The sequence below is a fragment of the Pseudorasbora parva genome, chromosome 12, assembly GCF_024679245.1.
Source record: "Pseudorasbora parva isolate DD20220531a chromosome 12, ASM2467924v1, whole genome shotgun sequence".
NCBI classification, from domain to species: Eukaryota; Metazoa; Chordata; class Actinopteri; order Cypriniformes; family Gobionidae; genus Pseudorasbora; species Pseudorasbora parva.
The window spans coordinates 10,182,815-10,465,840 of NC_090183.1; the positions used below are offsets into that span (position 1 = coordinate 10,182,815).

The following is a 283,026-nucleotide window of genomic DNA, read 5'->3' on the forward strand; positions in this document are numbered from 1 at the left end:
CAAAAGATTTATATTTTAAATAAAGGCTGTTCTTTTGAACTGCCTATTCATCAAAGACTCCTGAAGAAAATAACCTGTATCAAAGTTTCCACAAAAATATTTAACAACACAAATGTTTTCAATATTGATAATGTTTCTTGAGCACCAAATCTTCATATTAGAATGAATTGTGTAGGATCACGTGACACTAAAGACAGGACTAATGATGCTGAAACCATCACAGGAATAAATTACATTTTAAAATGTGTTAATAGAAAACTATTATTATTTCACACTATTATTACTGTATTTGATCAACAGGGTATGTACACATTTATACCAACACATTTTTTTGAGGCAAATATTCATGACCTAACTTTCCATGAAACATCTGTGTTTACATGTAAAGATAATCTTAACCAATTAAGAAACTTTTATATCAGCTTTTGTTTTTTACAGTCTGGTTCTAATGCTCATCGCGGCAAGAAGAAATCTGACAGAATGCGGCAGTCTTGAGCATTTGAGACTGTTCAAAAAACATTTTAAAAAATAATTCCAATCATAAACTTTTGAATAGTAGTGTATAATTAATAGTGTTATGAAATTATCTTTAAATGATGGAAAAGCTGATATAACTGGGGAAATGAACAATGAACTCTTCACTATCGACCCTAGTGAAATATTAAAACATCTGAAATGTCAGTTAACCAATATGCTGGGAAGGTTACTTTGCAAATGTAATAGGTTACAGATTACGTGCATGATGAGTGTTTTTGTTAAAATAACATTATATTTCACCTAAAATATTGTTTAGACTCAATGACCAGTCGTTGTGTAGTGCAACAGCTCTATTTTGCAAGTCAAAATAGGACAAACTAATAGATTTGTTTCAGGTTAACCTTCCTCATAGGAGATGCAGGTTCGATATTATAACCTGTTGATAGTATTTTAATAGTTGGCAAACATGTTGTGTATTGAACTGTTATATTTGCTGCCTTTTCTGATAATCTGCATAAAAGGATTTTTACATTTCCAGCACTGAAATGCCTTTTTATCACCCATGGTGGCAACTCTCAGACAGGTTGAAGCCTGTGGATTGATGTAATTGGCAGACATGGCGCACTGCAAATTCAAACGAGAGCCAATCAAAAGCATCAGAATAGCAGGATTAAATGCCAGGAGACACCATGGACAAAGCAACAAATCAATATTATTCAACATATCCAAGCTTTTTACAGAAAATATTCAGATGTAAGTTACCCCTTTGTAATCATTAACATTTTTATAAATAATAAATTTAATTACTTTCAAAAAAAAAAAATTCTCAGTAACTATTACTGATTAAAGTAACATTTAAATTGCATAACTTTAATTTGACTAGTTACTCCCCAACACTGCTGATATGGTACCAATTATTGTGCATCCCAAGATACCTCATATTACTCTTTTTATATTATCAACCAACGACCTATTAACAGCCCAAAGCCGCATAGCAACACGCTCAAACCACTCTGAACACCTTGGCATAGTAACACTCTGCAAATCACTAATAACAGCTTAACAGTGTGAGCACCACACATTTTCATCAGAAATTGTAACAATCTAGATCATCTTCCTCTTTTTGTCTTTTTATCATTTTGGTTAATTGTTCTCACTCGCTCGACTCTCTATCAATCTCCCTCCTCCGCCGCACCTGTGGCACAATCACCAATTTACAAGCCCAATTCTTCTCATTATCCTCTCTTTTGTAATCAGTTACTTTAATCAAACATATATCATTCCAAACAAAGAGTGAAATGATATTGACGGATACCCTATTGAGAAATGTTCCAGTCACAGTGACACATCATCACATCACCCACTGTGTTCAGCTCCAGATTACATGCAATAGCGAGTTAAAGGGGCTGAGGGGTTTACTGCTTGCCTTGAAATGAAGAGCATAACTCTGTTCTAATGGAGGAATTTTGATCGTGTGAATGGCAGAGGTAGCCTAGAAATCTAGACGCACCCTAGCGGCAGCAAATTTAATCTGCCTGCAAGTGTCGTCTAGCAACTCTCAATACCCTTCTGAGCTGTATTCCCCCCACTCTGAACGGGCCAATCACATCGTGAATAGAGTCGGCGGGCGGGGCCATAATGACGACGGCCGAGTTGCGTTTGCATGCTTCTAGTAAACACAGAAACTGGCGAACGGCGGCGGTCTTTCGAATCAGCTTTGACCGCGACTCTGGAAGACTTGGAGTTAAGCTTTTCTCTGAGAAAAGAACAAAGAACGGCACTGAAGTCATTCTTAAAAAGAGAAGATGTGTTCGGAGTTTAGCCAACCGGATACGGTGAATGATAGCTCTGTTTGACCTTCGTTGCTCTGGTTGGTTGTAGCGCTATCCTATCACGTGCAGAGGGAGTTTGAAAGACAACCGTTTATCCCGCCCCTCGGGTTGAGCCCTGTTTATGGTGAGTTTCCAGACCAAACATCTTGATGTGGGTCTGGCTTGTCAGGCTATGGCAGAGGCACAGGCCTGCATAAAAAGCAGCCATACCACAAATTATTCTGGAATATTCATGACAAAAAAGCCTAGAAACCTACATTGCTCCAATGTTGCTTCCTAAATTCTAGAGATTAGCCCCAAATTTGGATGGTCAATTTAAATCAATCAACATTTTACAACTTTCAAGTAAAAATAAAATAGGTTTGTGTAACGCTTTTATACTAGTAATCAAAACAATTTAGACATTTTCTGTTTGTTAAACAATAAGGGAATATGCCAACCCAATGTCAATGGAAAACATATTTTACGAGATGTGATCGTAGCATGAAGGTCCTCCACCTGACCCAACCCCTAAACCTAACCACTACTGGGGCATAAGCAGATCCCCGAAATGTATAAATGAGATTGTATGAACTGTCAAAATGTAAAGTTGTGTTGAATATCTAGGGCCCAGTTGTTCAAAAAGTTTAATGAGCATTATCTAGACTTTGAAATCCCATGTTTTGCTAACCAGGATCAGGTAATTAATCTTACATTGGTGCCTGATTTTCAAAGCAAAATAGAATTGGATCAACCTCATCCACACTTTTTCAAATGACCAAATCTGGATTACCAGTGCTCTGAATGGAGTTACAGTTCATAATTTAGGCTGCTAGCTAGTGTTGTAGTACTTGAGAACAGTCTTGGTCTTGAGACCGGCTTAAGACCGTTTTTTAAAGCTCTTGTCTCTGCCTCGACCACATTTGTACTCGGTCTTGTCTTGGTCTCAGACCAAGATTTTGCTTCAGGACCAGTTAAGACAACAACTGCTGCAATATTACTAAATTGCCAGTGCATTGCCTGATTTATTTATGAACCTCTTTTGGGTAATTTATTTAGATTGGTAACAGCTCTATATAGTGTTTTATTCTAATTATATTTATTAGAAGTCATTTATTAGAAGTTATAAGTCATTTATCAGGTGGTAATGTGGATCTCTTTGAATGTAAAGAGTGCTGTTCTTGTCTTGGTCTTGACTCGGTCTCGTCCTGCCTTGGTCTTGGTCTCAACCCCTAAAAGTCTAGGTCTTGTCTTGGTCTCAACACACATTGGTCTCAACTTGGTCTCGGATTAGGTGGTCTTGACTACAACACTACTGCTAGCCCAAGAGTCGATGTGGGGTCACTTTAAGTGTTTTATTTAAAGAGAAAGAAAACAACATAAACACCATTTTCACTTAATTGTCTCTAAACAAACAGATCCATAGAGAAGCACGAAAGGGAGATGGTGATGGGGGAAAAAATTATTTTAATGCTTTTGCAATAGATTTGCATTCCACTAAGAAACTTTGCACTCATTTGCAAAGAACTCAAAAGTTTTGACAGTGAATGCAAAGTTTCTTAGAACACAAAACATTAGCGAGAGAACTCAAAAGCATTAAAAAAATTGTACTCCCATCATCATGTCCCTTTAGAGTTTCCATAGGCCCTCATGTGACCCACAACAAAAACAAACAAATAAAATAAAGGATACAGTTGCTAGAAACTACTTCCGACTGGTTCATCTCTAATGATTGTGCCAATATATAGGGATTATTTTATGGTGCCAAAATCTCTCTCTCTTTTTTTTTTTTTTTTACTTAAAGGCTTATTAATAAGTAGCTGTCCAGTTAAACTAATCAAGAGCAAAATAAAAATTGGGTTGTTGATGTGTCATGGCATTTTTCATTGTGACACAAGATAAAAATGTTTATAGGCCTAATTAGCATATGTTTTGTTATTGGATTTGTTTTCATTTTTTCAAAATTGTCCTATGGTGTGACTGTCTCAATGGTTCAATAAATTACAAGTTTGAAAAATTACCAAAAAAAACACACAAATGTTAATACATTTTGAAAGTGTCTACTAAATGGCAATACATTTTTTTATCCATATATTTCTAAAAGCATAAGAACTTGATAAATGTTGTCACTAAAACCATGTCCTCCGGTGTGACATCATATCCTGATTTTTAATTCCTCTGACAAATTTAATTAGTTGAAGAACCCCAAGGTCATGTTACGGAAGCCCATGACATGTGCACATGGTAAGTTTGTGTCTTAGAATTGTTAAAATATTTAACTTTTTTGGTACTATAAAAGTGTTCTGTTGTCCTTTGGTACGACCCTATATTCTTAATTGTTACTATGTCACACCTCACGGTAGCCTAGAAATCTAGACGCACCCTAGCGGCAGCAAATTTAATCTGCCCGCAAGTGTCGCTTAGCAACTCTCAATACCCTTCTGAGCTGTGTTCCTCAAAATCTGGACGGCCCAATCACATCATGTATAGAGTCGGCGGGCGGGGCCATAATGACGACGGCCGAGTTGCGTTTGCGTGCTTCTAGTAAACAAAGAAACTGGCGAACGGCGGTCTTTCGATTCAGCTCTGACCGCGACTCTGGAAGACTTGGAGTTAAGCTTTTCTCTGAGAAAAGAACAAAGAACGGCACTGAAGTCATTCTTAAAAAGGGAAGATGTGTTCTGAGTTTAGCCGACCGGATACGGCGAATGTTTAATCAGTCAGCGAGCTCTGCTTCACCTTCGTTGCTCTGGTTGTTGTAGCGCTATCCTATCACGTGCAGAGGGAGTTTGAAAGACAACCGTTTATCCCTCCCCTCAGATTGAGCCCTGTCAATGATGAGTTCCCAGACCAAACATTATGACGAGGGTCTGGCTTGTCAGGCTAAACTATACTACACATTTTCACTTAAATCACTCAAATTGGTTTAGTTTTGAAGTAGGGTTCTTATCTGAAAAGGGTTTTTTAAGCACTATGCAAACATGTATTGGTATGTTTAACCTTGCTTCATTCAAATTAGGTGTAAAAGGTTGTAAATGCACACACCCAACCTTGACAAACTGCAAATTCGTAAGTGTCCTCTTATGCCATTTGAGCGAATACATAATCAGCAGCAATAAAAGCTCCAGCCTCAATAACAGCTCTTCATTATGTCATACACACCAACGTCACATCATTCCATTATATGATCAAAGCCAAGATTACAGCCTTAAAAGAAAGAATAAAATAATGTCTCAGCCCTGAAATAATTAAAGAGGCTTGAATTGTAAACAAGGAATGAGATTGAGGTTACACTTTGAAAAAGTCAAAGAAAGTGGGGCAGATATGTATGAGATTTCTGCTCATCCATTAAAAGTGAAGGATGAATTAGGCCACTAGAGCAATGAGTCAGCCTAGAGTTATGCAATGCTAGCGCTCAGGGTATTGCCACACTCTGTGTGAAAGAAAGAAGGGGTATGGAGAAAGAGAGAGAGAGGTTATTATGCATGCACGCATCTGCGTATGTGAGAACATGTCTGACATATGTTGTGGGTAAAATGCGCGTGGATTGAACAGCTGCCTTCAGTGTGAGGCCGAGGACCATAAGGTTTGTAGGCAGATTGTGTTACTTTGCATATTGTTTAAATGTGAAAGGCAACAAAATATGTTTCAGCTGCTATAATGAAAGCACTTCATTAAAAAGGCATTATTCTGTAATCATAAATCAATACATACAGAATGTGTGAAGTATTGTGCACTCACAGTTTGTTTCTGCTTCAATATTCCACTCATATTAATAGAGCACTTGAGCTTTATGAAGTCCAGACCACTTTCCTCTTGACTTATCGCTCTGTGATCGCAATTATTTCATTGTTTCTCCTCACAGATGGACAACAGTTGTTCACATACAACTCATAAGAGGAGTTCCAAAACGATCTGGATGTTTATTTTTACATGTTCATGTCCCCTGTTTTTATATTTAGATCATCCTTGTCTTTAGTTTTTAGAGCCTTGGATCTTTTTTCTTACCATAATTTCAGCTTTTGTTCATTTTGAACTTACAGAACCTACCAACGTCACCTCAACCAAACCCTGCCCCTTTTCATACTTTTGAGTGAGAGTCCTTCACCCGGTGCACATTCCGAGTCCCGACCAGGTTAACTGACCCGCGGTGACATGATATCATTGAAGTGACATGCAAATGAGCCGTAACTGAGCTGCTACTTAACTAGAAAACTGGTGACCTATTTTAATTGTAGTTATATAACAGGCTATTATATAGTTATGCTGTTGATTCTTATATATATTTTAAACCATTAACATCATGTTGGTATTAAAGTCATGCTGTAGTAACGCATTAAAATGACACACTGAGATACAGCAGTGTAGCTCCATTCGGCCTGCCTTTTAAAGATTACTAGAGGGGCTATAACTGGAACTCAGGCCCCTATACTTCCCCGTATTCCAACACCTATTTTAATCTCTCTGAGGTCACTTCTGCCCTTGGAACTAGACAGCATTAGCCACATTTTAGCTGAAGTTCAGTAGTGCCACAAGTACATAAACCCGATTATCCATTAGATAAGCATCTGTCTCCTCCTCCTGTCCAGTTACCTGTCAGATGCCCTCGCACGGCCCAACACTAGTACAGCTCAGTTTTGACCTACTTGCTACAGACATGCACATGCTAACTGAAACACTGTCTAATCTTCAAGACATGATGCTGATTTGTAGAAGCATTCTACAAATGTAAGCTTCTCCTTCACAGCAAAGGTTATATTACACATATACATTAGACATATATTACACTTTTGGCCATAACACGCAGAATTAATGAGAAAGTAAGCAAATTATCAAACTCAAAATGAGAACTATACGACCGAAAACTCAGAGTTGTTGACAGGAAACTGGCATGCTGATTTATGACATAATATTCAATTATACTTCTAAAACCTTATTTGGCACATCGCCGAGCTATTTAAGTGAACTGAAAAAATCTTTGCACATTTTTTTAAACCACAATAAACCACCATATAATACCATTTACATCATCAAAAGTATATTCTTTTTATATTCTTCTTTTTCTCTTTAATTCAGAGGTGTACACTCATAAAAAACGGAGTAAAAAAAAGGTCATAATTGTGATATGATGATGATGTCAGAATTGTAAGATAATGCTGGTTCTGATTAGCCTAGAAATCTAGACGCACCCTAGCGGCAGCAAATTTAATCTGCCCGCGAGTGTCGTCTAGCAACTCTCAATACCCTTCTGAGCTGTATTCTAGGGATGGGACGAAATATCGTTTGACGAAATATCGCGATACAAAACGTGACGAAACGCATCGAGGTCGAAAAAAATGGATCGCGAAATAAAGATAGATTGCACTGCTGCATGATTTGCGTAGTATATAAATAATTTAGTGTATTGTGTGTGTGGGGCAGACATAACAAAACGCAGCGCGCATTTTCTGTCTGATCTGAGTTTGATCTGAGCCCGTAGTTGGAAAAAGTGAGAGCAGTCAGACAAAGGATATAGCAGCAAACATTAATAGAGAAAGAAAATGGTTGACATTAGCATTAATATTCTAAACCAAAAATGCAGTTATTGCCTACATAAACTACCATATTTTCTGTTTAACTTTTATTAGACTCCAGAAAGAAAAGGGCGTTTTTTCACTGAGCACATTCTCTGGCGTCTGAGCGCGATGCACTGCAGCTCACTCTCGCTCATGTCTGAGGTAAATCATTAACACCATAACCACTTACAGAACACGTGTTTTATTGAGCTAAATACATCACAATCGGCTAAAACGAATGCACAGGTTACTTTCCTGAACAAGCGCGCTCCCGAGTCGTCCGTGTTCTTCACACTGTCCACGTGAATCGCGGACCAGTTCGACGCGCACACGCAAAGGCAGTTCAGTAGGGAATGCGGATCTCTTAAAGGGGCCGCACTATATTCCTACTCGTGTAATATGGACCTCCTCCAGGTATGGTGTGGTTCTGGTTCGCTCACTGGTACACTTTAACAATTTTTCATATGAACTTTGCCCTGTTCTGAATTAAACTGCCAGTGTAAAAACTCCCTTTATATTGTTAAAATGAGAGAAATCACTACTTACTCATTATTTTTAAGTTTAGGCTTAAGAGACATGAACAATTTCTTAGATAAACATATCTATGACCTTTGATATGTCTAGTCTTCATGATGTATTGATTATTACTGAATAAGTATGGTTTCACTAATAATAAATGGACATTTGCATAAAGAATGCATATTTGTCCATACCTATGTTGATTAGAGTATTAAAAACTTAATTTAAACTTAATTTAAGAGACATTTACAATTGCTAAAAAGGTGCGATTAAATTGTGACAATCATGCAGTTAATCGCGATTTTAATCGATTGACATCCCTACAGTGCCCTCCACAATTATTGGCACCCCTGTTTAAGATGTGGTCGCGGACTTCTAAAAATTCTCCTTTTTTTTAAAACAACATAGAACCAAATTGCAAAAAAAGAGAAAAATCCTACCTTTCATTTAAGTACATTACTTAGGTGGTAAAAAAAAAATATCACAGATTTGGAAAGAAAAAATAATAATTTGATATCGTATCGTGACGTATCGTATCGTAACCCTGGCATATCGAGGTGCATCGTATCGTGAGTTTAAGTGTATCGTCCCATCCCTACTGTATTCCTCACAATCTGGACGGGCCAATCACGTCGTGTATAGAGTCGGTGGGCGGGGCCATAATGACGACGGCCGAGTTGCGTTTGCGTGCTTCTAGTAAACACAGAAACTGGCGAACGGCGGTCTTTCGAATCAGCTCTGACCGCGACTCTGGAAAACTTGGAGTTAAGCTTTTCTCTGAGAAAAGAACAAAGAGTGGCACTGAAGTCATTCTTAAAAAGGGAAGATGTGTTCGGAGTTTTGCCGACCAGATACGGCGAATGTTTAATCTATCAGCGAGCTCTGTTTCACCTTCGTTGCTCTGGTTGGTGTAGTGCTATCCTATCGCGTGCAGAGGGAGTTTGAAAGACAACCGTTTATCCCGCCCCTCGGATTGAGCTGTCAATGGTGAGTTTCCAGACCAAACATCTTGATGTGGGTCTGGCTTGTCAGGCTAAGTTCTGATAGAAAATAGTCAGAATACACAGTGCATCACAGAAAGCACCTACAGTGGGCATACGTGAGCATCAGAAATTGACCACGGAGAAATGGAACTAGGTGGCCTGGTCTGATAAATCACGTTTTCTTTTACATCTTCCACATGGCACCAGGATGCACTATTAGAAGAAGGCAAGCCGGCGGAGGCAGTGTGATGCTTTAGGCAATGTTCTGCTGGGAAACCTTGGGTCCTGCCATCCATGTGGATGTTACTTGGACACATACCACCTAGCTAAGAATTGTTGGAGACCATGTACACCCTTTCATGCAAATGCTATTCCGTGGTGGCTGTTGCACTTTTCAGCAAGATAATACGCCTTGCCACAAAGCAAAAATGGTTCAGGAATGGTTTGAGGAGCACAACAACGAGTTTGAGGTATTGACTTGGCCTCCAAGTTCCCCAAATCTCAATCCAATCTGTTGGATGTGCTGTGGGATGTGCTGAACAAACAAGTTCGATCCATGAAGGCCCCACCTCACAGGACTTAAAGAATCTGCTGCTAACATCTTGGTGCCAAATACCACAGCACATTTGGCAGCAAAAGTGGGGCCAACAAAACATTAGGATATAGTCAAAATGTTATGGCTATATATATATATATATATATATATATATATATATATATATATATATATATATATATATATATATATATATATATATATATATACACACACACACACACACACACACAATATACTCTTTTTCATTTACATCTTATTTTAATGGTCTCTGAGAGATCATCTTTTTTCAAACTCTATACTATCCATTTCTACTCTGCATGTCCTGTTCACTCAAACCAGGCCAAATAAGGCATTTCTTTAAGGTTGGATGTGCTGTCACACAAGTGACTCAGGGAATCATTATAATAAGTAACAGAGCTTCATATCTACAGTCAAACAAACCGACTAAACACAAGCCAGGGCCTGGGGTGGCCAGCAGCTGTTGGGAGGAAGCGCTCTGAATCACAGGGACAACAAAAGAAGTCTGTTTACAACGGCACTCTTTCACCCATGCCCACATCTTCTTCTCATCCTCTCCAGTGCTTCCCGCCCACAGCCTGAACGCTCCTGCTCCTTTAGCTCTAATCCAAACACCCCAGGTTGATGGGAGGTGCGAACATGTGACCGTGGGCTCACGTGAAGCCAGGCGCTCTCTGTGAGGGAAAGTCAGGCGAGTGTAAACTAAAGGTAACAGAAGTCAACACACAATTACACGCTCGCTTAGGCCAACGAGGCTTTTAAACAGGCTGGGACTGTAAACTAACCACACTTGACCATGTGGCGACTGCTTTTCAGCATTGTGGAGTTTATTTTTATACTGACGTCATCATGTATGAGTCATAATGCAAACCATGCAACTTTCTTAAAAGTATGTCATGCACCTTCCTTTGAGATGAGATGTTTTTTATTTTCCAATTGCAATTTTGTTTGAAACGCCTTCTGGCACTGAATTAAAATAGACCAGTTCTAGGAACTATCAGTGTGTTTCCAATTAGTTGCTGTATCATGTCCAGGCGAGACACCGGAGAGATGGGATAATTTAAGTAGGTTAATCATCAGCATCAGGACATGGGCATGTTTCTCGTTTCTGTTTAGGTTACTGGGTCAAGCAGGAGGAAAGAAATATCACGTGAAGAAGCAAAGCGTGTGTGTGAGGAGGAGGCATCATGTGCCGGAGATAGATATGGTTGGGTTTCTTAAACACACACAAACACAAAGCAACAGATGAAAATTATATTATGATTCATCTGTTCCAGCTCAAAAGATCCAATTAAAAAAGATCTATCTTTGCATTTGCATTGGTTACTTTATGTTTGTAAAAAACAATTCAACAGCTGTCCATCTTTTAACCTGGCATGAACCCTGAAAGAAGCCAAATGCTAAACTAAGCAACTTTACTAAGTAAAGAAAACAATCAGCAAAGCTAAAAAAAATAATAAAAAAAACATTTAAAAATAAATGTATAAAACTAAATAAGTAAGAGAAAAGATGTAGACAAACTAGTCAACAACATTCTTTGCTTGAAGACTGGATGATTAGTCAACCACTGTGACCCACTGCAGTTATGTTTTATAAATAAAAGTCATCCGAATGAAATTTGACATCTACAGCTGATGCTATGATGTCAGAAGCCTTGGAATATATTATATATTATATATATATAGTGCACAAGTCAAATGGAGTAACGTTAGCGCACATCATTTTCAGATTTTTTTAATGTCTCTGATGATGATTGTCTTCATTGTGTGAAAAAGCAATATTCGTCTCGTTTGACATCCCTTCATTGTGTTTCCTGCCGAAGAAAAAAAAATCCTGCTAAAACCAGCTTAAGCTGGTTGGCTGGTATTTTTTGTTCATTAGTCATGGAAGAAAAAAGTCATAGAGATTTAAAATAACAAACAGGAGTAAATTATAACCTTTTTTTGGGGTGAGCTACACCTTCATTTTCAATACCTGACATGAGGATTGTGTAAATCGTTTGTTTAGTTGTTTTAGGGAGTAGTCGTGAGGTAACACATTGGTTTTCAGGACCCTAAAATGAATGCCACACACACCGATGATGATGATGCCAGACTGCAGTAAATAGGAATAAATTACTGTACTAACTTAACGAATGAAACGTTGCTTCCCTCTACTGGATAACCAAGTGAAATGTTTGCAATGAGACTTGATGCAAATATACAAATGAAAATCATCACCATAAATCGCTGTAAAATTATTATAAACAACGAATCAAATAAACTGGTCCGTCCTGATCACAACAACAGGTAGCACGGCGACAATACGGCTGAATAATAACGACGCCAAGAAGAAGAAGAAGAAAGATATATTGACTAAAATTAAATTTAGAAATAGCAAGTAGAAATATAATAATTGAACTCGCCTGAAAAAGTACACATCCAAAGCCTGCCTCGAAGTCGCGTCCGCCGCTGAACTCCAAACAACAGGTAAATGGATGGATGCGCCATCTTGCGGTAGGAAAAGTTGCAAGCGTCTTTTTTTTTTTTTTTTTTGAAGCAACTTTATTGTTAAATACCCAAAATCTGATTTAACAATCAAAGTAAATGTAACATAACTTGAAAACGTAAACATTATATTTTAAGAGTTAGTTCTGCGCTTGCTCCAAATTCTCTGTACAGACAAAAAGCCACATAACGACCTAAATGTGACAGATCTGCTTCTGTCTAAGAGGCTGCTCTGGTCCTGCTTTGCCTATGTGCTAATTTAAATACAGCATCAGAGTAGTGTTAAACGTTGCCACTGTCATGACAGGTTTATAGTTTACTATATTTGATCATTTTTCTATGATCCATTCATAATTTCAAGTTTATTTATTCAGAGAATTCATATTCAAGGTTCTCACATTCGCGCAGATATACACCGATGAGGCTAGATTATGACCCATGACCTTCCTGAAACAGCCATGACCCATTGAGGCATGGACTCTAGCCCCTGAAGGTGTGCTGTGGTATCTGGCACCAAGATGTTAGTAGCAGATCCTAAAGTCCTGTAAATTGCAAGGTGGTGCCTCCATTGATCGGACTTGTTTGTTCAGCGCATCCCACAGATCCTTGATTGGACTGAGATCTGAGGCCAAGCCAACACCTCAAACCATTCCAGAACCATTTTTGCTTTGTGGCAGGCCGCGTTATCCTGCTGAGAGGCCAATATATCCCACCAACAGGTGCTGTGATGAAGAGATAATCAGTTTTACTTCCCTTGTCACCACTGGTGCCAGATCGGCGTATTGGAAATATAAAAGAAACATGATATAAAAGATACTGACTGGAACTTGTCTTAATTATAATTGTGTAATGACCACAAAAAGTAACGAAAACAGAAAACCTTTTTAAACAACCAGAATGCAAGTATTATTTTAAATAAAAAAATGCAAAACACAACAATAAGTGCCAAATTACTTTTTAATTACACATAGAGACAGACACACATTTCAGTCAGGAATATTGGCTTTCTGTGAAAACGGCAAATATGCTTTTAATGCTGATTCAGGCCCCCTTCCATTTAGCAAAAAACACTTATTATAGTTTCCAAGAAACACAACAGCTGCACCACTATTTAGCAGCAAACTATTCCACACAGACCAAGCATTTACTTTTCACAGACTTCAGCAACTAACTTAATTTAACTTTCACAAAACACATACAAAGTCAATGAGATTCATCTAGTGAACCCAGTGCTCTTCAGTTCTCCGAAATGCATTTGCTCTGAAAGTCACAAGATATCCAATATGGATGAGTAACTTCACTTGACACCCCTAGAAAAACAACTTTTAAAAAAAGAGAAATATTTCTAAAAGTGATAATGAAGTGTGAGCATCTTTCATTAGGACAAAGAGGAGGCACACATCAATAAACATTTTCTATCGGTACAAGTCTTAAATAAAAGTTTAAAATTGTTTTAGAAGAGAAACAGCTTATGGGTTTGAGATTATTGCACATAAAATAGTTAAAAATTAAAACCAGGTGCAGAAAGGAAACAAAGACATTAAAGTGCACATATTCGTTAAATTAAATTAAATACTCTAAAACTGAAATGCATCAAAACATTTAAATATTGCTATTAAAATAATGTGATCTTTATTAAAATTATTAAAACATATTAAAATATATTATTTCAACATTGTCATTTAGAAAATTACCTAAATAACAATGTATCTTTCCATTCAGTTTTAACCTCCCACTGAATATTAGCTACATTGCATGTCATATTTAAAACAGATGTGTCCATCCACCGACATACATATGTTTCTCAGCAAAACTGAGAAAAATCACCTTTGTGACCTCCCATTTCAAAGCAAAATCTTTGAATAAACTGGCAGTAGACCCAGTTCTCGGATCCTCTGATCCTTTCTTCCATCAGTTTTAACTGGTTAGAACTGTCATAGCAGCTGTAGAATGCTACGCTTTCCTTATTATTAGTCAATGACACATTATTGAGTGAGATGCTATCATACCTTGTGACCCCAGAGTGCTTCAGAGCTCAATTCTGCATCAGTCAGCCTGTTTTTAAATGTATCAGAGCTTCGACATGCAGTAGTCACCAGTTCTCCTCATCAGCTCTTTGTTTGCTAACACAGCGCTTGTTCTATGCAAAGTCAACCTAGTAGTCCATGTGGTTATATAGTCTCTGTTCACATTTTCATGTATTACACCGCCATGTTGTGGGTTGTCATTTACGTTACTTGCGTCCCTTTAGTACCGATCCAGGACTCCACGATGAACCAGGCGCTCTGCTTGCATTTTTGTAAAGCTGACGAAGCACAAAGTCGTAGTTGGCAGTGGTGCACATGGCATAGAAGACGTTGGCTTTGTCTGGGATCAGCAACTCTAATACAAAACAAATATTGATTTATTGCGTGCTAAATAAATATAACAAAATATAAATATAACATAAAATGACGGTAACACTTTATTTTGATAGTCCACTTTAGATATTCTACTAACTATAAGTAACTTTGCAACTACATGTCAACTAACTGTCATTAGAGTATTTGTAGACTACCTGATTAATATTTACTAAAACTTTATTTTGTCGGTCCCCCAACAGACATTCTACTGACTATAAGTAACTTGGCTACCACAATTCAACTTATTCTACTAACCCGAACCCTAACACCTAACTATAACCTACCAGTCTACTGACAGTATACTAATACTCTAATGAGAGTTAGCTGACATGTACTTATAGTTACTTAAGTTACTTATAGTTAGTAGAATGTCTAAAGTGGACCTTCAAAATAAAGTGTAACCAAAATGACTAACAGTTAATTTAAAATTGAAGGGATAGTTCACCCAAAAATTACAATTCTGTCATTATTTACTCACCGTCATGTCATTCCAAACCCGTAAGACTTTCGTTCATCTTCCGAACACAAATGAAGGTCTTTTTAGTGAAATTTGAGAGCTTTCTGTCCCTCCATTGACAGCTACGCAACAACCACTTTGATGCCTCAAAATGGTTATAAAGGGATTGTAAAACTGATCCATATGAATTGAGCATTTTAGTCCAAATTTTCTGAAGAGACCCGATTGCTTTACATGATGAACAGATTTAATTTAGGCTTTTATTCACATTGATCAGCGAACATAAACAGAAGCTCAACCCGAACCTGCTTGATGCGTGAGAACAACCCTCTTGCGGAAGCTCAAATGAGCTACGTAACATGAGAATGAACCTCATTGGTTCTTGTTGAAGCTCAAACGTGCTGCGTAACATGAGAATGAACCTCACTGGTTCTTGTTGAAGCTCAAACGTGCTGCGTAACATGAGAATGAACCTCATTGGTTCTTGTTGAAGCTCAAACGTGCTGCGTAACATGAGAATGAACCTCATTGGTTCTTGTTGAAGCTCAAACGTGCTGCGTAACATGAGAATGAACCTCACTGGTTCTTGTTGAAGCTCAAACGTGCTGCGTAACATGAGAATGAACCTCACTGGTTCTTGTTGAAGCTCAAACGTGCTGCGTAACATGAGAATGAACCTCACTGGTTCTTGTTGAAGCTCAAACGTGCTGCGTAACATGAGAATGAACCTCACTGGTTCTTGTTGAAGCTCAAACGTGCTGCGTAACATGAGAATGAACCTCATTGGTTCTTGTTGAAGCTCAAATGAGCTACGTAACATGAGAATGAACCTCATTGGTTCTTGTTGAAGCTCAAACGTGCTGCGTAACATGAGAATGAACCTCATTGGTTCTCGCATGTCAAGCACACATTCTTGAGGTTCTGTTTACCACAACTGATGTGTGAGTTTGTATGTGAATAAAAGTGTAAATTCAATCTGTTCATCATATAAAACGGTCGTGTCTCTTCAAAACAATTCTGACTACGGTAAACTAAGATGGATCAGTTTTATTATCTCTTTATGAACCTTTTGAAGCGTCAGATGCATAGCTGTCTATGGAGGGACAGAAAGCTTTCAGATTTCATCAAAAAGATCTTCATTTGTGTTCCAAAGATGAATGAAAGTCTTACAGGTTAAGAATGAAATGAGGGTGAGTAAATAATGACAATTTTCATATTTGGGCGAACTATCCCTTTAAAATAAAGATAAACATACCAAAATAAAAGCTAATTAAAAATATGAACAGGTACTTTAATTATATATATATAATACTAAAATAAGAATTTAGTTTTGAGTTTGAGTCTACTTTCAAGGACATACATAGAATCAAGAAGATCACCTTTGTCATTAGAAAGCACTTGTGTAAGACTAAAATCTTGGCAGTTCATCTCCTCCAAGTTGTGTTTCTCCAGAGCTCTCTGAATCACCTGAGCGGTCTTGTCTTGACTGGTTATCTAAAGAAAAAGAGATGATACGATTTCAAGACTTTAGAATTACTGGACCTGACACCTAGCCCATTAACAGACATATTGCCTGCCGACTGCTAACAAGAACTGTAAAATAAACCACACCAACAGAACAGAGCAGAGCAGAAATCTAGGACCATGAGCCACCAATTGTTAGAGTCAACTTACCAAAATACTTTTATAAATGTTTCCGTTGTTGCCAAATTCCACGCTGACTCTGATAATACAAGTATCGGCAACTTGCTTGTTGTACATTGGATGAAGGGCAGCGTGCAGCTGGAGAGAAGGAGAGGATGACGAAGATGATGAAGATGTTGCAGATGAAGTAGGGGAGGGGCTGTCAGACAGATCTGCCTGTAGCGATCTTCGAAAGGAGTTGGGTGGAGTCAGAGAGGTGGTGGGTGTGTCTACTGAGATGTCCTGACAGGATACAGACGGTGACTGTGATTGAAGGAATGGAGAAAGACTACTTACTACAACACGTCTAATAATCCGTAAGAACAGCACAGGGTTTTTAGATATATTTAAAGGAATAGTTCACCCCAAAATCTCACCCTCAGGCTATACTAGGTATATATGACTTTCTTCTTTCACCTGAACAAATTATATTAAATAATTTTCTGGCTCTTCCCAGCTTTGTAATGGCATTGAATAGTGTCTGGTTTTTTGACACTCCTAAAAGCGCATCCATCCATCGTAAAAGTAATCCATACGACTCCAGTGGGTCGATATTTTTCAAAAACTTTGTGATCTATAATCACTGGCTTCCAGTGACGCCAGTAATGCCGTTCACGAGAGAGTCGAGTTCTGGCGAAAGGGTGACCTTTGACCCGACGCATGACAAATTCCAATTGTATTCGGCTGAAAGATCAATCTCATATATACCTAGGATGACTTGTGAGTAAATTATGAGATCATTTTCATTTTTGGGTGAACTATACCTTTAAGTAGCACAACTGACATGAGGTGCATCAGATAGCAACACAGATTTCAAGTGATAAATATTTCTGTAATTTATGTAAAACAACAGGCTGACGGAGTTATTATCTTAGCCACTGTATTCTGTCAACTTTACTAAAGCTCTTTGCTGATAGTGCAAACATGACCTATTTATGACTGCAAGGTTAAGGCCAAACAAATCAGTCACAATCACCTGAAAGGATTTTACTGACCCAAAGAGCACAGTATAAACATATGGTCAAAAGGTTTTGAGTTTATATAATTAGGGCTGTCAGATTCAGGATGATTGATGTAGTTCAATGAATTATAAATAAATAATGCAATAAAAAACAACACATTTAATTATACCCCTTGACCCGCATACACCGAAAGACACTGACAACACAACAAGATGTCATGCAACAGCAGAAGACATCCTCCTGACGCATGTGTACATCAGTGTTATTTTAGTATTTTTAATATACTATTGTAGTACTTTAGTACTTAGCTTCTTTTATTTTCAGTTTTAGTAATTCTGTTTTGCATGGAAACTTGTTTCTGCCACGGAATAAACAAATGAAAAGGTGATTGCGACTTTATATCTCATAATTTTGACTTTTTTACTTCCAAGTCTCCAGTGCGGCACGCCGATCAAAACCCAGCGTTTTGGAGAGAGCCTCAAAACCAGTGTAGAAAATAGCCTTTTACTTATTAGTTATGATGTTTCTGAATGTAAAAACCACACAAACGTCATTAGTTGACCTCAGACAACAGTATAAAAAATAAAAAAGCCAGTTCATGACACCTTTAAGCTTATATTAAAATAAGAAAATATTCAATAGTACAAAACGTTCTGCATGTAGCTCTTGTCTGCAGTTTTCACCCGTACTTTGTAGCTGAGAGGTGAGAGGTTGGGGCTGCTGAGATCTTCCATCTCTGAGCCACTGGAGCCAGAGGATGATACACTGATCTGATCAGAAAGAGTTTTCTTTGAGAAGTTCTCACTCCCAGACAGTAATCTGCAGTGAGCAGAAGAGAAACACATCACAGAAAAATAAGTTAGCAAAATGTCTTATTACTTTCTGAGTTTAAAGGCCCCTGTATACTTCATGCGAAATCAAAAAACCAACTGGTGTGACAATTCTGGAGGGCTTCTTTGTTGTACAAATTGATTTTATAATCCTAACTAAAAGCGACACTGACGTTGTTTTTTTCATGTTTAATACTGTAAAGCTGCTTGCTTTAAAGAAATCTATTATATAAAATGCTATACAAATTGACGTGATTGAATTGAGTGCCGAATTGCAGAGCAGGTGCAAACATATTCACCAGATGCTTACTTAAATGCTGTTATCTCATTATTGTAATTTTTGTTGTGTGTTTATTTTGTTATTGAGAGCAGCACATATTTATATATTGATCTAAATGTCGCTCTCAGCAGCGTAGGTGGCGTCGGGATGTTCACTTGCAGTATAGTGTTCCAAATGTATTTAAAACTTACTTTTACCCCAACGTGAAAAATGCAGTGAGTATATTGGGGCCTTAAGTCTATAAAATGGAAACATCTGCTTTAAAAATGCAAATAACATCACTCACGAGGTCAATTTCTTGGATATGAGCCGGTGGCTCCAGTGGTTGGGAGAGCCTGGGCAGGGGTCAACTGGTGGCTCCAGCTCTCTTGACAGCTCATAACTGTTGAGAAAGAAATACTGACAGTTGGTATCTAAACATCTGATATGCTGAGATGACAATCTTCTGAAGTACCCACTGTACCACTGCCTTGAATTCAAAGTCATATCTTTTAGGGTGTGTTCACACCTGTAGTTTGGTTTGCTTGGTTTGTTTGGTCCAGACATTTAACACGTGTGACTGATAATCACAGAAACAGTGTTGGCAATACATTTCTGCCCTACTTAATGATCCTGTATGTGACAGGCGCAATCTATGTGCAAAAGTTATGTGTGTGAATGCAGCACGCATTCGTTTAGACCGGTGACTACCTTACCAGTTTAAAACATGCTGTCTCCCGATCAATTTTGAGCATCCAGATGGTTTTGTGAAGCCTCTGAGAATGCATTTATTTGTCATTTGAATTTTTGGAAATGCAGCGTGTCAGGAAATTGTTATCCTGTTGTGCCCTCTATAGTCCAGCGACTTAGCTCAATTAGTCAACGAGTCTGTGTAACCCCTAGCGTACCCTACATATGATGGTATTTTGTCCAGCTGAGAACTTGTGAAGAGCCTATGTGTGTAAAAGTGTGTAAAAGAGGCAAAACAGCGCCAGGAATCCTTCCGTCACACACACAAACAAAGAGCTACTGCTGGGAAACGTGGTTCTGATGTATGAGGAGAAAAAAACAGGCCTACATTAGCATTCTGTCCTTTTTAGGGGCACATCTTGTGACATGTCCTGTTTTTGGTTTGTTTACATGTCTTTAGAGACCACTGAAAAGAGGGGTATTGATCCGCTTGTTGGTGCGCAACAGGGTTCGGATGGCAGCCTTCACACTTATTCAAATGAACCGCACTAACAGAGCAACGGCACCAGGGTTTGTTTAAATCTAACCAAACATGCCAATGTGAACACAGCAGAATGTGCGAGAAGCGTCTCACCTCTTTTGATCAGAAAGGGGCATGCTGTTGTTGAGCCAGGAAATGATATGAGGATGTGATTGTAGAGTGTACTGAGCACATGAGGCCTGCAGCTGCCTGATCTGAGACAGAATCTCAAACTCCTGAACACAGAAAGGAATGCAGACAGAGAAGCCATGCGTTAACACTCTTGACATGCTAGCGCTGGGCCAAAACCTAGTGAGCTTCTTTGTACTAAAAAAATATTTAAGATAATTGTACTTACTTTCCTACGCTTCTCAAAGTTGATGAGACCTCCCTGTGAGCACAAAGGTTGCATGTTTTACAAAGTCTTCACAAAGTTGATGTTTTAAACAAAACAAAAAAAACCCTGAAACAGAAAACACTATGTCTGTGAAATGAATTAAGGTCAGAAAACAATTCTCACCTGTACATTATCACTTAGAGCAGTGTCCAACATGGTGAGAACTGTCAGATAAGTGCCCAGGTACGGCACCTCGCCGTTGGAGGGGTTCTGTCAGAAAAAAAAAGTTGTACATTAACACACGCTATAGCTGATTAAAAAATAAACTATAGTTGAAAAGATCAAAAGGGATCTGTAAGATTTTAAAATATTTTTTACAATTCTCTCTTATGCTTACCAAAGCTGAATTAATTTGAACAAAAACACGGTATAAACAGTAATATTGTGAAATATTATTACAATTTAAAATAACAGGTTTCTATTTTAATATATTTTTAAATCCTTTTATTACTGTAATGCAAAGCTGAATTTTCAGCATCATTACTCGTCTTTAGTGTCACATGATCCTTCAGAAAACATTCTAATGAGCTGATTTTATGCAAGAAACATTTTTTATTGTCATTTTATTTGTTTATTCATTCTGGTCCTTACAGACAATTTTCCGTTATAAATAAAACAAAACAATATATATATATTATATATATAATATATATAATAATATATATATATATATATTAGACATCATCAATGTTGAAGACATCATCAATGTTGAAAATAGTTGTTGTAATCAGTGCCAATTAATATTTTTGTGAAAATGTGATACATTTTTTTTTCTTTAGGATTTTGTAGTGAAGAAAACATTGATTTGAAATCCAATTTTTTGTAACAATGTAAAAGTCTTTACTGTCATTTTAATGCATCCTTGCTAAATAAAATTATTACATTTCTTTAAAACAACGGTTCTTTTGAACGGTACTAAATACTATATTTAAACCCATGAATTCACAGACATGTTTCAATTAACATTTCCTCTTTTAAGCACAGCGAACAGCTAAACTGTATTTATTGCAACTATAAATATCTTAGTAAGAGGAACTGTTGACGAATCTTTACTGATGACAAACCTGACTCTGTCAAACTGTGTTGGCTGGCATTATGGTAATATCCTTTTGAGTGTAAGGGTATTACCACAATGCCAGCCGACACAGTTATAATTTATATTTATATCTTCCAGAGTAGGAAGATTCACATTTAAACACATTTTGGTTTTGGAAATGAAATAACTTGAGTCAAATTAGCCAGTACAGTTGCATACATCCCAAACAGGGTGGTTGTTTCCCAGAAACAACAGCTCAAGTTGTGCCAGTGACCTTAAATAAGACAAACGCACAACATTGAGCAAGGCCTTGTTATAATGAAAGTGGCTCTAGTAAATCATACCGTGTGTTTAGATGTAGGACTAAGTCTGGGAGACTTTGGTGCAGAGTGAGTTTCTACCTCGGCTGACTGGTTTCCTTCCTAAATCAATCACAAATAAATAGATAAGAGGACATTTGGCATCCTGAAATACAAACAGTCGCTGACTGTGATTTAGAAAAGCACGAGTGCAAACCGAGCACAAGCCAATCTCCCACACCCAAAGAGATGCCACAATTCAAGATTATGTACAATTACAGAACATTATAAAGATTAAGGCTAAAGAGGAGTGGAACAGACTACTACGAGCCACCATAGATAACAATTAATGATTTGTTGTTACACACTGAACACTAAACACTGCTGAACATTGTGGGATGTTTTGCCTCCATAATGGTTTCTTTGCAAACAGGATGATTCTGCATATTTTAACCTCATCTTCTTCATCCAGCCCCTATTGATTTACTCTTTGTATGTGAGCTGGAGTAAAAAGTGAAGTGACAAATATTGAATGTTGCCAGGTAGCATCTTTTAAGATCGTAAAAAGAGCATAAAAACAGCCATGGGATGAGATCACGTCAATCTTATCAGAGATTCAACAGCCCTATCAGTTGTGACACACAATGTTCATTCATAAAATCACTTGTTTCCACATTGCAGCCCAAAGTGTTAATATTGATGGAAGTTTGGGGTCAGTAGGTTTTTTTGGACAGAAATTATTATTTTTATTCACCAAGGATGCAGTAAATGAATCAAAAGTAACAGTAAACAGTTTTTAAAGATAACATTTTAAATTGTAATAATATTCAACAATATTACTGTTTTTACAGTATTATTGCTTAAATAAATGCAGCCTTGGTGAGCATACGATACTTAAAAAAACAACCTTAACAAAATCTAACTGACTCCAAATTTTGAATGGAAGTGTACAAGTCAAACATTTTAGAAGATTAGTGTAGACTACAGGTTTAAAACAGGTAAACCGGTGAAACTTACTTCTACGAGGATCTCTCGATTGATCAGCACACAGTTCTCATCGGGAAAGGTGTCGCACAGCTGATCAAAGGCAGTCATACTCTCTCTGAAATTGCACATTTTATGAATTTACATTTACTTACATGTATTATGCAAACCGTGTGCTTAACATTCCACTACAGGTTTAATGGCTGTTTGTATCAGAGAGCACTACCTGCTGATTGCCGCCCAGGTTTTCTTTAGCCGATAGACAGCATTGGACTGAAGAGCAGATAAGATGGCTCTTAGAGAGGAGAAGTTTCTTAACTGACGGCACTCCTGTAATACAAATAAAAAGAAAAAGAACAAATCAGCTTAAAATAACACCTAAAAACTTGCTCAGCAAGATTCTCTTCAACCTGTGGCTCTGTAAGGACAGTAATTAACAGGAAAGGGAAACTTTAGCAGAGTGTATCTTGCTAATGGCTATTATAGTGCTCCCTGGGGTAGAGCTAAGAATTTTTTTGCATTATGATTTGCTCTCTGACATTTCAGAATACAATCATGCATTTAAATTTGCATTTGTATACTTGCCTATTCATAGTTTTCACGTCGTCACACCTTCCACCTGAAGGGCAAAAGAACGCTTTCCTCCATTGCCAGCCAGTTATTTTTACCAGGTTAACTTTGTACTAAGCACTAATGTAGTAAGACAGAGGTGTTAAAGCTGCAGTGCATAACTGTTTTTGTGTTCAAAATTTACAATCTGTATATGAGCAGGTACATCATAATCCATCTTATTTTAAATCACTACGGTGCACTGGTAATAAGTATTTCTATTCAAACTATTTTAGATCAGTTGGGTCTCCACAGCTGTGGAGTAGCCCAGTACCTGCGTGACTTATGTCATAAAGACATAAACAGGAGTATCTCCGGCTAGTGTTCTTCCACAAGACGCATGCAGTTCTGTTTATTAAACACTAGTTATGCCAAAAGTTATGGACTGCAGCTTTAAAATACCAGATTCAATATAAACCTTATTAATGCTGTATTCTATGTACAGCCAAGTAGATGAATGCAGAATATAAACACAACTCACAGTCTCTCATTAAGTGTTTTTACATCGAAAACCATTATAAAGAAGACACTTAACCAATCAGCAAATTTCCACTCAAATTCTGGGCTCATCTGCATAGTATGCAATGCATCATCAATAAGGTGTATAGTGAATTTGATCTGTTAATATCACTGTTTTAATACATTAAAGGGTAAGTTCATCCCCCAAAAAAACAATGACATTGAAATGACATTGGTGTCAATGGAGGCATTTCTGAGCCATCGGATTTCAACAAAAATATGTTATGTGTAAATAAAAATATGTGTGTTCCGAAGATGAACGGAGGTCTTACGGGTGTCGAACGGCATGAGGGTGAGTAACTATCCCTTTAAGGCACTATAAGTGTTTTTCATTTGAAGCGTTTTTTAAATGTCCCACTGTTTTTAGTGAAATACTAGTTTTTTTTACTTGTTTTTTTCTTCTTTTAAAAAGTCATCTAATTATTTGTGTCTTGAAACATATGGAAAATGCTGCAGTTCTATGGATGTTTTCTCCCCTAGATCTAAACATTGAATAATAACTAATTTATTTTATATAGCGCCTATCACAAAACCCAAGGACGCTTAACAAACAGCAAGGGAAGGGAAGGGAGGGAGAGAAAACCGAGCAGCTATGGTCCATAGGCCTCAGTGAAGAGATGTTGAAAACTATCAACAGTATGTTTACACACCTGAGCCACAGAGATCCACTTCTCAATAATCTTTGCCCTGTGGGTAGGACTGTTACGAGGGCTGGATGGGGAGCCGAGAGGGGAGATGGCAGAAGGGCACAGCAGAGAGGTGATAACGCAGTTAGTGATGGCATTAAACTGGGCAATGGTGGCACGGACCGTGGGTGCTAGATTCCGGTTTTCTTTCTTGTCCCTTTGTGACCAAATGCAGCCAAGGCAGTGAAAGGGAACCACTTTGACAAAGAGCTCCTGAGAAAGAAATGAAAACAGATGAATAAATGCAGGCCAAAAATAAAAACTAGCCTCAGTATGCAAAACTTGACACCTACAGCATCTAATAGCGTGAGCTGCTCAGCTATGTCTTGTGCGGGGAAGGCCAGTACATCCCCCATCTCTTCTATGTCCTGTCTGTCCATGGTGTCTTTAGTTGCAGGACTCTCTTCGCCAGGACCACTGGCTTCTGCTGATGTACTAATGTGCTTGTCTGTTGATTCATAAGAAGTTATTTAGCACTGTTTTTTTTGGGTGTATGTGCATAAAAGCTAAATCAGTCATATTTCAAGGCTTGCCTTCAGTCTGAAATTTTCTGAGAAGAGCATCAGCTTGATGAACCAGACGCCTGAAACAAAGGCGATGACGCAGATGAACACAGAGAAGCCGGAGAGCCTGGTGATCCGGAGAGTCCCGAAGATCCTCGTGATATTCGTCAAACCACAGCCGGATCAGACAGGGAAGAGAACTGCACACACACGAACACACTCATTGTTAGCACTTTACTATTTCAGACTAATCACTGAAGCTCTTGGAATTGGTATGAATTACCAAGATGAAAAACTTTTTTGAAAACTTTAATGCAAGTATAATTGTTGCACTGGGAAATTTTCAATTTAAAGTTTATTATAAAACATTACATGGCTCTCTGAAATGCTTGATTCTGACTGGTCAGTAGAAATGCTGTATAATGATCGCTCATACGTGTAATTGAGGCTGGCACTTCTTCATGTCACTCGTACCACACCACAGATGTGTTCTCTCTGGTTCAAGATTTTAAAATGGTTTCTTCTCAAATCTCATATATCCATCATTATTTTTGTGGTGAAAAGCTGTGTAATAAGTAAAACTTGTCTTGTTCAAATTTCATTCGTCTAGGCTTGGAGCTTGTTGCTAAGAACTGTTTTTCTTCACAGAAGCTGTGTGTTTAATGAGTTCATAAAATATTAAAATCTAAAATAAAATGATAATCAATATTTTGTGTCAAATTATTTACTTTTTTGTATAATTATTTAATGGCAAGTAGTCGTTTAATAAGCGGTGAAATCGGTCCTGGAGGGCCGCTGTCTTGCAGAGTTTAGCGCCAACTTGCCTCAACACACCTTTCTTTCTAGTATGCCGAGTAAAAGCTTGATTAGCTGGTTCAGGTGTGTTTCATAAGGTTTGGAGCTGAACTCATCAGGAGAGTGACCCTCCATAAGCAGGACTGGACACCCCTTACATATCTGACCACAGAATATAACAATTTGACCTATCAGAATCAAGACTCCCAGGACATTTCTAAAGATTCAACTTACCTTCTGACACAGACACTGTTGTCCAGATTGGTGACCATGTCCTCTCTACAGAGACAAATAAATAAGTCCAAAGTTTATATTCAAAACATTCCCAAAACCCTGGAAAGAAGCTTTAGGATTATGAACATTGCAACAATATCTGTTCATGTTTTTAACACAAGTATCACAGGTGTTCTTTTAAGGCACATTGCCTTTATTTATGGTTCAACAGAACACTAAGAACTCTCAATGTTCAACAAAAGAGCCTCTGACTCCTCTGACTAGTCAGGTGAAACCTGTTCTACAACGTGAGGTGTTCTCCTCCATTCCATTGCATCTCTGATATGTATAGTGTGACTGTCATAATGCCACAGTCATTGTGTGCCTTATGGGAAACACTTAGCCTCACACTGAATTTTGAAATTTGGGCTTCCCCCTTCATTTGATTGTTCACGGTCACTGAGCCTTACCTACGCAGTGTAAATATCATATTTAAATACATGATATTACGGGATAGCCGTGTCAAAAACGAAAGGTAACATGTAGACAGGCCTTCAAGGCACTATAACATCACAACTGAAATGCTAGAAGTATGGTTTTAGACAAAACCAAGCAAATATTTAATGATTGTACATGCTTATTTTTTATTAGAAATGGAATCATGAGTAAAAACATAAATAAAAAATAATAATATTTTATTATTAGGAGCGCAAAAACATTGAAATGCCAATTGGTTATAATGGCAATTATTTATTTTGGCTATACATATAAATTGTAATCAAAAAAATAAACTATAAACTGTATATATACACCCCAAACTAAGTTAAGGGTCAGATTTTTGTGGGAAAAAAATATCTTATGCATTTGAAACACGTGCTGCTTAATATTTTTGTGGCATTTTTTTAGGATACTGTGATGAACAGATATTTACACAGTGGTGGTCAAAATTGTTGGTACCCCTGATAAATATGATCAAAGATGGCTGTAAAAAATAAATCTGCATTGTTTATCCTTTTGATCTTTTATTCAAAAAATTTACAAAAAAACGAAGCTTTCCTTGAAGTAAAGGAATTGAAAATGGGGGATTAAATCACATTATGAAATAAATGCTTTTCTCCAAAACACGCTGGCCACAATTATTGGCACCCTTTTTTTAAATACTTTTTGCAACCTTTCCCCAAGATAATGAGACTTCTCCAAAAATGCCAAAAAAGATCACAGACCATTCCTCCATACAGAATCTCTATAGATCTTCAGATTCTTAGATCCATGTTGACGCTTCTTCTCTTAAAGGGTTAGTTCACCCAAAAATGAAAATTCTCTCATTAATTACTTACCCTCATGTTGTTTGACACCCGTAAGACCTCCGTTCATCTTTGGAACACGAAGATATTTTTGTTGAAATCCGATGGCTCAGAAAGGCCTTTATTGTCATTTCCTCTCTTAAGACCCATAAAAGGCACTAAAGACGTCATTAAAAAGCCCGTCTCACTACAGTGGTTCTACAATAATTTTATGAAGCAAAAAACCTTAATATAGACTTATAAAGTGATGGGCGGATTTCAAAACAAAGTTTCAAACGATTATGAATCAGTGTATTGATTCAAGATTCAGCTCATGTGTCAAACTATTCTTGCGGGGGCATTTTTAGCATTTTTTTAATGCTTTAACTATTTTACTTATTTTTATGGATGATTAAGGCCTTAGTGCTTCCTCATTTACTCTCCTGTGGAAGATGATGTCATAGCTGGACAATTTTATATTCCTTGTCACCCTGGTGTGCTAAAGATTTTAAATATTAATGGCAATATACTTCAGAGAAATATTACTCATAAAAAAATTCTAGAGGTGCCAATAATTGTGGCCAACATGTTTTGGATAAAAGTATTTATTTCATAATGTGATGTACCCCCATTTTCAATCATTTTGCTTCAATTAAAAGTTCGATTTTTGTGATTTTTTTAAATAAAAGATCAAAAGGATAAATAATGTAGATTTATTTTTTACAGCCATCTTTGATCATATTTACTAGGGGTGCCAACAATTTTGACCACCACTGTATATAAATAATATTATGTTAGCTTAATGTCCTTGAACCCTCTGAGGCAGCAATTCAACTCTTTAACTGAGCATTTATGCTCACCTTTGAAACAGGTGTTCTATGAGTGTATTTGTGCAGGTAAAGGCTCTGTAGGTGGAGAGGAAGATTTGCATGTAATCTGGGTCAGGGCACTCCGGGTTCACCAGTTCTGTGACAAGACGCTCCAGAGTGGCTGCTTTAAGTCTCCGGACCTTCAGTGTACGGTATTGCATGAAGCCAAAAGCAGAATCGTTTTCAGCGGCATCAGGTGGGGGTTGGATGGGTTCTCTGTGAAGAGTGACCCCATAGATGGCCCCGTCTTCCACCTCCTCTCCCCACTCCTGCACTGGGTCCTGGACAAACAGATCATCAGGTTAAACATATTGAATTTGCAGCTGACTATTGAGCCTACTGTAAAACTTGATATGATACCCATCGCAGTGTTATATTAAACAAAGACTGTACCATCATAAAGATTCTATTTGCAGTCCTGATGAAATTGCAGCATGTCATGAGATTTTAGAAAAAAACTATGCCTGCAAAGCACTGACTTAACATTTCACATGTCCAGGAAGAAATATACAAAGCAGGGGTTCTTTGGAAAAAACAGGCAAATTGTTATCCAAATTAAAAGTCATGAGGAGCGAATGCACTTCGGCTTGAGAAGACAATGCATTGTATATTACATTTATGTTCTCAGCTGAAGCTTTCTCAACAAAATTGTATAAAATACAGTGTTTCAATTACGCTATGAACATAACATTTTTACAGTAGTAACAATAACACACTGTTCAATGATTCCCACAAGACTTCCCAATTCCATTTTAAGGAAAGAGGAGAAATCATTGTGGAAAACCATAATTAGTTTACACCAAAAATTCTCTGTACTTTTTTACAAAAATCCTCCTTGTGGTAAAACGAAACCATGATTATTTGCATAGCAAATACAATCCCTGAACGAATAACAGCTGCGGCCAAGAAAAAACAAAACATATGGGGATTAAACAAAGACAGACTGTGTGACACACAGGAGGAGTAAATTAAGTCTCAGAGTAAACAAGGTTGTTGTTGGGCTGCTTGTTGACTGATTCAGATGTGACCAGCATGAGATGACCAGACTTGAGAACGTATTAGTATAATGTTGACACTGATTCTTGAGACATGGGGTGGCCTGCAATTTACATGCCATTAGTTAAAAAAAGTAACAAACATTTCCAAATTGAAATCAATCACAGACTTTTACTAAAATGTTCTTTAAAAAAGTCTATTTGATTTTCTTTTTTGAGTTATCAAAATAATGATATTAACTATAAAATCACCTATAACTCAATGTTTTGTATTTATTATTATTAATTGTAAACAAAATACACTACCATTCAAAAGTGTGAGGTCAGCAAAGACATTTTTATTTTTATTTTAGCAAGGATGCATTCAATTTATCAAGTCACAGTAGACCTGTATCATGTTACAAAAATTTCCTATTTTAAAAAGATTATGTTCTTTTGAACATTCGATTCATCACAAAATTGTGAAAAAAATGAATCACAGTTTCCAGAAAAATATTAGGCAGTACAACTGTTTAAACCAACAACAACAACAATTTGTTTAATGTGTTGCCTTAATGACTCCCAGAACAGTATTGTTATGCTGCTAAGTTAACCCAGGGTTTAGTGTCATATGATGTCAATCATCACTATGGAATCACTGGTATAAGTGTCTTTTATTGAAATGCTGTATTGCAGTTCATTTTATTTTTATTTTTTATTTTTATGTGCTTTTCTTTCTCTTTGTAATGTATTTATATGTAATGTCTGTGTCTTCTAAATGGACCATAAGTCTAAAAATAAAAGTTGTTGTTGTTGATGATGATGATGATGATGATGATGATGATGATGATGATGATGATGATGAATAAATGTTTGAGCACCAACCAGTCAGCATATTAGAATAATTTCTGAAGGATTATGTGACACTGAAGACTGAGTAATGATGTTAATAAATTAATAACATGTACTATATTATAGTTTTACTGTATTTTTTATGCAGCCTTGGCAAGCATATTCAAAGACATAAAAATGACTACCAGCCATACATACCAGTCATACTACCAGTAGTAATATGGTAGAATGGTAATGTTATCTATATGAACTTTAAAATGCATGTATACTTGTAAAAATACACTTTAAAAATACACCTTTTTATGTCTTTCTTTCCCCGTAAAGGAACATATGTATTATCTAGTTTCTTTAGTGACTGGATTAGATTTAACAACCATGACGTGTCAAAGAAATGCAAAACAAATCAGAAAATAATACATCTAAAACATATAGCTAAGCTGTCTAGCCTAGTGGTAAATATGTTAAACGGAATTATCCTTAAATATTCTGATGTACATAGTGATTTTTTGTTCACTATGATTGGTTTGTTCTATATCTCACGAATCATTGCTCAGAATATACATAATATGCAAACCACACATTTGGAAAAGGTTGTGCTTCCAAGGAACCCAAGGACAGTCTGGTCTTCTAACTAATCAAATGCTGTGAAAATCACAAGTGCATTCTTCCTAGAAACGCCAGTCAAGCAAAACAGAGAGCTTTCCAAGACAGAGCCTGTGTCTCCTTTAAAACTGTGCCATGGAACAAAACACAGGGAAACATGGGGGAGGGAAAGCTGAAACTATCGCAAGTCAACTGTGAAACAAGACATCTTCAATCTACATACAGGTGGGTCTGAGAACAAACAAAATCAGTTCTATTGCGAGACCCCCGAGGGACAACTGAACTGCACCACCACACCCTTCCCTGAGCCCTCATTACGTAAGCATCGGGTCAACAGCCTGATAATCGCTTTCCTAAAGCCAATATAGCATCTACTTATAAAACCCACTGAGTTTTTGTCAGTGACAGGGGAAAATAGTGAGATGTCCACAAAGAAAGAAAAGGAAATACAGCATTTTCTAGCCTATAGCTATCAAGGGAAGAGCAATACACTGAGTGCCGCGCGACAATATAGGCTACCCGTGGGTGAGCCGTCAGCCTTATGATAAAAGTTATTTCTCTCTATTCATTTTATTAACTTAAATTCACATTCAACAGATTTAATGTCCTCGATAAAACAGCTTAAATCAAAAAGTGACATACCATTGTGAACTCCCATTTGCCCATGTTGTCAGCTCTATTCTTCAGCCGTATGTTCAAGCAGTGTAAGCGTTCCGGCTTTCCATTTGCGCAGCAAAAACTTAGGAAACTATATTCCTCAGTCAGCTGGTGTCAAAGTTGACTGTCATGTCGATGGAGATGCAGGGAATGGATAACTTTGCAAAGTCCGGTTTAATCAAAAACTCAAGTGAAGACAAAGTCAACTTACTGTACATTTCATTCCAATTTGTACTAGCCTACATTTATTGTCATCAATTTTAAATATATGCTTTAACAGAAGTCTGACTTAATAAAATTATTCTCGTTATGATTATGTCGGTGTTTTATTTTAGCTGTCTAAATAGCACACAGCGCACCTGTCAAGCGGTCAAGCGCTTAAAAGTGCCGTGGGTTGGCCTCGCTACGTAGACAATTGCGTCAAACATGACGTACGGGGCGTGCTTATTAATATTAATTACACGAAGATCAGCGAATAGTACAATGGCAAATGCTTGACTCATGAATATTAATATAGGTGCGTGTCCAATCGTGTCGGGCAGTTTACCAAGCAAGTTTGCATTGCATTGCTAAATTGACAGGCATAATGTCAAGTTTTTTGTATGAAAATTCAGGTTAAACAAAAAAGATTCTGGGGATATAAACTAAAAGTAGGCTACATAAAGCTAAAAGTAGCAACATTTAATGCATAATACACAATTAATTCAAACATATACAATACATAACTTATTTAACTTTCCCCTTTGTAATTTAAATAACTGCCCAAATGTCTGAGACCAAGTGAAAAACATTTTATAAATCAATAAACTGTCCATATTTTCATCTTAACCAATGAAACTTAAGGGAATCTGATGTTTGTACAAAAGTTTAAAAATAATAATTATTTTGATTAGTGACCTACATGCAGAATCATAAATATTTTTATTTAATTAATTTTACATCATGAAATGTCATGGTTTAAATTTAATTTCAAATCCCCAAACTGTGCTGATCAACTGGCAAATACTACTGCAGCCCATTTTATTCAGGAAAAGAACAAATGACTCAGAGAACACTGCAGATCCTAAGATGGTGGAAATTGTATGAGACACCCTTTTACAAACCCCATACACACCATCTCAATGAGACAATGAGCAGATTGTTGGTTTCTGGGTACAGTGAGTTCATTAATGTCTTTCTGTTCTCTCTGACGTAGATCTGTGAACGTGCTGTGGCCTCCAAGAAGCCCACCCTATGCTCATACAAACACGACGGCGCAACAATGGGTGATGCACACTATACTGAACTCTTATTGACAGAGCACAATCATCATGCTAAAAGTATTTATGCATATCATTATCCACTAACAATACCACTCATTACTAAGACAGAGGTCACATGCTGATGCATTCATACACTCCAACAGACAGATCATTATTGCTTTATTTTAAATGAAAAATGAATTTGAAATATTTTGTTTTACCATACAATTCCATGGTGCAACAAAGTTTGAAAACTAGGTTCAACAGCTAACGCGCACAAAAATCTTACATGCCAGCAGTGCTAAAATACTTTTCATTACTGACATGCTTAGTAACATTCTGTTCGTGTAGTACATTTGAGTTAGCATCTTAGTGATGGATTGTCAACTGCTGGCATTTTTAAGTGAACTGTAAGACACTTTGTTAGGATAACACGTGCTAAGGATGTAAATGTCAATGCCTTCGTTTAATTTAGCCTTATGATGGTGTTACTACAGTTAACTGATCATTTACATTATATCTAACCATTCAGGGTTGTAATGCTACCTAAACCACCTTTGACACTTACCCATAATTCTGACTTCTCTCATAAGTAGGGCTTGAGCACCGATGGAGTGAAGACCCTATTGGAATTGCTCTGCCTATCATTCTTCTACAAAATTAATCACATTATTGAGGGCCTGAATATGCTCGAAAACTGATGAAACTTTGCAGACGGGTCAGAAGTGGTGAAAATTAAGTCTGATATGGGTTTCAAAATTAAGTGTAGCAAAATGTCATTGTCAAAAAACGTCAAAAAAAAGTAATTGGGAGCAAATTTTGAAAACCCAAAAGGAAGTGAGATATTTTTTTTGTCTACAAAATGTTTGTAGTTTTTGCCATTTCGAGAAGTTGTACTTTAACAAACTCCTCCTCAAAATTTAATCAGATCGACGTCATATTTGATCAGTCTAATCTTAAGGCCTTTGTGATGTTAAATTGTGAATATCTTGAGTTTTCACTAAAGGCAACGTGTCCGTGGCGGCCTCACAAAGTTCGATGTTTCGCCATGAAACAGGAAGTTGTTGTAATCCGGGCATACAATGTCCGATCTGCCCCAAACTTCACATTTGATAAGAGTCATGTGCTGCGTTCCACACCACTATTAGACACGCACTAGCAAACTTCCCTAAGCACTTCCCCTCGTGGGAATCTCTGCCGCCATTTTGAAGTGCGTTCCACTTCGTGAAGTGCACAATTAAGGGAAGTTTATATGGACAGACCCTTGCATGTACAGACTCGTAGGGAGCGAGTCTACTTCATATGTACACTTCAAGCAGCTATATATACCACAATGCAACGCGACTGTGACCGCATATCACGTTTAATTTACCCCACCACAAACAACTGTATGATATTTTAATTATTTTTTAAAACATTTAAAACAACTCAAACACACCTATTTACATATAGAATGCTGCATTAATCAATTTCGTAAAGGAAAAAAATAAATAAAAAAATACACTCCATAGTGAATTCCAAGTGATAAAGGGCTTAGGGCGTTCCAGTTCAAGCTCATTGCGAAGGTTCCGCCAGTAGTGGGCACTTATGCAACATAAGCAATGACGCACATCCGAGTGAACGAGACGGAGGAAAGTTAGCGAGTGAAGGGCATAATAAAAACTAACTGGAACGCAGTACTGGCCTGAAGACAACTACATGGCAGGATTCAATTAGTCATAGCACCACCTGCTGGCAACAGGAAATGGCATGGGGAGAAACACATTTAAATAAGTACCAAACATACTATAACATGTTAAATCATGCAACACTTGGCTAAGTGCTAATATATGCGATTTACGCCACGAAACAGTAAGTTGTTGTAACTCAGGCATACAATGTCCAATCTGCCTAGACTTCACGTTTGATAAGTGCCCTGGCCTGAAGACAGCTACACGTCAAAATGTAGTTATAGTCATTGCGCTACCTGCTGGTAGCAGTGTCGCAAATAAAAATGACTGATGTAGTCCACCTATTTGTATATACTTATACATATACTGCCTACCACACCCTGTTTTCCTAAAGCCACCAGGTGACGGTGGCATGGGTGCAAGGGCCCTTTCATCGCTGCTTGCAGCTTTAATCTTCATTTTATTTTCTTACAACATACACTAACTAATAAAAAAAACTATATTGGTAAGTTTGTTTTAATGCTCACCAAAGCTGCATTTATATAATCCAAATAAAACAGTTATACAATTTGAAATAAATGTTTTATATTAAGATATTTTTAAATAACTTTATTTGTATAGCACATTTACAATGATTATTGTTTCAAAGCAGCTTCATAGTGTTAAACAGGAAAATATTGCAAAAAAGTTATATTTGGCTATACAGTCGCACTGGAGAAAATTATGTCATCAGCTCATTTCAATTTATCATATAGCGACAACGTGGGCAAATCAGTGATATAGTTGATACAGTTTATTTAGTAATTAATTTTATTTGGATATTTAGTTGAAAATTTATAAAATTTAGTGTCCCCAACTGAGCAAGCCAAGCCAAAGTCGACAGTGGCAAGAAACCAAAACTCCACCAGGGCATGAAAATAAACCTTGGGAGAAACCAGGCTCAGTCAGGGTGCCAGTTCTCCTCTGGCCTATTAACACAGTGTATGATTATTATTCTAGCAACCTTACAGTCCAGAAATCATATTAGATCGGAATATTCGAAATTTCAAAAGTATCACGCAAAAGATGGGTTTATTAAGGATGACGTGTCGAGTAAACAATTATTAAATATGAATATTTAAAAACTAAGAGTCATCACACCAGAGACGGGTTTATTGAGGATGACGTCGGTGAGGCAAATTCAGAGGCTAAATTTATTCCTTTGAACACAAGGCTGAATTTTTGTTACTCCAGTGTCACATGATCCTTTAGAAATCATTGTAATATGCTGATTTGTTGCTGAAGAAACATTTCTTATTATTATCAATTTTGAAAACTGTTGTGATGCCTGCTTGTGATGCCTTCTTAATATTTGTATGGAAATCCTTTTTTTTAGATTCTTTGATGAATCTAAAAAACAGCTTTTGTAACACTATAAATGTCTTTACTGTCACTTTTGAACAGTTGCATTCTTGCATAATAAAGGCATTTATTTCTTAAAAAAAATAATAATAATTAAACGGTGGTGTACATTCAAAAAAAGTGAAGCAGACAACAGCTTCTTTTCTTTCGTTTGTTTCTTTGTTTCGGTAACCAAACAGTTAATGGTTCCCACTGACTTCCATAGTATTTAGTATACAAATAAACTCCTTCAGGTTTGAAATAAGTTGAGGGAGAGTAAATGATGACAATTGTCATTCTAGGGTGAACTATTCCTTTAAAGGTCTCTGTTTAGGATGAGTCACTTGTGTGTCCCTCATTTGGAAGCCGCTTTGGATAAAGGCATGCACTAAATGAAAAAACGAAAAAGCCATTGTAGATGGATCATTCTCAGCACTGACCTCACTGTGTTCCTCAAGGTCCAGCAGATGGAAGCTCCTGAGCCAAACACCGGGCTCCTCGTCCATCTGCACATCCACATGATGCCCAGTCTGGCACAGCAGATGCCTCATTCGTCCCAGTCGTGCCCGCAGACCCTTCTCTCCCCCAGACACCACCAGAGACGACCTCATCCTCCACCTGTATCACACGTCAACTTCCTCCAAGAGCAGCAGACACAAGTCAGCATTATTATCCGGCTTTAACATGCATTCAGTAACAGTGGTATGGCTCTTCTGTTTGCTGAACTTCAATATACACTGAAACAATATACACCAAAAACAAATAAATCGCTGTTTGGATTTAAAATGGGAAAATCTTATGGGTCAGTTCTTCTAACCCTAATTGATGGAGTGTGTAGCTTTTAATTTCTTAAACAACCATGTAGAAAGACACATGGTCATATTCCAGGATGACAATATCAAGAATCATCAGGCTCAGATTGTGAAAGAACGATTAGGAGGGAGCATGACGAATTCATTTTCACACATGAATTGGCACCTGACTCCAGACCTTAGAAAGTCTTTGGGATGTGCTGGAGGAGACTTTACAGAGAACCCAAAATGTATGCACCTCTTGATGGAAATAAATTCAATTTTTGGTCAAGATCTTGTATTGACAATGCAAGAGTTGAGCACTTTGTAAAGTCTCCCCCACCAGCACATCCCAGACCAAACTCAACGAAAACTTTTTATTTCCCAAGAAAAAGGCCCCCGCGTCATTGGCTTCCTCAGGCCTGGGGAGAAGGCAGTCAAGGATGACAGATGTTTAGGGATCCTTGGTAAGGCAGAGGACTGGGAGATGAGAGTTGATCTCGGAAGGCAACTCAAGTTTCCAGAGGAGATTGCCGTCACCAGCCTCCGACCAGACATCATGCTCTGGTCCCAAGCAACAAGGCAGGTGGCCCTAATAGAGCTGACGGTACCCTGGGAGGAAAGGATTGAGGAGGCACATGAACGGAAGCTAGGGAAGTATCAGTTGCTCATCTCTGAGAGCCAGCAGAGAGGTTGGAGAGCCTGGAATCTACCGGTGGAGGTGGGTAGCAGAGGGTTCCCGGGACAGTCACTTTCGAGAGCATTGGGGATGCTTGGGGTTAGAGGGGCAGCCCGTAAGAACCTGGTGAATAAAATAGCAAAGCAAGCAGAGACAGCATCCAGATGGCTGTGGTTAAAGAGAAGTGAGCGGTGGCTAAATCAGGCTGGCAAAGGGGGCAGGGGGCAAAGCTGAGTGGTGAAGTACTGAATGGCAGAGGGAGCAGTTCCAGGACACTGGTTCTGCTGTCAAGCCCCATTGAGGTGTCGTGGGCTAGTTGAAGAAACACCGGTGAGGTGGGGTGCCCACTTGAAAACCCAGTGAAGTCAATAGGTCTGAATCATTCAGCTCTGCCACCATATGAAGATGTCTGAGGGAAGCGACTTCAATGCTAGCCACCCACATAAAGAGCAGGACGTAACTCCTGCCAAGTGTGGTGGTTGCGATATACCCTATCGTTTGGAGACACTTAAAATTATAATACTATACATTTTTATATAATATAGTAATATAACAAAATATCAATGCAATCTAATATGCCAAATGACTATTAAGATAGTATTCATATTAAAATATATTAACTTTTTAATATATTTGAATAAAATATAATCAAACTGTAGGACAATTATGGAATGAATCGTTGTTCACAAGAAACACAGAATGAACTACTCACTGTTGAAGATGCTCCTTATCCAACGTCTGTTCGTAGTAGATTAGCTCCTAATAATCCATGTTTGTACTCTGACTGCTAAAACCAGGAGATGGAATGTCATCACCTTCCAGAAAGATCCATAACGACCTGAGACAGAGACCTGAACACTGATGTCTGATGCACAAGTGACTATGAACTGAGGAGGTCATCTAAACTCAAGTAACCCAGCAATTCTCATCCATGCATCTCTGATTCGCTCCATGCTGACTAACATGAACACACTAGCACAATAATCTAATTGTCTGCACAGACTAATGGGCTGTCAGCTTGGTTTGTTCCCCTCAGTGCATCCTTTTTCATTGACACAATCTCTCCTTTTTCTGACATTCTTTTGCTGTACATATTAATTAGCAGTAACAATACAGTTCAGTATTCTCGTGTGTATTCTGTAGTAACTGTGAAGTAAATAAACTATTAAAAGTGCACAATGTGAAGCATATAAAATGTTAAATAAATTATGCAAGTCAGAGACACCAAAAAAGGGAGAAGTAACAGAAGGGTGTCACGGAAAAAGTGACAACATGTGCTCTGCTAATACCACAACAACACAGATTGTTTTTTTTTTCTTCCTATTAAAACCTGAAAAATGTCTAACTGTTCTGAACGACACAATTGTGATTTACATAAAATTCTTGTAAGACTCAAATATTTGCCCGAAGAAGAAACCAATTCGTCTATGTCACATTTAACAGCGTTAAAATGCAAATACCTGCAGATTTCACCGTGTAGCCTAAACAAAGCAGCAGGCCTCCTTTTTTCGATTTACAAGCCATACCACCTCCTCTTTCTACTTATTTTTGAACACAAAGCACGTGTCCTATAAGCAAAACTAGTGGTCTTCACATTAGCGAGGAAAACAACAAAGCTTTGACGCTCACGAGGAGTAAAATCGTGCGGTTGGGCGTGTTACCGCTCACGCGGTGGCTGCACAGGTATAAAATAGTTAAATTCATCTTATATTTATTTCTCTAGTGCTTTCACAATACATATCGCAGCTTTTGGAGTAGCAGAGAAAATGTCATTTTGCTCAGGTTGTATGATTCAGGGACTATTACAAAGATCACAACCACCATTTCTGGGTATTATTTACTTTAATTCACGAGTATTTTGTTTCATGTAAGCCTTTGTTGTAATGACTAAATATCAAAGTAGTTTTGGAATTCTATGATATTATGGCATGGGTCAGCACGCGATATAAGGAAACATGATAAATTCATAAATCTGCATTTGGCACTATCATTTTCTGAAAATGTTGGAATCAACCTCAGCAAAATATTGATGAGCTATTTATTATAACGCTGATTTCGCAATTTCTAGCAACAAACATTAAATTAATGAATATTAAAGTAGTAGTACACAAAACGAACAAACAAACAAACAAACAAACTGTTAAGTCCCAATCACTGTACAGTACCGATATCTCACAACATTTTGCATTTATGTAACTGGGAGATATAAGAAAACAAATTAACTGAGTGCCAAATCAGTAATAAACCTGTTTTCTCAGCAGTGATGCTCTTATTCAAAACTGTGAATAAAGATTAAATAATGCTTGATAGTTAGCTGAAATAGAGACACAATGGAGATGATAAAACCATGACATGCACAGAAAAGAACCCTAGATTATAACTTTATTATCACTAAGTGCATGCTTCAACGCTAATAGCAATGAGGCCTAATGAAATGCACACACCCTCTTTATACCTTGGTGTAAAGCTCAACCGCTCACACTGTTATCTGCTTCAGTGCCTCCAGAGTGTTATATAACCAGGTCAGGAAAGGACTTTTCAATAATATAGACAGGGAACCTGGACAAGTACTTCTGCTTGTTGCAGGAGTATCACTGATAGACTGCATTACCGTAAAAACATCTGTGCTTGTTGTTATCAAACAATTCTCAAAAGGATTTGTTCTTAAAAAGAAGAAACGATATTATGCCAACAAAGAATCCTCTGAATATCTGTTATGAAGACAACAAGAAGATCTGAGCATGAAAAGTACACTGATTAGTACACTGACACTTCAAATAACTGATAAAATCCAGGTATTTTCTAAAGAGCATAAATGCCTTTGAGAAACAAGTTCTTAATTCTTGCCAGTTTATAATAATTTTGGTTTGCCTAATTAATGACCACTTACTATACACTATACACTACCACTCAAAACTTTGAGGTTGGTAAGATTTTTGAAAAACTCTTATGTTCACCAAGGCTGCATTTATTTGACCAAAATACAATAAAAACTAATCAAAACAACATTGTGAAATATTTCGACAATATAAAGTAATTGTTGTATTTAAATATATTTTAAAATATAATTTATTCCTGTGAGGAAAGCTGAATTTCAGTCTTCAGTATCACGTGATCCTTCAGAAACTTTATTTTTTTGTGGAAGCAATGATGCATTTTTTCAAGAATAGAAAGTTCAAAAGCACATAATTGTCACTGACAATCAATAGATCCACAGGACATTTTTCAAATTCTGTGCTGAGAATGTATCTCAGCTTTATCTTCAACACAGGTGTCACATGTGTCATGTGAGAGCTGAGATCACCAGGTGTCACGTTAGAGTCATGAGTCGTCTGGCATGCAAGTAATCATGCAGAAACAATTCAAGCAGCTAAAACATTTATTAAAATCAAACTATATCAACTGAATAATTCATTTATTTTCGAAAGCATGAATGTGCAGACATATAGAAGGGAGATAAATCTTCTAGATGAAGCTACAACTCTGTCAAATGTTGATGAATTCACTCTCCGTGACTGGATAAGATCAGAGCTTGCCCTTCCTCTTTTTAATGCGAGTCTTCCTCTTGGTATTTGCGTCAATGATAGACTGCGACTGGTGCTTTAGGGTGACACGGGTGATGATATCACCCTCATCGCCACTGTCATCCTCGTCTGTTGACAGAAAAAACATGTAGGTGTGTAAGGTGTGTGCCACCTTTGTCTACCAAATGTAACAGTTCTGTTATTGTTCCCTGTACGTATGGATCAGCAGTATTCATAGTTCCAGTACCAGAAGGTCTGGTCACACGTAATTGTGATCAGGGCTTTAAGACATTAACAAATCCACCACCACTCTGTACACAAGGAGGATGAGCTTTTAACTAGCACACAGTGTACCCAGATAGAGGAATGGAACTAAATCCGAACTAAAACATGTGGCTGTTCCTTGAGTGCCCAAGATAAAGAAGAAAAAAAGAAAGAAAAAAAAGACAGTTTTGTTTTTACAGCAAAAACCTGATTCATTTTAATTCAGAAATAGGGTATATGTATGGAAGCCCATTTCCACCATGAGACAAAAATAATTTGATAAAAAGTAAATTATGGCAAACAATTTTAAATTATCAGGAAAAATCATAATCATTACAAAAAGTTAAAATAATGAGATGATGAGTCAAATATGGCATATAAATTAAAGTTTTCCGAAAATATCTTCTTCTTTTTTACATAAAGTTTAAATTATGAGATAAATAGTCAATTACGGGATACACATTTAAATATTTTTTTTATTTTTATTTTTACAAAAAGTTAAAATTAAGAGATACAAACTCAATTGTGGCATAGCATATTTAAATGAGCAAGAAAAGTCGTAATTATTACAAAAAGGTTGAAATTATGAGATTAAAAAGTCAGTTATGGCATAAACAAATGTTATCAACAAAAGTGATGATTTTTACAAAAAGTTGAAACTGTGATAAAAGTAAATTATGGCATAAAATATTGAAATGCTTAAGAAAAGTCATAATTATTACAAAAAGCTGAAATTATTAGATAAAAAGTCCATAATGGCATACAAATTTTAATTATCAGGAAAAGTCATAATTGTATCAAAAAGGTTGAAATTAGATCAAGTCAATTATGTAATAAGCAAATTTTATCAGGAAAAGTGATGATTATTACACAAAAAAATTTAATTATGAGAAAAGTCAACTATCGCATAAAAAACTGAATTATCAGAAAAAGTCAATGATTACAGAAATATTAAATTGTGATATAAAAAGTGACAAAAAGATAAGATTATGAGAAAAAGTTATAGTTATGACACACACACACACACACACACACACACACACACACACACACACACACACACACACACACACACACACACACACACACACACACACACACACACACACACACACAAACGTTATTGTTACAAAATGTATGTAATTTGACTTTTTATCTCATAACTATGACTTGGTATTTCACCAAAGCATGACTTTTTCTCATGAGGCAGAAATAAGATTCCATGGTGATATGGGCTAGTGTCTCACCATCAAAAGAGTCCTGTTTCTGGGCCTTATGCAACTGAATGCGCATGTTGTACTGGGGTAGTTTCCCTGCTATCCTAGAAGGGAACTGCAAGGGGCATGAAAAAACAACATTAAAATATTAGCAAGTTATTTTACAACTTACGAAAAAAATAAATATGACACATTCCTAAAGTAAAGAAAACAGTTCAAGAAACGTAATGTTTCACTAGTTACACGTCTTTAACAAGCCAAAGTACAATAACAGCAACTTGTCTAATCATTATTCCGCACCTCTTCTTCATCCATCTCCTTCAGGGTGCTTGCCAGATCTTTGCCATGTATTTCCTCCTTTAGCAGCATCTCTTTCTGCTCAACCTCAGACATCAGCAGAAGCACGTGTTCTTCTGAGTCTGCAGGCAGCTGTGGTGTCGGACCCTTCTGCCACAGACCAAGAGAAATACTCTGCTCAGTTACATACATTTCACGCATTCATCATTTGAATTTAAAAACGTCTCCTTAATCACTAACTACAGAGAAAACATCCCTGGTCACTTCTAAATAATATTTTTTAAAGCATTGTACTTAATTTTTACTCCAAAAAATAAAACAAAAACATTCTAATATGCTATAATTTTTAAGAAATTATTTTAGCAAGGACACATTAAAATGATCAGAAGTAATATATAATATTACAAAAGATTTCTATTCCAAATCAATTAAAATGTTCTATGAAAAACATGGTTTCTTCAAAAATAGTGCCCAGCACATCTGCCAACATTGAAAATAATAAGAAATATTTTTCAAGCATATTAGAAGGATCATGTGACACTGAAGACTGGAGTAATGATGAAAATCCAGCTTTACAATCACAGTAATACATTACTTTTAAAATATATATAAAACAGAAAAATTATTTAAAATGTAATAATATTTCACAGCATTAATGTTTTAGTGTATTGTCAATCAAACAGCATAAGTCAGTAGTATGGAGTACATACTAGTGTGATGTACTATGAACCATATTGTAACTTTCAGAATTTGCATACAAGAATTTAAAACTACACTGATTAAACTGCAACTGTATGTAGTATTAATGCTCATTTGACATAGGTTAGCCAAACAGAACAATGTATTTTTATAGACGTCTTAAATTTACTGAGGTATATAGTGTTTATTTAAAAGGTCAGAGAGATGGTGGAAAAGGTCAACTAAATTACAAACAAATGAAACTTATTGGTGCAAGAAGCCTTGACTAACATTATAAATGGGCCTTAGGGAAATAAAGTTTGAAATGACCTGTTTCTTGAAACGCAAAAACACATTCCTATTATTAACGGTTCACGAAAAGCCATGTTTTGTGGAGTATGTTTAGGCCCGGTTTCATAGACAGGGCTTAGGTTAAACCAGGATTTGGCCTTAGATCAACTTGGGCATTTAAGTCACTTTTATAAACATGCCTTAGAAAAATAATACGGGTGTGCATCTTGGGACAAAACAATGGCACTGACATATTTTAAGATATGACAGAGCAAATTGCTTTCAGTTGTAGGGGGTTTATGTATTTGACAATTAGTACCAGTGGCAAGTGCTGTAGTTTGTCACTGAGCTGCTGCACTCCTGCTTTGACAGCGTTTAGTGTATGTGTGAGTCTTTCCAGACTATCTTTAACTGCATCACGGCGCTGCTGCTCCTGCTGCAGGTGACGCTCACAATCCTGCAGCGTCTGTTGGTTGCTAAACAATCAAACAGAGGAAAATAAAGTTATGGTAAACTGTTAAAGTTACAATAACAGAGCAAGTTAAGTGATTTCATAGTACTATTCATACAGTCTACAATGCTCTCACCTTGAGTGTTCAGTTTCTCGTGAGTATTTCATTTCCTGAAGCTCAGTCTTCAGTGTATTCCTCGCTTCCTTCAGTTGAAGCAGCATTTTCTCATTTTCTGCCTTCATCTTCTCCAAATGTTCCTGTGTTTCTCTCTGAGAGATAAACCTGTCCACTATTTCCTATTACAAGAGAAACCATGAATAAACATGGCTTAACACAAGAAAAGGATTAATCTATATACACTGAACTCGGTTTAATGTAACTCACCCGTGAGTCTGTGACTCCAGTGGCATCTTTAATGCTCTGGAAAGCTTTCTCAAAAGTAGAGGTGGCTTCCACTTCTTCTCCCACTCCATTGGCACTGTGCTGGGCCTCGCTGCTCAGCTCATCGGGGTGCATGGCCGCCCACTGGGGCTAGACGTGAAAGGCGGAAGGGGAATGGAGGGAAGATGGCTGAATTAACTTGAAAAAATCATGCTTAGGTACTTTTGGCCAGGCAGAGAACAGTCAAAAGGTTTGGAATACTTAGAATGTTTTTGAAAGTTTTGCCTCTTATGCTCTTCAAGGCTACATTTATTTAATCAATGATACAGTAAAAACAGTAATACTGTGAAATATAATTAGTAAATTACTGGTTCTGGTATGGTACGGTATGGTTCTGTTCTGGGCAAGAACTCCCAGCGCATCCATGCAGCCTAGCATGGATAAGAGCAATTATCAATAATGGTTATTATCAGAGTTAAAAATATGAATAGTTTTGTGGAAACTGTGAGTGTCTTTATGGTCAATTTTTAATACATTAAACAGATCCTTGCTAAAACATATATATACAGTATATTTATATATAAAAATATATAGCAAAAGCACTTTTGACAGTGATAATAATTAAAACTGTTACTTGAGCACCAAATCAAAATGATTTCTGAAAAATCATGTGACACTGAAGACTGGAGTAATGATGCTGAAAGTTTAGCATCACCGACAAGTTATAAAATAAAATAGAAAACAGTTATTTTAAATTGTATTCATATATTTAAAAAATAGTATTGTGTTTCTAACCATATAAATGCAGCTTTGGTGAACATAAGAGACTTCTTTCAAAGACATTACAAAATCATAATTATTCTAAGCTTTTGAGCCATAGTGTATATACTACTTATATATAATTCAAATGACTTTTTTTTATTTGTTTGTTGTGAGCTCAGCAGTATGCTAACACCAAGCTCTTAACAACAATTGTGAGTCCTGTCTCCTGTGCTCTTAACATGAGAAGTGCTATTAGTATGACATATTTTTATGCTTATTAGAGTATCGTATTGTTAGCTGATGTGTGATGGATCATGCTCACTCTTCTCTTCATCCTCTCTGCCTGAGCCATCCTCTCCACCGCCTGCTTCTTGTAGCGAGAGAGGATTTTATCTCGCTCTCTGCGCTCTCTGTACACCTGCTCCTCCTGAAGCTGCAGCTCAGCCTGGACACACACACACACACACACACACACACACACACACACACACACACACACACACACACACACACACACACACACACACACACACACACACAGCTCTGTCATACTATCAGCATTACTTGTACAAACTTTACCTAGGCATATTAACACATATATTCGCTATATTATTACATTTTTTAATAATTCATTAAATGTCTTTACCTTGGCTGCATCCTTTGACATGTGTGCGTCGCTGTTCATGACCTGTAGTTCTTTGAGCACTTGTGTCTGTCGGTTGATCTCTGCCTCCATGCTGTCCAGCTTTGGCTGAAATGTAAGACTGTCTTCCTGAAGAAACAAAACAGGATAATCATAAATGTTTTTTTACCATGCTGTTCAAAAGTTTGGGGTTGCTTATCTTAAAAGGAAAGTTCTCCCAAAAATGAAAATTCTCTCATTTATTCGAAATCTGTAAGACTTTTGTTCATCTTCAGAAAATAAATTAGAATTTTTTTTATGAAATCAGAGAGCTTTCTCTCCCACCATTGACAATCTATGCAACTACCACTTTCAAGCCCTAGATAAGTAGTGAAGACATCATAAAAGTAATCTATGTGACTCCAGTGGTTTAATCTCAATTTCATGAAGCATCACAAGTCCTTAGTTTGCGCAAAAAAAACACAGAATTTACCCCTTGATTTACAAAATATTAATCTCCTGCATGTCTGGACTCTTACGGCAACACAACACGCATGTGATGTGATGATATTGTAAACGTGCGTTGGAGATTAATATTTTGTTAACAAAGTGGTAAATTCAGTTTTTTGTAGCAAACTAATGCTGCTTTAGCGTGCTATCAGAATTATCGTAAATACAAGTTTCCTAGGTAAAAATTACACATGAAATACTGCTGTAACTGGGATGATTTATTAGTTTCTTAAAAAAAAAAATGTGTTTGTCAACTCTACCAGTATTTTACAGCATCAGGAGGTTTTTGCTCGTTTTGATTTAAAAAATGTCTTCATTTTAAACAGCTAGATCGTCTTGTCTAGTCATTAAAATAGTGCATATTTACATATATGAATAATCATTTGTAGTGCATTGTATGTTTTATAATAGCCTGCATTTGGCCGAAATGACAGAATCGGCAGAATCTGGATAGCGTCATAAATGTTTATTTGGTTGTCAGTGTATGTGCATATGGGACCCTGGATAAGTCGCACAGGTATATTTGTGGCACTAGCCAGCAATACATTATATGGGCCAAAAAACATTAGGATATTAAGTAAAGGCGATGTTCCATGAAGATATTTTGTAAATTTCCTACTGTAAATATATCAAAAATTTATTATTAGTAGTAATATGCATTGCTTAGGACCCCCCCCCCCCAGCCCCATTAATGTGGGTTTTTTTGTGTGCTGTGTCAGTTTGTTGATGAATCTTGTTCATCTATTCTTTCTCAGATACCTGTAGGTGCTCCTTCAGTTTCAGGTATCCTCGCATTATGTGCTCTGCCTCATGATATTTCAGCTGCGTTTTCTCCAACCGGTTTTCCAGAATGCGCATTTTCTATACAACAAGCACACAAGTTCATTCATTTTCTTGTTTGAACTAGCATTTAATTGCGCTCAGTATTTAATCAGTACAAGGTGTAAACACTCAATTTACCACTAATCATGTCTGAGAGGAGGATGAAAGACTTGATAGAAGGAAGAAGAGAATTTATGTAGGAAGAAGGAAACCTTATTAACCCTTACGCTTAGGGAAACCTACTGGCTTTCTTTTCTCTACTGTAATTTTTCAGTATGGTATGCAAAATATCTTATTCATGAATGCAATGCAAAAAAAAATGTTTAAATTGCATAATATGGTTTTGAACGGAATAATATCCATCCGGATAGTTTAAAAAAAAAAATTACAGTAAGGAGAAATTGGGTAAAAAATTGCTATGACAGTGAAAAAAGGGCTTAATTTTCTTAACGCTATTTTTACTTTTGATTTTGGAAGGAAATATTAATAATAATCAGGACAACTCTTACGTTTTGAGATTCACCAGTGTTCAACAAAATGCCCCCAATCCCCTCCAAAAAATGTATTTCTACCTTTTCCGCCACCTCTTGTTTTTCGTTGTCAGGCAGAGGGCTTCTGTTCTGTGGCTTCATGCTCTGGTTCTGGAGCTTCAAGTCCTCTGAACGCTGCCTCTGTGTCTCAGTTGTGTGTTTCATGGCATTCAGCTTCTTCATTTTATCACACACTTCCTTTTGCAGCACCGTCTGAGCTGACTGCACAAAAACACTTTCTGTCAACCACAAATGATATGCAGGTGATTCTGTAACCAAGGGCAATTTGGCTAATATCAGAAGTGAAAAAGGGTGTAAAAAACAGCTTTTACTTTTTATGTACACTGATTCTTAAGATAAGAGGAAAAAAAACATATTCTAAACACAAAAGCCTAATTTATGTTAAAAAGGAAGAATATCAACAAAATAAATTAAATTCTAAATTAATTTAGTATACTCAGGATATATATATATATATACAGGTCCTTCTCAAAAAATTAGCATATTGTGATAAAGTTCATTATTTTCCATAATGTAATGATAAAAATTAAACTTTCATATATTTTAGATTCATTGCACACCAACTGAAATATTTCAAGTCTTTTATTGTTTTAATACTGATGATTCTGGCATACAGCTCATGAAAACCCCAATCTAAAAAAAAAAGCATATTTCATCCGACCAATAAAAGAAAAGTGTTTTTAATACAAAAAAAGTCAACCTTCAAATAATTATGTTCAGTTATGCACTCAATACTTGGTCGGGAATCCTTTTGCAAAAATGACTGCTTCAGTGCGGCGTGGCATGGAGGCGATCAGCCTGCGGCACTGCTGAGGTGTTAGGGAGGCCCAGGATGCTTCGATAGCTGCCTTAAGCTCATCCAGAGTGTTGGGTCTTGGGTCTCTCAACTTTCTCTTCACAATATCCCACAGATTCTCTATGGGGTTCAGGTCAGGAGAGTTGGCAGGCCAACTGAGCACAGTAATACCATGGTCAGTAAACCATTTACCAGTGGTTTTGGCACTGTGAGCAGGTGCCAGGTCGTGCTGAAAAACCAAATCTTCATCTCCATAAAGCTTTTCAGCAGATGGAAGCATGAAGTGCTCCAAAATCTCCTGATAGCTAGCTGCATTGACCCTGCCCTTGATAAAACACAGTGGACCAACACCAGCAGCTGACATGGCACCCCAGACCATCACTGACTGTGGGTACTTGACACTGGACTTCAGGCATTTTGGCATTTCCTTCTCCCCAGTCTTCCTCCAGACTCTGGCACCTTGATTTCCGAATGACATGCAAAATTTGAGCAACAGTCCAGTGCTGTTTCTCTGTAGCCCAGGTCAGGCGCTTCTGTTGCTCTTTCTAATTTCAAAAGTGGCTTGACCTGGGGAATGCGGCACCTGTAGCCCATTTCCAGCACACGCCTGCGCACGGTGGCTCTGGATGTTTCTACTCCAGACTCAGTCCACTGCTTCCGCAGGTCCCCCAAGGTCTAGAATCGGACCTTCTCCATAATCTTCCTCAAGGTCCGGTCACCTCTTCTCGTTGTGCAGCGTTTTTTGCCACACTTTTTCCTTCCCACAGACTTCCCACTGAGGTGCCTTGATACAGCAGTCTGGGAACAGCCTATTCGTTCAGAAATTTCTTTCTGTGTCCTGAAATTTCTTACCCTCTCGCTTGAGGGTGTCAATGATGGCCTTCTGGACAGGGTCGGGTCGGCAGTCTTACCCATGATTGCGGTTTTGAGTAATGAACCAGGCTGGGAGTTTTTAAAAGCCTCAGGAATCTTTTGCAGGTGTTTAGAGTTAATAAATTGATTCAGTTGATTAGGTTAATAGCTTGTTTAGAGAACCTTTTTATGATATGCAATTTTCTTTTTTTTTTACACAGAGAAGGACCTGTTTTGATTTTTAAGTCTGATGGTTGACAAGTGCTCTCAAAAAGAATGTATATAATATGATTTAATATGTTTTTTGCATACATGGAACTTTTCTAATGCTGTTTCATGATTCTGTTTACATACAGTCAGGTCCATAAATATTGGGACATCAACACAATTCTAATCTTTTCGGCTCTATGCACCACCATAATGGATTTGAAATTAAACACACAAGATGTGCTTTAACTGCAGAGTTTTAGCTTTAAAAGTGGGAGGCACATACACCAACTATTGTAATTCCTACACCGTTCACCTTATTTGGATGTTAGTACTCTCAAATTAAAGCTAAAGGTCTGCAGTTAAAGCATGTATTGTTCGTTTCATTTCAAATCCATTGTGGTGGTGTATAAAGCCAAAAAGATGAGAATTGTGTCAATATCCCAATATTTATGGACCTGACTGTATACTGTATATTTGGCCCCAGCTGGACCTTTGTCTACACCATCAGTGTTTGTCAACACTATCAGTATTTTACACCGTCAGGAGAAGGTTTTTGCTCGTTTTGATTTAAAAAATGTATTTTTCAGTTTATGGTGTAAAAATGTTTAAACATCAGTGGAACTATTATATTACCAACGTTAGCATATTATGTATTACTTACCTAAGAACATTTCTGATATATGTTTAATATTAAAAGGAGGGAGGAAAATTAAGGAATTTAGGAACTGGGCAATGAATTTTATAACTTAGCTCCTTTACTGAACACCAGGGACATGCAGAGAGTTATTCAGGGGTAGGAGTATAAAAGTAAAAAGGGGGCAATATGTATAATATATTGAGAGCTTTTAACAGACCTATGGCCATCTAAAGCACTTTACACATCACCTCACATTCACCCATTCAAACACCGACGGCATCAGCCATGCAAGGTGCCATTCAGCTGGGGTTAGGTGTCTTGCTCATGGGCACCTCGAAAATTGGTCAGGTGGAACCGGGGATTGAACCCCAACCTTCCGGTTTGCAGACAACCTGTCCTACATGAACCACTGAGCCACTGCTGCCCATCTGGCAGTATCCATTGAGTATAATCTGTGTGTGCGCGCACTCTGCACATGCCTACTGAACAGCAATATTACATAACTTAAGACTTTACACTGTTTTTGGATAGATTCAATTAAATTAGCATGTTTTTAGTGTGTCTGACAGAGTTGGCACAAATTAAGTTATAGCGTGAATGAATAATCATTTTTTTTAAAAATATTTAGAAATAAGTCTGTTCCTTACATGGTTCATACCCTAAATATATATTTTTTAATAATGTAGTGTTTCTTTTTATTTTTAACATCTACATCATTTTTGGTCCCTTATCTCAAGAATCAGTGAGTATCTGAAATAAAGGTTCATTTAACCCCACCTTCACAGACATGTTCCTGAATGAAGCTTTCTCTATCCCCCGGCCTTGAAAAACATCCTTGATCGCTTGTTCATCTCCCTGGACACCATGACCAATATATGCATCAATACACTTATACTTTAAATGATATAGTTGTATTTTAACATTACGTATCATATGTGTGTTATTGATGTCTGACCTCAGCCTGTTTCTTGTACAAATTTTTATTCTCTTGTCTCAGCTGAAGGATGGTTTCTCTGTTCTTCTTGATGGCAGACTGAGAGCTTTCAAAATACGCGCTTCTGTCGCCCTCTAGTGGACAGAGGAAAAAAATTCCGCGAAGTTGAGTATAATCTGTCATGCAATATTGATTTTCTGTAGACAATTGTATTGAGCTCTTTAAAATTAATATAAGGGTAAATTAACGTTAAACAGTTACAGAAATAACTCTGCTATTCAATAGCTAAGTTAAAGGCTGACATTATAACACAACATTGCCATACTTAAGAATAATATAAACAATGAAAATACTTATTACTCCACTAACGTTACCTCCGCAATATTACTGAATATTTAAGCAGGTTTTATGTTAACTGTTTCAGCTTAATTGACACAGTTTCAAATCTAAAAGAACTTACCCAAAAGTTGAATTTTTCTTTGGAGCTCCGACATTTTATCATGGATAGGGTGCTTGATGCCCCCTGAGACATACGTGCCAGGCATTTTTATGAATATTTATTATTTTGAGGTTTATATTATGATTTGAAAGGAGATTTCTGTCTCCTTTACCGCCGTTGCCAACAGCCTCCTCGTTTGTGTCTAAACACGTTGCCTAGCAACTGAACTTGTAGCTGGACGTTGGCTCATGAATATTAATTAAGTTACGTACCTTTACGCTCTATGAAATTGGACATTACGTGCATGACCTAATTTATATTTATTAGCTTTTCCTCCCAGGTCACATCCCAGAATTATTCACACTCAGAAACAAACTGGTAGAAAAATTGAAAAATGACTACGTCACATGGACGCATTGAAAAACACTGCAGCAATTTTTTATTGTAATAAAACGAGTGGCTTCCATTATATTCAAAAACATTAAACGTTGTCAGATGGTTATAAACAATGGTTATCGTTATTGTAACGAAATATATAAATTTTAAACGTAAACACTGTAGAGGATACAATTGAAGTTATCCAGTAACACATTATTAGATATTCAAATTAGAATGAGAACATTTAAATATATAGTTGTTCCTATTCTAATAAAGCATAATATATACAAAAAATGACAACACAAAATAATACACAATAATCTGTAATTAGCAAAAGCAAAAATGTGAAAAAACTGCTTTGTAACACTTGGCTGTAATGATGTGGCATCATTTACTTGAGCCAGAGCTGAGCCATGAAATCAGTGCAATTATGGCAGGTCTCTCTTTTTCTGTCCCTACAATTCTTTCTATCAATCTTTTTATCTTGTCCTAGTCCACTGTTTTCACGCCCTCATTGGACTTCTTGAGGATGGACAGCAGTCTCTCTGGCATGAAGTATGGTCTGTCCACTGTGCCATCATTGCGTTCAAGATCCTCCACTGTTGGAACAATTTAGGTTGAAACAAACAATAGCACGATGTTAAAATTAAACATCTATATAAGCGCCAACGATAGAAGAAGCATCTTGAGAGCAAAAAAGGCTTGAGATCTCAACAAATAGAGAGTTCAGTTTATTAAAGCACTGGGAGGTCACATTAACAACATGCAAAGATTGAGAAAAGTGAAGCACAGAGGTAGAAAAAGAGGCAATAGAGCGGCAAACAGCGACAAATATCAGGCATTGAAAAGGTTGCAATCTGTCGATACAATAACCAGTCAGAGAAGACCAAAATATAAGGGCAATACACTTTTTTCCCTTCTTTGATTGTTTTGTTTTTAAGTTGACTTTCTTTAAGTGGCTTTTTTGTTTGTTCTTTGTTAATATGCAGCATGAAATGACCACATTAGGCATACAATTAGCATATTTTTCAGATACGTTTCAAAAAATTCTTACAAAATGACATTGTTTGGTCTTGGCTGGTATGACTGTAAACAGATGTTGTTGTTTTTTGTTGTTGTTGCTGTAAACATAGCGATTCTGCGAAATATTTTTGCATTCTTCAAAATGATTAAGACATCGATAAGTAACAATAATTAGGCACAAGTCGAGCACCTACATTACACTTTTACATGTCCTTACATTAAAACGTTCTACATAAAACACATACACAGTCACATTCTACAAGTGCTATGTAGGTATATCTAATGGGGTTTAGGTCCACGTAACCAATTGTCATCCATTCAATCAGCTCACACTTTGAGTTAAAGACTCAAAGTTTCTTTCCTATTTGTTTCATGCTATCCATTATGACCAGTGATTATTCCTTAAGAGGCGGTTCTCAGAATTGATTGATTAAGTAAACATTATGACTCAAATGAAGGAGGTACTTTCCTTTGTATACTAATGGCTTGCTAAAGCCACCAAAGTGCACTAGTTCCAAAATCAGTAGGCTTCTCTGAAACTTCACCTTCAATGAGCCTCCTTGTACAACTACTCCTGAGGGGTGAGCAGGGTCTCGCTCTCTTGAGGTCCGTTTTCTTGAGGCTTTGGCTCCTCTGGTTCTTGTTCTTGTAGGTTCTCGGCTTGCAGTGGTTCTGCTTGAGGTTGGGCTGCCTGCTCCTCCTTGTCCTCAGCGTCCATTTCTTGGGGTCCATTTTGCTGTGGAGTTGCTTGTGGAGGTTCAGGCTCTTGTGTTGTAAGCTGCTCTTCAGGTTTCTCCTCGGCGACTACGGGTGCCTCTGGAGGTTGTGTTTCTTGGGGCGGCTCTTCAATGTGCGTTTCTTGAGTTAGTGGTGTCTCTTCTTCTTGCTCCTGCTTCAGAATGCCCTGCTGTTTGAGCTGCACCTCTCCATTCTCCTGCAGTGGGACTTCCTCTTCGGCTTGCACCTGTATGACAGGTATCTCAGCATTGTCCGTCTCCTCTATACTTTTTTCAATAGACAAAATCTGGTGCAGCTCAGGAGACATGAAAAACGGCTTGTCCGAAGAACCGTCATTTCTCTCCAGGTCTTCGCCTTGAGTTTGTAATTTTACGTGATAGTTATATTTTTAAACGTTAGTGTTTCAAGAGTGCACATAGCAGAAAGGAGCACAAGGACACATGATTGGACAAAATCATGTTGAAGAGAGAAAAACAGAGAGAAAGAAAGGAAATGGTTAGACATAAAGCAAGCCAAAAGCCCCTGTAAGCATTTGTGATATGCAGATATTTCAACAGTGAGTCCCGGAAGTAAAAATCTCAGTCATTTTCTCCATACAGAAAGACAAACCATGAGCTCTTTGGATGGGATGCAATGGTATATGCTCCTATAGAAGCCAATCATGTGTTAAAAATGCGTTTTACTTAATAAGAATTACAATGGGAATCACAATTGCCCACTCCTATAAAGCATAGTGGATGACAAAATTGGGTCTCTCTAGTACACCCTCAAAAAACTGTATACTGTACTTTCTGAATCACTTGCAACTTTTACATTGCTTCATGGGATGCAGTGAAATGGCTTCTCAAGCAAAATAAAATGAAAGGCAGGACTTGATTTTATCCATCTGGAATGAACTGAATCGTGGTTTTCTATTGGTCAATCTTCCTGCCCTCATGTCAGTAAACACTTATTCAGAGAAGAGATATCATTACAAGAGGGAGGGGACATTATTGAATAAGTAGAACATAATAATATTGAAGATAAATATTGCAATACTCTATAAAAAATAAGAATGGTAAATTTAAATTTCATGATGACTTTAAGTTATCAGTCTTGTGCTTTTTTTTCTTCTTGGAATTAAATGTTGTAATGTTGTGATTCATTTCAGAGCTGGTTGGTTTGGTTAAAAGCTTGAAGCTCTTTATTAAATAACTTTTTAAAATAATTATAGAGAAAATGAATGGGAATCCGGTGGGTGGCCACTGTTGCTTTCTATTGCATTGTAGGAAAGAACAACAGTTAAAAGAAAGGAAAGAGGACGGTTTGAGTGCTGCTTATGTGTTTAGCTGTTGATAACAATAAAGGTTCAAAATCTGTGAAACTCATTGCTCAACACCCAATAAAAATCTAACACAACAGCTGCTATTTATCACAACCTTCATTCTGTTACGCAGCCAAAACATTGACAACTTGCTAGATTTCTCCATTATGTATTCTCATGAAATAAATAAAGCTTCTTCACACTTACAGAAACACAGGAAGAGTGTGTCCACACACATGGCATAAACGCTAAAAAAGCCATGAGCAATCAGATAGGAGCCAAACACCACAGTCTGCAAAAGAAGGGAGATGTAATTAAAACGCAGTCTGGAAATTGGATTTTTGGACTGATATTGCTTTCAACTCAAGATCACTTACCAATATAGGCACCCAGTAATAATTAAGGGATGGAGCAATGTCCTGCACTACCTTAAACTTGCCCGTGAAAAAGAAGAAGGAACAGATTCCTGAGAAGAGTAGAAACAGTGTGCTGTGTTACATTGATGAACTGGAATATGAGAAGTCAGTTCTAACCAAATAACCTGTGGATTCCCGTGACATCTGTGTCAGTCTGTTAACAAATCACTCACCCACAATTCCAACGATAAGGAGTTTGCCCAAAAATAAAAGGAAGTCTGTCACTTTGTCAAGAACTACCACACTAGAAAACAAGAAAAGAGAAGAAATTAAATTCTAGACTGTTTCATCTGTTTATTCACACAAAACACTGGCCGCGTTTACATGCACGTTCTTAAGCGGATTATGCCCAATAAGCCGACAATGAACATGGTCATGTAAGCGCGGTATAACACGTTTTCTTTTATCGGAGTAAGGTCAGAAATGGCTTAAGCATAATTTGGTCGGAAAAGGTAGTTTTTTGCCTCTTACCTTGTTTTCACACAAAATGTAAACGCATTAACCTGCTTTTGGTCGGATTATTGAAGTGCGAATGTGTGATAGGTGACAAAAACGCAAACTTCGAGCAGATTTAAACGCATCCAGACAGAGCGCGCTAGCGTTTTGCATGAAATAAGGACTTAGATCACAAACGCAGACTCTTTTAAGACCCAGAAATTTGTAAATTAGTGTTCTCATCTCATGCAGGAGAAGTAGAAGAGGTTCAGTCGAAACGCTACATCTGTATCTGCATGAGAGAATAATATGAGCCGTAAATCTCCCGCTGACACGGTGCAAGCTTTATTTGACATCACAACTGACGTAACATTTGGAATACTCAGAATCAGATACGGACATTATTATTTTTGATGGCACTACAAGGAAAAAATCCTTTCCTATTAAGAAAGTCATGTAAATGCGGTTTACTTGTGTTGTCAGTTTTACCTGTGTGCATGAATAACTGAATGTGAACTCACTGAATAAAAGATTTAGATTTAACTAACACTCACCGGACAATGTTCCTCATCAGGAGAAAGAATGCATCCTTGGCAGATGTACAGAAATTTTTACCATATATTGCCACCTAAAAAGACAAAAAGCCTCAATATAACTCTGCTTTGGCTTCAGAAATAGTGTTTGAGCACTACAACAGTCCCTAGCCAGAAACATTGCACAAAGGAGAGAAATTAAAGTGTACCATGATATAGGCATTTCGGTTCAGGAACTTGATGAATTTCTCCAGACACCAGAAGCAGCACTTTAGGCAGCTGAGCAGGAATTTTGCACACTTATTCTGGGCACCTGAAGGAAGGTAATCACACAATCAAGACTCAAATGCATTTAAAAGACGGAATACAATGGATAAAGTATTCCGCAGTATTACATAATCACATCCCACACTTATTTCAGACTTTTTTGCCTGTCAATCAGCATGCATTTACTAAAAGTTGGATAGAATCAAGTTCAAAAGACATTTCAACAGAGAAGCAGGGCACATCTGAACTGATCTGATACGTGATTCATGTTTCTTTGTTTTTGATGGGTTTTCTTATGGATTTTGCTTAAAGCATTTTAAAGAAATAGTTAATCAAAAAATGAGAATGTGTCAGCCTTTATTTACTATCATGTCCAAACCTTTATGACTGAGTTTCGTTAAAACAAAATTAGATTTTCCATGTTGCTACAACAAAACCATAAATTAACTAGTGGTTGCCAAGTGTAACGTGTTTGATCTGTTTTTGCTTCGTTTTATTGTGTTTCGATTATTGTCCTGTTTGCCTGTGAGGCCTTTTATTTTAAGTTGACATAGTTTCCAAGTGTGTGTGCCAGTTTGATCCCTTAGTTACTGATTATGTTCACCGATTGTTCATTTAATCACCTAATTACCTCTCCTTGTGTATTTAAGCCCTTATTTCTCATTTTGTTAGTGTTTTATGTTAGGTTAGTGTTTATAAGTCTATATAATGAATACTCAATAGTCATGTTAACTGACCAGCAAACCGTAACAGAACGCAAGACTGAGAATAGATTATTTAACATTTTTTTCCTTCTTTTTGGCATGCCTTACGATCTTTCCCAACTGCTTCCTGTGCTCACAAAGGCATGTCTGCCTAGTGATTGTCCTTGGGGATTTTGCCGCAATTGTGGAGTTGGTGGTTGTGAATTATTGTTTGTCTTTCACCATCTGCCCCGAGTAGGACAACACTAGCCCCACTCCAGATCCAGATCCAGTTCCAGAGCCTAGCCATGTCCCCAACTCTGCACAGAGAGAACGCCTGAGCCCACCGTAGACGGAGAGCCTGAGCCTCCCAAAATGTATGAGCCAGATAAAAGGACTGGTCTCATCCAACTCCAAGTCTCCTGAGCCCCTTCTGATTCTGCCAAGCCTCCTCTTTCAAACTCCCTCTGCACGGCATGCACGCAATTGGATAGTGCTACAACCAACCAGAATAACAAAGGTGACGCGGAGCTAGTTGAAAGATTAAACATTCGCCGTATCCGGTCGGCTAAACTCCGAACACATCTGCCCTTTTTAAGAATGACTTCAGTGCCATTCTTTGTTCTTTTCTCAGAGAAAAGCTTAACTCCAAGTCTTCCAGAGTCGCAGTCAAAGCTGATTCGAAAGACCGCCATTCGCCAGCTTTTGTGTTTACTAAAAGCACGCAAGCGCAACTCTGCCGTCATTATGTTAAGCCCGGCCCACCGACTCAATACACGATGTGATTGGCCTGACCAGAGTTTGGCTTTTACAGCTCAGACATGTATTGAGAGTTGCTAGATACTCGCGGCAGATTAGGTTGCTGCCGCTAAGGTGCGTCTAGATTTCTAGGCTAATAGAGATCTACATTAGAAATATTTTTGGAATATTTCTTGAATTGTTAGGGGGGTATTGCACAAAATGCAAACACTGTGATAAATGTGAAGAGGTTTGAAAAGTTTCTAAAGGCACATCTGAAGCAGAACAATGCAAACACTGTACAGAAAACATGTAGAAAACATTAAAGCAGTAAGACCTTTCAACTTCTGATCCAGATACTCCAATATGACCCTGATGACCTGAACGATGGCAAGGATGAGGGAACCAAAGGCCAGAGAACCAGTGTGATACCTGGAGAATAAGTGAGCAATACAGGGCATACACAAATTCAATGTATTATAAAGGATTTTTGCTACATATGGGAAAATCAACTGGAAAATATTCCTCGAGCCACACACCTGAGGGCCCGTCCCAAAGAGTTGAAGACAGGAAAAGCTGGGATGTCGTCAGGCTTTTTGAATGCCCAGTAATAGGAGGCAAAGGCCCCTGCCAGTGTGACCTGGCCCAATGCTGTCACGAAGTTGACACACCAGAAGAAGAGGAATAAATTATAGAACTGGAACAGAATCAGGTACTTGTGGTATAATGTCTCTCCTCCATAAAACGCAAACAGACACTCAGCATCAGGACATTCGGTGGTGATATTTGAGCTGTTGAAAGTCTGTGGATAAATCAAATCAATGCAACTTTATTAAATGTATGCATTTTTATCAAGTATTGCTCTGCAAAATATGCTTAAAGAAAAAAGACATCCACAGTAACAACAGTAATATTGTGAAATATTATTACAATTGAAAAGAGCGGTCTTCAAATTTCAAATGTAATTTATTCCTGTGATACTGAATTTACATAATAATATGATTGTCCTTCAGAAATCATTCTAAGATGCTGATTCGCTGCTCAAGAAACATTTCTTATTAATATCAATGGTGAAAACGGTTGTGCTGTTGCCAGTTTAATATTTTGTTGTGGAAACCACAGTAAAAAAATTATTTGATGAATTGAATGTATCTGAAATATTTTGTAGCATTATAAATGTCTTGACACTTTTAGCTCAATTGAATTCATCCTTACTCAATAAAAGTATTAATTGATTTCATTAAATATATATATATATATATATATATTATACTTTTATGTAAAAACATGGCAAAATGTTAATAATAATGCACTAACCTCAGGTTTGCAGGTGTCTCTGGAATATGTACATTCGGTTGTATTGAAAACCTTGTATATTGCCTCATTGGAAGTAGACAAAAACCTAAATAACAGTTAAGGAGATAATATTCTTTCTAATATTCACTTTTTCCCAAAATTTATTACTTAAGTTTTTGGGGTAAAGATCGGGTTTAATAAAACAGTGCACAATTCAAATGAGTAATGCCTCCTTCTATTTGTTGTATTATTTTCTTTAGGATACACGGCGGTGATGGCCCAGTATGCGATGACCAAAGATAGTAGGGCAAATGTCAGCAGTGGGTAGAACAATGATGACATCACATGACCGATGGCCCTGAAAAATAGATGAGATTATTAGAACTTCCTGTCTAACACTCCCAGTTAACCTAATTATTATTTCATGGCTTTAAGCCTCAGTTAATCCATCCCACTGAGGAAAATGCTGTTGTTTAACTACCAATGCTATTAAAGTACCCAAAGAAAGCAGCAATATGGAATATGAGACCAAACAACATCGGCAACACATCTGAAAACACAGTTTGCTCTACAGTAAGAAGATAAACTGACTTGCTGGCCTCTTTGATGAGAGCAATAGCAATGAGGATCCTCTTCCTGAGGAAGATGAGGAGGAGGATGATGACCACTTCCACAATGCACAGGATAATCACTGTGTGGTGACAAAGGACGACAGGTAGTCACGGTAGAATGTAATGAAAATTAAATGTGACAAAGAAACCAGATACATAATATGGCTCATTTAAGTGTCACAATTGAAGTAGTTTAATGTTACTTGGGGGTTAGTAAGATTTTTAATAAGATTATTTTAGCAAGGATGCTGATTAATAGTGACATTAAGGCATTTATGCTACAAAAGATATACTTTGTTCTTTTGAAATTGAGATTCATCAAATAATCCTGAAAAAATATCTATAACAGTTTCCACAAAACTATTAAGCAGCACAACTGTTTTCAATATTGATAACAAAATGAATGTTCCTTGAGCATCGAATGAGCATATTACAATGATTTTTGAAGGGTCGTGTGACACTGAAGACTGCAGTAATGATGCTGAAAATTCAGCTTTGATCACAGGAATAAACATTGTAAAAAACATTAAAATACAAAACAATTTTTCATAATATTTGACTGCATTTTTGATCAAATAAAATGCAGCCATCTTTCAACAACATAAGAAAATCATTCCGACCCCAAATTTTTCAATGGTAGAGGGTAGTGTATTGATTGTTGTTTTGCACATTACTAACATAAGGATGTAAAAACTCACTAAAGGCAAGCCAGGTCTGCTGAATCTGCAAGTACACAGAGAAGTCCGTCTGTAAACCTAAATCCTTGATAGTGACATCAGAACCAGCCTGTCCTTTCAGACTGGCATACTGCATGTAACAATGGAAAGTACCTGCAGAGAGCCAGGAGAGAAGAAAAGTAGAAATACAATTATTTTCTGTAATTCAGTAAAATATGACTTTGGTAGAATATTGAAAATCATCAACAATGATAATGAGGATTTGAAAATTAAATGTCCAGGTGCATTACAATAGTTGGAATTTAGGGGGGAAATGTGCTTAATGTCACACTGCAAAAAATAATCTTAATGGTCCAATCAAAATATATATATTTGTGTTTATTTTCTATAGGATAAACACAGCACAAGTGTTTGGTAACTACAGGATAAACATGCACAGGTAACGTGATGTTATTTGAGAGCTGTAGACAAGATCACAAAACAGCCCTTACCGTATCCAATAACAATGATGACCATGATGATCATAACCCAGATCATGATTCCAGCCAGAAAACGCAAGAGGAGAATAAAGATCAGACTGACCAGCATGGCAATCACCAAGCCACTGAAAAGGACCGCACAGAGATTTGATCAATGCTACAGTAATTCATCTAAAAATCACTAGGGCTCACCAACACTAAATCAGACTGCCATAACAGAACACTGAAAGTTATTTATGCTGGTGCAGAGGGGAAATAAAATGAACCTAGAACATTATGAGCTTACAGAAGTATCCAGTGCCAGGACTGAGTATAGTCCTCAAAAATCCTCATGGCTACCGCCCTGGCCTCAACCACAACGTTAGATTTCCTGCAAAAAAAGATCATATGTATGATATGATTTGCAATATGATTCACTTTATAATATATCAAATAATATTTACTAACACAATTATATATTACAGTTAACAAATGCATACTAAACATCTAACACAAACAAATGCATAATATCACTAACTTTGAGGCTTCAAGGAGATCTGTTGCGTTTATTTTGTCTCCTTCATCATCCATGAATGAAGTTTTGTTGCCAACCACAACAATACCACCTTTCAAGGTCTCTAGAGCGGGCAAGCATCTCCGTGTGACTGAAACACAGGGTGAAGGTCATCATTTTAAGGCAATTTACTGATACAGTGCAGATCAGTTGTTAACGTGCAGACAAACTTTATGTTATTTAACAAGCATGTTATGAAAGGTTTTGAAAAGGCTTACAATTTTTGCTAGGTGTGAGTATTGAAGGGCACAAGCCATCCTTCAGGATTTCAGGAGCTCTCTAGAAAAGAGAAGACATTTTTTACTACACTCAAATATAAATGGTCCAAAAGGTAGGTTTCTTTTTTGCAGTGATTCCATAGAACCATTTTATGTTACCCAAAGAACTTGGGGTTACTGGACTACAGCAACTCAAGCCCTATACGGACAGGACAAGTTTTCCAGGGGGATGTTCCATCGGAATCTGAAGTCAGTGTTTTTGGCAAACTCAACAGTTCTCTGAGAAATCTAATCCTGCCGAATGCGAATGTCTGTGATTGCTGATTGCTGACCATGTGATTCAAAATTCGATATAAAATTTGAATATAAAATTTGATATAAAATTGTATTTTATAAAAATTTAAATTTGATATAAAATGTGTGATTGGAAATAAAAACCATGTGATTCTAACTCTTCTCCTCATGTGTTTTTTTGACATACCTGAGCTAACGTTTGCTCATCAATCTTTGGTATGGTTTCTTTTTGGATATGGATGGTATCCAATGAAAAAATAACATATACAATCAATGCATTTTCACCCAAATCGGGGAAAATTGCGAAGACTGCCCATTTTTTATATCAGTGTCAGGTAAGAGTAAGATACTTGTCTAGATTTCTCAGCTTTTTAATGCAAGTTTATTATAAACAGCCACTGCTATAAACTCATAAAGTCTACTTAAATAGGGTTTTTCATAATATATACAAATTATATTAACAAAAAATACATTAAAAAACACATGTGATGCACGCAAAAACAGCACATGACCTTCTTTAACGCCTATGTGTAGAAAACACACACTCACTCCTCTGTAATTAACATGGAGATGTTAGTCCTGTCCGAATCGGTACATGAAATCATAGATGACAAGTCATAAGACCTTTAACTCAAACATTGGTCAGAAAAGTATTTTCATCCGAATAGAGGTTGAGATTTTTTTTTTTTTTTTGGGGGGGAAAATCGTTAAAATGTGAGTATACAATATAATATATCAGGCTTTTAAGGAAAGTTTTTTTTGTACATCTTTCAGTACTTTCTCTGTACTGCCTTGCATTTTATGTTTTGCCCCAAAATAAAAACTACTATCTTACTAAGACATATGATTGGGAGATATAAAGTGACAACGGGTATTTAAGAACTCAATGATTTCCATTACAAGCTAGGCCATGTAAATATTAGCAACTGACAGTATTTTGTCTACAAGTTCAATAAACTGTTGCACAAAAAATACTTCCCGACTATTATTTCACATGTCAGAATTTACAGGGTTAAGCTTGATGCTCAAGGATCTTGATTTTCATGTATTTACCTCAACCAGAGTAAAAAAGGGTTACTAGCCTAAACCCTAAACCAATGTATTTAAAATTGGGGGTAGTATGGACAAAATATCATATATCATAACTGTATATTTTTCATGATATAATAATTTTTACTGGGGAAATTTTTTTTCCTTTCAGTAATGAACTTACCTTGTTCATGTCAACTCCATCCTTGCAGAATTGCTTGTAGTATTCTCTATCATCTGTACTTTTCAAAGCCTTCACTAAAGTCATGAATTTATTTGGACATTTCTCCACACAGATCTGTTAAATTACCAAAAACATGTGACATGCTGTGTGACAAACACTATAGATACATATGGTACTGCAAAAAGAAGTTATTGAAACAGTGCCAAACCTGTGTGGTAGGACACTGAAAATCCAGCAGGACCAGAGGACTGGCACACTTCAGGATGTTGAAGTAGAACAGCAGAGGCTTGTTCCTGTTTATTCAGACAGATTAAGATAGGAACAAAATAAATGTTCACACCAAAGAGTTTATCTTTATGGCTTTAAGAACCACAGAATTGCATTAAAGGTCTTTTGTGGAGGACAATGCTACATGAAACCTATCCAGGTACATTTTCAAAGAGACAGCTTTACTCACTCAAGTGGGGTGCCGACCTGCCCACAAAACTGCCCCTTACTGTCTGTCGGGTAAATCACCTTCCGGGGGTCACCTTGAGACCATGCTATAACAAAAGACACAGCACTGTCAATGTGGTATGACAAATAAATTGTACTCAGAAATGTACAAGGTTTAATACTTTCCGCCCATCTTCACATATTGGCATCATGAATAGAAATGTGAAAATAAATAGCCTTAATCTTACCCAGAATGCCAACTGCAAAGTAGCCCAGCAAGGCCAAAATGAACAGTATGCAACAGATGATGTCTGTGCAGCTCCTGTTCACCAAGAAAAGTAGACACATTCAGTGCTACAGCACAAATATGCCATGAAGTTAATTTAAACCCACAAAAATAAATCCAAAATTACAAATAAGTAGTTGATATCAAAACATTTCGTTAAATTTGGCTTATAAAGGTTGTCTCACCTGTTATAAATCGGGCCTTTAAATGTGGGGTCAAACTTCCTTGGCTCCCCTGTAAAGACATTGAAATTGTGTATTTATTTTCAAAAGAAATGTAATTTTCTTAAAATGTAGTTATTAGTTATTATGGTAACAGTTTACTATGGGGATCACATATTCACTAATAACTACAACATTTACCTCAATAACTCATAATTTACTACTTATTAATAGTTAGTATGGTAGTTTTCTAGCATTTAAGTTTAGGCATTGTGTAGGATTATGGGATATAGAATTAGGTCATTCAAAATAAGGCATTAATATGTGCTTTCAATGTACTAATACACAGCCAATAGTTGGTTTATAGTTAATAGTTAGAATTGTGTGTGTGTGTGTGTGTGTGTGTGTGTGTGTGTGTGTGTGTGTGTGTGTGTGTGTGTGTGTGTGTGTGTGTGTGAGCCTGTTCATGTGGTTTATGAGGACACAAATTTGTATAACTACATGGGTATTACACTGGTATTACACTATAAATGTGGTTTATGAGGACATATCAAATGTCCCCATAATTCAAACGGCCTTAAAAACATACTAAATGATGTTTTTTTGAGAAAGTAAAAATGCAGAATGTTTCCTGTGATGGGTAGGTTTATGTCACATGCCTGTCCTGTCTTGTGTGCACATGTGGGTTCTGTCATGTCTTGCATGTGCTACTGTCAACCCCGCCCTTCTTGTTATCTGATTATTGGTTTATTTGCCCCACCTGTTCTCCCTCATTATCTGCCTTGTTTGTTCCCTTTATATCTCCTTGTGTTTGTCAGTCTGTGTTGGATCCTTGTGTAATGTCTGCGTCTCCCGTTCCCCCAGTGACTTCTGTTGGTATGTTTTGAGTTTTAGTTTATGTTCTATTATGTGTTTTGCCCCCTCGTGGGTGTTTGTTTTGTATTTATGTTTTATTTGTTATAATTAAATATATTATTTTCCTGCACTTGAGTCCTCGCACCATTTTCCCTTGTGTGTGTACGTGACAGAAGGATCCAACCAATATGAGGACTCAGCGGAGAAGGAGGTCACCGCAATCCCCTCCCTCTGCTATCTCCTGTCCCCTCTGGGACCGTATAGTCCAGTTTAGCTCCCTTAGAGCTATGCGGCAACAAGGAACTGATCTGAGGGAATTTGCACAGGAGTTTAAGAGGGCTGCAGAGGGACTGGGATACAGAGATGAAACTCTTAAGGAGCTCTTCAATTATGCCCTCGACAAACCATTCGATTGGACTGTAATGAGGGCACTGGAGGGGGCAACATTCGAGGTGACTGTGGATTATTTCATTGGACAGCGGAGGAGGGCCCCTCTCCGGAGTCCGGTGGTACCTATGGATCCACTTCCAGTGGACCCTGTGCCGGTGGTCCCGGTGCCGGTGGATCGTGTTCCGGTGGTCCCAATGCCGATGGACCCAGTTCTGGTGGTCTTGAAACGGAGGAGGAGAAGGAAGGCTCCCTCCGTGCCTGTTCCAGTGGTCCCAGTTCAGGTGGATTGTGCTCCGGTGGTCCCTGTGCCGGTGGATCGTGCTCCGATGGTCTCTTTGCCGGTGGATCGTGCTCCGGTAGTCCCTGTGCCGGTGGATCGTGCTCCGGTAGTCCCTGTGCCGGTGGATCGTGCTCCGGTGGTCCCTGTGCCGGTGGATCGTGTTCCGGTGGTCCCTGTGCCGGTGGATCGTGTTCCGGTGGTCCCTGTGCCGGTGGATCGTGTTCCGGGGGTCCCTGTGCCGGTGGATCGTGTTCCGGTGGATCGTGTTCCGGTGGTCCCTGTGCCGGTGGACTCCGTTCCGGTGGTCCCGAGTCCGGAAACGGCCTGGAGGGCTGTGATGGGATGCTTTGGGGTGGCAGTCCTGCATGCGTGGAAGGAGCACAGGGCTTTATCCGAAGCCCCGGAGGCAGTTCCGGTGGTCCCAGTTCCGGTGGATCGTGTGCCGGTGGTCTCAGTTCCGGCGGATCGTGTTCCGGTGGTCCCTGTGCCGGTGGATCGTGTTCCGGTGGTCCCTGTGCCGGTGGATCATGTTCCGGTGGTCCCAGTTCCGGCAGATCATGTTCCGGTGGTCCCAATGCCAGCAGATCGTATTCCGGTGGTCCCAGTGCCGGTGGATACTGCTGGACTGGAGAAGTTTCCCCAACGCCCTGCCTGCGCCGCTGAGGCGCCCTGCTCTCCCTGCGCCGCTGAGGCGCCCTGCTCTCACCGCGCCTCCCAGGCGTCCAGCTCTCACCGCGCCTCCCAGGCGTCCAGCTCTCACCGCGCCTCCCAGGCGTCCAGCTCTCACCGCACCTCCCAGGCGTCCAGCTCTCACCGCGCCTCCCAGGCGTCCAGCTCTCACCGCGCCTCCCAGGCGTCCAGCTCTCACCGCGCCTCCCAGGCGTCCTGCTCTCCGTGCGCCGCTGAGGCGTCCTGCTCTCCGTGCGCCGCTGAGGCGTCCTGCTCTCCGTGCGCCGCTGAGGCGTCCTGCTCTCCGTGCGCCGCTGAGGCGTCCTGCTCTCCGTGCGCCGCTGAGGCGTCCTGCTCTCCGTGCGCCGCTGAGGCGTCCTGCTCTCCGTGCGCCGCTGAGGCGTCCTGCTCTCCCTGCGCCGCTGAGGCGTCCTGCTCTCCGTGCGCCGCTGAGGCGTCCTGCTCTCCGTGCGCCGCTGAGGCGTCCTGCTCTCCGTGCGACTCTGAGGCGTCCTGCTCTCCGTGCGACTCTGAGGCGTCCTGCTCTCACCGCGCCGCTGAGGCGTCCTGCTCTCACCGCTCCTCCCTGGCGCTCCCTGCACTGACCGCACCACCCAGGAGTCCTGCTCTCACCGCGCCTCCCTGGCGCCCTGCTCTACCCATGCCGCCCTGGCCGCCTGAACTCTGCGGGCCGCCCCGGCCACCTGAACTCGGTGGGCCTCCCGACTTCGGCGGGCCGCCCTGGTCATTCGAACTTTGTGTGCCACCATGGCCTCCTGAACTTTTTGTTTTCCCCATGTTTCCCTTGTTGACCCCTCCCTTGTCTGTTCCTTCCTTGTTTGTTTCCCCTGTCCCGCCCTGGTCTGTCCCACCCGTGCCGTCCTGGTCTGTCCCTCCCGTGCCGCCCTGGTCTGTCCCTCCCGTGCCGCCCTGGTCTGTCCCTCCCGTGCCGCCCTGGTCTGTCCCTCCCGTGCCCCCCTGGTCTGTCCCTCCCGTGCCCCCCTGGTCTGTCCCTCCCGTGCCCCCCTGGTCTGTCCCTCCCGTGCCCCCCTGGTCTGTCCCTCCCGTGCCCCCCTGGTCTGTCCCTCCCGTGCCCCCCTGGTCTGTCCCTCCCGTGCCCCCCTGGTCTGTCCCTCCCGTCCCGCCCTGGTCTGTCCCTCCCGTCCCGCCCTGGTCTGTCCCGCCCGTCCCTAGTGGAGCGTCTGGTAGCCGCTCCTTAAGGAGGGGGTAATGTCACATGCCTGTCCTGTCTTGTGTGCACATGTGGGTTCTGTCATGTCTTGCATGTGCTACTGTCAACCCCGCCCTTCTTGTTATCTGATTATTGGTTTATTTGCCCCACCTGTTCTCCCTCATTATCTGCCTTGTTTGTTCCCTTTATATCTCCTTGTGTTTGTCAGTCTGTGTTGGATCCTTGTGTAATGTCTGCGTCTCCCGTTCCCCCAGTGACTTCTGTTGGTATGTTTTGAGTTTTAGTTTATGTTCTATTATGTGTTTTGCCCCCTCGTGGGTGTTTGTTTTGTATTTATGTTTTATTTGTTATAAATATATATCCTTTTCTGCACTTGAGTCCTCGCACCATTTCCTTTGTCTGTGACGTGACAGTTTAGGTGCGGGGGCAGTGTAAGGGGGATAGAAAATACGGTTTGTACAGCATAAAAACCATTACGCCTATGGAGAGTCCCTGTAAACCACATAGACCAACATGTGGTGTGTGTGTGTGTGTGTGTGTGTGTATGTGTGTGTGTGTGTGTGTGTGTGTGTGTGTGTGTGTGTGTGTGTGTGTGTGTGTGTGTGTGTGTGTGTGTGTGTGTGTGTGTGTGTGTGTGTGTGTGTGTGTGTGTGTGTGTGTGTGTGTGTGTGTGTGTGTGTGTGAACAAACTTCCAGTCAAAAGTCTCTTCTGCTCACCCAGGCTACATTTACGTTATTAAAAATACAAAAAAACTTTTCTATTTGAATATATTTAAAATTTTAGTTTTCAGTGTCATATGAAAATAAAAGACAAACAAAAAATTCCCTTTACATTAGGGTCCAATTCTCACTATAAAGTACTTGCTTATTAGCATGCACATTAAGATATTCACTGTTTATTAGTAATTATAGAGCACATATTAATGCCTTATTCTGCATGACCATAATCTATGTCGTTGAGATTTTGAAGAAGATATTTTGAAGAATGCTAATAGCCAAATTGTTGATGGTAGCTGTCGACTTCCATAGAATATGGAAAAAATATAACTCATACAGGTTTGAAACAACATTAGGGTGAGTAAAATACTGCAAACTGATTTTACATTATTTTATACTATCTTAATTATAAACACATTGGTTTATAGCGCAAATAGTTTTACCGTTAACTGCACTTTGTTTTTCTTCAAATTATTTACCTATAGCAGCTAATAAATCAGAAGTCTCACACATTCACAAAAAATCTTACTTTCGTGTTGCAAAATTAATTTGATATAGCAATCTCTACCAACACATTAATGTCACAGTGTTATATGTAGTTTATATTGTCTTATCACCCAGGACTAGCGTGTCCATGTATTATTTTCTCTCTTTGCATCCCTTCACTTAAAGGTGTTTCAGCTATGCGGGTTGGCTCCTGTTGTGATGAGGAAGTTGTGTTATCGTACAGAATCAAGTAGAAAATTTCATAGAAAATTACATTTAATTTGTACAGAGTCGGCCACTCTCCATTGACAAGTGTTTATTTCCGCGAAAGCGGGTACTCTGTTGAAGTTTAAAACTATTGGATCTGGCCTGAGCTACTCTGGATCTGCCATAACCAATCACTAACATTTGGTTGTGACGTATTTCATGCGCCCTTTCGCCTGTTTCACACAAATCTGTCAAAATAAATGTGCACTTGTGCAAGCCACATCAGTGATAAAACCATAGGATACAACCTAAAACTCTTAAAAAACTCTTAAAAAAAACGAAAAAAGTTTTGTGATCGCTCGCGTGGTCCGTAACATGATTGTATTCCGTAAATAAAATGTCATATGTTTAGTATGATAATAAATGCTGCTATAAATAACAGACCAATTCAAATGTTTATGTGCTTTTATTTTAATTTGTTTGAGCGGTGATAAAATATATTGCTCTTGCCAGCATTTTAAAGAAATCTAGTCTAGAAATGCATCCAAATAACAGCAAAGCGCAACCGTATGGTGCTTTGCAGTGGTCAAAAATTATTATGAACAGTGAACTTTGAAGTGATAAATTCTTAAAAACTCAGAGATGTGGATTCAGACAGCTACTACATCACCACACAACCTCTGTGTTTGTCAAAAGCAGTAGGTAATTCGGCCGGGGATTTTTATGCGGGAGGTAGGAGATGGACGGCAATAAAATCACTGACTAGCTCCGCCCCTGTAAATGATGACAATACCTTCCGAATCCGACCCCACGAGAAACAATTACCGTCCGAATAGGGATTCAGTCAACTCCTTCACCACTAACGGAGCGAGCTGGAAAATTCAACTTTTCCTGAATTCACCCTGTGGGGAGGAGGGCCACAACATCATGGCCACCAACAACCTTTAACTTCTGGATATTCGGCAGCGGTGCCACAACGGAATAAATGGTTTCGTTCGGTTCTTTCTCCGCCGCCATTACTGAACTACAACTCAAACTAGTGCATGACATCAACGTCACCATTCTCAGCCACTCCCTCTGTCTGCTGATAGGACCGGTAAAAATTTGTTCGAAGAAAACCTAAGAATACACCGCAGTCCCAGACGTAGTACTGAAGGAAAATGAAAATTGAGCGGAAGTACGTAGGAGGGCAGAGCCAGGCTACACAGCTACCATATAATGGTAAAAATCCACCCACTCCTTTTTTTAATCCCCATATAGGCAGTGTCTCAGAACAAGCCGTTTGCAGATTCCTAGTAATGTGACATCACATTTTACATGCCCCGCCCACAAATGTTGATGGACACGATTAGCACAGTGTAGCGATATAAAATTTGCAATGCAATATGCAAAATGGCAATGCATTTCAGTATTTAAATTTACATTTTCCATACCATGTGTGCAACATTTGGAACAAAATGATAATTCAAATTGAATAATATGATTTACATTAGCTATTTCCTACACTAGTTTTAACATATAATTTAAGCATAAATTGTATATTGTAATACTTTATATAAGTTGCAAAATAAAAATTAAAATGTATTACAGAAATAATTTGATGTGTTTAACATCAAAAATTGTAGCAAAATGATCATTTAAATGTCTACATCTCACCTAGGGCAACCAAAGAGCTAGAGCCGGCCCTGCCGCTGTCATAAAGAGAGGAAAAAATACAACCATACTGATATAGCAAACAATAATTATAGGCAGCTTGTCTAAGATTATTTGAGAGTAAAATAATCTCTGTTGTAAACCACAGCTCACTTCAGCGCGACCGTGCTCATGTTAAGGTGCCACCAACCTCTGGGCTGAAGGCCTCAAAAACCTGCTACCAACACCAATAAACAACACTAACCAATCTCTCTCTCTCTCTCTCTCTCTCTCTCTCTCTCTCTCTCTCTCTCTCTCTCTCTCTCTCTCTCTCTCTCTCTCTCTCTCTCTCTCTCTCTCTCTCTCTCTCTCACACACACACACACACACACACACACACACACACACACACACACACACACACACACACACACACACACACACACACACACACACCACATGTTGGTCTATGTGGTTTACAGGGACTCTCCATAGGCGTAATGGTTTTTATGCTGTACAAACCGTACTTTCTATCCCCTTACACTGCCCCTGCCCCTAAACCTACCCATCACAGGAAACATTCTGCATTTTTACTTTCTCAAAAAAACATTATTTAGTATGTTTTTAAGGCCATTTGAATTGTGAGGACATTTGATATGTCCTCATAAAACACATTTATAGGGTAATACCAGTGTAATACCCATGTAGTTATACAAATTTGTGTCCACTTAAACCACATAAACAGGCTCACACCCACACACACACACACACACACACACACACACACACACGCACACACACGCACACACACACTAATTAAATGCATATTTTTTATTTGTACGAATTTGTGTCATTTTTCATATCAGACCCCCGTACCCAGCCAAACCCTGTTGCTGCCGCCACAGCCAAAATCTCACTCTGAACTCTGAAACTGAAACTGTTTTGTTTGATCAAATCAAGTAGACGAGGAAGAGAAGACAAAGCTGAATAAAGACGTAGTTTTTGTTATTTTTGGACCAAAATGTATGTTGAATGCTTCAAGAGATTCTAATGAACTAACTGATGTCCCATATGGACTACTTGATGATGTTTTTATTCCCTTTCTGGACATGGACAGTATAGTGTGCATACACGTTCATTGGAGGAACAGAACATTTCTGAAAGTCTCTGACTAAATATAAAATATCTTAAACTGTTAGATGAACTTAGGTCTTACGGGTGTAGAACGACATTAGGGTGAGTCATTAATGACATCATTTTCATTTTTGGACTAACCCTTTAAGTCAGTAGGCAGAATATAGGCAGGCTTTTGTGGCTCTAGTGGTCAAAAGTTAGCCCAGAAATCTAGACGCAACCTAGCGGCAGCAAATTTAATCTGCCAGCGAGTGTCGTCTAGCAACTCAATTCCCTTCTGAGCTGTATTCGCCTAACTCTTGCCGGGCCAATCACGTCGTGTATAGAGTCGGTGGGCAGGGCCATAATGACGACGGCCGAGTTGCGTTTGCGTGCTTCTAGTAAACACAGAAACTGGCGAACGGCGGTCTTTCGAATCAGCTTTGACCGCGACTCTAGAAGACTTTTCTTCTAGAAAGCTTTTCTCTGAGAAAAGAACAAAGCACTGAAGTCATTCTTAAAAAGAGAAGATGTGTTCGGAGTTTTGCTGACCGGATACGGCGAATGTTTAATCTATCAACAAGCTCTGTTTCACCTTCGTTGCTCTGGTTGGTGTAGCGCTATCCTATCGCGTGCAGAGGGAGTTTGAAAGACAACCGTTTATCCTGTCCCTCAGATTGAGCCCTGTCTAAGGTGAGTTTCCAGACCAAACATCTTGATGTGGGTCTGGCTTCTCAGGCTAGTCAAAAGTGCTAGCCTGGATGCCAGCCGAACTTAGCCCTGCCCACAACTGTCAGGGTTCTGTCACTTCGGTCTAGCTTTCTCTTGGTTTGGTGACAGAGTCCTGACACTCCTGTATTTTGTCCTGTCTTGTGTGAGCACGCAGCTTTGAGCATGCTCGAGCTGCGTGCTCTTCTGTCCCTGTCATTTTCTGTGTGGGGCGTGGTGTTCGGGTCCCAGCACTTCTGTCTAGTTGGGTTTCGGTTTTGTGTTGGGATTCGGACATTCATGCTCCTTGTGTTTTGTCTTCTGTTGTGAGTGCACAGAATGAGCATTCGCTCATTCTTGTGCACTGTGTTGTGTGTGTGTGCGCTGTCCTGTCTGTGTGTTTTGTGTTGTGTAGCATGCAGCTGGTGTTTTACTTGCTGCATGCTTTCTTGTTGTCATGTTTCGTGTGAACATGCAGTTTATGAGTTTTCATTAACTGCATGTTCATGTCACGTTTGGGGTGAGCACATGTTCATGTGTTTCTTTGTCCCATGTGCTCTCATGTCAATTGTCTAACCCCACCCACCTTGTTTCCTGACTATTGGTTCATTTGCCCCACCTGTCTTCTCCCATTACCCTCGTTTGTTTGCTCCCCATTTAATCTCCTTGTGTTTGCAGTCCTGTGCTGGCTCGTCGTCAAACCTTCCTTGTCAAACTTGCCTCATGTTTCCCTGCTCGTGAAGTGAAGTGAAGTGAAGTGAAGTGAAGTGAAGTGAAGTGAAGTGAAGTGAAGTGAAGTGAAGTGAAGTGAAGTGAAGTGAAGTGAAGTGAAGTGAAGTGAAGTGAAGTGAAGTCAATCCAAGCCAAGCCAAGAGAAATCAAGTCTTGTTTTTCCCCCTTGGGGTAGTTTTTGTTTGTCTTTATTTATTTTTTATAAAATAAAGCCCATTCTTCCTGCAATTGAGTCCTCGCTCCTTTTCCCCTCTACAAACCTTGACAACAACATTTTTAGGTTGGGCGGTTCGGTCTGACCTCGATCCATAGAGGAGTGATTATCCCGGAACAGAAACTGTTTGGACCAATGAAATCATCAGGGCGGGCTTTAGACGATGATGGACAATGATAAACAGTAACTTAATCTTGCATGTCATCAAAGGCGCTTGGATTATATTTGTTTGAATCCTAAATGGAGAACTTGTTTGTATATGCATTCACCTTCACTATTTCTCTCAAAAATTATGATCATGTTGGGTAAGTACTCTGTATATCCTTAAATTCTTTTATTTTTTTTACAACACCGGCAAAGATTGTTTATTCCTGCGCACGTGCAGACAGGGTTGCCAAGTATTTACAACAAAACTTCTTGGAGGGGTTCTCCGGGGAAAAAATGGTGTTTGGGGGGTAAAATGTGTTATTTTGGCAAGGTTGCTGCTAAAATTCACACTCATGGGTCTATATATCACATAATAGTCGCTTCAACCCGCGGACATAGAAAACAACCCGCGGAAAAAAACGCGGACTTGGCAACATAGTGCAGTTAAGCTCTGCGTAATGTCGTTTCGTTGCTCTGATTGGTTGTAGGTCTATCCAATTGAGGTCTTTCCTGGTTCGGTTGAAACGCCCCATAATCACAGCCCAATGGAGCAGTTTCAGACTCTCTGACTACAATGGAGTATGACCACGTCAGGCTACAAAAGTGCACAAGCGTTTCAGACCATTTGCACCTTGTTTTAGCGTTGTCCACTTGTGATCTGATCAACCAGAACGAGCCATTCATCCTAAACGAGACAAGCATTAGCAAGGAAGCTGAATTATCAGGCATATTTAGATAATGCTGTGGAGTATTTGTTTAACTGGTCTGGTTATTTGGCATTTGTTTGTGATATCTTCAGTCATGTGTGCATAATGTCTCACTTTTACCAAACTCAGCCAAGTGTAAATTTGGCAAAGCTACAGTCTATTTAGGGAAGCAAGTTGGGAAGTGCATCTTGTAGTGGCTAAAGTATATGTTATCCACACAGCTCACAGCATGCTACTCCAAACAATTCAATTCAATTCAATTTACTTATTTATTTATTTATATTTTCTTTTCCTTTCCTTTTTTTTTTTTTGGATTGCTTTAAGGAGTTCTTATCTGTTTATGCAGTCCCACATGTATTTTATTTAAATGTGCATAAAGTGTTAGAATACTTAAGCCCTATTCGGACTGGATTAGTTTAACATGGGGACGTGGGGGTAAAGTAATTATTACCAGAGGTTCTCGGTGATTTTAGTCCTGTCCGAATGTGCCATCTCGGTAATCATTACGGACAATGTCAGTAAAGATTACCGAGACTTTTACCTTCTGTAAAAAGGTCTGGAAAAATGACCTCGGGTAAAACTAATCCCGTTCGAATAGACCTGCTGTAAAAATGTATGGTAAAATTCTGTCATTTCCTGTTTAAAAGTAAAAAAAAAGCGCATTTTGCGACCTTGGTGGCGCTTGAAGCATTCGGTTGCGTTGTAGGTGGTGGGACAAATCTGTGGAAAATATCCAGTATTTTCCACATATCATTTAAAGCAAAAAGAAGATCAAAAGCACTTATTAGAGGCATAACAAATTTTAGCTCTAGGAAAGTGTCTATTACCAACATAATCCAATCAGAATCGCTAGACTGGACCTAACTGTTTATTAAAACACACATATATATTGGAGACGGAGTTGAGACTGGCGCTCAGGTTGTGTGTTTGCTCACGTTATAACGGTAACGTCATACGCACATGACGTCAAGGAGGTGCGTAAAGCGAGTTACTCCTCCCACTTCTGCTAGTTTTACTGAGATGTCTTATCCCGTGCGAATTGGCCATTAATATTACAGACGTCCTGAGGTAAAATGACTTTACCCCCATGTCCCCATGTTAAACTAATCCCGTCCGAATAGGGCTTATAACATCTATTAAAGGGGTTCTTGATTATGGTTTCACTGTTTACACTTTAGTTAGTGTATAATGTTGATGTTTTTAGCATAAACAATGTCTGCAAAGTTATAAAGCTCAAAATTCAAAGCAAAGGGGGATATTTTCTTTTAAAGAAATGGCGTTCTAAGGACTACAACAAACAGCTAGTAGGGAGTCGGGACTACACAAGCTTCCTCCTGGGTTAGTGACATCACTAACCCTGAAATGTACATAAACCCCGCCCCTGGGAACACGCAACATAGAGGGTAAGCTTATCATGACAGAATATGCTAATCAATGACTTAAAGATAACTTAATGACTTAAGAGATACTCAGCTTCATAAATTCATCAACGAACCCTTCAGGAACGTCATGTTGCATTCTACATGTTGTCAATTCTTCTTGAGTCTCTTCATCATTGTCCAACTTAGTGTTGTCACGATACCAAAATTATGACTTCGATATGATACCAGACTAAAATACCTCGATACCGATACTAAATTGATACCACAGTAAAAAAAAAAAAAAAAAAAAAACAGATTATATGAATAATATGACAACAGAACTTATTATTCATTGTTTGTTTTTTTTTTAACTAAAAATTCACTTGGCCAGCATGTTCCTGCCCTGGTTTTTGACCATTCCCTCCTCTTATTGCTATAATAACTGCATGCCAGTGTGAACATCCTTACAGAGATCACATTATCAATCATGTTATCATTCACTAACCTTTCACTTCTGAACAGGTTGGGATGACCACAATCTTATTTTATGATTCGAGTAATTTAATATTTTTTTTAAATGTAATCTTACAATTATAATAGAGATTTTTAATTGTATCTTGTTTTTAAAAATAAGCAAAATGCAAATTATAAATAATATGAAAAAAACAGTTCTTTATTTTTCAGCTACATTAGGTCTATTTAACAGTAGCAAGTCAAGAAAGAAATTAAATAATCGAATAGAAAAATGCTTACTTAGTCTACATTCTATAATTTAACAATAATCTGATTCTAAATAAATATATTTTAGTTATTTAGCCAAACATGTGGTGGTTTTCGAATTTTTTGCTTCATTGTTTGCTTAAAGTACCGGTACTAATAAAAGTCCATATCGTACCGTTTGTAATAGCAGGGTATCGCAATACTTTTCTAGTACCGGTATATTGTGCAACACTAGTCCAACTTCAGTTTTAACATTGCATTTAAAGGGCACGTTTTTGCTCACCCTCATAAAGTGACAGTCTTAACATGCTTTAAAAAATTATCTGTGGTGAATTTTGAGCTAAAACTTACGCACGCACGCACGCACACGCACACACACTGTTGCTTTGCCTGGGGACATCAGAGACTTATTTTACATCTTATAAAAAAGGGCAATCTTTAAAGTTAATGTATTGAACATGTATCAACAAGGGACAAACAAAAATAGCACAAAAAATAAGGCTGGTGCTTTTTAAATGATTGTAGAAATGCCCAAACACTTTTTTTTTGTCTTTTAAACAGTATATCTACTTTTTTCATCATTTTAAACCTAAAATATTTTTTTGTGTGAAAAATAAAGCTTGAAATGCATTTTATTTTTATCTACAATCATTTCTACTTTGTTTTTGTATTTTGTTACAATAGATGAAAACAGATGTGCTGTTTATATTTTTGTAAAAACCGTGACTTTTTCAGAATTCTTTGCTATAAAACAATATTTATTTCAAACAGAATCGTTCGTAACATTATAAAGTCTTCACTGACACTTTTGAAGAGAGACCTTGAGAGTCCTTGCTAAATAAAATTAAATATTAATTTCTTTCAACAGCAATAACATATTACGTTTAAACAGTATTTTTTTGTGGCAACACTGTACATTTTTGTATATGTTTGAGTTTTATAAGTTTTAAGAGATTTTCTTAGTATTAACTCTTATTTGTTGATGATTTTATGTTATTGTTATCATAAGTCTCTTGAGTCTACACTAGTAACCAATGCAGGCCTTGGCTCATAATAAGCGTTTATTTTATGTGTGTAGGCCAATGTGTGTGTGTATGTGTACACTATTGACAGTTTATTTCATTGAGATGCCATCCATTTAGAGCAATCATCAGTGAACCAGACGCACTTAGCTATCCACAAACAGCTCCCTAATGACCTGTGCTTTCCAAACAGCTACAATCACACTGTCACACCACATCTCTCGATGAATCTCTTCACATGCTACTAATCTGCCACATACTGCTTTATTGTATTTGTATTATTACATGCTATTAAAGTAGCATGTAACAAAATATTGTAGATCAAGGCGCTTTCCCTGCCACCTCCTCCTCCTCAGACTTGACGTTCACACGGGTTGCCAGATTTAGGACACACAAAAGGAACAAGCACAATTGTCAATGAATTGCGACAAGCGTAATCCAATAATGTATGTGTTTGCTCTGGTCATAGACCTTTTTAGATAGACGGTGAGGCTTTTTAGTTCGGGTAGAATCAAGATGTCCTCAATGCAGCCTGTATCACAATGACATACTGAATTAAATCCAATAGCCCTACACAGTGGTTGCATATTTTTTCCACCATATCAAGTTACAGTTTGGGTGTAGGGTAGTTTTAGGGATTATTATTTGTTTTAGCGTTATATAAGATATCAGCACTCTGATATCAGTACTGAAATGGTTTGAATCGGCTGTGGGCGGGTTACGCGCTGAACTGCTTTGAGGGGAAAATTCAGACGTCCACCACGCATTGGATTTAATCCAGTACGTCATCGCGCTACAGGCAGCTGCAAGCGAGGACAGTCCCAGTAGAATCAGGGATATCTGACCCAGTTCATTTTCTGGCTTACATGGCTTCCAATTCGCTGTGTTTTCCATCAACTGGCAACTCGAGTTGTCAGAATAAAACAGGGTAAAATGGCAGTGGGCGGGATCACACAGACCAAAACAAAAACAGACAATCTAATCGCACGTTTCAAAGTAGAACTGGCTGTAGCATTGCTTTTCAGAGAAATAATTATATGAAATCTCTGCAAACATATTATTTTTTTTATGCTATAGAGTACACCGTAAAAACTAATTTGTTCAGTTTAATTCATTAAATTATGCAAACTTGTTGCCTTAATTTAATTAAGTAAGCATTACTTAATTCTATTAAGTTTATCTGACTAAAACCGTTTTGTCAACTTAATTCTATTTGTGATCTGAGGAAGCGTACTCCCAGAGTGCATAGCGGCATGAATAAATTAATTGCTTCATTTTACCATGTTTGGCTTCATTTTACCATTTGTCTTTGTCCGTATAACCCCAATAACAACAACAAATAAAATTGTAAAGGTCTTATTAATAATAAAAAATAAATTAAAAAATAAAAATAAATCCTTGTTACCATTGTTGTGTTTTGCATGCTGAATGTTGACGTCTGTGTGTGACTCACGGATGGTTAACTGCTATTGTAACATATATAGGGGGACTATATCAACCCAAATAAAAGTTTATTCCATAAATATTAGCAAAACAATTTTTAGAATATCATTATGTAACATGAAATATATATATATATATATATATATATATATATATATATATATATATATATATATATATATATATATATATATATATATATATATATATATATCTTCCCTTCCTTTGAAATCAGATAACTGAACTGTGATATCCTATTGCGCCACTGCATCAAAAGGGAAAAATATTTCAATAAAATGGATGAAGTTCCAAAAGGCCAACCAAAGGGAACACTGATCACAATTATGGTGAGAGGAAGTGGAGGAAATGAGTCAAAAGTCTATTAAAGACCGCCCTGCCTCAAAATCACTTTGCTGGCCATCCAGTGTTTTTCTGTTGTTTTTTTTGTATGGCAAAATCGTATTCAAACCAGTCAAGTAATATTTATTTGTGTTTCTAAGTAACAAAGGCATATCATGCAAATAGTTCAGATTACTAAATTATTTTAAGTAAGGTCAAAAAATTATTGGACATTAAGTAAAATTCACTAAAAGTCTTAGTAAGAACAGCGTTGGATTTTACAGTGTACGGTCAACAAACACACAGCACTTTGAAGGAGTTCTCTTTAAACTAAATGAATCACTAGTATGTGGAATATAGAGAGTGATCTGTTGCTAACTCCATTATAGTCTGTTCGGTGATTTAGTGACATCCTAAATTCACAGCAGCGCTACATGAAGGGGCACAACCTAACACGGGTTAAAAGTTGCACCAAAACTAAAAGATCTTTGGAAGATATTACTGAACATTCATTTAACCATAGCCAAAGTATTTCTCACTTAAGTTTGTTTTTCATCATTTTTGTGCTTATTTAAAATAAGACAAAGCTGATATTGGAATCTTATATCTCTTTTAAGAGTTGAGATCGTTCTTTAAAGCTGATCTAACCAGCAGAAGACATGAGCCGCAATTAATTCCCAGTTGTGCAGGTGAGGTGTGTTGTAACTGCGTTACAATGACCCTCTTTTAGAAATATGACATTAAATCCGATACTTATATTCTATTGAGAAGAGAAAAAGATGAATAAAGAGTCAATGTTCAGAAGTTAATAAGTATTATTATGTTTGGAACAGGATGCTGTAATTCGTATATTATATTATTTATATTTATAATGATTAAAAAATTGTCATTATTTTATTTTAAAAAGTTAATAATTGTATTTTATAGACAAAATATTTAGTTTGTCTTGGATCTTTTGATTATATCAGGTAACATTTTAAGCTGTCATTTGGTCATGTTACAATGGGGCATTTTGTCACATTTCACTTCCATTCTTTCGGGGTTAATCAAGTAAAAGGTATACACTGTATTAATGAAACAAAACCACATACATTTACTGGACGTGTGAAATTAAACTGGGAAAAATAAATATTCTGAACCCCAAGTGGATTTACACAAACTGAGAAAGTCAAAAAGTGTAAGCATATTAAGCACATTTTCTCAATGGTCTGAAAATCCATTAAGAAGAAAAATGTAAACACCAAACCTTGTTTTCCATAATGTGCACCCTTTCCCATTCGAATGTCTTTTTAGTCCTTTTTTTAGTCTTAATGTTTGTTATCGTCTGTACACCACGTCCGACTTCTTGAAACAGGAAACTGTGATGTTTTGCATTGGCAGTAAAACGACTTGACACTTCTACTCACAAAATGCACTTCCTTGACTTTAAATGTGTAGCACACCCTTACGAAAATAACCATGCTTTTACCACACAAAAAAACTATGGTTATTATAGTTAAACCATGGTAACCACAAAATAACCATTGCTTTGCTACTTTAACGATAGTTTAATAGTGTATTTGTGATAAAACTGTTGTTATATAAATAGTAATCAATTAGCCACAAAAACATGGTTACTACACTTTTACTGTAATAAAACCATGGTTAATTTTTGTAAGGGCATTTACATATCATACTTCCGTTAGAGAGAAAATTGTGGAGCTTTTTTAGTAGAATGTGTTGTTTTTATTGTTCTTAAATATGAATGCATTTCCTTCAATAAAGTCAAACTGAATCCAAGTTCTGCAAATCAAGGTTATTTCTGGGCAACTGTGACGTACAGAAGATTTATGGTGACACTAATGGTCAATTGTTTGTTTATTTCAGTGTCATCTCGACAGTTCAGTACTAGAAAATGTAGGTTACCAAGTGGCTGATCAATACTGAAACACCAGATGTCAGGCACAATACTTTTCCATTTATTTATTTCAATGCAAGTTAGATCAGTGAAAGCTGTGTAGTTAAAAGCAGTGATCAACAGCCTCAGGGTACCTGGGGGGAAATTACTATCCAAACGATCAGATTGACATTTTAACCGTTCCAAAAAGAGGGAGCTATTTTCATAAAGGCAATCTGTAGTGCACAGCTGTTGTTTATGTGGGAAAGCTTGTTTCTGCGTTATCAATTTGGTCTGTCTCTTCCACAGATTGTGGATTCTTTTCAAGCTTGATCTGATCAGACATATGGCCAGAAGGCAACCTACAGCTTGATTCTAATCACACACTTTGGCCCCTGTTTCAAACTGACCTTTTCCACCCGCAAAGTCACGTGATCTCCAAACACAATAAGGGGTACGGATATTTGAGATGCCTTTGTAGTTATAAGGACATTGCTACAGTCTTGTAAGATTGCTAGGCAACTGGAGAGAAATGCATCATTGTCATTCTGGAACAAGCCTTATAAAAGTTACAGACAAGGCATCATAAGTAGGCACTTCCCGCAGTCTTAGTCAGAGGGTTACTATAAAGACCTCTGGTGTTGATGTGGTTAACATACTGTAACGCAAGAAGATGACAACAAGTCATTTGAGCATGAGAGTATACTTCACTCCTGCCCAGACTCCTAAGCACGTTTCAACTTGTTCTCAAAAGAAGAACTTTAAAAACTCTTCAAATAAAGTTCGGGAATGAGACGCAGTTCAAGAAAGTCTCAGGAACCGGATAAGAGGCGTTACACTATTAAAAATCAAGGTTATATAAAGGGGTTTTGCAGCTTTTCAGTGAACAGTTCTTATAAGAACCACTTTTTTCTTAGTGTAAAGAACAGTTTAATAATCCAAAGAACCTATTCCACTATAAAGAACCTTTTTGACAATGGAAAGGTTCCATGGATTTTAAAGGTTCTTTGTGGAACCACTGATGCCAATAAAGAACCATCATATTAGGAAGTCTGAATCTTCAGCTGAATCTAGTTTAGGCATGTTGTACTGTTTCATCATGCTTTCTTAATTTTGAATAACTATTTTAGAAGATGTAGTAATCAAGGAGTATTATTATGAAACATTTACTCAAGCAAAAAGTTGAGAAGCAGACCAAAGTAGTAGCAGAATATAAAAACCCACAGAACAAGGCCCAGCTCATTTTTTGACCCATGATAATAAAATTCAGTCCTTCAGTGTCATTAAGCAAGAATCATATTGGGTTGAACAGCACACTGGAGCTACGAATTGCCAGATATTACACATTATATCGGTTGGTGGAAGTGCTTCAGAAATGTGTTATATTCCTCACTAGGAGTCACTAGTCTATTTTTCTTAGTGTGAGCGTTTTGATATCCTGAACTATGGTGCTTATGGGAGACCTGGGTTAAAGTCTGGCCTTGATCACGATGTCTTTCTTTCACTTGAATTCATTTCCCTCTACTACTATTTCTACCAGTAAATTGGGGGGAAATCCTAAAATGGTTCACAAAAAAACAAACTACAGTAACTATTTTGGTAGAAATGTAGTGGTACAGATTCATCTCTTCCACTGTACAAGTTATAGCACTAAAAAACATGCATGAACATCAGAGGGTATGTTATGAAGATACAGAGCAACTTACCGAAATTAATCATGTATCATGTAGGTCTGCCACGAGAACAAATTTTGCTGGACGATAAATTGGCCAATCAATTATTGTGATAAACGATAATTTTGTAGTTCTGAGACCATTTTCATCTAAAATAATGATAATGGCATAATAATGCAGGTACACCTTTTCAAAGATCAATAAACTTTTATTTCTAAAGACTATTTAACACTGAAAATGAAAAACGTTTTAAATATCCACATTAAATCAACAACCAAAAACAATAAAAGCCATGGACTATCAGTCTGTAAACAAAAAATGCACTTCAATAATAGGTGAATATTAGGGGGGACACTTTGCGTTTTGTAACTTTTGTAACTTTGCGTTCGGCTCCACAACTGAAGAAGCACAAGTTCCAGGCAAATTTGGCCGATCTTGGCGTCTCATCACCCAGTCTATGCGTCGAGTATAAACACCTCCCCAAACGGACGAGGCGCGCTCAGTCAGCGAGAGAGACGAGGAAAACAAACATGCAAATGGGAATTATAGAAGGTTGAAAAATGATCCAGCTCATCTTTTTTTGTTATGCTGCGATTCATTGATTATCGCGACAGGCCTAGTATCTTGTAATCTCTAAATGAGTGCTTCAACCGCGGGAAGATGTCAATAAAACAGCTTGTGAACAATGTGTCACTTAAAGGGGTACTTCAGCGCTGGGAAGATGAATCTGTATTTGAACTGGGTCATCAATGCAGTAGAAATGTGAAATTATTTTTGAATTTGGTGTCTTCTAGACTGAGAAAAGACAGAAAATGTATTTTTGTCCCATGGGGATGAAAGACTACAATTCCCAGAATGCTTCGCTGCCCCGTGAGGCCATTCCCAACGCTACCAACTTCTGTGACTGAGTTAGAGAAGACACTACAATTAAAACCTGAACGTGTCTGTTCAATATAATGAGTGAGTCACCGCGAGTATCACAGCACTGAGCACTAACTGCAGGAGTGAGAGAAATTAGCTCTCATGATGAGAGCTGAGGTAATCGCAACTACATTCGCGGCATACATTCACAACGCGAGTTCAGTCTGGCGCGTTTCAGTTCATGCCTTTGCAAGCTTAACTTTCATAGAAATGTTAAAGTTAAAAGACTTACATTGCTCACCATAGCTCCGTTTAAATGATCCTGTCTGCAAGCTGAGCTCTCCCTGCAAGCTGAGTGTAATCTCCCATCCCCCAATGCCGGATTCAAAACATGCGGAAATGGCTCCCTCTGCTGGCTGTAGTCTTTAGCCTCTGGGCAAACATTCCTCCTATGATGCAAAAATCGTCATTTTGCATCATAGGAGGAATTTTTCCAGAAATAAAATGCATAAATCTCTCGTCTCAGGGAGATATGAGGGGGGAAAGCACAATAATTTGAATATTCTCCAGGGTTTCTACTGATACAAAGCCATATGCTAATCGCTGAAGTAACCCTTTAAAGTGGATAAGGGGAACTTAAATGCTGCATTTACCTCAGAAACATTACGCAATTTCACAATTTCTTAGTTAGCTATAAAAAACACTAGAGAGGTAATAGTTTTTATTTGAGTGTAATTATATTTCTGAATATAATATCTCTAATATTATAATAATACACCATATGAGAGGGTCCGTTCTAGAGCTTCCAGCATTACTTGGGAGAGATTTTATATGTATCGGTATCAACAGTTATTCTGAATAATCGGTATCGGCAGAGAAATTTAGTATTGGTGCATCTCTAGTTATTATAATTAACTAAAACCATTAAAAAAGTTTTACTTGAAAAAAAAACATAAACTGAAATAAAATTAAATATTAAAATAAGCTAGATTTCTCATTTTCATTTAGATCGATCAATGTACTAAAGCTAAACAAATATATAAAACTGTATAGACATTTAAATTAAAAAGGAAAATGACAAAAACACAGCAAAAATATACATTTAAACTAATTAAAAATATCAGTAAAAGCTAGGCTATAATAATATCTGGAATTAGGTTAGCCTCATACCTTTTTATAGTGAAAACTACCTGTTGTTTATATAAAAAAAAGTAATTTAGTTACCATGGTAATGCAAAGACAACCCCGTTTGGTTTTTTACATGGTTAATATGGTTTTACTACAACTAGAACACTTATTAAAGAATGTGGTAAAAAATATTGCCTTTCCTTTCAAATTTTGCATTTAGTTGACACACACACACACACACACACACACGTTTTTACAAATTGGTATATTTTCATTATGGTTTATGATAACTGAGAATGGGAATGATCCAACAGATATTTAAAACATACTTCAGGTTTCTTAAAAAATATTAATAGGCAGCATTCATGAAATTAATATTTAAAATGGGTGTGTGTTGGTGGTAAGGCAATGCAAGGAGAAATTATATTTACATTTAGCCTACTTATTAGGGCGCATAAACCAACCATATGATGCAGACAGAAATTACTGAACTGAGAGTAATTACGCCATGTGTTTAAACACACGCCTATTGTTTTTTTGCTTACATCCGTAAAATTGTATCCTCTCTCACACTGGTTTAATGCAGTGCTTCGTGATTTAAGTCGACCACCAGTTTGCAGATCTGCATTACTAGTATTCTTCATCAAAATGCCTGAGACCCACGCCCCACGTATTAGTCATTGTTTCCATCAGAGGACCATCCCTACCACTTTCTGAAGGAGGAACCCTAAAAGATGAAAACATCTTACCATATTTCGACTCTGGATTTTTCTCCTCCGGCTCCATTGCAAATCAATGGTGCGCACTTGTAGCAGTCACTTAAATCTTAAAATTAATTGTATCGCCGTTGCCTAATAGTCTTGTGAGAAACTGGCCATCGGTAATTCCGCTTCTCTACAGTAGAGGTGTATGGCAGACAGAAGCACATTCTAACAGTACACGCATGACGATGGGTTTCGTTTTTTCCCGAGGAGAGTGTGTGAGGGCTGAATCCACCAATGAGAGGAGAGGAAAAAATGACAGACAGTCGTGTCAGCCAATGAAACATAAACGCTCAAAAATCGCCGACGCGTCAAGAAATCACACTTTTAGTTAGCCTACCTTACCTTTAATTGTAAAATATAACAAATAAATAGTTTCATTGATCACTTAAAACCCAGTAGTCCCACCATTGACAGCTTTTTAAAAACATTAATGTACTCCTAATTTCTTAATTGACTTCGAGTTCTGGGCCTAAATAATGCAACATTGTTTCTACATTTTAACAAAGCCCTTGGGGCGAGAAAACTACATTCTAACAGTACACGCATGACGATGGGTTTCGTTTTTTCCCGAGGAGAGTGTGTGAGGGCTGAATCCACCAATGAGAGGAGAGGAAAAAATGACAGACAGTCGTGTCAGCCAATGAAACATAAACGCTCAAAAATCGCCGACGCGTCAAGAAATCACACTTTTAGTTAGCCTACCTTACCTTTAATTGTAAAATATAACAAATAAATAGTTTCATTGATCACTTAAAACCCAGTAGTCCCACCATTGACAGCTTTTTAAAAACATTAATGTACTCCTAATTTCTTAATTGACTTCGAGTTCTGGGCCTAAATAATGCAACATTGTTTCTACATTTTAACAAAGCCCTTGGGGCGAGAAAACTGCAAATGCATGCAGTTCGACAGAAAACAAGGACGGTTCCTAGAAATACTGATCCAATTAAAGTTTTAACAATACTTACCAAATTTGATACTCTCTGATTGTCATAAATAATGTAATAAACAGAATCATGTTTCACACAAAGTGACAAGTAATCTGTGTAAACAAGCCACCCACACCCTTTACTTAAATTGTTTTAAAAACGGGTTAAACTTATATAGACCAGCTACAAATATAAAGATTAGACTATACAAACAATCAGCGAATTTAACCTTGTAATTGAGAGTTCAAAAAAATATTTAACCAGTGCTCAAAGTAAATCAAATCTTCTGGGGGTGTTCTAAAACTATTCTACTTTTAAATGGCTTACACAATTTAAAGGGTAACAAAGCAGCAGAGCCAAAAGGGCCATGGCAAAAGAAGCAGGCGTCTACATAAACTAAATTTTAGATAAATAATTACTCTGTTGTCTTATAGAGCTGCTTTACAGCAGAATCTCCATAGTTGAGTTTCTATTATCGATTCTACTATTTTCCTGTTTATCCTTGTAAAGCGGCTTTTACACAATCTGCAGCCTATATTGTATAAAGTGCTATAAAAATAAAAGTGACGACTATAGGCCTATATGACTAGAAATATGTATAATTAGATGGCTTCCAAACTCACTGGAAGGTCTCACTGTCAGATTCAGCAGATTATGTTATGCCCTTAGAAAGCAGTGATAAAGGAGCAGTCATTAACTTCCAAAGGACCTTAAATGACCTGTTTAATTTATTTCATTATTTTTTTTATCTTCAGTTACAAGTGAAACGTCAATTCCAGCCAGAGCAATCGTGCTTACCATCCCTTTGTGGCACTTTGTGGTGATTTTGAGTACATTTCACATATAGTCCAAAGTCCCCATGAAATCAAAATTGAAGGGTTTTTTTTTTGTATGAATATGTTAGTCTTAATGTATTTACTAGCATTAGCATAAGCATTCAAAACTTACAGTCACTCACTTCTGCAAATATGCATAAATAATTTTGATGACATCACTCTGCACTTCAGGTTCTCATCAGATTTTCTGTCCAATCAAATGCTATTATAAAGCGCTATGAAGGAGATTAGGAGGAATTTGCAGCTTCAACGTCTCTGGCCAAGCTGGGATATAGCCTAAACTAAACACTATTGGCTATTTTCGTCTAGCTGTACAACACGCCCCACCCTGTCTTCCTGTTTTAGTGGATATTACCTCAACACTTCGCCTAATGTCTCATGTTTCAAGGCACTTCAATGGACCTTTAACAGAATGTCATTCATGATAATTTTATCAACCAAAAATATTAAATAGTTACTAGGGGTTTACAGTTCTACAACCCTGACTTTGTATTATTAAACTGATAAAAACAAAAACCTTGCCCCTAGGAGGATAAAAAAAGAAAGCAAAAAGAGCTAGAACAGTAAAAAGTGTCTAATTATTTTTCTTACTATGACACTGCACTTTACTTTTCTAATGTATCCATTATTAAATTTTACAATTACCCCGAATAGTCTAACACAAATAGGTAAAATGCAATCTGAAGCCTATTTTATACAATTTCTGCCAGAACCAACACTGGCTTTTATCTTCCTTTTTGTTACAAAAACCTATGTCGATGTTTCATTCTGTTAATTAAACTAAAACAAAAAGGGTATTTCCAATGTAGCCATGCAAATATTAACTTCTTCTTAGTAGGCCTATTACGCATCACACTCATATACGTTCTGTTTTTAGAATATATGCTACCATATATTCTAAAAACAGAACGTATATAGCTACGGCTATCTATCTGTAATTATGAAATATTTCATAAAGAGAATATTTCCGACGACCCCGGCCGTGCAAACATTTGGTGTTGTAACAGAGGCAGAGAAATGCACTTTAAAAATTCCTCTCAGCGCACACGCCTCTTCTAATCATCCAATCAAAGCGCGAGCTGCCCGAAAACGCCTTCGACATGCCACAGGATTTCAGACGTTGTCATCAGCCATTTTGAGTGTGGCCTTATCAAACTAATTTACTTTAAAATTTACATTTAAAATGTCATTATTCGTTTTTTTGCATATTTTGGTCATATATAATCAGTGCTGAATGTAACTGTGTAGTGTAAAATGATTATTGACGTTACTGTGGGTCAAAGTGAATCAAAGGCATTATGAAACAGCTCGTAGAGTCAAAGGCATTATGAAACATACCACACACACTAAAGATGGAGGGTGAGTTCTTCCACTTTGTGCATGTGACACGTTCCTCCAATAGTTGAATATAAATAGTGTACAGTAGTAGACAGGGAAATCATCTGATAGAAGGCAGCGAAGTGAAGGTAGGATTTTTTAAATATTTTTTTCAGTTAGCTAGCTGCATGACGAATGGAACCAACAACTAACTGTTTACGAATAAATGTTGTAAATCTGAAATATAAGCTATAGGCTATAAAAGATTTTGAAATCTGTACATGATTTGGCGTTGTGTAACCATGCGAAGACACTTATGCAATACAACTTTCTATTGGGAAAATAATGATACAGTAAATAGTAAACAGAAAATAAACTGATACAGTAACACCACACGATTTTTAATATTTGCAAAACCAAAGTTAATTAATTACCAAAGGAAATATTACAAAGGAACATGTGTGTAAACACTGCTATGATGTTGCTGTAACGCTGTTAGTAACAATTATGGTTACATTTTCAGGTCTGAATATACACCATGGCATTAAGAACAGCTTTGTCACGTCTGCTGTTGAACTCACAGAGATGCTCTCTGATCTCGGTGTCAAGGGCCCAGGGCACTTCAGCACCTGCTACATACGGTTAGATCACTAATTCAACATAACTCAATCAGAAATCACCCATAACCTGGAATGATCATATCATTTGTGAGGACAAGGAAAGTAGACAATAGAGGCAAATAGCAAATTATTTTGGTTTTCAAACTACTACCAGTGGCATTATATAGCCATATGCCATTAAATAGCCATCATATAGAATATGTGTACATTCATCAACACTTTTATTATTATTATTATTTTACATTCCATTGGCTTACACATTGATCAAATGACATCTAGTTGGAGAATTGACATGTCCTCATGTTAAACTGCTTGATTGTGCTAATACCCATATTTTTAATTATCTTAATTTTCAGAGACAGAGGAGCAAGTGAAAAAACCATCAAAAAGACGTAAATATATTGTTTTCATATTTTCTAACTTGTGCTTGAATTTGACATCATGTTCTGTATTTGAGCTAAAAAAAATATTTTCGATTTATAGCTAAATTGGATTTTAACTGGCGAGATGCTTTGGATCTGGAAGGGCAACTCACAGAGGAGGAGATCATGATCCGAGACAGTTTCCGCACATATTGCCAGGAGAAGCTCATGCCCCGCATCCTCATGGCCAACAGGAATGAGCGTAAGTGGAAGAGCTAGTCACCTCTGCTGTATCAGATCAGGGGTCAACAACCTTCATCCATAATTAAAGGAATGGTTCACCCAAAAACTACAATTCTGTCATCAGTGACTTCATCTTTGAAACACAAATCAAGAAGTTTTCAATGAAATCTGAAAGATGTCTGTCCCTCCTTCAAAAGTTTACACCAAAATAACTCTGAAGCCTCAAAAAATGTCATGAAGAGAACATAATATAAATCTATATGAATCGAACGGTTTAATCCAAGTCAAGAAACACGATCACTTTATATGATGAACACATTTCATTTAGGCTATTATTCGTAAACATTCATAAACATACATTAAAGCACTCAAAGTTGGTTAAAAACATGCTTCATTCTCGTGTGTCACGCATTATGTTTGAACTTTCGGAATACCCATGAGGATTGTTCCCACGTGTCAAGCTAGTTAATTTCAGCTTTCATTTACCATATTTGAGTGCTCTACATGTGCTCGCTGATCAATGTGTACACTGCATGCATTATTAAGCATGTTGATTTTCTGATCATATTTTTTTCCAGGCACATTTAACCAATTCCAAATCACATTAATATTAATTACTACTATTCATCTTGTATTTAATCATTTATAAGTGATATAAAAAGAAGAAAGACTCATGTATAGACATGAAGACAAAAATTATATATCAAATGATTAAATACAAAATGAATAGTAGTTATTAAGATGAATGTGCTTTGGAATTGGTAAAATGTGCCCGGATTATTTTTTTCTAATAAAATTAAGACCGTTTATCATATAAAGTGATTGTGTCTATTCAGAAGACTTGGTTCTTGATTCCATATGGATTTCTTTTATGAGCTCTTTATGAACATTTCAAACCGTCAGAGTTTTGAGTGAACAGACTTTCAATGGAGGGACAGAAATCACTCGTATTATTAAAAAACTCTTCATTTGTGTTTTGAAGATGAAGAAAAGTTTGGAAAAGCATGAGAGTGAATGAATTATGATTTCTTTACCCAACATTTTATCCCTGTAATTCTTACCAAAGGAACTTTATTTAATTTAATAAAAAAAAAAAAAATAATGCCTGAAATTCAAATTTGTGGCTGATATTCTTCAGATTTCCATCGGGAGATTGTAAACGAGATGGGAGAACTTGGTGTCCTTGGGCCTACGATTCAAGGTAAAATCATGTGTTGAAATGGCTTTCAAAGGATCATCTACATAAATACAAACCACAGACTTTATTAACTTTAGAGCTTGCGTGTACAGCTTACATGTGAACCTGATTTTGTTGTCCATGAAAAATCAAAAATGCCTGTATAATGTTTATTGTCTGATGTTTTTGTGTTGAAGGATATGGCTGTGCGGGCACTAGTTACGTGGCATACGGTCTGATCGCCAGGGAGGTGGAGAGAGTGGACAGTGGGTATCGTTCAGTTATGAGTGTCCAGTCTTCACTGGTCATGCACCCTATCAATGCATATGGAACAGAAGAACAGAAGCAGAAATACCTGCCCAAACTAGGTTAGTCAACTGCTTAAGCTGCATGTCAAGGCATTGATCTGCTATACAATTATCTGCATCGTTCTAAAGGGATAGTTCACCCAAAAATTCTGTCATCATTCACTCACCCTTCAGCTGTTCCAAACCTGTATGAATGTCTGTCCTCTGTTGAACACAAAAGAAGATATTTTAAAGTATGTCAGTAATGGACCCCATTGACTTCCATTGTATTTTCCCCCATATTATTGAAGTCAATGGGCCCCATAGACTGTTTGATTACACATATTCTGCAAATATCTTCTTTTGTGTTCAGCAGAAGAAATAAATTCATGCAGGTTTGGAACAACTTGATAGTGAGTAAATGATGACAGAATTTTTGTTTTTGGGTGAACTATCCCTTAAGGTCCCAGGGTCATGGAAGACCGGTAATATCTGTCATTTTGAAATATACATATTACATCTCATGGACTAGTGGACTTGTAAAATATTGTAAACCATTTTTTTACATCCCAATTATTCAGTGGTTAACAGTGAGTGCACAAATGATCCTTCAAAATATCCCCACATTTATTAGTTGCCCCATGTAATAGTGTCTATTACAGTTTTATTAAAATGTATTTAATGCAATATTGTTTTGTTCCCCTCATTCCTCCCAGCTCGTGGAGAGATTCTGGGCTGTTTTGGACTTACAGAACCAAACCATGGGAGTGACCCTAGTGGCATGGAGACCAAAGCCAGATACAACCCCTCCAGCAGGACCTATACCATCAGCGGGGCAAAAACATGGTAAATGACAGTTTGCATAGTTCAGTTTAGTCAGAAGCTTTGCCTTGGACATTTGGACTGGAGTTAATATCACAAAAATTGAGCTTGCTAAAATGTTTTAAAGTGCCACAATGTCCAATTTCATCCATTTCGCAGGATGAGTTTTGAGTTGTATGCTTTCGAATGATACTAGGCTATAATACACCAGGCTATAATACAACATTCATTTAATAAAAGTGATTGATGGAGTCGTCAACACTGTGGAGTTGCACAACATGTCACCATTTAATGTGAAGGTCAGTTCATTGGACGGTTTCTTATGTAAGAGATCTCATCTGAGGGCTGTGTACCTACGTACAGATTTAGATTTTGTAACTTCACCCTCTACAGGGTGTTTGTCCCTTGCTGGTTTAGGAGGACACTCAAACCTCCTGACCATCTGTTTACTTAATAAGTCTGTATATGGTATGAATCTGGCTTGAAGTCAAAGATGTTTCAGTCTGAGCAGATATTAAACTTGCAGTTACATTTAATCATTTAGCAGATGCTTTTGTCTAAAGCCACAGTAGTACCGCAATGTGAGAGTTTCATGTATAAACTAGAGCTCTGAATGCCTTCATTTAGCAATTTAGTCTGATGAGCTATTATTGAATGTGTCATTATCAAAGACTAATATGAAAATGATATTAATTATAAATTTATAAATTATTAAAAAAAATTGTTAAGTAAAATAATCATTAAAAAATAGACATTAACTAAAATATATTTTTGGACACCAAAACTAACCAAAATAAAATAAAAATGACCACAATTTTTATTTGTTTTAGTTTTTAATACAGAGTATATTGTAAAGATTTCAAATTTGAGAAGCCATCTTTGTTAAACTTCTCTGAGAAATTATATAATTTAACACAAATGGCAGCACAAAATACTCAAATTGAAATAACCTGAAATGATAACGCAAACTACACTGAAAAAAGTGAAACGAATGGGTCATCTATTTATTTACAGTGCAATCCTAATAGAAAATCATGATTTCTGGTTTAAGCAAATAACACCGTGTTATTTGCTTGTGCCAAGTGTAAAGTTTGGTGAAAGGGGGGTTATGGTGTGGGGCTGTTTTTCAAAAGTTGGGCTCGGCCCCTTTAATTTCAGTTAAAGGAACACTTGCTTCTGCATACCAAGACATTTTGCTCAACTTTGTGGCAACTTTGTGGGAACAGTTTAGGGATGGTCCCTTCCTGTTTCAACATGACTGCACACCAGTGCACAAAGCAAAATCCATAAAGACATGGATGGAGTGATTTTGGTGTGGAGGAACTTGACTGGCCTGCACAGAATCCTGACCTCAACCCGATAGATCACCTTTGGGATGAATTAGAGCGGAGACTGCGAGCCAGGACTTCTCGTCCAACATCAGTGCCTGACCTCACAAATGCGCTTCTAGAAGAATGGTCAAAAATTCCTATAAACACACTCCTAAACCTTGTGGAAAGCCTTCCCAGAAGAGTTAAAGAATAAAAAGCTACAAAAAAGCTGAAACTTTAAGCTGCTTCACTGCAATTCACAAATCCTCTCCTGTGGCCTCATGGGATGGTAAAGTGTCTGTCCTATACACACTTCAGAATCTTGCCGGAAGTAGTAGGTCATCTGGGTTCCTTGTGCCTATTTTTTATACTAGACATACTTATTTTGTCACATGCTATTTTTCACCTTGTACTGCGCATGTGTTGAGCTTGTCCATCCTCTAGATTCAAAACTATAATAACTCCACATTGCACCACTTATCTTAAACACACAACACAGGTGAATGATAATAAGCCCTTCACACCAACACTTTTTTTTTCTCTGAGCAGGATCACTAACTCCCCGTACGCTGATATCTGTGTGGTCTGGGCAAAATGTGAGGATGGCCGAGTGAGAGGGTTTATCCTGGAGAGAGGAATGAAGGGATTGAGCACCCCTAAGATAGAGGGCAAGTTCTCTCTCAGGGCGTCAGCAACTGGGATGATCCTAATGGACGAGGTTGAACTTCCAGAGGAAAACCTGTTGCCCCATGTGTCTGGCCTCGCTGTGAGTATGTTTTTTACTATTATTAATAGTGCATACTAAGCATCATTAGTAGTCCTGATCGTACTTCTGAACAAACCCCCAAACCTAAGTACTGAATTAAGACAGCATATTCCCTGGTAATCACACATACATGACCACTGAAGTGTTTTTTTGTTTTGTTTTGTACACTTTTTACATATTTTAATCAACTGATACACTGCTTGTGGTTGTATGTTGATTTTACTGTAGGGTCCCTTTGGCTGCTTGAATAATGCCCGCTATGGCATTGCATGGGGCGCTTTGGGTGCTGCGGAATTTTGTTTCCATGCTGCCCGCCAGTACACCTTGGACAGGTGAGCCATTCAAAATATTTGTAGTGTAATTGAGGAAATGCCTTAAAGTTGCATATTAAGTATTTTTAGAACTTTACAAATGTGTTGTGCTAAATTCAAAATGATTTGTGCATAAATGAGGAGTAATAAAACATTTTTGATTAACTTTTAGCATTTACTTTGTTTTGCGCTTCATTTTAATAGTTCTATAGTGTGACAAATTGATACAAAAATTCCATATATATTGTTTTTTAACTCTTTTAATGACAAATTAGGCAGAAATGTGTAGAAACAACATTAATAATAGAGTTTGACAGTAACAGGATTGACAATTTTAAACTTTTTAGCCAAAAACTCCACTTGCTAGCATAAATGCTAACAGCCCATTACGCTAATGATTCCATAAATAAAAAGACTTTTAAACAACCCACTGTGATCAGTGATTAGTGATCATTTCTTCTTTCCTTTTGATATGGTGGATATAACTGATGTTTTACAAAATAACTAGTTTATATAAAAATTGTGTAAGAGAGAGCACACACACCCTTCAGTGCTTCTTTTAGCTGTATATTTTTAAAGAAAATGTTATATTGTTATGGCCTGTAACATCTTGTGATCCATGACAATGAGTAGCAAATTATTTAAATTAAAAATATAACCATTTGCCACAAGCAGGGAAAAAAAGACTGGACACCAAATGTACCTGCAATTATAGAATCACCCATATAGTGGCATATCCTACAGTAGGACAATGCAGTCTCTGCTGTAATATTTATTTTAATTTACAAGTTTGGGGTAAGTAAGATGCATTAATGATTTTTAAGACAATTGTACTCTTATATCTTATACTCCCAATGGCGCTCATTTATCAAAAGTGCGTACACCAAATTTCCAGCATACACCTTGCATACACCCAAACCCACGGTGACTTTAAGATTTATCAATATGGACGTTGGCGTACGGCACGCTCAAATCCTACGCCAGCTCAGGAGGTGGTGTACGCACGTTTGAGTTAGTGGGAAAATGCGCAGAAAAACAATTCCTAACACCACAAAACGCACTGACAAGATATGCTAAATGACCCACTGTTAAAAACCACAACGACTACATTCAGTGTTTATTTTTGTGCAACATGAACATCAATGTTTAATTTGTGTGACTTTACCAAAGCGTTTGATTCGTAGGCATATGTATTCCTACAGTCGCGAGCCTGTGCACTTTACCAGCCCGCCTGGCCCGGCAGCTGCGCACGGACTGGGACTAAAATAATTCAGACTGACAAAATAATAAAAATGACCTTCTTCTTTTAAATAATAATAAAATCAATAAAAACGACATTCTTCTTCTAAATAACAAGCGTCATTAATAATAAGAATAATAATAATAAGAAGAATCATACTAATTGTCATGTAATTATAAATGTGAATGAATGGTACTCCACATCACATCATCATCACTGTCGTACACCCCAATACATGCCGTGATACGAAATTAAATGCTAATTTTTTCAAAACGTGCTGTAAAATAATGCATTGTGGTGGTAATTTATCATCCAAACAGCTATTAAACTGCTGGAGTGCGCTTCTCAACGCCCACACTATTAACAGTACTCGTAATTTGGATCCATATTTTGTTTTTGTGGGTGCCTTTAATTCCACTCTTTATACTCTTAAATAAAACAATTTCGTTTTTTTTCAACTTCCCTGGTGATGGTCTCGATGGCGCGCATCTCGATCATCTCACTAGTCCAGTAGTCAGGGCACTGATCAGGGAGTCAGCCCATTGACTTATGTCCTAATCCGTGCCCTGACTAGTGGACTAGTGAGATGATTGAGCGCGCCCGATCTCCACGTCGGAGAAGTTTCGCTTCTTTGCCGTCTTCCGTGTGTCCATGGCGTAAAATGAGTGCGTGCGGGAGGCAGAGACTTGAATATATAGGGCCGTGTTATTCTAATGACGATCGTTTTCAGCCGCGGGATTTATCAAGGGCAAGTATTGCGTACACCTGAATTGCAGAGGTGTGCACAGTTTCATAAATCAGGCGATGAGAGGAGTGTAAGCATAATCTTACGCCAACATATACGCCCGTTTCTACACAAGATTGATAAATGAGGGCCAGTGTCAGCATTTATTTGTTCAAAAATACAGAAAAACTGTCATTTTGATATATTGCTAACATTTAAAATAACTGTTTTCTATTTTAATATAATTTAAAATGTAATTTATTCCTGTGACGCAAAGCTGATTTTTTTTTTTTTAGAATCATTACTCAGTCTTCAGTGTCACATGATCCTTCAGAAATCATTCTAAAATGCTGATTTGGTGCACAAGAAACATTTCTTATTATTATCAATGTTAAAAACTGTTGTGCTGCTTAATGCTTTTTGTAAAATCAGGATTCTTTGATGAATATAGAAATTTGAAACAGCATTAATTTGAAATATAACTATATTGTATTGTATTGTATTGTATTGAAATATTGTAATATTATAAATATCTTTACTGACACTTTTGATCAATTTAATGAATCCTTGCTGAATAGAAGCATTAATTTCTTAAAAAACAACAACAAAACATTTGAAACAGAAGTATATTTGAATGATTTTACCATGTAGAATCCAGTTCGGAGTCCCACTAGCCAGAAACCAACTCATACAGAAGAAGATGGCAGACATGCTGACAGAGATTACACTCGGGCTGCAGTCCTGTTTACAGCTGGGTAGACTCATTGACCAAAAGAAGTGAGTCTTCAAACTCAGTCTTGATAGATGGTGTAATCTTTAACAGGTTATATAAAACATTTCAAGCAGTGCAGAGCTCAAAGCCTTGTCAGAATACACATTCCAAAACAATCCTGTTGCTCACTGAATTTTCTCACACATTTCTCCAAAAGGTACTCGGCAGAGATGATCTCCATGCTGAAGCGGAACTCATGCGGTAAGGCCCTGGACATCGCCAGGCAGGCCAGAGACATGCTGGGAGGAAACGGCATCGCAGACGAATACCATATCATACGCCACGTCATGAACCTAGAGGCCGTCAACACATACGAAGGTGCAAGGAGAAGAAAAAATGTTTCCGTTTCATTTTAAAGTGCCCCAATTATGCTATTTTAAAGGTTCCTTATTTTCTCATAATATACATTACAGCATCACCCATTTTCTCACAGTTTGATCGAGGATCCATTCTCTCTAAACCCCTTTATCCCGAGAGCCCACTCTGCTCAGTCTGTTGTGATTGGTCTACTACTTAGATGTGACTACTTGGTGTGTTAAAGGGATCCCCTGGTGTTGAGACTTGTATGGCTTAATATAACATAAATGATGTCTCTTACTGAATTATGTAGTAGAAAACCCATGAAAGATCTACGTTATTTTAAAAATCGATTTTATATTTGGACCATGGGCGGCGCCATTTTGTTTGCGTTCTAGGTTGATGACGTAGAGTGGTTGAACCATAGACCGTAAAAAAATATGGACGACTCGACATCATCCGTTTCCGCTTGCCATATTTGAAGCTTTCAGGCAGGGGTGCACGGCGCTGACATCTTGGGACCGAGTCTGCGCAGTAGCGATTTCGGGACCGGAGTTGCGCAGTAGAGCGCAGGAAGTAGAGCAGGAAGTACAGTCACGATATCGAAAGCCCGCCCACACTCTCGCAGATGCAGAACAATTAATTATGTTGGTGTGAAATAAACAGTTATGGAAATGTAGAAATTAAAGCTAAAGCTCTAATCTGCTCCCAAAAATTTCGAAAAAAGTCCGTTAGTGCCTCAGTGACAACTTCACTCAGAGAAGCCGTCAGTCTCAGCTGTCAATCATGACGTCACACCCCCCGTTTTTATAGCATCAAATAACTAACTCAAAGTAAACTTATTTTTAAAACGAACACCTGAAATGAAATCATCGTGATGATAACTGCCTTCAGTGACATAAACTAACTTTGGGGAAACATTTTTAAAGTGTAATTTTATTATTTAGTTTGCCTCGCGTCCATTAGAAAACACAGAGGAGCGGCTATACTGGGACCGGTCACCGGGGGGCGATCGAGGCGCGAAAGCTTCAGTAAATGAGAGGGAGACTGCAGGCTTGGGTTGAACTCCTCAATCAGCTGGCGTTACCCGTAGCTATTTTTACCACAACGCAACTCGACAATTGTTTCAGAGTTAAACAAAACCAATGAATTCCTTTGTAATTATACTTAAAACACACTCAAACATACATGTGCACACAAACTCACCTACACAAGTCACAAACAGATCGGCGGGCGCGCACACGACAGGCTGCTCTGTCTCAATCGAGATGTTGGGCTGCTCAGTCTCCACGACAGGGGCTGAATCTGAAATCGACCCTATACCCTTAAATAGGGCATTATTTGAAGGGACGGACATTTGTAGTGTTGTCCGACACCATAGTGGACATGTTCGAGTGCAGTCATTCAGTCTCACGTTCCACCGAGTAAAGCCGATTTACAAACAGCTGTCCGACTTCACACACTCAAACATACATGTGCACACAAACTCTCTCTCTCACACAGACTCACACACACCCCAACAGATCAGCGCGAACACACACACACCCCAACAGATCGGCGCGAACACACACACACACGCACGCACTGCGCGCGCATACATAACCCTCAATCTGTGTTGATATCCTGTTCAACACATCCTGTTCCCTAGATAGACTGTTGATAGTAGATTAACTATAATGCCTAATGTGACCAGCAGAGGGAAATCTAGGTAGGACGATGGGATAAAGTAACGTGAGGAAGAGAGGCAGGATGTTTTGGTGATGATGCATGCGATTGAGACAGAGCAGTCAGGTGTGTGTGTGCGCGCCCGCCGATCTGTTTGTGACTTGTGTAGGTGAGTTTGTGTGCACATATGTTTGAGTGTGTTTTAAGTACAATTACAAAGCAATTCATTTGTTTTGTTTAACTCTGAAACAATTTTCGAGTTGCGTTGTGGTAAAAATAGCAACGGGTAACGCCAGCTGATTGAGGAGTTCAACCACTCTACGTCATCAACCTAGAACGCAAACAAAATGGCGCCGCCCATGGTCCAAATATAAAATCGATTTTTTAAATAACGTAGATCTTTCATGGGTTTTCTACCACATAATTCAGTAAGAGACATCATTTATGTTATATTAAGCCATACAAGTCTCAACACCATGGGATCCCTTTAAGGAAAAGAAACACCCATTACTATCTGAATTTTAGCTCCAGAGGCTTCCTCAGCACTTTGATTGGGTTATTGCACGTTATGCCCGGATGTAATAGGTGTGTTTTACACCTATTATACCGCACAACGCTTTTAGACCATTGCGCTGAGCGTGCCAACCGTTTTTATCATCATTAATCTAGTAAAAGTGGATTCAGACACTTGTGCCGTGCACTTTAGACCATGCTTTTAGTTTGTTAAATTAGTGCCCCATATGTTGGCATTTTGCAAATTTATTACACACCTACGTAGGTACTAGCAGGAAATAAAGCTGGAATTAGTGACAAATCATTTCAGGCAGTTCAGAATCTGTCCTTTCTTTTGGGAGACAATAGCCAGTTATTGTGCATTTTGATCTTTGAAACTTTGCAGATCTTTTACATTCACAAACAGCCATAGTGCACACTGCAGGAAGTACGGTATCTGAAAGAGCATAATGGAGCACTCTAAATGAAAGCTATACATTTGACCAGCAGAGGTCAGAACAGGCTTAATGCAAAGATGATAAACAACTGTATTAATAACACAATATTGTCCTTTCCACAGGCACTCATGACATCCATGCTTTGATCTTGGGCAGAGCCATCACTGGACTTCAGTCTTTTACTGTTGGAAAATAAACCCATATTTCTCTCTTAACATGGCGATAATAGACTTTTGCATTTGTCTCTGGAATAAGGGAAACTCTTTATCAACATTCATCCACAAGTGCTTCTATATGCGCTCAGATCTTTTGATTAGTAAATGGTCCAAACTTACATCTGCTCTTTCTTTGGTCACATGCATGTCTACAAAGAGGAAATGTATCTTCTGCACGGTACTGGTTTGACATGAAATGTCATGTTACAAAGATATAACTGGATCATATTAAAAAACGTTAAAACCGTTATAAAACGGTTCATAATCTTGTCATAATAGTCATTTTCCCACATTATTCAACGAAAGGTGGACAACAATAATAATCATGAAAACTAAAGGAATGAGCTCATTCGTAGCAGTTTAAAAATACTAGTTTAAGTCAAAGATGCCAGATGTCCATTTGCACTTTAGTGATCCAGTGTGACCCACTGCTCATTTTCAATGACTCTTGTTCATTTTGTTGTATTTATTGAAGAAACAGTGATTCTGTGCATTAATTCGAATAAAATCTCATTTGTTTTATGAGTGTTTTGTATGCATCTATGAGTATGTAATATGTTAATTTAAACATCATATTTTTTGTCCATTTTAATAATAGGTTATAAAATTATGCTCTACATCAAAGTTTTCCACCCTTTACAGACCAACCCAGAGTATCAGCCAAAAAAAGCTAGATTTCCTCAATAACACTTTACTTTAATAACTAATAATTCTACATTAGGTTATATTTACTGTTGTATATTATTTATTACATCATTGGGAAAAAATATTAGGAAAATCTTTATTACCCAGTCTCAGCCAAAAAAAAAAAATAATAGATTACTCAATAACATTATTTACTAATAATTCTAAATCAGGCTCATTAGAAAACATATTAACTTTTATGTACTGCCCAGTACTCTTTTATGTAATGCTAAAAAAATATTTTATTAGAAAAGTAAAAATGTGTTAATAATTAGAAAAGAAATGCGTTAGAATGTTTCTATTCTTCTATGTATCTGTGTCTAAAATCTATCTAGAGCAGCAGATGATGTGCACGATTCCCGCTTTACCTTGATTGACCCGTGCGCGCGCCTTGATGAGATTTAAGCATTTAAGTGATGACGCGTGAAATCCACCAATCGTCTCGCTGTCCGAGAAAAGATCATGACCAGTCGATGGTGTGAGATCTTCAAATCAACACTTACATCATAGTCCATCTGCCCATATCATCCGAGAGAGGAAAAAAATGCTTAGGTAGCTGCTTTTAAAATCGCGTCCTTGAATATATGCACCACTTTGTTTGACGGCATAAAACCTTGGAAGTACAAGCTTACTGAATATTTTCAAATTACATTATGCGCCGGTAACTTGGAATAAACTGCCTGGAGGACAAGCAAGACACATTTTGGAAGTGGGATAGTTTTTTTTATTTTAATTTTTTTTTTATCGTGTTCGATAATGAACTCTGTGAATATGAACAGATTGAACGCCTCCATCTCTGGGAATCACGCGTCGCAGTACGCGGTCTACGAGTCTCCGCTGTATAAGGACTACAAGCCTCCAGCCAGAGATCTCATCCAGTTTCCCAAAGCCTTGCTCTACCTGATGATGGCCGCGGTGGTGGTGGTCGCTGTCGCTTATGCCATTGTGGGGCATTTAATTAAAGACCTCGCTTATGATATCTTAGGTAAATCTTGCATTATTTACCTTGCTGTTTAACGATTAAGTAAGCAGATTGTGCTGGTCAAGTCATGTGGTTGTCCAGTACCTAGTGATGGTGATACAGTATTATTAAATGGTTTTTTAAATTAGTATAATTCATTGTTTTATTTCAAAAGATTTAAAAAAAACGCAAATGATATTATTATTATTTTTTTTTGTACATTTTATTTAGACCACCTTTATGGCAAACGATCGAAGTAGTTCTTAGAAAAGGCTTTGAACAGTGTAATATAGGCCTAACATGAATATTTATATTTATATAATCTTAATCTCGTCTGAAAAGAGGATATTTATGGGATTTATGTTATTTCTACTTCCATTTAAGCATATACTGTCTAAAATGACTGTTTGGCGTTCATGTAGGCTATACTGTTTATCTGGCAAGAATAAGAGAAATACAGACTTCAGATCAGTATTAAATAACGTCTTTAATTAGAATATTGTCAGTTTTTTTGTTTAGATAGCTAGATAGATAATACTTAATATTGCTAATAAATTGTAAATTGCTAAAATAAATGTAAGCATAATTTAGGGCCATTCAAATCTTTGCATTGTGATTTTATTTCCATGATACTTGGGCACCTTCCCTATTTTCTCATTGTCAACATGTGCAAAAATAAATAATTGAAAAATAAGTAATATATGTTATATGTATAACATTTATGCATATTTTATCACTATAATTAAAATAATCTGTATTACAGTAATTTATTCTAATATATAGGCTTCACATTCTTATGACATTTTTTCTTGAGTTCCACGCATATATAGTTGTGTGTGTGTTTTCTGTGTTTTTTAGATTGGGCTTTAGGTCCAGACGAGGAGATCTTGAAGGCCAGCAGTGAGGCAGGTGATGAGGGTGCGACGCACATGCCAGCAGGCCTCACACACTCCCACCCCAACGCCTTCCACGTTTGGGATCAGGACGATGTGGTCATCCCCCTCTCTCCGCAGCACAGCCCCCAGGCCAGCCCTCTTCTGGCTTCCATTCCATTTATTCCTCACTTCTTCCCCTCTCCTGCCTCTCACAGTGTGCTCAACAGTCCTGCACTTCCCCAAATTTACCACGGGGAAAACAAAAGCCCAACCAAGACCCCGCAAGAGACCTACTTCTTTCCTGCACACAAAACTACAGGACATAGCTCCACTTTCTCACATGTCTCATTCCATGAGAGGAGAGACGGGACTGATAAAGTTTGAACTACAGAACAATGGCTCACTCTAGACTGTAGTCCAAGACTGTTTCAGTATTAAATAATAGAAGAATATTAGAACAACACTTTTCCATAAAACAGAAGATTTTCATTTTTTGATGAAGGTAACACTTTTTTTTCGATAGTGTACTTCTACAAACTATAAGTAACTTTGCAACTACATGTCAACTACAAGTCATTAGAGTATTAGCAGACTGTCTGCTGTACATCTGTACACAAGTACATATCAACTTATTCTAACCCAACCCTAAAAGTTGGTTGGCATGTAGTTACATTTTAATGAGTGTTCATTGGCATGTAGTTGCAAAGTTACTTATAGTAGTATGTGGAGTATCGAAATAAGCTTAAATCCCTATCTTTCAACAGATAAAATCAACGGAAAAGCGTTTATTTTTGTTTGTTTTTTGTTCAACGCCCAGCAAACATTGGTCCCATTACAATGTGGTGCACCTGGCCAAAATAGTCATGGTAGGACGGCATAAATCGGTAAAGGTGTGTAACAAGACTTTCATTTTGGAACTATTTTTCAACCATGACGGGATGTGTCGGAGGGACGTCTTTTCAGCGGTCAATAAACGTCCTAATGTTTGCTGGGAGTTGATGGTATTTACCACAGTACGCTATGCTTTTCACTTTGACTGCAAAAGCTGCGCCTCGCCGTGTGGAGCATGTGAGGATGGTGGCCTGTCCTTAAAATAAGTGCTGTTGACCCTAAACGACCTCATTAAGCGGAGAGCCATGTCAGTCCAAGCCGCATTACCTGGACGTGTATACCCAGTGATAAAAGGACAGGGCGAGAGTCTGCACGATCACGTCTGTAGGATTGTGCCAATTCAGGAGCAGCCTTCACCCTGAAGCCAAAATACATCCTCAGAACATGTTTGAACTGTTGAAGCATTCAGTTCGACGCAGGACAACCAGCATTCTACAGTTTATGGATTTGCACAGAAGTATTTGGATATAAGTAATACTAAAACTGAGGCCAGTGAAACTGAATTGTGTTCGGAATCCAACGTGTTGTTTTCAAGGTGTATTAACCAAACCCCCCCCCCCCCATTTTTTTTTTTTTTTCTTCTCTCTCTCCAGTTTAGCCTATATATTGTAAGAGTGTGTTCAGGCTCCAAAGTTAACACTTGCAAGGTATCAATGCAAGTATAATTATGATTTTAACTAAAATAATAAAACTTGTAAAGTGCAGTAAATATACTGCTGCTTGTGTTTCTAGCATCTTATATGATTGACAACAGTTCTTCTAACTCTAAGTGATGGAGTGTTTGGCTTTTCATGATTGAAGACACATCACAGCCATATTCCATTCCAGGATGACAATGTCATTCATCAGGCTCAGATTGTGAAAGAAAGGTTGGGAGGGAGCATGAAGAATCCTTTTGATGACACTTTACAATACGGGTGCACTAATATGCATTCATTCATGCTTAACTAAAGTACCGATAATCATAAGAGTTAATATATTACTAATAGTGAACTAACCCATTTATTAATGATTACTGCATCAGCAATAATGAAGATTCTACATGATTAATAGATTAAGTAATCATTAAATTGTTATTAGTTAAATCTGTCATAATGTATTAATTTGTTAATAACATATTTTATTAACTAACAATGTAAATTAATGTGTTAATTACCACAACGGCTCAAAGCCATGCATTTCAACTTGACCAGTTGTCTGCTTTAATTAATCATTAGCTAATGAGTTATAAAGGTATCATTATGATATGACTTTACTTGTTGGGGCACATGACTATTAACTATTGATTAAGTAATATGTAATTGTGGTTATGGGTTTTGAATTAATTTTGAATTAGTTAATAGTCTTGTGCCCCAACAAGTAGTCATAACATAATGACTAGGGCCGGGACTCGATTAAAAAAATTAATCTAATTAATTAGAGGCTTTGTAATTAATTAATCGAAATTAATCGCATTTTAATCGCATATAAATATTTGACCTGAGAACAATGAGAAGTAATTTTTCACATGTATTTTTAGTATACCATTGAATAATGACTGAAAACATAAGCTTAATCAACAAAATATAGTTTATTTATTTCAGTCCAGCAGACCAGTGCAATGTTTGCCATTAAGTGTAGCAAAAGCATATTTGTGATATTTGAGGCTCGTTGTGCTGCGGTGATACGCAAATTCCTTGTTGTATAGCTTGCACACAACCATGCTCTTGACGACGCTTCCATTCTTTCGTTTTTTAAAACAAAATTTCCCATCCACGGGGCCGAGCAAAGCAGTCTCATCAGCTTCTCCGCTCATGTTCACTCATGCCCTGCGTCTCAATCAGCTCCCTAGTTCCCTAGTCAGGGCACTGATCAAGACATAAGTCAATGGGCTGACTCCCTGATCAGTGCCCTGACTACTGAACTAGGGAGCGGATTGAGACGCACCCATGGTTTGTTGTTGTAGTTGTCGCGCTAGTTGGTGTTCCAGTATAATCGGTCCGTCGAAACTGATTCATTGAAAAACGTTCCGCGGTGCAAAAATAAATGCGGTTAAATTTTTTTTTTTTTTTTTGCGTAATTAATTAACGCGTTAAAGTCACGTAATTAATTAATCTTAATTAACGCGTTAAAGTCCCGGCCCTAATAATGACACATTAAGAAATCATTAGCTAATGATTAGCAGACAACTGGAAGTTGAAATGCATGGCTTTAACCCGTTGTGATAATTAACATGTTCATTTAAACTATCAATTAATAAAATATGTTATTAAGGGATTAATACATTATGACATATTTAACTAATAACACATGAATTGGCCAACACGATCTCATGGTTATGCGTAATAATAGAGTGTGAAATCTCGTGGAATGGATACGCCAAAATGAGTTTTGGAAATGCAAATGCTACGCAGTTTTTCGTGTGCATATGATACGCACTTTATGGCGTGTATATGACACGCTCTTGGGTAGGATTAGGCTGGTGGGGTGGGGGGTTCGTACGTATAATACGCCAAATTGGCACCTCGGAATCCAGACCTTTAATTCATTGAAAGTCTTTGGGATGTGCTGGAGAAGACTTTACAGAGTGCTGGACTCTTGCATTGTCATTTGTCAAAAACTGATGCACCTCTTGATGGAAATGAATGTTGTGATGTTTAATGCCATCAAGAGGGGCATACATTTTTGGCAGTATAGTTAAGCACTTAAGTCTTCAGCACTAGAGTGGTGAGACATCAAAGACTTTTAATAATATGTATTATATTTATATTCATATAAAGACGTTGTATGTATGTACAGAATGTATGTATGTATGTATATATATATATATGTAATGATAAAAATTAAACTTTCATATATTTTAGATTCATTGCACACCAACTAAAATATTTCAGGTCTCAAAAAATTAGCATATCATGAAAAGGTTCTCTAAACGAGCTATTAACCTAATCAACTGAATCAACTCTAAACACCTGCAAAAGATTCCTGAGGCTTTTAAAAACTCCCAGCCTGGTTCATTACTCAAAACCGCAATCCAGACCCTGGCCTTGATATGTATATGTATATGTATATGTATATGTATATGTATATGTATATGTATATGTATATGTATATGTATATGTATATGTATATGTATATGTATATGTATATGTATATTTTTTTCTCTCCCACTGGCCAATGACAGATGTAAAAAAATTAACCCTGGGAGTGTGTTTAACATGCTCTTCTTCATGTGTGTCACTCCTATTCCAGTCATGTTGAATGTTCTGAATGTAATGCTAAGCGTTGCACCATTAGAGGATCAGCTTAACTTGACTAGCTAGTTAAGAGCAAGAGTTAAAGTGTTTAGTAAGGATGTTGTCAGATTACACTCCCCTTTCTGCCCTGTGAGTTAAACCTGAGTGAGAAACGCTGAGAGTTATCAAATCACACCCGCTCATATTATAGTGTTGGATTTTTGAAAATGTTGTCTATGACATAGTTTCCTCTTTTGTAGCATTCAAGTTATTTTATACGCATTTACAAATGTTTTCTGTATAAACACGCTGTACTTGTTAATCTTTGGACTTAAATGACATTTGAGTGCTGGTGACCACCTGTTCCCCTGAGTGTTATTATCAAACCACATTTATCAAACGTACAGTGATGTTGAATATGATCATATATTGATCCTAATCCAAAATATAATTCGATTTTATTTTCCTGTTGTTAATGAGTCTTAAAGCTTATCAAGGACTGAAACAAACAATCTCTGCAAAATCTTTTCTTTGTAGTGTAAGAATATGTAAGAAAATGTAACATAAGTGGGGGTTGGGAATAATTATCAAGCGCTATGATGGTTTAGGCATTGGAAATAGGACAATTAAACCTATTAGATACCGGTAGCAGTTCACGCTTTAATGTCACAGGCAGGAAATCGCCCTGCAGGTGGGCAGAGAAGGCTTAGCATTACACTAATAGGCTACTAAAGAGCAACATAACTGCAAACTGACCTGCTCACCCTCCACAGAAAGAATTCAGATCCTTCTAGAAGTTATTAATGGCGGTTTAGTGCAACGAAGAACAAAAAGTAGGCCTAATTCATTATGGAAAGTAGGCCAATTAAAGCATCATGAATGTTTAGTTTCACCACATTTTGTATAAACGTCTTTTTTTGGCCTTGATATAGATTGTAGGGGTGAAAACACATCTTACACATACAAAATGTCTTCTTTTTAACCTTTACATAATGTTAACCAACCCGATCACACATAAATGCGTATAAATAGTACGAGTGTGCAATGTTGTGGAATGTATGTATACGCCAAAACTCATTTTGGCGTGCATATGATACGCACTTTATGGCGTATATATGACACGCTCTCTTGGGTAGGTTTAGGGTAGTGGGGTGGGGGATTCGTATGTATAATACGCCATAAAGTGCGTATCATATGCACGCGAAAAACAGTGTATCATGTGCATTGTAAGGGACTAAGTGTTAGATTTGACCAGATTGAATTGAGGACAGAGGCACAGCATGTTCAGAAAGGATTAGGGCCTGCATCCTGACTGCCAAGGATATTACGTGATGCCTGGGATTCATCGGATTTAGTCATGAAGCTTACATTCAAACCATTCTTTTTTTAAAGCATCATTATCCTGTAAAAAACCAATATGTAGATGCATATAATACAACATCTGTTGGAGCTTTCTTTGCAAATAGTCACACATTTCAAAAAGCCGTAAAACCAGAAAGTAAGGCCAGGGCATATATATCTATGCACATCATTTCTAATCAGAAGAAGAAAAAACCCCACTGTGATCAGCACCCTTCATTGATCAAAACAAACTTCCCATTGAGGTATTGACAACAACAACAACAAAAAAAAAGAAAAAAAAGTGAAGGCTTGAAGTTGAAAGTGAAGCATGTGTTAGTATTTACATAAAGAAAAAGGCATTTTCTCCAGACCATTGCAGTAGTCAACTTCCGCTCAGCTCTGATTATGTCAGGTTCACGCTGCAGCAAGCTCTGGGTTCTGATCCCTTACAAATAGACTTAAGGCTAGCAGATACCTAACTTTGTGGGAGAAACAGGATCAGGTTTTATGCCGAGCTATTCGATTGTGCATTAAATGGCCTATAAAAAGATGGGGTGGCTTGAACAACTGCAGCTCAAGCCCCATGACAGCTGGCCAATTTAGAAATGTCATAATCATGTTTTACTAACACCATGTTAAACAGATAGTTCAAGTCCAGTCAACTCTATTTATATGGCACTTTTACAATGACGATTGTTTAACTGGAAAATATTGCAACCAGTTTTGATTTGGCTGGACAGTCGTTCTGGAAAAAACTGATGTTATCAGCTCATTTTATTTGGCTATTTAGTTGAAGAATTAGATCAGAATTTTAGTGTTCCCAACTGAGCAAGCCAAGCCAAAGGCGACAGTGGCAAGGAACCAAAGTTCTCCTCTGGCCTACCCCTTAACTGTCACCCCCCCCCCCCCCCCCCGTTTTGAGAATAGTCATGAAAATGCACTATCCAAACGTAAAGGGCTGTAATTCATGAATGCTTTGGAATATAGACTTAAGTTTGGTCTTGATTTAAAGATGACAATCAGCAGATTATTGCTGAAGTGAAAGCATTTCAAAATATTAAATTATAGAAAAGTTATGGAAGTTTAAATTTATTGAAAATGAAAAATACAGTACTAAATATTATTTATTTTATATAAAATAAATATTTTACAAAAAATGTTTTAATCTAAAATTTACTATAAAATCAAAGCCATATGTCTAACCAAATTGTGTCCCAAATTTGAAGTTCATATCACAAAAATTGAAGTCCCCATGAAATTTTGTTTAGGCGCTATACCAAAAATAGCCACCGGGTGTCATTCAATTTCCATTGATTGTTTATTTGATGTATTGTCCTGTAAATTTCTGTCCAAATATCACTTCCATCATAAAACAGTCACCAAATATGGAAGAGTGAGACTCAGATCTTTCAAATGATGCGCGTTTTGTCATTACTTTTCATTACAAAGTAGTTAAAGGTTACAACTGCTGTTATGATGTAGATTTTTTTTTTGAGGGGCACTCTCGTCATAAATGACTATTTTACTGTTATCATGTAATATTTATCATAAAACAATGGACACATCTCTTCAGGAGTGTTAGACCTTTCCAACAATATATAGTTTGTCATGATTACATTAGGATTTAAGTGAAATATAAGTAAACGTAGGCGTCCCGTATACGGGACGGTGACAGTTAAAGTTTAACACAGTGTATGATTATTCAACAGGTCAGAAATCTTACTAGATCGGAATATTTGAAAGTTCAAGGTATCATGCAAGAGACAGGTTTATTGAGGATGCGTCAATTACACAAAAATATGAATATTTGAAGCGTCGGAGTCATCCTGCCAGAGACAGGTTTATGATGTGTTGAGAAAACAATTATTGAATAGGAATATTCAAAGAACTACTCACCCAGCCATCCTAGTTGTAGGCCTAGATGACTTCTGTCAGATCAAGACAGAGATTAAATAAATGTCCTTTTCCAAATTTTATAATGGCAGTGAAAAGTCAAGATATTGTTGGATTTATAAAGGTGATATAAATAACCAATAATCAAGGAGTGCTGGTCTGGTCTTGACTTGGTCTCAGCTTGGATTAAGTGGTCTTGACAATAGTCATGTGTCAGGTTAGAGGTAACAACCTGTGCAGTCATCTGATAGAAAAGGAGTTATTTTAGGCTATAAGGAGTTCTTACAAAAGCCCTTAATTTGGGGGTTAAGTTTCATTTTTGGGAGAACTTATCCTTTTAGGAATTTCTAATATCAGAAAGTTAAACATTTAACAAAACACCATTTTCAAAAGCCAGAGTAAAGTGGCATGAACAAGGATTAATGTTGAGATGATCCATGGCAGTCATTTGTGAAAACTTCAAATTAAGCTGAGACGCAAACTTGACAGAAGGTTAAAAGGAGTCATTTAATAAATCACTTACAGGTTCTCAAAACAAACATGCAACCATTTAAAACTAATCTATAAATACTTAAAGATTCACTAATGTACTTTTCTAATTTATAGCAATGCTAAAAGACCTGGTTCAATATCCCAAAGTCACATTAAAACTATGACACATTTCAAACTTAGTCATCCTCACTGGAGATATCACTGCGCTTTTTAAGAACAGCCCTGTAAAGAGAGGTTCCTCTAGCCTGGATAAAAGTAACAGTCAACTGTTTCTTGTTGACCTCCACGTGGGCAAAGCCACCCAAGGTGCCAGCATCCCCGTTGAAGAACTTGAGGTAGCCTCGAGGAACATCATTGCGGTGCCGCACATCCGGATCCATGAAGTTACCAGCTCCACTAACCACATAACCAATACCGGACTCCTTGATGTACTGGAAGAGCAAAGCGGAGGCAAACGGTCAAAGACATTTGTACCCAACTAAACTCAAAAGGCTTCAAGTACCTACTTGTAGATTGTGATCGTGGCCACACAGGTAAGCAGTGGCCCTGTACTTCTTAAGGAGTGGTCTCACACTCTTCAGCAGACAGTCGGTTGGACCATGCTCCGATATGGACCACACCGGATAATGGCCAGCCACCAGGAGATAGTCAGCCTTCGACTTTGCCAGGCGTTCCTGAAGCCACATCAGTTGTCGATTTGCCTGAACACCACTTCGGGGAGCTCGGGGTTGCTGGTCAAGGAAGTCGTCAGAGTTGCCACACAGCAACACTGTGTCTAACATGATGATGGTCAGAGTGCTGTCCGTTCGAGGAATGCGGAAGTTCATCTCATAATAGTAATATGGGAAGTTCCTGTGAGACAGAATTAATGTTAAAATAGTCTATTTGAATTGGAAGATGGTGTCTGGCAAGTCAACACTAGGGACAGCTGCATTAACAGTAGAAATAAGAAATAAAACGAGTTGCAAGTTGGCTTAGGAGCCAGGAAACCTTAGACATGAAGGCCTAGTTACTTTGGCTCACGTACCATCTCTTTGACTTTTGGCTGTACTCAATTTGAGCAAGGACGTTTCCTGCATGGTCGTGATTGCCAGCAATGACGTACCATGGGATATTAAGAGAATCCTGTGTGTAGACGTCTTCAAACGTGACCTACAAAGAGCATAATGGGACCATTGGCCTACAGAAGTTGGAAAGAACTACACTGATTTTTTACTATAACCTCAGCACAACTATAAATGTGAGAAATTGGCATAAGTAAACAGTAGATATGGTCCTTGAGAAGCTTCAATCTCAAATTTAAACAAAAACTAAATGAGCTCTAAACTCCTGCAGCCAAACCTGGAATCTAGGGTCATTGACATCACTGACACCCTTATAGTAGAAGTTGTCTCCAAGCGCTAAAATGAAGTCTGCACCCATCTGGGAAGCAGTTTTAGCCATCATGCGGGCAGTGGCCTTCTCTATAGGGGTAACATAGGGAGGATATGGCAGTCCACCCCAGTCCCCCAAAACCAGGAATCTGATGGATGACTTGTTACCTGCAATAAAAGGGAAGGAGTGTAAACACTCAAGGGTACAAGTGTCCATAAGCCTTAAAGAGATTGTTCACCCCAAAGTTAGAGTTGTCATTTACACACCATTAGGTCTTTCCAAACCTGTAGGAGTTGAACAAACAATGATATTTTGAAGAATGTTGGTAATCAAACAGCTGATGGTTGCCATTGACTTCCATAGCAAGACAAAAAAAAAAATAAAGAAATTGCAATGGAAGCCCATTGACTACCGTCAATTGTCTGGTTATCAAAAAGTCTTCAAAATCTCATGTTCAACAACATAAAGGCGAGTAAATGACACTTATTTTTGGGTGAACTACTCCTTTAAGGTTCAAGACAAAAATACTTTTTCCAGCATTTAACATAGGCTACATAAACACCAACTCACTTCCTTTAGCTTCCAGGTCAATGAATGAGGAGTGGTAGCAGAGGACCCCAGGGAGAGCAGTTAAAAACACCAGCATTAGTGGTGATGCCATCTGTACAGGAAGACAAAAGCAACTGCACGTAAACAGATAACTATCCAATTCTCACACACACATGAACTAAAAACATCATTGAAGCACAGGACTCAAGCAATCCCATGTTGAAAGAAACCACCTACACCAGCAGCTTTTGCTCTTTGAGAATTCTCTCTCTTCACCTCATCACCATTTTCCAGCATTACCTCTACATTTATATAATTCTGATAATCAATAAGCCACACCCTGATTTTAATTTCAGCTGTTTTCTTTTACCCTTTGATCAACTTGACCAATGGGATTGTAGAAGGGGCCCTGAAGCTGAACTTTAAATAGAATACAACACTTGGGCTTTTCACAGCAATGCCATGGAAGAACCATCTTGAGGTCCACAAAGAACCTTTCAGTAGACAACAGAAGAGCATATAAAATATAATCTTAAGCAACTCTTTTTCCAATAAGAACCTTTTGCAATGGAAAGGTCCAATGGTTGTTAAAAGTTCTAAATGAAAGTACAGGAGGCAATAAAATAATTTCATTTTTAAGAGTGCAGCACTATTCTAATTATTTTTGACCATCTATGTATTATGCTAGTATAAGCAGACATGCATACACGTACATATAAACAAATTCCCAATGATGTGAAATAGGAAACACTGTTTTAGTTTAAGTATCATTTCAGTTATATAATTCAAACAGAAAACGGGGAACCATATCCTAAGTCATCTGACTAAAGTATAACCGACTAAAGTATAATTGTGGTTATTAAAATCCTGTGGCTATAACTGTGACATTATGATTATCCAGAATAGGCAAATAGACTCACAATGTGTGGCTTAGTCCTTGAAGTATCCTTGTGTGAGTGATCCCTCCACTGGATGCTCTTTATCCTCTCATCCACTATATATCAGCTCCCATATAGTGATGGGTGTGTGTATGCATGTGACTTAACCATGAAAAGCATGTTCCTACTGATTCAATGACCACAGCATGTGACAAGCGAGATTTCCATCTTGGCTCTCTGTTCTGCTTTTATTGTCTCGTCCCCATTCAGATGTCTGAAAAAACTATAGACCCTAAATACTGTTTAAATCACATATCATCATTTATATAATAGAACCCATGAAATCAGTTTTGTGACTTTTAGTTCCCATCAGCTTTGACGCAGTCAGTGTTCCAGTTCATCCCAGAGGTGTTCAGGCCAGTCGTCACTTCACACCAGTCATATGGATTTTGTTTTGTGCACAGGATCATTGTTATTCTGGAATAGAAAAGGGCCCTCCCCAAAGTGTTGCCACAAAGTTGAAAGGACAATCCTCTAGAATGCTGTTGTACGCCATAGTATTAATATCTGTCCTTATAGAACTTACTGGAATAGCATATCTGTTAATTTCTAATATCTACTGACTAGGAATACTTTATTGACTAGGGGGGTAAGACCACATAATTTTTGGTTAGTACAGTAAAAAAAACAACAACTTTATTTAAAACTTTACTTATAAATTTATATATTCATCCGTCACGCTTCAATAAGGAAACTTGTAAAGCAAGGCATATGTTTAAAAAAAAAATGGAACAGTTCATTGAACTTTTATACCAAAAAAAGTTGATGTTGTTGAGTATAATTTGATACACCAGGGTCCGTATTCTTAAAGCTTCTTAGAATCCTCTCACGTAGGAGTCTTAGCTTAAGAGTGATTCAGGACGGATCTGAGAACAACTCTGGCCGAGGAAAATACAAACGCTTTTATTGTAGGGAGGCTGCTGTCCTGATCCCGTTGTTGCGTAGTCTTGAAGACTGATAGGTTGGTTGTCCAAGGAGGAAAAAAAAGAGCTTTTAAGTATAGAGCCTATACAAACCATCATTTTGAAATGTTCCTGTTTTACTGTACTCTCTCTCTCATTTTATATATAAAGATCGGTCACACACATGATCCCTGCACGATTTAATGTGGTGTCTTAACTAACTTGTGTATTGTGTGCAACATTTCTTCACCCTCTTTGAGTTTCACAGTTTTCTCCGCTGCTGAAGAAACTCTTAAGCCCCTTATAAAAGTCCTAGTCAATACTCCTAACAATTTTGTACCTTAAGACCTCTTTTAAGGGTTAAGATGCTTTCTGAATTACCTCCTTCTGTACTAGGACTTTTCTTTAACTTTTAAGAGGAAATGCCCACCTTTCTAAAAATTCTTAAAATTGTCTCACTAGGAGCTACTCTTAGCATTAAGATTTTTCATACTGGCCCAGGCTTTTAAGGTTGCTATAGTATGATAAGAAAATATGGAGCATGAGGCCCAAACGGAGCAAAATTATAAAATTTGGGTGCAATTTGATACATTAACCATTTTTTTGAATCAAGTAAACCCAATTTGCTTTAGACTAGTACATGCTCATCTTGAAATATTACAATATAAAAGTTATTCTTACGCCTACTTAATGACTAAAGATTTCCCAGCAGACATGTATGACCTGATGGGGGTTTATACTCATAATCATTTTAAGTATATAAGACTTATAAATTATATAAGAACAAGTAGCCATTATGAACTTGTTTCAAAAACTAAATTAACCAAAAAGGCATTTAAAAATAGAAAAAAAAAAAAGTTTATTTCTGCACAGGTCAAACATGACATTCAACAGCCACCTCAGAACACAAACTTCCTGCACTTGCCTATTTAACAGTGAATAGCTACGTTCTACATAAAAAGACAATACCAAGATTAAACCGAGTAAAGCAAACCTCTTAAAACTCCAAACAAGGAACAGCTCAAGTGGCTTCAAGGAAGTAAATAAAGTATGTTCACTCTATTGTCCACACTCAGTCCAAAAAAAATAAAAAAACGGCTAAAATTTTAGAAGCAAAATAAGAGGATGACTATAAATATACCTTTGGGGAAAAACAGAATAATGTGACACATCATTCCCATTCGAGTCACACCAACCATTCAGGCACAGACAGAACTTCCACAATCCTCATGTATTTTTTCCTGAAACTAGTGGTGAATCAAAACCATGCTAATTCTGATACCGAGGTGCAGTTCAAATGGCAAAATTAACAAACTGTATAAAATCTCAAAAGGTTTAGAGAGTTAAGGTTAACTCAGGAGGACACCGTAGGCTTTAGAATTACAGAAATGACTTTTCAGTTGCTTAAATAAGCATCTGTACAACCTCGAGCTGGGAGACCAATGGTACATTTATCTGTATGTGTAGTCTGTGGTGCTGGCTCCGCTACTGTAGCCACCCAGGTTGGGGTAGGCGCTCTGGGTGAAGCTATAGCTCTGATTTGTTGTTCCAGGTGGCCCGAATGAAGCTGTACCAGGTGGTCCACTGTATGCTATTAAGAAAACAGAGTTTCAGATAGTTCTGGCTTAAACGCAAATTATTACACAGCATGTCAGCACTGAAACTCACCTGCATAATTGAAATCAGGTGGTCCTGCCATACCCATGCCAGTCCCTTGATATCCATAGCCGTAATCTGGTCCAACAAGAGGAGCTTGTTGATTTGTTGTTTTGCTCTGGTTTTGATTCTGGACCGGACCTTGGCCCTGATTGAGGGGTTTTTTGAATTGTGAATAGGACTGAGAGTACTGATTATAATACCCAGTCACAGGTGGAGGGACAGCCTGGTAGGTGGAGGCGCTGATGTTAGCAGCTGCAGATGGGTCCTCCTGGGGAGTCATAGGTGTGCTGGAGTTGGTAACAGACATGGCTGGGGTCAGTCCAGGAGTAGTGGTGGGGGCTGGAGATAAATGGATAGAGACCAAGTTAAAGGGATAGTTCACCCAAACATTTAAATTACCCCATGATTTACTTACCCTCAAGCCATCCTGTGTATATAACAGTCCTCTTTCAGATCAATACGATCAGTTAAATAAATAAAAAAATGTCCTTCATTGTAATGGCAGCCCACTATAGCCGTGTGGATTATTCCTATAATGGATGGATGCACTTTTTTGATCTAAAAATTTTGGGCTGCCATTATAAAGTTTGGATTAGCCAGGACATTTTTTTTATACAACTCTGCCAGGTTTCCACCACAGGAACTTTGCCCAGGAACTAGGGACTTTGGGGTGGTACTCTGTGTGTTTCGACCACAGGAACTAGGGTCTAAATGAAGTTCCGGGTAAATATTTACACCTTCAAACGGCCCTGCTCGCGAGGTAGTACTTTTTCAAAGTTCGGAAACTTTTGAGGACGGGATTTGGGTGCTGAACCTGCTGATTAGTTTAGCTCACGCAGCATTTTATTTCAACCTGCATTTTTAAAAGTCTTTAGCGAGGTTCGTTCTGGTAAACTAATACATAACCAGCAAAAGCTGCACAGCTTGGATCTCTTCCATACTCGTTATTAATTTCACCATGTAAATGACCTGACCCGATTACTTTTGAGTGTGCGTTTTATATTTTGTGACAGCGCACGCTTTTAACACTGAAGAGCGCGCATCACGCTCATACCAGGCTATAACTATGACAAGAGAGTAAAAGTACATTTTTCTGAGGGGTAAACTTTTTATTTCGTAAGAAGTTATGAAGGTAATGTTGGAATAATGACACAGACATAGTCTGGCTACACCATCTCATCTTGACAGCGTATGTCCCAGGCAGTTTTTACTTCAACTGTACCTGACAGAAGAATTCATATTTTTCTGAGTTGATGATTACACTTTACAACAAATAAATAGCTTATATAAAACCGTATTAGTCCTGGTGGCCGTTAAGTGTTGCTATGGCTACAGTTAACACATTCCAAATGCTGGAGAGGACAGCGTCGACATTATTGATGCGGCAGACAAACTGCATGTCATAAAATGTTTGCAATTAAAAGCATGTAAACATTCCTGTAAAAAAAAGTTCCTGGTACAAATGGTTCCAGGTAATTTCAGTGGAAACAGGGCTTCTGATTCTGTTCATCGGAAAGAAGAATGTCATACACCTCTAGGATAGCTTAAGGGTTGAGTAAATCATGGTATTTTTTTCATTTTTTGGTGAACTCTTTCTTTAAGTACACATCCACAGAGGAAAAAGCAGTATGTAATATGCCTATAAATCACTGATGAGCCAAAACATTATAATGAGCCACAAGAAAAGTGAATTTTACTGATCATCTCCTAAACAAGGCCACATATTAAGGTCTGTGTAGATTAGATCAGGGTTTCTCAACCTTTTGCCTACTGCGACCCACTTTTTTTTGTATGCCAGTCATACGACCCACTTAGGCTGGAAATAAATAACATACATTTTAGACCTAGGCTAGTTTATAAAAATTCAGCTGTTCATGGTTTGTTCATGTTAGTTCACAGTGCATTAACTAATGTTAACAAGATTTGAATAATGCATTAGTAAATATTTAAAGTGCAGTTCATTATTAGTTCATGTTATGAACCATATTGTAAAGTTTTACCATTAACTTCACGAAAACACATTTTTTTCAATGATTAGGCAGACTATGAGGCAAACTGATTTATTTATTTTTATTTTTATCATTAATGTGACATTTGAGACTGCCGCTCTGAAACGATGATATCCAGACGCAGTGGAATTGGGGAAAGGGCCACTCGTACTATTGCACTCAAACTATCTGTTGTCAGTCTATTCCTGTTCTTTGTTTTTACTGCAGTCACTGTTGAAAATCCCGACTCACAAAATAGGTGGGGCTGAAACTTAGTTCTGGATATTCGTGTCTGGTTTGAATCCAGAAGGAATTCTGGCATCTCGAGCACGCTGTTGTTACCAAGCAACGGGGTAAAACGCTTGCGTAAAGAGAGTAGGACCTTGATTAATAAGAGCCGTTTGCAGCAGTGATACAGTATTGTTATAGGACAGTTTAGAATTAGCGTTAGAAAGTTATGGCAATAATGATTCAACATTCGAAATTCGAAAATAGGAGAATGCACAGAAAGTCTTGCGACCCGCTATAGAATGATCCACGACCCACTGGTTGACACTGGATCACACTGGATTACATAGTGAGTAAACAAGTTTGTGGAAATCAATGTGGTGGATGCAGGAGAAATGGGCAGACAAAGATCTGAGTGACTTTGAAAAGGGTTAAATTGTTATCGCAAGTCACCTAGGTCAGAGCATCTCAGTGCCAGATACAACAGGACACCTTCAGGGAGCTTGTAGAGACCATGCCTCGAAAGGGAGACACTTTTTTCCCTTTTTTTGTTGTTGAAACTAACAAGTAAAAGGAGACTGAAGCCTTTAATAATTTGAGTGTACCTGCAAAATTGCCAGTGTTGAATCCCCTGCCTCTACCTCTGCCTCTTCCTCTACCTCGATTACCTGCAAAAGGCATTCCAGGCATACCATAGCCCTTAAAGAAGAAGAAGTGTTTTTTTTGGGGTTTGTTTTTTACAAAAGACTGTAGACCAAATGACAAAACCATTTCAGTGAAGAAAGAGGCTAAACAAAACTTCATAAAAACATTGCCTTTACCATAGGAGGGAATCTCTTTTTCTTGAGTGGGTCTGCAGGAGAACCTTCTGGAAAGAGCTTTTCTAAAGCCGCAAGTGCTGCATTGGCTTTGGCCAATTTCTTATTTGATCCAGAACCCTGGAATTTCTGCCCATCGACCTCCACCTGTAAGAGGGAAAAACACATGCACATAAGATATAATCTGAGCTGCAACTTATGTTTAAAGCGTGAACAGCTGGAAACCGTGTCAACGGAGTAGATTTAAGCAGCAGTGCTGTCCTCATGCTTATTCAAGGAGGTCATGAGAAACAGGCAACAGAAGGATCTTTTTCTTTTAAGAATATATACGTGTAGAAGTTGCTTACTGGAGGTTGAATGATAGGAATATAAAGATATAGATGTAGCTGCAGAGCACATTTTTTTCTATAAGTGAATGCAAACTAAGTATAATATTTTATAAAATTATTTTCAATTTAAGTGATGGCATACCAAGAAATATATGACATGCCTCATAATCACTTATGGCGCATCTCCAGCTTCATAGGGTGAATAAAAATGGGAAGCAGTGTTCTTGCATTATTCAGTCACTGTAATAAGTGATTTATAAACAGCTGTCGAGTTTGGGAGGAAATCTCATGCTTCCTTCATTCGCCATTGTGTATTTCGGTCATGTCAAAGAAAGCTCTAAAGTTTCAGTGTACCTTTAAGTATATATGAATTAAAAAAGACGCTTGAAACATGGACATTATTGAAACAATTTATTCACATAACACATACTGTTGAGTTGCTCATGTTGTCTTTGACTGACTGGGTTCCTAGAGAAAAGGGAAAAAAGCTCCAAATTATTAAAAACGAATTATTGGACATACGACGAGCGATTTGTTTCGATCTAGCGTTGAGGAGTTACTGCTAATATTTATTTTAATAGATTCTTTAGTGTTTATGTATTTGTTTTCTGTTGCAGACAATTGAGAATACATATATTGCCTTCTTTTTCAGTTTCGGAGCAGTTGGGAACAAAATACATTTTACAAAAAGTCCTCAATATATTTAGCACTATAGTGTAATTTACTGTCGGAATTTGTTTTGCATAAACTGCATCTGAGATCTAAATCTTGGGACTCTTGAAGCCTCTATTCACCCATGTCACAGGCATGCAGGGCATATAAAAACAATTTAACATTCCATCAGTTTTCTCCCTCTGCACTTTCTATTTTTATACATTTATGAATTTTCAGCATCATTACTTCAGTCATCAGGGTCACATGACCCTTCTAAAATGAAATGTACTCATTTATTAAGCAGCAATAGATAGATAGAGATAGAGACAGAGAGATAGAGAGAGAATTCAAAAGACCAGCATTTATTTGAAATAGAAATCTTTAGTCACTTTTAATCAGTTTAATCCTTTTTTTCCTCCTAAAAAGGCATGCCCCCCCCCCAAAAAAACACTTACTTGACAGCAAAGTGTATAATACACTCCAATCACAGCACAAAACACTTTTGCTGCCTCAGTCACCATGTACTATACCATTGCTTCCCCACTAGGTACCACCCAAGTCTTTGCAACCCATCGTCACTAGCTTTAGTCAACATGTCTAACCTCAATGGTGAAGGTCTTGTCATTGAAGCGCCCCTTGACAGAGACAAGTTCATATTTCAGACTTCGTCGCTTCTCGTTGAGCTCCATGACAGGATTCTTGCCATGTTTGGTGAGGATGGGTCCACCCTGCAAGATGAAGTGGAACCTATCATGACAAACCAAACTCCCAGAGTGTATAAACACATCAAACCCTAATGCTCTTCAAGGAGGATTAGACTTTGGACGCTAACCTCAGTGCCGTCATCAGACCCTGAAGGAGTGGTTTCATCAGAACCTGAGGCTGCAGGTGTAGAAACCGACTGGCTCTTATTTTCATCAGCAGGTTTGGTTTCAGATGGCAAGGGCACACCTAATGCCTGCAGTACCTGTGTGTTGTGAACATGGCATAGACAACAACTGAAATGTAGTTTATTTTTTACAATCTCCATGTAACAGCTGCATGTGGCATCTAGAACACAACGTTTCATTTAGCACCCTTGAGACTATCAACAGACTCACTTTCTGGGCAACATGAAGCTTGGCGCTACGTTTGGAAGGGCCTGTAGCTTCATATGTTATCCCATCCACCTCAACAGCCATTGTGAACTGAGGTTCATGTTCAGGCCCAGTCTGTGATGCCAATCTGTAGAGGGTCCCAGGACGCAGCTGGTTCAACTTCATTAGGGCATTTGCTGGTTCACTCTTTTCTGCTAAGAGAAAGCACAGGTATACAAGTCATATTTCGCTAAAATATACTAAAAGATCGGACGTGCGACAGTTTTCTACCATTAAATATAAAAGTGGTGCAGGGTAACAGAATGGGATACTGGAAAAGAGACTGGAATTGAGAAGCATACCTTTTCTTGGAAATTTTGGTTTCATTTCAAGATCCCCAGCATCATAAACTTCTCTTGGTCTCTTTGCTGGGAAATCAACCACTGCAATTTAATTTAATGAAAGGAAGAATTAAATAGGTAAACGGACATATGGAAAACAGGAATTTCTTTGCCCTTATGAAATAAGAGCATATACTAAATTATTTTATGTTTCAATGCCTATTCAGTGTTGCAACTTGGCCCACCCCAGAAAATGACAATGTGAACTATGCCTGTAGTTGAATAGGAATAGGTTAGTGTAGTATTTAGTATCATTTGAATTGGTTAAAGGAACACTCCACCGTTTTTAGAAATAGGGCTTACGGTATTCAACTTCTTTGCTACATTTAGATATGTAGGCAATAGGGGTGTCCCCAACTAAAGATTTACACATTCGAATCAGAATTTTCGAATCTCTCTATGGTCGACCGATAGTCACATCATCTGTGTGTGTGTAAACCATAAACGGGTTGGGAAGGGCAGGACACTAGTGAGCAGGAGGCTAAGACTATTTTTATTTTACTTTACACATGGCACATAGCTACCACTTTCAATAAAGTGATCAAAACTAGGCTATACTACACATTCATAAATTAACCGTTCTCTCATAACATTTAAAAGTCGCGATCGAAACAGAACATTACACAAATATATGAAAGATCATTTTGATAAAAAAAACTAAAAAAATACCTGCCTAGAGGAAAAGAACACTTTGAGTGCGTTTATATGCACGTTCTTAAGCCGATTGTGCCTAAAGGGGGTCACACACCGGACTGAAGCTCAGCGCCGTGTCTCAGGGATCTCGCACCAGGCAGACGTGAACATTATATACGCGCAAGCTCAATTTTGAATCGACTTCTGACAGAAGAGCTGCACGATGAGTGTATCTTGTAGCACAGGGTGAAATCAGTATGTACATTCACATTTAATCACCGCGGACAGGCGTCGAATGCCGCCGTCGGTGTATATGTGTTCGAATTTTAAAGGCGCGGCGCGCCTGGTGCGAAGCTCAGTGCCCTTGAAGGGGTGATCGCTCAGCGCCGCAACACGTCTTTATAACACTAATATTGAGCACCCCCATATTGCCAAAATGGTATGATCCTCATTTCATAAAACCCACGAAGATTCGACCATGAGGTCAGTGGTCGAATCCAGTCCTGCATATCGGTGCTTCGAATCTTCGACTATTAGGGGTCACACAATTCATGCACTGAGACAAAAATGCATTTGCCCACATATCTAAATGTAGGAAAGAAGTTGAACTAGCCCTATTTCTAAAAACAGTGGAGTGTTCCTTTAAGCAATCCTAATAGGGATTTAAAATGTAAAAAGTTTTTTTACATATAGAAGCTTTACAGGTACATAAGCAAACACAGCGACTTTAATTTAGAGTGATGAAAACAAGTAAAACTGAACAGTCTGTTAAGGACACCAGAAAAAGTTGCGTTGGTACCTCTGTTTTGTTCACTGAGCATTCTAGAGGCTTTGGAATTGAGGCGGTCCATTCCAAGAACTTTGTAAAGCTGCCCAAAAGCTGACAGCCTTAAGGCAAACTAGAGGTGGGAGGGAAGCAACAAATTAAATCAAAGAATTAAATGAGTTTTCTCTAAGGTTAGAAATCTCGTAAATAAATATAGCAGCTTTATTAACCATTTTATCAGGACACTTTAGAAGCTTGTTTCCATCATGGAATAAAAATTATACAAAAGGCAATTCTGAATTGTTCCGCAACAACAACAAAAGAATACACTACATATGTTTGGAATGACATTGGGCCAAGTAAATAAGGATTAAATTTATAAAGTACAGGGGTGGCGAACTCAGGTCCTCGAGAGCCTCAAGCTTGGGACATAATCTGCAAAAACGAAGAAATTTGTTTGTCTTTTTCAAGGTGGCAAGAACAAGAACAAAGTTCGTTCTGTCCAGTACATTCCACACTTCATGAGAAAAGCAGGTGCCGAACAACTCAAAAGTTCAGCTCAGATGATGTGTCGAGAGCAAGCTGTGAGAACTCCCAAACCAGGGCTGCGAGAACTTCTTTCTCTGTTATTGTGGAGGATGTTACAACCTTCAGTCCTGCAGAGTCAATCTCCAACCCTGATAAACCTCACATGCATGTAGCTTCCTAGTAACCTTTCAGACCTCGATTAGCTTGTTCAGGTGATCTTGATTATGGTTGAAGCAAAACTGCAGGACTCGGGCTCTCCAGGACAGACGTTCAACACCCCTGGGGCCTGTACCATATTAACTTCTTTCAAGTAATAAAGTATTCTCGTAAGTTTATAATATGCCATTGAAAATACATTCGGGTGAGGGGTTCGAATGCCGGTCCACATGTTGCCCCCCCATCTTGAAAGTACATTAGCCAAAGAGGGACATACCCGTAAATTCAAGCTTTGCCTTTCGCGTTTTAACACTTGATGGCACTCGTTGACGAGGTCGAACTGGAAGCCATGTTAATCTTAGACTAAATCTGCCACCGTAGGAGTTAAAACTAAATCGGAATTGAGAGGAACAGAAGCTAATATTCACTGGATGGTCATATACCTTTTCACCGCTAGATGGGGGAAAATATCTCACAGTGTAGCTTTAATACAATGGTTTGGTTTTGTCAACTCAAAACTAATCCTGTAACCCTGAGTTTGTTAAACTACCATCATGGTACAGGCCCCTGGACTAGTACATTGTAAAATAAAGTCACGTTATTGTGTAGGATTACAAGTCACCTGGGCACTCTGGGTTATGTCTTCTCGCTCTTGCAGTGTAAGATGGGCACCAGCATCAGTGCTGTCTCGCTCACAGGGATCAGAAACACCTGGACCATCTGTAGAGTGGGGTCATGTTCAATAGATGACTCAAAACACACCAAAATATGCTTAGACACTAACAAACACAGACAATGCTTTAAATTCAGTCTTTACCCTCCATTAGTATCCCTGACGCAAGACACTCCAGAACTCTCCGGAATGCCTCTCCAGGTCCCAGCAGCCTCTCGCTGGTTGAAATCGCCTTCTGACAGAGCAGCTCAAGTACCTGCAGGAAAAAATATGAATAAAGACACCCAGAAATGTAACCAGTACATTTATTTTTAAAAGTACTTATCAACGTCTAACCACAAAGATACTGTATATTTTTTGTTGTTTACGATCGACTCACCCAGCCTTTGAGCGGGGCCCACGTTGACACACGGGAACACAAGTCCCGCAAGATCCGAATCACGATGACACACGACTCAATCACGGACACTTTAGCCTGTCAACCCAAAAAAGAGCAAACCTATTAACACTTTATAATGAATATTGAAATAACTTCTAGATAGTTTTTATAGGACGTTTTGTATTAAGCAGACCAATCTGGCCAAATGATAGTTTCTGACCAAGAACGTACAAATTGCAACCTGGGTAAGATACATGTGGCATTTAAACGGAAACAGGTTATACGCAATTCAGTTTAAAGCATTTATGGACGTTTCACTATTCAAACAACTTTTAAAGTATTTCTCAGAGAAGCTCAATGTGCAAATATGTATTTTTCCCAGGTCAAAGGTCAGATTAAGTTACAAGTCGACTTTTAGACAAATAAAGACGGGATGCAAACCTGGAACCACTTGGCCTGGCGGAGAGACGCCAGAGAAGCCAGGCATTTCTGCCTGTCCAGAGCGTCCTGCGGAGAGCTTTCCGCGCACGGTTCTAGTGACGAATGGAGTAAGAAGACAAGGTACAGTTTGACCAAGGGGGGGTTCTGTCATCTGGCCAGGGGGTAGACGCAGTGTCCCCGTGCCCACAGGCAAGAGGAAGAGGGGGAACTGTTCAGGAAGTAATCTAACACAAAGCCTAGTATGCACCCCTGTCAGTTTTAACACTGGTAAATGACAATCTTTATATTACTCTACTTCATTAGACATTTCACCCTCTTCTTCTGTAGGCCAACTGCGCCCCCCTTCCGAGACAGAGAGTTTCCAGTTGGTCAAAAGTCCAGCGCCCCTAAAATTGACAAACTAGAAGGCTTGGTTGAGAAAGTCAATTTGCAACCACAGGCAACAAAAGCAATACTTTGATTCAAATGAATTCAGTTGTGAACAGGGTAAATACTGCAGCAAAATACATGTGAAATCGGTTCAAAACAAAAAGATCACTCTCCTTATTAAGCACAAAAACGGTTGTTACATAATGAAGCTAGCCGCAATTATCTGAAATTGTGTAAAAACAAACTCTTACCACCGAAGAATATATATATATTTTTTTAAATCAATCAACCAACAAGCACATATTAAACTATGAGCCTATTGACTAATATTTGCTGCAATGCAAACCCTTCGTAACGCTTTGGAGGTGACGTTCGGAAGTTTCAATGTTCAACAGTAAAATGCCGAACAATAACGAAGACAATACTTGTCACATTTAAAATGTTGAAAGCATCCATTATTTGGCTCAGACGGAGTCACCACAGCATTTATTGCAGCAGGACTGTACTGCAGGACCTTTATTTTCAGTCTTCTGATGGTACTGAAGGTCTTTTTGATCCAAAAACAAAGAGTGAGATCATACCTCCAGATGCCTCTTTTTCAACCTGCTCCCTGACCATAGGCGAGGTCAGATGGATGCTCAGTTTCAGCATGGGCTCGTTCGTGCTAGTTACAATAATAGCAGCTTCTTGGATAGATGGAGTGATGACGTATTTCTCCTCAGTAACATCCTTCAATGAGGAAAGTGAGAGAAGAAAGTTAACAACCTGCCTTGATTGGAATGATTTCTACACATACACTACTCAAAAGTTTGTTGTTGATAGACTTTAAAGAAGTCTTGCATGCTCGCCAAGGCTACATATGGTAATAAAAATGGCAATGTTAAATTTACAATAATAAATAAAAAAAACTTTAATATTTTAATACATTTAAAAATGTCATATTTTGAGAATAATTGCCAGCTGCCATTACACCATTCTTCAGTGTGAGGATTCTTCAGCTGTCACTTTTAATTAAATTAATGCCAAAAAATAAATACAAACTTATTGACAAACTTTTGAATGGTAGTGTATACATTTCCCCTTGCATGATTATTGAAAACATTTTTATAATGCTTTCTAATATCAAGTGTAGTGTTGTCAGCTCTTTAGAACTTTTTCCTACATTTGAATACATTCAGCAGAAAGATGCCATTTTTTCCTCTTAATGGGTCTACTGAAACAAAAGCAGAGCTATTTGCACACAATCATTGTATATGCTTATATAATTATAGCATTGAAGAATAAAGGGTGAGAAAAACCTTTATGAATTCCGAAAGTTTTCCAGAGATCAGCCTGAGCAGAGAACTGGTGGGCATATCCCTGCAGAGCAGCACCAACTCTAACTCCAAGTCATCTTTCAGCAGAAGTCCTTTAGCTACCAGGCCCACTCTCAAAACACCACGCAGTTTACTTTGAGTTGAACCACTGCTGGGAAAACAGCATGGACTGTAAGCATGAGACTATACTTCTAATAAAACTGTAATTTGTAATATCTTAAAGGGACAGCCTCTCTTTTACTCACCCTCATACCATCCCCAATGTATATGACTATTTCTTCAAATAAACACAAATTCAAATTAAGGGAAATAATCTCTGAGAGTCCATATAATGCCATTGAAAGACTGTCACACAATTGAAGCTTACATTTTTTGACATGTACACTGTACCAATAGTTCTCCACTGTTTGTGCATACTATTCTTCTACATTGCTTCATTACATTGACTTAATATTTATCAACTGCGTTTGCTGATTGAGACGTTTAGAAAAACGTCTTAGAAAAGGAACAAACCACCCCATTCAATCTGATCAATTTCATTCAGATCAAGGTTAATCGGAATGAAGGGGTTTACATAAAGTTTGTCAATACTATTAGTAATTATTTGACCGCATGTAAATGTAGCCATTGATTTATCTACTGGGGTTGTATGCATTACCAAACAATCGCTGTGTGTGGTTTTTCAAGTGTTAAGAGCAAAATCTTTGTTTGCATTTATCTGAAGAAAGAAAGTCATACACATCTGGGTGGCATGAGGGTGAGTAAATGGGAGAATTAAAATTTCTAGATGAATTATACTTTTTTAAAGGTAGGGACACACCAAAACAACGGCAATGAACCAGCGCTGATGAAAACCGACTGTATTGTCACCATCGGGGCAAAAAAGCTGCGAGTGAACACAGAGAACTACAGCCGACTGTCAGCTAGCATGTGCGTTCTGCGTCTGCATGTAAAGGAGAAACCGACACTGCAGGCTGCAGAAACTGTAAACAAAGCAACCACTTTCTTTATTCCACTCCCCTCATTTTATTATTAAAATATTTGCCCAGGAACACTCTGTAATAAGAAGTAAAATTAGAACAGTCTGTAACATCTTGACTTCCTGGTTTGCTATTTTGCAATCATTCCCATTCACTGGCATGTTCACTAAACTAAATAGCCAATCAGAGTTCTCTCACTGACGCCCAACACGGATTCTGCATGTTGTATCGGCCCACAAAAACCTGACGCCAGCGGTGCAGAAACACACCTAAAAAACTAAGTTGGCAGATGCTCAAAAACAGCCTGACGGCCCATCATTGGCGTGGTGTCTCCCTGACTTTAAGCATAAAATGTAATGCAGTGACTTCCAAGCCTAAATGCACACCCATACCTTTCAGTATCAGCGGCACTACTCTCTTTTTCATTTAACCAATCAGAGACAGACTTCAGGGCACACTCCATATGAGACACCATGCTCTGCACTGCATCCAGCTGCTCCGCTGATGGGTACACAGTTGTGTGCTTGGCCTTTATATAGCGATCCTCATTCACAAATGTTCGCTGAGGAGGAGGCCTCATTGGTGGAAGCTGCTGTAAGTTAATAAATAATGAAACTTGAGGTAAAATGTTGCAATTGCACTTCAATTAGTCATACGTTTCTCATTATTTTATGCAAACAAACATAATAGAATTTTAGAGAGTTAATCTAATAAATATTCAGTGAGAGAATGAATTAGCATTGTAAGTTTAATATTTATTGGCGTGACATACCTCCCCTGAGTGCACGGTCTCCTCTTCCCATTTTCTGTACTCAACGATGTAGTCATTGTACTGCCTGAGGTCTTCTTCATAACACAAGCAGTCATACCAATAACGCAACTCTTCATACCTGAAACAATATTTTAGTTTCATTGCATCTTTATGTACATACAGTCAAACAACTCATTCATTTTTATGTAAAGATGCCACTCAAAACTACTGTATTTAGAGTGGGGTTTTCCGAATAATCTGCCCAGATATTTGTGAATGCTGAATAAAACTTGGCTTTTTTTATTTTTACAACTAACTTAAAAAAACCGAATAAAACAATTAATGATTTATTGCTTTGTACTTACAGGTTTTCTTATATAGTTTACAGATAAGAATATAGGGGGGTTTACCGGTCGTAGTCCTGCGGGTGGAGGCTGTAACCCTCCTGCATGAGATTATCCCAGTATAGCAGCTCATCATAGGCCTGGTGCTCGTCCCAGGAGGGTGGTGGATGAGGTGGAAGAGGTCCTTCCCTCCGCCTCGGAAAATGTCCCATTTGAGCCATACCCTTAAACAATGATCTGCACACAAGACGCACGATGTTCACAAACGATACAAACCCACAAAAACACGCGCGCATCAATAAGCCAGTGAGCATAAAGGCTTCGCTTTGGTGTTCTAAAAAGGTTTTTCTTAATAAAACGAAAACATCACAGAATTACAAATCACAATAATGAAACGTGTATTCATTACAAACCATATAACGCATATTAACAAAACCTTCGTTATCAACGAAGCAGGCTAGCGCGCACGCGTCATTTGGTTAAACAAATGACAGGAAACAATCATTCATATATTTACCTGCACAGCTGCTAGTGTTACTAAAAACTCGTAGACGTCTTTCACGTAGATTTTAATATTGCGTGTCCGTGTACTTCTCTACAAATCTAAACAGATTTGTTGTACTCACCATTCGCTCAGTTTATTCAATGGAAGCGAAAATGCTCAACTTCCGGGCCACGCTCTGACCCCGAAGCGCATGCGCAGTTTGCGCACTCAAACTTCTCCATCATGCCTAGAGGAAGTATGTGGAAGTGCATTCAGAGATTATCATGGCCAAGGGGGTAATCTAGCGCTCGGAAAGCGTTCCACCCCTAGGGGCTGCCATTGCTAACCAAGCCATCACCTGCTGTTAGCATCCCATTGACTCCCATTCATTTTTGAGTCACTTTGACAGTGAATAACTTTACATCTGAGACGTTTAAAGACTCCATTTGTCCATTGTTTATTTCTAAAGAAACACGACAATGTATAAAAGGCTCCATTACCTTGTATCTTACCCTATCGCCCCGCAGAAGCTGTTTTTGTAAAAATAGGCTAACGATTGCGTCATAACCAACGCGACCCTGTCGCACAGTTGAGAAATTACCGTATAGACCCGAGGAGACGCTCGCAGGCAATCTTTTACTGTCTATGAGACAGTCGGGGGGACATGGAGACATGTCCTGGAGACTAGTCTGATAAAGTCAAGGGGGAAGAATGGGGAGAAGCCCATAGTGAGCCAAAAGCAACGGGAGAAAATATTTAAACAACGTGATTCAGATTTCACTTTCCACATCTACTAGAAGACTCACAGCTGTCAGACAGGAGGCTCACGTCACATCTACGTCGTCAAGCTTAGTCTGAGCCTGCGCAGTTCGCTCAGCCATCAGGAAGTGAGTGCCCCTAGGTTGACTTCATTCTTTCGCCGTTGAAGTCAATGGGAACGCTCCGTCCATTTCTTTTACTGTCTATGATCATGGCATGTACACCAGTTTTTGAACAGTATGAATGTAAAATATGTATAACTATATCAGCTATTACTATTTTTACTTTATCTAGCCTACATATAGATTTCAACCACATAGGCCTGGTTTCACAGGCAGGATTTCGATTAAGCCAGGATAAGACTTTAGATAAATTAGGACATTTAAGTATATTTTATAAACGTTCCTTTGAAGAAGAAAATATCGATGTGCATATTGAGACAAAACAATAGCACTGACATTTAAGAAATGTCCTTGTAAGTCGATTTCAGTTAAAACAAATGCATTTTAGTCTGAGACTAGTTTAAGTAAAACCGGGTTTAGACGTGCTGAAAAGCTTATATAAACTGTTTAATGGCAGGTTCAGTGACAACTTACCTTATGTACTTATTTTTTATTAAAATAAAGTTTTAATCAGTGCTCATTTGCAGTTCTGGGTATTATTCTTCATGGCTTTTGGAATATTGTTTGTTAATTTATTTATTTGTATAGCCTACGTTTGAGCATGTAGATTGGTTTAGTGTGCTTCATGTGGCAAAATGAGTTATGAAGTAAAATAAAAAGTATAAAAACAGAAATGCAATTTGCATATCGTAATTTGATTTATTTTGTATAATGCTTTCAATGTAAAATAACAACAAGCCTCCAGAAAATCGGAGGGATAACACAAAAAAATAACTTATACAATAATATAAACAATATTTATTTACATGAGCATTTTTGTACAGTAAAACACATGCAAGATAAACATAAGGGGAATCTCAGTCTCAGAAATGTATACCTCACAGTTAAAATATTATTGAGAATCATGCGGTACAAAATCAATGATGGGTTAATTTTAGGTGAACATTTCTTTTCAGTATTTTTTTTAGTTCCACTTTGTCACTGTCAGGTCAGGTTTCATGCCCAGGGCTGTCGTCTGGGGAACAACTGGTGAAAACATTGTACTAGACCTAAAGCAACCAAACTGGTTAATTAATTAATCAAACCGATTGATGCTTCAATTATTTTCTTCAAAGACAGCAAATAATTACTGTTCTTTGTTACGCTGGCATGAATGTTTCCAACCAAATCCTTAGGGGTTAGTTCACCCAAAAATTAAAATTCTGTCATTAATTACTATCCCTAATGTTGTTCAACACCCGTATGACCACCGTTCATCTTTGGAACACAAATGAAGATATTTTTGTTGAAATCCGATGGCTCAGAAAGGCCTTCATTGACACCAATGCCATTTCCTCTCTCAAGACCGACCCATAAAAGGCACTAAAGATCTCACTACAGTGGTTCTACAATAATATTATGAAGTGACGAAAATAGTTTTTGTGCACAAAAAACAACAACAACTAAATAAAGACATATATAGTGATGGGCCAATTTCAAAACAAAGTTTCGAACCGTTATGAATCAGCGTATCAATACGCTGATTCATAACGGTTCGAAACTTTGTTTTGAAATTGGCCCATCACTATATAAGTCATTATTTTGTTTTTTGAGCACAAAAACTATTTTGGTCGCTTCATAAAATTATTTTAGAATCACTGTAGTGAGATGGGCTTTGTAACAACGTTTTAAGGGCCTTTTATGGATCTTGAGAGAGGAAATGACATTGGTGTCAATGGAGGCCTTTCTGAGCCATCGGATTTCAACAAAAATATCTTCATTTGTGTTCCGAAGATGAACGGAGGTCTTACGGGTGTCGAGCAACATTAGGGTAAACTAATTACTATGACAGAATTTTCATTTTTGGGTGAACTAACCCTTTAATATTAGTGCTGTATAGTGAGTAAAAGGAATGTTCATCTCATGATTTGTGCAAATTTGCTTAAATAAATACATTCTTAACATGTGCAACACATGCTGAAATAAAAGGGGACCAATGAGATCCTCAATGGTATATCTGAATAACAGCCTTGAGTTGTACACTTAGACTCTACTGACAGGATTCTTCTCTGAGCTGGGGAAGGAATGGATCTCCCAGCAGCGAAAAGTGCTGTCCTTAAAGTCTGTTTGACGTTTGGTGATGAGGTAAATCTTTTGGAGGATGGAACGACGGAGAAGAATGTAGACCCATGGATCCAGTATCTGATTCCAGGAAGCTATTCGCACCCCCATTATCATCAGGGTCTTATAGGTGTCAATGTCATCTCCAATAGAGCCCTCATACGACTGTTTCACTGTAATTAGGCCAACAATCTAGAGTTAAAAGTCAAAGACAAAACACCATAAGGATTATGATATCACAAAATATTAGGACGTAACGCCATCTCTAGTGTCGTGACACTTTGCAGACTGCTGTGTGCAATCAAATAGTGTGAGTAGTGTGTTTTATACTAAACATTTCAACAAGAAAAAAGTGCACTTCATTATGCAGAAATGTTGGACACTTTATGCACTTAAGGCCGGGGACACACTGCAAGCGTGCCGTGAGCGTCTCGGCTGAGTGGCGTGTCCGTTTTTATTTTCAGCTCCCATGTTAACCGGTAAGAGCTTGCACACCGCCTGCGTAACGCGCGGAAAACGCGTGCATGCTTCAAATAGAAGAGACGCCTATTTTTCACGCGACACGCGAGCGTGTTGGAAGGGTTTCCAGGCAAAATAGAATAGGAAAAGATGTTTATGTGTCATTTTGACACGAATATATATTGATAAATGACACTTTCATGTTTGAAAGTCTGTAGATTAACATAAATGCAGATATAGGCCTAATTGTAATAATAAAAAACAACATAATTATCGATTTTGATATATAAGACCCGTCAACACAGAACAAAATATTCTGTAGCCTATTTTGCCGTCAACACCGTAGATATGTATGGCCAATAGGCTACTGCCGACATTGTCTTTGCTGTATCAATAGGCAATATATTTATATTTAACATGAAGTATAGGGCTTCCCTGTACATTAATAGCAGCAGCAGCGTCGCGTCAGACACGCTTCTGGTGTGCAAAGACAGAGAAAACGCCAGACAGCCGCCCCGAGGCTGACACACAACAGAAACGCCATGCTCACACCACGCTTGCAGTGTGTCTCCGGCCTAACTGTTGCAGCTTTATTCATGTACCTAAGGGGGAGGGGCTATCAGACCTTGAAAATAACCTTATAAAACTCATAGACTGTGTCCAAAATCGCATACTCTCGAGTAGGTATTTTGAATAAGTAATTACTTCACAACAGCAAAAAGAAGTATGAATGTGTGTAATGTGAATAATCTGCACATACTTCGCCGTGTTGTCATTATCATGTGACCTTTTGTCACATACTGTTTTTTTTTTTATCTTCCTCATAGTAGGGAAGTATGTCATTTCGGATGCAGCCATACACCACACCTGTGCTTCTCTCAAGCCTGTGCTGGGGACAGCCTCGCCACTGCACATTTTGGTCTCCTTAACACCCCTGAGTGCTGACTCCACTCACCAGCTCAGTAGTAAAGATTGCAAGCCTTGAATTGGTTGTTCAATGAGGGAGACGTACAAAATGTTCAGTGGTGTGGGGTCCCCAGGACAGGTTTGAGAAACACTGCACTAGACCAGAGGTGTCCAATTCTGAAGGGCCACTGTCCAGCAGAGTTTAGCTCCATAGCTCCTAAGTCGGAATTGCGTGATATTGAAAGGTGGATTCCGAAATCCACTGCCGCTTCAATATACCTGTTTATATCCTACTTAAAATCACAATCAAAGCCTTAATCAATATTTATCCTCCTAATGATTTTTAATCATTCCAGTTATTACATAACCAGTGGAACCACTGTTTGCTTCTTCATATTCTATAGTTTGTATTTGGTCTCTGAGTGGTGACTGAGGGTCTGGCTGAGGGATGTGTGATCTGTCGCTAAACACTTGATAGCAACATGTTGTCGTGCGTTTGGATTTTGGAGGTATCACACACTCCTAACATGCCAGGAGTGCAGCAACAGTGCTTGCTCACTTAGCCTGGCTCCAGATATGAAATATGGATTTGTCTCTCATTTCATTTATATTTTAATCATTTTGCATTTACTTTTATTGAAACACTAAAGAATCAAGATGAATATTGCCTGTACTACTGTCTATACCTTTCACTGAGAGAAAGCACATGCTATCAACATGTTTTGAAAAACCAGAGCTCAACCAACTACAACCTTGGAGAGACTGTGTATCTGTGTATGTCCGCAATATTCTGTGTTACAGATCAGTGTTGGAGGTGGATTACGGGGACCCTAAGAGATGGGTGGACTTGAAGGTCACTACGGGCCTACTTCCGGGTTGAAAGCATCAACAAGTGATCTGTGCATCTGATTTACTGATAATGTGTGGAAATTTACCATGACAGTTCTGTTCATTTTCTCTGAGCCAATCAAAATAGTCCACCTTGCAGTAATGACGTGGATAGACCTCGAAAACAGTATAACTGCTGGTACAATTTTATGTACGAGAGACAAGATGGGTATAGAGGGAGCTCGGCCTATAAACTCCTCATGAGACCTGAAGCTGGCGTCTACTGATGAAACTGCAAACTATTCCTCAGTGAAGTTTCTTTTAACTAATTGCACTCCTGACTCTTGGTCTTAATTTTTCACTACTGGTCTTGGGTCATAAACTGTTAACCTCTAACAATATAAAGTCAGAATTGTGAGAGATAAAGTCAGAATTGCATGATATGCACGAGTAAATAAGTCGCAATTACCTATTATATTTTTATTCTGTTGCGGAAACAAGCTTCCATAAGAAACAACCCATGTGTTGCATGCGTTCATTATTGCTTTTCTGGCTCTTAAACAGAATGATTGATTAGATACTTTTTATCTGTACCTTGAGTTTTAAATATGCTTCATAAAAATATATTGCTGTTGTAAAAACCTGATTAAAAAAAAAGTTGTGACACTGTACAAATTGTAAATAAAAAAGGAATGCAATAATTTACAAATCTCATAAACTTATATTTTACACATTCCAAAAAAGTTAGCAACAGGTAGCAATAAGAGGCCAGAAAAGTTAAATGTACATATAAGAAACAGCTGGAGGACCAATTTGCAACTTATTAGGGCAATCGGCAACATGATTGGGTATAAAAAGAGCCTCTCAGTGTGGCAGTGTCTCTCAGAAGTCAAGATGGGCAGAGGATCACCAATTCCCCCAATACTGCAGTGAAAAATAGTGGAGCAATATCAGAAAGGAGTTTCTCCGAGAAAAATTGCAAAAAGTTTGGAGTTATCATTATCTGCATAATATCATCCAGAGATTCAGAAGAATCTGGAACAAGAGAACTCTGTGCGTAAGGGTCAAGGCCGGAAAACCATGCCTGTGATCTTTAAGCCCTTAGACGGCACTGCATCACATACAGGAATGCTACTGTAATGGAAATCAAAACATGGGCTCAGGAATACTTCCAGAAAACATTGTCGGTGAACACAATCCACCGTGCCATTCGCCGTTGCCGGCTAAAACTCTATAGGTCAAAAAAGAAGCCATATCTAAACATGATCCAGAGTCGTAGGCGTTTTCTCTGGGCCAAGGCTCATTTAAAACGAACTGTGGTAAAGTGGAAACTGTTCTGTGGTCAGACGAAACAAAATTTGAAGTTCTTTTTGGCAAACTGGGACACCATGTCATCTGGAACAAAGAGGACAAGGACAACCCAAGTTGTTATCAGCACTCAGTTCAGAAGCCTGCATCTCTGATGGTATGGAGTTGCATGAGAGGTAGTCTTACACATCTGAAAAGGGACCATCAATGCTGAAAGGATATTCATATATCCAAGTTCTAGAACAAAATTTGCTCCCATCTAGACGTCGTCTCTTTCAGCAAAGACCTTGCATTTTCCAACATGACAGACCACATACTGCATCAATTACAATATCATGGCTGCGTAGAAGAAAGATCCGGATCCTGAAATGGCCAGTCTGCAGTCCAGATCTTTTATCATATAGAGGAAGATGCGAAAAAAGATAACTTAAGACAGTGGAGCAACTAGAAGCCTGTATTAGACAAGAATGGGACAACATTTCTATTCCTAAACTTAAACAACTTGTCTCCACAGTCCCCAGACGTGTGCAGACTGTTATAAAAAGAAGAGGGGATGCCACACAGTGGTAAACATGGCCTTGTCCCAACTTTTTTGAGATGTGTTGATGCCATGAAATTTAAAATGAACTTACTGGTATTTTCTCTGTTTAAACATTTGCTATGTCATCTATGTTGTATTCTGAATAAAATATTGAAATTTGAAACTTCCACATCATTGCATTCTGGTTTTATTCACAATTTGTACAGTGTCCCAACGTTTTTGGAATATGGTTTGTAAATGTGGCCAAGTGTTTAGATATGAAAGCCTGTTTCTGCAGCAGAGAAGCAAAATTAAAAAGTAATCATATTTTATCTTTTTGCAAACATTATGGGAAAGTTTTAATTTTTGATTATTCGCCTAACATTACGAAACAAGTAGTTACAAAAATGATTATACTACTATATTTTAGGCACAATTACTTCTCAAATGAGTTTCCTCAAATCCTTTGAGTTGACTAAACTTATTAGGGTTACAGTGTGGGCTACTGCAAGATATAAAGTTACAGTGTAAAATATAATTATGAGATATAAAACTGTATTTGCCTTTTTATTTCGTTTGATGCATAAATTAGCTTCAATATACATTTGCCCAAACTTTCCATTTCTAAATTCTACTTCTAATATAATTAGAAATATATAATTTTACCTTAAAACAGGGGTTCTCAACTCTCCCCCTGAAGGTCTAATTTCTTGTAGAGTTTATCTCACTCCAAACGTGAGCAAACACACTCCTGAACAAGCTAATCAAGGTTTTCAGGATTATTAGAAAGTTAAAGGCAGATGAGATTGATCAAGGTTGGAGGCACTAAACTCTGCAGGAAAGTGCATGGACCTCTAGGGCCAGAGTGTGGAATCTAGTTGAATTATTGCCATTGCTCATACTTACCAGAAGAGGGCTCCAACAGATACAAGATGTGACCATTATGCCCACAAGTTGCACCACCATCTCGATATCATGGGATCTAGCTGATCGGCGGTTACAGGGTTTCTTTCGTATCCTCGCTAACACCAGAGTCAGTCCACTTAAGGTGTTACAGACCAAAGCAACCGCAAGGGATGTCAACCCCAGTCCTGAGAACAACAAAACAAAAGCCACGTCTGCCTTCTCTGTATCCTCCAGCACTTTAATGAAACACCAGGTTCCAGGGTACTGGTAAGTATATGAACCCAGCTGAAAACAGGGCAGAAGGGCAACGCAAAGAGCTGCTAACCAGATAACAGAAAGAGAGAGTTTAGTCCTTGCTGTCGTAACCAGTGAAGCATGGAGCAGCGGCTTTGTCACACCCAAGCACCTCTCAGCTGCCATGGCACAACCAAGAAAGAGCGGACACAGTCCGAAAAACACCATGCTGCCCCCAAGAAACTGGCATAATGGATCCGCCCTGTTGTATTCTTCAGAGGGTACACCTCCAGAAAGATATAGCCTTATGACTATTGAACCAGGTATGACATGTCCCACAAAGTCTGTGGCCACCAGAGAACTGGCGAACAGGAGAAAGGCTTTGGATCGTCGACGTAGACGGGCATATGCGTTTGCCAGGATGAGTAAAGCCACAATGTTAGACAGGATCCCCAGGGTCATGGACAGCATTGCAGCTATGGGGCCGCTCAGGATCGGTCTCTCCGAGGTGACATTCTCAGGATCAACAAGTGATGGAGAGGTCGCCTGTCCTTCCCACTGACTGTGATTGGAAAATGGGTTGAGTGGCGCAGCGCCTGAGGTATTGCCGTGATGCATGGCTAACTCAGTGGAGTGTTTAGCTGCGGGGCTCCCATCTTCATGTAGAGCTGTTGGAAGAGGGGGAAAATGTAGCTTAGTACAGATCATTTGAAAGCCCACATTAATTCAAAATTTTAAATGGATTGTAGCGTGTTAACTTTAAGGCCATCTACCCAGCTAATAGAGAAATTTCTGCCAAATGTTACTCAAGTAACATTAATAATGTTTATTCAAAGTTATCTGGTAAAACAGCAAAAAACATTATTTATAGTTTTAGTTGGATGTTCATCTAACATTTTTGATAACTACTTGTTTCAGAATTTTAGGAGAATATTCAAAACTTTAATTGTACTAAAATTTAGCAACTTTTCCATAGTGCTGGCTAAATAATAATTCTCTTGACATTCGTATAAAAAAAAATGTTCGTAAAAATGTTTTAGTAAGAGTGGGTGTTGCCATTTGTAATTTTAATACTCAAGGCCTCTGGTGACATCAACTTCTAGTTATTTTTGCTGCTGTTTGTTTTCATATTATTTTAATTTATTATAATAATCATAAACATACTGGTTTGAAGTGCAAATAGTTTTCCCATTTACTTCACGTTGTCATTCTTAGTTATTTATCTATAGCAGAAGTCTTGCACATTCACAGAAAGTAGCTTCCATGTTGCAAAATAAGATGGATATGCTGATATACAGGTCACTTTTAGCAAATATATGCATTTAAAATGTAAAATCTCCCACTTTCTACCTCACTACTTACTGAATATTTAAAACATGCGTTTTGTGTTATACTTTTTTTTTCATAGGCAGGCCACTTACAATGATCTCTGTTTCATCATGTGGCTTTTTCATTAGGGGAGACCTCGGGGCCACTCCAAATGTTGATGGCGGAGAGAAACAGACATGTACTGACAAAGACTCCAAACAGCCACAAATCGTTTAAAAACATTCCTCAAGGATCATTCGCCTGGGTTTGACCTCTCAATGTTATTTTTTCGTTCTGTCAACAGCTCACTTGAAGAATGCAACAGTGAGTCATAGGCTATTTAGTTGGTTGCGTGGATGCATTAAACATCCAGAAAGATAAAAACAAGTTGCATTTTGCAACAGCGTTCCTATGACACAGCATCTTTGAACAACTCAGTGAAGACCAATGCAATGCTTACCGTCCTCAACGAATATCCATTGTGATTCAAACGTCAGAAACCACAAAGAATGCCTGCGAGTGCAAAAGTTAAAAACTTATTTTGTAGGCTATTCTATTAAAATAAATATTTCATCTGATATACAAAACGAGTGTTGCCGTTAACAAAAAAAAAAAGTTAATTACTGTAAAAAAAAATTAAATGATGTAGGCTATAACAGATTACAAAGTTATATGAGTAGCCGGTGGACGAAGAAGAAAAAGCGCGCATCGTCATATATATTCCACACGAGCGTCTGGTCATCTTTACTTCAAAAGCAGAAAAAAGGTAGAGCAGTAGGTTCACATTGGGTAAATAAATAGTTTCCCATAAGAGTACAATACGGTTTTAATTGACGCAATGCAGACTGAGAGAGTCGTAGGTACATTACATTCCAGCAGCAGACGGACGCGCGCGCTCGGATCAGCCGTTTCAGTACAGTGTGTTTCTGACAGAAACATGCGGGTGACTATATAACCCCTCCCTGAAGAAGTTCACTGCTCTTAGGTGAGTGTGAATCACTCTTACCGCTTGAGAGCTGTGTTTGAGAGAAAGATAATGATGTATTGTAATTGTTTTTAAGAATATGGGTTAATAATGAGAAGATGCACACTGCACTCGAGCAATTAAGACGATGGCTAATTATGATGAGTTATTTATAAATGAAATAATTATTTAAACGTGATTAGCCTATTAATAATGATAAATACAGACATCCATACCTGCATTCAGCATTTGCAATTTCGCTTTTTTTGTCTTAGGTCTGACCCTGAACATATCAAATGTTCCACTAAACCAGATTTTCGTAGATTGAAGACAGGTGTCTGCGTTTGCTTTATTTTTTTCATCCTGGCAAACTAGAGTGGCTCCACACTTGTGGTTTGGATTTTGACTAACAGCACAAATTTTCACATGGTGATATTAAAGAAGGCAAGAGAGAACATGGTGTTGACCACAGACAGAAGTTACCATGGGTGTGTAAAGCAATGAACTCTTCTCAAAGACTGAACAGCGATTTAAGCACTCTTATAATATATTGAATATGATTTAAATAAATCAAAGCGTTTAACAATATGCAGAAGAATTTAATGGAGATGGTTGTCACGCAGGGTTTTTTTCTCGTTTGAAATTGTGTGCATCCTTGTTGTTAGTTCAACTATTTTTTTAAATGCATTCTGTCTTTCAAAGTAAAATTGGTATAGTTATTATGTAAACATAATACAAACACAGTAAATAAACACAGAAATACATTTAGACAAGACTATAATAAGTAATACACTATAGAAAAATGTATATTTGGACTGATCGGTTCTCAGAACAAGTTTTTGTCTTTTTACTGTTCAAATTTAGCTGAAAAGCCCATAAAAGGCTGTTCAGAGAAAGGTTATATTGTGATAACTTGCCCATTAAGCACAAAAATGTTGCTGTCAAAAAAGGTCAATGTCTGTTCCATGACCTGTATCTTTGTATCTTTTTGGTGGGAATAGTGGAAATAGAATGCTTGTAGCCAATTCTTTAAAGGTATGTGCAAAAAAACGAAAATCTTCCCTATTTGCCATTGAATTGATGCACATTTGGAAGATTGTATGAAGTGATTTAGGTGATTACCTGCCACAGATAAGAAAAACATGCATTATTTAAATGAATATGGAGGTTTCAAGTATTATTTATATTCTGTGGTTGGTGCTTTTCTTTAAACAAAGATGACAGTCAAAAAAAGGGTAACACTACACTAAGTTCTCATTTCTTAACATTAATTTAATGCATTAACGAACATGAACTAACATTGAGTAATACATTTGTTGCAGTATTTATTGATCTTTGCTAATGTTAGTCCAGTTGTTGATTGTTCATGTAAGTGCATTAACTAATGTTAACAATTACAACTTTAGATTTTAATAATGTAAGCTATTAGTAAATGTTGAAATTAACTTTAAAATTAATAAATGCTCTAGAATTATTGTTCATTCTTAGTTCATGTTAACCAATGAAATCTTATTGTAAATGCTACTAAAAATGGTTTACAGTAAGGAGCTTGGAATCGACTGATTAAATAAAACAGAGTCTCATATCAGCCACATGCTGAAGTTTTGAACCTCCCAAGTCTCTCATTGTGTCAACAGACAGGGGTTTTGCTTATTTTCATAAAAAATGAAGCTCATTATAAGACTATTGACACTGGAATGTTAAAATGGACAGATGAAGAGTGTCATTTTCTTTGTCAAGTTAAAGACGTGGTGTTCAGAAATGTCAACCAGGAGTCTACAGCAGAGATTTTCCATTTAGTGTATAACACTATTCCCCCATTGTCAACAAGGGTGCAGGAATACACAAAGATGATTCAAAACAGAGTTTGATAAAAATCCAACAAGCTAATCAACAGAAGGTTCAGAACTGATGCAACTTACACACACGCCAACTTAAATGAGACCGGACAAACACTGAGTGAAGGTAAGAAAAACTTAGACATGAAGTAAATGATGAACAACTGTGATGAAGTGTCAATGGAAACTGATGAGCGGTGGGAAACTCAAACAAAAGGAACACGTGATTAAGAAAAATAAAATGAAGTCTATGACAACAAAACTAACCAACAACTGATATATCAGGACATGGTCGTGACAGGGAGCAGGCGAAAGGGATGGTGAGAGGATGAGTGCCCGATGAGCCAGACCCAGAGCAGCAGTGATGACAGCCTGCAGCCGAGTCCACTTAGAGAAGAGCCAAGGTGTTCCTGTGGCTGGCGACATGCTGGTGGCAACAAACAGAGGCAAAGGATCCCAGGATGCAGACAGAGAGCCGATGGTACAGAGCAACTTCGCTGGCACTGGAGACCTAGGCAAAGCCTCAGTGACGAGCACCTGTGGTGGAGTCAGAGTGCCCGAAGACTGAGGTGAAGCCGGTGTAACAGAGGACAGAGGCGGAGCCGAAAGGAACGAGGAACCCACTGTAGCCGTAAGGGTGGATGGCCTGAGTGCAGCAGAAGGTTCGCAAGTCCGTGGTGATGACTGACCAAGGGGGAGTCAGTGGGAGTCATTGTCCAATTTCACCAGAATTCCCTCTGCCACTGATGTTGCTGGCTCACACCCGTGGTCAGACTTACTCTATGGCACCGGCTCCAGGACAATGGTCGGTCTGTCCCTTCCTTTTTGGGCTCTGGCTCACTCAGTGTGACAGCGGTCGCTTTCTGTCTGTGAGGGGCTTTAGCGAAGTCTCCACGGTCGAGGGTGGTGGTGGGATGGGCTCTGTCTAGGTTAGGGAAAGATGCCTGAAGTGTCTGGGAGGTCTACTAGGGATGTGGTAGTTGGCCCTGATCCAGGACAGCAATTTGAGTTGAATAAAAATCCAACAAGCTATTCCAAAGATGGTTCCTAATTGATACAATTTACCCACATGCCAACTTAAAGGGTTAGTTCACCCAAAAATGAAATTGATGTCATTGATGATGGGTGTGGAATGACCCTAATTTTGTTCCACAGCCGTAAGACCTCTGTTCATCTTCGGAACACAGTTTAAGATATTTTATATTTAGCCTGTTCCTTTAATGAAAGTGTATGCACACTATACTGTCCATGTACAGAAAGGTAATAAAAACATTATTAAAGTAGTCCATATGTGACATCAGTTGGTTGATTAGAATCTCTTGAAGCAAAGAAAATACATGTTGGTGCCAAAATAAAAAAAACTACAACTTTATTCAGCATCGTCTTCTCTTCCGGTACTGTTTTCAAAAATTTCATTTTCGGGTGAACTAACTTTAAGCTGCATTCCAGGCAACCCGTAACCCATGTTTTTCCAACTTTCATTAAACTACATGGAGTAAATGAGGAACTACAAACCCATGACTCCCCACCTGTGAACTCGTACTAGATCGATGTACTCCCAGTTACATGTTCTGACGTAAAATAAAAGGCGCCGTTTTCTCTCCACTGTGTCCCTCAATTGAGAAAACTTTTGGCGATAGAAATGTTTGTAAATGAGCATAAGCCCCGTACGGTCCGCCATGCTTTGTTTATGTACCACAATTCCTTGCGCTCAGGCAGTTTGGCGTGGCTTTGCCTGGAACGCTACAAAGTTGTGGAAAGTGGCATTAAATGAAACCGGACAAATTAATGAAGGTAAGAATCTTAAATACACATGGTGATTAACTAAATGATGAACAGCTGTGATGAAGATTAGTGTCCATAGGAACTGATGAGTGGTTGGAGATTCAAACAAATGAACATGTGATTAATGAAAACAAATTAAAATTTGAAAACAAATTATATATATATATATATATATATATACATATATATATATATATATATATATATATATATATATATATATATATATATATATATATATATGTGTGTGTGTGTGTGTGTGTGTGTGTGTGTGTGTGTGTGTGTGTGTGTGTGTGTGTGTGTGTGTGTGTGTGTGTGTGTGAATGTAGCCATTTGGATTCTGTTTGAGCAAGTCTGAAAGCTGTGACAGCAACTAAAGCTTTATTTATTTAGAAAAAAAACACAGCTGCTTCCGCTCTTCCCATGTCAATCTGCGGATAACTGAACCTACAAATTGAGAGCAGAATATTGTTTGAAAAGCACATTGATGTTGGAAATCAAGGATGTGCTCAAAGATGTGTTTTATAAGGGCTAAGAGTAGTTGTGAAATTGTGCAGGAATATACAGACATATTCATTTTAATTTTAACAGAAATGTATTCTTTAATATAAAGTAATAGCCGATAAACAGCTGTTCAACACATTTCAAACTTTAAAAAAAAAAAAAAACATTATTTCTTTACTAATTCCTTTTTATTGAACACAAAAGCATATCCAAATGGCTCTTTTCCATAAAATACATCTTCACAGAACTTACATTTTTGGGTTAGCTATTGTTTTAATATGAATTATTATTAATTATGTTTGAGTCCTAGTGGTGCTGCAGCGTTATAGTGGAAGACTTCTTGGAATAAAAATGTATTATTTTTTAATATGTTCAATTAGCTGAGAATGAATAATATTTAATAAAGTTTGACTCTAATGAAGTTAGACTGTGAACTGAGGGTGTGGGCCAAATGGTAAAATAATTTCTTTAATAAACATAAAATTACAGCCTGAAATGAAAATATTTGGCAAAACGTTGAGACTTGACCAAGCAGGTTTGGTTTTGATCCCTTGAGTACTCAAAGGGCACAAGTCAGGAAAAGAAAGTGGCTCCGAATTTTCCGAAGATGTGGAACATTTTTCAGTACTTGCCAGACAACCCAGATGCATATTTTTTCCTTCTGGCACAAGAAGTAAAAACAGGTATTTATCCTGGCATGCACATGGACATGCTGATCCAGAAGTGGATCTCTGTGGATTGGAATGTGGTCTCTGTTGATCAGCATGGTTTCATGTAGTCTGCATCGTAATAATAATAGGCTCATTTTGCTTTGCTATATTCTGTTTTTGGGTTTTTGCTGATTGGTCATTTGTTTGCTCTAGATCGAGGAATTTTGGATAAGATCCCATTGGAGCTGAAACAAGACACAAGGAATGAGCTGTGGGTAGAACTACTGCAGACACAGACAGGTTTGGCGTTATACATCTGTTTTTGTTCGCTCATTTAAATAAAGCGATCAAGGGTCTCAGTAATATGATTTCTAAAAGGGCAGAGTCTTCCACTGATCTGTCTCTGTGACATTCACAGTAAGGAAAACAACTAAAGCTATTTCCTTAACCAATTATCAAAGCATTTACAGATGAGTGCAAACTAAATGTCTTCTCTTCCAGGCAGATGTGAAAGAAACCAAGGTGCCAGATGAATCGTCTTGTAATAGTTTTAAGATTGACAACTCCAACTATTCAGTGATGGCACATGGTGATTGGACTTAAAGTATTTTTGCATGTCAGCATGATTATGCCATAATGTCAGAAATGTCTCTTCACTTAGAAATGTTAACTAAACAAAAGTAATATATAATTGTTCGAAATATTTGAATTACTTGAAAGACGAATGCGATTCTGTCAAGTTAATTCTTAAAACATTACTGAATCACATAAAATAACCATCAATATTGTGTAAATAGGTCAGGAAGATTTCTAGAAATAATTCCCGCTGTTAACCTTTATCCTCTGTATGGCCACAGGCTGAATCTTTGGTTTGAAAGCAAGAGACATGCAAAACCAACCATTTGATCTGCAGCCCAAAATTCCACCCAACCATTAATCTTTCACAAATCAAATGTGGTTCACCACATTCACATAAAAATGTTAAGGCTTAAAAAAAAATGCTCCCCCCTTCTATTGCCTGGCCCACCAAACACAATGCCAATGTGATGTGGTGTGGAGGGGTCAAGAAGTATGAGAGAAACCACAGGTTCCCATGGACTACAACTAGGCTGATCTTGGTTACTTCTTCTTGGACACAATTCCAGTTTTCAAAAATAGAATTAAACATAAAATAAAAGCTTTTTCTAATATTACCTTTCCTGTAGTGTGTAATATAGCTGTCTGTGAATATGAAAGGTCTGCAAAGTTTTAAAGTGTGCCTAGTTTGCTATTAAGGCTCCTTCTTTTGTTTTGGAGTCTCCTACAACAGGCTTACATGCATCGAAGGCCAAAAAAATCTTCAGTTTCTTTTTCTCATAATATACATTGCACTTTACCACATTTTTCAATTATTTTGAAGGAATGAATCAGTCTCTCTAAACCCCTCCTTTCCACGAGTCTACTCTGCTCTGATTGGCCAGATTGCCCAGTATGTTGTGATTGGTCGACTGGGTACAGCGCATATTTCAGAAGCTAAACATTACCATAACTGAACTTTAGCTGCACCTGGAGGCTTCATAAAAAAGCTCAGCGACTGGTCAAACTATTGGTACTAAGGGGCATAAAGTGTGCCAAGAAAACCCCCACACCATTACACCACCACCACAAGCCTGCACAACGGCAACAAGGCATGACATATCCATTTTCTCATTCTGTTTACGCCAAATTCTGACTCTATCATCTGAATGTCTCAACAGAAATCGAGACTCATTAGACCAGGCAACATTTTTCCAGTCTTCAACTGTCCAATTTTGGTGAGCGTGCAAACTGTAGCCTCTTTTTCCTATTTGTAGTGGAGATGAGTAGTACCCGGTGGGGTCTTCTGCTGTTGTAGCCCATCCGCCTCAAGGTTGTGCGTGTTGTGGCTTCACAAATGCTTTGCTGCATACCTCGGTTGTAACGAGTGGATATTTCAGTCAAAGTTGCTCTTCTATCAGCTTGAATCAATCAGCCCATTCTCCTCTGACCTCTAGCATCAACAAGGCATTTTCTCCCACATGCTGGATGTTTTTCTCTTTTCACACCATTCTTTGTAAACTCTAGAAATGGTTGTGTGTGAAAATCCCAGTAACTGAGCAGAATATGAAATACTCAGACTGGCCCGTCTGGCACCAACAACCGTACCACGCTCAAAATTGCTTAAATCACCTTTCTTTCCTATTCTGACATTCAGTTTAGAGTTCAGGTGATTGTCTTGACCAGGACCTCACCCCTAAATGCATCGAAGCAACTGCCATGTGATTGGTTGATTAGATAATTGCATTAATGAGAAATTGAACAGGTGTTCCTAATAATCCTTTAGGTGAGTGTATATAAAACCGTCAGTTCCAATTATGCTCACAAATCTGCATTTTATAACAGTAAAACCTCTTTTCATGTAGTCACGATGTTATATTGTGTCATGTTTATCAAAATAAAACTGATAAAAAAGTAGTCGCCATTGTTTACTTATGTTGAACTTTATTCTTGTACAAACACAAGCTGTATTAAGCAGAGCATGTCTCTGAAACATATGTGAGTTAACATTGAATTTATTTCACTTCAGCTGTGATAAATATGCAAACATCGTACCAGCGTCACAACGGGAAGAGGGTGTCCGACTTGCAGCTCATCCCCACCTGCATGCGACAACTGTCAACGAAAGGTTACATCCAGCCGCAGCTGATGTCAAAGACACCTTGAATCTTTATATGAACTGATTTGAGGTTCTCTGAGAAATTAGGTGATGATGTAATGTATATAATGAGAATTTATTTTACCTTTGATGGATGAAAACCTATTGTAGGAGAAATTAGAAACCTTTAAAATAGCATAATAGGAGCACTTTAAAATATTATCTGAAGAAACGTACATTGCATTGAAGTAAATTCAATTTTAGGTCATTTCAATTCAAATTTATTTCAGTGCTTTTAAAATACCTCCAAAGCCATTTTACAACCCAGAAAAATACCTTAGAATATACATTATTAAACATATAATGTTGAAAGTAACTAGGCAGCACAAGCAACATTAAAATCTGTTCAAACTAAATCTGTTTCCCTCTTCATCAGGATTGGAAGAAGATTATTGCTTTGATGGTGGGCTCAAAAGTTGTCTTGAATCTTATATATCCATATATTTATATTCATATAGTATGCACACGTGATAACAGTAATGTAGCATTTGTTGTTGCTTATTAAGATGTAAAAATCCTCGGTCATAAGTTTTCATAAAGACTAGCGAAAGCACTTTCTTCACATAACCAGAAGCCACTTGAAGAACATTATGTTCAGAACAAAACATTTTCTTGTCAGGATACATTTTTGATTAGAGACTGCAGACAGAGAAATAAATGGAGACAGACAGTAAGAACGAAATTCATATTATGAAATGGGAAAAATAACTGTGATCCCATTCAGACATGCACCTTTGTTTGAAATAAAAGTAGTTTATGACCACAAGTGAAGATAACCATTCATTTACACCAGGTTTTGGAAATTAAATAAGGTTTTGGAAATGAATTACATCATAAAAAAGGTGCAGAACTCGTCAGGACATTCTGGTCTGCATGGTGTATCTCACGTATTCATAAGCCTCAGGGCACTGCGGGTCAATAGGACAAAAACCTGCATATGAAGGTCTTGCTAAAGGCCACATGAAACAACCGAAGGCTTTATCTTATCAATGGCAAATCCATTGAAATCACATTAGGCTTTCAGAATACTCCTAACCATTTGCTTTCAAAATACAGTGAGCAAAGCAGTGCAAGACTGCCTGAGGTACCTAATCCAAAGAATTGACACTCATCTATTCAGACAAAACTGTTTTGCAGTGCACACTTGCTTGATAATTATTGATTCAGTATTGGCTCCATTACCAGACGGTACATATACTCAAATCAATTAATGGAGTTTTCTCACAATGTGTTCTGTTACTTCAGCTGATTTAACGTTTGCTGTTGTCCCTAAATGGCTTAGTTGGCAATACTGAAGCTTGCTATTTTTCATTTCCATGCTGGCATGGCTTTTATCTGCTTGTGAGTTCTTCAAAATGGCTCTTACAGGAAACCTATTTGGCTTACTTGGAATGAATATAATTTTCTAAATATGAAAAGTGATTAATTGCAGTCATAAAATGCTATAGCTGAGCAACAATGATAGTGTAAGGGTAAAATGTTTCTACGCGTGATAAATAACTGGCAATAATAACTCTGGGTCCATTACACACTGGCAATAACAACTCTGGGTCCATTAGTTTCGCTGTAATTTGTAAGACTGTCATGGGCTGAAAATTGAACTTATGGGTGGTGAAAGGGCCATAATTACGTTGGGTCCAATGTGTAAGAAGATTCATACTGGGGAACATCCATGGAGTCAGCATGAATCAGACAAACGACCTCAATACAAGCGTCCTTCAGCTTTAATTATAGACTGGACACTGTATAGGCAAGTAAAAACAAAAGGACTCTCTCATTCTCTAAAGCTGTCTAATTCATTAATGATGGCTTATAAATGCTTTTATATGAGGTTGAACTCACATAAACTGTCAATGAGCACCACACACACGCACGCACGCACGCACGCATGCACGCACGCACACACACACACACACACAATCTGACAACAATAAGACAACAACCATGCAAGGTTTCTTATAGCCTGTTTTTTATAGCCAAATGTGGTAAAACTCTTGACCTCTGATTTCAGATTTAGATCATGTCTAAATATTGAATGTCCCCTTGTATAGTGGATAGAAAGCCAAATGTGCATTGAGGCCAAGGAAAACCAAAGATTATTTGGTTTGTAGCGACAGATAATTAGGGCCTAAGCACTGATGGCATGACCCTATTGAAATGGCTCTGCCTATCTTTCTTCTTCTCTGAAATTAATCACATTTTTGAGGGCCTAAACATGCTCATGAAACTTTGCACGTGTCAGAAGTGGTGAAAAATTATGTCTGATATGGGTTTCAGAACTAGGTGTGGGAAAGTTGCTCAATAATGCTAGCTACAAAATTTCAATTAAGCGTTGTTCACGATATATTTCCCGTACAAGTATGAAATTCGCTAGACACATGTAACAGCCCAACACCTACAAAACAAATCTGAAAACCAACACAAAGTCAGATATTTTAAGTTTCCTCTACAAATGTTTTGCAGCTTTCGCCATTTCCAGATGTTGTACTTTATTGAACTCCTTCCAGAGAGATTTAGTCAGATCGACATCATATTTGGGCAGTCTAATGTAAAGGCCTTTGCGATGTTAATTTGTGAAGATCGTGAGTTTTTGCTGAAGGCCTTGTGTGGCGGCCTCACAAAGTTCAATGTTTGACCTTGAAACAGGAAGTTGTTGTAACTCAGGCATACCAAGTCCGATCTGCCCCAAACTTCACATGTTTGATAAGAGCCCTGGCCTGAAGACATCTACTGTACATGTCAATATTCAGTTAGAGGCATAGTGCCACCTACTGGCAACAGGAAATGTCATGTTTCACATTGTGATTAACTCATCATACACACAGAAAAATAGGGTGTCAAAATTGTACCTTTAGCTTGTCGCTGGGGCAGTACCCTTAAAAGGACATCTTTGTACCTTTTTTTACTCCTAAAAGGTGCATATAAGTACCTTTGAGTACAAATGCGTACCTTAAGGTACTACTATGAACCTTTTTGTGGTAAAAAATGGTACAACGTTGTCCTTTTAAGGGTACTGCCCCAGCAACAAGCTGTTGTACGACTAAAGGTACAATTTTGACACCCTATTTTTCTGTGTAGAGATTTAACCAGAACAACATCATATTTGGTCTGTCTAATCTTAAGGCATCAATGATGTTAAATTGTGAAGATCTCGAGTTTTCGCTGAAGGGTGTGTCCGTGGCGGCCTCACAAAGTCTAATGTTTCAGCGTTGAAATTAATCAAATTTTTGAGGGCCTAAACAACTCATGAAACTGCACAAATGTCAGAAGTGGTGAAAATGTATGTCTGATATGGGTTTCGGAATTAGGTGTGGCAAAATTGCTTAAAATCGCTTGGCGTGAGCAACAAAATTTCAATGAAGTGCCCCTCCTGCTAAGTTTCACATACAGGTAAGAAAATTCGAAAAGTTTCAGAAATTCGCTAGACACGTAACAGCCCAATACCTACAAAAAAGTCCCTGGGAGCAAAATCTGAAAACCCAAGGAAGTCAGATATTTAGTATTTTCTCTGCAAAATGTTTGCAGTTTTTGCCATTTCCAGATGTTGCACTTCAACAAACTATAGAGATTAATCAGAACAACATCATATTTGGTTGTGAAGATCTTGAGTTTCCACTGAAGATTATGCGGTGGTCTGACAATGTCTAATGTTTCGCCATGAAAGAGGAAGTAGTTTGAAACTGGGCATACAATATTCGATCTGCCCCAAACTTTACGTTTTTGATAAGAGTCCTGGCCTGAAGACAATTACATGCCAATATTCAGTTACAGTTACAGGGCCACCTGTTGGCAACAGAAAATGCTATGTTACACTGATTAATGCATAAATCCATATTTCCCACCGTATGCTGTTTTCCTAAAGCCATCGGGTGACGGTGGCACAGGTGCAAGGGTTGCTGCTTTAGTCTTAGGTCTTCAAGTTCAGCTCATGAAAACTGGGGGCAAAAATATGGAATTACCTTTGTCTCAATAAAACTGAACAAAACTTTATAAAACTGAATGAACCTTTTTCAGAAACTATTAAAAATATGCCATTACAAAAGAAGAAAATCACATTGAAAATGAAAAAAATGAACTCGCACAAATGTAACAGGATATTCAGTATGCTTCATTCTTTGTTAATGTTTTTAATGCTGTTGGACTGTCATATCAGCACAATTAGAACTTTGTTTGACCAATCAGATTTAAGGACCAGTGTTTACTTGTAAACACTTGTAAATCTTGTAAAAAAATAAGGTATAATTTCTACAGATAATACTTCTACAGATAAATCTGGATACAGCGAGATGTGCGGTGGCGGAGCCAACCTGGGGAAGGATCAACAACAGCAGAGACGGGTGGTGGTCAGCTGGGGTAGATCCAGGACGCTGGATCTGCTGTCAAGCCCTCCCGAGGTGTCATGGGCTTAAATTGATGAAACACCAATAAAGGGGGTTGCCCATCTGATGACCGGCTGTAGCCACCCAAGTCTTGTTCAGGTATGTGGCCAAGGCCAGACTTGGCTCAGGAAGGAGGATGGTCCGGCTTGGCATAGTCCCGCTGGTGCCTTGGAAGGGAAGAAGGAGAGGAGAGTGGAGAGAGCGATGCCACTGGCCCACAGATGGTGCGGGGCAGGGTACCTGTAAAGGTGGGCCAGGCGCGATGACCCACATCGTATTTTGCATATATTGACAATATTAGAACATTAGCCTTTAAGAACAAAGATATCTTAGTAAATAACATGTTTTACCTTTGTGGAATTTATGCCTTGATTGAATGTTTTCTACATAAAGTGCAATAAAATACACACTTCTGATGCTGCTACTGTGGCTTGTTCTTTGAAATGCCTGAAACACAGATCAAATAATTTGCCGGGATGGACGAGACCTTTCCAGCTGTCTTTAACATCTTCCCTGCATGAGAGCAGAACACATCTGGAAGGTTATGTATGTGGAAGTGTTTAACAAAGTTCATTCCTTGGGAAGATCTTTTTTTTTTCAAATTTCAGCTCCCTGTGTTATTACATAAATAAATGAAGCTATAATTGTTCTGACCCCTCTCTATAGCAGGGTCTTCAGAGGGGCCCATGACCCTAGGTGGTCTGCGGCGGTACAGCAGGGGGTCATTTATTGTTTGATCCCACACTAACTTTAACTGCATTACACAAAAATACTATAAGTGAACAACCCACTGATGCTGAAGTTCAGAAAAAATAATAATAAAATAAGGTCTGTCATATTTATTCAAAGCAGTCTTTGTTCTTCCACAGCTGCTGCTGTATCAAATTACAGCTGTAGAGAATCCACACTGTGAATGAACTGATTTTAGTCATTTGGGAAATATACTCCCTAAATAGCCATTACAGGACCTCTAGTCTTACCAATTAATATTGTCAGCTTTCAGGGTATGGATATGTATTTCCCCTGATGAACTTTAAATACAAATGAAAAGTCTGACTGCATATAATCCATCTAAACATCTAAAACACACTGCAGCAAGAAAGATTTTTGAGGAAAGTACAAAATAAAATAAAAAAGACAGAAAGGAGGCTGCAGTGAAGCTATGGAAGTGCATACACACACACACACACACACACACACACACACACACACACACACACACACACACACACACACACACACACACACACACACACACACACACACACACACACACACACATGTTTGTTTTTGTGAATTGTGGGGACATTCCATAGGCGTAATGTGTTTTATACTGTACAAACCGTATTATCTATCCCCTTACACTGCCCCTGCCCCTAAACCTACCCATCACAGGAAACATTCTGCATTTTTACTTTTTCAAAAAAACTCCTCCTGTGTGATTTATAAGCATTTTGAAAAGTGGGGACATGGGGTAATGTCCTGATATGTCACCATTTTCTGTAATACCTGTGTCATACACATGTTATTATACACATTTTTGTCCTGATATGTCACAAAAACAAGCACACACACACACACACACACACACACACACACACACACACACACACACACACACACACACACACACACAGCTTTTTAAACAGACAATACATAAGGTGTGCGCTCTAAAATAATGTTATTGACTAAAACAGCGGATGTATAGACAAAGGTTTCGGCTGTTCTGCCTTTCGAAAGTGTACTGTTATTTTTAAAGACAAGGAGAGATGAGTTGAAAATTGTTCTGCACCCTGAATATTCCTTTAATGATTCCCTTCCAGCGTTTTTGAGAGCTGAATTTATTTAGGGAAGTTCCAGTTCTTTTACTGCTCATGCAATAGTAAACCTCTCCGCTGACTCTTTAATTGACTTTATATGTGAGAATTCAAGCTGTGAGGTATAGTGTCCACAGGCTGCCATGGCCTAGGTTGTTTTTCTTCCTGCCTGACCTGGATGAATTCCTGCTTTAATCTTCTTTTTCAAAAGCAGGGTCCATATTACATATCCGTAAAACCAGCTGCCGCTTAATTCCTCTATATCTCATTCTGCCAAGTTTAACACGTACGTTTTCTTTTGAACTGCACTCTCAACAGTCTGGATCTGAAAACGACAAGAAGATTCAGTCCAGAAGATTGAAATATTTTGTGCGAACTGCTCACAAATCCTTCCTTTATGGCAAGGGAATAAATGTAAAATGAAAGTTTAATATAGTCTACATCCTGCACACAACACCTTAACTACCATTCTCATTCTGACTCATATCTGTAAATGCGACATATCATTATAGTCTTTTAATTAGGTGTCATAAATACTCCCTCATAGGGTCCAAAAGTCTGAGACCATATTGAAAATCAGAGATTCCAAATCTAACTTAAACCTCTAAATAAGAGTTTTTAGGATAACAAAATTAAAAGAAAGAACAGTTATAAAAGGAATAATGACATGAATTAAAAACAAATTATATTCTACACTATTTCTAGGTTACTGATCAAATACGAAAATACATTAATCATGTGAACTCAAAAGGTCCGATTTTAAAGGTGAAGTATATAACTTTCACAAATATCGATTGTTTTCAGACAAGTTTCTTAAACACTCCCCTCCATCTTCTATTGATCCCGGATGATCCCGCCTCACCATTTCACCAGTGCTGTTGGATTGCAGAATTCAGGGGAATATTTTAGATATGGTACAATGTGTTTAAAGGAAATAAGAATAGGCCTATTAAACACTTTGATAACACATGCGTTTGTAGAGCTTTGTGAATGAAAATCTGTGGACTGTTGAATAAGAACTGGGATAAGAGAAAATATTTTAACATAAATGTAACATCACAACTTTAGGATTCAATAGATAATATATCGAGAACAGATCAGATCAAATAAATGCACATGCCAATAAAATTGGAAGGATTACACACATTTGCATCTGGAAAAGGTTGATATTGTGACCAAAACACTATTAGCTAATGTCTCTGGCATACCCAATGTATTTCTCAATGGATTCGATCTTTCCGGAGGCTCTGTGCTCTTTGAAGACTCCTGAGAAATGAAAAGCATGTCCAGAGCTATTAATCACGAGTGGACATACATCACCAATGTGGGATGTTAAATAAAAAAGTGAGATGATGAAAGATTGTCTCATAACTCATTTAGTTCTTCATATAAGCACATATTGGCGTTCTGGTTGGATTTGTAGTCACGGTCAATCTGCTCTTAAATAAAACACAAATGGTGTTTGTCTCCTCTTCACTCTCAGAAAAAAAGGTACAGTGCTCTCACTGGGGCGGTACCCTAAGGTACAAAAGTGAAAAAGGTACATCTTTGTACCTTACTCACCCCCAAATGGTACATATTAGTACCTTAAAAGGTTCATATCAGTACTTAAGAGTGTAAATTAGTGCCTTAAAGGTACATAGTAGAACCTTAAAGGTACATATTAGTACCTTTTCGGTTTTGTACCTTAGGGTACCGCCCCAGTGACAGGAATGTACCTATTTTTCTGACAGTGTTGGATTGAGGTCTATTGTCAGTTCAAAATGTATCAGTCCGTGTTGGATGCAAGAGAAGTGGGCAGGGATAAAATTCAGAGCGACTTTGACAAGGTCATGTCTTATGACAAGGCGACTAGGTCAGAGTATCTCTGAAATGGCATGGCTTGTGTCTTGCCCCTGGTCAGTGGTGAGAATTTACCAACAGAGGTCTGAGGAGCAACAAACCACAAACCGGCGACAGGTTGTTGGGTGTCCAAGGCTCATTGATGCACGAGGACAACAAAGACTATCACTTCTGCTCTGAGCCAACAGAAGGTCTACTGTGGCACAAGTCACATAAAACTTTTACTGATGAAGGAGGAATGTTTAGGAATGTGTGACAACACAGTGCATCACACTCTGCTGTGTATGGGGATGTGTAGCCTCAGACCAATCAGAGAGCACATGATGACCACTGTCCTCCGTTGAAAGTGCCTACGATGGGCACAAGTGTCGGAACTGGACTTTGGAGCGTTGGAAGAAGGGCGACTGTCCCATTTTCTTTTTCATCATGTGGACGGCCATGTCTGTGCCGTTTACCTGAAGAAGTGATGTCACCAGGATGCACTGTGGGACGGCGACGACATGCAGAGTGGAGGGAGTGTGATGCTCTGGGCAATGCTCTGCCGGGAAACCCTCGGCTTGGCCATTCATGTGGACATAAATTTGACACGTGCCACCTACCTAAACAATGTTGCAGACCAGGTCCTTTTTAATATCTTCAGGAGGATCATTTGTTTAAAAAAAAAAAAATAGTTAGAATGAGTTTCAGAACTTTGTAGCCCACTATGGGATTTGCAGAAAGAAAAGTGTGAGAACCAGTCAGTGAGGGAAAAAAAATGGAGAAAGAGAGAAGGTTAGGCAATGTGAGAAACACAAAAAAACAAGTCTCCAGACCCTCGTCTCTTGGTTGTTTTTGTCTTTCAATGGTGTCTAGAGATGGATGATTCATAATGCAAACACTCGTAGATTCCATTTGTTCATTACCACTAAAAAAAGTATTTATTGCTAGTAAATAAACTCAAAAGATCAACAAAGATGCACCTGCAATTTACAAATATATAACATTTTTTTCCCTTCAAATGCACTTATGTTTCCTGGAATGTAAATACAGACTAAGGAACCAGCCAATTAAATGAATGATTCAGACACCGGGGAGAGATAAAGATAAATAGATGTTTGTCACTGAACATAAACATGGACTGAATGCCAAAGAGAATTATATTTAGCTACCTTGAATGAGTTTTAAAGTATTTTGAGGTAGTATAATGATAATTTTGTAGTAAACTGACAAGTTATAAGATTGCCAATTATGTTAAAGGAGTCATACTCTATATATTTTACTCAAACAGAATTTCTAATAAAATGACTTCCTTTACACAAAAATGAACCTACAAAAATAGTAAAGTTTTGCTCAGTTTAAGTAAAATCAAAGTTATAATCTACAGAGATAAACTCATTGTACTCTTTGAACTGTTTGAAAATTGACAACGAAAATTGAGCTGCCACTCTAAAAACTATAGAGAGCAAAAATGACAGAAATGACTGTGACAACCTAAATGGAAGGAAATAATAGCTTTCAAGACATTGCTGGAGTAGGTAGAGCAGGTGACTAGTCTGTCATCCGCATTGGAGACCAGACAAAGTGGCTGTTTACGCAACACTGTTTTAAGTAAAAGTTTTCAAATTTTGGCCGTTCATTTACATGAAAAGTGTTTTGGGAGCCTGAAAACAAGAATCGTCTTCATGAGCATGCGTATTACGTGTTTAGTCTATAGTATTTCTTTGTGATACGGGTCATATCATGACCCTTTTTACAAGATGTAAAATAAGTCTCTGATGTCCCCAGATTGTGTATGTGAAGTTTTAACATTTTCATAGCATTTTAAACTTAAAAAGAGCATTTTAAACTTAAAAAGAGCAAAAAAGCGCAGTTTTTTGTGTGTCCCTTTAAATGCAAAGCATCTGGTCCTCCCAGCCCCCTTTCTAGAAGAGGGCGGAGCTGAAATGTCAGAAACTGTTCAGCCTTTTATGTTCAAACTGGAGTCGGACAATGATGGACATATTGAAGAAATGACATCTTAGAATTCAACAAGATGTTTCTGAATGTTTAGTTGATGAATTTATGTAGTTGATGTGGCGTTAACTCTTCAAGTCATTGATTAACATATTTTGTCATGATAATCTATAAATTGCTCGTGAGGGAACTGTTGTAAAATACCCACAGGGCCAGACAATACGAGATGGAGATAGAACATGTATAGTTTAGTTTAATTACAGTTATAACTTATGTTGTCATCTTGCTTTTATGACATGCTAGTGCATGTGTTACTGCATTGCAATAAATGGGATGCGACAGCTTGAGCAGACTACCAAATGTGATGTACTACAACAACTCTTCCTCTTCTCAACATGGCTTCAAGAGTTTGTTGCGTGTTCCCGGGGGCAGGGTTTATGTAAATTTGAGAGTTAGTGGTGTCACTAACCTGTGAAGAAGATCATTGTAGCCCCTAACAGCATTTTAAAAAGCGATTTCTATAAATTAAAATATCTCCTTATGCTTTGAACTTTGTAGCTTTGCAGATTTTGTTTATGCTCAAACTGCAACATTACACAGTAACTAAAGTTTAAAAAGTGAGACCAAGGACCCCTTTAACTTTAACTATAGCTACTGCTAATCAGACTCTCTCTTTCTTTCTCGTGAATTGTTAAGACCCTCTGCCTGGATTTGTCATTGAATCAGTCTGCTTTAAAAATAGCTCATCTGTAAGTCAGTGCGGTGGCTGGACCGTCAGAGAGGCCAAGCATCAAACAAGGAATCATCTGGAAATGTATTCAGACAGTGCACTCGCTGTCCAGAATATTATTATTAATATTCAGCCTCATATTGTTACGTGTGCTCACATGAATTATGTGCTAAAACATTCTTTTCATTTAAGCACTGTGACAGAATTTTTTCTGAAACTCAGATCATGTTTCATGAAAGTGTGGCGGTATATAGAACATGCCCCAGGACAAAGTCAAAACAACTTCTTTTTACTTATCTTCCCCCCTATTTTTTTCCCCTCACATGTTTTATCTATAAAAAATAGGGATTCACACAGCACATAAAATTGCCTTTGTTGACGTTTTAAACCAATAGACTGATTGAGTTCTGTAAGTTAATACATTCCATCAAAAAAAAAAAAAAGGATAAAAATGTTTAAGTAATAATAAAAGTATATATTTATATATAAATATTAAATAAACACCTAAACAGATTATATAGCAATTCAAAATATAAAAGTTATGGAAGTTTAAATTTAATGTGAATGAAAAATACTGTACTAATTATTTTTTCTTTTATATAAAATATGTATTTTACAAAAAAAGTAGACTAGAGTACCGTTTCCATGGTAACGTAATGTCCGATTTCAAAACGGTTTTTGAATTTTGAGTTTGTAAGCTTTCTAATGATACCTAAATTATGAGTTTTGGCGTATACATTCCACGACATTGCACACTCGAACTATTTATACGCATTTATGTGTGATCGGGTTGCAAAGCCTGTTAAATGATTCATTGAAAAACCCTGAAAAATGATCAACATGCAGGGCAGAAATTCAGCTAGCACTTTAGTTAGTGTTGGCCAGTAAATAAGGATTCATAACACAGCAGTGAATTTCGCTACAGCCCATCATAAACACTGTTATGTAACTTCCTCCTCTTCCTTCCTTCACTAATTTCACCTTTCCTTCCACTCCTCATCTCATGAGATGTCTTGTCAACTATCATCTTGCATTCTGTGCTTTATTTGTACTTTGCCCTAGTAAGCTAGAAATGAGAAGTGTTGAAAAATAACCAGCACTTGTAGCTGAAAAATATATTTAACAGCCACATGATACATCTATTTTATCAAATGGATTCAGTTAATGTTTTTATATAATTATAAAAAATACACCCCTATAAAGGTCATCATCCATCCATGCATAGGACAAATATTTCCCCTTAAAGGGTTACACCCCAAAATTAAAATTCTGTCATTAATTACTCACCCTCGTGTCGTTCAACAGCCGTACGACCTTTGTTCATCTTCAGAACACATATTAAAGGTCCCATTCTTCGCGTGTTTTCGAAGCTTTGATTATGTTTACAGTGTGCAATATAACATGAGTTCATGTTTCGCGTGCAAAAAAACAGTATTTTTCACACAATTTACTTATCTGTACAGCGCTGTTTCCTCTGTCTTAAAAACGGCCTGATGATTTCCTTGTTCTATGAAGTCTCTCCTTCAGAAACACGTAACGAGTTCTGATTAGGCCAGCGCTTCCCGCGCTGTGATTGGACAGCAGCTTAGCACACTTTGCCCGGAAAGGTCCCGCCTCTTACCATAACGCGCTCAATGTTATTGCAAAAATGTCTATATTGCCTTATCAATTTGAGCCGGAATCAGACCCGGAGAATATCGAAGAGGATCGATTACAACCTGCTCAGGAGAGACTTTTGCTGGATGTTTCAGAATGGTAAGCTGTCTATTCAGTAGTTTAAACTGATCATTACAAACACCAACAATCGATGGTGTCTGAATGAATTACTACACTTTTATATGCTAAGTTTTTCGGATTAGTTTCAATTACCATCTAACGTTAGTTAACAAAGCTAAACAGTGTTGCACTTTGTGTCATGAGTTACATAAACTGTTAAACGGACCAACTTAAATAATAAAATAAACCGGTTGTGGCTCATAAATAACGCCTTCTCCAGACAAAGAGGGAACTGCGTCATTAAACTGATTGAGATTGAGGAAGCAGTCCTCAGCAAAATGTGCTGCACATAGTTTCATTGATCTCTACATATATCGTCCGTGGGAAGGCCAAACAAAGGTGATTTTACTCCGGGATGAAAATAACAGCGTTTCAATGGCATGGCGACAAACACACTCTACAAAAACAACGCTTCCTATTCTCGACCTGCGAGAGCAAAAGGACAACGCCCCTGAATTTGCGTGTTCTTGTGGGCGGAGGGTTCGTCAACAAACAGTTTTAGTTGCGTCATTAAAGCAGGAAGTGCAGGGGTGTAGTCCGAACCGGCCGTTCGCTGTAGGCTTTGAAAGGGAACTTCTGTTAAATAAAATATCTCGCTTGGCATTGAACTTTGAGCTTTATAATTTTACAGGTATTATTTATGCTCTAACAGCAAAATTACACACTAACTAAAGTTTGAAAGATGGAATCGCAAAGAACGGGACCTTTAATATATTTTTGTTGAAATCTGGTGGCTCAGACAGGCTTTCATTGACACCAATTTCTCTCAAGACCCATAAAAGCACTAAAGACGTCGTTTTTCAAAGCCCATTTCACTACAGTGATTTTACAATAATTTTATGAAGTGACGAGAATAGTTTTTGTGCCTTTTATGGGTCTTAAGAGATGGCTTTCTGAGCCATCAGATTTCAACAAAAAATATCTTACTTTGTGTTCAGAAGATGAATCTTACTGATAATGTTCATTTTGGGGTGAACTAACCCTTTAATAGAATTTAATTAAATAAAAGATTAATTTCTGATACAGATTTTGAGATACAAATCTTGTCAACCTACAGTGAAAAACCCTCAGAGTAATCTTAAAGGTGCCCTAGAATGAGTTGAAACAATATGTTAAATTGTTTGCTGATATCTACATAGAGGGTATGAGGCTTATTTAAGGGCAAAAATTGTCCAGATACAGTTTTACAGGTCCATTTACAACCCTAAAAAGTCCCTTGTCCCTAGGATGTAATGCTCTGTTTTTGCCTTATTTGGAAGGGCCATGAATATTAATAATGAGCTCTGCTCTGATTGGCTTATTTCAGCCACTCACAGCAGTTCAGCTGTTCAGCGAAGCGGCTCGTAAGTCCTGACCGTCCTGACAGAACACAGACCGACTGAATGACACTTTAAGCAGAACATCTCAAATGGAGATTGATAAAATGCAGCTTATTTGTTTATTCGTGTTTTCAGATCATCCTCGTGCGCAAGAGAGCTCGTGTACATATGGTTGCCAGATTTGTTTAGGTAAAAAATACGTGTTTGATTCACACAGGGTATATGCAGGAATCCTGAAGTTAATTTCAATACCTTTTTAAGACTTTTTAAAGACCTTCTCAAAATATTTTAAGACTCCATCGCACTTCAAGTTCTAATCGGCAACAAACCTTTAACTTAATAATAAACAGTTGTAGTCGAATGTAGACTTTAAATCTCTATCGTAGGCCAATTTCGTATCGTTTATATTGCATATCTGTTTCGCAACATAAGGAGGGCGACACATTCCCTAACTGCGCATTTCGCAAAATACATGACGTCACCCGTAGACGGCGCGCACCAGGGATGGAAATTAACTTTTTTTAAAGTCTACCACTCAATGTTTTTACAGCCACTTTTTTGTTTTTAACTGACAATGTGTAACTGCATGTGAAAATTAATACTACAAGCTCTACAATACTTAAGAAGTTTATTTAATCTCAAGTCTCAATGAAATACTGACATTTTCTCTTTCTCGCTTATACACACACAAAACATGAACTGATATACATTTCATTAAATAAGTAGGGCTCTGTGTGCTCTTTTTTTACCTGGATGAGGCATTTGGAAGATTTGCGGTCTTTTATGGCTTCCAGTTTTATGGTTTTTAGTCCCAACAAAGAAAGCGTGTTGATAACACACCGAGCAGAACATTGTCAGTAGGGATGCACCAAAATAAAAAATCTTGGCCGAAACCAAAGCCAAAAACCGGAAAATAAAATTCAAACTAAAATGTTTAACTCGACCTCACTCATGTGTTCATTAAATAATAATGTACAGGCCTACTGGCCTGCAGAGAAGGACAGAAACTGAATAATGTAATCAAATGTAAAATAACTGCATATTTAACTGTTTAAATGAAAGATTAATCCTTATTAAACATATAAAAGCTATTCAATCAAGAGCATTGTTTAATGTCAAACTAAATATAAGGACATCACTCAGGCAGCAGTAAAGGCCACTGCGCCTTTAAGAGCTGAGGCAGGGATATGCTCGTCTTTCTCGACTGTGCATACTATACAGTTCACTTGAGGCATATTCAGACTATGTCTGCTTGGATACTCATCAAGATGGACATGTTGACATACTTCTTGTGTGAGTTTGTCCGTTTAAGTGCAAGACTTGAAAGACAACTCAATATTGGCGCGCTGTGAGACTCGCGCGCGCTCTCGGATGATGCTCAGCGCCAGATCTTCCCTCAGCGCGCGCGAGTCTCACAGCGCGTCTTCACGCGAGTGATGACGGAGAAAACGACTGGTCATATGCGCACATACGGCAGCACTCGCATGCATTGAACAAAGTTTACATAGAGGTGAAACAGCTCGGTAGGTGAAGCGAGTTTACCGCCACAACTCAAAATCAGCCGCATTTGGCTGGTGGCGGTGCTAATTTACATCCCTGGTGCGCGCGCTCCCAGCCGATCTCAGACTGAGCGCCCCGTTGTTTTTTAATACTTACGGGGATGAAAATAAATATATTCATAAATACGTTTTGGAGTCAAACTCTTTTGACAAAGCTTGAACAAAATTCTTTCAAAATTTAAGACTTTATAAAGCCGTGATAAGACTTTTTAATACTTTATAAGGGTCTTAAATTTCCCAAAATTGATTTATCACCTTTTAAGACTTTTCAAGACCCCGCGGATACCCTGTCACAGAAAAGCTCTGATTAGGGATTTAAATTACTGAAATCTGGCAACCGCTAGCACGAACACTTGAATGGTCCTCTTTTTTCCCTGACAAAACCAAAACCAGTCCTGTTTGTTCAAGTTTTTATTTTTAAACTACATTTTAGACTACTTTTTTCGTCAACGATATTGCATGTTTATAACACTAGTCACAATGTAGGCTACGCAGTGACTGTGATGTAGGCTACTCTGAAATACAAGCATGCAAAAACATAACTCAGTTCTCAAAAATAAAATGTAACTAAATGAATAGAAACCTTGTCAAATGACTATCGTTTTAACTTATATGGTGGAGAAGGTGACGTTAGCTATCAGGATCGAGTGAACGATCTGTAAGCAACTAGTATAACATACAGTTGTATTTTGTAATACAATATAATATTAACAGTAGACACACTATTTAGTTTTGTATGGTACTTGGAGTTTACAATTATTACTGTAAAAGTATCTTGTATTATCTAATGCTGTCTCTCTGAAACTTTCAATTTAATCAGAAATTGTTTTGGACAGTCAACAAGTGGATAAACCACTACTTACTGCTTGCAGGAATATAGTTGGAATCGCTCTTTTCTTCAGTTTTAGATGCTGAGCTTGCTTGCTTGATATTGTCCCAGGTTAGAAAAACTGTCTGCGGTGAAATGGACAGAGAAAACAAACTATATTTAATTAAATTGTTGCGGTATCCGGTTATAATAAACAATAATAAATCAACCATGACTGTTGACATTTATTATCTGTGGGAAGGGTATGAAAAGTCCTCATGTCATCATGACATTTGTGTCCATAATCTGCCATTTTCGTTGTCCTCGCGTGACGCTTGTTTACCCGCAGAACTCCCGATAATTCGGCTGCGCTGTTCCGCCTGACAATGAACATGTTCTGGCATATGCAAATGACAGGGGCGTACATATTAGTGAGCCCAGCGATTGCCACATTTGGTGTTATGTTGAGATTCGCCTATTTTTACGTGGTGTTTTTCATGCATGAGATTTAGATATGAAGTAGGAGGCAATGGTGTTCGAGACTCACAGTATGTGATGTCCATGTACTTAACTCTTATTATTTCACTATGGCAAGGTTAATTACATTTTTCGTTCTAGGGCACCTTTAAAGGGTAAGTTCACCCAAAAATGAAATTTATGTCATTAATGACTCACCCTAATGTCGTTCCACACCCGTAAGACCTCCGTTCATCTTCAGAACACAGTTTAAGATATTTTATATTTAGTCTGAGAGCGTATGCAAGTGTATGCACACTATACTGTCCATGTCCAGAAAGGGAATAAAAACTACGACTTTATTCAGCAACGTATTGATTCATGATTTGGATCGCCAATGTCACAGGATTTCAGCAGTTTGGCAGTTTGACACGTGACCCAAATCATGAATCATCAATACGCTGATTCATGACCGTTTTAATCTTTATTTGAGGTTTGAAAACTAACGCGGAAGAGAAGACAATGCTGAATAAAGTCGTAGTTTTTGTTATTTTTGGACCAAAATGTATTTTCGATTCTTCAAGAGATTCTAACTAACTAACTGATGTCACATATGGACTACTGTGATGATGTTTTATTCTCTTTCTGGACATGGACAGTAAAGTGTGCATACACTTGCATACGCTCTCAGAGTAAATATAAAATATCTTAAACTGTGTTCCGAAGATTAACTGAGGAGTTAATGACATAAATTTCATTTTTGGGTGAACTAACCCTTTAATAAACATTCTCACATGTGGCAAGGGGGGCGTGGTTCAGCGAGGTCGGCAGCGGGAGAGAGGGCCACGGGACGAGCGGTAAGTGAGTGGGTTGGACGCAGATTAATAACACCTGTCTCTTGTTCTAGTAATGAGCGCGGAGACGGGATAAAACACCAGCGGAACCGGAGACCGAGGAGAGAGAGAGTCGGACTGTTGGTGCGAGACACTGAGTATACCGGAAGCCGGAAGTGCGTGACCCGGAAGTGATACAGAGACTGAGCGATATACGAGAAAACAGACACACGAGGAAGTGTGCACGTTTGTGTTTGAGTTAAGAATAAAAAGCATCAACAGTCCTGCCGACCCCCGTGTCCTCTTCCTTCCTTACCTTATCGAACTTGTTACACTGGCCAGTGTAACAAGTTCGATAAGGTAAGGAAGGAAGAGGACACGGGGGTCGGCAGGACTGTTGATGCTTTTTATTCTTAACTCAAACACAAACGTGCACACTTCCTCGTGTGTCTGTTTTCTCGTATATCGCTCAGTCTCTGTATCACTTCCGGGTCACGCACTTCCGGCTTCCGGTATACCCAGTGTCTCGCACCAACAGTCCGACTCTCTCTCTCCTCGGTCTCCGGTTCCGCTGGTGTTTTATCCCGTCTCCGCGCTCATTACTAGAACAAGAGACAGGTGTTATTAATCTGCGTCCAACCCACTCACTTACCGCTCGTCCCGTGGCCCTCTCTCCCGCTGCCGACCTCGCTGAACCACGCCCCCCTTGCCTTGCCACATCACACTATCCTGGAAATATCCTGTTACACGATGAGAGAACAACTTAATATGTTCAAGATATTCACAACCCTGTCAGTGATTTTAAAAAAAGGTACACGATAAGTCATTTTAAGCAGAGCTATGCCATTCATCAAGACGTTCAAACATCTTTTAGTTTGAGATCATCTTACCTGAGCTTTGGCAATATCCTGCTTCGGGTCAGCCGTGTCATATGACAGTCCAGTCCAAATGCAGAATCATTGTGTCATCAGTAGAGGAAACCGAAGATGCAGAGAGCAGCATGGCAAAAAAACATGTTGTTCCTAATAGAGCCTTGGAATAGCAGGAAAGATATGTTCTCTTGTGAAGATACAGAGATAATCTGAAATACCTGGTTTTGTAAAATGAACCTTCTGTGAAGATCTAAATTATGCAAATAATGCAAATTATTGCATTATTAATGATTTTTGTAGTTCACTTACTAATGTAATTTCTTCACTGTGGAATTGTGTTGACAGTCGAAGCTGTATAATTATCATTACAGTGTTATTATTTTATCATGACAAAAAGCACCAAGCAGAATGCAAAAGGATGATTAACATTTGAAGCATATCCATTTAATATGATTTAAAAGGGTAATACATTTGTGAAGTCACTTTGCCTTGAGCCTTTGATATATAAGAACAGATGGATGAAGTTATGCAAAGAGTCTAACCAGGAGAACTCTGATAAGCTTTTTTGTCGGAGAAAAGGAGTTTACAGTTTTACTAACTACACAGTGATTTGTATTTCTTAGTACATTACTTGCATTTGCCCGGAAAGGCATCCAGAGATTCAGTCGCAGGAGAAAGTCTTAATTTTTCGTCCAATAATTTTGCAGTTGCAATTGTTTCCTTCCGTGTTGAGCAAAGGAACGACTGTGAGCTTGCATATTGCTTTGACTCTGTCAAGGTTGAGAAAGTTCCACATAATGCGAGGAGTTTGGGCCTGCTGGCCCAATGGCCATGTGGGCATCGGGTTTCCGGTACCACACAGCGCATGGCTCTGTGCGTACTCACCCTGCTTGGAGGGTCTGCATTACATGGCCTGGCTCAAGGCCAGCCACAATGACATGCTGGTTCGGCCAGAGATAGAGAGAAGAGAGGGAGGGAACCTGAGCTTCTCTCTTTTTAAGGATCTGGGAGTAGTCACATAGCCTGACAAGCCAGACCCACATCAAGATGTTTGGTCTGGAAACTCACCATAGACAGGGCTCAATCCGAGGGGCGGGATAAACGGTTGTCTTTCAAACTCACTCTGCACGCGATAGGATAGCGCTACACCAACCAGAGCAACGAAGGTTAATCAGAGCTCGCTGACAGATTAAACATTTGCCGTATCCGGTCGGCTAAACTCCGAACACATCTTCCATTTTTAAGAATGACTTCAGTGCCGTTCTTTGTTCTTTTCTCAGAGAAAAGCTTAACTACAAGTCTTCCAGAATCGCAGTCAAAGCTGATTCGAAAGACCGCTAGCCATTCGCCAGTTTCTGTGTTTACTAGAAGCACGCAAACGCAACTCGGCCGTCGTCATTATGGCCCCGCCCACCGACTCTATACATGATGTGATTGGCCCGGCAAGAGTTAGGGGAATACAGCTCAGAAGGGTATTGAGAGTTCCAAGACGACACTTGCAGGCAGATTAAATTTGCTGTCGCTAGGGTGCGTCTAGATTTCTAGGCTAGTAGTCACACCCTCCTGAGGTAGACTTGACCATTGAGATTGTTAGGATTTCCAAGCAGGAAATTTCTCTGGAGATTTTATGGCTCTTTGTTTCAAGCATGAATCAATGGGTCTGTGCCCATTTATACTCAAATTAATGCAACAAACACACACTGCATCCTCTGAATGGGTGACATACAGGAAAAGTGTAATTTGTGAAGCAAGCATTAGTTTGATAGTAGACATGACATATATGAGGTTACATGAACTAGTAAGTTGTTCATAAAATGCATATAGATGCAGAGACTACATAACTTACAAGGGACACTTTACAAGACATAATTTTATACATACATACAATGTCCTGGGGTGCATGTTCATTTTTAGATGGTTTGTCTATACTTTGAGGCAAAAGCGTGTGTTCTACAGGCTTTGTCTTAACTATGGCCTTTTCCAAGTGGCCACATTTTTTTAGGGCCAAAAAATTTCTTATCAGTTGGTATCCAGGGTAACGGAAGACCTTTCTCTGTAGTGTTGGGGGAGGGTCTGGTACTAAGCACAAAGCATTTAAAACATATTTGTTAAATGTAACAGGCAATTATGCATCTGATTTACTACATCTACTCACTAAATTGTTACAGATCGTTTTGTTCATGTGTATTTGTCTAACAGAATATACCTTAGCATGCTGTCACAGGCTGGAGAATCGTTTATTTGTTGGTCAGACTCGGACATGTAACATTATGGGCCAGGGCTCACAAAGCCAAAAGTGCTGGGGCTATCTGTTTTCCAGACAGGCTACCAAAACGTGAGCCTGCCAGCAGGCTGGTAAATCTTAAATGGTGAAATAAAATTCCTTTCTTGAGCTGTGTTGTTCATTCTCTTGACTTGGCGTGCATGCGTGTGCGGTTTGCGTTATATCCACTGACCAGGCAGGCCAAGTAATAAAAAATATATATTCCAATCAATCACAGATGGATGAGAGATAAATCATTGTGTTTGTTTGAAAAAGACACTTTGTGAGCCCTGTGAGAGAATCATTTTGGTTGGCGCTTTCAAAACAATTCCTCACGTTAACTGACAAGGGAGCAGAAGCTCATTAAATATGCAAATCTTGCCCAATCCTAGCTGTGGGTGTATAGTGTAAAATACTAATTTTACAGTGTACATTTTTTTTTACTTCCAAGTCTATAGTGTTCAGGAGAGCCTCAAAACCAGTGTAGAAAATAGCCTATTACTTATTCATTATTATGTTTTTGAATGTAAAAAAAAACACAAAAGTCATAAGTTGACCTCAGACAACAGTATAATTTTTAAAAAAAGGCAGTTCATGACACCTTTAAAGGATAAATAGCGTGAATTATTCTTAGATGGGGATTATTTTTGTAGAACATTTTGAGACAGCTCAAGATGTAATACAAAAAACTCCAAGTATCCTCTATAGCATAAGTCCATCTGCACTAAGAAACAGCTCCCCTAAGAGCTCTGATTGCAAAGCCACAGAAAGAAACTGTTCTTAGCTGCCAAACCTTGAAGTGTATAAATCATCTATCAAAGGTTACTAGCCTTGAGAAGAAGGATTGGATGCTCTACTGTAACTAAATATTGTCATCTCACAGTTTTAACCAGAATCCATTTCCTCTGGCCTCGTGGACTTTGTGTTTGGCTCAGTTCTGATACATGGTCTCTTGTACTTTGCAGTGATAATGTATTTCAAAAGGATAAAATATAGTTTGAGTCTGTGTTTCCCGAAATCATCGTTCGAACGAACATCCATAAACATCATCGCAAACTTGTGTGGTTGCAACGATAGCTCTCGACCTGTGCAGCAGATTGTCTTGTTTTGCATGAGATGTGGACTTAATCTTATCTTGAGCAAAATAAAGCAAGCTGACATTCAGTATGATCATATATTTTATTCTGAATACATAAAAATGTCATTTATGTCTTTAAGTTTGTCAATGCACCTTTTTTTGAAGAGCGCATGTGCGTACATTAACGAGCTTAAACAAATCTGGAAATAAAGCAAAATAACGGAGAAAAAAAGAGAATTAGTCCTCAGATGCCATGTCTATAATTTATAGCAAAAAAATCTAGCATGAATTCGATCTCAAGCTAATTCATTAATAGCAGTTATTACTCCACCACCTGCGTGACATCATTAACACACCCCAGCCCAGCCCGTTATAGCTTGCAGCCACATATGTCGTCGATGTTCTTTAACGGATGAGATCCTGTGGAAATCCTGAAAAACTTGACTCCACAACTGTTACGATTTTCACAGTTCACGATGCAAGTAGGCATTTTTTTACTTGACGAGAAATTCTCTGGTTAACATACAATTCAATGGGTTGGAATGAACTTTCTGACCCCGACAGGCACACTGCGAACTGTGAATTTTCCTGTGACGTCACCCGTGAAGGGGTCTATAAGACCTAACATAACTTAAAGGGGATGTATTATGCCCTTTTTCGAAGTATTGATCAACTAGAAGAGTTTTTAATGCCTGAAAAACATTATTTTTCACATATTTTACTCTGTAATTTAACACAGACGTGTTTTACACACCTCTCTTCCCAGTCTTTGTGACTCTATGTTTGCTATGAACAACCTTCTGGATAACAATCAATCTGGCTTCAAAAGCGGCCACTTGACTGAGACTGCCCTGCTCGCGGTAACTGAAGCACTGAGACTGACAAAAGCAGATTCCAAATCCTCAGTACCCATCTTGCCTGATCTGTCTGTTGCTTTTGACACAGTTGACCACCAGATCCTCCTGTCAACTCTCAAGAAGATGGGCATCTCAGGAACTGCTCTCATGTGGTTCAAGTCTTACCTCTCAGGTAGGTCCTACAGGGTGTCATGGAGAGGTGAAGTAATAAGTCACATCATCTAGCTACTGGGGTCCCCCAAGGCTCAGTGCTTGGACCACTTCTCTTCTCCATCTACATGTCATCATAAGGATAGGCCATTCAGAAACACGGCTTCTCCTATCACTGCTATGCTGATGACACTTAACTCTACTTCCCATTTTAACCAGATGATCCTACAGTCAGTGTTTGTATTGCTGACTGCCGGACAGACATTTCTGGCTGGATAAAGGAGCATCACCTTCAACTCAATCTTGCAAAGACTTGTGGTCTCAACCAACCCAGCAGTTCATCAAAATGTCTCCATTCAGCTCGGTTCATCAACCATAACTCCATCAAGGACAGCCAGGAACCTTGGAGTCGTGACTGATGACCAGTTAAACTTCACTGACCACATTACTGCAACAGCCTGGTCCTGCAGATTTGCCTTATACAACATTAGGAGGATTCGACCCTTAATATCAGAGCAGTCCACACAACTTCTGGTCCAAGCTCTTGTTCTCTCCAGACTGGACTACTGTAATGCACAATCAAACCCTTGCAGCTGATCCAGAATGCAGCGGCGAGAGTGGTCTTTAACAAGCCAAAGAGAGTCCACATCACACCTTTCTTCATCAGACTTCACTGGCTGCCAATAGCCGCTCGCATCAAATTCAGGCACTGGTGCTCACCAACAAAACAACCACTGGCTCTGCACCAATATACCTAACCTTGTTCAGATGTATACACCCTCCAGAAGCTTGCCAGTTTGGCGTGATTGGTCAACTCCTTTGATCATGTTTCAGAAATGTCACGCATCTTACCATAACCGCAAGTGTGTTCGAAATCGCTCCCTATACCCTCATTCACTATTCTCTACATTACTCCTCCACTAATATAGTAGTTCACTTGAAAGAGTGAATGAAAATGAGTGAATGAATTTGGATTTTCTCCCTGGTCGTAGAACAAAGGACCAGCTTCTTACTCTCATCTTGTGTCCACCAAGGCTGCGCTTTGTCACCAATCCTGTTTGTGATATTCATGGACAGGACATTGAGGCATAGTTATGGTGGTGAAGGGTTGTGGTTCGGTGGGCTGGGGATCTGTAATGCTACTAGAAGGCAGGATTCAAGTGCAAGTAAAAGGTCTCTTTATTGAGAATAACAGCACAGGCGATGACTGAGAGATGCAGATCCAGAGCGATGGAAGGAATTATTTAAGTGAGGAATATTGTTAAGTTTATGTTCCTGGAAAAAAATCTCAAGACTATAATAGTTTCAGGGAGTTCAGAAACAGCACACACTGATATAGAGAATAACTCCCTTTGACTGTGCTTTGTAACAAGAAAGTTGAAAATATAGGGAAAATATGGCATAATAGGACCCCTTTTAAGAGAGGTGAGGTCTATATTTCCTTCATGAATTTTATACTACACTTTATTGCAATTGTTACAACAAACAGTTGTTTCCATTTTTTCCCCAGTGAAAAAATGAAAAAATAGTCAACACACAGCTTGACTATTGCACATAGTGTTGTTTGAATGGTCTCTAATCTTCGGGCTCATGCTGAACTAGACAAACAATGTATTTTTGCTTTGGTTAGCACCTGGGTCATTCTGGTAAAATTATGCTGGATAATTTTAGGATTTTTAAAAAAAATAATTTCATTTGAAGTGGTTACTCCTGAACTTTCCAGAAATCACATTTTCCCACTTCAGCTCCAAAAGTATCATTAAATATGATGTCAGAAAAATAAAGCTGCAATTCTAATGGGGGAAATGTAGCATAATGATCCTGAACAGAAAGTGAAGGGACACGGACAAAAACTACATAGACTATAAACCTTTTAGAGAAACAAATGCGCAGAATATTAGTATTTTATGTTTGAAAATTAGTTCAAGTGGATTTACTTGTAGAGTTAACTAAAGTTATCATGAGCATTATGTTTGATGTGTCAAAATCAAATGTCAGTTGATTGGGAAGAATTCAAAACGAGTGGTTTATTTATAAATTTGTAAGATCTTACCTTCCTGTTGTGGAAAAACAAATATTCCAATAAATGTAATAATTTTAATAAAATTGTTAAATTGCCTAAAAATGACGTTTGTATATAGAACATTTTAATTCAACTTTTTAAATGAAACACACACACACAGAGAGAGAGAGAGAGAGAGAGAGAGAGAGAGAGAGAGAGAGAGAGAGATTGTAGCAAGTCATTGGAATATGTAGCACATATTATATAGGTCTGACCAGTTTTTTTTTTACATAGGTGTTTGTAAATATAAGTATATAAAAATGTTTTTATATTTTTATTTATTTTTAAAAACCAAACACACACACACACACACACACACACACACACACACACACACACACACACACACACACACACACACACACACACACACACACACACACACACACACACACACACACACACACACACACACACACACACACACACACACACACACACACACACACACACACACACACACACACACACACACACACACACACACACACACACACACACACACACACACACACACACACACACACACACACACACACACACACACACACACACACACACACACACACACACACACACACACACACACACACACACACACACACACACACACACACACACACACACACACACACACACACACACACACACACACACACACACACACACACACACACACACACACACACACACACACACACACACACACACACACACACACACACACACACACACACACACACACACACACACACACACACACACACGTTACAAAAACTCAGAGCTTTAGCATTGGTAAAAAAAGTATCTTCCTAACAGTTCAGTGCTCAATTTCACCTCATCCTTTCCTCTCTGAAAAGACCCTTTAGTCAAACAAGAGCTTCATAAAGCTGTTATATGAAAAAAGGATTAGTTCACTTTTTAAATAATTTCCTGATAATATACTCACCCAAGATGTTACGTTTTTGAGAAAAACATTCCAGGATTTTTCTTCACACAATGGACGTCAGTGGCAACCAAAATGTTGAAGGTCCAAATCAATGCAGTTTCAAAGGGCTTTAGAGGCTCTGCATGATCCCAGCTAAAGAACAGGTTTTTATATACTTTAAAAAAAAAACCTAAATAGCTCATCTTGCGCTGCTCTGTGTTTTCCACAATTTCTTTTCCAAGAAACCTTTAAAGGAAGTGTATGTAAGATTGTGGCCAAAACCGGTACTGCAATCACTATCCCCAATCCCTCTGACTCGAGGTTGCCAGATAGGCTGCAGGATCCAGCAGGAATGTAAGTAGCTGCAGGTGTGGTAACTAGAGCAGATCTGGCAACCTGGGAGCAGAAACACTACTGACTTTGTGATTGGTCGATAGGTGGAGGGCGGAGCTTCAGGCCAAAACACAACATGACAACATCAACATCAGTTGAGGGCTGCAACAACAACTTTCAAATGACAATATCCTGGCCGGACTTATGTTGACATTATTTGAAATTAACAATTTCTTAATGTCTAGTGCCATTTTATGATTAATTGAAATACATTTCTTAAATACAGTTCCTTTAACATCTCTCAGCATTGCAGGAAGCAGATGATACTGAAAACGAGGGTTTCATTTACATAGGAATACAGCAGAGCTGAGTGAAAATCAGAAAGGTAGCCCAGCTCTGGGAATATCACCGTCTTTTATGTCTCAGATACAAGTTACAGTAAAGATGCTGCATTGATTATGCAGAAGATCAAATAGAACAGTGAGAATGAGGAACATAAAAATGTACTGTAATGACCCACAAAGCAGTAATCTGATTTAAAGTGTCTTTATTTGATTATTAATCAAACGCAGGTATAAAAAGTTTCAATACTGTATTTACCAAATTATTTTGCAAGGAATACAATTTTGCAAGTTTCAATTGATTTAAAATCTTGCAAAGCCTGGTGAAACAAAACCTCACATATCACACGGAAAATAAAGTATATGAAAATATGCAATTTCCACATACATTCTGGAAAGGATTTATTTAAAATCTGCTGTTGGAGTATAAAACATCCTTTACTCCAAACAGACACTGGCACAGTGCTTTACAAATCAAATACACAAGTACATCTAATAGAATCACACTGTTTTTTAACAGGTACGATGGAAACATGGAAACTGATTCTCAAAAATGCATTAGTAAAAACATGACATGAACAAACAAAGACATGTTAAAGTCTGATTTAATGCAGAGATCATTAGACAGGGCCTGGCTTTTCTGTAGTGCAGGTTTCTGCTTAAATTTGGACAAAAAAACAAAAGAAAAGAAAAAAAAGAACAAAATTCTGAACCATTTGTAATTAATGCAAATACATGAAAATCTGTAGAAATCCCTTTTATTGGATTTTTTGGCATCAGATAATCAGATTGATCACGTGAGAAGCTGTTTTCAAAATTCTAGGTTAAAAGCACTATATTAAAATGTAAGAACAATAACTTCATTAGAAATAAAACATTCTTTACAATTTAATGCATCAAGAACAATTGGAAACTTTAAGTACAGTATAAAACAGGTTTGAAATCTTGTTAAACAAGAAAACAGCTAAAATGTGGTAACACATTATCAAAATACAATAAAAACAGTGGAATGCAATAAAAAGTACAATACATTCAAAACATCTCACCTGGAAAACACTTGACATGTTAGAAACGCTGTGGTCATAATCTTTTTCAGTAGTGTCTTGCAAAAATCATCTCAAAAAATAAAATAAAATCCACATCACAGTTGGAAGTTAGGGTCCAAGTAATAGAGCGATCTTGGTAATAAAGAGTCAGTATACTGTAATTGCAGAATTTCAAAATGATGAAAATAATAATCTAAACAGCTTGAGGGCCGATGAGCAGTGGCGCTTCGGTGTGATTGAGAGGAGGCTGAGGTGATGAGGTTGAGGCCGAATCCTTCTTAAGATTCAGGATATGTTGCTGTAGGTGCATGACCCAATCCTCTTGTATGGACAGCGGTCCTTGGAAGACCTCCTCACAGAACCTTTATAATCATTCAAAGAAGAGCATTTATCAGCGGAGAAATTCAGGCTTTACTTCAAACTGTATACCTTTAATGTAGCATGTAATCTAGCCGTTTGTCAATGTAGAAGGACTGCAAAGTTTTAAAGATCAAAGTGCACGATAAATTTACGGTCTACAAAAAGAAAGCCATCGTTACGTTTTTCTTATGATTGTGTATCAAGTGCTGAGGAAGTTTGAAATTCAGATACGGGCATTTCATTTCTGACACATTCTGTAAAGCCAGTCACAACAGACTGGGCCATCTGACCAATTAGAGTAGGGGTGGGTGAGTCTTATTTCACAATAATATATATCACGACAGTTCTTTTTTGCCATTGTGTCTCATTTCTGTTATTAAAAGCAAAAAATAAAAATAAAAATGGACAAATACAATATAGCACAAATATTTAATAAAAATTAAATTTTTCAGGCAGATACAATAGGTTAACCTGACTAGCCAGACCCACATCAAGATGTTTGGTCTGGAAACTCACCATTGACAGGGCTCAATCCGAGGGGCGGGATAAACGGTCGTCTTTAAGACGCCCTTCTGCACGCGATAGGATAGCGCTACAACCAACCAGAGCAACGTGAAGCAGAGCTCGTTGATAAATTAAACATTCGTCGTATCCGGTCTGCAAAACTCCGAACACATCTTCCCTTTTTAAGAATGACTTCAGTGCCGTTCTTTGTTCTTTTCTCAGAGAAAAGCTTAACTCAAAGTCTTCCCGAGTCGTGGTCAAAGCTGATTCGAAAGACCGCTAGCCGTTCGCCAGTTTCTGTGTTTACTAGTAACATGCAAGCGCAACTCGGCTGTCATTATGTTAAGCCCCCTCCACCGACTCTATAAATGATGTGATTGGCCTGACCAGAGTTTGGTTTTTACAGCTCAGACGTGTATTGAGAGTTGCTAGACGATACTCGCGGCAGATTAGATTTGCTGCTGCTAGGGTGCGTCTAGATTTCAAGGCTTACAATAGGGTTATTTAACATGTAGTTCCAATCAGTACAGAAATAAAAATCAAATGTAAAAATCAAATAGTGCATAGTCTTTACTGTGTGCATTAAATATAAATGTATTCTAAAAAAAAATATTATTAAAGCTAATAAAATGTTATTCAGTCAAGAGAAGCAAGTTATTATTTTCACATTAATGATACAGAGCAGCAGGTGGGTATATTAGGCTGCGGTCACTTTAACACCAAACACACAGGTGCATTGTACTGATTCACATCTGGTTTACAGCCAACTGTTAACTTTCACTTCAGTCATAATTGTCGGTTTACACATGAAAACTTGCCATTTTGCATGTGTATTCTACCATTCAAGCGCAATAAAACATGAAAGAGAAGTGAATTTGTGAACGCATGATGAGAGACGCGGCATTCTTTTTCGCTGCTTATTGCGCTCAATAACACTTTTTAACATCAAGCACATCCCATATGACAGCGTGCCAGTCAGCACGAGCACCGCACAGAGCTCCATTTCAGGCCATATTGTGCTTTCTAACATCAAGTACGTCCCGCTCTTTATATTCTAATTCATGCATTTTATCACTCTGAAGTGTCAATAGTGTTGTAATGTGCGTAAATATTTACATACCACAATATAAGAAATATAGAAAAATCTCTAACAATAGACATTTTATACCGTACAAACTATATATATTGTCATACCGCACAGTAGAGCTGCAACTAACGATTATTTTTTCTGTCGACTAATCTAACGATTATTTTTTCGATTAGTCGCCTAATCTAACGATTTATTTTTTTACCCTTTGAAATTTTTCAAAATTCTGTGGCACCCCCTCGCACAAGTTACGCTAGAGGTGTAACAGTACAGACTGCTCAGAGTTCGCTTTGTATCACGGTTTTAGGTTCACGTTTCAGTACAGTTCGGTATTTGCTATGTTCAGGGGAAAAAGGACTACTGTCAAATGAAAATAAAGAAAATAAGAACAGATAACTTAAATAGAAGCAGCAGCACAAATAAATACTATTGAGAAAAGATGAGAATAAAATAAACAATGCTTTTCAGGTAGGTTTAACATTAGTTTTTAGGTAGAGAAATGGAATGAAGTAATCAAAAGTAAAATAACCACACATTTAACTGTTTAAAAAAAATATTATTAAACTTACAAAAGCTATTCAGTCAGGAGCAGTGAGTGATGTCTTTATCTTTTGTTTGACATTAAACAGACAGCAGTGAAGAATACTGCCCCTTTAAGACCCACGGATAGTCGTCGTATTTTCTGTATAAAGTTCACTTAAGGCATAGAGTAGGCTATGACATTTTTACATACTTTTTGTGAGTTTGTCCGTTTAAGCACAGGATTTGAAAGATAACTCAATATTTGCGCGCTTTGGGACGAGTGCACAGAGACAGATCTTCTCATTCGAGTCTCCTGGCTACACGGGGGTGATGACGGTGAAAATGACTGCTCATATTCGGACGTACGGCAGCACTCGCATGCGTTTTATAAAGTTTACAAAGAGAGACCGTTTTGCCCATGTTTTTCTTTTATTATCGCTGTTGTTGTAGTGTATACCTGAGGAGTCAGCACGTGTATCCATCGACAGAAACATACATACAGCATTATTTTCAAGTTACAACCCATATTAAAGATGCGTCATCAGATGTGAGATGACCCGCGGTGTAAGTGCGTCCCCGCACCTTTTGCTCGGGATCTCGGTTGGGAAACACTGGTCTGTATTGATTGACACCGCGCTGGTTTGTTTAGAATTATATGAGCGCCGTGACCGCACGCTGCCGCGTGATGAAGGCGTGTCGCAACTCTGTCATTCAACTGCTCTGGTTTTAAAAGCAATGTCATACTAAATGCGCCAAAATGCAATAAAACTTGTTTTACGGTCGAATTCAACGCGTGTGTGTGAGTGAGTAAGAGACGCGCAAAAGGGTGGAGAGAGACTTAAGGAAATGCAGCTAAACGAATATGCGTGCGTCTTTTAAATTGCGTAAAAATGAATGAATGACGAATGTGGCGGCCGTTATTGATTATGTGGCAGTCCGCCACAAATTAGTCTATGTGTGGGAAACACTGTTTGGCCTCTGTTTAAAGTATTCCCATACTTTTGATATTCGCGGTCTAGGTTTTTGTGATAGAACCAGGAGCAGAAGCCAACATTACGCGAGATGAACGTCTGACACGACGCGTCGACGCATTTCACGAACGTCGACGTATTTCTGTAGTCAACGTCATCGATGACGTCGACGTGTCGTTGCAGCACTACCGCACAGCCATAAACCATAAATCAGAGCATGTGGTTTCAATGTATACTATGAACCTGGACTTCTTCTTTTTTTATACCATGGATGTTATTGTAGGAGACCTCCATAAAATTTCAGAAACAGCATAATATTGACACTTTATTACAGCACAGTAGTGTAGACCGGAGGGAGGAAAGTAGAGGGAGAGAAAGGGAGAATGCGATCAGGTCAACCTGCTTCTCTGTGAGCACACAGCTTTCCCACATCCAGACAGTTAAAAAAAATTCACAGCTGTTTTGTGGTTTCAACTCACCTGCACTTGAGGGAGTACACCTTCCCTACCAGCTTTACTAGGCTGGTCTCTGGTGGTCTTGGCACCAACGATGGAATGTTTCCAGTCCGAGAAGGCTTTGAAGATTCCCCAGATCCACTCTCAGAGTGGGATAAATGCTTTGGAGGACGCCGTTCACAGCCTAAGACAAGCACAGCGATTCTCACAATGGATATTCATATTTTTTGGCTAAAAGTTAATTAATACTTCATTTAGAGCCTTAGCTTAAACAAGAAATACATATTTCCCCAACCTCGAGGAGAACGAATGTTCAGTTCCCTGCGGGCGGAGGGAGTCTGGATCAGGCTGTCTGAGGATAGTTCATCTGATGAAGGCCGTTTCTTGTGTGAGGAGTGGCTCATTCCTGCTTTGCTCTCTCTAGCTGTTGCCTCTATTGTTTTGGAAAGCTGGTACACTGGCAGGTGACCAGCAGAGTTTCGAACTGCTGATGAACCTTTGAAGGAAGCAAGGCGGACAGACTCTGAGTCTGAGGAAGAGTATGGAGTGGAGGATCTTTTGCTCTACATCAGAAGGAGACAGAGAGACATTTTATGAATACAAAATTATTATTATTAGAAAAGTATTTTTGTTTTTCTAGTACATAATTTTTTGTAAAAATCTACATAAGATTAGGTTTTTGGGATATATATATATATATATATATATATATATATATATATATATATATATATATATATATATATATATATATATATATATATATATATATATATATATATAAATAAATATACACACACATACATATATACATACATACACATACTTCCCTAAAGAGATAAGAAATATCCTTCTAGATAGTACACAATTGTAGTGATTTTTACTTTTGTCCACCCAAGGACACTAAGTAAGGTAGTGATTGGTACTCACGTCACCGCTGACGTTTTGAATTTTGGATCACACGTCACTTAAGGTGTGGTTATGAGTACATCAGATGACCACCTTCCCCCCTGTTAGTTTGGGACACTAGTCAAGGCCTTTTACCTTGGCTGTATGAGAACACTCCGCACAGGAGGCTGCCCAGTCATTTATAATGAATGTAAAGGGGGGAGAGTTGGTCAGCTGATTTATCTGAAAGATTGGTGAGATTTCTCATAACCACACCTTAAGTGACGTGTGATCCAAAATTCAAAACGTCAGCGGTGACGTGAGTACCAATCACTACCTTACTTAGTGTCCTTGGGTGGACAAAAGTAAAAATCACTACACAATTCAACCTGGACTCACCTTCTTAACAAAAGGCAAGTCCCCCCTCATGTAGCTTTTGTGGAGCTCTGCTACCTTCCCCGGCTCACTCTTCATCCAGGCCTTCAGGGTCTCAATAGGAGAGCCGATGGTTTTCCAATCCACCCCCTGCTGCCTCAAGTGGGCTCTTGCGTGGCTGGCCAGTGCCTTTCGATTCTCAAAATCAAAACCACAGAGTTCACAGGTGGCATCACAACCTACAGCAAAAAATAAAGAGTGAACATGAAAAACATGAAAGTAGACATATTACATCCACAACAATGTCTGGATAGTGGAAGTCAGCGGTGGTAATTTGGTCCTGTGTAACTTAATATTTAAAATGAAACACTAATGCATCGAACAGTATGTAATATATACTGTATATACACTATAGCATTTTTTTTTGTAAATGTCTTTCCATATCCATTTGTTTCACGTACATACAACAATATTGTCGAAACAAATTGATCAACGAAAACGACAAAAACATTTATCATACAAGCCAGACCAGTAGTTAATGACTTTGTACCGTTTTCCATTTTTTACTTGAAAACGGCGTAGTGTACACAACCCCTAAGGATGCACAAGATATCGCCACTATATCGGCCAACACTAGAAATAGTGAAAGATCATGGCAAAATGTTTACCCTTTAAGGCTGACTTTTTTGAATAACACTTCCCCTTTAAGAGTGCACATCAAACATATTAACAAAGTAGTACAGTATCATAATATTTACCATTTTTAAGCAGCCATAGCATTCAAATTATTTTTGAAAAATATTATCAGAATATTATTATATAAGAAAATGCAACATTTCAAATACATTGTGGCATGTTTCATTCAGCAAGTGACATCCAGTTATCAACTCAGAATTGAATATCATTATTTTGCATTTTTATCTAATTTTGTGTAGAAAATCTTTGTTTTCGCAGCCTGATCAAATAATAAAATTCACATTGTAGGTTGATATCGTTTTCAGTATTTATCACACTGGAAATGGAAGGTCAACATTAAATACATTGCATTTTGGAATACAATATTCCATATAGCTGATCTGATTTTATATTATAACACTTTAGCAAATGTAACAGGTCATCTGGGTATTCCATTCATATAGAATACTCATTTAAATATTTAAATTAAATACCTAGCATGCCACCTTCATTAAAAATAGAAGAATGCTATTTCGAACGTACCCTATGAATAGGCTCACAAGTGTCACAGGTGTCTTTGTGCATCTGTTTGGAGGTTATAAATGTTAGTTACTAATAGGAAAATAAATCTTGGTTTAGCATACCTGTAGCTGTGTCATCTGAAACGGGTATCTCTTTTTCCACAGGTGATAGAGTAAATGTGCGAGGAGAGGATGCTGTTTTCTTCCACTGCACTGGTGCCCCTGATGCAGGTTCCGGCTTGATTTGGGACGCCCGTTCAGCGTCCTTCCTCTTCATGATCTCATACAGGGCCTCTATGGGCGGGACTTTCAGTGACCACCTTGCTCCCATCTGTCGTAAGTGACCACGTGCGTGACAGGACAGGGCTTTACGGGTATCAAACATCTCGCCACAGTAGTCGCAGCATACAATCTGCTTGGGCTCCTGGCTTTCAGACTTAGGAGCTGAGGAAAGCAGACATAACACATCATAAACTGAACAAATGAAGGGATTCAAAATAGATTTCTAGTGGCTGTTGAGTTATATGTTTTGTTATGTCATTTATGTTTTCTTGGATCTATGCTAAAACATTAAACATCACATTGCACAAGATAATGCAAATGTCAATGCTTTTGAAAGATCAAGTTTGGTGAACTCTGACTTGCAAATAAGTATCATGTAAAGACATGTGAACAACAGAAAATTGATTCGCCATGGCATGATATCCCTTAGCTAAAAAAAAAAAAAAATTAACTTTAAAGCTGCAGGTTTATAGTAAAAAGGAATTGATTGTATAGTTTAGTCGTTGCAAAGCTTTCAGAATCTTTCCAGAATTTAAGGACATTTCGGAAAGTTTCTGGAAATTTACCAGAAATGTTCAGCCCCTTTGCAACCTGTGCCATAAGGATGAAACATCTAAAGAACGTTTAAATATATCAAAACAATAAAATAAGAATTTTACGCACCAATCATAGCCGATCTAACTGTGTTGGAATCAGATGGAGGTGTTAAAGGGCTGGTGTGAGTGCTTTGTGGCTTTGGAGACTCTATGATAGAGATATCAACTTCCACAGGTTCATCCTTTGGTTTTGGAATCACAGTCCTGGAACCTTTCTTGGCCTTTGGAACTTTGTGGGGAACAGGAGGAGGAGAGGAAGACTGGGCAATGGGTTTAGGGGATGAGAGGATAGGGGGTGAAGAGGGGGGTGCAGAGGGAGGTGCAGAGGGGGATACAGGTGGGGTAAGCGATGGCGGACCAAGGGAACTGAGAGATCCTGTAGAACTTTCGCGTTGGGACATCACTTCCCGCAGAGTGGCCATGGGAGACCCGTTTACAGACCATTCGGTGATGCCCAGCTGTCGCAGGTGATAGCGGGCATGACTGGCCAAGCTCTGACTCTTCTTAAACTTCTCATGACAGAATTCACAGGAGACACCTTTAGATGACTCGCCTTGAATGATCAGAGGAAAGTATGTTAGGACACTATTATAACAGAACTGTATTTGTACTGTGGGTACGAAAAGCATTCAGACCCCCTTACATTTTTCACTCCGTTATATTGCAGCCATTTGCTAAAATCATTTACACACAGCACCCCATAGACAGAAAAACACAATTGTTGACATTTTTGCAGATTTACTAAAAAAGAAAAACTGAAACATCACATGGTCCTAAGTATTCAGACTCTTTGCTGTGACACTCATATATTTAACTAAGGTGCTGTCCATTTCTTCTGATCATCCTTGAGATGTTTCTACACCTTCATTTGAGTCCAGCTGTGATTGATTATACTGATTGGACTTGATTAGGAAAGCCACAAACCTGTCTATAGAAGACCTTACAGCTCACAGTGCATGTGACAGCCAATGAGAATCATGAGGTCAAAGGAGCTGCCTGAAGAGCTCAGACCGAATTGTGCTGTAGAGACTGTAGTGCTCTTAAATATATTTAAAATATCCTTAGACCTTTTCAATGTTGTTCCGCGTTTCTCCCTCATTTTGGCATTTAGTTGTTATATAGGGTTAGCTTTTTAAAATGCTTAAGGTGCCCTCAACAAAACTTTTTTTCTCTCTCTCCGTGGTCATATTTTAACATTCATGCGTCTGTAATGAGTTTGTTGCAGGTCTGTGTTTTATTGGTTGTCTCCATATAGCAAAATTTTGTGGGGCTTTGCAAATCTGTATTAACTCTAGTGTGGAATTTTTCTACAATATTCAATTTCATTACAGTAAAATAGTGAATTCTAGTCAATCTACTGCAGTATTTCCTCTCTCAATCAGTAGAATATGTGGTTAACTCCTGGGGAAAAAATGCTGTCATATACCATGAATGTGACGTAATTTAGAAAAATACTGTGATACAAGTTTTTGGTCATACCGTCCAGCACTACTTATGTGAGTAAAACATGTTTTTTTAATATGCGATAGCATTGCATCAAAACCAGTTTAGAAAATAGCTTATTTCTTATTAGTCATGATGTTTATGAATTTTAAAAACCATGCAAACATCTTAAGTTGACCTCAGACAACAGTATAAATAAAATTAAAAAGCCAGTTCATAACACCTTTAATATTTACACAGAAATGTTTATATTTTATTAATTTCCAGGAGTTTTCCAGGTATGGACATCACATGTTGGCTGAAAAACAAATCAATGTGTTTGTATTTTCATGCAGCATCTATTGAAATGCTCTGCTGGGTCTCAAAATCTACCCTAAATAATTTACAATATGTTCAAAATCAAAACTCAACTGCCAGAATCCAGACAAGGTCCAGGGCAAGTGAGCACAGCACTCCTATCTTAGAGTCCTTGCACTGACTTGCTCAGAGTCAGGTTTCGCATAGATTTTAAAATTCTCATGCTTACCTACAAGGCCTTGCATGCTTTAGCGCCACAATATCTGTCTGAACTTTTAACTGTCTACACCCTATCTCCGCTCCGTTCCTTCCACTTGTTTACAGTCAATGGTTGACAGCCAGGGCTTTTTCTTCTAGGGCTCCTAAACTTTGGAATTCACTTCCTACTGATATTAGACATGCTGAATCTGTTAGTGTTTTTAAATCTTCACTTATTTATTTTAGGCTAACCTATACATGAGTGCTTTAAAAAAAACTTTTTTTTTTAAATATGCATGTTATTATTTCAATGTATTTTATGTGTAAGTTCTTGTAAAGCGCTTTGAGATGCAACTTTAAGGCAATATATTACAACAAATATATATATTTTTTTAAATCCTTGACATCCTGGTTTTCCATGACCATGTTTTGCTATAAATGAATCACCAATCCCTAGTCAACTTATTCAAACATTCCTTAAAAAAAAACTGATTTGACTACACTGAGAACTGAGCTGGATGACACAGTTTTTCTGCACCGTTAAACTGCTTTATAGACAAAATTAATAAATTTAATAATTGAGGCTCTTTACAACAGAACCGAATCAACACTGGCTTCAGCTGAGCAATGACACTTGTCTTTTAGAGCTGCTGTGTACAGGCATTTGCTGTTTGCATCACTGACTAATTTCCATGTTATCAATGTAAATCTGCTTTGTATTGTATTAAGCACAAAATAAATAAAAGGTGACAAAGTAATTAATCCATAAAATTAATACATAAATAATTTAAATTCTTACCTCGAGAGGGTGATTTAAATTTAGCCTTTTTGTCAAGTGGCAAGCCTGCTGAAACATCTGGCGAAATCTTCTGCTTCTTCACTGAGGGAGGTGATATCAATTCTGTTTTCTCAATGAGCGGTAAAGCCTCCGAAACATCTTGAGAAATCTTTTTTTTTTTGGTTGGGGGAGCTTTCAATTCTGCTTTGCCACTGAGGAGCAAGATCCCTGAAATATTTGGAGAAATGTTCTTCTTTTTCTTTGAGGGAGGTGATTTCAATTCTTCTTGGCTGCTGAGGGACACGTTCCCTGAAACATCTAATGAAACCTTCTTCTTTTTAGCTGAAGGAGGGGATTTCGATTCTGCTTTGTTGCTGAGGGGCAAGTTCCCTGAAACATCTGACGAAATCTGCTTTTTGATTGGGGGAGGAGTTAGACAAATGGATGTCAGTCCTTTAAACGATAGAGGGGTAAGAGAAGGATTTTTGCTGATGGATGATGAGGTGGAAGGAGCGGAGTACAGTGAAGTGTGATCCTCAAAGTCCGACTCTTCCAGGTGCCCAGCAAAGGCCTTTTCCTGGAATTCCTCATTCTGAATAATTTTATGTAGCATTTCTATGGGAGCACCTTTAGACTCCAAATGCACCCCAAACTGCCGCAAGTGGGCCCGTGCGTGGCTGGAGAGACCTTTACGGGTCTCGTACCAGGCTCCACATAATTCACACACATGGACGTCATCCCTCGGAGTGGAATTTATCATAGTTGCTGGCAAAAAAGCACAAAACACATTTCAAAATAGATTTTCCAAGCAAGGACTGCTTCATCAGTTTAACTAGCTTGCTCTAGTGAGTAGTAACATTTGCTAGGCCAAGTTTTTTTTTTTTTTTAATGGATCCCACTTCCAAGCACATACCAAAACATTTTTAAAACCGTAACTTACTTAAATTGAGTGGAGCATCTGTTTCCTGAGGCGCCCACAGGGGCTTGGCGGAGGCCAGTGAGAGGGAGGTAGACGGGCTGCCCTCAATGAGCCTGGGCTCAATAGCCTTGTGAGGAGACAAGGCTGAAGATGGAGTGGACACCAAAATCTTCTTTGAAGATGCTTTATGAGCCTTCTCTACAGCGAAAGGTGAAGAAGAGTGACCAGACGCTGCTGATCCTTTGACAGCAGAGGGTGAAGACGAGGAAAGAGCATATTTTTTCTTCACAAGGTTGGATATTTTAATCTTCAATTTAGGCCCAGCATCCTTTTTGAGGTTGTGGGAATGGGGTTTGTGTTTTTTAACAGGGCTGGCCTGCTTTTTGAGCTTGGGTAGAGTTCCGCCTCTTTCTTTCATCAGCTGGTACAGTACTTCTATAGGAGCTCCACTGCTGTCAGACACAGCCACTCCCAACTGCCTGAGATGAGACCGGGCGTGACTGGAGAGACCTCGCCTGGTTTCAAAATTGGTCCCACAAAACTCACAACTATGGATGCCTACTGTAAAAACATAAGATAGAAAAGACAATGTCATGACACCTGTACGAAATATTAACTAACATTTGACAGCCTGTTTTGTCCATTTTTCCTGAAGTTTCAATTCATAGTTTTCACCTGCCGTCACACCATTATAGGAACGCCCACCTGGAGGGCAAAAAAAGGCTTTTCTCCATTGCCCGCCAATCATTTTTACCAGGTTTGTAGTAAGTTTTAATATAGTAAGACAATGATATTAAAATATCAACTTCAATATACGCCTTATTGTTGTTGCATACTTTGTACAGGCAGGCAAATGAACGTAGAATATTTATGCAACACAAGGTTTCTCATGAAGTGTTTTTTCCCATCAAATACCATTATAAAGAAAACGTGTTGCGTTCATATTCTTGGCTCATCAACTTGCCTGTATATATAGCATGCAGCACAAAAAGGTGTGAACTGAAATAAATATTTTAATATCACTGTTAGAGTACATTAAGGCACTTTAAGGGTGGGTTGCACTAATGACTCTTTAGCCTGGCGTCAGTTCATCCTGATCAGCCCTATACGGTCTACACAGTTCTGTGAAAAAAAATTAAGTGGTTCAAAAACTCAATTTAAAATAAAACCTAGATAAACAAATTCTTGACTAGCATTAAACTTTGCTTAATTAAATCGTTATTGGTGCAACTCACTCTATAAGCATTTTTCACGTTAAGCGTTTTAAAAACATCCCACTGCTTTTAGTGATTGAAATACTGCAGCAGGTGCTGTATATGCTCACAAGTTGCAGTTCTATTGCTGTTTTGCCATCCAGTCAGCAAATTCAGTCATTTTAGGCTGCAAAAATCAGAAGAAAATCCTGGTTGGGGACTAATAAAACAATCTATACTGATCAAGAGTGTCAGTGATCTTTAAAGGAATAGTTCACCCAACTAAAAAACTTCAGCTCCTCACGGTTTTCGAATGGCATGAGTGTAAATACAGACAGAATTGTGTTAGCCAACAGATAACTAAAAGATGAAACAATCTAATATGCAACCAACATGGCAAAGCCAGATAAAGAGGACTTTGTCAGAGGAAGGGGAAAAAATAAAGAGAGATTTTCCCTCCTGCTACTGTGTAAGTCTTATATGTATATATTTTTCTTACTGTCCTGTAATTTTGAGCTTATTTGTTATTAGGCTATGTCAACAAATTCACGTGTATTGCGCTGCACACTGGAAAGCTTATACAGCGACAGTATTTACGACACTAGTAACAGACAATTGCGCTTATCAACCACATGGGGGAACTGTGAGCAGATGTTAAATAGTGTTGCTTTAAATTTGGGTGAACACGCTCTCTTTAAAGAACACATCTTTCAACTAAACTCAGTTAATTTAAAGGGATAGTTCATCCAAAAAATTCTGTCATTTTTGACTCACCCTCATGTTGTTTCAAACCCATAAGACCTCCATTGATCTTCCAAACACAAATTAAGATATTTTTGATGAAATCTGAGAGCCCTCTGACCCCTCCATAAATAACTATTTGATATATTGAAACATATTTACAGTACAGATACATTAATGGTGTAATGGTACAGTTGTCAAACTTAATTTTAGAAAGCGACAATACTTCTTTGTACGCAAAAAACTATTTCTTTACATCTGTGTCAGTCTCCAACGAGGTTGACGTAGTAAATACAGTCCAGCGCCTCAGAGTTACGTCAGAGCTACGACAGCACATCATACACGTGACTACTTTGTAAATGGTAACAGATGACTGAGGATCACACTACCAGAGATTCAAATCATTCTGAAAACTACAGCCTAACACATACAAACATGTGCCTCATTGCTAGAAGACGAATGACGGGACAACAGGATTTTTTGCTAAATCTGTAATTTTCTGCCCAATATCTGCAGACTGGCTCTGATTTTCAGAAATGTGGCAAAAATCTGGGCAAAAGCAATATATCTTTGGTGTACTTACAATCGGAGTCATCCAAGTCTTTACTCAAGACTGGTTCCAGACACTCTTTGGAAAAGGTAGCAGTGCTTGTCTTCTTTGCCGTGTCTGGTGTGGTCTTCTCCATGACTGGAATCTATCCCTGGCACTTAAGAGAGAAAAACAGCTTATGTATTTATACCTCAATCAACTTATCCATTATCTGCAAAATTCTAAATGTAGAGTCTGCAAAAACACTAGTTAGAAAAACGGGTAACCATTGTTATCAAGATGCAATAACTACAGCAATTACTACAACTAAGAGTATTACATTACAACCATTACATCTACGTATTAACCATCGCTGTAACAAAAATACCAAAAAAAATAAAAAATAATGTTGGCTGAAAGGTTACCAGGATTTAGTTTTTTTTTTTTTTTATGGTTTTACAGCATCAACAATTGCATTTTAGCGGGAACTATGACTACCATGTTGATTTTTTAGTTGTGATGTTTACATCTTACTATGACACTGACAGTGCACCCGTGGGTCCCTCTCTCGTTTTCATAGTCACTGTTTTAAGATTAGCTAGATAGATTTGTTCAGAATACTTTATTTTAATCACGACTCGATAAACTTACATTAAACCAAAAACAAACTTTCTATCTCAAATCATTTCATGCGTCAGTTCCAACCATTTAACACAATGCACGCGCACATGCAGCTAGCACGAGCTGATTATTTATCAGACACTGCAAGCCTAAACAAATTTAGCTAGTGTGCAAAATCCCAAAACATCTTGCATGGTCGGCTACATGTAGGCAACCACATTGAAAACAAAACGTTGACGCATATAATCCAAATTACCTTAAAGTGGCGAGGTTTCTCTTACAGGAACGACGGACGGCAGGCACTTTAACCACAACAGCACAATCGAGCAAGGCACAATCAATCGATCCCTCATTTAGAAAACTGCATGGACAAATCACAGAGGCTTGGTTGCTTTTAGAACTAAATATTATGCCCTTTGCATAAATAATCTAGAAGACCAGAGCGACTGTAGTATGTACTGTAGGTTGACATTTTATATTTTATATTATTAGCCTATGTTAAACAAGGAAATTAAATTTCAAAGAGAAACAGTGAAGTAAGCGGCAGATAGGTGAGTTCCTACAACGTATCTTTTGAGAATATTTGTAAAGATTTGTCTTTTAGAATAATTTGTAATGGTTTTGTGATATTTCGGGTGGAAAACAATGGAATCTGCAGTGTTTATTTTTTTCTTAGCAAATATTGTTAAATGCAATTATTATTGCGAATGATTAATCAGGGTATATAATACGATTAAACAAAAATATTAGTAGGGCTATAAATAAATGGTCTTATTCACAGCAGCGCCATCTTTGATAGATAGACATAGAGCTCTTCAGTGGGTTGTTTTTGGATTGTTCTACACAGCAAAAATATTTTCCAGAGAAATTTAGTGGACAAAACCATGACAAAAACCCAGACAATATGAGTTGTGGAAAATTCTAAGTGATCTAGGAGCTTTATACAGCTTTTTTACAGTGGAAGCCATTGAAAACACAGTAAGTCTATCGCTAACAGCCAGTGTTGCCATATTGGTAGATGATTTACAGACCAAAAGCTCACCAAAATCCACCCACTCCCAAGAAAAATCTGCCCAAACTATTTTAACTGACAAAATAATGTTACATAATTTTATTGCCATACCAATCATGGTTGAATCCCCATTTGCTGTCTCCTTAAAAAAAAAAAAAAAAAACCCAGGGCAAATACATTAAAGAGAATTAGCAATTATGACTAAACTGTCCAGGTGGAAACAGTCAAAATGAGAATATTAACCCTTGGAAAAACATGCATCATTTTTAATGTCAGCAGTAAGAATATGCTAATTTAAGTGCAAAAAGTGCTAAAGAGATAGGAATAAGTAATACCACTTCAAACATTAATACAATACAATTCGGGGTGCAGAATCAGTGGGGTAGAGTGAATGGGTCCCTCAAGGAAGCTAGAAAAGCTTATAGATGGGGGCCCATGGTTTAAGAAAATGTAGTGTTACAGACAGAAAAGTATACACAATTACCACCTGTAACCAAATGATAACGAGTAAAAGCATACAAAGAGTGGAGCGCACCAGGACAACATCACATGCGCCTATACAATCATACACATAGCCTACATCCCAGTAGTCCATGAGAAAACAGTTTTATATTAGATACAGCTTAATATGAAATGTTTTGTAAGTTGTCTTTTGAAGTTGAAAATAGAGGTCAACACTTTGAGGCCATCATCAATCCCGTTTCTGATCTGCGGTCCCCTACAGAAACACTCATATGGGCGTGCACGTCGGCAACATTTTCCTGATATAAGTGGTTTGATTCTCGCTAGGTATGTATACTGGGAGCTGGAGATGGGAACAAGGCTACTCAGTATAGAGTTCAGCCTGTTGGCAATTTGAAACATAAGGCAAGCATTATAATATTTATTTAGCTCAGCTAGTTTTAGTAATTCAAAGCGGTGGAATAGAGGGTGGGTGGGGGGATTTATCTCTGACCAGGACAGAGCCCGTATGACTTTCTTTTGCAAGGTTACAAGTGTTTTTAAGATGACTTGTGAAGGTGTTGCACCATATCACATTACAGTAAGGTGTGTTCAAAGAGAGTTTTGTACAATGTGAGAAGGGCAGAGAGAGGAAGGAAATGGTCTTATAGAACAAGCCACAGTTTATTTACAAGATTGTGGATATGACATTTAAAACTGAGAAAGTCATCAATGAGGACCCCCAGGAATTTAGTGGAATACACTATTTTTATCTCCTGCCCATTCATTTTAATTTTAATCAGGCAGTGATCAATTTTTTAAATTGTTTTGCTTCTTGCAAAATATCTTGTAGAATACAAATATCTTGTAGAATAAGTTGCTTCCTGTGTGATGTAAACAAATTTGTATCATCAGAAAAAAATATTTTATTAAATATTTTAGAGGAATTTATAAAATCATTTATATATAGAATTAATAAGAGTGACCCTAAAATGGAGCCCTGGGGTACTCCGAAGATTATGGGCTTACAAGTAGAGTTATGGTCATCGACATTAGACAGATTTACACCTATTGAGGCGAAATGATAATTAAAACTCTGTAGTAGGTTTATGTCTCCTTTTGAGGACTTCATTTAACACATTGCATGACCTCCTGCAGTCTCCCTGTGAAGCTTTTAAGAGTTCTGTGTAATGACTTATTTTGCTCTTTCTTATGATCTGCGTTCATTTATTCTTATAGGAAATATGTAAATATATTTTGAATATTAGTAATGATGCTGTCAATAATCGTTTTGGATGTCGGTGTAACTCTAGTAAATCTATTTATGCTGGGGAAGAAAGAGGAGGAGGGCAATGTTTCATAAAGTAATGTTTTGCCCCATCTTTCTTGGAAATATCAATGTTATAGTCACCAAGGAGTATATGTTATTTTTTTAGCCTATTCATTTTATGTAGATCTTCCAGTTTCAAGCAAAATGTATCAAAAACATTTAACAAACACAAGAGTCTGGAGGGCGATACAGTAACTGGCAACTGCTTACAGCCTCACTTAGATCTGTCATGGTGCTGCTCTGAATAAGGTCTATAAAGTGGTATTTAGTCTACAAAATAAACAGGCTAAAATATATAGGCTTAATCCAATTAGTTTATAACAGTTAGGCCTAAATACAATTTGTTTAAATAAAGTACTACATTTTGCACGAAAGGTTGTGTGTTATTCAATTCCCATTGTTAGCAACTTTATGTCTGCATGTTGCCAGTATCTGTTTGTTTTTGTTTTTTTAACTTGTTAATTTAGCACCATGCTTATAGTTTGCACAGTTGGGTGGGCAACTGTGGTGATTTACTCTGAAAACTGTGATCACTTTGCTGCGAGAGTAGGCCTATCTTGGCACATAATACGTTTCGCATTGAACTTACTAATTTCAGACAAGCTTATTGCTAGCCACACTTGTTATCACTTTAAAGCAGGGGTTCTCAAACTAGTCATTTCTCCATGTGCGTTTTTGTCTGTAGCCTACTTTTGTTCTTGTGGATTTGTGAAATGTCAGTCACTGCCCAAGTATGTACTCTTCCAATTCACATTTAGCCCAGTAAAGTTAAAATCCCGGATTTGTGCTTTCTCCACACTTTAATCGAGGATGCATTGTGAGGTGACTTTTGTATCGTTAAGACAGCTGAGTATCCCAGAATGCATTTCACACCAACCAGTGTGCAGCGATGCCCATGTCCAACCCATAGACAGTAAAAGAAATGGACAGAGTGATCCCATTGACTTCAACGGCAGAAAATGAGACCAATCAGAGGCACTCACTTCCTGATGGCTGAGCGAACTGCGCAGGCTCAGACTGAGCTTGACGACGTAGATGTGACGTAAGCAACCTGTCTGACAGCTGTAGGTCTTCTAGTAGGAAAGTGAAATCTGAATCACGTTGTTTAAATATTTTCTCCCGTTGCTTTTGGCTCACTATCGGCTTCTACCCATTCTTCTCCCTTGACTTTATCAGACTTTATGTTTCCACGTCCCCCCGCCTGCCTAGACAGTAAAAGATTGTTTCAGAGTGTCTCCTCCTGTCTAAACGGTAATTTCTCAACTGTGCGACAGAGTCGCGTTGGTTATGACGCAATCGTTAGCCTATTTTTACAAAAACAGCTTCTACGGGGCGATAGTGTAAGATACAAGGTAATGAAGCCTTTATGCATTGTCGTGTTTCTTTAGAAATAAACAATGGACAGATGGAGTCTTTAAACGCCTCAGATGTAAAGTTATTCACTGTCAAAGTGACTCAAAAATGAATGGGAGTAAATGGGATGCTAACAGCAGGTGATGGCTTGGTTAGCAATGGCCGCCCCTATGGGTGGAACGCTTTCCGAGTGCTAGATTACCCCCTTGTCCAACCTTACTGAGACCAGCTTTACATTGGCAAGATTTTCTGAAAGTGGAGTTCTTTTAAATCAAAAAGAATAAGAGACAGGGTTGTTTTAAATCATAATTTGTTTTATTTTATATACATTCCAACGAATATAGCAGGAGTAGGCAGGCACATATTGACAAGACGATCTATGTGACATTTTGCTCCATTTGAAAATGACAGAGCTACTTGGTATTGCGAAATGATTTGTTTCTAGAGCATCCCCAGCACTGCACATTTTAGAAGTCTCCCTTATTGTACATACCCAGCTCAGATGGAGTACTCTACTAAATCAGCCGAAGATGTATTTAAATGTATAAAAAGTAATTGTAAATTCAGATCACCAATGTCACGTGATTTCAGCAGTTTGGATCACGTGTCAAACTGTCAAACTGCTGAAATCACGCGACATTGGCGATCCGAATCATTAATCGATTCATTGATTCATGGCCATTTGAATCTTTTTTTTGAGGAACATGGAAGAGGAGACAATGCTGAATAAAGTCATAGTTTTTTATATTTTTCGACCAAAATTTATTTTCGATGCTTCAAGAGATTCTAATTAACCAACTGATGTCACATATGGACTACTTTGATGATGTTTTTATTCCCTTTCTGGACATGGACAGTATAGTGTGCATGTACTGCATATGCTCTGGGACAAAAATATTAAATATCTTGAACTGTGTTCCGAAGATTAACGGAGGGGGTGAGGAACAACATTAGGGTGAGTCATTTATGACATTTTTGGGTGAACTAACCCTTTAATGCATTCAAAGTCCCTTTAAAGAAAAGTCTGTTCACTTGGCAGCCATATTTGCAATGCCTCTGGGTATCTATTTCAGGCATCCATGACCAAGTCCAATCTACTTTAATGGAGGAATCTTGAAATCTTACCAAAAAAAAAAACTGCATATTTAAATAACATTTCAAATCAGCATCAAAATCTGATATATTAACTGTGGCATAAATGCTGTTCCTTATGTTCAAATAGCATTAAAAATGCTTATCTCAGTCTGGATCAGCCATGTAGTCTCAGCCTCAGATGTCATGCCTATGGAACGTAAGCTGAACGTCTGATACATAAGTTAAGTTCTCCAGGATGTCTGGGAGACATGCGTGCATGTTCTTTAACAGTCCACCTGGAAACAAAGCAACTTGATGCCAAACCCTATCATGTTTACAACTGTGATAATGAGCGCTTATCAGGTCAACTAAATTCTGGATTTTTACAAGTATGTGAATTTCGCAGCACCATTGTTGCTGTAAACTTGCATGCTGCTCTGTTATTGTAGGGACTTCAACTTTACATTTTCACACTACTAAACATGACACACACACACACACACACACACACACACACACACACACACACACACACACACACACACACACACACACACACACACACACACACACACACACACACACACACACACACACACACACACACACACACACCACACGTTGGTCTATGTGGTTTACAGGGACTCTCCATAGGCGTAATGGTTTTTATACTGTACAAACCGTACTTTCTATCCCCTTACACTGCCCCTGCCCCTAAACCTACCCATCACAAGAAACATTCTGCATTTTTACTTTCTCAAAAAAACATAATTTAGTATGTTTTTAAGGCCATTTGAATTATGAGGACATTTGAAATGCCCTCATAAACCACATGTATAGTGTAATACCAGTGTAATACCCATGTAGTTATACAAATTTGTGTCCTCATAAACCACATAAACAGACTCACACACACACACATACACACACACACACACACACACACACACACACACACACACACACACACACACACACACACACACACACACACACACACACACACACACACACACACACACACGTTTGTTTTTGTGAAATGTGGGGACATATGACATTTTATGACATAAAAATCAGTCAGACATCCTCCTTGGCCAAAGAAAGCTGCTATGGAGTCCAGAAAGAGATGGTCTCATAACTGGGACTATGAGATCGTGTTGGATATGTGGGTACGTGGCTCTACCATTGAAAGAAAGCATAATGTCTAACCTGCATCACTTGTGCCTTGATAACACATTACAGCCTTTACGTCATGAAATTTCATTCAGAGTTTGTGTGACAGTTAATCACTGTTTGTGGACACCATAGAAATCGCACAATTTTCCGTGGCATGAATTGTCTTATAGAACTGCATATTTTTTTCCAGTTTAAACTCTAAAAATAGATAAATTCAAAACAAATGTTTAAGAACAAACATCCTGAAAAAGGCTGTTGATTCATTAAATGATAAGCTATTTCCTCACAAAAGCCTCTCTTCCATTTAAAAAAAAAAAAATTATAGCCTTTTTTCTCTTTCTTTGTGTACCACAGCGTTAGTAGGTGTTAATGAGTATGAAAAGTATTGCTTAATGGAGGGATGTGTCATTGATTGTTAACATTATACTACAGATACTGATAAAGGATTTTAACTTGTGCAGAACCCAGAATATCACTTTAACAAGAAAGTTGCCACTTAAACATGTTTGGGTACCCAATACTTTGAGTTGGCCTATAGTTGCAGTTACTTTTACATCAATTACAGTTAAAATAATAACAATGATGATTCAGTTTAGTTTGCGTAATTCACATTTTATTTGAAAAAAGTGGGAAAAAAGTGTTATGCATGTCTGTACTTAATGTGAAACTAGAAGATCAGGAAAAAAATAATAAATGCACATAATAGAATCCATTATTGCAGTTATAGTTAGATTTGGTTTAATTGTTACAGGTTGCTCAGGTAGCTATGTATGTGCAGCATTAACAATGAATAAAAGAAGTCTGAAAAAAGCAACTAGCAATGCAAAATGGCATTATTTAGCGCACCACACCAGTACTTTCTATGTGTCATCAGGTGTCGATGTAGGTATTTCTTATGCCATCAGCATTAACTGCATAGAGTTGGTGCACATCTTTCAACAACCCAGCAAACTGCTCCTCCTGTTATCAGACAAACAAATGCAAGGGTTTACTTAGCCATAATACCAGTACAATCCTACATTAATGATGTACATTTGTTAAACTAGACAGAGGAGACAACTGCATTACTTACCAAAACATTCATGCGTTCCACTGCAGCCACAGCTACATTCAGTTTTCTTTCGTCTTCCTCCCTCTCCTCTTCTATGACGCCCAGTCTACACAAACAAGTGCATGATCTCAGTTGTCCTATCAGCATTTGCAATTGAACACATTTTGACTTCTTTTAAGCCAAAATTACCTGAAAGTTGCACTGGCCAGCTGTTCCTCACGGATGGCTAACAGATTACGAAGTTCCTGGACCTCTGCCTGTAGCTGTGTATTCTGGTCTTGACTCAGAACTATGAAGTCTTCTAACCGCTTGGCCATCTCCAGCTCACGCTCTGTCACCTGCTCCACGTTTAAACGCAGCTCAGCCAACTCCTGCGCATGGTGTGGCACACCACAAATTTGTCAACACTGTGGCTTTTTATTACACAATTTCCGCATTTCTGATAAACACAAGTAGAGGTTAAAAAAAATGTTCGACCAGTCTGGTTACACAAAGACTTTTTCATGAGACTGGCATGAAAATTAATACTATCATGCGTTCATATACACTTGATGGTCCAAACCAGTTGCTTCTAGAGTAAACCCACCCTCTCTAATGTGCTTGTGTCCTCTTGCTGTTGTCCTGTTTTTTGATGGGGCTCATTGCCATCCTTGTGTATGATCCAGAATGCTTTTGCTTCTCTGCCTTTTCTTGTAGACTACACACAAACAGAAAATACACATCTAATAACATATGCATATATATTTGTAAGCAAATCATTGACAGAATGTCTGGTAAATCTTAACCAATCTTACTTACATTGTTGGGTAATGTAATTTCAAAACCGGGAGCTTGGTCCGGGCACTGCATAGGTAGCTCTTCAGTGCTTGCCTGTCGCTTTACTAGTTGCCGCTGGTGCCGGGATGGTCTGTTAGGGACACTGAAAGCCCGCTGCACCTGCTTCCGCTGACGTTCTTTGCCTTGGTTGGATTTTGAGTCTACGGGGAGCTGCTGCATGGAGGTTTGCAATGGACTGTACTTGAAGAGATCTCTTGGAGGTAAATATATAGGCTTTGGTGTTCCATGACTGCTGTTTCAGAAATAATGAAGACACATGTGAGAGGTGTTTAAGTAAATGTAACAAACATTGATTTTAAAGCTTGATATATCTTCTATTAAGTCTTTGGGCAGGGGTGTCCAATCCTGCTCCTGGAACACTTGCCTGGAAGTTTTTGGTGAATCTGAAGACCTTGATTAGCTGGTTTTAGGGTAATTAAACTCTGATGGAGCAGATTTAGACACCTCTGCCCTAGGGGAATTTTGTGTTTCAATCAGCTCCCTAGGTAGTGAATCAGTAGAGTACACAAATTTGGGCACTGATAAGGACAGTAAGGACCCTGACTCTATACATTTGGACACTAATGGTGACATGAAAACATCATTGTACAACATTACTACTGGAATTTATGTATAACAGTAGAGCTGATATTTTACTGACATTTATGGAGGAAATGTACTAAACAAACGTTTCAGTTCACTGGAAGGATTTTGCAATTGAGGCAGCTCCTCAAATGGCCAGTGCCCTGATACTGTGGAGCTGATTGAGACACCCATTGTAAAATAACCATACCTGCTAACAGGGATCCGTTGAACATCATGGTCAAGGAATTCTGTGATCTGATTCAGAATTGAAGGCAGGGGTTGTAGGTTGTCTATTTGGTCCTACAAAAAAAGAGAAGAATTTGAGCATGAACACATTGTTTAATGAGGTGTCAGTAATTTCATGTCACGTCTTCTGATCAAAAGTTACAGCAAAGACTTACAGTTGATGAGACTTGATGTTTTGTTACCTGTTTCATTACAGAGATAATATCGACTAGGAGACTGTGAAGGACCGCTAGACGAAGGGGCAGGTCTACATAGCCATCAAATCGAGCCATGGCCATTTCACTGTCTGGATCAGATACTTTCTGTAAGAATCCTCGCATGGGCTCCCAGTGTTGTTCTAGAAACTCATTCATAAAAAACATGTACTCTTCCTTTTCGCCAAACCTGGTGGATTTTGAGATAAAATGGTTCTTGCTGGTCATATAACAAACAAACCTTTCAAAATCGTAATTTTCTTTTGTATATATAATCCGAGACCTGATGTAAGATGGTAATACATTTGCAATAAGCAATACATTTGGCTTTAGAGATGGGACTTACAAGGTGAAGTTTGCAAGATTTTGAATGACCTTGGCTGTCAAAGTGAGAGTGCGAAGGGTGTTTGTCTCTGGATAGGGTTGAATGAGGCCGAAGAGTGATGGACTGAGGATTGCTGGGCATAAGAATCGTAGAAACAGAGATGCTGATATGAGACGTTGTCCAATGTCCATAAGACCTCGTTCCTCACAATTTGATACCCAGCTGGAAAAAATATCATTCAGCTCTGCGGGGAATGAGCTGTTCATAGAAAAGAAAGAATTGATCAATTAAAAAATTATTGTCTATTGGAAGATTTCTGACACATTTAGATTGTGGTCGTGGTAAATCACAGTATATTAGATGTGTTCTCTACAGAAAATACTTTCTACTTGTTATCGTGTTCACACTTTCAGATAAACTTTGTAGAGCATGCTTGTTAGTTTTTTCTTACTCTTGCATGTCAGTGATTCTCTTGACAACATCCCCACATGTCTCCTTTAGATATCGCTGGTTGATTGGTAGATCAGAGGCAGAGCATTTTTGCGGGTCTACCTCGCAGCTCTCTCCTCCAGTATACAGTCTGGATATAAAGTCGCCTATGGGTGAAGGTTGTTACACAGGTGATTAGAGGTAATACAATTACACATGGAGTTTTATAATGCAATAGAATATTCCTTACCAAGTGTGTCTATGAGATACTTCTGGCCCACCAGTTTCATATATTCATCAATAGCCTTTGTGGCCAGCGTATTCTCTCTAAAAATCAAAGCCTCATTTTCTCCCAAGCGTTGAACTTCAGCACTACCAAGATCAATCAAGAACTCCTGCACAAACAAAAATCATTAAGAAATTTGAAAAGCTTATCTGTCTTGTTCCACAATTGCTGCTGTTGCAACTCACCTTAGCTTTCCCAATGCTTTGGAGCACATGAACAAGTGCTCCTGCCAATTCTTCTTTCTCCCGTACATTGAGAAGAGGTTCTAGACTGCTGCACATATCCACATAATCCAGTGTGACATACTCTGCAAATTCCTTGTACCTCTCAATAGGCAGAATTTTCAGGTTCTTAAATCTGGCCTTGACTCGAAGTGAAGCCTGCGGTCCAATTTGGTCCTTTGCTGTGCTTGTTCCTGTGGGCTTGTAGGGAACAATGGGATACCACTTCTCTTGAAAGGCCCGTCCTTTTATGTCTGCTAGAGCAAGAGCCACACTTCCTAGAGGGTGCAGGATAGAGTCATCCTTGGAATGGCGCTTCTTCTTGGAGTCGTCTTCTTTAAAGAGGTGCAGGGTGATGTGGGTGACAGGGGGCAAGTTGTCAAGTTCAAAAAATTCACCCCAGAATAGCTGGCAGCCTCCTGCAGCACCACCACCACCATGGCCTGCACCAGCTGAACCAGATCCTCCGTCAACTGCTTGACTGGAGCGTAGGACGGACTTCCCCACGGCCCGGCTACTGGTACGTGCATACAGTGTACCATCAAGGTGGACCTCACAATAATATCGCTTCTTTGGGGGAAGATCTTTTGCTTCATTTACCCAAAGGCTCAGGGAGTTCTCAGTACGTTCACAGTTGTCCTGAAAGAACAAGACATTATAAGACCATTATCATTATTTCTTACAAATACTGTTAGAATGACACATTTTTATGGATGTTTAAGGTGAATAATATGTTGTACCTTATTTGGATGGGCAGCACGACGCAAGTCTTCAATCCAGCGGTCTCTTTCTGCAGCTGAACTGCAGCCAAAGCAGTGGTTATTCTCTGAGCTTATGACCTTTTGAAAGTTGGACAAGGAAATACCCAGAATAGAGGTAATTGGTTTGGATTCTGTATTGACATAAAGATCGAGAAAACTAAAACATGGTTAACCTGTTAAGCTGATTTCTAAATTTTGAAAAAATCCTAAGAAATGTATACTCAGACTAAAACAAATACAGTTTGTGAATCCTTTGCACTAAAAGCATAATTATGGTCTCATTTGAAAGCAGACACCTGGCAGTTTACTGTAAAGTCAAAATGATAATATTTTTTATAATAAAAAAAAGCTATAATAAGCTTCAAAGTTTTGTAAAGTTATTAGAAATTTATTTGTATGATATATCTTTATGAAAATAAAATTGAAGTGGGCCTTGGAGAAATCTAGAAATGCACTACAGCTAAAGCCACAAGTCTGACCATGTTATATTTCAGATCTGAAGATGATCAGTCTAAAACTCTGCATTTTATTAAACGTTTTACAAGATCGTTTCATGTGATTTTATTTTGAGATATCGCTGAAATATCAACTGATGTTTATTGCCACATCTTCTCAGCTTTCAGTCGCTGTATTGCCTCTATTGTTTAGAGGTGCAAACTGCCCCATTCAGTTTGTCTCCCCGGCATTCACACTTCTGCGGACTGGTTATGGCTCCAATTATTATTCTTTTGTCTGCATTATAATTACTAACGATTTTCTATTCAAACTGTTCTATTCAAACCTCATTTCTAAATCAAACCTCTCACTTTACCCTCACTGAGACTCTATTGAATGCATTTCGTCCAAATAAGCATTTCAGTAGTTTTACATTTAGAAAATGTTCATAAAAATAAAGTATTTACTCAGTGGCAGGTGCATCTAGGGCAAGCTAGCATGTTAGCTTAGCACACCAGCAAAACAACAATTTATACGATTAAAATCATGTTTTATTCAAAACTTGCTTCATATCACTTTATATTTTATATGTAGAGTGTTTTATATAACAATATGTGATCTCATATAGCTTCGGGTCAAAAAATCTGACAGAAAATATACAATGCTAAAAGCTATGTGGAATAGCATTGCATTATAAATATCATCTATTATGAAACCACCCAACATGGCATAAAGAACACAGACCAACCATATATTGCCGCGATTGTGTGTTTATTGTCTTAAAACGTGTTTATCTGCATAAAATAGCGATCTGACGATCCCAGGGAGCTGTGTGGATATGTCCATATGTCAGATACTTCCTGAATGTCACATGGTGTGTCTGTTCTTCATGTGTTCCCCATGGGGTGAATTTTCAGTAGTACAGCTTTCCAGCGCCCTCCGGCTGCCAGAATGAATTGAAAACACAGCATATCACAGCCTACTGCGCTCATAATCACACATCCGCGGATTTTGGATAAAGATTGAATAAATAATACTTCTCTGTATAGAAATTTGACTCAAACGTGTGAGAATCTATCAATATTTCTCCACATCTGCACACTTTTGAAGTAAAAGCCCTGAGGGAAGTTGTTTTGTCGAGTGTCTTCATGACGACCAAGGAGGATTTTTTTATGAATGGGAGCAAATGACGCGCATATTACAATCAAAAGGTAGCGACGCCCAAGATCATATTCATAACTCCTGGAACATATTAACACATTACGGTCACTATAAGACTTTGAGAATAAAAATACAAAAGCAAGGCCTACCTGAAAACAGTACTTCTCCCCTAGAATAGAGCTGTGGACTGGCCTGATGACTGTGGTCTGGTCTGCACTCAGATCTAGGCTTTTTGCAGCACTGACTGGAATGGATAAAGATTCTCTGGAACCGCACCTTGATAGAAAATGTGAAAGACATGTAAATGTCTCAAATCAAACCATCAGAGACATTACTATAGAGTGAATTGTGGTAAAATATATTTTTTCTGTATTATTTAAATGATTCTTCACCTTCCAGCACCACTTAGTCCTGCAGTATTTAGCTGTGTGGTGCTTTTCCGTTTATCATCACCCTGTAAGCGGCGCTTGATTAAGTTCTAGCATGAGAATGAAAGAAAAGGAGCATCATGAAAAATATTAAAATATTTATGCATCCATGCATTTAGTTTAGACATTTTTTTAGATGGTACAGATTTCTTAGACATACAGATCTATACTCACTTTGACGCCACCATCTTGCCCTTTTATTTTGGTACTTTGGGGAACCACAGGATCTGGGTTTAGCTCTAAAGAGAGAAAGAGAACACTTTTTTTTAGATCATCACTTTAATGCCACAGTATTCCTCTTTTGTCTGTAGTATGAGCACTCAAGATGAAGCTTTTTCTTTTGAAACTTGTTCCATAATACAAATTGTGATCATTTAAGCTAAAACAAACATGTTTGTGTGTGCATGTATTTTTTATTTTTCTTTCAGTCAAGTGGGATAAAATTCTGCAGAAAAACAGATAATCTCAGTGCAATCGCATATTCTGAAACCATGACAGGAAGCATATCATTTCCTTCCTTCTTATTTGCATCAGATCAATAATTTCCAGTTTAACAGAAAATGTAACTGTGTTAGTTGAATTCTGTTAATCCAGAACAGAACGGAAATCTAGGGCTTATTTCATTTTTTATGTCAAAAATGAGCTTTTACTTGACCATCCATGTGCCGTTATGAAAGCTGGAGACCAGACAAGCTGTATCATGCAGACAATGTGGTCCCAATTTTTGGGCATACATGATTCTGGGGCTCTGATTTGGGGTCCTTAAATAAATCACAATTACAAAAGCAGCAGCTGTGAAAATAATCTAGCCTATTAACATTTTGTGAGGAAGTCTGACAGTTTACACAATCTGCATTTTCAAAGCAACGTAAAGTATATAACTTACGAAGAATGAAGAAATGCAACCTTAAAAATACGACAAATTTAACTAAATTAGCAACCAATCCCAACAGAAATGAAGCAAGTTTATGGTAATCTATACATTTATGGGAGTCTTATGGCAAGTCTGCCACGACCAATTGTGAAATGTAACCTGTTATTAAAAGCACAAAACCTCTTAGCGTATTTCCCGCATACAGTCGGTATTGAATTATGTTAAACACACAATGTGAATGGTTAAAATTCTTTTTACGACTCTTTAGGTCAAATGATGTCTCTAAAGCCATAGAATATAATACTTCAACAGAACCAGATTTGATTTATACTGCTAAATGGTATCACATTTTAGAAGATAGATATCTTACAGTATACCCTGTATAGACCCTTTAAATACCTTTAGATATTTATGGAAGCAAAAAAAAAGTCCACCACCGGAGGCTTTTTTTTTCTTCCCGCTAAATACAAATCAAGATTATATATTAAATCCTAGAAGGTCTTTACTGAAGGTCAGCCTCTGTTTCTTAATGGGCAATGTCGCCTACTCTCTTCATGTCTAGAGTAACAGCTTAAGACATTAAGTTTAATAAAGTATTGTATTTGAAAGCAGTACTCATAATATATCTTTGTCCTTTGCTAAACAACTGAATTAACTGGAAATTAAAACCAATTAAAACTCAATTGGTATTCTGCCGGCTCCTTACATTTTTGTCAATACAGGTTGTATTTTACGTGCATTATACTCTCTGGCAAAATAATTTGATTTATTAATTTAAGAAGGCGAAGTTAAAATATTTTTTTCTTACCTAGTGCCCCTCCACATACAATCCAACGCCTGAAACCCATGCTTTGGAGTAGCTTAGAATTCGTTTTCCTTTCAGAACATAAGACTCATAAATGTTATTTATTTGTTTTTGTTTTTTTTACATTTAATATGAGGGTCGTGCATGCTTATGTTGAGTGCTAGATAGCACACCCCATCAGTCTCAGTCATCCTCTGGTATGGAACACCCAGTTGTGATGCTATCTTCAGTAACTCAAAGGAAGCAATTTTACAAGCACACGCACACATAACCACGTCAACCATTTCCTCTGTGAATATGTTATCTAGCTTTACTATAGTGGCTGACGGGCAGCCGTTGGCTTGATAGAGACAGATGATACCTCTCATCTCTTGAAGTCATCTCCAGCGTTTAAATGGTCAGGACGCAGAGAACTTTAGGCTATTTCAGTACTTCAATCCCAACAATGATCTTCACATACAGTAGATAAAGTTATACAAATGTTTTGCTTTTTTAATAATATAATACTGCATACTGCACACTTCATACAAAACATTTCATAAAATGTAGTTTTTTATATGAAAGATATACATGTTATATTGAAATTATAAATAAATATTATTCTAAATTAAGACGACAAGGACCTTTTAGGACACCTGTGTGAACGTGAGGGGAACTTTATACATCCTCTAAAATGACTTTGAGACCAGTTGGTTAAAATTAAAATTGGATCAGAGAAGAAAGGTTCTGAGAAAAGGTTGATAGTATTTTTTTTTTGTAGATGTTACTTGGTTAGATTTGTATCTAATGCAATGACATTCAGACATTCTTAAGTTTGTAACTCTTTGATACTAACCCGTTTTACTTCCACTGATGTTATGGAGACTGAGGCTGGAGAGACAACTGCTGGCCCGGTTCCGTACCCTCATCAAAGGCTGAAATAAATTCAAAAGATAATGATATATTGGCACCAAGTTCACCGAGAACTTCCAAACAAACGATTGACACATCAAAGTCAGTCTAAGGGCATACATCCAATATCCTAATCTGCCAAGCATAATGTCTAATGATGTGTTGTCCATTACCTCTTCCTCACGTGGGATAAGGATTTGTCCATCTTGAAGAGAACAGTTGCTAATATCCCAAACGGGGACGTCTTGTGGGGGGGCCCAGGAGAGCCGAACAGTCTCTTGGGCCACATTCTCAGACCTTTCTTTTTCTTTTCATGAAATGTAAAAGTGTTACCATGAAACATTGCAATTAAAATGGCCTAGAAGTTTCAAAGACAAAACATGCTACAATGAAATTATAATCCAGTTCCAACATCATAAGGGCTTATCTAGTTAGAATAATGATAGCCATCATACGTAATCCTATTAATGTCCAATTACCCTTTGAAAAACAATTTCTCGTGAAGCGCTTCTGTATAGTCTATTTTTTAGTCTATTCCATCTCCATCTTGCACATCCTGTTGTTGTACCGTCGTTCTTTAGCGCCATTTAGTGGCATCTGCATGTACAATCCTTTTACCAGGTTAGAACTTGAGTTTACAGTGTCTAACAGTAGCTGTCTTTCTAAGAACTCTACAAAAGCCTTCATATCATTTAATAGTTTTAGCCTGATTTAAGCTTACGATTCTAGAACATTTAGCATTGAATATAAAGCTCTTACCATGTTCTGCAATGAGATTACTCGCTAGACGTGGTCTCTTGAACTTCTGAGAGACCGTTTGCAGGTACTTTCTTAATTTACCCCTCTGTGTTGTGTCCTGAAGAGTGGTCCCTGATGCCTGTGCGCTGGAGGACCCAGATGCCGAAGAGGAGGACAGGACCGAAGATAGAATGGAGCCCGGTGGCTCTGAAAGAGCTCTGCGGAAAGGGTTTTTCCTTGAAGTTGCCGGCTTCTCTGGTTTGGAGGGGCTTTCGGCACCTCGAGCTGCAGTCGAGTACTTTTCCCCCGCGTCTTCACTCAGAGCTTTGCGCCAGCTCTGCATTTTATTCCATTTGTTTGAAGCCCCTTTCTCCAGCCTCTCGATAGCCCCCTGTGGAAGCGACTCAGTCTTGGCCCCCGTGTGCCACTTGTACGTGTTGAGTAGCTTGCCATCCTCTGGTTGCTTTGGGTCTTGATCAACCGGACTGTTTTGTTCAGAAGACAGTTCCATGTCTTCCTCAATCTGTGATGCTGACTGCTCAGCACTCGGTTCTTTGTTCGTACCCATTTAGATTTCTTCTCTGTGACCCAGTTTTGTTAACTTGTATGTTCTGTACGGAATGTATTTTCTTGTAGTACCTCAAAGTGTACGGTGTCCTCAGCACTTCCCAGTTTTAGATGTTTTTAGGCGTTTTGTATCTTCCTCAAGTCGAAGTGCTCTGGATCTCATCATCCACTCACTTCACCTATTGGCTACTTCCTCAGATTGTTTTGCGCATCATCAGTTTCAAAATTTTGTCTGTTCACCGAAGTCTAGTTTAAGGGTTGACTCTTACACTCACAGTATATGCTTCATATATGAATGTTTGGCTTTGTTCATTAAATTGGTGCTCGTTGTTTCAAATTATGCAGTCCTTTGTGGTCCCCAGCTCTTGTAGGTATAAGCCTTTTTTTCAGTGCGTACTTGTCCAGCGTTCAGGAAGCCAGTCAGTTTGTGGGTGGGGAAATCAGGTTAGGTTCACAGGTTGACAAAAGACTGAGAGAGGAGATTTCTCAGGTTGATCCAACAAGTGAAACATTTCTGAAATGTTTTTTTCTATTTAGTTATTTAGGAAAATCTAAGAAAGCATAATCTGTCATTTGATCTTGTTTTGTTCTTATTGTAGGCCTATACATAGTGTTTAATTTTTAAATGGAATGGTTGTGACTGTGAAAAAATATCCTAGCGTAACAATCAAGATTAGATTTTATTGATTAACTATGAACAAAGTTGGCAGTTTAAACCAAATACCTGCTTGTTTTGTTCAGTGACGGTTACATTTCCTGTCACAACAGCAGCACTTCCTGTCTCACTCTGGGGCCTGCTATGAAAACCACTTCCTGTCGTGGTAAGGACTAGAAGTAATCTTTTCAACCTTTCCTTTTATTTAAACTGCCACGTACAAAATTCAACATGTAACATTACAGTTCACGCTCTTTATTTTTGCACACGTCATTATCACTTACATAGAATTTTAAGGGTTTGAATAACAAGACTCCCAACCAAAGTACAAACTAATGTTAATGTTGTGTTTCATGCAGATAACCTTACATTTCAGTGTCATCCTTTTAACTTTAAAATTACTGTGCTTGGACTCCAAGTCATGTCATGTCAGCGACAGCAGATGTCCGCACTGTTACTTAAAAGGATCCATATCCTGTGAAAGCATATGGCACAGGCACATATGTGTTAGCCAACATGCATGACAAAGATTTCCAACATTAAACTACTTGTTGAAATTAATTAAACATTTGTGTAGAGAATACTACATACTTTATAGTGTTCCCAGGTAGTTATCTCAGAATACAGGGAATCTCCTGGGCAGTGGGTGGCTACTACTTGTCTATGTCCCAGAATGGTGAAATTCTCTTGCAGGAATCCATTGCTGACTCCACATTTGACCAGATGATGGCGCACAAGTTCCATGTCATAATGGAAGGGTAACTGAGTGCTGTAGCTCCCAATGAAAGCAACACCATACCCAACAGAATTGCGTCCTTTAGTATGAGCCCCTGCCCACATCCAACCTCGACCTTCATAGATGTAGCCATCAGACCCGACCACAAAGCTTGGAGAGACAGCCAGATACACATAATACACGTGATATTTTACATAAATTCTAATGAATTACTAATGAATCAAATTAATATCTTTCTGATTAAATCTGAGAGTTTTCTGTCTCTCCATAGACAGCTACGCACCACTTTAATGCTTCAAAAAGGCCATAAAGAGACTGTAAAACGTATCCATATAAATGTAGCGGTTCCGATTATATGATAAACAGATTTAATTTAGGCTTTTATTTACATATAAACACTGATACTAATCAGTGAACATGAACAGAAGCTCAACAGAAACCTGCTTGACACGTGAGAACAACCCTCTTGCGGAAGCTCAAACTCGCTGAGTAACACGAGAATGAACCTCATTGGCTCTTGCGGAAGCTCAAACTCGCTGCATATCACGAGAATGAACCTAATTGGTTCTTGTAGAAGCTCAAACAGCACGTATACATGAAAATTAACCTCTTTTTTAATTGTCGCAAAGTAATTACTTATTCAAAAATAGTTGTGTAAACCGCATACATTTGGAACACAGGGACAGTTGAAAAGCCTTAAAGGACAACTCCAGTGAGAAATTAACCTAGGGGTAATTAACAGATGGTTACAGAGTAGATGCTAGTAGATAGTACACACAAACCGAAGGATTGAGAACTTTGTAAGTGTACAAATAGTTTAATAAGAAGATACTTTATTCACACAGTACATTATGCATTCATGGACAGGCGCCGTCTCGACGAGTCGAGCCACGAGCGCTGTGCTAAGTGATGAACTGTGACTTGGAATCTCATATGGTCCTTTGTTTCTGGAAGAAAGCACTGAATGTGGCAGAGAAAATGAATAAATAAAAATTAGATTTCACAAACTTAAAGGGTTACTTCAGCGATTAGCATATGGCTTTGTATCAGTAGAAACCCTGGAGTATATTCAAATGATTGTGCTTCCCCCCCTCATATCCCCCTGAGACAAGAGATTTATGCATTTTATTTCTGGAAAAATTCCTCCTATGATGCAAATTGACGATATTTGCATCATAGGAGGAATGTTTGCCCAAAGGCTAAAGACTACAGCCAGCAGAGGGAGCCATTTCCGCATGTTTTGAACTTGCGAATGGGGGATGGAGATCACACTCAGCTGGCAGGGAGAGCTCTGGTGGCAGCTACTAAACAGGCACTCATTTAAACGGAGCTGTGGTAAGCAATGTAAGTGTTTTAACTTCTCAAATTAATTTCTATGAAAGTTAAGCTTGCAAAGGCATGAACTGAAAAGCGCCAGACTGAACTTGCGTTGTGAATGTATGCCGCGAGTGTAATCGCGATTACCTCAGCTCTCATCACAAGCTCATTTCTCTCACTCCTGCAGTTAGTGCTCAGTGCTGTGATACTCGCGCGGTGACTCACTCATTATATTTAACAGACACGTTCAGGTTTTAATTGTAGTGTCTTCAACTCAGCCACAGTACAGGTGGCTTTGGGAATGGCCTCACAGGGCAGCGAAGCATTCTGGGAATTGTAGTCTTTCATCCCCATGAGACAAAAATACATTTTCTGTCTTTTCTCAGTCTAGAACGCACCAAATACAAAAATAATTTCACATTTCTACTACATTGATGACCCAGTTTAAATACAGATTCATCTTCCCAGCGCTGAAGTACCCCTTTAATTCCGACCAGCTCACTTAGCACAGCTTTCGTGGATCGACTCGTCAAGACTGTTTTCCAAGATGTCGCCTGTCCGTGAATGGGTAATGTATTGTGTGAATAAAGTATCTTCTTATTAAATTATTTGTACACTTACAAAGTTCTCAATGCTTTGATTTGCATGTAGGGCCATTGGAGCAGAATGGCGTCTAAGCAATTGTGGTGTCCTGTTCTTGGGTGTAATAACGAACACAGCAGTCAGTCTGATATTCCTAAATCCAAACCGCTGAAGACGCAGTGGCTGAGTTTTGTTTTCCAAGGGAATATTACCCCCCGATCAATGTCAATGTTTTCATGTTTGCGCTGCACAAATAATTTCTTATGAGACTGCTTTATAAACGAGGGTCAGTATAAAACAAGTTTTGCTAAGAAGCTGCTCCTGAAAAAAAGATCGGTACCAACGATTTTTGTTCCTGCTGCACCTCCAGAAGAATTGAGTGTAACGTTTGAAACGCTTGCACACTTTACAATGAATGCGGCTAAAGTTTACAGGGTAAGTTAAATTACGGCATGCTTTCTGTGTATGACGTTCTCAATATAATTCAGAATCCCACGTTTATAATGAACAACGCGTTATGGTTATTGTGTTATTACAAACTGTATACGCTGGTGATAAAGTTAACGTGGTAACACTTACTTTTGTAGATGGTTTATAACGGTGTTTTTTGAAACATTCCTGTGGTGATTTTATGTAGTGCTTCAGCACGGATAGTTATGCCAAACACTGCATAGATAACGTTACGCATCTCACTATGCTAAAGTTACCCTGCCAGTGCAAAGATAGATCAAAGTGACATTACGTTAACCAACCATTCAGAAATGTCCAGCTCGCTGGGCCATCATCTTGTTCCTGGTTCAAATTGATACGATGTGTCTTCAGAGACCCCGTTGCTAGCCTAGAAATCTAGACGCACCCTAGCGGCATTTAATCTGCCCGCAAGTGTCGTCTAGCAACTCTCAATACCCTTCTGAGCTGTATTCCCTAACTCTTGCCGGACCAATCACATCGTGTATAGAGTCGGTGGGCGGGGCCATAATGACGACGGCCGAGTTGCGTTTGCGCGCTTCTAGTAAACACAGAAACTGGCGAACGGCGGCAGTCTTTCGAATCAGCTTTGACCGCGATTCTGGAAGACTTGGAGTTAAGCTTTTCTCTGAGAAAAGAACAAAGAACGGCACTGAAGTCATTTTTAAAAAGGGAAGATGTGTTCGGAGTTTTGCTGACCGGATACGGCGAATGTTTAATCTATCAACAAGCTCCGCTTCACCTTCGTTGCTCTGGTTGGTTGTAGCGCTATCCTATCGCGTGCAGAGGGAGTTTGAAAGACAACCGTTTATCCCGCCCCTCGGATTGAGCCCTGTCTGTGGTGAGTTTCCAGACCAAACATCTTGATGTGGGTCTGGCTTGTCAGGCTACCCCGTTGCCACTCTTTCTCTAAAATATACCCCAACTGTTGTCAAAGTCAACTCTCCACGTGTGTGTGTATCAAAACGCCCCACAGAACAGAGGGGCGGGGTGAGCAAAGCTCATTATCATTTAAAGTCACATGCACTGATATGGCTTGCTGAAAACATAGCTGATTTTGACCAGATAAAATTAGTGTTTTATTACAATATTAAGGATAATTTTTTATTTAAGTGTATTACAAACTTTTAATTTAGACACTAAAGAATCAAATTAACTTTGATTGCAAAAATGGCATTATATGACCCCTTAAAATAACATCCGTGCGCATCACTTCAATCCTTATCCATGATTTCTTCTCCACACATGCATGGTAGTTTTCCACAATCCAAGATGATGCTTGTGTGGGAAAAAAAAATCACTGGTACGATTCTTTTCGACTGTCTACACTTTTTACTCAAAAAGTATGCAATTTCAGAACTGCATATTATACATTATTTATCCTGTTTCCTGCCTACTATTTTAAATATAGTATGCCACTGTAAGAGCCACCAATTGATAATATATTATTGATTTATTTACATACTCTGATTTTTTAAATATCTAAATGTTTTTTTAGGTTTGTAAACGTTCTTAAAAGACGTTTCTTCATGCAATGCATTCTGGGATTGTTTGTCACCAAGAGCCGTTTTTGTAATCTTTCAAACTGCCCAAACTTTCAACACCTTTCGTGGCAGTACATAGGTTTCTGAATAGAGAATAAGCATACATTTTTTGACAAAATCATGCTAAAGCAAATGGTACCTGTAGCCCAAGTCGTACCAACCCCGTCCCTTCTGGTGGAAATGTTGCATGTCTCTCATATTTTTGGAACACGTCTGAAGGTTTAGGCAGGGTTTGCTGGGAATATGTGTGTGGTGAATATACAGATATGGCAGAGGTGGAGACAGAGGGGCGAGAGGAACCTGGGGCGGCTCTGCTCCCCATATACATCTAGGAATGATGGCAGGACACTCTGGAGGGTGACACTTTTGTTAGCATGGCACCAGTGTTTAAACAGGCAAGTTTATTTGGTCAACTGGAAGTACCTTCACTTACCCATGTAACGTAGCACAAACTCTTTAATTCCCTTTTCTATAAGACTGTCCATCTCAATGTCCACTTTTTGTGGATGACTATCTAGTGCATATGCTACCTTCTCTTGAAGCAGTGATGAATTCGTGATCTTTTTAAAATTTTGTCTGCGATAGCGACCTCTCAGAGAAGTATCCAAGACATGATCCAACTCTTCTGTAGTGCTTGAGTAGTAGCTCCTAAGCAGTGTGCTTACATTTATTTCAGAGCAGTTAACAACAGAAAGGTGCTTTCCAAGTATGGCTCCATCCATTCCACCATGGACCACAGCATCAGTGGCCAAGGATGGCACGCCTGAAAGAGTAAAAACCATGGGATAAGATACATTGTCCCAACAACCATCCGGCCCAAGTTGCTTAGGTGGAGTTGCCTTCCGAAACTGAAGGAATGACAGGCCCAAGTTCTTGGCCAGTGGGAGTAGGTAGAAACCATGAGACTGGTTGCTATCTCCATTCGCTCGTAGCCCAAATTCAAGACCTAAAAGAAGGGGTGCAAGGGCAATCGTCGTGCCATCAGGAGTCAGAACAACTCCCGCCTCTTCATGATCATCTGTTATGAAATGATGAATAGCTTGATGGAAGAAATTGTAGAGATTGTGGCTTATATTGAGCAGCTCTGTAAAGCTGTTATTTTTGTGGTGAATTTCATCTTTGTTGTCAGATGATCTCAGGAAGTCGTATGTGATGTTGTCAGTTTGGTCTGCAATCTGGCGTAGACTCGTCACTAAAGCCAGTGGACTTCTTGGGTTTAAATCTTCTAACTGTGAAACAGCAATAATAAAGTTCTCCATGTTCCTCAGTTGAACTGCTGTAACTAAAATTATAATGGTTTTAAACGACTGATATGAGAAGCCTTGTACATTCAAGTTAAAATGGCCTGTGGTGTGGGAAGCAGCGGGGCGAGGGACCGCGTCCTCGTCTCGCGGCCAAGGGACGGGAGCATAAAAGGAGGAGCGAAGGCAGCGGAAGACGAGACCGGTGTGTCACGCAGCTGATACTCATTACCACTCGTCACCGGCCCGCTCTCGCGGTCCCTCGCCCCGCTGCTTGCCACACCACATGGCCATGCCCACTCTCATAGTTAGGACAACTCCGGTGAAAAATGAATCTAGGGGTAATAACACATGGTTACTGAGTAGATCGTTCTCTGGGATGCGTTTTCATAAAAAATCGAATGTAAAGAGTTTTAGCTCTAAAAACAGATTAGCTTTTAACGCTTGTCTATGGGGCAAATAAAATCGCTAGTTAATACACCTAACAAGGCTCAAAATAGCCTCACACTATCACGGTAGCATAAGGAGGGTCCCTACATGCAAACCGAAGGATTGAGAACTTTGTATGTGTACAAACAGTTTAATAAGAAGATACTTTATAAAGACAATCCATTACGTGTATAGAGCAAATGCATCGACGTCACTTTCCCACCGGAACGCCCCCTCAGCTGGAGCTGAGTGGCAGAACAGCTGCTGCATGACTGGAGTTATCCGAGGAAAATGTGAGTTGAGCAAGCGATTATCAGTTTTAACTAAAGGTTGGGCTTGATAGTGCTTCTTACAACTTACCAAAGATTCAGAGAACCATGAATAATGACATGCAGCCAGGAATCGTGTTTTCCTTACATTTTTATGAGCCTAATTTCGACTGATTTATAACACATTTTTGAGTGAATACCGCATGTAACGTTATATGCGATTGGTCAGTGACTGTATTGAAGCGTGTTTGTGGTAATAATGTACTTTATAATCACTAAAAGCTGTCACTCATTCAATAAATGCAATCTCACAAAGTTATATTAATCAGTGAAGCTGGAATACAATTCATCTTATTTTCACAATGTCTGCAGTTAGAGACATGCGTGTTAACTGAATTTAGCACTTGGACAAACACTCGAGCGGTGAGTGGATTCCAAATTCAACACCGTTGATTGGCCAAATGCGTTGTAGAAATCTACAAACATGTCTGTGATTGGCTACATTACTCACCAAAGCGAAAACACGTTGGAAATGTAATCATTTGACGAGAGCAAATACAGATACACACTGGATCATTTGCTAGCTCCCTTTCGGTAATAATATGCTATTATTACGAATACTTACAGAGGATCACAGATCCTAGACAAGCAGTTATGGGCAGCGTTTCCCTCTAAAAGTAGAAGCAGCAGCAGTTGGCAATGGTTTGAGTGAGAAAAGTGCATGTTATTATCAAGTCTGGAACAGCAATGTCCATGGGGTCCGTGGACAAGCCTCCCCCTGCTCTGGTGCCGGGCCTGGTTTTGTGTGTTTTTGCTGCATTTATGCTGTAAACCAGTGCTGCCTCTCAGTCTTTTTGCCACTCCGTAGGGCGTAATCACAGTCGCTCCGGCTGACGGTGACGTCACATGCATTCCCTCTATACAGACAGCAGCCATCTTGGAAAACAGTCTCGATGAGTTGAGCCACAAACGCTGTGCTAAGTGAGCTGGTCGATAGGAATTAAGTTTGTGAAATCTAATTACTTGGATATTTTTATTTTTATTTATTTATTTTCTCTGCTGCGTTCAGTGATTTCTTCCGGAAATAACGGACCATATGAGATTCCAAGTCACAGTTCATCACTTAGCACAGCGTTCGTGGCTCGACTCGTCGAGACTGTTTTCCAAGATGGCTCCTTTTTGTGTACATGTAATGTTCTGTCTTTTATAAAGTATCTTCTTATTACACTGTTTGTACACTTACAAAGTTCTCAATCCTTTGGTTTGCATGTAGGGACCCTCATGTCAGTGTGAGGCTATTTTGAGCCTTGTTAGTGGTATTAACTAGCGATTTAATTTTACTTACCATGTGCCCCATAGACATGCATTAAAAGCTAATTAGTTTTTAGATAAAACTCTTTACATTCGATTTTCAAGAAAGCACATCCCAGAGAACAATCTACTCGGTAACCATCTGTTAATTACCCCTACGTTCATTTTTCACCGGAGTTGTCCTTTAAAAAATAAGGTGGATACAATAAGTAAATAAGATGGTACACAATGCAGGAAAAAGGACAAAATATTGCTTCAGCCTGACTGAAATAACAATGAAAGTACTTGTTACAAACCTGTCATATCCAATGTATAACATTAAAATTTGAATATAATTATATATAATTTATAGTTTACATACCAGAGCTCTGAATGACTATGCATATCCCAGACATGGTCATAATCCATAGTGATCCAGTTATCATTGTTAGTACTAAATATTACGACTTGGTACTAAGTGGTTGATTTGAATGCAGTGAGTATATGCTGAAACACTGAATGCAAGACACTCCAAATTCTGCAATTCAGTGTCAGTCACGTGGTGCATTCCACCATGAAAAACATGTTTTTGAGCGTGTGTGTACTCTGATGTGAGTAAAGGTCTTCCCCATAATTTGAATTTAGCTACAATATTGATTTTTGGATGGCAGTGAATGACATATCTGCCGTTCTTCTTGTTGCGTAATGAGGAGAACCAGTTTACTGGAAATGAGGGAGGTAAAGGTCATAGCTAGATGTCGTGTTTTATAACGTAAGGGCAAAAAGAAAGTTTTCAACTCACTAAATTTGAAACAGTGCACCTTTAACTGTATATTTAACTTTCATAAACTTAAATGGTTGTAATTCAAGAATGCTTTGGAATATAGACCTATAGGGCTTGTTTTAAAGAAGACACTTAGCACTTCAAAACATTAAAGTAGCCCATTAAAAAGTAATGGAAGTTTAAATTTGCTGTAAATTAAATGTATTGTACTAAATATTTTTATTTTACATGAAATATATATTTTACAACAATTTTTACTATAAAATCAAATGTCTAACCAAGTTCCAAGTTGACATCACAAAAAAAGAAAGAAAGTTTTTTCGTTTAGATGCTGTCCCAAAAATAGGCACCGGGTGTCACCCATATTCCACAGAATTTCTTTTATGCATTCTACTGAAACAAGCGCTAGGCTACGTGAAATTCTGGTCATCTTTTAATAAACGCTTCAAACTATGTATACAGAAAATGTGCAACACACAGTATAAATACTGTACTATTTACTGCAGAAATATGTTGTACACTACCCATTTTTTTTTATTGCTAATAATGTACCACTTGATCCTTCTGTAGGTTTTGCTAGTAATAACACCCATTGTTTCAGGAAACACCTGTTTGAACCGCAAATAATGATTTGAATGCAGTTGCTAGTCATATGTCATAAATGACATGCTTAGCATTTGAACATGTTAGTAAGTTGTATTTAAAGATTAGGGTACTTTAGCCTTGATAGTGTCAGTAATTAATTGCATTTTTTTGTCATAAAGAAAAACAAAAACAGAGATTTTTTTTCCAGAATTTATTTCATGTGCATGTGGTTCCACAAATGAATAGATAAAAGTAGATAAAGTGAATAAATCCATAGACATGTCATTCCCAATGTACTGTTGATTGTGCCAAGTGAAATTATTGGAAAAATAAAATTTTATATATATATTTATATCATTTCAAAGTTCTTTTACAGGCATTGTCTGACAAAAGACATCCATATGACAGGGTGGATTTTGATTTCTTACATTTCAAATATTGAAATATCTGTAGGAGAATTAAAAAATATTTGTCTGATGTATATATATATATATATATATATATATATATATATATATATATATATATATATATATATATATATATATATATATATATATATATATATATATATATATGGTCAACTGAATGACCAAAATGATCCGCTTTACATAAAAAAAAAGCGGATCATTTTGGTCATTCAGTTGGAAAAAAATCTATCAAAGTATCATCCAGAATTGCTCTAAATTGTATTGGAAAATTAAATGTTGTTGCTAACTAGTCTGAGCTGCATGTATGGTAGGAATATGCACCAAATAAATGAGAGAGTGCTGTATATTCAGGGACAATTGCAGCACAAAACAGTGAACAGCCATTTACCCGCAGTTGAGACATAAAAACACAGATGGTCTTTTACCCAAGATCTGAGTGTGGGTAAATACTAGGGTTTTGGACCACCATGTTTTATTCAGACATTTAAGAATAATATAAAAAGACAGAAAAAGACTACAGAGTCTCATGGTGCAATACAATAATATGAGCATATTTGCAACCACAGAGGTCAATGTAAAAATTGGGGGTTGTGGTAAATGATATAACAACAATTAAAACGATATTAAATCATGACTGGCCAAATGCCTGGTCAAACAGCAGTGCTTTGTTGCAGTCAAACGAAACATAGTTATGATCTAAATAATGACCTTTGTAAAAGAATATTGTGGTTCTTTGATAAGACGATATTAATACTATGTTTGGAGAGCACCGTAAGAGGCATTTATTCAGTAGATTTGGTTCCGTTGTAGTCACTCTGCATGTCCGCATCATCCTCTGCAGCATCAGAGCTGTCAATCATTCCCCGCCTGCCGCCACCTCCTGTGCGCCTTGGTGTGCTGCTGAAGGATGATGGTTCATTGCCTCGCCTGAAATGTTACAACAAATATTAGCATAAAAACACAAAACTTTCAAAAGTAGGTTGCTTGGTACCTGGTACATTTAAGTTCATTTTCTTAACCATTTTAAACCAAGGAACCCATTTCATAATCCCAAAGTGTTCACAAAGCCCACAAAAAGAAGGTTTTTATTGCAGAACTTCCAGTGAGTTTTCCTGAAGTGGGATCTACAGCGATCGTACATGACTCCGAACACGCTCAATTTGTCTTACAACCTTAAAATATACACTACCCGGCCAAAGAGAAATGCAGCTCTGCACCTGAAATACACAGTATATAATGCACTGTAATACAGCCACAAGCATCCTTTACAGTGGAAAGTGGCATCAGACATCAGTTAAAAAAACATGCTGACTTTTTGGGACTTTAGCTTATTCACGGTATCGCCCTGAGTCAGATAAGTCCATACATATTCTCATCTTTGTGCGTGCCATAACTCTGTCTGACGCGCTCAACGCTAGCCTAGCTTAGCACAAAGACTGGAAGTAAATGGCTCCATGTAGCCTGCTGCTCAATAAGTGACAAAGCAACGCAAACATTTTCCTATCTACATGTTGTGATGTGTATAGTTACATTGTGTACTAAGACTGACGGAAAATGAAAGTGTCTGATTTTCTAGACTGATACGGCTAGGAACTATACTCTCATTCCTGCGTAATAATCAAAAAACTTGCTGCCGTCCTATGGGTGCAGCGGCGCAATGATATCACGCAGCTCCTGAAAATAGGCTTCCGGTCAATTTCCGTCGACATAACCATCGTGATATCCTCCTTGCACAGAGAAGTATAGGTTTCTGCAGGATAGCAATAGGAGTTACTAGATCTGTGGGCGAGGCCATAAACAGAGGGGCGTTTTACTGCGTTACCTGATTTGCCCACGTCATAGTGTTTAGGGCTGGGGTCGTGTGAAGGGGATCATTTTCATTGCGTAATTTATAAACACCCATCAGTTGAAAACACCCACAAATTTAGAAATGCCCACTTTGTTCTGCAGAGACCTCGTGAACAACATGTAAATAGGAAAATGTTGGCGTTGCTTTGTCACTTATTGAGCAGTAGGCTAGATGGAGCTGTTTACTTCTAGTCTTTGTGCTAAGCTAAGCTAGTAGTGTGTGCGTCAGACAGAGTGATGTCACGCACGGAGATGAGAATGGGATGTATGGAGTTATCTAACTCTGGGGGATACGGTGAATAAGCTAAAGTCCCAAAAATCGGCGTGTTACTTTAAGATTTGTTAGCGGTTAAAGGCAGCGTTAAAACCTCATTTGTAAACCTGTAAACAGGCTAAATGAGGTTGGTTCAGAAAACTGAACCATGCTTTGAGAGGGAAGAGGGAAATATGGTCTGATAAATATTAAAATGAAGACTGCAAGAATGAGCTCTCAATCAAGTCCATTTAATTAGGGATTTAGAGTTGAGAGCATTAATCATAAGCACTGATCAACAATTAATACCTAATACTAGGGATGCACCGAATGTTCGGCAACCGAAATTAAGTAATAAGAATAAGAATAAGAATAAGTAAAAAGGCCAAATAATTTTTGCCGAACAATGACGTTTTTAATGACGTGATCAAATAGTGACCCACGTAGAGTGAGAGGCGGGCTCTTTATGCAGCAAGCATGTCAGCAGTGTGGAAGCACTGTTTAGTGCTGCATCTCATGTCATCGATGAAAAGAGGAACCGACTTTCATGTGAGAAAGCAGAGAAGCCACTTTTCCTGAAGAAGTAGGCTAAGTAGGCTTATGTCTAGGACAGTTATTTTTTTTGTGTGGGTTCATCCACATTTTTTGCACTATTCAATGCACATTTGATGTTGTAGACATACAGAGTGTATTTTTATTTGATTTATTTCTCTGAAAAGCAACACAAAATAGTAAAAAGCTAATTTTTACTATTTAATTATTGTAATGGTAAAAAAAAATGGCTGAAAAAATGCGAAACACCGCGTTCGGTATTCGGCCTTCGGCTAAGCATCTCATTATTATTCGGTTTCGGCTTCGGCCAAGAATTTCATTTCGGTGCATCCCTACCTAATACATCATATACGTACGTTTATAATTATGAAAAAAATAGTTCTGGTCATGGATGCTGATTGGTCAATAAAGTGTTTATGTTGTGCAAGTAATCCATATAAATTGAGCAGTTTAATCCAGGGACGATCGCTTTATTTGATGAACAGATTTACCTTCATCCATCAAATAAATCCCTCGGGTAATGTTGACCTGGAATACATTTTTTGGGGGTAAAAAAGTAATGATAATTTGAGTGTTCATTGGAGTGATCCAAGACCTTAGGACTTTTGTCGCACTTGAACCACGGATACACACACTGGAGTTTATGTTGTTGAAATAATAAAATAATAAAAATCAGTCCCTCATGGGTCAATTTAACCCCCTTAGGAATGAATGGTATGCGATGAATGCTTTAGTACACATTGAAAAACCTAAAAATTAAAACTAAACTTTACCAAAAAATGATATTATAGTGTCTACAAGTGTATCTGAACGCATACTGAAGAGAGTATCTTGAGAACTGACTTTAGGACCTAGCGGAACAGCTCATTTGTTTCATATAGAGCTATAAGGCCATCTAGTGGAAAGAGTCATGAAATATCATGATACATTATTTTTTTTCCCATTAGAGGTCGGCAGAGACACCCAATGTGAGCTATTCTGAGCTGAATTAACAGGGTTATGCATGTACTGTTGAGTTATTTTGAATTTGAGAAAAGAAAGAATGTGATAAATTATATTATTTATTGATCAAATCTAGTCATTTAAAAGTATGTAATAAACCATATTTCACTCTTGCATGTAAGAAATATATTTGTGACAAGTAAAAGGAAACATTTGTAGAGAGTACATCTTCTGTGTCAGCTTTTGAGCACAGAGGTACCTGCAGTCACTGTGTGGGTTCAGGATTGCCTCTGCAACAGAGATAGACAATCTTCGGTTTGCAGTTTATAAAAGGAAGCGATTAGGGCTGGGATAACAAGCGCTGAGAATTTGCTCAAGCTTTGTCTAAAAGTGTATTCATTATTACCCAAAGAGTTCACTACTTTCTGATGTGCTTAAACACTTTGGCATTAGACGCCGTGTCTTTAGAATGCTCTACGTACCTGAGTTTGCTCTTGAGGGAAGTGACCTCACGGCTCATGGCATCATTGGCCTCTGTAGCCTCCTCTAGCTCTCGCTGAAGCTTCCTGCGTGCCGCAGTGATTCTCTGGGACTCCTCCTCGCTCTCTTCCAACTGCCTCTTTAGCTGTTTGACGCGAGCATTTGCCTTATCCGCCTGTGAAAAAAAGAATATTTTTAGGCCAAGTGCACATTACATTGCAATTTAGTCAGTTATAAAATCATTTTCATTTTGACCGAGTATGATCCTTAAATGTTATGGGAAAAGTGTAGGAAAAGAAGAACTGCAGTATGGCTAACCTGGTCTTTGTATTGCTCTGCTTGTTTTCGTTCATCCTCCACTTGGGCCATAAAATCCTTCAGTTTCTTCTCCTTCTGGCGAACTGCCTTTGCTGTGTTCTGCTTATCTCTGCATTAGAAATAAAATAAAATAAAATTGTTTTAACCAAAGATGTCACATCTTCAATCCTCTGTGATATATAATCATCTGCTTTTAAAGTTAGATTTTTCAGTTGGCCTTCCTGAGATCTAGGAAGGGGTTGGGGTTGAAAAAATTATGTTTTTGAAAAAAAGCCTTGTTGTATGCTTAACAGGCTGTATTTATTTTGATAAATAAATGTATAAAATACATTAAAAACAGTAATGTTGTGACATTTAAACTGTTTTTATTGTACTGTATTTTAAAATGTAATTTATTCCTGTGATGCTAAGCTGAATTTTCATTATTACTTCAGTCTTATGATCCTTCAGAAATCATTCCAACATGCTGCTTAAGAAACATATGTTATCATTATCAATGTTGAAAACAGTTTTTCTGCATTTTTGTGGAAACAGGACTGACTTTTTTTTTTCAGGACTGAAGAATAATAGCAAGTTCAAAAGAACAGCATTTATTATCTTTTGTAACCTTATAAATGTCTTTATCTGTCATTTTTTGTATTTATTTATTTGTATTTATTCATTAGCAATTTTTTAATAAACAGTATTTCTTTCATAAATGTCTTACTGATGGTAGTATATGATTATATGACTTGGTGGTTTAATTATTAATTTATTATCAATTATTCAATTATTCATTAATTATTCAGTCTATTAAATATAATACTTATGTTAAATCATTGTACTGATATCACAACCAATCTTGTGAAATCTTTTTAATTTTTCTCCAGCTTTACAATAAATGACTTGCCTGCTCTCCAGCTCCAGTTGCTCCTCCAGTTGTGCCACCTTGGCCTCAAGAGCAGCAATGGAAGACTTAAATTTGGATTTAACTTGGTTCTCCATCTCCTGGAGTTTAGCTTTCAGCTCTTTATTCTGTCTCTCCATCAACTGTCTGGCACTCTCGTTCTTTTGGGATGTGGTGCGTTCGGCCTGAAGCTCGATGGTAAGCTGGTCAACCTGAAGGATGTAGAAAAATAAATTAAATGTAAAATAGCTGAGCAAATGATACTTTTTTCATACAAATTACAAAGTTCTGCCTCCATAATGGCATTTCCATCAATGAGTGTTATTTAAGTTTTGAAATCAAAATTGATCATGCTTTTCTTGAAATTTGCCACGGATGGTCATGACTCCATAATATAACGCATGTACCTGCTGGGTACTCTTTCTCAGCCTGTCATTAAGCATCTCCATATTGCCCTGTTCCTCCTCCAGCTCTTCCTCCAACTGTTGAATCTTCGCTTCTAGCCGTCTCTTCTCGTCAGACAGCGCAGACCTTTGAGGTTTAGTTAAGCCACATATTATATCAGAATGTGCTTAGAGCACATTTTTGCTGTAATGTTTTGGTACACAAACTTTGCCGGTATGCCTAAAAATCTAGAACCACACTCTGTTCCCATACAAACAGTCACTCTAAAGTATGTCTACCATTAATTGTAACAGTGAACCACATGTTCCAACGGAAGTCAATATATCAGAGGATAATAACGAATTCCACAGGATTAGAATATCGCTATGATATTTTATGTTGTCATACTCACTTTCCAGATGCATTGCTGGCCAACTCATCAGCCAGTTCATCTCTCTCAGCTTCAGCTTGCTTTTTAGCCCTCTCAGCTGCAGCCAAGTCCTACATTTAAAGAATTTAACTGAATTCTTTAATAATCAAGGCGAGACGATCATGCAAATCACTTCAGCTGAACTGCTGAAACTTAATTATATCCTTTAAAATATCAGTTTAGAGATTTAAAGTAATGCAAGCATTCCAATAAATACAGTGAATTTCACATATATTATTGTTAAACTGATCTATATCAATCTTTTTAATTTCAAAATATATTATATTTCTATTTGCATTTCCATCACAAGCAAACCCCCTGTAGTTCCATCATGAACCCATAGGGGTTTTGTGAGCCCTTATAACCCAACATTTTATTAGTTTAGAAATAATACATTAGTTGGAATAAAAAATCTCCACTTGTACCACTTCTCAGACAAATTGGTCAAGTGTGTTATCTACAATAAACGTCACCTCTTGCATTTGTAGAAGTTCAGCCTCTAAAGTCTTGGCCTTCCTCTCGTTCTCCTTTGCACTGGATAAGACTTCCTCCCTGGCAGCTCGAGCATCATCAAGCTCTCTTTGGAAGTCCTTCATTTGAGCCTAAGGTATACACAACAAAGTAATTACTAAAAACTATTACATTTATAATTAGAGTTCAATAAATTCACCCATTCATAAAATGTATTTTTCACCTGGAGCTTGCGGAGCTGCTTGATCGCCTCGTCTCGACCCTTGTTAGATGTCTCAATCTGGCCCTCAAGGTCCTTTACGTCTCCCTCCAGCTTCTTCTTGGAAGCAGCTATTGCAGTCCTTTGCTTGCGCTCATCTTCGAGTTCAGTTTCCAGCTCACGCACCTGTTGATAAAGATGTTTGTTTAAACCCTTATTACACATGGATGTGGATGTCACAGTCTGAGCAAAGAAGAGGAACTGAACCTGTTTGACCAACTGCCTCTTCTTCTCCTCCCCTTGCTCATCTCTGCCCTGGAGATCTCTCTCAAACTGGGCTTTTAGAGCCTGCATGTTGACCTCTAGACGCAATTTTGCATCCTCTGCAGCCTGTAATTCATCCTCCAGCTCTTCCAACTGAGTCTTCATCTCTTCTACCTGAGCCTCCAGTCCACGTTTTGACTTCTCAAGCTCGTGCACCTAAAATGAGAACATTTGTTTGATTGAAAATTCTGACCTTAATGGAAGGTTTGTTTATGATTAATTTGTTTAATGGTTTACACTTACGCTCTTGCCCACATCATCTTTGGAGCTGACCAGGTCCTCCATTTCAACACGAAGGGCTTTGTTGGCTCTCTCAAGCTCCTCACGGGCTTCCTGAGCTTCTTCCAGAGCTCTAGCCAAAGACAGAGCCTTGGTCTCCTTCTCTCTGGCCTCAGCCTCTGCACGATCTCGCTCATCTGCATACTTATTAGAGATGCTCTTCTCTTCAGCAAGCATCTGAAAGGAAATGGAAGAAATAAAGATATGTCCAGTCCACAATCAATGGCAAAACATAAACTAATTGATTAAGTAGACATATTGCATAACATTTTAAGACATAATCAGAAACCTGATCAAACTTCTTCTGTTTTTTCTCAAGATTGGACACCAGCTGTCTCTGGTTGTCCAAGTCCATCAGTGTGTCCTCAAGCTCCTGTTGCAGTCTGTTCTTGGTCTTCTCAAGTTTGTCATAGGCTGCTGCCTTCTCCTCAAACTGAGTATTGGATGCCTCTAGGTCTCTTTGCAGCCGCTTTTTGCCCTCCTCTAAAAGTTCTACATTACCTGACACCTCTTCCAGCTTCTTCTTGAAGTCAGAGAGCTGTGGACACAAAGGATATTCAAATGGTAAATATTAAGGTGGGGATGGAAAAAGACCACAGATCATTTGTCTTAATGCTAACCTTACCTGAATGTTCAATGTTGAGACATGTCTCTCCATGTTACTCTTTGCTTCTGCTTCCTCCTCAAGCTGCTCCTGTAGGGCATTGCGCTCATCCTCCATTTGTCGTAGTTTGGTAGAGAACTGGAGCTTTTGTCTCGTCTCTTCAGCCAGCAACTCCTAAAACGTCAAAATACAAAATACAAGTAAGCCATAACGATATATTAAGCTTAAAGCTTCTGGTTTGAAGCTATACATAAAAAACACTTAATTAACATAAGCCATACCTGTGTATCTTGGACTTGAGAACTCAAACTTGCCACATCCTTGCTAAGCTTTATGTTCTTCCCCTCAGCTTCATTAAGAAGGTTAGTAACACTCTCCAGTTCCACCTGTCAGGGCAAGAACCACATGATAAACACACTTTGTTTGTTATAAAAACCTTTAAACTAACAAACATTTTGTAGGTTCTCCCAACAGCAACACATGTAATACATCATCTACTATCACTCACAGTGATTTTTGAGACCCGATCACCTAGCTCAGCTTTCTGCCTCTCGCTGTCATTGAAACGAGACTGCAGTTCAACAAGCTGTCCTTCAACCTTCTTCCTCTTGTGTTCAACTTCCTGTTTGCCCTGAGCAAGAGAACGGATCTCCACATGGAGTTCTGATGTCTCCTTCTCCAGAGCTTGCTTGGATTTCTCCAGGTTTACCTTCACCTAAGAAGCATTTTGTGTATATTTTACATAAGCACTTAAGAGTTCTTCAGAAAGTTAAACATGTCCACAGAAGATATGGTGGCCTACCCTCTTGGACTGCTCCAGCTGCTCTGTAAGCTCCTCCAAAGCTTGAGTATGTTTCTGTCTCATTTCTTGCACCTGAGCCTCGTGGACACGGCTCTCATCCTCCATGGCTCTCTTCAAAAGGGTCACCTCCTGCTCACGTTTGGCCCTGAAAAAAGGACGATCAGGTCAATGATGTCCAGTAAACCTTCCCTTAATGTGTAATATAATAAATCAATATAGTTCAGATTAAAATGCAATTCATCATAACCAGACACCTGAGTTCTTGCTGAGTAGCTGTGGTGTCTAATGTGTCCTCCAGCTCTGATTTGAGAGCTTCAAGCTCTTCTCCTAAGTCTCTCTTGGTCTTTTCAGCCTTATTCCGGGCAACCCGCTCTGATTCTAGGTCCTCCTGAAGATCTGAGATGTGTCCCTCAAGCTCCCTGATCTTCTTCAGTGCATTGTTTTTCTGAGCTGTCTCATCCTCCAGTCTGATGTAAATGCAAAGAGACTACAAAAGTTACTGTAGGTTTGTAAAATATGACATGAAACTACCTCCAAAATGAGCTTAATTGATGAAAGAAATCAGCATTTTAAACATTTTTAATAGCTTAAGATCTGTATACCGTGCCAGTGCAGCCTGAAGCTCCTCTTCTTTCTTAGCAAGCTGGGCTTTCAGATCAGCAATCTGAGCTTGAAGTTCAGCAATCTGCTCCTGAAGGTCATTTGATTCACCTTCCAACTTCCTCTTGGCTTTTTCCAGCTCCTGCCGAGTCTTCTCTTCTTTTTTCAAGCGCACTACAGAAAAACAAAACAAATATTATCACTTATAACTAAATCATTTAGTAACCAATACATTAATGTGATTGATTTTCAGACAAACATTATCATTATGTATCAAAAATGATAGACAAACCCTCCAGTTCTGAGATCATTGACTCATGCTTATTCTTCAGCTTTGTCAGGTTTTTTGATTTTTCTTCTTCTTCAGCAAGGTTTGAGCTATAATCGGCTACCCTTTCTTCTAGAAGCTTCCTCTCCTGCAAACAGAGCATTTAAAATTGAGTACACTTATATTTACACCACCACCAAAATATGCTATCTTGCTAAATGTGTTGAAATCAAACCTTCTGCAATTTGTTGTTATGGTCCTCCATCACCAGGATATCATCCTCTAACTTCTTGATCTTGGCATCACATGTAACCTTCTCTAGTTGCAACTTCTGACGAGCATCCTCTTCCTCTTCAAGATGTTCCTCAAGATCCTTAGAAGATTCATTGAGAGACAAGAGAGAGTTATGTACTAAATGGTAGAGTTTGAAGATTGAAGATATCTAAGGATGGAATGTGAGTACTGGTTGACTGTGAATTAAAAAACAATAAATGGTAGATAACATACTCTGATCTGATCGTGCATTTTCTTCTTTTCCAGTTGTAGGGCTGCACCACGATCCTCCTCTTCCTCCAACCTGGCCTCCATCTCATGCAAGATCTCCTCAAGTTCTTGTTTCTTGGAAGCTAACCGTACTCTCATTTCCTCCGCCTCTGCATAGAGCTCTGTCTCAGCTTGCAACTTCTCCTGGAGCTGGTTCCTTTCTTCCATAAGCTGCAGATGGAAGGATTATATTGTTTGTAATCAGTGTTTAATGAATTGCAATTAAATGCAGGACAACGTCAGGATGTCTGCATACCTGCGTGTGTTTCACTGCGATGTCTTTTAGATCGGTTTCAAATTTTTGTGCAGATTCTTTGGCCCTTTGAAGCTCCTCCTCCTTCAGACTCATCTCCTCCTCTTGGCGTGTCACCTGCAGGAGAGGCTTTACCTGTGGACATTGTAAAAAATGTGTTTAGATGTAACAGAGGCAACAAGTGTTCTCAAGGAATTGCTAGAACCAAATTGTTAGCATGTTAGCACCATGTTCAACCAGCTGTGTCACAGAAATATATATACTATGCTTATAGTCACATTATTCAGTAGACAAGACATGTCTCACCTTGGTGAAGAGTCTCCACCATTGCCAGTTCCTGAGTTTCAGATAAGCAGCACAGTTCCTCTGGATCACCTTCATAGCTGTCAGCTGTTGCTGCCTCTTAGCAAAGGCTCTACACATGGTTTTAAATAAGAATAACTGAAATAGCATTTTATGGTTTTTAAAAATACTAGATTTGTAAACTCTACTCACTTTCTAGCTAGGAATCCCCTGGCCTGTGCCTGGAAGGCAATAATAATGACCGTAATCTTTAGATCACGCTCCTCTTCCAGCTGGGCAAGGACTCCTGTGCGGAAGAAGATTTTGCTCTGACCAATACGGTACAGGTTTGGGTCCAGGTCCAGGTGCTTGATCTAAAGAAAGGTTTAGATATAAGAAAAAAGCGTTTACATTATTATTGTTGTATAATGCTCTTTGGCAAGATTTCATTTTATAATATCTCACCATCAGACAGCAGGCCTGCTTGCCATCCATGAAGCCCTTTGGAATAGCATTAGCTGCCAAGATCTCGTATCTGTATGTCAAGGTAAAATAAAGAGAACCTGTACCATGCAATATATTTGGTACAACATAAATATTACTTATATAGAGTAATGCAGGTATGGCGTTGCTTTGTAGGCCAACTGTCAGTAAGCATCACACTGGTTCACTTGACAGAACCCAAAATAGGAGTTTTGAATTAATCACAAAAAACAAGCTCTGTGTTTAGCATTAGTTTTTTTTTTTATCCAAATAATTGTCATATATAAACACAACTTTTTTTTAAAATTTTGAAGCGGAGAAATGCAGCTGACAGAAGTAAAAAATGAAAGGTAGGCTATAAATGAACCACGGTCCCATGATTTCAATTTCACCACCACTAAGCTTCCGATAACTTGTCCAGTTTTTATCTAAAAACATTTTCCCAGAAAGTTTGACTTAGAATAGTTTATAAGAGCACAATAAGCATAATGAGGTTGTAAAAGCGGACTGAGGTTACCTGTTCGGCATGATGATTTTCAACTGTATTTTTCAAGACACGTAACAGCTTTAAAAAAATCACGAGTGGGGTAATACTAATGTATTTTATATTGTAGAATAAAACGTTAAAGTGTCCTGAGCTTGTGTTCACCACAGACCTTATTTCAGCCATTTAACCAAAATCCCATTCAGAAAACCCATTGATTCAGGATGATGAACCGGATGTGCTAAAATGCTTACTAGCGTTTTGGCCTACAAAGTGATTTCATACCTGCAATGAATGCATGTAGGATTCAGTAGGATTCTAGTGCAGTGCTTCACAAACACATTTTGTATGTCTCCATCATCCGACACCCAATTTGATGCTGCAACTGAAATCGCGTACTGTCTGAGTACTACAATGGAATTAAAATTTACTTCGCAATCGTTAAAAAACTTTGCTCTATATAGTATGAATTTTGGTAATATGAAAGAAATTTGGATATAATATGTCCTCCATGTTGTAACTGTCACATGACCTACCAGCTTTAGTTGCATTGCGTCACTTTCATTAATACATCTCCTCCCATGGATAGTAAAGTGTCCTTCAAAGGCGCACTTCGGAATCTTGGCGGAAGTAGTAGGTCATCCGGGGACTTTGTGCCTACTGTATATTCAGACACACTACTTTTTTTTGCCGTGATGTTTTTCGCATACTATATAGTAGGTATAGTAGTATAGTACTCTATATAAATATTTGATTTCAGATGCAGCGCAAGTCTATGAGCTTGTGAGTGGAGGCATATTAGATGAGGGAGACATCCAAAATGTGCAGGACAGGTTTAAGAAGAACTCTATTATACATACCATATTATATACTGTTTTTACACTTGATATGCAGTAAGGTTAAGTCAATAAGTCTCACTATAAATTAAAAGTTCCATATAAATAAGGGAAGTTACCCACCGCTGCCGGAACTCTTGGAAGACAATTCTGTTAGGGAATCCTTGGCGGCAGATACGAATACCTTCTAGCACACCATTACATCTCAACTGTTCAAGCACCAGGTGGGCATCCAGCTTTCCTGCCTGAAGGTGAAAAATTTAACACAACTACTTTAACATCAATGGTACAACCAATTTTAACATGGAATGCAATAGTGACTTACCCGTTTCTCATGATTGGGGATAATGCAACGGACAAAGTTTGGCTGTGTGTTGTGCAGTGTGGTCATTAGCTTAGCCAGAGACTCTTTGTAAAGCTGACCCACAGTACGGAACATGCCCTTCTTGGTCTTAGAGGCACTAGGTGCAAAGCTGTCTGACATCTTGGCAATGGTTTCCAATCCAACCACACGGTCAGCTGATAAACAGAAAATATAGGAGCTATCAGCCATTATTCTTATATCAGTTATACTTGGCAATATTCTGCTTTGATTAACCAAAACAAAAAAGGTGAGAACATGTACACCAATCATTCAGTGGTCGCCAATGACAGGTTTGCAACACATTTGATCAACTGTATATGTAGTTTTTAGACAGTTTATGGGATATAAAAAGCATGTATTGCTCATACTGACCATCCTTCCACAGATCTTGCACAAATGGATTGGAGGAATTATTCAGCAGTGCTGTAACATTGTCATTTAAAGGGTCCATGTTCTTGGTCAACCATGATGTGGCATTGTAGTCCACCTAATTGAGAAAGAGTAGGTTTGAGTCATAATATTCAATACAGAGGGAAGAATTCATTCAATTGACCCAGAGTCTGTATTGTTTGGGTTATTATTCTCTGGACCACGATATTGTCCACATGTATGTCAGTAAATATATCTTTTTGAACTCACCCGTCCAGCATAGTGAAGCACAGAGAATTCTGTCTTGTCCTTCAGTTGCTTAGGTTTAGCAAACTTAGTATGATTAACATGAGTGTTGCAGAGTTTCTCTACAAAAGAGACATCTGTTGCCTTTGGAAACCAGCACTCTTCATCCAACAGAGCCAGGATGCCTGGAGGATTATTCTGTGAAGGAGTTCCAGTAAAATTGAGTGAGTGACATTACATAATGTAAAAATAAGACATTTTTACTTCAGCCTAAAAAATTTAATGCAAGACTTCCACCAAAAGAATGCCTGTTACAGCCATTATGCCAAACGGATTAAATGAAAAAACAATGGTCGTCTTAAAAATTTCTGCTGGAAGCAGTTGGTTCAGTTCAATACTGCAGAATCATTCTGTTCCTGCAAATTAACCCACACAAAAACTTACCGGCCTTTCAATAAGCTCAATGCACGGTTGCAAATCTAGCCCAAAGTCGATGAAGTTCCATTCGATGCCTTCACGCTGGTACTCCTCCTGCTCCAGGATGAACATGGTGTGGTTGAACAGCTGCTGAAGCTTCTCATTGGTGTAGTTGATGCAGAGCTGCTCAAAGGAATTGTCCTAAAGGAGAAATATAGTATATGCCATTTGCTCAAACACTTCACAGATGTTGTTTATCAAATTTTGTTCTTTCATTTTAATTTTTCCAAACCTCGAAGATCTCAAAGCCAGCAATGTCCAAGATACCAAGGAAAGAGGCACCCTGACGCTTTGTCTTGTCCAGTGCCTTATTCACTCTTAGAAGGATCCAACGGAACAAACGTTCATACATAGCTTTTGCTAAGGCTTCAGTCGCAAAATCAGCCTGAAAAGGAAAAAACATCTTATTGATAGTACTGTACATCCTTCCATAATGACAGTTGTGCAGTTTTCCAGTTTCGTTACAGATCTGTGCAACATTACACAAATTTCACAACATCACAGCACAACTATGAACTCTCTCTTCACCTGTTCTTTGGTTTGGGCCTTCTGCACAACCTCACGACCCACTTTAATACGTGGAGTCAGAATGGCTCTTGTGAAGTCCGTCACATTAATGCCTTGGAGATGGCAAACTTTCTGGGCAGCTAAGAATGAGACACATTTCAACTGTCATTTCGGTCTGTAATGATGATTTATATTAGCCTGAGATGTTCTCTCATTCGATATTTTCCCAAAATTGTCTGACCTGTGTTGTCCGGCATGGTAGCCTGTTCCTGGTTTCTCTCTTTCTTGAACTCAATGTTACCCAACTGCAGCACAGTTGAGACTACTTTGAGGACATCTGACAAAAAGAAATAACAATTCTCAGAATTGATTCTCTTTTCAAATACCCAAAAAGTTTTGAGCTCATATGTTGGTAAAAATAAGTAGAAAATGTCTCTATTTGTAAAGATACCATGCATATAATTAAATGGCATTTCATACCTGTTCTTTCTTCAACGGTGAAGCCCATGATATCCATGGCTTCCATGGTTTCATCATACATTTCATCATCCTGGTTGCCTGGAACCTGAACATGGCCAGCCGAGAGGAAACGGTACTTGTTGAAGTTTTCGAGCAAAAGCTCCTCTGCCAATAGAGAATAAAAATCATATGACATATCCCAGCAAGAATGCCATTGATTTAAGAACATTTCAAAACAACTCTGCATTTAGAAATCTTTGTCTGTCATTAGGTAAAGAGCTAAGTTGTCTCTATGCCAGTATTTTTCCACATTGAGGTGTCTCCACCTACCGCGTAATTTGTCCTTTGTTCCAGCTACCATGTAGTAGAAGATGTGGAAGGCTCTTTCTGTTTTTGCTTGTCTGATACAGCGCGATTTCTCCAACAGATCTGAAGTGGTTTGAACATTAAGGTTAACCTTATTGATCCACATCTGTATATGTCCTATATATATATATGAAGTCTTAAAGGATACAGGTCTCTATGTTGGCTCCAACTATGAAACCTGTCACATCAAAGTTAATGCGGATGAATTTGCCCTGTGCAGAAAAGATTTTGAAACCATACATTAGTTACATTCTTGGTCGCTCAAGTTACATCTGCTTTCATATGTCATGCAAACTTACGAATCGGGAAGAATTGTCATTCTTGATGGTCTTGGCATTACCGAAGGCCTCTAGAATTGGATTTGCCTGCAGTAGTTGCTTTTCCAGCTCACCCTACAGTACCAGGGTTAGAACATAATGAGAACCATTCCATTGAAAACAAGTCAAGGAGGAAAAAAGGAGAAGGGGAGATTGGAAGATTAGAATGAAAAAACTCAGAAGAAAGGGCTCTCCTTTAGATTATACAATGCAACATTTAATTACAAATGTTTGACAGGCAAAAAAAGTGAGGTGCAAATTATTTCTTCAAAATCCGGAAGCAGTACTTTAGAGGCAGGTACCCTATAACAGTGCAAAAACAAATTAGGTCCTGTCAATTTAGATGGGCATAATCCCCTTAGATCAAAAGAGTGATATTCTATTAGCTGCCAAATCTCAAGCCTGCCAAGCATGTCCACCTCATACAAGGATATCATGAGGAAAGGTTGAGGTCAATCTAAAATACTAAGCATGGGGAGAGAGGATATTTTAAATGGGTTCATGAAATGGATCTCAATTCTAGATATTTAAGTGTTCACTTAAAATAAACGTTACTCTGTGGGATGAAACACCAGGTTCTTAGAGAGAATAATGCTGCCAGTGCTTCACAAAGCTACCGTTGTCATGACATGTAACCTCATAATTAGGCCTTGTTTACACCTGGTATTAAGATGCCTTTTGGTCGATCGGATCACAAGTAGGTCTAGACGAGGGAGACACATACCAGTTTACACCTGGTGTTTTAATCCATCTCTTTTGTCCATTTTCAACCACTTGAATGGGTCTATAGGTGAGCTTTTGATATATTGGACGAAATAAGCTCATGCAATTTACATATGAACAAGACCGGAGACAACACACAGAGAGCAACAGATTTAATTTCTGCTCTGAGAGCCACAAAACCGTGCTGAACGCGGTGAGAGTGTGTTAGAAATCAGGAATGGTGAGAGAACATTGTGCTTGGTATAATTTTCCTCTTCAAAACAAACTTGGATCTCCAGCTGACAAATTTTAAATCCATCTGAAAGTTTAAGTCTGGCTAGAACGCTTCCCAATGTTTACGCGCTAAGTCAGTAGGCAGAGAGTGCCTCTTCGACCACATGAACGTCTTCACCACAAAAGCAATCCAGTCGAATGCGTTTTCGACTACCTCTGGAAGTGGGTGAAAGTAGATAAGCATTTGACTCCGTTTACACCTGTATTTAGCGTTGTCCACTTGGGATCCGATCGTCCGAAACATCTTAATTCCACATTTAAACAGGGCCTTAGATTCTCATTTTTAGACTTAAATGAAGCGGTAGAAAGTTTCAACTTTCAACACATACTCTCAATTGCTTTCTTACTGAGCATTAAAATAGGAGAAAAGAAGATATCTACCAGAGACATCTTGCCGCTGAGAAGGAAAGAAGATCGCTGACAGCTTCAGACACTGACAAAGAAGAATAAAGTAAAGTAGAAAAGAAGGAGAAGAAGGGACTTTTAGAATTGTGGAGACAAAGAGATTGTTGACAGAAAGATTGTCGAGAAAAAAGAGGACAGACTGAAGACTGTATAAACATTCTTCAAGCACTTGGCTAAGTGTGACAGCTTCTTTCAATGGTCTCAGGGCAGAGAAAGGCATATTAACTAACAGATGACAGTTTCATTGGTCCATGGAGTGCCGTTCAGAGTATGTGAGTGGTGCGGAGTGGAGCTGCGTTATTTGCGCAGTTATTTCGCAAGTCAGGGCATCAGTGTTTTCTCTTGTGCTAAGATCATTCTGATCTCGTGTATACTCAAAAAAAAAAAGTTCTGGGCCAAATATGGACAAACCCAACCGTTAACATTTTTTCATAACTTTTTAGGTTGGGTTTGTTCCAATTTTACCCAAAAATGGGTTGAAAAACAATCCAGCATTTTTTAGAGTATACATTGTGAAAATAGTAATAATAACCCATAATGCAATTACATATCAACAAGTATTCAACACATTTTAAACTATTTTAATAGACTATTAAGTGTTCAAAAGGAAAGAAAGAAGGGAATTGAAAAATATTATCAGAAAGACAAAAATCTAAAATGTTTAGTAAATTATGACAAAGTGTGGGGACATTTAAAGTTGTGGACTAAGTGTTCCTTTTACATTACCCTAAAAATGTAATATTCCAGATGAGTAGTCTATTCAAAATTCAAACACTTGGATGGATCATCAAAAATGGATCATCAAAAAAATTAATAAAAAACATACAGTACTGTGCAAAAGTCTTAGCCACGTTTTTTTCACACCACAAAAATGTTTTAAGCCAGTTATTTATATATTTTGAAATAGTGTGTCAGTAGGTAATATCAGTTCACATTTTGAAACATGTATTAATTGTAATCTATTCCAGTGAGTTTTTTGTATACATAAGGAGTCTGACTACAGCTGTTTGATCCACAAGGAGATCTAATCTCAACATCATCGAGTCATTACATGAAGAAACTGAAAAAACTGCGACAACATCTCCAAAACGCTTGAAGAAACCCTCCTGCAAAGCTCCCTGAAAAACTATGAGCAAGTGTACCAGGACAAAAAAGCTGTTTAAAACGCAAACGGTGGTCACACCAAACACTGATTTGATTTAGTTATTAGGAGTTAATTGATAAACAAAATCTATTTATGACATTATTTTAGAAAGCATTCTCACTTTACAGCATTTTTACACCTGTCTAAAACTGTTCACAGTACTGCAGGAAGGTTTCTTCAAGCGTTTTGAAGATGTTGTCTCAGTTCTTGTGGATTTTGTCTAAGTTTGATCACTCAATGATGGTGAGATTAGATCTCCGTGTGGATCAAACAGCTGTTGTCAGACTCCTTCTGCATAAAAAATGTCACTGGAATGGATTATTACAATTAATGGCAAAATAAATGTTTGAAAATTAAACTGATATTACCTACTGTCACAATTGCAAAATATATAAATCACTGGCTTAAATTTTTTTTGGGGTGGTGAAAATACTAACGTGCCTAAGATTTTGGCAAAGTACTGTACAGGAAGAACACTGTAGAACAGGGGTGGGGAACGTTTATCCTGAAGGGCCACTCAATTGCAGAGTTTAGCTCCAACCCTGAAAAAGAACACTCACCTGCCTCTAACTTTACTTTAGTAATCCTGAAGACCTTGATTAGCTTCAGGCATGTTTGATGTTTCGTGTAGGGTGGGAGCTGAACTCTGCAGGACACTGGCCCTCCAGGATCAACGTTCCCACCCATGCTGTAGAACAATAATGCATGGTTTCTCTCACCACTGAGTGTAGAATGAACGACAAGCGAAAAATGGAAAACCCAGAGGAAATCGTTGATTCACTCCACTCACATACTCTGGTGTTCTCTCTTGCTCACATGCAATTAACCTCTTTTAAGTTTAACGTAAAGAAGAAAAAAAACTAATAATTTAGACGCTGAACTTTTCAAAGGACTAGTAAGTATGTAGAAGAAGTGTTTAGTCATTTTCGAAGTAGTGCATTCAAGAGTAACGAAACTACTTCTTTTAAAGAACCAAGAACATAACTATTATGGGCATCCCTTTTAAGCTCATATGCATGGCTGTTACGCATAAAATGTCATAAAAACAGCTATAATGTGCGCATATATTTTTGTTTTCTGTGTCGTACCTCATAAGTACACATTAAACGCAGATCTACATTGAGGTGGGATTTATATTCCTAATGCACATGCATATGAGCTTGACAGATAATGCACATGAACCTGTGGTAGGTGGAATAGGTGATCAAGGAAAAACGGGAAAAGATATGAGATCGTCAGTTCAACAGGCTATAAATTGGCATGCACACACACTGTGCTCAGACAGACCGTTTCAATGCCAGGCATCCACTCTGGCAAAGAAAAAGTTAACCACATCTCAGATGGGGGAATGGCTCACACGTGATCTAACTACATAATCTTGATATTATTATTTTTGTATAATAATATTTGTTTTAACATCATGCGAACACTGTTTGTCTACAGTCATTTGAACAGTAGCCGAACGGGTGGTTTATTTAGATGGTCCCTCCATGTAAGACTTGTCTAATGTCACTCTCAGTGAGAAACTCAGGCATGCAAACTCTCAAACCCACACAAGAAGAAATTTTTCACAATCCTTTTTACTCACATAGGCAAACTGTTGTCCTGATTGTTGCTATTTGAGGAAATTCATTAAGGAAATTGACATTAGATAAGTGCGATCTAAGAGCATTCTGTTGCATTCACTGGTTCTCTTTTAGCATCTGTAGAAGTCTTGATTTCCTTGAGATACAAAAGGCTCAACAGCAAGTAATATTTTAATATTAGAGCCAGCATAATCTTGTGATAAATGGGATATGATATCAAAAAAGTGTTCTTATCTGTTCACCAATATGACCTTTGCACATCATTACTTAAGTCATTATGAAAGGATTCAAAATGTCAGACTCTGATTTGAAGGAACAGGGTCAAAGCAAGGGCAAAGCATAAAAATGAGAACTGAACCCATAAGAACTGGCTTGAGGAGAAGATAGAGGTTATTTTAAGAGAGAAAGTATTTCCAGACTGTTCATACTTACAGCACTTGTGTCTTTCTTGCCTTTGTGGGACGAGGCCACTACAGCCAAATACTGGATGACTTTCTTGGTGTTTTCGGTCTTCCCAGCACCTGATTCACCACTAGAAAAAGCAAAAGAATGTCTCTTAATGACAACACTGTTTTCCTTCATCGAATAATACTAATATTGGAAATACAAGTGTTTGCAAGGCATTTAGAAAAAAACAGTTACATAGGTGTTAGGATTCGGTTCAGTGTTAATGAAATGGCACATCAGAGACTTAATCATGAAAAAAAAAAAAATCAGCCCATATCTTGGCACTATATATGCTGTGAAAAAAGGCTTTAGTCGTCATATTTCAGTTACATGACTTTTCTGCTTGTCCACCATATTTATGACCACCCGCCGGGGAAAGTAATAGCTGCGAATACAAAACACATGAATCAAGTAAATAATAATTTGTTGGATTTGGATAGTATGTCCTAATACCTTGCAGAGGATTTTTGTTTTTTAGGAGAACATTTCTGACTGTACAAAAGTTTGAGATCAGTCAGATTTTTTAAAATGCTTTTGAAAGAAGTCTCTTATATGCTCACCAGCCTTGCCTTATTTGATAAAAATGCAATTTGTACATTTCAATGTAATTTTTTTTCTTTTGTCATACCTTTTCTTTTGTTTTTGAACATGTTGATCTAACATAAGAGCAGAGGCTATTGGCCTGATTTGTGATCACGCTCACTTAACATGTTATGTGATTGGTGGATGCCATTACCACCTGACCTTTTCATTGGTTATCCGTAAATTTGAACCTTTTTCCTGTTTGTGTTTAAATGTTTTATCCCAGATGAAAGCCTTTGCACTGAAATACATTGGCAAAATAAAGAGTAATATCTTCATTTTCTGACTATTTTGATCTCTCCATTTCACAAGTGTTGCGGGCATAGTCCCAAAATTATTTTACTTTTCTTCCACGCACGTTGCTGATTTTTTGAAGTTGCACCTGAACAACTACACATTTATTTGATAAAAATACAGTAAATACAATAAATTTCAACAATAATGTGAAATAATATTACAATTTAATTAAAACTTTTTCTATAATAGCCATATAAATTGCAATTTATTCCTGTGATTTATTCCTTGCAGCATCATTTACAGCAGTCTCCCTGTAGTAGTCAATAATTGTATCCCTTAAAACGTATCTTTGATCACCAAAATTACATCTAAATGCTTAAAATAGCTTGAATATAACTCTACACCCTTGCTTCATTTAGTATACGAGGACAATGAATATGCAAACTAGCCCTGCCTCCACTCACTCACACCAGCTCAGAGATCCACTCACTCAACTTTACTATAGTAAACGCTGCACAATGGTATCGCTCTTCAACGTTGGACACACATAACAGTAATATGATTAGCCTTTTGCTTAACTATGTTATCAAACAGCTGATAATGTGTTGCTAATGTTACACAAACCAAGTAATGTGTTCTTGGTCGCCAACTCAGAGTCAGAAATGCATATAGTTTATCATAACATCTTAATATACATACATAACTCACCCGCTATATTGCTAAATGTATGCGATTTTTCCTATCAAAAGAAAATAACCTGGCTTCTCTTGAGACTGATCATGATATGCTAAAGCCCGCCCACACGTTGATGTGACTGGTTACAAGCTAGTTTGTGACATAAAAAACACAGACACTTTAAAACCGCAACGAAACTACTCAGCAATGGTGTTGACATGAATTTGCACAGAGTTTGTCTTGAAGCATATTAAAAACACTACATACATATAAACAACATTAAAAACTTGATTTTCATCACATTCAGTCGACTTGGTGCTCCAAAAACATTTTTATTACTATCAAGGTTGACAACATTTGTGCTGCTTATTTTTTTAATTTATTTTTTACTTTTTGTGGAAATTTAATGTATCGTTTCTTTATCCCAGCGTATTCTTTTCTCATATCAAACTTTTAAATGGTACTGTAAACAAAATGAATATTGTTTAAGATTATGCTTTATATACATTTGATATATCTTTTTTGTATTATTATTATCATCTATAATTTACTTTGTTACAAGAGCTTAGAGATATCACAGAACCTTCATGCTGGCACGGTAACATTTCCATATTAGGAAAACTGAGTCTGGGATCCAGACACTGTACAGCCAAAGGGCTGGTTCTCTGGCAGGAGAAGGATGCCCTCAGATCAGTAAAGCCATTTTATGGAGCACTTTATACAGCACTGTTTGTAGATCCACAGTTTTTGACCATTTATGATATAGTATAGTAAAATTCATTATGATCACACAGTCACTGTTGCCAACAATGTAACCAAATGGTGATTGAAGTATTGGACTATTCCCATACACCACATTAGATAAGAGGTATGGGAAACAATCCATGTGTTTTGAACAGTTTAACAGTCCATGTGTTTTAACTTTGGGTGGTTATTCCCAAATGATTCTTTCAAAAAATTTGCTTTGAGACAGCTTAAAAAAAAAAGTCTCCATGGGAGAGTTGGGCCATACGGAAACATCCTGATGTCATTAGAGAATTCTGTGCCCTAGCAACAGTTGGCCAAGAACAGTTTAAATGGCTTCCATTTCCTATTCCATGCTCAGAGGAAGTTTGCAGACAGTATCTGAGGGTACCTCCCACACTGACACATTGCATCAACACCATTTTATTTTAACATCCTCATATTTCACAGTTGTTTTATCATCACACAGATGTGAAACAATGATATCGCCTGTAAAGATCATCTTATGTCTAACCAATACGATAACAGCTATTTTTGCATGTTATTTTTTTTTCAGGTTTTGTTGTGAGGCCTCTACAGACACCAATGCCCAATGATGACTCAAAAAACAAACACAAATGAAGTCAACATGCAAGATGATCTGGATTTAGAATCAGGACAGGGGGCACATTTCCTGTGTGTAGATTGACTCTGAAGACGTGACCCTTGGGTTCATCTGCCTTGTTCCCAGTGCTGAGGACATTTCGGAAAAAAAGGTCATAGTAGAAGGACTCTTAGTTTAAATGATGTCTATTAATCATAATTTTCATGTTTGATAGTGGCTGTCTTCTTAATTGTTTAATATTATATTAGAATGAGCTTAAAAGAGTTCTAGACATTAATCTTTTGTCAAAACTGTTAACTTTAAAATTGACGTGAAGGCTAAGTATGTTAACCCATACTCCCCTGCATTTAACCCATCCAAGTTAGTGCACACACATTAGGAGCAGTGAGTAGTAAACACACAAAAAATCTAAAATTACAGGCAGGTGAATGTTCTCTTGGGGTGGTGGTGGTTTGTGTGTGTGTGTGTGGGGGGGGGGTGTTAATCCAACTCTCTCCCCATTGACTTTGTATTGTGTGAAGCAGTCGCACATTGTTGAAATGACAGAGGCTGCTCCACGCAATACAAAGTCAATGGAGACGGTTGGTTTGTTTCCCCACCCCACTGGCCGTGGTTTTCATATTATGACGCATGTTGCTCTGTCTCTATGGGCAGCAATTGGGGTTAGGTGCCTTGCTCAAGGGCACCTCAGTCATGGGTATTGAGGGTAGAAGAGAGCGCTGTTCATTCACTTCACCACCTACATTTTCCTGCTGGTATTGAGAATCGAACCCGCAACCTTCAGGTTAGACTCCCTAACCTCTAGGCCACGACTTATGGTTATGGTGAGTTTTGTTGCTCCCTCAAAATCCCTTTAAGCAGTATTAACCACTGTCAGATGACATTGGATAACATTTAGCTGTGTCTGAAAGCTAAAACATTTGCTTTCTTGTTCAGTCAGTCAGTGACATGACAGAAAGTGACAATGCTATAAATTAAAAAAATTATTTCAAACACAATTTTTATCATTTTTATGAAGTGCCTGCACATGAAAAGGCGGCAGAGGATACATGCAAGGCACCTTCAAAATTAAAGCATCTGACAAGACATGGATTCTACGCACACTTCAAAACAGGCCTTCTTTTTACAACTTCAGTCAATCAAGGTCAACTTTACCATATCTAACTCTGTTTGTAAGGATGTTTTTCCTCGTATAAGATATTTCTGGTATTTCGGTTGTAATTATAACAAAGCTGCCTAACCCTAACAGAAAATGGGAGTACTGATATATTAAATGGGTTTCAACCGATGGTCCACTTTAGACATTCTACAATGATAACTTGCCACATGTCAACTTACTCTCATTAGAGTATTAGTAGACTCCAGTTAGGTTATGGCTAGGTGTTAAGTTTCGAGTTAGTAGAAAATGTACTTGCAAAGCTACTTACAGTCAGTAGAATATCTGTTGGGGAGCATCAAAATAAAGTGTTAGCAGATATTAAGTAGACAGTCTACTAATACTCTAATGATTTGTAGTTAACTTGTAGTAGAATAAGTGAACATGTACTTGCAAAGTTACTTACTATACAGTAGAATGTCTAAAGTGGACTATTGAAATAAAGTGTTACCTATTAAATTAATTAATAATTATTCATTTTGTGATTTCAAATGTCAAGAATGGCATGTTCTTGAACAACATACAAAATTATTGAGCTTAGGAGAGAGAGAAAAATATGATTTGTGCTTTACTTATTTAGATTTTATGAGTCAAATTTTAATTTAGATTAGAGTTTGATTGCTTGAATAAATTCATAATAATTTATCAAGTTAAACTCTTTTAAGTCACCCTGCAGCCTCCCATGGGATGAAGTCCTGGTTGAGAAGCATTGCTTCAGTGCCAGTTAGACTAAAAGCAGTTACTGCAGTGATGCAAAAATAAAACAATGAAAGAACTCACGTGCAAAGAATAGACTGGTCCTCTCGATCTGTAGAAAGAAAAGACAGATATTACAGCGGCCCATGGTAATTGTCCGGCTGGTGCTCAAGGAAACTGCAAGAGAGTATACCATGTCATTTTTGGAATACATAAGGTCTGCTATTAAGCCTAGAAAAAACACTTTTTTCTTAAAGTCGGCATGAAACAGAAGCTGTGATAGTTTTTCTTCTGTATCATTTCTTCCCTAAATGTAGGACGGGACTTGATTTTGTCTATCGGGAATTGATTGAATCATTGTGGTTTGCTATTGCTGGATCTTGTGTGAGTGACAGGTTGTCCCACCCTCACACCAGCAAACACATCATCAAAGAAAAAAGAGGACAAGTAATTTTGATTAAAGTTTATGAGAGCACAATTATGTGCACAGTACACGTTTATAATACATATTGCAACATGCCATAAAAAAACAGTCGATTTGGATTTCATGGTCACTTCAAGTAAAGTTCCTGCCATGTAAAATGGTATTTGATCAAATACCATTGTTATTACAACATCGAATAATGCACATAATCTAATAATCTGTGATTTTCTGTGCAGCAATTTGATTTGCTGAGAAAGGAAAACTGACTGCACTATTCTTTCGGGAGATGCAACACAATTCATACTGAGGTCAGCAATGGGACAATCATTGATTCATGCTACTAAAATTAGAACCTGAAATCCTTCTCAGATGATCTTGGCATCATTTAAGGTTTTTTTTAATCCTAACCGTACACCGCTGATTCCTCAGAAGATGGAATTAAATAAAACGGCATCTATTATAAGATCATTTATCAAATAAGTATTTGATCAAGTCAAACAAAATACGATAGCCAAGCAATTCTAAGCCAATGAATTTGTCGTTTAAATTCAGTTTGGCTCTTATCTATGATCCTGGAGGCTGGACGAACGCCCAAGCAGCTAATCAGCTGAATGTGAGCTCGCCTGTTCTGCTCATGTACTATAGAACTTTCTTCTGTTGTAAACACAATGAATGAGTATTGCTCATTTTGGATATGACTTAAGCTGGGCAGGTTTCCACATACAACATGAAGTCTGTTCCCTTGTTTCTTCCTAATTAAGGCACAAATCGAGGCATTCGGGACGCAGAAAGCAAATCTAAACACACCGATGGGGAAACTGCACCTCAGCCAGACTGTTTGACAAAAGCAAGACGCACAGGTACTGTTTTATCCAAGCTAGTAGAAAGTTATACATTCAAATCCAACAGATTTAATGCCATAAATATACTATACTTAAATCATTTCTCTTTCCATTCCATCCAATATTCGGCTCCTAAAGTTTTGATTTACGACAAGGCTACACCATTTCACACTTGGTTAAGCATGGAAACCCTGCTGGACTTCAAAGGAAGATCAGTATAAGCCCCTGAGCAGGAATGTGAACACTGGCACCATGCTGGATTTTTACTCATCATCAAGTGTAACAGTTCAAGATATAGCTTCTACAGGAAGCCCTCAAAACATGTTAGACCTGTCAGACTTTTGTTCATCTTCAGAACACAAATGAAGATCTTGTTGATGAAATCTGAGAGCTTTCAGTGCCTTCATTGACAGCTACACAGTTGACACTTTTCGGTTTCAAAAAGAGAATATAAAAATTAATCCATATTAATTGACTGGTTTAGTCCAAATATTCTGAAGAGACTCAATCACTTCAAATTATGAACAGATTGTGTACGGTGTAACCACATTGGTTTTTGTCGAAGCTTAAAGGGGGGGGTGAAATGCTGTTTCATGCATACTGAGCTTTTTACACTGTTAAAGACTTGGATTCCCATCCTAAACATAGACAAAGTTTCAAAAACTAATGTTGGACGTTTGATGGATTATTTCTGTGTCAAAAATACTCCTACCGGTTTCTCACAAGTTCCGGGAGTTTTATTCAAGTATGGCTCGACTTGACGTTAATAAGAGCGGAAGGTCCTTGTATGGGCCGTACGGGCTCTTCTCCCGGTAGGGTGCGCGCGTGTGACTAGAGCGAGAGAGGAAATGCACGGCCATAAACACTCTCTCAGGTGCAGATCCAGTCGTCCGTGAACACTTATGTCGCGCTTCACTTTATTCCTATGGTTGACGTCGAGCAACTTCAACGCTTCAGCACAGCATTCCGGGAAGGCAGCGCTGCATTTGAACCGATTTGAACGCAGAAATGACGGGAAGCTTCACAACATCGCTTCAGTCGTGTTTCAAAGTGGACTTCCACGCCACTGCTGTCACAGGACTTCCCCAAATCATACCAAATAAGTGTGTTTTTGACAGAGCGGTCCCAGCGATAAAGGTTGGTCCTGCTTTGGAAGCAGCCGGTGAGTAAAACTGCTTCAAATGTCTCTGCTATTGGCTACCGTCGCATGAGTAAACATCAGTAAACAACACGATCGCGTGCTTCGTCATTCAAATGCGCTAACGTTACTCCATTGCTGTTCTCTGTATAACGTTACACTAGTCTGACGTGCAAAACCATTTGCTTGCTACTGCTAAGGTTTAGTCGCATACAATAGTCCATAAACCGAATCATGTCCTCATAAACTGCGAGTAAAGACACACAAATGTTGACAGGCCACTAAATACAGTACATACCACAGAGACGGACGTCCTGATGTTGCTTTTTCTCCTGTTCAATTTATTTCAGCCTCAGATTTGATTCTGGATCATTATCTGTATTAGCTGAGATAGCGATGGGTTTCTCCACGCTTGAGGACGTCACCGCTTTGTTCGCGATCGTCATTCTTTAGCTCCGCCCAAACAATACGCCTCCAGGCGCTCGGTTTTTTCCAGAAAGACTCGGTACAGCCTATATTTCTTTTATAAATATAATAAAACTAAAGACTTTTCGGAGATATGAAGGATGCAATACTACTCTATAGGTACTTAAGATTGACTGAAATTGAGTGTTTCACCCCCCCTTTAAATGTGCTGCATAAAACACGAGAATGAACCTCATTGGTTCTTGCTGAAGCTCGAACGTGCTGCATAATACAAGAATGAATGAACCTCATTGGTTCTCGCATGTCAAGCGAACATGCTTGAGCTTCCGTTTACCACAACTGATGTGTGAGTTGATGAATGTTTATATGTGAATAAAGGCCTAAATTGAATCTGGTTATCATATAAAGCGATCGTGTCTCTTTATTAGATTAGTTGCACTCTCTTTATGAAAGTTTTGAAGCATCAAAATGGTAGTTGCGTAGCTGTCAATGGAGGGACTGAAAGCTCTCAAACTTCATCAAAAAGATCTTTATTTGTGTTTCAAAGATGAACGAAAGTCTTTCAGGTTTGGAATGACATGAGGGTGAGTAATTAATTATATCACTTTTATTTTTCATCAAAAATGTCATCATTTGGTGTTTAGGTAGTATAACTGGACAAATGTTGTGCTATGTGAACAATTATCATCTGTCTTCAAATAGGAGGAAATTAATACAACATTAAGCAATAATCACTGTGAACACAACATTGAGCAATGATCTACATGAATAAGGACATTTACAGGGTTTAAGCATGATTTTTCAGCCCATGTCTAAGGTAAACATAAGTGCACTGAGCAGAATTACTCTTGAGGAACAGCATGGCAACACACACCTTCCTACTTCTGCTTTTTGGAAGCAATTTTTGCAAGCTTCATTGTTTCTCATAAGATAACAATTTCTGAGACATTCAACTGCAAACTTTGCAGAAAGGGTTTGTTTTATCTTAAGGTTGTATCTTTTCTTGTTTTTGACTCATTAACATGACGTTGAGTTTGATGTATCAACAACTTCATTAGCAACACTTTTGACCATGCTAAAAGCTGCAAGATAGAGGTGTAAAATATCTTGTGGTTTTTCTTTTTTTCATTTAGCACCTAATTTCACTTCTTTTATTTTAAAACAGCTTAAAACCTCTGTGGGTTTGTGTAGCTATTTAAATAAGTTTAATAAATATTCCCACAAATGGTGTTGTGTGTGATGTGTGCAAGCACCCTTCACACCACTGACTGACCTGCTAACACGTCACAGTCCATTTCCACAAACACAAATGACATTAGTTGTTATAAAGAGATTCTACACTGTCCCATTGTTAATTAAATAAAATGCTTTTTGGATTCACTTATGTTGGAAGTTTAGAAGACAACTGCTATTGTGAACTCTAAACATTCAGATGTTATAAAGAGAAGCAAACAATGTGAACGTCCAGCAGTGTGTCCTTACCTTGCATCATGTTCCTATAGGCGTTGTCTGTGATGGAGTAAATATGGGGAGGGACCTCATGGCGCTTTTTGCCTTTGTACATATCAATGATCTTCTCAGAGTAGATTGGCAGCATTTTATAGGGGTTCACCACCACGCAAAACAGCCCAGAGTATGTCTGAAGAAAGATAAAATCTCAATGTTCTACTGTATAGGAAGTGTTATGAATCCATCAGGTAAAGGACAACAAGGAGGCATTGCAGCAAAGTACGAGTCATGCAAAGTCTTAAAATATAAGTCTAAGGAAGTTAGGATTAAGTCTGTATATTTTTACTCATAATATTTGAAAGCTTGTGTGATGCATATTCCATATGGAAGACTCCTTTTCCCAAGATATCATCAGACCAAATGCCGTTAACTAATGGTTTGTTAACAAAACAGAGTGTAAACATAGTTTGAAGGCCTGTGGAAGTTATATAATCCCTCCACTCTGGTGGAATGTATACTTCCTCTTTCTTACATTTAAGTGCATTAGATACCGCAAAATCATTACTGCCATTTTAAGCTAGATGTTGTCAGTGCAAAAAATAATTTTGCATTGGTTCGGCCACAATACATTTATTTATAAATGTTATGCATTGGTTGATAATAAAATGTTATGCAATATAGTAGTCAGCAGTATAGTAGTAATATGTCACCAGGCGGTCAATGATACTGTCCAAGATAATGAATAAGAATATTTATATAAAATATGACAGCACCAATTTACACTATGTGAAATAGCGATAGATTCTATTTACACTATGTAAAAATAGCAGTATTTTCTTTGCAATAAGTGTAAATAGTAGATAGACGCTATTTACACTTATAAATAGTGTACTCTTTGCACCTCAGTGTTGCAAATAGGTATGCAATAATATCATAGAGTGTAAATGATTATATTTATTAAAATTATTAAATGGATGCCACCTTATATGGACAATAAAGCCCTCCATACACTTACTGGCCCAACCAGATATCAGCGGGTGGAGTTAATTGTAAATAACCTCTGCCAACTAGGCGGACTATATGCACTTAATGTTAATACACACTCCAATAAAATATACTCCTTTTTTATGTTGGTTTCATTTAAGCTTGAAACATTTATAACATTTTAATGACTCTAAAAAAGTATACTGTGTGTGTACTTCATTATGTATTTGGGGGGGTACCACAAATATTACTGATATTTTAACAAAACTGCTTATATATTTTTTTAAATAATAAATAATGTTTTTTTTAAAAATAAAATAAAAAAATTAAATTGTGCTGAGGTACTTAAATGTTTCTTTTTAAGTATTTTCTTCTTTCAATCAGACTTTTATGATATCTTGTCAGTTGTATCATCCTGATATTTCTTGTTTAGAAATTAAAAATAAGCTCATCATAGGTGTATTGAAGTCACTGTGTGTATTAACTGCATTTAAATGTATTTTTGAATGAATTACAGATGCCAACAAAATGTGTGACGCCATTGACCCTAATTTAGCTTGATAAAATAGTGCCTGCTTATAAAATTAAAAAGGATGATATATATAATGCATATATAATTAAAATGTACTGTGGCATACTCACATAGATGAGGCCTGAGAAGTATCTTTCCCTCAGGTTGTGGAGAACGGAGGCTTCATTCAGGCAGGTGAGCTCCGCCATATCCTCTACCTTGCTGAACTTGGGTGGGTTCATCTTCTGGATGTCATCCTTGTTGACTGTGATTTTCTTACTGTTGTCCACCAGTTCCACCAGCACCTCATCACCATGTTCCTCTTTGATGCTGGCCGACTCAAAACCATGTTTCTCAGAGGGGACCCATACCAGCTTTTTGGCTGTCCAATCTGCCTGTGCGACCGGGCTGTTAATGAAGTCTTTGTCCGTGAAAAGGAATTTCTCATCGTCACTCAAGCCCTTTTTCGTCATCTTGGAGCTGGGTTAAGACAACTATAAATTTAAGATGAAAACAGATTTTTAAACATAATGTTTTCTTTCAAAATTAAATTTTCTGACCTGTATGACCCTACAGCAATATTAATAAGCATTTTTAAACAACATTGACCATAATATTGGATGTGTAATAGATTTCAATTAAACACAAGTGGCTAAAGGCAGGGCTGTAACCATCACAGACATTGAGAGACCGACATATGAAATTGCTCATCCCTAAAATCTGATATTTGACAGTTTTAGTTTAAGTTTTAAAAGTTAAAAAAAATTTGATGGGCAAATTATCCCCCCAATTTGACAAAACATTTTTAAAGTTACATGTTAAGCACTTATCAAAATCAAATTGGTGATTTTGGTGACAAAATCAAATAAAAGAAATCAGGCTTTACACATGCCATCCATTTTAAATTCAAAATATAGGCTGCAATTTTACGTGATTCATAACTCATAACTGCCTGATGAGACAAGAAGAATAGTTTTCAATTTGTGTGTTTATTTGATATGTGGTTATGGCCTTGATGGAAGGGGTAGATGGAGGATCCGAAGTGGGCGTTTTTCCATCATTAGAGTGTAATGGCTAAATTATCAATGGTATATGCAACATCAAACAAACAATTTATGGAGGATTTTTTGGATATGGTAACAATTCACTAATGCCACAGTGTAGCTTTTGCAAAGTTCAACAATCAAACCAACCCTCTTCCTAACAAACATTACTTCGGTCACAGGGGACACCACTATTTAGATGAAAGGATGAGAGAGAAAAAAATGCCTGGGAAGTAACAAAAATGTTATCAGCATTGATCGAACAATCCCTCAGTATGACCAAAAACTACAAAACATATTCTAATGGGCAAAACATATATAAATATGTGATAATCTCCACAGCAAATGCCATTTTTCTTGTTGTTTTTTTGGTGCTCAGCTGTAGTCCCGTGCTGCGATGACCATATAAGGCTGCCTTTGAGTCAGTGGACGATCTAAACAGCAGAAGCAAGTGAACTCCCAAACAAAGCCCTTATAGGGAATAGTATGCCTCCAGCCGGACTCGCAGTTTACTCCAAAATGATAACATTAGGCAGGGACAGTCAGAGGCTGGTGGGGGTCTAATTTTCCTGCCACTTTCCCCACCCTACTTTTCCTCTGGGTGGCTGATATAGGGAAGTTTACACAAGTATTTTTGAGTACAGTGTGTTGGCAAACAGCAGGTGCAGCTTTAGTACTTTAAAAGCAATTTTGGGAAACAATTCCAAAGCTACGCCTTAGATATGAACCAGTTTCCTCTTCCATTTATAACCAATTGTTTGTACATTTACATTGTATGGTCTAATAGCCCACTTTCTGACTTTCTAAAAAAATAAATAAATAAATAACTGCAGAATTAAATTCTAAATTCTAACATTGTATCTAATACAAGACAGCTTACTAGTACCAACCAGCACCAAATTTCCAAGAAATCTGCATACTATCTAAAACCAGAGTTTTGCTCTCATCAATTTAAACACGGAGAATGACTGAAGTCGTCAAGTCTGTCTGTGTTATAAAAAAAAAGACTAGACGACATTAATATGCTGAGAAAATAAAAAAAGATACAATATTTTGCGAATCTCTAAATCCTCACCAGTTTTCAATCCACATTCTTTTGTCCGAATGACGACAAAAATCCTCCATTGAAAACACAACGGAGGGAAAAGGGTCATTTAAATGCCCTGTAATTGTTTGGGAGCGAGACAAACAAACAAAGTTTTTCTATGATAAGCTGACTTAATTAAAAGAGGGAATTTCCTGTGTCCTGTGCAAAGATTCACAGCCTCTTATTTTGGGAAGCTCCTTCATTTCAGCATTTGAGACTTATCATTGAGGTTTTTATGGATCAGGATTCCACTTCAAACGTAGGCCTACTGCAAATCCTACCAAAATAAATTAAGGCTGTGTTTTATTTCAAAGAAATGTGTTCTTTTTCACATAGCAAAAGTAAAAGGTAGCACAAATCAGGGTTCTTGGCCTGTGTTCAAGTGGGCCTAATGCCCAGAAGATCATGTGACCATGTGTTGTGTGGATGGATTTTTGTGACCCCTGGTCCTGTGAAAGGTTTCCTCCTCTCGTCTCTACTCCTCCTCATCTTTTTTTTTCTCATTCTACCCATATGGTTTTCTTTTTCTCATGAGCAGCTGTGTAATTTCAGTCTCTTTCCTTAACATTTCTATTGAGATGGATGTTCACACAAGGTCAACAGCACCAGCTTTAAAGCGTTTGCGATGACAATATATGCTGAATATAATGCTTCCTAGATCAGGCACCTTCAAACAACATGTTGCCATTAACGTCCATAAAGGCCTTCTTTCTCCAAAACACTCATATATTCTTTGATAAGAGTGGATTAAACTGTTAGACAGTAGTCCAGCTACTGGTTTTAAGAAATAAACAAGTGTTCCAGCAGGAGTTTGTCAGGTGATGTAGAATTGTGTTAAATCATTAAAGTAACAATCAGGTAAAAGATAGACCACAATGTGCTTAAGTCAAAAACACTGCAAAACTGATATAGCTGCAAGTAAACTGGTAAAAACTTCCTAGGTCTAACCAATATAACCGTTAAACTTCCTTTTTCTACTAAGCCTGATTAAAACTAACTTCTGCTACAAGTACACACCTTTTACCTTCATTTTAATAGATATTCTAAAACAGCCATCAGAAATTTCTCTGATGTATTACAATAGTTTGATTTATATAGATTTATACAGGCAAACATAATTCAGTGAAACCATCCAGTTTGAGTCAAATATGGATGCGTTTGTTCATATTTGACCCCAAATATGTGTTAAAACAACCTAGCAAAAGACATGGGAGTGAGTAAATTACGATTATATTTATTTAACTTTTATTCTACAAGGTAATCATTTTTTGGTGGGCATCTCTTTAAATTGTTACTGATCAAGACATTATTGGATAAATATGATGACGCGGTCAATGACTAGTTCCCCCGCACTTTGTTACAAGATCATGATTCTTCTTTGTAGACTTCATCACACTATTGTCTGGTTAACTGTCTATGCATGTTATTCAATGGGAAACGAGAGGACAGTCAGTTGACTCTGTCTGCTGTTCACCACAATGTTCAGCAGAAAGCTGCATTTGACAACCATATTTGGAGAACAGGAAACTCTTTGGTTTGTCAAGCTCACTGCTTCTTCTCTCTCATTCTATGCACTTACCCCAGTCATTTCATATGACAGATTCTGCCGAAGTCAAACTTATTAAAGATGGATGGATATCGGTATATATGTTTTCTCACTTTAAATCTCACAAGATACTTTATGATGTCTTTTTTAATTTTTTTTAAAGAAAGTCAGATTTGAATGAATTGTTGAAACAGTTTGCTTTGTGCAGCAAAATCTAATTCTGTCATCATTCACTCATCCAGAAGTTCTTTCTTAAGTGGAGCTCAGATGATCTTAGGCAGAATGCCAGTCACCATTCACTTTCATTGTATGGTAAACATATGTAATGAAAGTGAATAGTGACTAAGGCTGTCAGGAACTAACACACTGACGTTCGTGTCTTTTTATGTTTTACATAAGAAAATCAGTCATGTAAATTTGGAGTAACACGAGGGTGAGTAAATGTCGGCAGAATTTTCACTATGGGTCAAATATCAGTTTAATGGCTGTCAAACACATCTTTCAAAGTAGCCAAATTAATTGTCGACAGTTTCGAGATACAGTGAAAGATTGCTGTTTATCTCACACAGCTCAGCACCCAATCCATTTTATTCGCACACTTAACACTCTACAATCAACTTATCCTACTGAAATACAGACAGATGACTTGCATAGCCTATCTGAAAGTCTCTGTAAGCAATGGATAGGCTACCTACACAACTAAAAGAGTAGAATTCAATATTTAATAAAGTATGAGTAATATCGCTGCATACTCACAAGGCTGATGAAGAAATGCCGGATTTGGAAAGTTAGGGTTTGGAGAGTCCTGCGACAGTGAGGTACTCCAAAGACGAACAGTCCAAATTAGACAGAAAAGCATGAGAACATCATTTAAACGGAGATGCGGATGGAGTGGGCGGGGCCTCACAATCGACTCGCGCTGTTATTGGTCAGTGAGTTTTGACAGTTCAGGTAAACGACAGTCTTCTCAGCCGCGCGCATCCATGTAAATGTCGAGAAACATTAATATTGTTACAAAGGTCCCATTAAAGCAGGTGCTACGTTTTCAGAAGGCAGAAATGATGAAAGAAGAACATTTTAATTTATAGGAATTCATTAGTGCACGGTCTGATGCTCCTCTAGTCTCATAATCCTACATTTTGAAGCAGAAACTCCTTGAATTAATTTGCTTTAGGCTACTTGTAAATAATTTCCACCATATCTCAAATTATGGTGATACTTAATATCATTCTGATGGTAATGAATGTTATTTTTGGAATACAACCACACACGTGACTTGCTAGGCTAATTTCATAGCTTGAGGTTTAATTTATATATAGGCTATACTATTATTTTTATTTTTTACTTATTACACAATTAAAAGGCCTAATATACACACTTTTTGCATAATATTACAAAATAAACGCTTGATTGGAAATTACACACAATACAAATCTGTTCCCAATTTAAAAAATTGCTTGATTTTTCAGTTCTTCACACATTGTTTCTCATATTTCTTTATTATATCTCATATTTTTTCATATGTTTTTATATCGTTTTAAGAATGCTATGAAATAAATCCTTAGTAAACAAGTAGGCCTACACTAACCTGAGGGGGAATATGATTATGGATAAAGTCACTTGTTGTGGTTGAAATAAGGCAAAAAGTCGAAGTTGATTTTTTGAAAAATGTATTTTAAATGATTTTCATACAATAAATATTGTGCAAATAGCATTTTTTTTAGCGATAGATGATATTTGCACTATAAGTGTAGGTGCTATTTACTAATTGAAAATAGTGATATATTCTGTTTAAAAGTAGCAGTTCTTTTCAATCTGTGAAAATAGTAATTATATGTAATCTATACTTTATTTTGGCAGATATATACTATTTGCACCTCAGTGTTGTACATTAACAAGACGTGTAAATTATTATATTTATTAAAATTATTGAATGGATGCCGCCTTAATGGGATAATAAAAACCCTCCCGACCCCTAATCCTACCCAATAAATGCTTTTATTATTATTTCACTTTTAGAACCTTTTCTTTATTTTCTATTGAAATATTAAATTTCTTTACGATATGATATGTGATGAGAAAAGTGATAGGAGCGAGCTCTAAGGCGGATTCGAACCCTGGTTGATCGTGTCGAAATATATCCTTTATCGATTGCATCACTAAAGACGTTGAAATACACACATTTTTAAAATCTTGTTCGGCCCAACCAAGCATTGTTAGCCAGAGCTAATGCAAAGAGCACTTGCTAACAAGTCACTCTATTTGCACTTGGACACTCCGAATATGTAAAGTGATTAGACCGATTTCCCCTGGTTTCACAGACAAGGCTTAAGCCTAGTCCCAGATTAAAATGCACGTTTGAACTGAAAGCATCTTGAACTGACATCTTGAACTCAAGTCAGTGCCGTTGTTTTATCTCAAGATGCACAGCAGTAATGTTTTTTTTTTCTTCTAAAGAATGTTTATGAATGTAAATGGCCTAACTGAACTAAGGCCTAATCATGGCTTAAGCTAAACCAGGTCTGTGAAACCGGGCCTTTGATTATATTATCCCAGTTTTAAAAATAATTCATCATCTATGATGTATTTGCATGCTAATTTAGTTGCAGTACACAAACATTTCAGGACTATTAGGAGTATTGAAAAATTACAGATTTAAATGGATGGTTCATCCAAAAATAAAAATTCTGTCATAACTTTTTACATAACCATCTTATTCCAAAACCATGTATAAAACATTTCTTGTATAAAACAGATGTTTGTAAGCATGTTCACACTGCTCTCTTCCATACAGTAAAAGTGTATGGGAGCATACCTAAAATACAGAATGGAGCAGAGGTCTTTAACCCTGCTCCTGGGGACCCACTGTCCTGCAGAGTTTAGCTCCAACCCTAATCAAAGACAGGAGAAGCTAATTAAGCGCTTCAGTATCACTTGTTGAAAATACACAGGCAGGTGTGCTGAAGCACGTTGGAAGTAGACTTTGCAGGACAGTGGGTCCAGAGGAGCAAAGTTGAAGACCTCTGGAAAAGAGGAAAGAAATAAATAGAGTGAAACAAGAAAGCGGAGATTCCCTGGCTAGACTACATGCTGTACGCTACATCTGGACGAGGCGAATCCCCTGAGATCCTTTTTGGGACCCTTATCGTTACGCACATCACATTCCGTCCCCTCCATTCCCACAACGGGCTCCTTGCTATCTAATGGAACTTCCTATATAAGGACAACCTCCTATTGCATCCAGTAAATCACGTCTGTGATGTTTCAGGGAACAGGCCCATGCTGGTATGCTCCGAAGCCTTGCTGCGGTCCAAAAGAGAGATGGTGGAGAATACAAAGCCTGCAGGGAAAGAAGCGCCTCTGTCACTGGTCAGCATCAAGCTCCCCTGGATGTGCAAAAGGAAGGACGGGAGGTAGAGAGAGTGTCTTGGAGACAGATGGAGAATGGGGGTGTAGTGAGAGTGAAAGTGAGGGACAGGGGCAGAGAGAGAGATGCATGACTCTACTAGGTCTCTGTTGTGCCATATAAGGACAATGGGGTCTGCCTGGAATCTCAGCTCTATTCTGTGTTTAGAAGGGAACACCAAAAGACTTGGAACGAGTGACTAAATATGGTGCAACAGCAGTGTCATTGCTAGGAAAAATAGGCTTTCATTGGGATATCTTTTGACTGTTTACTCACCAACAATAAACTTCAGAGTAGCTGCAGACTCTCATTCCAGCAAAGCCTAACACCAATTAAGGAATGTGAGGTATTGCACCTGCTCATGTATCACACTGTAAAAATAGGAACATAAATGTGAGTTTAATAGTTTGTTTGTACTGTGGAGAATCATGCAGTTCGTTTGTCAGAGACACTAAATAATGAACACAGTACATGTTAATCAAATATCAGCACTTTATTTTACAGTGCTGTTCCCCATGTACATACTGTACTTAGTTCTTACAATAACTGGGTAATAACTGGATACTATCCCTGAACCTACACCTAAACTGTAACATGTAGTTACCTTATATTAACCAGTACTTTCTTAGAAAAGTACATTGTAAGTACACATACATGTGCATACTGTCAAATAAAGTGCAACCCAAATGAAACAGTGAAAAATCTGTTAATTGTGAACTGCAAGTTATTTTATACATACAGTGAAAAATTGTTAATGGTTCAACATTCTATTATATACTGTAAAATACAATCAAATAAAAAAAAATTTAAGTAACAACTTTATGACTTACCATATAATTCAGTTAAAGCGAGTAAAAGAATACTCCCAGAGGTCCTTGCACATATTAATATATTTGATATAAATAACTGTTAATTATTTTTTTTACAGAGTGCATTATTAAATTTTTACTTCATCAAATAACAAATTATAGCATAATTTAACCTCAGATAATTTCTTCCTTCTATAGACAACAAAATAATATATTTTGAGTCGCACTTTGCCAAAAGTTTTGGGATGTCAGCACATGTACATGAACTTTAATGACATACCATTCTTTATCCGTAGGGTTTAATATGGAGTTGGCCCACCGTTGCAGCTATAACATCTTTAACTCTTCTGAGAAGCTTTCCACTAGGTTTAGGAGTGTGTTTATGGAAAGCGCATTTGTGAGGTCAGGCACTGATTTTGAATGAGAAGCTCTGCCATCCAGACTCCGCTCTTATTCATCCCAAAGGTGTTCTATCGTGTTAAGGTCAGGACTCTGTGCAGGCCAGTTAATTTCCTCCACACTAAACTCGTTCATCCATGTCTTTATGGACCTTGCTTTGTGCAGTGGTGTGCAGCCATGTTGGAACAGGAAGGAGCCATCCCTAAACTGTTCCCACAAAGTTGGGAGCATGACATTTTCCAAAATGTCTTGGTATGCTGAAGCATTAAGGGTTCCTTTCACTGGAACTAAGGGGCCAAGGCCAACCCCTGAAAAACAACCCCACACGATAACCCCCCTCCACCAAACTTTACACTTGGCACAATGCAGTCAGGCAAGTACCGTTCTCCTGGCAACCGCCAAACCCAGACCCGTCCATCGGATTGCCAGAGAAGCGTGATTCGTCACTCCATAGAACACATATACACTGCTCGAGTCCAGTGGCAAATCCATGCCTAGGTTTCTTGACTGAAACACCTGAATTCAATGATATGGAGGGGTGCCCCAATATTTTTGGCAATATAGTGTAATTTTAAGCTGCTTTTTTCCATAGAGTAAAAGTAACTGGTGATCAGAGGCAAAACAATGCAAAAGATTGACAAAATAGTAAAAAACAAAAATCCAAATCCAAGAAGCCATACTGAACAAGACACAATGGTTGGTCGAGTGCACCAAATTTTTATATTCTTGAACAAGAGATTTGAAAACTATAGCACAGGGGAAGATTATCAGTAAATAACAAAAATCTTACATCTTGCTCCCAAAAATATTGTATAGATAGTGTACAAGTTATGGACTTGTAGCAATTGACTGTTTGTAAGGGAAAGTTTGGCAACATTTTAATAAAATACCATTTCAAAAATAAAGTCAAGACTCATGAGGGTAAGTAAATGATGACCAATTTTTTTCTAAACAATTCCATATTTTCAATAAGCGAAAACCAATAAAATGTAGGAAAGAAATTACAATATGCAGACTTATACCTGACTATGCTGATGTCCTATGTCTAGATAATAAGCTGTACCCTTAAGAACACTATATCAGGAATGAGTCCTCCATGGAGAGGAGGGAACGGGAAATATGTGCTAGATTAAAGTGGAGTGAAGCACAAGCTGTTTGTCTCCTGAGACTCTCATTTGTGAGAAGCAAAATTTCATTTGTGAAGCCGTTCCCAGTAAGGAGCATTAAGATTTGCCTACATTAACAAAACAAAAAACCTTTTAACACTAGACAAAATTGTACTACAATGTGTTTATCTATGCACTAAAACAGAAAATTACATATAAAGTGAATTAATAAAGAACAACTTCCCATAGAAAGTACACACTATTTTATTGTGTCATGCACGTTTGGACATATTTGTCCCTGTTGGAATGCAGTTTCAACTTAGCAGCGGGACACAAACAAATATTTGGCTGCTCATATTTATTCAAAATGTTTCACACGATCTATCTGTTGATGATAACCTTTTACTGAAAGAAAATGTACCCTGACAATGCACCCTGTACCCTGACTGGGAAAATTTCATCAACCTTGTCTGTGATAATAATCTGTGCAAAAAGCTATAAAGTGAAGTACTGTACTGAGTATGAAGTGACTTACCTTTTAAGGAATACGAGGAAATTTGAAGAGCTTGGCAACGGATGATGTTTATAGTGTTTGTGAGCTGTGCTGTTTTGAGGTGAAAGAAATCTAAACATATTACAACACAACTGAGAATCTTAAGGTGTGTCTAGAAGCACATAAGAAATTAAAGAATGACCACAAATGTTGCTTATTTGATTATAACAGGCCTTATTCTTTTTTTGAAAGTACACATACTTAAACTTCATTCATTAGAGAGTCAAAGGGTTCAAAAGAGAGCAGTTTAAACAAGAAACTGTAGTTCAAATGTCATTTATGTTGGCTTTGGCAAGATGATAGTGGCTAGAATGAAGGATGAAAACCAATTAAACGAAAGAATGCTCAAAATTCAAAGTTCGAAGACCTGGGGCTTCTTTAGAAAGACTCATGAAGCTAGCCGATCCCAATGGGGTTGTTTTGTCAGTTCTTTAGTGTACTGACATTTAAGAGGATCACTCAAAGCACTTATCTTAAAGAGATAGTTCACTCAAAAATTATTATTCTGTCATTAATTAATTACTCGCCCTCATGGTGTTCCAAACCTTCGTTCATCTTCAGAACACAAATGAAGATATTTTTGATAAAATCCGAGAGCTGTCTGACCCCTCCACCGACAGACAGACAAAGAAGCACTGGGCGGCAGTGGCTCAGGTTGTCTACAAACCGAAAGGTTGGTGGTTCAATCCCCGGTTCCACCTGACCAAGTGTCGAAGTGTCCATGAGCAAGACACCTAACCCCAGCTGCTCCCGACAAGCTGGATGGTGCCTTACATGGCTGACATCGCCGTCGGTGTATGAATGGGTGAATGTGAGGCAAAAATGTAAAGCGCTTTGGATGGCCATAGGGTCTGTTAAAAGCGCTATATAAACGCAGTCCATTTACAAACAAACCGAAATAACGACTTTATTCAACAATTTTGTTCTGTGTCAGTCTCCTACGCAGTTTACATTATAAATACATGTGCCGTGGTGCTCACGTGAACAGCATCGGATGCCGTATCAATCGAAAGCTGCACTGCTTACAATGTAAACTGTGTAGGAGACTGGCACAGGCTAGAATGAAATTGTTGCATAAAGTCCTTATTTTGTTTGTTTTTGTGCACAAAAAGTATTCTCATCGCTTTATTAAGGTTGAACCGTTGAAATCACATGCATGGACTATTTTAAAGATATTTTTACTAGCTTTCTGGACCTCGAAAGTGTTAATTAAATAAATTGTGTTCCAAAGATGAACAAAATAGTCTTACGGGTTTTGAAAAACTTAAGGGTGAGTAATTAATGACAGAATTTTCATTTTTGGGTGAACTAACCCTTTAAGATTAGCTAGACATTTTCAACACAGACTGCAGAAATGACCAAAATGTGCATGATTATCATTGTTAATGTTGGTTAAAATTAGTAGCAAATGCATGTGTACAAGAAATGAGGCTGTCGTTATTTTAAATTGAAATTTAATATTGCATGTACAGAATTTAAAAGAAAAGGATACAAACACATTCAATTCTAAATGAGTTAAACCAATCTCAAGATTATTTACATTTAATATATAAGGAATATGACTATATTGTAATGTACTGTATTTTTCTTTAGAAACTAGATTAAATAATCACATTGAAATCACACTGAAAATATATTTCTAAAACCAATGCTATGAATATATAAAAAAAACAATACAAAAAATAAAATAAAAATTATATTCAATATCCAAAACCAGGTAACAAGGACTGAATATTTTGGCCTCTTTAATTGAAACTGTGTTCTTATCATGTATGTTGGTTCTAGATGACTGCAGAGCTGGAAACACAACACAAAAATCAGCTGAATGGGATGGAAGCTTTTCAGACTTATTTGACAAAAAAAATTACACTTGTTAATCTTTACACAAAACAATATGTAAAAGTAAAGTCAAACTGAATCCCTCTCTTACCCATCAGGGATATGACTCTGCATTGAGATGGCCATGTGGCTCTTGTGAATGCATTGTTGCCGGGCCTTTTAGGAAGAGTTTTCCTTTGTGGTCTTCTTTACTGCTGAGGAAATGATGGAGCAATCCATACAACAAGGGCCTAAAAACAAGAGGAATACAAAACACATAAAGGAATGGTTCACCAAAAAATGTTAATTCAGTTTTTAGAGTTTAAAAAAAAGCCCCTGGTCACCATTCAACTCACCCTCATGTGTTCCAAACCCAAAGACTTTTATTCATTTTTAAAACACAAATAAATATATTTTAAATTATATTTTGAATGAAATCTGAGATATTTCTGTCCCTGACAGCCCACGGAATTACTACTTTGATGCATAAAAATAGTAAAATTATTTAAATTAATTAAGATTGTAAAATGAATCCATATGAATTCAGCGTTTTATTTAACATTTTCTGAAGAGACACAATTACTTCATATGATGAGCAGATTGAATGTAGGCCTTTATACACATATACACATTAATCAACACACACATCAGTTGTGCTAAACGAAGATCAAGCATGCTCGCTTGACATGCGAGAACCAATGAGATTCATTCTCGTGTGTTATGCAGCACTTTTGAGCTTCCACAAGAACCAATGAGGTTCATTCTCGTGCATCAAGCAGGTTCGGTTGAGCTTCTGTTTATGTTCCCTGATCAATGTTTATGTGTGAACAAAAGTTAAATCTGTTCATCATATAAAGCGATTCGGTCTTTGCAGAAAACCAAACAAATAAATATAGTAAACAATAGGATAAAAAACATATTTCCTTGTTTTTGCCATAAAATTACACTTCATTGTACAGACAGTGTTTACTCTCTTTTTCCTGCTCTCTACCACTTAAACGCATACAGAACACACACCCGTTTGTACACTGCTCTGACAATTTTATCAGTAATTTAGTTCATCAACATGACATTTCTCACTAACAATGTAATAACGGTCGGTGCAGATAAACTTACAGTTTCTATTAGTAGAGACGCTAATGGACAGACAGACACAGGTAATTCATATATGCTTAATCTTTCTCTCTAATAACCGATTAATAACTGTATTACACAGAATAGGTTGCAGTGGAATGGAAAAACCTATTCTGTGTAATGCACGCGACACTAAACTTTCAACATTGCGCATGTGTCTCGCGTCCTTTGTAGCATCTCACACATGACACGCTGTTATAAAATGCTCAACTTAAAATCCCTATTGCCCCTAGGTTGACTTCATTCTTTCGCCGTTGACGTCAATGGGAACGCTCGGTCCATTTCTTTTACTGTCTATGCTTAAAATAAAGGTCAACTTTTTAAAAAACTTGGCTCTAGACCTTGCATTTTTTCAGCATCTCACGTTTTTAACAATAAAAACATGTTTTGTGTGGAACAGCCCTTAAGGTGAAAGTCTTACAGGTTTGGAACAACACGAAGTTGAGTAAATGACAAGTTTTTCACTTTTGGGTGAACTGTCCCCCTTTCACTTTCATTGTACAGAAAAGAGCGTCTTGGACATTCTTCGAAAATATCTCCTTTCATATTTCAAAGAAGAAAAAAGGTCAAAGTCAAGAGGTGAATAAATTATTAAAGTTTTTATTTTTGGGTGAAATAATCATTTAATATGCACTGAATAGAAGTTTTGGTGAGTATTCGAGTAACACCATAGATGTTGGTATTAGCAAGAAGCTCATTCATGTCTTATGCCGCCTTCACGTGCTATTGGAATTATTGTAAATACGAGTTTTCGAGGTAAAAATTGCACATGAACGCCCTCTGAAGTTGTGTTTACCACTGGAAAGTTCGTAAATAATTTTGATACCCAAGTTCCCGAAATAAGCGTGGCAAAACCGTTAAAAATGGCGGATGGGAGACGGAATTTCTGCTGTGGCAGGTGTTTTATTAGGTTTTTTCCTGCAACAGTTTCATTCTCTTGTCGTTAAAAGTAGTACATATTTACATACACGAATAATCATTTGAAGAACATTGTGTATTTTAAACACATTGAAAATCGCATCTAGTTGACCATCAATCCAGAATAGTGAGCAAGCTGACTATCTAGATAGTGTGGTAAAAGTAGGGATGTATGGCTGAAAACTATTAACATTTTAGTCTTTAAGCAGCCTTACCTTGTCTACATTATGCCTTTATTGTGAATGTGATTATTTATAAATATGCTTTCGTGTGGTGCTGCTAGTGTTTGCCAGTGATTCTGTGATTTTCTGGGACCGGGAAATGACTGAAATGGTTATAGTATAATGTTAAAATAAAATTTTCCCAAGACGCACAAAAAGTATGAACCTGGTGTCCTCCATTCTTTCCGACAACAAAGCACCTGAACACAACAAGCTCGTAATCCCGACTTCTTAAGTGGGAAGTAGGAAACTTTCGTAGCACGTGAAGGCAGCATTAGATACATCTGACTCGACTAGTACTGGACTAATGTTTTGGCTGACTTACCAAAAATCTCTAACAAACACTTACAAAGAGTTCCGAATGCAGTAGCAAAAATGCTTCCTCGTATTAGACCTCTGGAATCAAATCCAGCACTTAAATCACACTCACAGAGCTGATTTCAACAACCCCCTGTCCCTCTTATTAAATGTTTAATTGTCTCGATGGTATTGTGCCAACATTCCTTGCTGGGCGTATTTAAAACATGGCTGAAAATGTCAAGTCAGCTTTAAATCACTACTACATCCCAAGCTAGGATATCAGTCATACAGTCTTGTTAAACTAATTGTGCATTTGAATTTTTATAAAGTATCACACTCAAAGAAATCTTGTTTACTGGGGCTTTGATTAAATTTTCTAATGTACTTCTTATTTTTACCCATTCAGATTTATTTTCTTGTATCTCCTTACATGTGCATGTTTGACCTGCCACATGTGAACTGGCCCCAAAACTAACTAACTAAAACACACATTTTAGCCTTGTTATGAGTTGTTGCAGATCTGAGGTTGGTGTGGTGTAAACTGGTGTTCCTCAGGAATCAATCTGTCTTAACTTAATTTTTTTATGATACCCATATTTACACACATTCAAAGCCCAACGTTAATGTAACTGTGGCCTTTCTTTCTCAATGTATTTCTGAGATTTAAAAAAAATGGTTGTCTCAAAATTGTCTTTGTCTTAACAGTGACAATAATTAGGCTGTGCTCATCCCACCAGTTACTGGGTCTTTACTAATCTTGATTAGGACCAGGGATCATATCATTCCTATAATGGAGTCCTTACACTGGCTCCTTTTCAGGTTTCATGTTGATTTTAAAATCTCATGCTTTTTGTTTGAGCTTTTTACCCCTTATCCCTTTGATCTCCACTCCTCCAAAGCTGGTCTTTTAAAAGTACCACCAAATGTTTTAAACAAGGACACATAACACACACAGTTTCTGTCACTTTCATGTTAATCTTGAGTCCCTACAGAGTAGTATTGCATCCTTCATATTTCTGAAGAGTATTTAGTTTTATCAGAATTACAGATACGCAGTACCGATTCTTTGGGAAAACAGCCGAGCTTGTGAAGGCGTGCCGTGGGCGGAGCTGAAGTCAGAGCACACACACAATGCATCATGGCATTATCCCTGGATAACTTTCGATTCACTAAATGTTTGTGCTGTTTACATTATATGCACGCAAATGCCAAATGCCAAAAAAACAAATATTTGATGTAGTTTCAATCACCGCCTGCGGTTTCGACTAGTGACCGGGAACAAACAAACACACTTGCAGAAATCCGGAGGCTTCCGGAACCCGAATGAAGCTCATTGATGCACTGTAAAAAATATTTCAAAAATAAGGGTTGCCTTAAATTTTGTTCCTTAAGTTCATTGAAATTAACAATTTGAGTTAGTACAATGAACATTTGTGAGGATCGAAAACCTTTATTCAAATATTATTAAAAGATTTTGTAGCATATTGGGTAATTGTGTGTTTTATTTGTGATGATGCAGTGAAGCATGCCAAATTGTGCTATTTTTATGATTTATCAAATGTTTTATCTGGTTCAAATACAACAATATTTTGAGTTTCTATTTATTAAACCAATTTTTTTCATTGTATCAACTCAAAATTTTAATTTCAATAAACTCAAAATTAAGGCAACCAGGTTACTTACTTTTTTAAGTTAAATAATCAACAATATTTTTTTACAGTGTGGATGAGCTCTCGCTCGGCTTGATGCTCAAACCCCCCTCTGCCCTCTGAGATTAGGCAAGCGGAAACTCTTTAAAATCTTCCCCTAAAACAAATTTTTTAGGGTAGCTTTTATTTGATTACTTTGTAACTTTTTTGTCTATTTACTTCTGAAATTGTTTCTGGAAAGGCACTATAGAAAAGTTTATTATAATAAAACCATGTATATGATCATCAAATCTTTGAAATAGAAGAACATAAGCACTGGTCCAACAGATAAAGTGTCAGTTATATTAAAAGGTTAGTTCACCAAAAAATCTAATTGATGTCATGACTCTAAATGACCCTAATGTCATTCCACACCCGTAAGACCTCCATTCATCTCGGGAAACACAGTTTAAGATATTTTATATTTAGTCAGAGAGATTCTGCCTCTCCATTGAAAACGTATGCATAGTATACGGCCCCTTTCCAGAAGGAACAGAAAGGGAATAAAAACATCATCACAGTAGTCCATATGTGACATCAGTTAGTTAATTAGAATCTCTTGAAGCATCGAAAATACATTTTGGTCCAAAAATAACAAAAACAACGACTTTATTCAGCATTGTCTTCTCTTCCGCGTTTGTTTTCAATCCTCAAAGATTCGAATGGTTATGAATCAGCGTATTCAGATCACCAATATCTCGTGATTTTAGCAGTTTGACACACGATCCGAATCATGAATCAAAACGCTGATTCATGACCGCTTGAATCTTTGTTTGATGATTGAAAACAGAAGAGAAGAGAAGAGAAGACAATGCTGAATAAAGTCGTAGTTTTTGTTATTTTTGGACCAAAATGTACTTTCGATGCTTAAAGAGATTCTAATCAACGAACTGATGTCACATATGATTTGATTTAATGGTTTATTTAAAAGGGGACAGTGCAATTTCATAAAACACATGAACAAACATGGTTAAAAAAGCCAGAATTAGCCAAAAGGCTATTTTTCATCTGTAGTCCCCTGGCCAAGATGTAAAAAAAGCATTAAAATACAAACAAAAATATACATTTACAAGTCTACGGCAAATTGACTACAATATAAATGACACTGTAAAATAACTAAAGGTACATTGTACCTGTTACAATAATCAGACACACAAAAAACACATATGGACTACTTGCATGATGCTTTATTACCCCTCTGGACATGGACAGTATTGTGTGCATACACTTTTAATGGAGGAAAAGAAAAGCTCTCGGACTAAATATAAAATATCTTAAACTGTGTTCCGAAGATGAACAGAGGTCTTACGGATGTGGAACGACATTAGGGTGAGTCATTGATGACATAAATTAGATTTTTGGGTGACCCTCTGGCACAAAACTCCATCCCACTGACCTTAGGCCTCCTGTAAGTTACATGTAAGTTACTACTGTAGTGTACAGTGCAATTCACTTTGTAAACGCTATTTTAAAAAGTGCTCTAATGAATAAAGTTTTACTTATTTGTCAAAAATCATACTTACACTGATTTGGCACTTGAATCTTCTGCAACATTGAGCTCATTGGCCATGAACTGACGGTCCAGGGGAACTTCAGGCTGACCTGATTCTGATACATCATTTTAAACAAATCAACCTACAAATGTTTGTTTTTATAATGCATTTCCCATTAATATGTGCATAATAAGAGACCACATGAGCATATTATGGTCTTCCTGCAGGGCTCATCTGCTCACCTGCGGTCAGCACTGAAGCTGTATATCGATACTTGTTGAACTCCAGGTATTCTCGGATCAGTTCATTGATCAGCAGGTTCTCGTGGGACAGAGGCGGGCGAGGCGTGCTCTGATCGTCCAGCGCGCTGAACACCTCGGCCCGGATCCTCGCCTTCAGCTGCCCGAGGACTCCACGGGCCTCCAGCGTCTCCGTTAAGGCTGTATAGATTCGAAATGTGAGAGAATCTGAGACAGCAGTAGATTATTAATGTGAGAAATAAAAAGCGAGAGAGAGAGAGCAGGGCTAATTTACAAAACTGTGGACAGATTTAGTGGTTTGGTTTAACAGTTAAACGTCTAACAACATTAATATGAAACGAAATGACGGTAGACTTGACATATAACAAACAATCAGAATAATCATAAAATGGATTAAATGCAATGTTTGAGTTTAAGCTCACCGCTTTTCAACTCTGTGATGGTTGCCATTGAAACCCTTCTGCACTTCTCAGACGCTTTCGCTAGAGGTCCTCACCTCACTCCTCAGTTTACGCTTACTTCAAATACAGTTGGACATGCTTAGTCATTCCACTCTAGCGAGGGACCTTACTAGGGCACCAAATAACGGGTGCACAGAGCTTTGAGCTAAAGCAGTAGGCCTAGTGGTAGTAATATATACACAATAAATCTTCATAATGTTTTTCAAAAGCGAAATCAAATACACTCTTTAAAATAAAGTAGATTTTTAAACCTTTATTATGTCTCTTTAAAATAATAACAAAACAAATACAGTACATCTTTGAAAAACACATACATAAATGAATGAATGAATGAATAAATAAATAAATAAATCTATTTGGTTCATCAACATATACTGCAAGTAATTAAGAGAGTTTTGGGGGTGCTCTTTTTTTCTTTTTACGGAAAAAATAGGACCAGTTATAACATTGTCGTCGATGACGTAAGGGCCACGTGACGTCATTCGGAAGTGAAGGTCGAGTGGAAAATCTTCAGCATGCGAAACTCTTTGCTCGCTTTTGTCCCGGAAGAACAAGACTTTTCATCGTGTCAGTTGTCGTCACCCTTTCGTGCCAAAACAACTTTCTAGACCAGGCTGTAAAATGGCTGGAACAGCTTTAAAAAGACTCATGGCCGAATACAAACGTAAGTCACTTAATGCCAATTATATTTCAAACGTAGCGCAGTGTTAGTGCTTGTGAAATGTGGGTTTTACGCTGGTTAGGTAGCAACAGTTTGGCAGCTGTTGTTTTCCCCTCAAACAGACACCGATACTTCCAGAAACTTCGCTAACTTCTGCTGACAGAATGAATATTAACACCATGTAAGGCAACAGAAATCAACAGAAGTCTCACCGAACAAAAAGAAACAGACTCGAAATTAATTTCTTATTTTCTGTAATATGTAGTGTTGTCACTGCATTAAACTGTGTGATGATGATTTCTTATTTTATATACTTATTGTTCAGCATATTTGCATGCACACAGTTAATTATTCTCAACTCCTTTCTTTATTTCCAGAACTTACTCTGAACCCTCCAGAGGGGATTGTGGCAGGTAAGAAATAGGGCAGTTACTGAACTGCTCCATTGACCTGGTTTTTACTATCGAGTACTTAGAATCTTAATAATAGTATAACTTAAATCATCTATTAATTTATCTATGTTATAAGATAAGTGTTTAAAGACATCTATTTGTTTTCAATACATTTATGTGTTTAATCCCTACAGGGCCTGTAAATGAGGAGAATTTCTTCGAATGGGAGGCTCTGATTATGTAAGTATTATTTTGTTTAGTGTCAGTGTTGTGTGGGTGAGAAAATGTGTTTCTTGAAATTGAAGTGACTGTTTCAGTTCAGACTGAACTCTGCCATGTCTAGTGTGACCCAGCAGAGAGGGCCAATAGTCCATACCTTGATTTTACTCGTTCAATACAATACATCTTTTATTATTCTTAATTAGCCAGTGAATGATATGACCATTGACAGCCAGTCAGAATCCATCCTGAGCTCAAGAATTTAAAAGCAAAATGGAAATGTTTTGGATTTTAGTAAGAATATGTGACCCGTCACGGAAACCAGGGACACAAGTCGGCAGCTCTACTATTGAGAAAAATGAGAAAGAAGCATTTTTTTTTTCAAATTATGTGATTTTCGTTTTTTTGCAGAATCTGTTAGTTGAAATCACGAAGAAGCCTCTCCGTGTTTGAGATGGCATTAATTGTATATTTAAAAGCGTATATTTTGAGGTTGAAATCGCCTTGTTTTGTCTGTGTGTATTTCCATACTGGCTTTGTTATTGCCCCGCCCTCCAAGGTACGCGTGGCTAATTATTTATGCAGCGCTCTGGCCGGCTGTAGAGATGATTTGAGCGACGATGAAAGCGGTATAATAAGACTGGATAATACCCTAATCTACAACTGAGCGAAGATGAAGAGGAAGAATGTATCAGACAGACGTCAGACAGAAATCAGAGGCTATCGAACATATCAAATGTTACTTATCAATAGTAACATTTGACAGGGATAAAGGCAGAGAAACTGCTCAAATCTGTAACCGTGGCTATAGTGTAGTGGTAAGACGCATGTCTTCAAGTTGACGCAACTCGATCAGAGGATCGAATCTGCCTTTTGCCACACTCTCTCTACTCCGTTTTCCCATCACATATCAGATCGGAAAGGTGTTTGTTTTCAAAAAGAATTGAGAAAATTTTAGTGGAAAAAAAGCATCTAACATGTGTTTATTAATAAGTATTTCTCGGTTAGAGTGTGTGACAAAAGGCGGATTCGAAGCACTGATCGATATGCGTCAACTTAATGACATGCGCCTTACCTCTACACTACAGCCACGGTTAAGGACTGTACCTATTTCTCTGTCTTTATCCCCTTCAAACAGACGCACAGTACATCCACTAAGAATTAGGGCCGATAGTGGCCTTAAGCTCATCCAGAGTGTTGGGTCTTGCGTCTCTCAACTTTCTCTTCACAATATCCCACAGATTCTTCAATGGGGTTCAGGTCAGGAGAGTTGGCAGGCCAATTGAGCGCAGTAATACCATGATCAGTAAACCATTTACCAGTGGCTTTGGCACTGTGAGCAGGTGCCAGGTCGTGCTGAAAAATGAAATCTTCATCTCCATAAAGCTTTTCAGCAGATGGAAGCATGAAGTGCTCCAAAATCTCCTGATAGCTAGCTGCATTGACCCTGCCCTTGATAAAACACAGTGGACCAACATCAGCAGCTGACATGGCACCCCAGACCCTCACTGACTGTGGGTACTTGACACTGGACTTCAGGCATTTTGGCATTTCATGTGCACAGTGGCTCTGGATGTTTCTACTCCAGACTCAGTCCACTGCTTCCACAGGTCCCCCAAGGTCTGGAATTGGTCCTTCTCCACAATCTTCCTCAGGGTCCTGTCACCTCTTCTCGTTGTGCAGCGTTTTTTGCCACACTTTTTACTTCCCTCAGACTTCCGACTGAGGTGCCTTGATACAGCACTCTGGGAACAGCCTATTCGTTCAGAAATTTCTTTCTGTGTCTTACCCTCTCGCTTGAGGGTGTCAATGATGGCCTGCTGGACAGGGTCTGGTCGGCAGTCTTACCCATGATTGCGGTTTTGAGTAATGAACCAGGCTGGGAGTTTTTAAAAGCCTCAGGAATCTTTTGCAGGTGTTTAGAGTTAATTCGTTGATTCAGATGATTAGGTTAATAGCTCGTTTAGAGAACCTTTCCATGATATGCTAATTTTTTGAGATTGGGTTTTCATGAGCTGTATGCCAAAATCATCAGTATTAAAACAATAAAAGACCTGAAATATTTCAGTTGGCGTGCAATGAATCTAAAATATATGAAAGTTTAATTTTTATCATTATGGAAAAATGAACTTTATCACAATATGCTAATTTTTTGAGAAGGACCTGTAAATTGTTGTGGTATTGAATTATAAACATCAACCATGACTGTTGACATTTTTTATCTGTGGGAAAGGGAAAAAAAGTCCTCTCGTCTCCTGATAAATGATCCCCAACGCGTCACGGTTGGGTTTTATTGAGAAGCACGAGGCAATGGTGTTTTAGACTCATTATGTGATGTCCATGTACTGAACTCTTATTATTTCACTATGGCAAGGTTAATTAAATGTTTCATTCTAGGGCACCGTTAAATGTGCTTTATAAATAAACTGACCTTGACCTATGTTAAACCGGGAAACAGTTACACTGACGAGTAGATGATATTACAAGCAATGCCATACACCAACATAAATTTCGCACTTTTCAAACTACACATCCTCCGCTGATTAAGTTTAATGTTTTGCTTTAGTAACAGTTTAAAGGTGCAGTATGTATATTTTTTTAGATTGCAAGAGCTTCGCAACAAACTTGACAGAGATGCTTTTCTTGCATGTGTTTTATTAGGCAGGTGAGCAACGTATATAAAATGAATCAATGTTTTGTAACTCAGTATGATGTTCTAATGTTATGTACTTCGTCTCATACAGCCAACAAACTAGCACACAGAATAAGATTATAACTTACACACTCTATGAATAGTAATTCAGAACTTGCGGGTAGTTCGGTAGAATGAAATGTCCTCATTTTTTTATATCCCCTGAGACTCAACCATGTGGCGATGATATTTGTCTTTTATTAGTAATCGCGCCCTGCTTCATACCACAGTAATGTTAAAGAACGAATGCATTCACTCATCCATAAATGAGTTTTAAAGAGGTTAGCGACCCCTAGCATCGAAAGAATACATATTGTAGCTTTAATATTAAATCTAAAAGGGGAATCTATTAGACTGTGGCTGCCAAATGCAGCTTTTTTTTTTAAGCTCAATGACTCTGGCCAAGCTGTGATATAAACAAAAAGCTATTGGCTATTTAAAAAAAGGGGAGAAGCTACCTGATATGCCCCACACTGTATTTTCTGTTTCAGTGGAAATTACGTCCTGTGTGTTTCAAGGCACTTCAGTGGTCCTTTAAAGCAACAGACGACATAATGAACAGGCAAAAACATAGCAGAATGGAAAAATAACAACGGTTACCTGAAAAGAAACACAATCTATATTTTATTCCATACCTCTCGTCAGTCTAGAATCGAATAAACACCCTTTTTTTATACACACACACACACACACACACACACACACACACACACACACACACACACACACACACACAGCACAACATATTCACTAGCATTTAGACACTAAATGGGGACATTAAGTGATGATAACTGATTATGGATAAGACCAAACAATGTGTCCTCCGGTAAACCAAACTGGTGGTTAGATCAGTGGTTTTGACCGATAAGCTTTTAAGTGAAACTACCGGTAAGTGCCAAGCAAAATAAGGAACAGTGTCCCTAGCAACTCCCCGACAGCTGTTCCACAGATACGGAACTGCGTTTGTTTGATGCGCTCCCCATCATGATTACCGATCAATATCTGCCCATAGAAACAGTATTTGATAGACAGCTGGATATAGTTAGTAAAGAAAGAGATTTGCATGTTAAATGGGCCTTTGATTCCATGAAGTTCTGCCAATGCTGTCAGGAGTGGTGGATGAATTTGTGATTTATGGTGCTGTGTGGTTTTATGATTGTTTATGAAGATAAAGTGATGAATTGTTTTATTTTTTATGTTTATGTATGCATTTTATGCTGAAGATGGTAAATGTTTTTACTTACAAACAAACATTTGGAATATTGTTTGTCCTCAAGACCTCAACCAAAAAATGCATTTAGACATATTAGTACATTTGCGTTATTTATTTTTTTTATTCCGGAGAGACTTCCTCTGTGCACTCTATAGGTTCATCTAATTCCTGACTATTATATTCTGAAAAATGTATTGTAGAGTGAACCACTCTGAAAAGATGCCTGTGTAAATCAGTGTAAATGTGCTTTAAAAATCGTAATAAAACTACTGTATGCTAAGGATTTGTGGGCAATATAGTAATAGCTTATCCAGCCATCCAGACATTATAGCTGCTGCTTGGGGGGTTCGAGGGGTTACTACTGGAATGCTTCATTTCATTGTTTCTTTATTAGCTCTGTTGCAACACAGTGTGCTATAGACCAATGAATAAATGGCTGTCCTGTTAGTCTGGATATGTTGCAGTGTTTAAAAAATCTCTTTGTTTTCTTATTTTAGGGGACCAGAGGACACTTGTTTTGAGGGCGGTGTGTTCCCTGCCATCCTTAGTTTTCCCTCAGACTACCCCCTTAGCCCACCCAAGATGAGGTTCACCTGTGACATGTTTCATCCAAACAGTGAGTGGACTTTATTCTGGACTACACATTCATCATTCAGACATTTTGTGAGGGGGTTGGTGACTCAAATATTCATCATGAATGTCAGATTGCTTCTGTGTAATTGTTTTATGTTACAGTTATTTATGACATTTTGGTGTTATTATATAATTAATTATTGAAGTAACTGGAGAATATACAATGTTCACAATACAATGTGTTTCTCAGCCTTTTTTTTTTTTATCTGGAGGATATTTCACTTCTCACATACACCAATCGGGAATAACATTATGACCACTGACAGGTGGATCTCTTCATCATGGCACCTGTTAGTGGGTGGGATATATTAGTCAGCAAGTGATCATTTTGTCATCTAAGTTGATGTGTTAGAAGTAGGAAAAAATGGGCAAGTGTAAGGATTTAAGCAAGTTTGACAAGGGCCACATTGTGATGGCATTGTGACTGGGTCAGAGCATCTATAAAACTGCAGCTCTTGTGAGGTGGGGTGTTCCTGGTCTGCAGTGTTCAGTATCTGTCAAAAGTGGTCCAAGGATAGAACAGTGATGAACCGGAGACTGGGTCATGGGCGCAAAGGCCCGTTGATGCACGTGGGTGCATCAGTTTCTATCAGAACCAATGCTGGTTCTGATAAAGGTGTCAGAATGCATCGCAGTTTGTTGCGTATGGGGCTGTATAGCTCCAGACCAGTCAGGGTGTTCATGCTGACCCCTGTCTACTGCCAAAAGCACCAAAAGTGGGGACGTGAGCATCAGAACTGGACCACAGAGCCGTGGAAATAGGTGGCCTGGTCTGATAAATCACATTTTCTTTTACTTCACGTGGATGGTTGGGTGCGTCTCTTACATGCATATATTGACTTTCAAAACGGTCAGATATTAGGATTTACAGTGTTGGGGAGCCTCCAGGAGCAGGTTCGAGAAACAATTTTCTAATGCACTTACAGCCCATAGACACAAAGAGTGTAAACTGACCTACAGGATCGGAGTCCTAAAGTTTCTTTATGGTTAGGGCATTTCCTCTGGTCCTGTTAGTGGATGTGTGGACAGGGAAGTGGGCCCAGATAAAGGTCTTCCTGCAGGCCACAGATAGCAGCAGACCAGCCTGCAGTCCTCTGATGGTGCCGGGGCTCTGGAGGCGGTTATCAGAGCTGGACGGCTCAGATTCTGATCACTGTCCTCAGCTGTGGGGAGAAAGAGGAGATAACATCAGCCCGGCTGTTGGGTGGCTGATACCGTGCAGTGTGGGGGTGGTTTCATTCAGGCCTGATCCAGGGTTAATAATCTCATCTTTATTTGTGTGCTAGACAATTTTAAGAGATTAATCTGTGTTCTTTTGATTCTTTGAAGGCCCTGGCCTGACATCTGTTCATAATTGGCCTGACAGCTTTTTACTGCCTTTTTTCATTTAATTGGGGGAATAGTTCATTCTGTGGGATGAAATGCAATGTATTGAACCATAATGTTATAATCAGTATGTTTCAACTGGAGCATAAAAGAGTCACAGACAAAAATGCAGATATGATCAAGTCGAAAGTTTATTCAAATGTATTCAATCAGCCAGCAGTGACGACAGTAAAGATGTCTAGAGGACAAAGGGCAAGAGAAATCTCATAGCATAACTTCATCTCTGTGTGTTTTCTGCAGTCTATCCAGACGGACGTGTGTGTATCTCAATCCTGCACGCACCCGGTGATGATCCCATGGGCTATGAGAGCAGTGCTGAGAGGTGGAGTCCCGTGCAGAGCGTGGAGAAGATCTTGCTGTCTGTGGTCAGCATGCTTGCCGGTCAGTCACCATTCACTTAAGGATGAATGAACTTTTTCAAAGTTGTGTTGTTTTGGTGACTGTGGCAGCCATTTTAGTGTGTGTGTGTGTGTGTTTGTATATATATATACATATATACATACATACTAGGGGTGTCCATGGTTAACCGATTGACCGATTAACCGGTAAAAAATGCTTAACCGAGTGAAACATTTTGCTCGGTTAAGTGGCGTCAATGACGTGCTTTGAATTTAGTTGTAATATATTTTTGCACCCCTAGAAACCACCAGAGCGCTCCCAACATTTGTAATATCCACAAGAAGAAGTCATGACCAGCTTTCTAAGCGGGCAAAGAAAGCGTGGGTGCACTTTAAAAATGAGAGTGACGGGGCAAAATGCAAGGATTGCAATGCAGTGCTTACCGCATTTCCGCAAGTCGCTCCGGTGTATAGGTCGTATCAGTCAAAAAATGTGTCATGAAGAGGAAAATAACATAAGTCGCACTGGACTATAAGTCGCATTAGGGCAGAAGCAGAGCGGGAGCCGCGCGCGCTGTGGATAACTGAGCAGAAGAAAGAAAGTTTGAAGTGAGAAACTTGTGAATGACTAGAGAAAAGCAGAGGTTACTTTAACTGTAATGAAGAAAACAAAAAAGCTAATCGCGGACTGAAAGCAAGATGGCCAGAGCTGAAGGGACGAGTCCACTGATGCTTGAACTCTGCCGGGAGAGGCTCAGCCGCGCGAGTCAAACGCTGTGTGAATCGTTCTCGGCTGCATATTTTACTACGTGCCCAATCATGCAGCCGCCCTCGCGGCCACTCGCATTGCTCTGTGAACTGTATCTCACGCTTCTCATCCTAATTTAACGAAACTCAGCGTACGCCTCACAGACATGAAATATATCTTAAGAAAGCTTGAAATGTCTTAACAATTTAAAACGAAAAGAAATAGGCAACTCTCTGATTGTGTAATCCATGATGTGCATTTCTCTCTATAGGCGCGTTTACTACGGAGATGGCGGTCGTCAAATTAATAAACTAAAAATAACCCTGACGCACACTATGGTTAACCGAGTATTAACCGCTAAGGGCCTCGGTTAACGGTTAATGAAAAACTTGAAAACGTGCAGCCCTAATACATACATACATGCATACACACACGTACATTAAAATGTATTCATATTAAATTTCAAGATAATTTGTTGTAACTTTACACACACACACAAACACAATTCTCTATTCCAATTTCAATTCTACAGCTTAAACTACCTGCCTGACTAATATAAATTTAAAACATTAAAAGCAAGTAACAGTATTTTTCAGGTAGAGACACTGCATAACGTAATCAAATGTAAAATAACACTGCATATTCTTTGCTGTATAAATGAAACATAGATTAACCCTTTCCCCAGTGTTTTTAAAAAGCGTTTTTGTCCATTAACACCCCTAATGCAGTAACATTATATCGTTTTTGTTTAAATGTTTAATGTTGATGATCACGTTATTTTACATATTCATCTGCTTGCATACACTTGTTTTACTGCATCTTTCTCACGTGTGTTTTAATAAAGGAGATTCAGTACTCATTCAGAAGATGCGTAATAGTGCCCCCCTAGAGTCTGACAGTGAAAACATGGAGAAACAAAAAATGTTGTGTTTGGCAGGAAAGCGTTTTCTCACAAATAACAGAAAATGTCATGTTTGGCGGGGAAAGAGTTAAAGTTTCGAGAGAAGTCGAGAGCAGTTTTAAAAAAATATATTTTTTTGTTTGATTAACATTAAAAACAGACAGAAGAAATATTAGACTGCTGTCACTGTAAGAGCTAATGCATGGATCCAATATACTGTCTTTCTCGACTGTTTACATTCACTCAAGCCATAAGCGGCTGTGTTTACTAGGATACTATAATGACAAAGAAATGATAGGGAATCCAGTGACAATCCTCCATCTATGTAAATAATTGATTTGGAATGTTTTAATACCTTTTATAATTTACATCTCATTAGTGCATATCCTTAATTAATTGTAAATAATCATCTATTTCCTTCTGCAGAGCCCAATGATGAGAGCGGCGCAAACGTGGATGCCTCTAAGATGTGGCGTGAGGACAGAGAGCAGTTCAACCGACTAGCTAAGCAGATTGTGCGCAAATCGCTTTGTCTCTGACTCTCCTGTGTACAGACACACTCTCACACTCCAGGACAGTGAGGATTGAGGTTTATGAGGATACAAACTCCCAAGAGTGAGTGTTGTAGTGTGCTACCCCCCCTACCTCCACCAGTGTGAGCACTTTATTCCCATCCAGGCTTTCATACTCTCTTCCCAGTCTTCCCCTCTCCTGTGATTGGGTGGATGCGTGGACAAATGGCTTTTGCTGAATACGGCAAAATGTCATGCGTTCACCGGACAGTGTTTTAATAGAGAGTTAAGTCACTGAAACCTTTTTTTTTTTTTTTTTTTTTTTTACAGCCATTTTAAGCTGCCGGTTTGTCTATCATGTCTGTCAAATGTCTATATAGATCCATGAGATAACCAGTGGAATGCAGCTTTGGTTTCATGACAGTATGCTGATGCATGCTTTAATGCCTCCTAATAAAATGCATTGCGAGGAAAATCATACGAGGCAGTGACTATCACATCCACTTAATTGTTTATGAACATATATTTCCGGTCTTTTAGGAATGTGGAAAAAGATCATATGTATTGATGGAGATTTAATAAATGTTTTAATTACAAACATTTGATTACATTTTAATATGAAAAAAAAAACATTGAAATTTGGTAATTCACAGATAAGTCAGTGTTTTGTTAAATGTAACTTTTTGCATTTATTGATGTTTTTAGATTCTGCAGCAGCAAGCTGGAGTTGTCCAGCCTTCTGCAGAAAGTCAGACCAAAATAATAGATTGATTTAAACCACCATCATTTAATTTTAAAAATGTTTAATTTCTTTATTTGGTATGTTGCCTTTCATCTGTTCTCAAGGATTGTGTAGCCAAATAAAGTCAATAAGTGTTTGTGATTTATGAACGTCTTGTTATTTTGTTAATGTCTATGAAACCAAAATCACATTTCTGTTGTTGCTCCAGCGCAGATGGAGGAAAATGGCACAGAAGGAAAGTGTCAAATATGTGGGGAAACATTTGCATCTTAATTCATAGGTCATGGGATACAGTAGGATAGAGTAAGCTTCCAGTTTACTACCAGTTTGTTGAAAATGCTTTATTTCGTTTCAAATTAAGCTCTTTATCTGCCATTTAAAAAATGTCATTTTGATATGCAATTTTTCTTGTTGTCTTGTCTCTCAATCATAGGCAGCTGTATATGAAAGACTCCTTTAAAATACATTACTGTCATAAGATTTAGCATCAGTACTCCAGTCTTCAGTGTTACCTTAGAAATCATTTTAATTTGCTGATTTCACACAACATTTCTTAATATTATTAATATTAAACAAACACATATGCTCCATTGTGTGTAAACCATTATATTTTCAGGATTCTTTGATTAATGGAAAGTAATTATGAATTGAATGTGTCCTTACTAAAAAGACGTTGTTTATTATATATATATATATATAGAGAGAGAGAGAGAGAGAGAGAGAGAGAGAGAGAGAGAGAGAGACATAACTTTCTGACCCCACACTGAGGTGATGTAACAACTTCCTAGTGGACCAGAGGTGGATTAAACCTGTTTGATTTGGCAGAGCTCAATCAGGATTTGCAGAATCTGACCGCATCAGAAGCTGGATTAACTCTTGTTATTCTTAATGGCATATCAGCTGATGTGGCTCATTATTGGACAGTTGCTTCCGTGTGTATGCTTCACCATCTACATACTAGAGACCGCAGTTTGCCTTTTATTGGCAGGCCAGAAGCTGTTCTTCTGCACAGCTATTACCTCCCACACATTACTGTAATTGAATGTCAAATATGATGACTTTGCTGTCATTGCTGATAAAACAGCTATGCCTCTGATTAACTCCCACAGATGAATTCAGTCTTTCTGGTATGAGCAAGTACTTGGACATTCACTCGCCACAAACTAAAACATCAAATATACAGTATATATCCATGTACACAGATATATAAACACACTTTTATGTTAGAAATGAGATTAATCGCAATTCATTGATTTGGTAGCAGATATATATCAGGCAAAATATTATGTGCACCTTCCTAATATTATGTTGGTCGCCCTTTTGCTGCCCAAACAGCCCTGAGCCGTCAAGACATGGACTCCACTAGACCCCTGAAGGTGTACTGTGGTATCTGGCACCAAGATGTTAGCAGCAGATTGTGAGGTGAGGCCTCCATGGATTGGACTTGTTTATTCAGCACATCCCACAGATGCTCAATTGGATTGAGATCGGGGGAATTTGGAGGCAACTCGTTCAGGAAAACCATTCCTGAACCATTTTTGCTTTGTGACAGGGTGTATTATCCTGCTGAAAGAGGCCACAGCCACCAGGAAATATAGTCGCTGGGTGTACATGGTCTACAACAAAGCTTAGGTATGTGGTATGTGTCAAAGTAACATCCACATGGATGGCAGGACCCAAGGTTTTCCAGCAGAACATTGCCCAAAGCATCACACTGCCTCCGCCGGCTTGCCTTCTTCCCATAGTGCATCCTGGTGCCATGTGTTCCCCACATAAGAAAAAAGTTCTTTCAAAAACTTTTGAGTGTTCGTGTAATTTCCACACAACATTGATATTAGGAAGTGGAAATAAATGCAGCCTTGGTAAGCATAAGAAATTATAACAGACAATATTATAACAATATTATAATTAATATTGACAATATTATGCCATATTATAACAGACTTAATGATGATGATCAAATTCATAAGAGCAATAGTGTGTCCATCTCTTCTGGAATCTCATCAATGAGAGCACAAACCCTGCAGTTAGGTGATGAGTTTCCCTGTCTAAACATGTCTGATACTTCACACACACTGCTGATAATGAAACATAAATGGAGCTCAAAGCACAGCTCAGCCCCAGGGTCAAATATAAGACCACAACAGCTTTCAAAGAAGAACTAACATGACACACACCTCTTTCTATCACTCCCTTCTCTCTCCATCATGTTTTACACCACTCCTGAACAATTTTATCTGAAACAGGTTCACTAAACGTCAAAGTTGCTGTTCACCCAACCCTGAGAAAGACGTCAAGGCTGACCAACAGAGCTTTGGTTAATTTGTAATGACTTGTTTACATTTGATTCTGTATATGGTTCACAATGTGTTTTTGCGAAGTTTTATGTACACTTACAGTCAAAAGAATGCACCTACTTATTTATTATTACTTCTTTCCAACGCTGTAACTATGTTTTAAACATTGGGAGGGTTTTTGGATTAAAATACCCCTCAGAGGATGACAGAAACTAAGTATTTACTTGAGTACTGTACTACTAAAGTACACGTTTTGAATATTACTTGAGTATTATTTTTTCTGGAAACTTATGACTCTTGATTTGAAAGACAAATATCGTACTTTTCCTCCACAACATTTCTATCAAGGTCCTCAAAGTTGAAATCATTTCTGTAGCAGCTTTGAAAGTCAGTGGATGATTTTATTCTTCTTTAAAGGCCTTTTGTTGTTGTTGTTTTGCAGACAGCCAATCAGTAATCACTCTTGAAGTTTCCCAGCATTTTTTGAACACTGATGAGTTTATAGCTAAATGGAAAAGTTGCATGCCAGTTCTTCTGCGCATTGTGTGCATCCATGGCAGTATGTTTAAGTTTTCTGAAAAGATTAAAGATTCGTTTAGTCTGCATACACTTGCTGCATAAAATGTCTGATAAAAAATGTAAAAAAATTTAAACGTCTGGGTGAAAGAGAAGAGCTTTATGGATGAATCTGAAAAAGCATAAGGACGCGAAAGAGACTCAGTTCAGTCCGGTTGGCTGTGTGCACAGAAAGCTGCCTCTAAGACAGCGCACGAGTACTGAATAGAAATCTCTTTCACAACTGAACTGGCAAATACACACAAATTGATGTAAAAATGTCAGTTTTGGCAAGTAGTCGTGTAAAAAAAAGTTGATTATGTCTTAAGTGAATGTAAACATTTGGGAAAATATTGGATGTGTATCAGTGAATTGGATCTGTGCATTCAGCCTTAAAGTGACTTTGTAAAGAGCTTTGTAACTTTTATACAAGTACTGAAACAAGTTTAAGGTAGTCGTATGCTAGCATGTCGGATGGAGCAATGCTAAAACAATAAAACAAATGTAGTTTTAATACTTTATTACAAATACTTCTGTACTTTTACTCTAGTAAAAATCAGTTTTTCAACTTTCACATGTAACAGAGTAATATTTGACCAGTAGTACTTTTACTTTTACTAATGGAGTTGTGTACTTTGTCCACCTCTGCCAAAAGTAATTGTCTTTTTATAGGAATGCAAGAAATAAAAGATTTTAATGGATTGGGGGGGGGGGGGGGGGGGGGTTATAGAAGAAAAGGGGTAACACTTTACAATACGGTAGCGCTAATATGCATTATTTCATGCTTATTCATGAGTTAATCTATTATTAATGGTGAACTAACCCATTTATTAATGATTATTGCATCAGCAACTAATGAAGATTCTACATGATTAAGTGTTATGATATGACTTTACTTGTTGGGGCACATGACTATTAACTAATTGATTAACTTATGTGATTGTGGTTATGGGTTTTGAATTAATTTTGAATTAATTAATAGTCATGTGCCCCAACAAGTAAATTCATAACATAACGATACCTTTATAAATCATTAGCTAATGATTAATTAAAGCAGAAAACTGGAAGTTGAAATGCATGGCTTTGACCTGTTGTGGTAATTAACACATTCATTTACATTATTAGTTAATATAATATGTTATTAATGATTTAAAACATTATGACACATTTAACTAATAACAATTTAATGATTACTTAATCTATTAATCATGTAGAATCTTCATTAGTTGCTGAAGCAGTAATCATTAATAAATGGGTTATTTCACCATTAGTAATACATTAACTCATGATTATCTTTGCATTAGTTAAGCATGAATTAATGCATATATCAGTGCACCCGTATTGTAAAGTGTTACCGTAAAAGTACAGGATTTTTTTTGGTAAAGTAATCAATTTGAACTCTTTGCAACTATTTTTATTTTAAAATATGTACTAATTCAATACAAGAAAACTACTGAAGACAACATTGTCAAAATGATCTCCGTTCACATGGATCCACGGAAACGGTTAAAACGCTGTATTCTGCTGCCAGGCCGGTTAGCGATGACACTTTGCAAGGAAACACTACGCACCTATAGACTGAACACGGTATACGTTTGGTGTTATCGTTTTTAACAAATTATTGTTTTTGAAGTTCAAACATAATTAATAACGCCCCCCCCCCCCCAAAACGCCACTGTCGTGTAAATGAAAATAAAAAAAGTTTATCTTACTATAAGTAAATCTTATTTTGCACCATTTCATCATTAAAACGTCTTTGTGCATGGTTTCTGTGAACGGTAAAATATCTCAGTATTTTAGGCATTTACAAATTAGGCCATTAAAGATATCTATTTAGACAATTTGGCAATTAAAAATGTAAAAATATATCTATTTTTTACTGTTTTATCAAATATCAAATATTAGGGGGTAATAATTTGGTCATTAAAAATGTTAAATTAAAAATGTAACTTTTGTTAGGTCACCAAAGGGTTAAAATTGGCAATTAAAATGTAAAAATGTATGTTAAATGTTAAATATCAGATGGGATCTTAAAAATCTGGCCATATTTGGAGTCTTGTGGTGGTTACAGTCCTTTTCCCATTCCTAAAATAATAAATGCATTAAATCTATAAAGAAACACACGTTTAAGTATGGGAACCCTTGCACTAAAACAAATGGCTGTCTTGGAAGTCTTTTATGGACTTGCAGTGAGACAGTTTTCTTCTAATGGGATTCATTTCATTATCCACTATAAATATGCAGGTTAGGAAAGAAATGTAAGAATTGTAGTAGCAGAGCACTTTAATAGCCACTACATTACACATGAACTGTTTGTCAAAGGCTGTTGTTCTACTCCCAAAAGAATTTCAATTGCTGTGTTCCTCCCCTTTTAACATCCCTAATGTTCCTTCTTTTCTGCCGTCTTTGATGTGAAAAAGGCTTTAAGTGACAAAGGTGAAGTGGGGTCAGGTGCTGCATGCTGGTCTTTAGCCTCAGATGTTGGTTTGATAGCTCACAAACTATGAGCAAACAACGTATCCTGTACCATCTGTGCTACTACTAAAAGTTGAATGTGGTGGTGTAGGCTAGTGTAGGGTAGAATGTGTGTGCTGAGAGAGTCTAGCAGTGAGGCAAGTACCAGTAATCTGTAATACCTGTCCGCTAATTAGTCAAACCCACATCATTTAGCCATTAGTGGGTTGTACATCCCAAAAAGTACCAGAAGAGGGAGAGACCGAGAGTGAGAGAACAAAACATGGGAAAAAAACAAAAATGTATGGGAAAACTAAACTGGGGTGTAATAGCCTCGGACAAGAGTGAATCCTCAAATCCTGCAGCTTGTCGAGGAGAGGTGTGGTGTATTTTTACGCAATCTGGACTTGCTTCACAGTGAATGATATAAACCAATCCGATTCTTCCGAGAAAAGGGGATTATTTAACATTTTGACTTCCTGTTTCATTTGCTGTTGCTGTATGGTCCAATGGTGCGTTCTAGTCATGTCAGAAATGCTGTATTTACGAGTTGAACGCACATGAATGCCACCACAACATCGTATTTACGAGAGGGAAACTTTTCTTTGATTTCTGAGTTCCGAGATGTCAGTGAGAAACATGATTGAATCAACGGATGCAACTTCTCTTGACAGAACATATTCGCAAATGAATTAAAACATAAAAAGTCAAAACATATCTAATGCACAATCTTTGTTCTTCATTTTTCTAGAAGAGTTTAAAAAACCCTTGCTGTATTATAGTATAGTTAATTAAAAGAAGGTACAACGGCATCTTGCTCAACCGAAAAGTGACTTGAACTCACCTGACGATGTAATAACGACTTTTCACCTCAAAAATACAAACTTGATGTACCTTTTTTGTAGAAAATAAAACCTCAGTCTTCTGCAAAATGATGAATAAAGAATGCGCAATGCCCCCAACTCAGAAATGTGGGACTCAAAGAAAATCCTGAGTTCGTATTAGCTACAACACTGTGACGGCGTTTACGTCGTAAATACAATCTTTCCGACAAATCTTTCTGTATTGTACATTTAATTTGTAATCTTATTATAAACTTTATTTTCAAATCTTAATCCTTAATTGCAAACATTTCATTCAATCTTAAACTTAAAGTCATTGTACAATTTTTAGCTATTCTTACTTGCACCTCAAACTGGTGCCGAATTTGTATGAATCCATATCAGTTTGTACGAAAATGTTGTCTGCTTATCATCAGACCAAGCTCAATCTTTTAAGACTGAACATTAGTCTGAGAAGTCTGCTCTGTATTTTATACTGCACAAGCGGCGTGGTCAATGGGCATAGTTCAATTGGATAGTCCTTCAAACAATCAGACCAACGTTCTGGGTGACGTACGTTGCAGAACGACGCGAAAACTCCAGGCAGGAAACATGTCAACGAACGTGTTGGTTTGCAACATTGATCAGCATTACTGTTCGTTTCCTGCCCTGCCTGATGCTGTTTACCTTGTCCATTCTTGCCTTGTCCAGTCTTAGTTCCCCCACGGGCAGTGTTGAGGAAGGTTACTTTAGAAATGTAATACATGTAAAAGTCACAGATTACAAGTTACCCTATTTATAATGTAATAAGTAGTGTAACTATTTCAATTACTTTATTAAAGTAATGTGACTGATTATATTTGATTACTTTTCATTTGATTACTTTTCATTTGATAACGTATTTTCATCACTCACGGTGGCAACTCTCAGACTGGTTGTAGCCAAAAGTCTAACGATTTCAGCGGCAATTTTGATTGATGTAATTGGCAGATGTTATGCGCTGCAAATTCAAACAAGAGAACCAATCAACAGCATCAGAATAGCGTTGCTTTACTACAACCTTTAAATGGCAGGAGACCGTGCACATCAAAACCAGGAGCAACGCATTAACATTATTTAACATAGCTTTTTAAAGTAAGATCCTTTGTAACAGTTATAATTTTCAAAAGTAACTGTACTTTTATTTCCTCCTGAGTAACTCTAACAGATTACATTTAATTAAATTATGTAATGTCGTTACATGTAACTAGTTACTCGCCACTGGTTTTTGTTGTCAAATAAAGTGAGTAATCCCCCTTTTCTTGCTATATCTGATTCCTTGCCTCATCCCTTTACCTCAAACCTGACATTATTTTTCTATTTTAGCCATAAATCTAATATAAAA

General features: G+C 38.0%; 14 protein-coding genes across 25 annotated transcripts; 3 read left to right on the forward strand and 11 right to left on the reverse strand.

The window, feature by feature from the left end:
* Positions 1-13,347: 13,347 nt before the first annotated feature.
* Positions 13,348-38,863, reverse strand: rgl3a (ral guanine nucleotide dissociation stimulator-like 3a). 3 transcript variants are annotated; one of them, XM_067459032.1, is made up of 19 exons: positions 38,712-38,863; positions 37,964-38,089; positions 36,222-36,419; positions 28,396-28,685; positions 26,274-26,318; positions 25,275-25,444; positions 25,035-25,189; positions 24,706-24,954; positions 23,154-23,257; positions 22,961-23,045; positions 21,989-22,066; positions 20,732-20,818; positions 20,570-20,602; positions 20,326-20,447; positions 19,309-19,404; positions 18,602-18,731; positions 16,942-17,214; positions 16,647-16,761; positions 13,348-14,790 (listed from the first exon to the last, which is right to left on the reverse strand). In XM_067459032.1, the coding sequence occupies exons 3-19, from the start codon at positions 36,390-36,392 to the stop codon at positions 14,642-14,644; spliced, it is 2,352 nt and encodes a 783-aa protein (XP_067315133.1). In that variant the 5' UTR covers positions 36,393-36,419; positions 37,964-38,089; positions 38,712-38,863; the 3' UTR covers positions 13,348-14,641. The 3 variants fall into 3 exon arrangements, with proteins under 3 accessions (XP_067315133.1, XP_067315134.1, XP_067315135.1); XM_067459033.1 differs by having other exon boundaries at positions 36,222-36,518; XM_067459034.1 differs by lacking the exons at positions 36,222-36,419; positions 37,964-38,089; positions 38,712-38,863 and adding an exon at positions 31,476-31,844.
* Positions 38,864-40,649: 1,786 nt separating this feature from the next.
* On the reverse strand, positions 40,650-51,676 carry odad3 (outer dynein arm docking complex subunit 3). The gene is made up of 13 exons (XM_067458280.1): positions 51,512-51,676; positions 51,073-51,185; positions 50,895-50,972; positions 47,644-47,823; positions 47,009-47,110; positions 45,764-45,889; positions 45,440-45,562; positions 44,359-44,505; positions 44,110-44,270; positions 43,842-43,998; positions 42,557-42,703; positions 42,287-42,371; positions 40,650-40,904 (listed from the first exon to the last, which is right to left on the reverse strand). The coding sequence occupies exons 1-13, from the start codon at positions 51,594-51,596 to the stop codon at positions 40,777-40,779; spliced, it is 1,632 nt and encodes a 543-aa protein (XP_067314381.1). The 5' UTR covers positions 51,597-51,676; the 3' UTR covers positions 40,650-40,776.
* A 236-nt stretch (positions 51,677-51,912) lies between these two features.
* Positions 51,913-85,652, reverse strand: slc44a2 (solute carrier family 44 member 2 (CTL2 blood group)). Of its 3 annotated transcripts, none has more exons than XM_067459037.1 (22): positions 85,449-85,652; positions 64,252-64,300; positions 64,029-64,102; positions 63,803-63,887; positions 63,554-63,638; positions 63,346-63,459; positions 61,839-61,899; positions 61,585-61,711; positions 61,354-61,437; positions 61,080-61,192; positions 60,610-60,741; positions 59,892-59,991; positions 59,566-59,658; positions 59,322-59,406; positions 58,544-58,806; positions 58,342-58,436; positions 56,526-56,629; positions 56,338-56,411; positions 55,522-55,592; positions 55,310-55,398; positions 55,140-55,224; positions 51,913-52,467 (listed from the first exon to the last, which is right to left on the reverse strand). In XM_067459037.1, exons 1-22 carry the CDS (start codon positions 85,483-85,485, stop codon positions 52,358-52,360), a joined length of 2,130 nt encoding a protein of 709 aa, XP_067315138.1. In that variant the 5' UTR covers positions 85,486-85,652; the 3' UTR covers positions 51,913-52,357. The 3 variants fall into 3 exon arrangements, with proteins under 3 accessions (XP_067315138.1, XP_067315136.1, XP_067315137.1); XM_067459035.1 differs by lacking the exon at positions 51,913-52,467 and adding an exon at positions 52,579-53,983 and having other exon boundaries at positions 85,449-85,646; XM_067459036.1 differs by lacking the exons at positions 51,913-52,467; positions 85,449-85,652 and adding exons at positions 52,579-53,983; positions 80,408-80,513.
* Positions 85,653-88,559: 2,907 nt separating this feature from the next.
* gcdha (glutaryl-CoA dehydrogenase a) lies at positions 88,560-100,828 on the forward strand. Its single transcript, XM_067459038.1, has 12 exons — positions 88,560-88,694; positions 89,069-89,186; positions 89,522-89,557; positions 89,649-89,789; positions 90,909-90,971; positions 91,145-91,315; positions 91,951-92,080; positions 93,916-94,132; positions 94,361-94,464; positions 97,059-97,184; positions 97,337-97,497; positions 100,214-100,828. The coding sequence occupies exons 2-12, from the start codon at positions 89,084-89,086 to the stop codon at positions 100,285-100,287; spliced, it is 1,326 nt and encodes a 441-aa protein (XP_067315139.1). The 5' UTR covers positions 88,560-88,694; positions 89,069-89,083; the 3' UTR covers positions 100,288-100,828.
* Positions 100,829-101,438: 610 nt separating this feature from the next.
* Positions 101,439-104,272, forward strand: LOC137093470 (uncharacterized). Its single transcript, XM_067458282.1, has 2 exons — positions 101,439-101,975; positions 102,810-104,272. Exons 1-2 carry the CDS (start codon positions 101,747-101,749, stop codon positions 103,208-103,210), a joined length of 630 nt encoding a protein of 209 aa, XP_067314383.1. The 5' UTR covers positions 101,439-101,746; the 3' UTR covers positions 103,211-104,272.
* Positions 104,273-110,654: 6,382 nt separating this feature from the next.
* On the reverse strand, positions 110,655-112,893 carry acp5a (acid phosphatase 5a, tartrate resistant). The gene is made up of 6 exons (XM_067458283.1): positions 112,819-112,893; positions 112,603-112,693; positions 112,000-112,199; positions 111,686-111,810; positions 111,165-111,510; positions 110,655-111,089 (listed from the first exon to the last, which is right to left on the reverse strand). Exons 1-6 carry the CDS (start codon positions 112,876-112,878, stop codon positions 110,835-110,837), a joined length of 1,077 nt encoding a protein of 358 aa, XP_067314384.1. The 5' UTR covers positions 112,879-112,893; the 3' UTR covers positions 110,655-110,834.
* A 2,365-nt stretch (positions 112,894-115,258) lies between these two features.
* ilf3a (interleukin enhancer binding factor 3a) lies at positions 115,259-129,634 on the reverse strand. 4 transcript variants are annotated; one of them, XM_067459040.1, is made up of 19 exons: positions 129,537-129,634; positions 128,977-129,147; positions 128,588-128,705; positions 128,208-128,407; positions 126,818-126,986; positions 126,101-126,248; positions 125,151-125,242; positions 124,710-124,805; positions 124,475-124,586; positions 124,280-124,377; positions 123,007-123,106; positions 121,536-121,616; positions 121,198-121,388; positions 120,930-121,064; positions 120,700-120,825; positions 119,118-119,261; positions 118,902-118,995; positions 116,090-116,419; positions 115,259-116,012 (listed from the first exon to the last, which is right to left on the reverse strand). In XM_067459040.1, exons 2-19 carry the CDS (start codon positions 129,129-129,131, stop codon positions 115,873-115,875), a joined length of 2,529 nt encoding a protein of 842 aa, XP_067315141.1. In that variant the 5' UTR covers positions 129,132-129,147; positions 129,537-129,634; the 3' UTR covers positions 115,259-115,872. The 4 variants fall into 4 exon arrangements, with proteins under 4 accessions (XP_067315141.1, XP_067315142.1, XP_067315143.1 ...); XM_067459041.1 differs by having other exon boundaries at positions 126,818-126,983; positions 129,428-129,587; XM_067459042.1 differs by having other exon boundaries at positions 121,198-121,385; positions 129,428-129,587.
* A 2,471-nt stretch (positions 129,635-132,105) lies between these two features.
* Positions 132,106-139,443, reverse strand: ptger1a (prostaglandin E receptor 1a (subtype EP1)). The gene is made up of 3 exons (XM_067458284.1): positions 139,305-139,443; positions 137,303-138,204; positions 132,106-132,567 (listed from the first exon to the last, which is right to left on the reverse strand). Exons 2-3 carry the CDS (start codon positions 138,152-138,154, stop codon positions 132,298-132,300), a joined length of 1,122 nt encoding a protein of 373 aa, XP_067314385.1. The 5' UTR covers positions 138,155-138,204; positions 139,305-139,443; the 3' UTR covers positions 132,106-132,297.
* A 34,379-nt stretch (positions 139,444-173,822) lies between these two features.
* wiza (WIZ zinc finger a) lies at positions 173,823-188,977 on the reverse strand. 2 transcript variants are annotated; one of them, XM_067459043.1, is made up of 10 exons: positions 188,891-188,977; positions 188,068-188,191; positions 185,572-186,111; positions 184,653-185,396; positions 181,983-182,468; positions 181,161-181,481; positions 179,866-180,080; positions 178,874-179,141; positions 178,603-178,762; positions 173,823-175,041 (listed from the first exon to the last, which is right to left on the reverse strand). In XM_067459043.1, exons 2-10 carry the CDS (start codon positions 188,168-188,170, stop codon positions 174,873-174,875), a joined length of 3,006 nt encoding a protein of 1,001 aa, XP_067315144.1. In that variant the 5' UTR covers positions 188,171-188,191; positions 188,891-188,977; the 3' UTR covers positions 173,823-174,872. The 2 variants fall into 2 exon arrangements, with proteins under 2 accessions (XP_067315144.1, XP_067315145.1); XM_067459044.1 differs by lacking the exon at positions 188,891-188,977 and adding an exon at positions 188,665-188,767.
* A 6,634-nt stretch (positions 188,978-195,611) lies between these two features.
* Positions 195,612-206,525, reverse strand: rasal3 (RAS protein activator like 3). Of its 2 annotated transcripts, none has more exons than XM_067459047.1 (18): positions 205,288-206,525; positions 204,702-204,835; positions 204,473-204,551; positions 202,133-202,197; positions 201,923-202,008; positions 201,680-201,806; positions 199,914-200,012; positions 199,138-199,812; positions 198,917-199,061; positions 198,689-198,833; positions 198,259-198,495; positions 197,901-198,102; positions 197,681-197,772; positions 196,870-197,137; positions 196,658-196,768; positions 196,261-196,442; positions 196,093-196,177; positions 195,612-195,980 (listed from the first exon to the last, which is right to left on the reverse strand). In XM_067459047.1, the coding sequence occupies exons 1-18, from the start codon at positions 205,832-205,834 to the stop codon at positions 195,891-195,893; spliced, it is 3,369 nt and encodes a 1,122-aa protein (XP_067315148.1). In that variant the 5' UTR covers positions 205,835-206,525; the 3' UTR covers positions 195,612-195,890. The 2 variants fall into 2 exon arrangements, with proteins under 2 accessions (XP_067315148.1, XP_067315147.1); XM_067459046.1 differs by having other exon boundaries at positions 196,870-197,140.
* Positions 206,526-206,727: 202 nt separating this feature from the next.
* On the reverse strand, positions 206,728-214,923 carry pglyrp2 (peptidoglycan recognition protein 2). 2 transcript variants are annotated; one of them, XM_067459048.1, is made up of 5 exons: positions 214,747-214,923; positions 211,569-212,417; positions 211,275-211,485; positions 207,080-207,374; positions 206,728-206,963 (listed from the first exon to the last, which is right to left on the reverse strand). In XM_067459048.1, the coding sequence occupies exons 1-5, from the start codon at positions 214,808-214,810 to the stop codon at positions 206,943-206,945; spliced, it is 1,440 nt and encodes a 479-aa protein (XP_067315149.1). In that variant the 5' UTR covers positions 214,811-214,923; the 3' UTR covers positions 206,728-206,942. The 2 variants fall into 2 exon arrangements, with proteins under 2 accessions (XP_067315149.1, XP_067315150.1); XM_067459049.1 differs by having other exon boundaries at positions 211,569-211,898; positions 214,747-214,921.
* Positions 214,924-216,339: 1,416 nt separating this feature from the next.
* myh11a (myosin, heavy chain 11a, smooth muscle) lies at positions 216,340-251,404 on the reverse strand. Of its 2 annotated transcripts, XM_067459050.1 has the most exons (42): positions 251,269-251,404; positions 246,968-247,330; positions 245,375-245,531; positions 241,147-241,174; positions 236,354-236,453; positions 235,924-235,950; positions 231,773-231,865; positions 231,622-231,685; positions 231,438-231,536; positions 231,129-231,272; positions 230,890-230,985; positions 230,670-230,788; positions 230,374-230,526; positions 230,109-230,282; positions 229,689-229,862; positions 229,422-229,536; positions 229,011-229,204; positions 228,809-228,930; positions 227,348-227,417; positions 227,096-227,256; positions 226,907-227,015; positions 226,604-226,735; positions 226,312-226,518; positions 226,040-226,177; positions 225,829-225,952; positions 225,539-225,710; positions 225,191-225,403; positions 224,937-225,081; positions 224,643-224,849; positions 224,416-224,520; positions 224,156-224,308; positions 223,820-224,068; positions 223,495-223,707; positions 223,195-223,407; positions 222,952-223,113; positions 222,731-222,859; positions 222,240-222,328; positions 221,851-221,974; positions 221,447-221,655; positions 220,558-220,666; positions 220,242-220,414; positions 216,340-217,091 (listed from the first exon to the last, which is right to left on the reverse strand). In XM_067459050.1, the coding sequence occupies exons 2-42, from the start codon at positions 247,307-247,309 to the stop codon at positions 216,947-216,949; spliced, it is 5,952 nt and encodes a 1,983-aa protein (XP_067315151.1). In that variant the 5' UTR covers positions 247,310-247,330; positions 251,269-251,404; the 3' UTR covers positions 216,340-216,946. The 2 variants fall into 2 exon arrangements, with proteins under 2 accessions (XP_067315151.1, XP_067315152.1); XM_067459051.1 differs by lacking the exon at positions 235,924-235,950.
* A 6,855-nt stretch (positions 251,405-258,259) lies between these two features.
* Positions 258,260-265,170, reverse strand: cep20 (centrosomal protein 20). The gene is made up of 5 exons (XM_067458285.1): positions 265,040-265,170; positions 264,600-264,797; positions 264,388-264,472; positions 258,716-258,854; positions 258,260-258,582 (listed from the first exon to the last, which is right to left on the reverse strand). Exons 1-4 carry the CDS (start codon positions 265,065-265,067, stop codon positions 258,719-258,721), a joined length of 447 nt encoding a protein of 148 aa, XP_067314386.1. The 5' UTR covers positions 265,068-265,170; the 3' UTR covers positions 258,260-258,582; positions 258,716-258,718.
* Positions 265,171-265,607: 437 nt separating this feature from the next.
* ube2g2 (ubiquitin-conjugating enzyme E2G 2 (UBC7 homolog, yeast)) lies at positions 265,608-275,660 on the forward strand. The gene is made up of 6 exons (XM_067459052.1): positions 265,608-265,742; positions 266,117-266,152; positions 266,326-266,371; positions 270,753-270,871; positions 272,515-272,655; positions 274,688-275,660. The coding sequence occupies exons 1-6, from the start codon at positions 265,700-265,702 to the stop codon at positions 274,798-274,800; spliced, it is 498 nt and encodes a 165-aa protein (XP_067315153.1). The 5' UTR covers positions 265,608-265,699; the 3' UTR covers positions 274,801-275,660.
* Positions 275,661-283,026: the final 7,366 nt, after the last annotated feature.

What these genes read in the sequence shown, in the direction of transcription:
- rgl3a (XM_067459032.1), bottom strand. Translation starts at nt 36,392, where the DNA reads ATGAGGTCGTCTCTGGTGGTGTCTGGGGGAGAGAAGGGTCTGCGGGCA. An exon ending in CCCCTTTCTGATCAAAAGAG is followed by an intron (nt 19,405 to 20,325) that starts GTGAGACGCTTC and finishes CTTTCTCAACAG; the next exon opens with TTATGAGCTGTCAAGAGAGC. An exon ending in ATATCCAAGAAATTGACCTC is followed by an intron (nt 18,732 to 19,308) that starts GTGAGTGATGTT and finishes TGCTCACTGCAG; the next exon opens with ATTACTGTCTGGGAGTGAGA.
- odad3 (XM_067458280.1), bottom strand. Translation starts at nt 51,596, where the DNA reads ATGCCTGGCACGTATGTCTCAGGGGGCATCAAGCACCCTATCCATGAT. An exon ending in TGTCAAAGGATGCAGCCAAG is followed by an intron (nt 45,563 to 45,763) that starts GTAAAGACATTT and finishes GTGTGTGTCCAG; the next exon opens with GCTGAGCTGCAGCTTCAGGA. An exon ending in CTGGAGTCACAGACTCACGG is followed by an intron (nt 44,271 to 44,358) that starts GTGAGTTACATT and finishes CTCTTGTAATAG; the next exon opens with GAAATAGTGGACAGGTTTAT.
- slc44a2 (XM_067459035.1), bottom strand. Translation starts at nt 85,485, where the DNA reads ATGGAGCCGGAGGAGAAAAATCCAGAGTCGAAATATG. An exon ending in TACTGGGCCATCACCGCCGT is followed by an intron (nt 59,407 to 59,565) that starts GTATCCTAAAGA and finishes ACTGTTATTTAG; the next exon opens with GTTTTTGTCTACTTCCAATG. An exon ending in ATTACTGGGTGCCTATATTG is followed by an intron (nt 55,225 to 55,309) that starts GTAAGTGATCTT and finishes CTTCTTTTGCAG; the next exon opens with ACTGTGGTGTTTGGCTCCTA.
- gcdha (XM_067459038.1), top strand. Translation starts at nt 89,084, where the DNA reads ATGGCATTAAGAACAGCTTTGTCACGTCTGCTGTTGAACTCACAGAGA. An exon ending in GAAATACCTGCCCAAACTAG is followed by an intron (nt 91,316 to 91,950) that starts GTTAGTCAACTG and finishes CATTCCTCCCAG; the next exon opens with CTCGTGGAGAGATTCTGGGC. An exon ending in ATCAGCGGGGCAAAAACATG is followed by an intron (nt 92,081 to 93,915) that starts GTAAATGACAGT and finishes TTCTCTGAGCAG; the next exon opens with GATCACTAACTCCCCGTACG.
- LOC137093470 (XM_067458282.1), top strand. Translation starts at nt 101,747, where the DNA reads ATGAACTCTGTGAATATGAACAGATTGAACGCCTCCATCTCTGGGAAT. An exon ending in CCTCGCTTATGATATCTTAG is followed by an intron (nt 101,976 to 102,809) that starts GTAAATCTTGCA and finishes TGTGTTTTTTAG; the next exon opens with ATTGGGCTTTAGGTCCAGAC.
- acp5a (XM_067458283.1), bottom strand. Translation starts at nt 112,878, where the DNA reads ATGCTGGAAAATGGTGATGAGGTGAAGAGAGAGAATTCTCAAAGAGCA. An exon ending in AAAGAGCAAAAGCTGCTGGT is followed by an intron (nt 112,694 to 112,818) that starts GTAGGTGGTTTC and finishes CTTCCTGTACAG; the next exon opens with ATGGCATCACCACTAATGCT. An exon ending in TCAATGACCCTAGATTCCAG is followed by an intron (nt 111,811 to 111,999) that starts GTTTGGCTGCAG and finishes TGCTCTTTGTAG; the next exon opens with GTCACGTTTGAAGACGTCTA.
- ilf3a (XM_067459040.1), bottom strand. Translation starts at nt 129,131, where the DNA reads ATGGCTCAAATGGGACATTTTCCGAGGCGGAGGGAAGGACCTCTTCCA. An exon ending in CACCCGCAGGACTACGACCG is followed by an intron (nt 128,706 to 128,976) that starts GTAAACCCCCCT and finishes ATATTGTTTCAG; the next exon opens with GTATGAAGAGTTGCGTTATT. An exon ending in ACAAGACCTTCACCATTGAG is followed by an intron (nt 119,262 to 120,699) that starts GTTAGACATGTT and finishes TCCCTCTTACAG; the next exon opens with GTGGAGGTCGATGGGCAGAA.
- ptger1a (XM_067458284.1), bottom strand. Translation starts at nt 138,154, where the DNA reads ATGCATCACGGCAATACCTCAGGCGCTGCGCCACTCAACCCATTTTCC. An exon ending in TCTGTTGGAGCCCTCTTCTG is followed by an intron (nt 132,568 to 137,302) that starts GTAAGTATGAGC and finishes TTTTAACTCTAG; the next exon opens with ATTGTTGGCCTAATTACAGT.
- wiza (XM_067459043.1), bottom strand. Translation starts at nt 188,170, where the DNA reads ATGGAGAAGACCACACCAGACACGGCAAAGAAGACAAGCACTGCTACC. An exon ending in GAACATTCGTTCTCCTCGAG is followed by an intron (nt 178,763 to 178,873) that starts GTTGGGGAAATA and finishes TGCTTGTCTTAG; the next exon opens with GCTGTGAACGGCGTCCTCCA. An exon ending in GTGTACTCCCTCAAGTGCAG is followed by an intron (nt 175,042 to 178,602) that starts GTGAGTTGAAAC and finishes ATGATTATAAAG; the next exon opens with GTTCTGTGAGGAGGTCTTCC.
- rasal3 (XM_067459046.1), bottom strand. Translation starts at nt 205,834, where the DNA reads ATGGGTACGAACAAAGAACCGAGTGCTGAGCAGTCAGCATCACAGATT. An exon ending in AAAGCATTGGGAAAGCTAAG is followed by an intron (nt 199,062 to 199,137) that starts GTGAGTTGCAAC and finishes TTGTTTGTGCAG; the next exon opens with GAGTTCTTGATTGATCTTGG. An exon ending in AGAATCACTGACATGCAAGA is followed by an intron (nt 198,496 to 198,688) that starts GTAAGAAAAAAC and finishes TTCTATGAACAG; the next exon opens with CTCATTCCCCGCAGAGCTGA.
- pglyrp2 (XM_067459048.1), bottom strand. Translation starts at nt 214,810, where the DNA reads ATGATAACTGGATCACTATGGATTATGACCATGTCTGGGATATGCATA. An exon ending in GTTTGTGCTACGTTACATGG is followed by an intron (nt 211,486 to 211,568) that starts GTAAGTGAAGGT and finishes GTCACCCTCCAG; the next exon opens with AGTGTCCTGCCATCATTCCT. An exon ending in CTACCTGGGAACACTATAAA is followed by an intron (nt 206,964 to 207,079) that starts GTATGTAGTATT and finishes ATGCTTTCACAG; the next exon opens with GATATGGATCCTTTTAAGTA.
- myh11a (XM_067459050.1), bottom strand. Translation starts at nt 247,309, where the DNA reads ATGACGAAAAAGGGCTTGAGTGACGATGAGAAATTCCTTTTCACGGAC. An exon ending in CTATAGGAACATGATGCAAG is followed by an intron (nt 241,175 to 245,374) that starts GTAAGGACACAC and finishes TTCTTTCTACAG; the next exon opens with ATCGAGAGGACCAGTCTATT. An exon ending in CACCGTTGAAGAAAGAACAG is followed by an intron (nt 230,986 to 231,128) that starts GTATGAAATGCC and finishes TCTTTTTGTCAG; the next exon opens with ATGTCCTCAAAGTAGTCTCA.
- cep20 (XM_067458285.1), bottom strand. Translation starts at nt 265,067, where the DNA reads ATGGCAACCATCACAGAGTTGAAAAGCG. An exon ending in AGCTTCAGTGCTGACCGCAG is followed by an intron (nt 264,473 to 264,599) that starts GTGAGCAGATGA and finishes ATGATGTATCAG; the next exon opens with AATCAGGTCAGCCTGAAGTT. An exon ending in GATTCAAGTGCCAAATCAGT is followed by an intron (nt 258,855 to 264,387) that starts GTAAGTATGATT and finishes TCTTGTTTTTAG; the next exon opens with GCCCTTGTTGTATGGATTGC.
- ube2g2 (XM_067459052.1), top strand. Translation starts at nt 265,700, where the DNA reads ATGGCTGGAACAGCTTTAAAAAGACTCATGGCCGAATACAAAC. An exon ending in TCCAGAGGGGATTGTGGCAG is followed by an intron (nt 266,153 to 266,325) that starts GTAAGAAATAGG and finishes TAATCCCTACAG; the next exon opens with GGCCTGTAAATGAGGAGAAT. An exon ending in GAATGGGAGGCTCTGATTAT is followed by an intron (nt 266,372 to 270,752) that starts GTAAGTATTATT and finishes TTCTTATTTTAG; the next exon opens with GGGACCAGAGGACACTTGTT.